Source organism: Talpa occidentalis, unplaced genomic scaffold (assembly GCF_014898055.3).
Source record: "Talpa occidentalis isolate TD23 unplaced genomic scaffold, MPIMG_talOcc4v2.1 talOcc4.2, whole genome shotgun sequence".
Lineage (NCBI taxonomy): Eukaryota > Metazoa > Chordata > Mammalia > Eulipotyphla > Talpidae > Talpa > Talpa occidentalis.
In genome coordinates this window covers 1,189,238-1,475,688 of record NW_023602073.1, presented here as the reverse complement: position 1 = coordinate 1,475,688, position 286,451 = coordinate 1,189,238, and the positions used below count along the sequence as shown (strand labels likewise).

At 50.1% G+C, this 286,451-nt stretch overlaps 2 protein-coding genes and 3 long non-coding RNA genes across 20 annotated transcripts; 4 read left to right on the top strand and 1 right to left on the bottom strand.

The window, feature by feature from the left end:
• Positions 1 to 97,984: 97,984 nt before the first annotated feature.
• On the bottom strand, positions 97,985 to 116,422 carry LOC119251599 (uncharacterized). Its single transcript, XR_008552944.1, has 7 exons — positions 116,393 to 116,422; positions 115,259 to 115,351; positions 109,724 to 109,804; positions 109,308 to 109,398; positions 104,064 to 105,845; positions 101,897 to 102,060; positions 97,985 to 99,495 (listed from the first exon to the last, which is right to left on the bottom strand). It is a non-coding gene; the product is annotated as an uncharacterized LOC119251599 (long non-coding RNA).
• Positions 116,423 to 163,267: 46,845 nt separating this feature from the next.
• On the top strand, positions 163,268 to 221,570 carry SLC35B3 (solute carrier family 35 member B3). Of its 16 annotated transcripts, none has more exons than XM_054698238.1 (26): positions 163,268 to 163,334; positions 166,446 to 166,553; positions 167,359 to 167,648; positions 170,289 to 170,410; positions 173,880 to 174,034; positions 175,170 to 175,277; positions 177,177 to 177,274; positions 178,880 to 178,972; positions 179,364 to 179,475; positions 180,824 to 180,893; positions 181,880 to 183,125; positions 183,219 to 183,496; positions 183,653 to 183,742; positions 187,499 to 188,784; positions 190,848 to 191,027; positions 191,617 to 193,378; positions 197,940 to 198,124; positions 199,373 to 199,570; positions 201,147 to 201,371; positions 206,271 to 206,366; positions 208,200 to 208,419; positions 208,594 to 209,320; positions 209,625 to 209,773; positions 212,327 to 212,492; positions 213,625 to 213,791; positions 221,359 to 221,570. In XM_054698238.1, the coding sequence occupies exons 3-11, from the start codon at positions 167,448 to 167,450 to the stop codon at positions 182,028 to 182,030; spliced, it is 1,110 nt and encodes a 369-aa protein (XP_054554213.1). In that variant the 5' UTR covers positions 163,268 to 163,334; positions 166,446 to 166,553; positions 167,359 to 167,447; the 3' UTR covers positions 182,031 to 183,125; positions 183,219 to 183,496; positions 183,653 to 183,742; positions 187,499 to 188,784; positions 190,848 to 191,027; positions 191,617 to 193,378; positions 197,940 to 198,124; positions 199,373 to 199,570; positions 201,147 to 201,371; positions 206,271 to 206,366; positions 208,200 to 208,419; positions 208,594 to 209,320; positions 209,625 to 209,773; positions 212,327 to 212,492; positions 213,625 to 213,791; positions 221,359 to 221,570. The 16 variants fall into 16 exon arrangements, with proteins under 16 accessions (XP_054554213.1, XP_054554211.1, XP_054554214.1 ...); XM_054698236.1 differs by having other exon boundaries at positions 190,848 to 191,513; XM_054698239.1 differs by having other exon boundaries at positions 190,848 to 191,685; positions 193,239 to 193,378.
• A 1,365-nt stretch (positions 221,571 to 222,935) lies between these two features.
• LOC119253186 (uncharacterized) lies at positions 222,936 to 241,245 on the top strand. The gene is made up of 7 exons (XM_037520807.1): positions 222,936 to 223,112; positions 225,199 to 225,357; positions 226,191 to 226,307; positions 234,395 to 234,547; positions 239,934 to 240,012; positions 240,700 to 240,734; positions 240,933 to 241,245. The coding sequence occupies exons 2-7, from the start codon at positions 225,302 to 225,304 to the stop codon at positions 241,243 to 241,245; spliced, it is 753 nt and encodes a 250-aa protein (XP_037376704.1). The 5' UTR covers positions 222,936 to 223,112; positions 225,199 to 225,301.
• A 696-nt stretch (positions 241,246 to 241,941) lies between these two features.
• LOC119251598 (uncharacterized) lies at positions 241,942 to 249,848 on the top strand. The gene is made up of 4 exons (XR_008552943.1): positions 241,942 to 242,213; positions 247,683 to 247,838; positions 249,412 to 249,604; positions 249,781 to 249,848. It is a non-coding gene; the product is annotated as an uncharacterized LOC119251598 (long non-coding RNA).
• Positions 249,849 to 272,039: 22,191 nt separating this feature from the next.
• On the top strand, positions 272,040 to 279,338 carry LOC129146357 (uncharacterized). Its single transcript, XR_008552942.1, has 3 exons — positions 272,040 to 272,143; positions 272,575 to 272,745; positions 276,348 to 279,338. It is a non-coding gene; the product is annotated as an uncharacterized LOC129146357 (long non-coding RNA).
• Positions 279,339 to 286,451: the final 7,113 nt, after the last annotated feature.

Here is a 286,451-nt window from a genome sequence, read left to right as displayed (position 1 = left end):
TCAACTATGGGCTTTGAGTGACATTGTGGCGCCACGGAAGGTTCATCAATGACAATAATGTTTTCCATGGGGACTGACCAGTCTACAATCCCACCAAGTGTATCTGAAAATTTTCCCTCCATAAACACAGGCAGAGCACACAATCACACATGTGGTAACTTTTAAGAAACATGAAGCATGCCTCTGTCAAAGGTCTCTGGGATTCCGTGTTCCTTTGACATTCCTTCTGAGTTAGACAGCATTTTCCTAAGTTTGTCCTTTGAGGCTCGAATCTCACGAAAGACATTCGCAATCAAGAATTCCCGAAGACGGGCCTTGATTAAAGGCCCTGATAAGTCCTGCAGCCAAGTTCTTTCACTAATTTAAATGTAACCTGTTACTTCTTAAGCATATCTGATCCATTTATTTACTTAGTATTTGGAAAAAACACCTAGTGTAATTTGGGAAATGATGAGCTAAGAAACCCCAAATTGCTCATGAAATGCAATCCCGTTACCTGCGAGAAGCGCACCGCCCATTAGCATAGCTGTGAGCACTTTTAAAAGTAACATAGTAAGATGGTGATGGGGACAGGGTGGGGCCTGTCCTCCCGGATGTTAATCAGAACTTCTGGTGGCCGCCAGGAAAGGCCCCCCATGGAGCAACCCCCAGGGGGTCCCCACACCCCAGCTGTAGCCAACACCTCAGGAGGTCCTGGGACTCTCTGTTGTCAGGAAGCGCTGGGGACTTGGCAGCACCCGGGGGGTGGACAAGCTTTGAGAACAGGGTTGGAGGATGAAATGGACGAGGTCAGCAGGGGGAAGGATGGATTAGGAGGGGCAGGAAGTGGGAGCAGCGCCTCGTTTCTTCTTCCTCTCGGAAGTTCTCCATTAAGCCCACCTTGCTTCTCCTGGGCCAGAGGAGCGGACTCTGGGTCTGGCCTTTGTCCACCTGCTCCCTGCAGGAGTTGCCGCTCTCTCCGAGGACCCAGCCTCTGCCACGGGGGACGGTCTCCAAGATGACACAGAAGCTCTCGCCCTGGCCGGTTTATTGTTAGCAATATTTTCACATAAGCACTTGATCGATTCCCGCCCCGTCAATTAAAGCATACAAATGCTTTCTCGGGGAGCCCGGCCCGCCCGCCCCCGCCGACTGCGTGCGGAAGGCAGGTTTTCCTTATTTATTTATTTTGAAGCACTCCAACTTTCCAAACTGCGTACATCCTTCTGATTCTGGTTTTAGAAAGGAAATGAAATCGGTCACACGGCCATACATCATTTCCCTGGCCCCGCAATGTCCCATCTGGGTGTCAAGCACAAAAGAAAACCATTTTGTGAAAAATTGCTAAAGAAGTAATGATTTTTGTCCTCAACTCTTTGTTTTGCCTCTCAATAAAGTAGGCGACATGTGCCACGAATGATATATTGTTGTTTAGGCACAACCCCGTGGCACGGTGCATAAGCAAAACTGTGTTTCACAGCAGAGAGACGATAGTTTACTGCCCCTGTGGCTCTGATGAGAATAGAATGTTCCACGGTTTATAAATGCTTTGAGGTCAATACTTGATTTGCTTCAGCTTGTTCATCCAATGAGCAGGGGATCCAAAATATATCAAGCGATCAGACAGCCCCCTGGAAGCTGAGCCGAGGCAGCGTGATGGAGGGCTCTGTGGAAGCCCCTGTCAGGTGGAGACGAGATAATTACGGCCAGGTAGCTCTCAGGCGCCGGCAGGGAGCCGCCAGGCCGCTGTCTTCCTTATGGGTCTTTCTTGTCCTGCGCCGGCTGACTAGAAAGTGCCCAGGAACCCCAGCACAGCCCCCCAACTTGCTCCTGCAGGTGCCAACCAAGATAAGGCCAATTGGGAGAGGCTCTTCTGAATGACTTGTCTGGATTCCACCACCATTTTCTTTCTCTTTATGTTTTTACAATGCACCTTGTCAAAAACATCTGCCTTTTTTTAAACAATGTACCTGGACTCAGCCCAGGCTCAAGTCATAGACCCTGCAACACGGCCCAGGCCTTCTTACATGGCTCTGGCCTTGGGGACGCTCGTTAAGCTGCAAACGCAGTCACGGGTCGCGCGCTTTAAGTACAGGAGACAGCACGTCCTCTGCTGTGGCCTCAGCAGGCGGCCATTGTCCTCCTGGTCAAGTTTTACTCACTCAACGACTATCTATTGAGGGACTGGAATTATGTCCCAGCTCTGGGGATACAGCAAAAACAGGAACACACTGGCCGGGGTCTCGGCAGGAGAGACCTCACAGGAATGGTTTGTAGATAACAAATTGATTTTATTTGTGAGAAGCCCTTTGAAGGAGGAGGGCATGGCACTGGCAAAGGAGACAACAGGGGCACTGCCACTCCTGGAGAGGTGAGAGGCGCCGCTGTGAAGGGCTGACGTCAGGCCGAAGCGTCTCTGACAGAGGTAAACCCAGGGACAAAGGCATCGCCACCACCATCATCATCACCTCCACTGTCATCACCGCGGCCATCACTGGCATCCCTGGTGGCAACGCTGGTGAGGACTATGAGCTTTCTAGAGGCGAACTCTACTCCTGAGCATAATCTTGATCCATACGGGTTACTCCTTCCAAGTCAAAAAGCTGGATAGTGTCTTTTTCTTCTCATAATCTTTGACTCGCCCAGGCCACCAGCAGATGAGCGGCCGATTCTGTATTTTAACCAAGTCAGTCTGGCCCCCAAGTCCACTAGTTCATGATATCGATGGACCGTTTAAAGAGAAAAGGTTCCTAGCACTGCATTTTGAAATCTGAAAGGCCAACTAGTGCTGTGTCTTCAAAGACAACTGACATTTCTTTAACCTTGTAGTAGTGTCATTTGATTGGAAAGTCTGCTATAAAATTTTTCAAAGACCAAATAGCAGGAAGATTTTGATATCACTAAGTAAATATGAACACAGAGGAATTGGACAAAAGTTAAAATAATATAAACCAGACGCAGTCAAGTGCCACATGTTTCATCTGAACACACACACTTCCAAGAAGAGGGTTTTGAAAAGGGCCATGTTATTGACGATCCTAAACAGGATATTATATGTCGCACGTGATGGTATGATTTGATTTTTTTTTCGTATTGGATGAGAGCTAGAGGAGAAGCAGCTCACTGAGCACCGCCTCCCCCGCCCCAATGGGCATCCCCGTGCTCCTGGAGCTCGCCCTTGACCCGGAGCAGCAGAGCATCGTGTCTTAAACGCAAGTTTCCCAAGTCGGTCGTGCCTGAACCCATAACCTGCCGTTTCAGCTGCATCCTCTGCCGTGAGCTGCCTAGGCGCAGTGGGCCCTGCGTGCCTCACCTGCACATGGAAAGCCACACGGGCTCAGAGGCGGTCACATCAGCCACGCATTCAGACATCAGGGAACTTCTGGACACATCAGCAAACGCTCAACCGCCATCGCTGGTCACTCTTCCCTCACCCACCACGTCTTAGGTCTCGGTAGGAGCCTCATCCACAGGTCCCTTCAAGGCAAGTCCCGTGGCCCAGCCTCATTCACAACCACCCAGAGCGGCCCAGACCCACTCCGTCCCATGGGAGGCTCTCCCAGATAAAGGGGAAGTCTTCTCCATAGGAGGCGGATTCTTCTTTTTATGCACACAAGAACTGGGGTGCAGGCCAGAGGTGTGGGGGTGAGAGGACTCACGAGAGACAGAGCGGGGAGCAGAACAGGTGGATCCACTGAAATCCACTGCTGAGGGGAGCAGCGGGGAGACAGGAGAGGTCTGCCGCGCCCTGTAGTTCAGCAACCCGGCTGGGGATCGAACTCATGCTGCAGAGGCTGCGGATAGCTTCATAGTGCTGAGATTTAACCCCTGGGCTACCGGGTGGGCCCAAGGGGAGGTTGATTCTTAAACCCAGGCTTATTCCCTCCCGCAAGCCGAGGCACCTGCCCTTCCGTGGCTGGAGATCCCAACTGCACACAGGCCTCCATTTTATAAAGAGATGGATAGCAATGGAAACTTCTTAAGTTTGAGAAAAAATGTTGATTTGTGACAAAAGTTACATTATAAACAGGACAGAGGCGAGATGTGGAATAATTTATAAGGCTGGTCCCATGGGATAGTAAATAAATTACAGAATAGCGCCTGAGCCAAACTATCTTCTATTAAAGTCTCTTCATTGTTATTCAAGTGAATTTCCTCCGTCTCCCAAGTGGAAACTATTTGCACAAAACAAAAATATTAGAAATAGAATCCTAGGAATTTGGGCAGTGAGAGAAAATCTTGTTAAAACTTGAGAGTGGAGCTGGCTTTAGGCGAGATTGTCAAGACTCTCCTTGTCACCTCTCCGCATCTTCCCCCAGTTCTTTCTTTTCAAATTCTCTCTGGAAGAGCTGTCTTTCATTATTCCAAGGCCAGTGTGCATCTTATTAATTCATTAATTGACTCAGGAATGAGTGCCTGGGACGTGCAGGATGCCCACAGAACCAGAGAGAATTCTGGGCGTCCGAGGCAACTGGGAGAAACCATTTGTAAAAACCAGTTCAGCCTGAGAGATGCTGGAGGAATCTCTCTCTCTCTCTCTCTCTCTCTCTCTCTCTCTCTCTCTCTCTTTCTCACACACACACACACACACACACACACACACACACGCACACGCGCGCACACACACACACACATGCTGCCAAAAACACTCAGAAACTCCAAGTCTAGCTCTGCCGGTCGGGTTGTGTGTTGCGACTGTGTGTGGCTTCCTTGGTTTGTGTCTTTTTCTTTTTGTTCCTTGGTCTGGAAATCAGCCTGCAAGATGGAAATGACCCACCCCCTCCTTCACGGGCTTTCAGATCACTGACAGGGCAGAGACCATGGCTCCCTAGCCGCGGAGTCATCCCAAAGTAAGACATTAGTTCCTCACATCCATTCATCGTCTCAGCATGGAAGGACAGAAAAAGAACGTGCGGTAATTCTCCATTAGGCAAATCCCACAGACGCACAGAGGAAGAACTAAGAGCAGGCAGAATTCCACAAGAGCACCTTGTTAATTTGTAACACACTTGATATGCCTTTCAGCAAAAAAAAAAATAACTTTCAGGCATTCATAAGAAAATGGCTAACATTTCCAAAGGGAAAATGAGCAAGCCAGATAAAAAAGCAATTCACCAATACTAAACACAAATAATAAACCTTATGTAACATTCGCAGTAAGTGCTAATGACATGCGATTGTCTATGAAACTAGAGCAACATTTTTTTAAAGATTTGTTTATGCATGCATACAAGAGCTGGGGTGCAGGCCAGAGGTGCGGGGGTGAGAGGATTCACTAGAGACAGAGCGGGGAGCAGAGCAGGTGGATCCACTGAAACACACTGCTGAGGGGGGCAGCGGGGAGACAGGAGAGGTCTGCTGTGCCCTGTGGGAAGCTCCCTGGCCGGGGATCAAACTCGTGCTGCAGAGGCTGCGGACAGCTTCATAGAGCGGGGCTTAACCCCTTGGGCCACCAGGGAGGCCCTAGAACAACATTTTGACACACTGTACCCTTACGTGTGAATACTGTTGGATCACTGAGACACCTGGGATAAGAGAATCACTACCACACTGTTCCTCTCGTTCTTCTGAGGTCACCGCCTTGAGGCCCCTGGTACCAGTTTGCCCCAGGCCTGGGAAAGTCACAGATACCATGTGGTTAAAGGGTGTCTGCCAGATTTCCCCACTGTCACTTTGCTACTTTTTCTTTTCTAATTGACATGTGTCTTGCAGAGTATTTCACATCAAAATATTTTGATATATTTTGAAGTCTTTGATATTAAATATCATGTCTCACATTTCCATTACCTACTGGAACCGGCATCCCTCAATTTTCCCTGAACTGAATTGAGTATTTCTATGACGGTTGCCAACTAGTGATTTCCTGCTTTCATTATTTCTTCTGCACTTATCCATTGACATTCATATTGCCAGCATTTTTGAATGTGCACGTATAAACACATAATCAAAAAAATAATAAATGCTGTTAAAATTATAAATGGATGCATCTCATTTCTTCTTTATCTGTTACCTCTAAAGAGCTTGCGAACTCTTCATTAAGTTTATCAATTTCATAAATTCCTGTTGACCTTTCTTCCAGAATATCAGGCTACTTTTTTTTTTAAGATTTATTATTTATTTATACAAGCACTGGGTACAGTCAGAAGCAGGGGGGTGAGAGGATTCACCAGAGCCAGAGCGGGAAGCAGAACAGGCAGACTAACAAAGTACACTGCTGAGGGGAGCAGCGGGCAGCAGGAGAGGTCTGTGTGCCATGTGGGACCCTCCCTGACCGGCCGGCCCAGATTGAACCGGCGCTGCAGAGGCTGCGGGCAGCTTCGCAAACCAGCGCTCAACCGCTGTGCCACTGGGGAGGCCCTACGTTTTTTTTTTTTATTTTTTTTTGATTAGCAAAACAATGACTAAAAAGTGAGAAAATTCAATCATTCAAACTCAATCACACCAAGTCCTCGGCCTGAATCTGCTTGCTGGCATTGTCCAGGAGATGACAGCTTTGCCCTGGAGGAAGGTGCCAAGCCTCCACCCTGGAAGCCAGTGTTTCTGGGTCCAGAGTAAAATGCAGATGACCACACAGGGGTGACTGGCCCAAAGGGCCACGGATAATCTCTGAACAATCCCTGGCTCAGGTAGTGGGGTCAGGGCTGCCTGGTCCCCAAGTCCATGGCAGTGACCTATTTCTACCTTGGGGACTGTGTGAGGAAGCGCTCGGCCTCCATGTGGCTGGATGGCGGTAGATGCGGGGCAGCAGGATAGAAGCTCTCAGTGCAAGGACAGGCGTGGCTGGCGATGCAGGTGAGAACATGAGTACCTGGCACCTGCAGCTCTCACCTGTAATCCTGCCCCCAGCAAGCAGGGATGCAACCTGACCTCGGACGCCTTGCAAATGCCCTGTTCTCTCTCTGCTCGGCCACCAGGAGGACACCGCTTTGCAGAGAAGGGGCTTTTGGTGCTGTTGTGATTCCTTCTTTAATCCTACTATTTTGCGGGTTATAGGAAGTCGCAGCTGCAGAGGTGGAGACGGGCGTGTAGGTATTTCAACGATGGTTCCTTTCCAGAGGCTTGCTGAGGTGCAAAGCTGATTTACAAGAGAGGTGAGCCAAGGGGGCGGGGGCGGGGCACCTGGAGCAAGGAGGGACTATCTTGAAAATAGTAACGACAAAGGAAACAGAGGCCCAGACACTGACATGCATAAAACTCGTGGCCTGAAAGGAAAGTCAGAACGGAGGCAGCCGGCTCCACCTGCCACCCGTGGCCCCTGCCGGGACACGCCTCTGGGGCTGGATCTGTGGGCCACTGTGAGTGTGGAAATCACAAGAGGAGGGTGGCCATAAAAATTCAAGTATGTTGAGTCTCCCCGGTGGCGCAGCAGTTGAGCACTAGGCTGCGAAGCTGCCCGCAGCCTCTGCAGTGCCAGTTCGATCCCCGGCCACCAGCGAGGGTCCCACATGGCGCACAGACCTCTCCTGCCGCCCGCTGCTCCCCTCAGCAGTGTACTTCGTCAGTCTGCCTGTTCTGCTCCCCGCTCTGGCTCTGGTGAATTCTCTCACCCTCCTGAGCCTCTGACTGTACCCAGTGCTTGTATAAATAAATAAATCTTTGGAAAAAAAAATTCAAGTATGTTGCATGGACTTAAATTTAAATTTTAAAACAATGTTAGCGTAAACAATTTATTTGAATAAATAAATTCAAAGTGTTGCATGAAACATATTAATGCTCTGGCATCTTATTTGTGTGTATCTGCAATTCAAATTTAACTGGGCCACCTGGATTTTTGCTGGATAATTCTGCCAACTCTGCCTTGGAGCCGCACAGCCAGAGTGTCGTGAAGACAGAGCAAAGCCAGGAGTCAGAATTCCTCACTATGCCTCAGTGGCATCTGGGCTGGACTCAGCAGCTAGCACTGCTGGCTGGGTCAGTGGGCCAGGGTCAGTGGGCTATCGGGGCCCAGAGCAGTTTGGAAGGTTGGCCTGGGTGTGGCCGGGAGCACCTTCTAGACAAATATCCACTCATGTGCTTTCCAGGGCACAGAGGGTGGTGTCCACAGCAATCAGAATTAAAGTGACCCCAGAGTCCAAGCAGGAGGATGGAAATGACCGCGGGGATGACAGCCCTCAGGGGCCTCACACAGACCCAGGGACCCTAGTGCAGTTCCGCCCAGGAGGCAAGCTCTCAGCCACGTCCCTGGAGAGGCTGGGGAGCCGTCAGGGACAGCAAGGGCAGAGCCCGCGAGAGCAGGGGCCTTGGAAGGCGCTGGGCGTAGGGGCACGGATGCAGACCAGACAAGATGGGAGCTGCTGTGGCTTCGAATTTGTTGAGCCCCTGTGCCCGGGGAGGATGGACGTAGGATAGAGCAAGGAGCATGGCTGACCTGATGGGGAGGAGGGAGGGACTAGGGACAGGAGAAGGGAGGGAGAGAAGGTGCTGCGAGAGGATCAGGCAGCAGAGGGAGAGATGTGGGAGGAGGGGCAGGAAGAAGGACTAAGACTAGCTCTTCTCCTCAAGATGCTACGGTGGACCTGAGCACGAAAGTGTGTGCGGGACAAGACAGTGTCCCGGGGGCATCACGTCCTGTTCTCCTAGGACCACAGTCCCCTCCAGGGAGGCTGGCTGTCACGGCATCAGGGCATGACAAGAGTCAATGTGTCCTTGATTTTTTATTAATATTATACGTGAGTGATTGTAGCTTATATCTCTAGTTTATGTAGCTATCTCTTAATCTATTATATACATATGTCCCTGCCTATATATAATCTACCTACTCCTTATCTATCTGCCATCTATTATTATCTGTCATCTACTAGATACCCATCTATCTATCTATCCATGTATCCATCCATCCATCCATCCATCTATCCACCCATCCATCCATCATCTATCCACCCACCCACACATCCATCCATTCATCCATCCACCCTTCATCCATCCTCCATCCATCCATCTATCCATCATCCATCCATCCATCCATCCACCCTTTTGTCATCCATCCATCCATCCATCCATCCTCCATCATCCATCCTCCATTCATCCATCCATCCATACTTCATCCATCCATCCATCATCCATCCATCCATCCAACTATCCATCATCCATCCATCCATCCATCCTCCATCCATCCATCCAACTATCCATCATCCATCCATCCATCCTCCATCCATCCATCCATCCATCCATCCACTATCCATCCATCCATCCATCATCCATCCATCATCCATCCATCCATCCATCATCCATCCATCCATCCATCCATCATCTATCCATCCATCCATCCATCATCCATCCTCCATCCATCCATCTATCCATCATCCATCCATCCATCCATCCATCCATCATCTATCCATCCATCCACCCTTCATCCATCCTCCATCCATCCATCTATCCATCATCCATCCATCCATCCATCCTCCATCCATCCATCCAACTATCCATCATCCATCCATCCATCCTCCATCCATCCATCCATCCATCCATCCACTATCCATCCATCCATCCATCCATCCATCATCCATCCATCATCCATCCATCCATCCATCATCCATCCATCCATCCATCCATCCATCATCTATCCATCCATCCATCCATCATCCATCCTCCATCCATCCATCCATCCATCATCCATCCATCCATCCATCATCCATCCATCCATCCATCATCCATCCATCCATCCATCCATCCATCATCTATCCATCCATCCACCCTTCATCCATCCTCCATCCATCCATCTATCCATCATCCATCCATCCTTTTGTCATTCATCCATCCATCCATCCTCCATCATCCATCCTCCATCCATCCATCCATCATCCATCCATACTTCATCCATCCATCCATCATCCATCCATCCATCCAACTATCCATCATCCATCCATCCATCCATCATCCATCCATCATCCATCCATCCATCCATCATCCATCCATCCATCCATCCATCATCTATCCATCCATCCACCCTTCATCCATCCTCCATCCATCCATCTATCCATCATCCATCCATCCTTTTGTCATTCATCCATCCATCCATCCTCCATCATCCATCCTCCATCCATCCATCCATCATCCATCCATACTTCATCCATCCATCCATCATCCATCCATCCATCCAACTATCCATCATCCATCCATCCATCCATCGTCCATCCATCCATCCAACTATCCACCATCTATCCATCCATCCATCCATCAATCCATCATCTATCCATCCATCCATCCATCCTTCATCCTCCATCCATCCATCCATCCATCCATCCATGTATGTATCTATCATCTGTCTATCTATCCACTCACCCATCATTCATCTCTGTATCTATCTAATCTTGGATGTAGAATACTTGCAAACCAGGTATGCCTTGGAAACACACACTCTAGTCCTCAGAAAATCCTCAACCATCCAAACCGGGCACAGGTTTCTCAGCTGTCCCATGGCCAGAAGCATCAGCATAACTGCATCTGCACATAGCAACATGTGTGCAGAAAGGAAATGAACCCTGGCAGTTCAGTGTCCCTTGGCAAGCAAGACATAAAAAGTGGGGAACGGCAGCCAAGGAATGAATGAATGAATGAATGAATGGAGAGATTTCCTGCGGGCCTTACTTTGCAGCTCTATCGGGAGATCTGTTGTAAGTTAGGTTTGGAATTGTAGGGTCCCCTCCTGAGTGATATCCATCTTTTGGAACACGGCAGCAGGTCAAATTCTGAAATCAGTTATTTGCCCAGAAACAAAACAAAAGCAAAGCAAAGTCATTGCTCTGGCGATGGGATGGAAATTTGTTTTAGTTCATAGGAAATAGGGTCAAATCACATCAAGGAAAGTCACTTCTTTGTAGAGAAACATACAAACATCAAGATGGTGCTCAGTTTTGAAAAGCAGAATAATAACTATTAGAAAATACCCATCTGTCCTCGTGTGTCTTTTCCAACATTACCCTCACCTAGAAGACCCGGCGCGCGTTGCGTGAGAGCACGCAGGTGGGCTTGCTAAGGGCACAACCGCCCCGGCTGTGTTTAAGGGCCTGCATTCCAAGGCCCTTCACAGCGCAAGACTCAATGATAATTTGGGAACAGGCTCTTTTTCTGCTCAGCCTGCATGTCCTGAACCTCGGGCACACATTGAGAAGGTCGTGTGTGTGTTGTTTTATCTTTGTTCTTGGCATCACTGTGTCTTGAAAATCTTAAAAGTAAGAACTAACAAGGATATTAGGCACCAGGAAAATGACCCACGGTGGCCATGGTCTCCAGCTCCCGGGCAGTGCCGGGCGGGGGAACGTCCTCATTGGGGACACGCTGTCTGCCTGTCCGAGGGGAAGCACCAGATGGGGCAGGACACACGCGTCCCCTCCGCCCCACTGCCCGGCGTCCGGGACACACGGGGGCCCAAGCCCCACACACGCGCGTCCTGGCGCCCAGGGGTGGCCCCAGCGCCCCACAGCTGGAGGTCAGCTTTGACCTGCGCGTGACCCACCTGTGTTGAGACGGTTCTTCTGCTTCCAGGTGAGATTCCGTCACGTGTCTGTGCCGGGCCTGTGTGCGAAGAACAGTTCGCAGCCCACGGCGGCCAGAGGGACCGCAAATGGCCACCCTCGCTGTCCGTGTTCTGTCCGGGATAATCCGTGAGCTCAGTATTCGGGGGGGGGGGGGGGGGTCTTCCCAGAAGCAAAGCAAGCAAGAAACAGCCGGAGACGCGGAGAGAGGGTTCCGAGCACCGGCGTGAAGGCGCAGACCTAGCCTGCCCCTCACCTGCGCCCCACCTGGGCCACCGCCCACCTGGGCGCATGCGCACTCGGCATCCGGAGGCACCTTTGAGCCAGTTTCCCGCCGGCGCGGGGCCCGGGGCGGCTCCCCTGGTCTCCGGCCTCCCCAGGGCGGCAGGTCTCCCCGTGTCGGGCGCAGGGGCGCGGCTGTCCGTGCGCGGCGTCTTCCTTTTACGCCTCAATTCCCTCCCTACAAGACAGGAGCTTCGAGCACGAGTCTCTCTGACGCATTTTCAGCTCCAAAAACACCAGTTGTGAGGCTTCCAGCTGTGATTTCCTCCAGGCCTTAGACGCCGGGTGGAACATCAAGTTTTTGCCACCGAGGGGCGGTTTATTTCCTCACGTGTAAATTGACGCCGCGTCCATGAAACCGCCGGGCGCGCCCCCTCGTGCGGGTCCCCCCAGCCAGCCGCGGTTCCCCGAGCTTGTCCACAGCCGCCTGCCCCCGCAGCCCGGCCCAGGGGGAGCCTCGAAGCGCGGGGGCCGCGAGCCTAGAGCGGGGACACCGGGGCACCGGGGCCTGCAGGGACGGCGCGAGGCCGGGCAGGGGCGGGAAGGCGCAGCGCAGGGTCTCCGTGACCCGAGCAGACGGGGCAGAGGAGGAGGAGCCCTGGGGCCCTCGGGGCTTTTGCAGGTTTTATTGGGATTTACCAGATGCACGGCAGGCAGGGGTGCCGTGGGGCCGGGGGGCCGGGAGGGGGGCAGGCCTCTCACCCCCCAGCAAGTCTCTCTCTCTGGGCTCCCCTGGGTTCCCTCGTGGCCTCTGCTTCTCTGCTGGTCTCTCTCGCTCTGCTGTTCCCGGGACGCCGCCCTCGTAGACCCAGCCTCAGCCCAGGTGCGCGCACCTACGCATGCCCACACTCACCCAGGCGCACTCAGGACCGCAGGCTCCATCACCAACCCCAATGGCGGGAGGGCAGAGAAGCCTGATACCTTTCCTCTTACCCTACAGGCCACCAGGACGCTCTTTGTCCAGAGCCGATGCGCGCTACGGCACCTTGGCGTGCGCCCCGCCATCCGTGTGGGCTGGCAGGAGGGGGCGCAGGAGCCCCCAGGACAGTGGGGGCTGGAGGAGGTGCAGGGAGGGGGCGCAGGCTCCCGCCCCCCTGCCCAGGACCTCCAGGAGGAGGGGCGCTGGCGCAAGACGGACCCTCCCACCTGCGCAGGGCGGGAGGCGCCCACAGGCCCCGGCGCCAGGCCTGCAGGCCCGGCAGGTGCTCCCCAGGCCAGCGCGCGCACGGCCCGCAGGACGGCGATGCCAGCCGGGGCGCGCCCTGCGCCCTGCGCCCTGCGCCCTGCGCCCTGCGCCCTGCGCCCTGCGCCCTGCGCCCTGCGCCCTGCGCCCTGCGCCCTGCGCCGCCAACGCTCTGGATTCTGGACCAGAAAATGCGCCAGAGCCGCAGCCCACCCGCCCCGCGGCCTCGGGTCACGCCTGCCTGTTCGCGGGGCTCGGGGCGGAGAAGAAGAAAGAGAGGAAGAGAGGGCAGTGGGGGCGAGGGGAAGTCTCTGTTTCAAATAATGAGCAAGTGCGCCTTCGCCCGGGGCCTTCATACACAATTTAGCCAGGAAGCGGGTGTGGATCTTGATTTCGCCCTGACATCTCCTGCCTGCAGGCCAGGGGAGACTAATACCGGTGCCTGCGCGGGCACCGCAGGAAGGAGGCAGCGAGAGAGGCCTTTTATTGACTAAATGATAAAGAGGTTTGTAATGATAAATAACAGTCATTTTATTGTGGAATTCCCCAGAAAAGATACATTCTGCAGCGTCTGACGGAGCCTAAAAGCTGAGGCTGCTTCCCCGTGGAGCCGAACCTGTTAAACTCCAATTTTTACAGCCAGGGATGGGGTCGCAGATTGCAGGGACCTCTGGCCATTAAGCCCCCCACGCCCAGGACCAACGGGCCAGGGACCCCAGGCGCACCCCCAGGCTGGGCCCAGCGAGGCTGAGGGCGTCTGTCCTCCGGCCTCTGTCCTGCGGCGTCTGCCCAGCTGGGAGTCACAGTTCCCGCCACCTGCCGTCCAGGCTGGCGGGAGGAGGAATCGATGCCAGTTTTGATAGATAGTTTAATTGTAAACTTTGGGAACAATAATGGATAATTGGGCTTGAACCGTCCATTATGAGCGATGCTGTCTAGGAGCAGGCCTTCAAAATTAAACAAGAGTTGGGCCACATTATTGGATTTGCACAACTCACCCCATGTTAAATAAATCCCCTTCTCAGGTGCTGGCCTGGCATCTTTGGCAGCTAATAACCAGCGGGCAGCGCTGCCAGGCAGAGTCGCTGCTCCCGGCCAGCTCTTCTGCAAAGCTGCTGTATTATTGTTATTATTATTTTTAATATTTTTATTATTATCATCATCATCATTATCATTTTGGTTATTCCCATCACTCGGATAATTATTTAAATTCCTTAAATAACAGAAAAATCAATTAAATGGATGCATCGGGGGGGGGATTTCTTTAATATTTGAGAAATTTTTGTGAACAATCAGGCAAGCAACAAATTTGGAACCACTCAAAGGGAAAAAAGTTGGCACAAAAAAGTTTCTGTGGTTTGAAATGGACACACAGATATGTGGAGTTGGCCTTTAAAATGGAGACCTGGGGCCTCCCTGGTGGTGCAGGGGTTAAGTCTCAGTGCTATCAAGCTCTCCGCAGCCACTGCAGCACGAGTTCGATCCCCGGCTAGGGAGCTACCCACACAACACAGCAGACCTCTCCTGTCTCCCTGCTGCTCCCCTCAGCAGTGGGTTTCAGTGGGTCCACCTGTTCTGCTCCCCGCTATGTCTCTGGGGAGTCCTCTCACCCCGCACCTCTGGCCTGCACCCCAGTTCTTGTATGCATGAATAAATAAATCTTTAAAAAATAAAATGGAAACGCAGAATGGATGTTTGGGGTCAACAGAGTCATCGACTTAAGAGAAATGAGAGGGTTTTTAATGGTTCTGTTGGCACTGAGGACACACGGGCAGAGGACGCTGCCTAGGGGTGAGGCTCAGGCTGGCACCTCTTCAGAAATATCTTTCTTGGGACTTGAAGTCAGTGTCTTTGAAGAGGCAGGTGGGAGACAGCACAGGGAGAGCCCTGGGGGGAGGCAGGTCAGAACTGGGGAAGCCTGCGGGACCTTTGGTTATCAGCTGCTTCTTCATCAGGAAACTTCCAGAAGGAAGTCAATAAAATAACTTGGAGGCTTCCTTGGTGACATGTACCCCAAGTCTGCGCCTCCCTGTGAGGTCCACCAGCACCCTGACCCAGACTCCCTCACAGAGCAGAGCTGGGCGCAGCCCCTCGGTTCAGGGGCCTTCATCTTGGGGTCTCACTGGAGCTTTTTCTTTAAGGAATTATTCAGCAAGAGGCTGAGAACACTCCCAGGCAGGATAGAGGGACTCAGATGCGGGGGGCAAACCGGGGCTCTCACCCATGTGGCAGCCCCATGACCTGCTGACTGCATGAGCAGAGGCTTCGCCTGCCGTGCCTCAGTTTCCCACACTGTCACTGCGGGGGACAGCTCCCTCCATGCATGAGTGACTTGACCCGTGAAATGTCCCAGGGGAGCATTTGGTCAATTTTCTGAAATGCGCGTTTGAAGCCTTTGTGTCTCTCCCCGCCGTGCCTGATGGCTCCTGCCCGGGCCGGCAGAGAGAGTGTCCTCTGACATCATTTCTTTTCTCCATCCAGGTTTATGGTCACCCCCTTTTCTGAAGCCGGGGCTCCAGGTCATGGGGGGAGGGAAAGGCGCTCACAGGCCGCCCTCCCGCATGGCCCCGGGGAGGCAGCTCTGGGCTGGGATAAGGCCTCTGACGTCTAACCCTCCGTCATGCCCTGGACCACCTCCCCTTCCCTGAGCAACCCCCTCTGGGGCTCCCGGCCGCTGGGCGGACCCCAAGGGAGGAGCCTTACTTCCGAGGAGGGGAGCACCCTGAGCAAAGGGCCAGGGGTCAGTGCAGTCGCCTGGGCTCAGCTTCCCCTTGACCGGCTGTGGGACCTCGGCCTCGACCCTCACGTCCCGGAGCCCGACTTGCCCCTTGGGACGAAGGAGCAGGCGCGGGGTCCAAGGTCCTGATGCGGACGAGACGCCCTGAGTCAGTGGAGCGGAGTCAGGGGCGCAGCAACCGGCGGCTGTTGTGGTGAAAACTGGGGTTTGAGTCACGAAGTTTGCTTCTCGCCGGGCTCCCGGGGCCGTCTCCCCGCAGTGGCGGGGCCTGGTCCCCTGGGTCCCCGCCCGAGAGTCTCGCGGCAACAGCCCACGTCCCGCCTTTGCGTACCACGAGAGGCCTGGCTCCCTCCTTCCAGGGTCCCGCCTCCTGGGCCACCCCGGCCCTGTCCAGGGTGGGTAATGACGGTCGTGGCTGTTTTGTGTCCCACGTGGCCGGGCAGCCACGGGGAGGCTGTGTGGGGACCAGGAGGGAAACCTGGGTGAAGATGAGGTTCCAGATGTAAAGGGGAGCAGCGAAAACCCAAATTACATTCAGGCGGAAGAGGATCCAGGGTCCTCGCTGTGCAGAGAAACAGGAGGAAGTGGGGGGGAGACGTCAGGGCTGACTGAGGACTGGGGTGGGGGCAGATGGATGTAATGACGAGCAGAACTGATGACGACAGAAGGAAAGGGGTCTGCGCCACCCCCGAGTGAGCATCTGTGGGCACGGTGGCCCCGGAGAGGGGAACTACCCCCTTTCCTGCAGGCAGTGAGCAAAGGGTTTGGAGAGGGGTACCCACATCTCCAAGGGGAGGGGATAGAGAGGGGACCCCAAAATCTAGGTAAGCCTGGGACCTTGAGCTGCAGGTGTCCGGGGTGCCGGCTGCGTCTCAGAAGGCATCTGACCTGCCAGCCTCGCCCTGCGGTGCCCAGCCGGGCTCCGTGCAGAGGTGTGTTCCCGGAGCTCCAGGGGCGCAGGGGAGCGGGCACAGAGACAGCGGGCTGCTGGGAGGTCACAGCAAGAGCTGCCATTGTGCAAAATGCTCCCCCCTCACACACACAGACACACACCCCTGCTACAGGGAACACAAAATCATTGCAATTTTCATTAAAATTTGCCTCACAAAAATAAGCTCGCTGTGCTGTGCAGCCACTGAAGCTCTCAAGCACGGAAATCCCACCCCGCTCTGTAGGGTCTTTCACACACACTCCCAACTGGAGGACTCTTAAAAAATTGCCTGCGCCCTGTTTGAGGAAATCTCCAGTCTCACCTTATTTTTCTTCATTCTTCCAAGTTCTTTCTCTGTTATTTAAGAACATGAATCTTCCCGCTGACGGAGATATCAAATCCCTCCCATAACCAGATTTAATCTTCGAATATCCTCTCCCCTCGTCTCTTCGTAGACATTTGATTTAGCTTCGCTCACGGAAGCTCAGATGGATAAGCTGTTCTTTGCATCGTTATTGACAAATACTTACTTGTTATTGCAATAGATTATGACAACAAGTGATTTGTTATTGACCAAGTTTTGACAGTGCCATAAAATATTTTAACTTGAACTGACACTGGAGTAGATGACCGCGCAGTCTTTTCTCCTAAACCGTATCTGGGGGTGCGGCCTACACTGTTCCCACCACAAAGACCCCCCCAGGGAGGTGAGGTGAAGGACCGTCGCTAACGAGATGCAACCACTCGGCCTGTTTTGATGAAGCAGCATGTTAGAAGTGCATGTGACATTGGAATGCTCCCCAACCCCCCAGCCACCCCTGATCCTGTCTCAGACAACAGGCGATGGAGCGCCCGCTCGGAACGTGGGCAAAAACGCTTCTCCGTGACCCTCCTGGAGCGACTCACCTACCAGGGAATCCGGCAAATCAAACCCCATGGTGGGAAACCTTCCACAGCACCGGCGCCCACAGCCTCCTGGCCGCCCTCCCGCGCGGCCCCGGGGAGGCAGCTCTGGGCTGGGATAAGGCCGCTGACGTCTAACAGCCAGGAGTTTCCGTCTTCACGGCGCAGTCTTGGAAATCTGTCCCCTTTTTTTGGCACTAGTGATTGAAAACGGCCAGTTGTCATTAGCGTTGATGAGACGCGTGTGTTCCAAGCCTTTCATGTGCTTGTTTCAGCGCCCCTAGGGTTCCTGACGGCCACTGCTGCTGGGTGGGTCTGTTTCGGAATGAAGGGGCCGCGTTGACTTCAGAGACATTCTTCTGGCCTTGGCTCTGGAGCGTAACGCCTGTGGCCGACGCCCGCCCCGCTGTGGTCAGAGCTGGGCTGAGGATGCTTCTGGAACAGGGTCTGCTGGACGTGCCCAGGAGCGCGGCGCCCAGCCCCGGGAGCCCCGGCGTGTCTGTTCCCATCCTGCTGGTAAACACCTCACCTGAGCAGGCCGGGAAGCCTGAGCTTTCCCTTCGGCTCCTTTTCCGTGGACTGTCTTCCACCTGCAACGACGCATGTCTCAGCATCCGTGTTCTTGTCTTGACCCGAGAGTGTCGCTGCCGACACGTGCCCCTCTCCTCGGCAATGCCCATCCAGGGTGTGACATCGAGAAATAAAAATCCTGAGGGTCCTGAGCTCTGAAGCCCTGCCGGCCTGGCCCTCGTGGGGGGCGCGGGGCAGAGCTCGAGCCCTCGCCAGAGAAGGGCAGTGCCACTGCGGAGGCCGGCTGAGGCCGGGAGATTCTCCGGGTCCCCCTTTTCTCTGGGGTATCTTCCCCTCCTCTTCCTGCATCCCAGACGCTCGCTGCCCTCCACCCCCATCTGGAGAGACCCCTTCTTCTTTCCTTGGCTCCAGGAACCCGAAGCGTGTGGACAGCGCCTCCGTTCCCTCCCCGCTCGCCCCCAGCCCTGTGCACGACGCCGGGCTGCTCACACGCACGGCCAGGCCTTGGTGACCTACGGGAGTCTCTGGCCAGGAGGGGACCTCACCAGCGACCAGGACCGCCCACCAGCTCTTCCCACAGGGTGGCGAGGAATTTAAGGGGCGTCGCGGCTCATGGGGTCCCCTGGAGGCGCGAGGATAAAGCCCAGCTTGATCATTCTGTCCCCGAGAGATCCCGGGGCCCTGGCCGGGGTCTGAGTTGGTCTGAGTTGAGCGCGGCTGGGGACGGAGGCATTGTCATGAGAAAGGTCGACTTGGCTTGTCTGCAGGGGACCCCATGCTCTGCCCCCAGGACCCTCAGCCCAGGGGTGCCTGGGGGGTCAGCGGTCACTCCCGTTCTCGTCATGAGGGCTTTTGGGGAGAGACAGGAAGGGGAAGACACAGGAGGACTCCAGGGGAGGGGGGCAGCGCCAGATTCAGCCTGTTGCCAGACGAATGTCTGCGTCCCCCTAAACTGTGCACCCCAAGCCCCGAGGCCCAACGAGACGGCCTTAGTGGGCGGGATCTTCGGAGGTGACGGAGTGGAAGGGTGGGCCAGCCCCACGGAGCATGGGGTCCGGGTCGGGAAGAAGAGACTTGGGGACCCAGAGATAAACTTTCTCCTCCTTTCTCTTCTTCCGGAGCACGAGTTTCCTTTCCTCCCTCCCTGCAGCTTGAGCGGAAGGAAATCTGGTTCCAACGCTTGTCTTTTTTTTTTTTTTAAATATGCTTAAAGCAACTAAAGATCCTTGACAGAAGCAGCTTTGATGTGTAATGTTCCATGATTTAAATAACTGCTCTCTCTCTCCGTGCAGGGGCTCCTTGGAGAAGTGGCAATTACTGGATTATCTGCTACTTCAAACAAGAATTCTCTGCTCTGTGCAGCCGGGCTTTGTTAGTTAATAACTATGTTTGCAAGATGCCCTCGCTCGCTTTCTGAGGAGCGGGGCTGCCTTCCTTCTTTTTCCTTCTTCGATTTTTTTTTTTAAGATTTTTTTTTTTTATTTATGCATGCAAGAGCTGGGGCGCAGGCCAGAGGGTGGGGGTGAAGGCCAGAGGGTGGGGGTGAGAGGATCCACCAGAGACAGAGTGGGGAACAGAACAGGCAGAAAGACCGAAGTACACTGCTGAGGGGAGCAGCGGGGAGACAGGAGAGGTCTGCTGCGCCGTGTGGGTAGCTCCCTGGCCAGGGATGGAACTTGTGCCGCAGAGGCTGCGGACAGCTTCACAGCGTGGTGCTTAACCTCTTGCACCACCGGGGAGGCCCACTTCTTCAATTTTTTAATGTAAAGTTGGAGTTGAGCCATTCTGAGAACAGGTGGCTCTGAAGTTCATCATATTTTCTGGAAAGATTAAGCTCATGAGCTGATTATCTCTGGACATGAGCAAATCAGCCTCCTTGAGGAAGGGGAAGGGGGAGGGCCAGAAGGAAGAGGAGAAAAAGCAATAGACCAAAGATGGCCGCCCCAGGAGAAAGCAGGGAACAGGTGCTGGCGCAGGTAGGGCCACCTGAGGCCTTGCGCTCAGCCTAGAGCCCACAGCCCTGTTCTCGGAGAAGCCCCAAGGGCTTGAGACCAGAGCTCCCCACCCTGCTCACCCAGCAGACAGGAGGCCCAGGAGGTTCTGCGTTCAACCCTTGAATGCCCCGCGGGGCTCCTCGGCTCTCTCCAAGCGATGGCATTTCGGGCTGGCTGTCTCCCCAAAATCCCACTGTGGCGAATGGATTGCTTTCAACTAAAGTTACTTAAGGAGCAGTCGGTGCAAAAGGAAGCCAAGCGAGGTGCCTGCCTGGGGCAGGGATTGGGGAGCAGCCCCTGGGGGGGTGGAACCCCCCAAGGGTGGAGGAGGGGCCAGAGGTGGAGAAGGGGTGCACAGGTAACCATCAGGGTGGGACTTGGGGCTGGGAAGGGCTGTGTCAACACATTTTGTTCTTTCTTTTCTAATCTACAAACTCAGTCCTTATTTTCTTCTTAATTCTCCTGTGTCTAAAAAGGATGTGAAAGCCCCACCCCCCTTATTTTGACCCAACTCCCTCCTCCCCTACCCCCAGTGTGTCTCTGGTTTACAGTTGCTTGTTGATTTTGATTTTTACTTTATTATAATTAGTCTTTTTCCTGGTCCCTTATTTAGGTTTTCTAAGTTCCTGCTATGAGGGAATTGTACGGGGACTAACCAAGTTGAAAATGCGTACATTGTGCAAAAATGAAAAATGATGTAAAAAATATATAAAATAAAATAACTATGGACAAATAGATGTTTCTGTTCTAAAAAAAATTTTTTAAATTTAAAAAGGCTATGAAAAGTAAACGTCCCTCTATCTACTAGAGAAATAACCAGATCCACATGTTGGCTGCAGGAGGACCCAAATAAAAACATGGAAAACAATGAAAAATGACCCAAATTGTTCCACTCTCACTTGGTAAGCGAAAGAAAAAGATGTGAGTCGATATGTGTAGGAAGTAATGGGGGGAAGGTTGGGGCTAATAAATAATCCTCAGAAAATTCCAAAGAAACAATGTCTAGAATCCGAGGAACCATCTGTTTTGTTGACTAGGTTTTCCTTGGGTCAAGTGGTCATTGACCGCTAATAAATGAAATGATATTTGTCTCTGGTAAATACAGTGGCGCATCGCTAATTTTCAGTTTCATGTAGTAGCACAAAGCCAGTGAGCACGTGTATGGGAAAAATCAAGACAAAAACAAAACATACACCAGGCTCGGAGGCGATCAGAGGCACAAAGCTCGTCTTAAACTATTTTCGGTTGTGCCTTCCAAGGTAAAACGACCCAGCGCCATCGATGATGGATTCTGCTAATGGTCCTTCCATTAGGTCCTTCCCAGTGTGGAGTCAGAATCAGGCGGAAAACAAGAGTTGGGGTTCCCGAGTGCTGGTCTCTGCTCAGACACGAATCCCCCTCCTTCTGCAGTCCTTATTGTTTAACAAATGGGGATCCAATGGCCTGTTGTGCAGTCCAGGCCAGGTCTAAGTTACAATCTGGCTCGCTGTGGATTAATGTGACGTTCCCCGCTCACCTACCCAAGGACAGACCATCCCTCGCACACTTATTTCTCTGCCGCGAGGAGCTCTCCCTGTCCGCGCCGCCCCCCCCCCCTTTTACCCTGTCCCTCCCTTTTCTCAGGCAGAAGTTAGGTCCAGCCAGAGAGCGAGTGGCCAGACAGTCCATCGGCCACACGGGGTGGACAATCTCCCTCCTCGACTTGCATTTGGGCTGCATCTACCCGGACGGAATTTAAGCAAAAGGTTGATAAATGGTCAAAGCGAGAGAAGGTCCCACAGAGGATGAAGAGAGAAAGGTAGAGCCGGGCGGGGATGTTACTCAGGTGTGTCTAGGAAGAGCAGTGACATCGATGGCTGCATTCCAGGTGAGGAAGGCAAGTTTGCTGGCTAAGAAATACACCTCGGAATTTTAAAAACATGCCTTGACGTGCCAAACGCGGGCGTCCCCCAGCTGGCGGCCGGGTGCTCCCGGAGACCCTGCGCTCTCCCTGCAGAAGCACCCACCCCTTCATCTGTTTATCTTCCCTGATGGGATGTAAATTCTACACACGGAATGTCTCGCTCTGGAATCTAGCGCAGGGCTTGTTGCTGTCAAAAACAGAAGAAACGGACCCAAAATGGGGTCCTCCGTGCCGGACCTCTTTGGCTGCTTCAGCTTCTCCCACAAGTGGGACCCTGAACTCACCTCTCGGAGTGGCCAGGTCAGCACCCCGGGGTCATCGGTGGGGGGGACCCTCCCACCTCCAGGAAGGCGGCTTGACCTGAAATAAGCTTTTCTTCTGCTGACCACGCGCCTGCCCTCTCCCGCCCCCCAGCACCTGGCCGGGCCGCCCGTCCCTGAACCCCCGAAGAAGCCCAATCTGAGCTCCACGGCTCTAAACCTGCCTTTGAACAGAGCATAATTCAAACACAAAACACCTCCATGGAGAGAATCCTGAACAGACCGAGTGGAGAACCAGGACTAGGAGGAAGCGTTGGGGGCCAAGCTGAGGAGCTCCCCTCGCAGGTCAGCCTCGCCTCCTTCCCCGGGAGTCCGGGAGGACCCTTCCGAGCCTCACAATCGATGGCTTCAGAGACGGGAGGAGACGCGAGTCCCCGGACACTGCGGGGTCCCCCACCTTGAGCCCTCATTTAGCCCACTGTCACACCAACCCATACGCTGGGTTAAGTTCCCACGGGGGGGAGATATTAAATGGATCAATACAGAGGCAAGATATAAGGGCGGTTTCTCCAGAGACCCGACTTTCATTAACTAACTTACTGAGAAAGAGCATTGCACAAATAATCCATAGGCATGAAGGATCCTGGTGTTCGCAGGGAGCTGAGGAGTGGACTGTATTTGCCTAGAGGCGCTTCCAGATGAACCTATCTGCCCGGCTCGGGCCGCGGAGCCGCGCGGGGAGGAAGGAGCAGGCCGCAACCGATTTCCAATCTCCCCCTCGCTGATCAGATTTCTGCCCTCATCATATTTTTGTAATTAAGCAGAATGGATTTGCTCACACATAATAACTACAGGAAGACAGCCTGCCCGTCCCAGCGCGGGGTGTCCTCCAGCGAGAGGTCTGACTCGGTGTGAACTGAGAGGGGCCCCCCCAGTTAGCATGAAGCCCCTGGCCTGGCTCCGCTGCGACAAGAAAGATCTTATCAAGCCCTGGCGGTGGCCGGGACTCAAGAGCGGGGCCCTCTTCCGTGGAGCGGCTGGTTACCTTTATGGTATAATCTGAGATTAAATAGGGGGGGAGAAGAAAAGAAGAATTACAAGAATTGTACTTAAAATCTAATAGTCCCGCTAGGAAACAGGCCGCACCACCGCTTGGGCACGGAGGCCGTGCAGAACACAGCCGTGGCCAGAGCCATAAATCAAAGGCATATGGCTCAGACTATTATTTATGTGCCTGAAAGGCTCCCCGGTGAAAGATAAGAATCTACCTTTTTGTTTTCATGGAAACGCAATAGGGAAAGAGTAGCCAGACGCTCCAGCGGCGGGGGCTGGGGCAGGAGCCTTTAAAATATATTTGCAGAAATCTGTTCTGGTATTAACGCGGCAGGGCTGGCGTGCCCAGCCCTGCCAGGGCCAGAGTGTGGGGGTGTGTACACCCAGGGCAGCCCGAAGCCGCCTCCGTTGTTCAGGTTGTGAGTGTGACCCTGTGCTCAGCCTCTCAGAAATTCTTAGCCTTGGGCAGGAAGCGTCTTCCGAGGCCACAGAGAGTCACTTCCGTGCAAAGCAGACCTGTCCCCTGGCCAGAGGGGGCCGCGTTAGGGCCCGGGGCCTCAGGGCACCTGGTGCTGAACCCCCTCCTCTGTGTGCTGTCCACGCAGGTTAGCTGGCTCCATCCCGGGTCGTTGTCTCTCCTCGGCAGCAGGAATGTCACTCAGCCTGGAACTGCTTGTCACGTGCCTGCTCATTCTTAAAAGGGCCTCATCCTTCCAAAGTGAGCTGGAAAGGCCTCCTGGGTGTGGTGTCCCCAGGACAGCCGAGGCCCCTGCGAGCACCGTGACTCACACCCACCTTTCAGCCTCCTCTCTCCAGACACACTCGGCGCTTGTGGGAGTTTTTGGTTTTCCACCATTTTCACGACTTCTTGTCTTGTTTCAAGGTTCTGCTGCTGGTGTTTGGGCTTTGATGACGGACATTTTAATCATCAAAATTCAGACCCAGAGAGCTGGGATTGGGTTTCTTCAGTGGCTCAGGAATCGGCGGCTCCGGCCAGACTGCCCGGCCCACACGGCTGGTGGATGGGAAGAGGACAAGGTGGGTGGTTAGCAGCGAAGTGTATTCCAGGTAAGGTCACCTTCCTCCGGGGTGGGAGGGGGTCCTCTCTTGTGGGTGACCTCACAATGCTGGCCTGGAAACTCCGAAAGGTCAGTTTAGGGTCCCACTTTGGGAGAGGCTGAGAGTTCGGTGAGGTCAAGTATGGTGTCTGAGTGGGGGCCAGAGATTTTTTTTCTATTTTACCACGGCATTTCCCCGGACACAGACATTTAGGGAGACCTGGGCCAGGGTGAATGTGACCATGGCATCTGCAGAGGTCACAGAGGTTTGGACTAACGCTGCCCATTTAGATTAAGGAGTTACAGGCCCTCTAAGCTTTGGGCCACTTGCTTCCTAAGCTTTGGGGCCAATTAGCTGTCTTAGTGTTTGTCTTTATCCTAATCAAAAGCAGCACAGGGCTCGTTAGAAAGTCTGGCCAACAATTGAAGGTCTAGAGTTTTCTTTCCTTGTGATTGTAAAAAGATGACTAGGATCTCAGCTGTGTTCTGACGAGTGGCTAATTCAGGTGAATTATCAATTGATCATTTAATCTTTAAGTCTCACTTTTGGTAACCTGGAGCTGCTTCTAATCCACTTTTCCCCCTTTTCCAGTAAATGTCTTCTCCCAGCAGAAGACGTAAGGAAACTAAAATCAGCATACCCTTTGGAATTTGCTAGGCCTGCATTTAAGTCTGTTAAAAAGAGGGTCAAAGGCCTCAAATGTAACTTTGCCAGACCCCACCAAGCTTTAATCCTGATCTAACGGCAGCGTCAGCCTCTCCCAAAAGTGGCCGGGGGCTGGTGAGGATGAAAACTCTCCTCTGATCTCAAACTCTGTTCTCAAAATCACCCCTTCTGACCACGAGCATGAGCTGGCTTCAGTGTCTGCACCTTGATTCCACCCATCCTGAAGGTGACTTTCAGGAAAACTAATTTTTTTTAAAGATTTATTTATTTATTTTATACAAGAACTGGGGTACAGGCCAGATGCGCGGGAGGGTGAGAGGATTCACCAGAGACTGAGTGGGGAACAGAACAGGCAGACTGACTGAAATACACTGCTGAGGGGAGCAGTGGGCGAGACAGGAGGGGTCTGCCGCGCCATGTGGGATTCTCACCGGCCGGCCAGGATCGAACCCGCACTGCAGAGGCTGCGGACAGCTTCACAGCACTGCGCTCAACCCCCTGTGCCACCAGGGAGGCCCCAAACTAATATTTCCTACCTGCTTTGGCTTTGGCCCCACAAGTCTGGATCCCAGCCCCTTGATTCTTGACTTCCCTCCTCTTGGTCATAAAGAAGTGAAGTTCCTGGGCCTTCCCAGTGGCGCAGCGGTTGAGCGCTGGGTTGCGAAACTGCGCGCGGCCTCTGCGGCGCCGGTTCGATCCCCGGCTGCTCCCCGGCCACCTGAGGAGGGTCCCACATGGCGCGCAGACCTCTCCTGCCGCCCGCTGCTCCCCTCAGCAGTGTACCTCGGTCCTTCTGCCTGCTCTGCTCCCCGCTCTGGCTCTGGTGAATTCTCTCACCCTCCCGCGCTTCTGACTGTGCCCAGTGCTTGTATAAACAAAACAAACAAACAAACCAGCAAACAAATAAATAAAGCATGCCTCTATAAAAAAAAAAAAAAAAGAAGAAGTGAAGTTCCTGGCAGGAGTGTGGGCACCACTCCCCCTGCTTGAAAAATAAACTGATTACAAGAGGCAGCCAGGTCCTTGCTGCTACTATTCCAGACAGTGCAGCGGGAGCAGCAGGAGCTCTGCGAGGAGACGGTTTCCACTCCCTCCATAGGGTCAACTTCAATCTCAGAGAGAAGGAGAGAGGGGCAGGAGGCCTCTTGCAGACGCCTGGGCATGAGAACACTTCCCTGCTGAATTGTACACGTTTCTGACCAGAGGAATGTTTGGGGAAAACAACTGAAGACTGTTGTCTATTGGAGTTAAAAGTCATTAGTGCTCGGTAGAAATCTCTCTTCCTGACTAGTCTGGGCAAGGTAGTGGCATGAGCCTCCCAAATTGACCTCAGAGGCATCCCACAAAGGGCCAAGCAGGCCGGAGAGTCTGAAAGAGAAAAGAGAAAGAGTGTTTTTTGATTGCCTTGCAGTTTCATTTGAAATGCATGAAGATTTTTGATAAAGTGTCATCATTAGAATGCAAGAAACTTAATCTGCATGCTTAACACATGATTGCCAGCATCCAGAAAGATTTTTCTTCCGTGTTCATTCAGAGTTAATAATTATCATTATCACTGGGATGTTTCTTTAGCTCTGGGTCTTACTTCACAGGTAGCCAGAGATCTCATTACAGGAAAACAAATGTATGGTCTGCTGGAATAAGAAGAGAAGGGCGGGCTTTCCTTTATTCTTTTTTTTTTAAGATTTATTTATTTAAGCATACAAGAACTGGGGTACAGGTCAGAGGTGTGGGGGTGAGAGGATCCACCAGAGACAGAGTGGGGACAGAACAGGCAGACTGACTGAAATACACTGCTGAGGGGAGCAGCGGGGAGACAGGAGAGGTCTGCTGTGCCATGTGGGTAACTCCCTGGCCGGGGATCGAACTCATGCTGCAGAGGCTGCCGATAGCTTCATAGGTTGAGTCTTAACCCCTTGTGCCACCAGGGAGGCTCTTTCTTTTATTCTTATTGAGGAAGAAACTTGGTACTTACAGGTCATACATTTGTGGAGATTTGAGTGAAGTTAATGAAACAGTTTGGATGGGATGGAGTCCTGTAATGACCAGGGACTGTGCTTGGTGCCCATCATGGTTCTATAGCAGTCATTTAAAACGAAGAATATGTGTGCAATACACACCGTGGAATACCACTCATCCATAAGAAGGTGAACTCTTGCCATTGGTGACAGCATGGAGGGGATGATGTGAGTGAAATAAGTCAGAAGGAGAAAGACAACCAAATAAAGGATGATTCACTCATATATGGAATATAGATTAAAAAACAAAGGAATTGAAAAGTCAAAGGCAAAATGAACCTTAGAAATCTGACAGCAGGGGCCTCCCCTGGTGGCGCAGGCGGTTGAGCGCAGCGCTGTAAAGCTGTCTGCAGCCTCTGCAGTGCCAGTTCAATCCCAGCTGGCCGGTGAGGGTCCCACATGGCACGGCAGACCTCTCCTGCTGTGCCCGCTGCTCCCCTCAGCAGTGTATTTCGTCAGTCTGCCTGTTCTGCTCCCCACTCTGTCTCTGGAGAATCCTCTCACCCTCCTGTGCATCTGGCCTGTACCCCAGTTCTTGTATAAATAAATAAATAAATCTTTTAAAAAAAAAAGAAAAGAAATCTGACAGCAGATTCGAGGCTCCCAGTGAGATGAGGAGCAAGGGGTACATCGAAGTATAAGAGCATGCCATGCACACACCACATGCAAGCCCCACACATGCCATGTACATGCCACACATGCCGTGCACACTCTGCATGCACACACCATATGTACCATGCCGTGCTCATGCCACACATGCCACTTGCCGTGCACACGTCACACCTGCCATGTACACACCGTGTACATGCCACACACTGTGCACACACCACATACATGGGCACATGACATACATCATGCACACACCATGCGCTCCATGCACAAGTTATACATACCATGCACATGCCACATGCATGGGCATATCACATGCACAACACACACCCCACACACAAGGATGCACACATGTGCACACGCCATACGCCCTCCCAGCTGACCAGCCCAAATCCTCACCATTCAAATCTGAGCCCGGCGTGTCCAGTGTGGGTGACCACCCCGGCCAGCGCCCAGGCTCCAGAACTCCTGGCCGTGACACCACATGGCGACGGCCCCGCCCCGCACAGGGCCCTGCGTCCAGCCGGCCGCTGGCTAACGCAGCGCAAAGCCTCTCCTCGCCTCTCTCTGCCATCAATAAATTATTACAGTCTGTGCACAAAACACAAATTACATGCTTTATTAGTATGTTCTGTGTAACCCCGAAACCACAAGTGCTTACATGTGTGGCTGCGTGCACTTTGGGGCTTTTTAATAGCTGGTTGACAAGAGATTAAGGGCAGAAATATGGCATTTTATTAAAGCAAACACATCAGCATGCCTACCATGATAAAATGATCTAGTTTTCTTCAGACACAAAAGTTTCTGTTGAGTGATACCTTTGAAATTCCTTGAGGGCACCCTATTACTCACTTTCCCCAACAGAGCAGCTGCAAATGGCCTCCAATTTTCCAGGAGTATTGCCTGGTCATTCTTTACTGTCAAAATGAAGAAGAGCATAAAAGTTAAGTCAATAAAGTAATATAAAATGCTTAATATAAAAATTCAGGAATGAATGATTAACCATTAAAAACTCGCAGTAGCCATTTCATCCCGGAAAAAAAAAATTAACATTTCCCCTGAAACCTATTAACACTCCTTGTAAACAATATTCTTTTTTGAAATATATGACCTTTCCTAATGCTCTCCACACGCGCGGCCTTTTTCTTAGATCCACTTTACCTCCACAGATATGAAGGGGGATTCCTCGGGAGAGCTCGGACCCCTTCCTCAGACAGATGGGGTCCTCTCTGGCTTAGTCCTGGGGTGCTCTGGGAGGGAGGCGGTGCTCACCATGACACTGGTGGTCACTCAGCCACGTCCAAACTCACAGGCTTTGCCAGGGGACAAACGGATGAGCCGCCACTCACCTCCGGCTCAGCTTCCTGACGGGCTCCAGTATCAGACCCGTGATAATTTGGAAAATGAGTATAAAACTTGGTTACCCCCCCCCGACACCCCCAACCCCCCGCACCCCATCCAAGCCTCTCGGGCCCTGCATGTTGGTCAGAGAAAAGCTGATGTGTCTCCCTGTTTTGAGGAAGATGAAAGAGCAGGTTTCACTGGGCCTGGGGTTCTGTCCAGAATCGAATCAGAAAAGGACAGTTCAGGGTCCAGCCAAACCAGACCCTTCACTCCACGGGGTTGTGAAGAGAAGCAGACCCAGCAGGCCACACACAAAGAGGGGCTGGACACCCTGGGGCCACAAGGCCAGGGTGATGAGGCCGCCTGGAGGCTGCCATTGGCTTCCCCACAGGCTCCGGTTCCTTCAAGAAGCCCCATCCTCAGGACCCCTATCAGGTGCCACAAGACAACACCCCAAACTCAGCAGAGGTGATCAGAGTGATCACCCCAGGGTCGGGGCCCAGTGGGTGAGGCGTGGACCCCTGCGGGGAACCTGACTTTCTGGAATGTCAGATAAAGCAAGCACTCGGGGATGGCAGGCCCGGGACCCACGCGAGGGAAGCGTGTGCCCCACGGAAAAGCACGTCATCATTAACCTTCGAGACAGGAACGGGGTCAGGACACCTGATAAATCAAGGCAGGTCGAACTGAGATCTTTGTCTTTAGTCTCTAAGGAAATTTTACTAAAATGCTAGTAAAAGGATTAAAAAAAGAAAATGCCACAAACTGCTTTTTAAAAGAGTGAACATGGTACCTGCTGAGGAATGTCAAGGGCACGTACTCCAGGCAACAGCGACGTGGACACGCCGCTCTTTGAACCATCGACGGGAAGCAAGTTTGTGTTTATCGAAGAGTGTCTCAGAAACTGGAGGCAGCCGGTGCCCAGAGCGGGTCTGAGGGAGATGAGCCGTGAGCTGTGTCTGTGGCCGCCAGAGCCCCCGAGCCAGCCGGGAACCCCCAGCGCCCTTCAGGAGCTGAGGGTGCTACAGGGCATCTCACACCAGGGCCGTGCTGGCCGCGCAGATGTTAGGCACAGCGGAACCCAGGAGTGAAAGGTCAAGAAGGGGGTGGGAGAAAACGTGTGACTAAGGGACCACTCGGTCCCCATGTAGCCAGTGGCTGAAGCCAAAGACTGTTATGCCCATGCCTGGCACCTGAGCCCCAGGCAGCCAAGCTCAACCCACGCTCTGTCATCCTGACCTCAGGGCCCAGGCAGCAGAAGAGAGGCTTCCCCAGGGAGGGAAAATACCCACAGAGACGGGCATCTGCAAGCCCCCAACAAAGACTGATATTCCAGAGTCAGCCCATCTACTATTCGGCCTCCATAGTGCCAGTTATGACTGCCCCATTCTGACGGAGGGACAGGAGCAGAGACATGAAACATGCTTAAAGCCTCCAACGTGAAATACAGAAGTTAATGGAGATAGAGGGGGAGAAACTCAAAGAGCGTGAGACTATTGGGAAAGGAAGGAAGGGGAAAAAAAATAAGCAAAACAGCAACAAAAGCCTGGAATTGATAACCCGGGAAAGAAAGTGAGAAACTATGTGAAGACTGATGAAACGGGGGTACCGTTGAATAGAAGGAATATTCACAAAGCAGCTACTATTCAAATGGTAGCCAGTATAAGAGAAATTAATTCAGTTTAAAGACTAGAAGATAAAATCAAAGAACAGTCCTGGGCTAGATGAAATGCAATCATTTTCAGCAAAATGGAGGGAATTTGAGAGAATTGTGTGCAGTGAAGCAAGTCAGAATGATAAAAAAAACTAATACTGGACATTTACATAGCAGATAATCTGATAAAGTAAACGACTTACATAAACTAGCAGACTTTAACAAACACCCTGAGGGTTCTGAGGTTAAGAGGGAGGCAAGGGAAAAGGATCAGGGGGCACGGGGGGAGGGTGGGGAATAAAGAAAATACAAGCATAACAAATGAGAATGTGGACTAACAAGAGCTCTCATTCACCGCCCATGGGAAAGCAACATGGTGGAGCCTCTTTGGAAGAAGTTAGTTTCCAGCAAAACCAAACGTAACCTCACCATACAATCTGGCCATCTCACTTCTGGCTGCTCACCCCTGTGAGCAAAAAACCCATGTCCACACATCAACCAGCAGGAGGGTATTTATAGCAGTTTTATTCATAATTGTGAATGTGAAAAAATATAATATAATAGGCTTCCATTCCCACGAGCCATTCGCTAAATTGCAGCAATATCACCATGACTATAAATGGACATTGTTCAAGAAAGCATCTCAGTAATCCCAGCATATGATCAGGCCACTAACAGCCCTTTCAACCCACAAGTGAGAAAAGTAAGACGCCAGAGGCCTGTGGTTTCGATGGGGAGAGTGAGAGGGTCCAGGAAGAGCCTCTCAGTGTCTGAGAATTGCAATTTAATGAGATGATTATTCATAGGCATCTAGACGGAATGTTCTTGAAGACCCATAAGCTTTCTTCTGTGCTTTGTTCTCCCTCACACACACAAAATTGAGAAACTGTGTCCGTTAGTATAAATGAGTGGATTTTATGTGAATTAAATTAAACTCCTAATTTTAAAAAGTCAGATACCTGAGATTGAATATAGACAGTGTACAGGTGGGCTTATGTCACCTGTATTTGAAAATGATTCTGGATGTTTCCATCGTCGGTATCAATAGCTCCCTCCAAATTCACTGATGAGTTTCACGCTCCATAGAAATGTCAATAGGATGTTTATTCAGTAGCGTATTCCCATAGGAAACATTCAAGTTTCAGTTGTAAATGATACGGAATGTACAGGAGGGACTGGATTTATGGAATGGCCAAGGGGTCTAAAATTAGATCTGTCCTGGAAGATAAAACAAGGAAAGCCAAAGGGTAGACCCAGCCATGCTGACACGAGAAAAATAGCAAGTCACAAAGTCAGAAAGTGACATCTATTTATTTGAAAAGTGGGCTGTCGTGCCGCCACCCCAGTCCGGGCAGGTTCATGGCTGATTCAGGCAAACAGAAAAGGCGTCTTGGAGCCTTGGTATAAGGAACCTGGGCTACGCAGACACCAGCCTCCACGCCTGCCACCTGCGGCCTCACTTTCCAACCAGGTTTCATCACCCGCATGTGATAATGTGTTATCTCAGGGAGCACATGCACCTCTGATGATGGGCACCTGGGCTGAGAGTGAGAGTTAAAAGGGGAGATTCTTGGGGGCTGGGGGTTCAGTAGCTCCCTCCCCGCCAACTGGTCTGAGTCAGCATTAAAGGCGTGTTAGAGATACCAAGGGCTCCAAAGTTCTCTTTGTCTGCCCAAACCAGCGGTGAACTTACCCGGCGCAGGCTGGCTGCACGACACTTCGGTCTACCTGACTCGCCTCCGATGTTGAAGCAGGGGGCTGTGTGCACGTGCAGACCAGGAGACACGGACCAGGCAGCAACCGAGCCTCCCCGTTCCTCTTCCCCAACCTCTGCCTTCTTTATAGGTGTCCCTATGTAAAGGTGCCTGTGCCCTATTTATAGGTGCCTTGCCCACACTCCTAAGAGCTTTTTGCAATAACACAAAATAACACAGGCAGAGAGATCTGGGAGGGAGACAAAGGCCCAGGCTGCAGCCGCAGAGGCTGGCGACAGGCAGTGAAGCGAGCCTCAGTTTCCCCACGTTCCTGGCTGAGACTGGAGGCCTGCAGCGAGCGCGCTCTCAGGGGGCCCTCGGCACACTGTCACGCCAGCACCTGTCACGAGCTACCTGCGACCTTCCAGGACATCCCGACACTTTCCAAGGATGTGGACCAGCTCTGCGAGGTCCACGGAGGGGCCCGTGAGCCTCACGTCACTGGAAGTGGACGTTAACCAGGCAGGGATGCCGTGGGTGGCACTCAGGTGCACCCGCACCCGGGAGTTTAGAAAGATCAGCTTCCCTTCTGTGCGGTAGGCACAGCTCACAGATTCCATCTTGGACTCAGGTATCTCTGGGGTGCTGGGGAGACTTCGCTACTTTCCTGATAGAGAAAATGAGGTTACCAAATTGCTCGACTATCATTTACTCTCAGATGGAACAGGTGAAAATCCTTAGGGAAATCACGTTAATGGGCTGCAGGTTTTCCAGAATTTCACGATATGCTTGGGAAAAAGAGGGGATGCAAACTTGAGATTTGAGCGAGACCCCCCATCTCATTTCTTGTAATAGCAGGGCGCTTCGGCGAGGGGTTTTTACATTTGAAAGGGGGGGTCATCGAATTTATCTTTTCACTGTGTGTTCAACTGGAAAGCAATTTATTTTCCTTAAAGTGTAACCTGTCCGCGAGGTTGCTCCTGCTGGTCAGGCGAGGCTTTCTGGGGGACAGAGCAGCCGCATGGACACAGGCACGAAGAGTCTTTCTGGTCAGCCAATTCCCATCCTGCGAGAAGACGAGAATGTACTGGAATCTCAAACAAAACAAAATCCACCTCGACTCCAGCAAGAAATGTACGAAAAGGGGGAGGAAATGATTTGTTAAGCAAGAGAAGTAACCTAGGAAGGAATAAATATGGAAAGAGACATATTTACAACTTTCTCTTAAAACTGCTTATTCAAGCTCATTCCATTACCAGCCAGGGAACAAAGCCCACGCTCTCCTCCTGCGCGCGAGAATGTTCATTAGCATGTCATTAGCGCGTGGCAAAGTCTACCCTCTCCACCTGAGAGCATGCGGCTTGGGTGCCCGCCCGGCGCCATCTGTCCTGCAGTCGTGTGTGTGTCTGTGCATTTCATATTCCTGCGGATTTGCTGAGCGTCCTGCCCCGAGCACCCGGCCCTGGAGGGTGGACGCGCAGCCCGTGGATGCCCAGCCCGTGGACGCCGGGAGAGAGCCCGCCTCCCCCTTCCCCCGTTCAGGGCATGCAATGAAATGCCTCGTTAAGAACCTTAATTTAAAGCAGCACAAGGCTGTGGATGTCAGAGGTAATAATTACCTTCCTTAATGAGCCTGGCTTTCCCCGTGATGAGTAAGCTGCTCTCTGCCTTGTTTATAAAAACTTTGCATTTATTTCTGGCTTTCTTCAAGTGCTCTTATTTTTCGAAAACGGGCATGATGTCTGTCCTCCTGGGGTCACATGCTGCCGACTCGATACTCAAACCATGGGCTGCGCGCGGGTCGCTGAGGCCAGTGAGCTGCGCGCCTGCCTGGCATGGCAGACCATCTCCGCGTGAAGGAGATGCGTTCAGAATGGCCGGCAAGTCTAAGCAATGCAGCGGAAAGGCCCTTGAACACCCTGACTTTGGAGGCGCGGGTTATAACCTGGAGAAGGGAGGGCGCATCTCGGCAGCGGGGGGCCTGGCAGAGCTGGCGTCTCCGGAGAGCTCGCCCCCGTCCCGGAGCAGACGTTCCCAGCCTTCCCAGCAGGTCCGCTCTCCCCGCCTCACCAGCTAGCCCTGGTGCAGGGCAACCAGGCCCAGGACAGGCAGGCTCATGGTGGATTCAGGCCAACAGAAAAGGATCTTGGAGCCCTCGGCAGATGTGACAGGCCTTCCACTGTGTTCTTTTACTTCGAGAACTTAAATCTCTTGGGCCCTTAATCTTTTTCTTTTTTTAAAGATTTATTTTATTTATACAAGAACCGGGGTACAGGCCAGATGCGTGGGAGGGTGAGAGGATCCACCAGAGACAGAGCGGGTTGCAGAACAGGCAGATTGACTGAAATACACTGCTGAGGGGAGCAGCGGGCGAGACAGGAAAGGTCTGCGGCGCCATGTGTGTTGCTCCGAGGCTGGCCGGGATCGAACCAGCACCGCAGGTTCGCAGCTGTGAGGCTGCGGACAGCTTCACAGCACTGCGCTCAACCGCCTGCGCCACCAGGGAGGCCCTGGGCCCTTCATCTTCATTTACATTTTTTCATTTTAATCCATAAATCGAACTATTCTCTCTTGAAAATACCTCCCGTTCAAATCAACGTGCTTGGATATCCAAGGTTGGCCTGAAATGGAAAGGGAAGAGCTCAGTGCAGGCTCCCTGATAACCAGAACCCTCGGCAGCGTGGCAGATCCATCTCTGTCCAGGGTTTATAGCACCTGCTGGGAAGGAAATGCAGTGAGGCTCTTAGGAAGCCTCCAGAACACAGCCAGGCTCGGAAAGCCCAGAGAGGTTGCCTGCAAGGACGCCACGAAGCCAGGGCCGACTGCCATGGGCTTCATTAACTCAGCTCCAAGACTTGTCAGTAAATGCACAAACGAAACTGGCAGAAAAATAAACACAGAGTCCACCACTGCGGCTGGCTAGGAGAAAGGGCGCTTTGCAATTCTCGGAGCCAGTGCCCAATTCAAGAATCAGCCCCTGAGATTCTCTGAGGTTTTTTGCTGTTGCTTCTTCTCATTCGTTTCCGAGCAAATGGCACCATGTGAAATTGCACAGCCCCGACTTTAATAGGACTGTCTTTTGTTCTATTAGAACCAATTTTGTTGCTTCCAGCTACAGCAGCCTAGTAAACTTCTGTAAGCCTCAGTTTCTTCATCCATCACTTAGGGGTAAGTACCTCATCTATAAGAGTGCCCGGAACACATCAGCCGTCCACAGGACACGGGCAGACACAGAGTTTCGCAGGAGGTGGACACCACTTCTGAAAGCCACGGCTGAGATGAATGCCAAAAGGAGTGTGTTGTGTGCTGCACACTCTCAACCACTGCAACGTGAATGGCGCCTTTGTTCCTCTAACTGTAGGGTGTTTGTAAGTAAACAAAAAAAATAGTGTCACAATGAAGCTATGTGACACCCACAAAGATTTTCATCTGATTATTCAATCTGTTTATCTCATGAGATCTCATCGAATTGTTGTAACTTTGGGTTGTAGATTAAAGCTACGTAAGTAGGAGGTGTGTGCACCAAAATCCAATTCTGACCACTAAGTTGGATGCAGCATTTTGGCACCTGCAGTGCCTCCAGAGCCTGGGCTCAAGGGCACCCAGCAGGTCACAAATAAACATTGAGATAACCCCAATGGGTCTTTGGGTAAGATCATAGTGGCCATTCTTGCCTAAACGTGGCTTCGTAGTGTCTCTAGCCTGTGTGTTCTTCTGGAGAAATGGCAGCAGTAGCATGGATTCAAAACACAGCATGTACAGAGTTTATTGAGACAGTGACAGTCCACTTTCTAAAACATCAGCCACCACACCTGACACCTGACAAAGGTCAGCGCTGGGTAGTTGCTTTTGAAGCTGGTTCCTTTTGTCAAGCAGCTATCGAAAAGCGAGTGAAATGCCTGCTCTTTTTTTTTTTAAAGATTTATTTATTTATACAAGAGCTGGGGAACAGGCCAGAGGCATGGGAGGGTGAGAGGATTCACCAGACACAGAGTGGGGAGCAGAACAGGCAGAAGGACCGAAGTACACTGCTGAGGGGAGCAGCGGGCGGCAGGAGAGGTCTGCACGCCATGTGGGACCCTCGCCAGCCAGCCGGGATCAAACCGGCACTGCGCTTAACCGCCTGCGCCATCCCTGGAGGCCCGAAATTCCTGCTCTTTTAAGGCAGCACCTTAACTAGTGTTGCCAGCATTTTCAGAAGGTACAGACTGGATAGAAGGAACATCAATCCTCCCGAGGTCATTCATAAGCTCAGAGCAACAGATGTATTTTCCAGAACCTTCTTTCATATAAACATTTACCTCAATGTTTATATGAAAGAGCTAAAAGGCCACCAAGAGTCAACTCTATTTTGAAAAGAAAGTAATGAGGAATTTGTCTAATCAGATAAAGAGTTTTTCAAAGAAGGAGAGAAGGAAGAGGAAAAGGGACAAGAAGGAGGAGCAAAAAATGTGGGGAGTGAGGGTAACTCTGACCCTATGTGAGCGTGTGTGGTGTGCGGCCAGGGAACTAGACCAGAGGAACAGGAACACCGGTGGGGAATCTATGGCTAACCTTCCAAATGTGAAGATGCAACCTTGCAAATGTAGAGGAAAATAAAACAGACACTCTTCCATCTCTCTAGTTACACTGAAGTGAAAACTGAAAGCACAATTAAGTGCTGTCACACATCCCGAAGGATCTGGAGCCATGGCCAGGTCTAGGCAGGTATCAGATGATCCAGGCCAGGATTCCACACCTGGGGAAACCTGAGCAAGAGGATCCCGGAGTGAGGGGTTGCGGCTGGAGACCGCGGGGAGAGAGAGGGGCGCTTACAACTCTGTGACTTCGGACAAGTTACTCGCCCCCCCGTGCAATCGTTTCCTCGAGCAAAACCGCTTCTCAGTGCTACGAGGAAGTCACCTCCCAGGCAGAAGCTTTGGAAGCAAAGCTTTCCCTCGTGTGAGTATTTCTGATTATTTTTAATGATTCTATTTAGCTAACTTACCCTTCTCAGCTGCCCGTGCTGGTTTACCACGTCACAAGACAGAAAAGTGTGTTTTTACACAGCAGAACTTGGTTACTCCGCGCGCCACCAGGTCACATTGAAATGACAGCTTCTATTCTTCAATCTGCAGCTAAAGCTAAGCAGAAGCAGGGAACGGAGTTGTGGCAAGCCTCGTCTTGCAGAAGTCAGCATGACATGATTAATCCCCAGCAGGTCATCTAGAGATCACAGGTAAACAGAAAAAAACGATTAAGGAAAACCAGATGGACCCAATTCTAAACCAAAATCCTAAATGGCGGGCGGAGGGGGTGGGGCGGAGAGGACCTCACGCTTTACTCTGATAAACAGAGTTCCCTCACTTAAATTAAATAGGATTTGATTTCTGAAACACACACAAACATACACACATGTCCACATGCGCACATACATTTGAGATATGCATAGAATTGAAAAATCCATTATTATGTGTTGGGCCAATTCTTCCTTTATTGTTCTTTATTTTTAACAATATTGGCTGTCTTTTCTGCGTATTGAGTGTATTAGAAGATTGAGGTCTGAATTTCTACTAGTGTGTTTCCAATTATCCCTATGTCATTTGTTAAGTGATTTTTTCACTGATCTAAAATGTCATTTTTATCACAGATTCTCTTTCTGGGATCTAGGCTGTTCTATTGATCTATGACTCCTCTTCCAGCCTAACCCACATAATTTTATTTACTGTGGTTCTTTATATTTTGATATCTTGAGAAAAAGTTTTTCCTCCTTTTTTAGTTCAAAATTTTTTCCTGCCTTTTCCTACGCTTTGTTTCCTCCACATAGCGTTTATAATTTACTTATAAAGTTCCATATAGTATTTTTGGAGATTTAGATTGGCATTTCTTTAAATTGATTGATTTATTTGTACAAATGGGATATTTTCAATATCCCAAGATATACTGTAAGAAGAAAAAAGTGAGTTAGAAACAAATATACCTTTCCTGAATATTGAATGTCAAAGAAAGGTGATTTCTAAAGATAGATAAGTGAAGCGACTCATTTTTATTGTGAAATAGAAGGAAGAGATAAAGTGAAAAATAAGAGGTGCAAATGATATAATGCATGACAATTTGGCCAATTTGATTTTAAGGCAACTCTCTTTCACCCTGTCTGGACCAAAATGTTCTCATTTCTTCAATCAGACAGGACGTGGTCTAAGGTCTTCCCAGGATGATATCCTAAGCCGCTCCCAGTCTAGCAGAAGCATGAGCCGAGACAAACGAAGCTACTGGCAAACCCTGTGCTTGGGGATTCCCACTCCTTGTTTTGGTAGGAAAATGCACTTGTCACCCCACACACATTTGTGACGTGTCAGCCAACCTAAAGGAAGATGTTCTCAACCTAGTCGTTCACCCCAGAATGTTGAGAGTCAGAAGATAGTGGGGGGAGGCGTCACGTAGACGTTCCAAGATCAGATAACGATTAAGAGACAGACTGTCGTTTCAGTATGAGATGGATAGATTCCTCACCAAGGCTGACTTTCTTTCCACGGTTTACACCCCATGTTCCTTGTGGCCCCATTAGCACAAGTATGGAAGCAACTTAAGGGCCCATTGACAAGTGACCGGATGAAGCAGATGTGGTATATATATACCCAATGGAATACTATTCAGCTATATAAAAGGATGAAATCTTGACTCAAGTGACAACTTGCATTAACTATGAGGGGATTATGTTAAGTGAAATAAGTCAGATGAAGAAAGAAAAACACCAGATGATTTCATGCACGTGGAAGACAAAGAAGCAAAGCAAACTGACAAACAAAATAAAAACATCAGATACAGAGAACAGACTGGGGTCCCCAGAGGGGACGGGATTGTGGGGGTAAGTAGGGTTGAACGTCTGGTGATAGATGGAAAGTAGACTTTGCGTTATAGTGCAAGCATAGCAAACATAGGAGTCAAGTTATAATGCTGAAACTTACGTAGATTATCAACCTGCTGATGATATAAATCAGCTTTAGCCTGACACAAATTTATTTTAAAAAGTCATCTGTGACAATTTGGAAAATGTGAACCCCAAGTGGATATTTGATGATTCAAACATTGTTATTCAAACATTGTTAATTCCAGCGTGTGATAATAAAGTTGTGATGTTTAATGAGAGTCGTTTTCCTTTAGTGACAGATACTAGGGATGTGCACAATATCTAGAATTTGTATCCAAATAATCTGATGGGGAGGCAACGGCTGCAAGCAAGACTACGATTGTTGACAATGAGTGTTCAACAAGTGGGGGATCGTTTTTCCATTTTTATAAATATACTCACACATATAATTCTTTAATAAACGGTGTAACGCATTTTCCAAAGCTCACAAAGCAGATGGGCGATTTGGATGGAGTGCGATCGTCTTCCTTTTTATGGGCAGTGGGAGCAAAGTCAAGGAGGAGGTGTCCCTAAACAGGAGTGGAGGGAGCCGGGCCAGTGGGCACTCAGTGCAGAATGGAAGCTTCTCCTTGTACTGAGAAAGAAGACCAGGAGGAAGCCGGGGGGCTGGGCATTCCCTGGGGAAGGATGGGTAGATGGACGCCTGGAGCAGCTCACTTCACCTCTTTCTCTGAAAAACTGAATGCACGTCTGGGACGGGGGACCAGGTGGTTGGCCCGTGTCTCCCTCCAACCCCACCTGCTCTGAGTCCCTGGTGCCGACGAGAGACCCAGAGCCACCGCGTCGGGGCTTTCTTTGGGGAAGAGCGAATATGCCAGCCAGACACCTCTCTCACTCTCAGGACCACACTTCCCACTCCGCCTCTCCCCCAGCTCCTGCCAGGGCTTCTCACCCACCCAGAGAACCAGCCCGGATGGTTGGTGAGTGCATATCGATGTGTTGATGATTTTTGCTTCCTACTAGATAACGACTCGAGTTTATTACTTTTCCTGGGTAGTTGGTAAAACCAGCCTTCACACCGACAGTAACTCATGCCACCCAAGACCATTCTTGCAATAAATTCCAGCAAATTCTGATGGATTTTTTTTATGGGGAGTCGAAGCTGGTAAGGTTGGTGGCGTGGCAGAGATTCCAGCCCTGAAATGTGGCCCGTTAGCTGCAAATAACTGAGAGCAGATGAAATATAGCTGTCGTGTGGCCGTTTGCAGGGAGCCCCAGGCAAGGCTGGCTGAGAAGATAGCCTGGCCGCCTTGAGAATTGGGGATTCATTGCTCTCCATCCACAGCGGCCCCGGAAGTGGGGGACGGCAGAGCTCTTGCTGCCCCACCCATCCTGCAGCCCGCACCCGATGCCAGGGCACTGTGTCTCCTGGACCCAGCGGGCGAAGGCCATCGGGCCGGGGGCCACATGAAATATGGGAATTCTCCGGGGACACCTCTGTGCACGTCAAAGAAGGACACGTATTACGGAAGCTTTCCCCGGCCAGCTGCTTTGCATTAGGCACTGTCAAATCATCACGACTCCCTTTGATCTGAATGAATTCTCTGTATTACTCCGGTAACCTTAGCACACCTCTCCTTGACTTCACGCTCCTCTGTTTTATTTTATGCTTCATCCACTCTTCATTTTCCCTGTGTATTGTAAATATGTATGTAGCCTAGATAGCCTTTATATAAAAGGAGAGAAATCAGGTATGTAGTTGGTTTTATTTTGTGACGGTAGAAAAACCAATAAGTGGTTCAGTAACTTGGAAAAAAATGATAAAGACACAAGACTTCAGCAATCTATCAAGAAATAAAAATATAATGTCCTAGGCTGCTAAAGTATTCACCCTCTGATGGTCTGCGGTTTATAAAAGACAAATCATACCAAATCTATATCGAATGGCTTCTTATAGTTTTCCTAGGAGTAATAATAGTAATGATTTTGAAAGCTTGGAAGAAATGGATCAACAAAATACAGAGTGAATCAACAGAATATATAATGAAAATAAATGTAGTGTTCTGTGGAGGAGAGAAATAGAAAGGCTATAGAGGGAGAGGAAAGAAAAAGAAAATCAGTTACACAAAGTGAATTCCGTAATTCCATCCTTAAGAAAGAAAACCAAACGAACCAGCCAAAAAAAAAAAATTTGCTGAGTGTACCAAAGAATCCTTTCTCTGTACGAAATTTATTTTAATCCTTTTTCTTAATAATTATACCTACCTAACTTGGGGATCGTGGTTGCAGAACAATGAGATCAGTTTCTTTATTTCACAGAACCTCCATTCTACTCCTTAACAGTTAGGGTCTATAGGTAGTCAAGAAATCTCAAGTGCTCAAAATTTAGAATATTTTATTGTAACAGGCGATATCATTTTTCCGCTACCAACAGCTTGAAATCAGCATCCGCTGTGAGGACGACATGAGAATCCGGTAGGAACACATGGAGTCAAAAACACACCGAAGGAGAAACAAGAACTCGGTGCTTTGGAAATGTTTTTGTTTCAAAACAGATTAAAAGATATGATCAGCTTACAACATCCAGTAGCTTTTCATCTTTTTGTAAATCATTGTAACGACTTAAATGATTCTGACGACTTTTCTTCTGTAATTCCAACTTTTCTGGAGGGAAAATAGACGTGTTCGGAATGAACTTGGGATCAAGTGCCTTTCTTCCGGCATGTGCTGCTCTGGTGACGTGTCAGGGTGTGTCACCCACATCACAGACCTAATTCAGCTTTTTGGTCGAATGTGGCCAGATGACAATGGCCTGTGGTAGAACTGAGAACGTGAGTCGCGGGCAGAGTAATTGATAGTAAATTGCACACCCAGAACCGAGCTCAGGAATTACCACAAAGGACTTTTCACTGAAGGTCTTGACCCTTTGTCCTTTTGGTGACCCCTCAGCACCCCATCACCACAAGCCCCCAGCCTTGGGACCTCTCAGCCCTCAGAACAACCATCCTGGCTGACCTGCTGGGAATGAGACATTTAATAAATAGATGCCCACGCTTGATCTGCCCCCATAGACACATAGTTTCCCCTCCCTTCATCTTTTAATGCTCCAGTAGTTTCCAGAGAAGACTAGACATCCTTTGCCCCGAACACTGAATTCTGAAAGTCCCCTTTGGCTTCCCCGGGGGGATGCTGTTATGAATTTTAATTAGTTAATGATTGTGAATCACCCCTAGACCCTTCAATGGAAGAAGCTATGATGCTAAATTATTATTATTTTCATTACAAAAGTGTAAGTATAATGTTGCGTTCATCATGGTTTTACAAAGACTATCATTACAAGGCATTTAGTTCTGGAGAAAGTCCCAATGTGGGCAGGACTCTTGGAGAGTGAAGTTATGCAAAACTGTCATTGCTAGCAAGCCCCACGTCATGGACATCACCAATGCGGGGTGTTCACGATTCGGTGAAATCATTTCACTGAAATCACGACCGTGTTCTGTTCAGTGAGGAGCTCAGTGGGACAATGTCACAGGCAGCAGCTCGAAGATTATCTTATTACTTCTCTGGGTTTGCATCTTGTGCCAGACTCTTACACTCAGCAGTGTGGAAGGGTTTTGTCTCCAGCACCAATGGCACCAAAAATCCATGAGGACTTTCTTGTAATCAGATGACATAAATGTATGGTAGGGGTAAATGCAGTCCCGCCCTATAAATGCATTTTCTCTTCCTTATGGTTTTCTTAATAACATTTTCCCTTCTCCACCTATTTTAAGACTCTAGGACATAACAGATCTAATGTACAGGTATGAGTTCATTGACAGTGTAGTCATTGGCAAGGCTTCTGGTCCACAGCAGGGACAACCATGTCCTGTACCAGTGGGATACAAGTGGATGGATGGATGGATGGATGGATGGTGGATGGTGGGTAGGTGGTGGATGGATGGACCAACCTGGTGGGACGTGAATTGGGTTCCCCAGAGGGAAGGACAGAAGCTCTCCAGGAACAAGGGAGACCCATCTGACATCTACTTCCACACTCTGCCTTCCCCAGCCAGAGCCCTGAACTTCGTGGTGACGTACATGGCCACCCAACACAAGGAGACCCATGACAGAGAGGCGCTGAAGGCAGCTTTTTTAGCATAAGGGGTGACTATTGTTATTCAAGCACCCCCTATTGGGGCAATACTCAGTGAGGAACTTCCTCTTCTCCAGTCCTACGATTCTCCTGCATAGTCTGCCTTTGAGGAAGTTTTTAAAAGGGCAGCATGGTGTTGGTTGAATGACATTGGACAGAGGGCTCAAAATCCTGTGCTCTTTCTCCATTGTGTAGCATGAGATGGATAATATTGCAGAAGGGGCCAGGAGGTATATGTGGAGAGAGGCAGGACAGATGCCCAGTGCACCTGTGATATTATCTCTCCCATCAAATTTTCAAGAACCCCATTGGCTGTACCTAGACAGAGATGTGGTGGGGGTGGCCCACTGCTCTGCTTCCTACCACAGGACCTGAGCAAGTTCAGTGTCATCACCCTGCACACCTGCACAGGTGGCTGCTCAGGTAGCCCTAATAAATGAGAGTGGGTGTGTTTATTAATGAGGGAGCATGCCAGGTGCCTTCAGTTCATTGGTTCCAGCAGATTTGATTCTTGATGCAGAACAGACTCGTGTACAGAAGGACAGAGCTTAAATCATGTCATCCCCACTCCCCTGGGGAGATTCTGTGTCCACCTGAGAATTCATCTCTTGATCTTTTCTATTAGGCAAAATTATAAATCATCTAGATGCAAATAAACTGGTTCCTTTTCAACTCCTTGTCCCCAAACACCCCAGACTCGGGCGACTCTGGTGTGTGTTTTGCTTTCTCCACTTGCCTCTTTATGCATTCAAATTGACAAATGCCCTTGTACATTATTTTTAACCCACCCATATCTAATGCATCAGTATCTTGTTATGTTTCCTTTGATTTCATTGTGCGCAATGCTAGTATCAGCAGCAAAGAATTGCCAAAGCACTAAGCAGCCCAATTTTTCTTTAATTTCTCAGAAAATTGACAGTTTTATGAACCTGTCTCTTTACCTATGCCCCATAAACATGTCAGGCTGTGGAAAACCATTCTAATTAAATCCCAGGGGGACAGCAATGGGAGATTATAGCTTCTTGGCAGGTTATTAAAAAACAGTTGTTCATATATACACAAGTATGTGTACTGGAGCCTAACATTTGACAGAACAGTCAAGGAATTAACCCCAAGAGCAGCCTCAGCACAAAGTGACAGAAGAGAAATCGGGGAAGCAAGAGCAGGGATAACGCTACCTGAGCTTTTGTTACGTCCTTTGTGAGCTCCTGTGTGTCAGCAGAGTGTCTAAAAGGTGTTGGAGGTTGTCACATTCTTCTTCTTCGGGTAGGATATATTTTAAAATGAACTGAGCTAATAGAGGGCAGAATGAAATGGGTAAAAAATGTCAAAAGATTCAAACTCCCGGCTATAAAATACGTAAGTTCTAAGGACGTCCTGTGCGGGGTGGGGACTTCAGCTGACACTACCCTACTGCAGAGCTTAAAGTTGCCCAAGAGTAGATCTTAGGCGTTCTAACACCAGGTGGTGACGGAGGGTCGCTAGGTTGTGGAGAGCGTTTGGCGACACATGCAATTTCAAATCATTCTGTTGTGCACTGGAAACTGATCATGTGGGGTCTTGGGTAATTACTGGATATTCAAGTTTTAAAAGATATTGTCATTACGATCGCCTGAATTATCTAGCTCAGCCACGTCCAATAGAACATTCTGTAATGAAGAAACCATTCTCCACATTCATGCATCTAACACAACCGTCACTGAGCATGTAGTTAGCATGGCTGAAGAATGTCATTCTTATTTGATTTCCTTTTAATGAATGAAATTGAATTGTCACTTGTGGCTTGTGGCTGAATTATTGGACAATACAAATATTTGACAAGTCAAATAAACTGGTCCCTTTTCAACTCCTTGTCCCCAAACACCCCAGACTAGGATGACTCTGGTGTGTGTTTTGCTTTCTCCACTTGCCTCTTTATGCATTCAAATTGGCAAATGCCCTTGTACATTATTTTTAACCCACCCGTATTAGAAGTCAAATATTTGAAGACAAATATTTGACTTCTAATTCTTAGGTAATATTGACCTCTTACGTTATAAGAACTATTCTAAGGTCTTTACACATGTCACCTAATTTAATACTCGGAACCTCCCTGCACAAGCATACAACCATCATTTGCAGTTTGCAGTGCAGGAAAGAACCACAGGGAAGTCCATTCCACTAGCCATTGGCAGCATCAGAATTTGAGCCCATATATTCCAAGTTCTCACAGGAAGCTCTTTGCCAGAGACTTGCTGATGAAAATCTTCCTTAGTGGTCAAAGAATCACAGGCAAATTAAACTAAATAGCTCACAACTTGTCACCTTTAAATTAGAAAACACATAAAAGAACATAGTATCCAGCAGAAAACCTCATTTATTGTGAGTCGTAGAAGAATACAATAACCAATTGATCACATTTGCCAATAAGAACTAAGAGTCAGAATAATGCCCACATCCCTCATCAGTCCCCATTTTAGGGACTTTTTCCTAGAGTAGAAAAATAATGCACCACAAGTACTTAAAACACGCACAGGTAATCCTAGGCCGCCACCATGTTGTCAATAGAGAAAAATTGATACAATGCGCATGTCTGTCCAATAACAGCTTAGTGGGTGGATATGATGTACTGTGGAATATTAGACACATCATAAAATGTTGTGTGGAGAAACTCATGATAGAAGCTTCTAAAGTAGATCAAAATTCCAGTCTTCTCCCGACTGCCACTTCTGTGTTCCTGATATAGTCCTCAAAGCAGACCTCACTCTATAAATAAATCCAACTCATCATTAATCCAGTCTAGAATTCTGCTGCCCTGAGTGACGTCTTGCTGGTAACACGTATCCATCGACAGATGACAGACGTGCAGCACGATTGTGACAAAGCCCGCCGTTTCCTGCAGCACCTGCTGGCAGTTTGCAGAAAAGACAGGGAAGCAGGTAACTGCGCCACTCCTGGTCTCTCAGGAATGAAACCGAGTGTCATTTGCCGACATAAAAAGCCCAAAGCAGCCACAGGCCACCAAAGATGAAAACGTGGCAAAGAAATGGTAACTTGGAAGCGAAGGGAGGACCAGAGGCAAGTGGCCGCTGCCAAAGTCGGAGCCCACCCTGGGGTGCTGGCAGCCACCCTCCTAGAATCCTCCGGAGGGTGGTGGCAAGGAGAATGGATATATGGAAATGAAGAAAGAGGTCGTGCTGGAAAGGAGCTGACAACACCAACAAATCGGAGCTATCTCAGGAGACTGGAAAGGCAAAGATGGGCCAGCGGACGTAGCCCGGACTTAGGAAGAGTGGTGCAGACGTCCTGCATGCAGGGACATGGGGCTCCCTAGCCAGGCCCCGAGAGCGGCCAGGCGCTGCCCACATCCACTGCGCGCTTTCACAACGTGATCAAACGCCGTCCTGCTCCGTATCTTCCATTGCCTGTGCCAAGTAAATCTCAACCCTAGTAATTTTTCACGTCCTTGTAGAGCAGATGCACGTGTCTCGTTCTAACAAAACATGAACATTAAGGACCGATATTAATTTTTCCCTGGATTCCTAAAATTCCTTGGCACACACAGCAAGAGGGTGAAAATGCAGCCTGCAGAAATGGGAGAAAATGTTTGCGAACTCTGCATCTGATAGAGGTTAATATCCAAAATATATGGGGCCTCCCTGGTGGCGCAGCGGGTTGAGCGCAGCTCTGTGAAGCTGTCCGCGGCCTCTGCAGCGCGGGTTCGATTCCCGGCCAGCCAGGGAGATACCCACATGGCGCAGCAGACCTCTCCTGCCTCGCCTGCTGCTCCCCTCAGCAGTGTCTTTGGTCCGTCTGCCTGTTTTGTTCCCCCCTCTGTCTCTGGTGAATCCTTTCATCCTCCCACACCTCTGGCCTGTACCCCAGTTCTTGTATAAATAAAAATAAATCTTAAAAAAAAAAAAATATATATATATATATATATATATATGTGCACCACTCAACTCAAGAGTAAAAAATAAGTAACTTGTTTTAAAAAATTGCGCATTTTTCAAAACAAAGGGTGACCAACTTGAAAATGCTCCCACTCACCAGGGGTCAAGTCCACATCACAGTGGGGGGACCCCTGGCCCCCCCTTTTAGACTAGCCATGGCCAAAACACAAAGAAGCAAGGGTGGAGGAGGGGTGCAGGCAAGCCACCCCACCCCCGTGGCTGAGAATGCAAACTGCTGGGGCTTCAGTGGAAAACAGAGCAGAAGAGCTTTAAGAAAATTAAAAAAGAGCTACCATAGGATCCAGCAGTTCCACTTCTAGGTACTTACGGGAAAAAGAAATGGCAGCTGCCAGGGACTGGCGGAAGGTGGAGATGGTGATCAAAGTGTACAAAGTCCCAGTTACATCAGATACGTAAGTTCTAGAAATTTCTAGAAATGACTCTTTCCCTATGCAGTGCTGCAGGCTTGGAATTTGCGAGGAGGGTAGATCTAAAGGGTTGTCATTACATGCACATGCACACACACGCACATGCATATATGCACACACACGTTGCACACATGCACACACACGAACACACGTACGCTTGCCAAGGTAACTATGTCAGCTGGTGGCTGTGTGCAGTGCATTTCACCTTGCATCCATCCTCCAACTCCTCACCAGCACACCTCAAATACAATCTCTATGTTTCGTACATTTCCAGTACACCCCAATCTAGTTGGAGATAGAAAATCAAAAGCCCCCGTTGGGCCTCCCTGGTGGTGCAGGGGTTAAGTCTCAGCGCTATCAAGCTATCGTGGGTCTCTGTGGCCTGAGTTTCAGGCCCAGCCAGGGAGCTACCCACAGGGCGCAGCAGACCTCTCCTGTCTCCCCGCTGCTCCCCTCAGCAGTGGGTTTCAGTGGATGCGCCTGTTCTGCTCCCCACTCTGTCTCTGGGGAGTCCTCTCACCCCTGCACCTCTGGCCTGCACCCCAGCTCTTGTGTGCATACATAAGTAAATCTTAAAAAAAAAAAAAAAAAAAGGAAAACCTAAATAGGTGAAAGTTAAAAAAAAGGAAGGAAAGCATGAAAGCTGTAAGACTTTCCATAAGTCTGTTCATTGTTCTAATTCTTTCCTCCCACACCATCCCAGCCCCGCCGGGAAACAGAGGTTCAGAAGACTAGTGTGCAGCAGCAGAAAGAAAAGAGGAACCAGCTTTCCTAGGTGGCTTCAAAGAAAGCCTCCCAGGTGAGCCCCTCGCCCAAGGAGAAGCTGTGCGAACCCGTCACTGCAGAAGTGGGGTGCCGAGAAGCAGATCAGCCCTGGCCACCAACAGCCGTGAAACGCGCCAAGCAAATACCCAACAATAGGAAAGAGAAATGATCTGCTGGAAATTCATGGTTCTGAAAGTCGACACCACCAGCCTAATTTAATAATTGTCGGATCCCTGATGGAAGGAGGAAGCAGGACATGCTTGAATCTTTTTCCAAATTCAATTAAAACCCCAACGGCAGGTATGCCTCTGCTCCTCCAAGATCTCCGTGCCGGGCAGACAAGCCACCGAGGGGCCGAGCTCACCCCCGTTTCACAAAAGGATTTTAGGAATCAAAGAAATGGGGCTTCAAATGACAAGGGCGGCGGTGCCACACACACAGCCTCCAGACCTCTGCCTTCTGTCTCCCCGCGCCCGCCTGCAGCTCCACCGCCTGCTTCCACAGGGCTGGCTGCCTGCCTGCCTGCCTCCCAGGGCGGGCAGAGCCCAGTCTTCCGTGCCCAGAGGGGAGTGTGCCACGGCCCCCCGTCCTGGCTTCCAGGGAGACCAGATTCCAAGGAGTGAGGCTGGTGTGCTGGTGCTTGCTGAGAGCAGAGCTCGTCTGTCAGCTGCTTCTCTCTTTGCTGCCTGCTGGAAGGAAGCAGTCACATGCTCACTGCAAAACCCCCTTTTGAAAAATCTCCCCCTGGCAGGCTGCTCTTCCCACAGATCGTAGCGGGCATCCATCAAGATCGGGGCGATCCACCGAGTTTGGCAGGAAACAAGTTGGAAATGATTTCTGCTTTGAAAAGCATTTTGTGCCACCCAGAAAAGGGGGGATGGGCGTGCGGCGGCCAGTGGACATGGGGAGGGGTAGGACAGCAAGGTCTCCGCACTTGCGCTCAGCAAGGACAGAGCCGACCTTCAGGCCTTATCCGTGGTGTGTCTGAGAGGCCTGAGCCATCCCTCCCTTAAGAAGGTCAAGTTCTCCCGGGGCCGGATGTCTGGGCCCCATCCAGGGGGTGAGGGGCTGTTTCCTCCACACCCTCCAGCACTCATGGCCCCTGGTCTCTCGGTGAACAGCCACTGTTGGGGTGCGGGATGGCCTCTCCCTGCGACTTAGCCTCTTCAGAGAAGGGTCTACGGACCGCTCCTGCCCTTTGTTCGATGGGCTGCTTTTGGCTGCTGCTGGTGATGCTGGGCCAGAAGCTGGGCTCATGCAGTTTCCTGGGGTCACGTTTTGGCAATTATAATCATCCCCCAAAGCCTGTGTGTGGTTTTTTAATAAAAATTGCTTTTCACACAATTAGTTCTGTAATCGAAGGATTTCATAGACAGGGCCTGGGATTTTACAAACGTGAAGAGAGCGTTGAGAAATGTGCCCGTGAGGCTTCCCGGAGCGTCGCTGTCACATGTGCGACATCCTGCCAACGAGCCCCGCGATGCAATCTATAACGCGAGGCAGATAAAGCTGAGAGTCTGAAGGCACCGCGGAGCCTAGACGTGGGGGGTCAGGGCCCACCTAGAGAAGGGAACAAAGGAGGGAAGATGTCGCTCTCCACTTCGCCCGCCCTGGGGGCCTCTGCCAGTTCTTTCCTGGCATGACATAAAAGACTGGAAACCTCAGGCTAAGCTAGGCTGGAGCCAAGCTGTGGAGATTTAAGCCCCAAGGTTAACCTTCGCTGCCTACAGAATCTGCTTCCTGAAGCTGGAAATGTTTCTGACAGAGAATCCTAATCCTTGAACGTACTTGTACCGTGAACACCCAGGCGGCTTTGGGAAGAGGCGTGCCCCCTCGGGCCTCACATGTGATGGGGGGCTTGGGGTGTCTCGGTCTGCAGCCTTTCAGATCCCCAAGTGGAAACGACTCAGCGCGGCCCCATGAAGCAGGCGACAACACCGGGGTAAAAGGAGACAGCGGGGCCTGTAGCATGCGGTGGCCCTGGACCCGCGCCTGCTGCTCAGGGACAGCTGGAGACCGTGCCCCGGGACCGCGCCATGGAGTCTAAGGCGCGTGCACATCCCTACATGGGGGGGAAGCACTCGAGTAACAGGGCCACCGAACCGTCCCCAGGTCCTGCCAGGCACGCAGGGCAAAGGACTCGAGGAGCAGGGCCACGGAACCGGCCGGGTGCGATGAGAGCGCCGTGCGTCCCGACGAAGGATGGAACGTCCTCGAGGAACGTGCCACGGATCCAGGCCCGGGTCTCAAAGCAACGCACGTGTCCCTACGTAGGCATGGCGAGTGCTCGAGCACCGTGTCCCATGGGTGCCCGGAGACCCCCTGTGGTTGGGGAAGGCTCGGAGGACCTCGAGGGGTGAATTCTTCACCCAGCGGCATTTGTCCTGAGCCCCAGGCCCCTTCTGGATTTGTCCAGCATCTGCGGGGTTGGGGGAGCGCGGGTTTTCCTACTGCTGGGGTTTGGGCTCCGGTTCTGGTCTGAAGAGACAAAGTCGGGGTGTCTTCTACCAGCAGAGGGCAAGACGACACTTCCCCGAGCCACCCCCGAGGGCACGGCTGCCCGCGTCACTCTAGAAGAGGGGGTGTGGGGACAGCACGGAGCCAGCAGGCCTCCGAGGACAGCCGTGTCGTGCCTTGGAGGGTTGGCACGTCTCGGGCCACACTGGGGTGGTGCGTGTGTGTGACAGAGACCCAGGACTTTGTTTTGTTCTGAGTTTTGTTTCTAAGATTGTTTATCTTGGGAATCCACACCCTTCCTCCTGGGTTGTTTTTCCAGCCTCCGTCTCGGTTCACTGAGCTTTTTTTCATGAAAACAAGTAATAATTTTCCTCTTCATTTTTGCTTTTAGACCGAGGCTGAAACTGGACTGCAGATCAAAGACCACGGCAGAAATCTCCTGACACAGGACGCCGTCCTCCCGGCCTGATGCCCTCACCCACCCCCCAGAAAGAGACGGTTTCCTTTTCCACCTGGCAGCGCTTCCGTTGTTTTATTTTTCTTCATTAAAACCACCACGCCTCTTCATTTAACTCATGTTTTAGTATCTTGATTCAGCAGGATCGTAAAAACTTTTATTTTTGTTGTCGCTGCTTCTTTTTGCCGCGGGGAGAAGTAAAAAAGAAACCAGTTAAAGAATATACAGTCAAGCCTTCTTTAAAAATATATAACTAGATTTCTAAAGGAATGAAAAAATACGGCACTTGGGGGAAAAGGATGGCGGTCGGATCTATATTTAACTTAACATAACATACCTTTGGGTGGGCGCGCTTGACAGTCCTCTCACCCCCCTCAGGCCTCAGTAAATATTAATTCTGCATAATTGACAATTCCGTTCGTCTGATGGAAGCTGCGGAAACAATTTCCAAGTTTCCACGCCGGGAATGTCACCATCCTCTTTGGGTGGGAAATGAGTGTGGCTTTTGGGGGAGTCCTCCACACAAAATCAAGATTCTACTCAGAATTAAACGCTCAGCCCGACCCACAGAAGTCTTAGGTTTGTCTTTTTTAGGGAAAAAGCATTAAGCCAGACGCCAACCAACCGTTCTGTGCTTGAAACCTCATTTCCATTTTACCTCAAGTTCTTCTCGGCGACTCCCTTTATGATCACCCCGTAAATGCCTTAAATAGTGACAGTCCCCCAATACAGAGACTATAAGGGGATGCTTGAACCCACCCAATGGGCTATTGTCTGTCTCCTGCCACTCCTGCTACTTTGTAGCAAGCAGAGATAGAGTTTTTAATTAGACAGACACAGCCGCGCGTGTGCGTGTGCGTGTGTGTGTGTGTGCGTGCGCGTGCGTGCGCACCCCAGCACTCTGAGTGTCTTATCTGTCATCTGTCACCCTCAGCTAGGAGGCCTGCTCCTGCCTCCACTCCATACCCAAAGAAAGCCGAGTTCAGAGCACGTAGTGACCTCCTGCAGCTAATAAGGAGCAAAAGGCCTGGATTTGATGCAAGTTTCTGACTTTAATCTCCCAGCCCCGTCTGTGCGGCTCCACAGTCTTCCCAGGTGCACCGATGGATGAGTAGGAACCATTCAAAATATTTACCTGGCGTCCGACTCCCTCCCGCCACCTCCCCTCCCCAGGCCACGAGCAAGCCCAGCGTGCATGGCACTGTGGGTTGGAAGTGAAACATTGGGCAGTGTGGGGGTGAAGGTAATTGCCACAGTGGGGATCGGGACTGTGACTTTGTTCTGGGGAGCAAGTGAAAACAGATGAGGAGAGCCGGGGAGCCAGCTCAGGGTGAGAGGTGAGGCGCTGCTCCCTCAGCAGTGGATTTCAGTCATTCTGCCTGTTCTGTTCCCCACTCTGTCTCTGGTGAATCCTCTCACCCCCCACATCTTTGGCCTGTACCCCAGTTCTTGTATGCATAAATAAATAAATCTTTAAAAAAATAAATAAAAGGGAAGAAATTTAAGAATTGTTCATTTCATCACCTAAAATTGAATTGGCAAGTAAAACAAAGAATGTCCCAACAGATCTCACCCACGGTTCTGAAGATCGGGTGCTTGTAGAAGCATCACTTGGGGCATCTGCCTCTGCTGCGCTCCCTGAGGAGTCGCCAGTCCTGCTCAGGAATAGACAGTCTCAGCACTGAGCTGTGGGGCTGACAGCCCCAAGTGCTGCCCTTCAGGGACAAGAAGTGGGGTGAAGACCAGAGGTGGGGTGTGGTCATTGTCCTGGGGGGTCCTTCTGCCAGGGCCGGATCAGACTCTTCAATCAGAGCTCAAGTGAGGACGCCAAGACCAGACAGAAGAGCTGCCCTGGCTAAGATCCTGGAGACTCCAGGGCCTCGGTCCCTCTAGACCAAGTGGATCCTGATTCAGAGCCTTCCAGAGAATGTCCAGACACACGGGAGTGACCTCTCTGTAGCAATCCCGGAACCAGGAGCGTCCCCCCTACAATTTCATGGTTTGCTAAACTGTCAGTGATCTGTGATCTTTTATTTCCAAAAAGGGCTTTCTCAGCAAATTCATAATTAGTTTTTAGAATGACCTGAAGCCAGCAGCCAGAGTTCATGACCGAGTCCATCCCTCCTGGCGAGTCACCAAAAGTTCAGGTAACACAACACCTGCGAAGCAGTAAACATCACCAGCAAGGAAGCAGCATCCAGTCTCTCCCCAAGTACGCAATCTGTTTGTTTTGAATTAGAGAGAAACTTCCCTTGAGTCATTCCTCATAAACAGAATCGCAGACGTTAAAGGAAACTGAGTAGTCGGCTTTGGCTTGGGAAGGGCACTGAGACGAGGCCACATGACTCTGTGTCTTTAATTGAGGTTCTAAGTGGATTTGAAACTGGCCAGATGCCCCCAAATGTCTGTGGTTACAGACGGGGGCCCCAACCCTGTGAATAAAAATGGTCCAACTGGTCTACCAATTCCTAACCAGCTCCTTGGCAAGTCCGCCTGGCCCAAGGCCCAGCCTGCTCTGTGGGGCCGAGACCCTCGAGTGCCCATGGGAAGCCTTGAGTTAACGGGAATTTACTTCATCCCAAATGAGCATCCAAAATGCTCTATGTCGGTTTCTATTTCTATTTTTAGAAATTTTTCTAAAAATTTTTCTGTTCCTATTTCTATTTTTCTCAACCAACGCATGCCAAACATTTTGGCTAAATCCATATTCATTATGTTTATTATTAAGGTGATCAATGACTTAGGAGCCATATAATAAAGAAATTATTGATTTCTAAAAACCAATCAAATTGTCAGGAAGTTCAGAAAATTCCTTCCTATGTGAAACCAAAGTATAACTCGTGATAGCTCCACCATACTGAGTCCTGGGGGATCGCTGTGGGGACCATCCTTCAGACATGCTCTAGGATAGTATCCAGAAATTTCGGTGTCACATTCCTCTTTTCTTGCCCAACAATAATTTGTGAAATCGTGCAGCAAAAATGTAATAAAATCATCTAGTTGCGTGTGTTTTCCTTCTTTAATCCATATGAAGGTATTTAAAATGGTTGGTACTTCATAAGCACTTAATAAATGTCTGTTATTCCTCAGTTGGACCCATGTGGAAGTAGACAGGGCTTTAGGAGCTGGGGGTGGAGCGGTGAGCAAAACACACACACATCCGTGTCCTTGAGAGCTATTCTTGTTTGTCGTTTGAGTTTTTGGAACATTGGTTGAAATCAGTCCAGCATGGTTTGCAGTGCAGTTCAAAGGCACAGGATCCTAGAAATCAAAAGAGCAGTGATATTTTTTAACCAAGTGAGATTTCATAAAGTTGAGGTCTGTGTTTCTCACCTCTGAGAACCGCTGGAAGATAAATGTGAGCAAACCTCTTCGAACTGATAGCATCTTGACAAAACTTTAAGGTCCTCCACATGTGACTCCGATGTTTCCTTTTTCCCCAGATTTAAATCTAGAATTTTTCCTTGGGCTTCCTAATCTCAACCTAGTTTTTCCACCATCCTCTCTGCTTACACACCTCGACACACTGGCTGGTCCTTCACTCCAGTGTCTGTTCCCCCAATTTATCCTCCAGGTTAACTCTTCGTCTTTGCTCATTCATCTCAAAATATGGAATTATCATCAGAACCTCCTTGATCTGTTTCCAGAATGTGTGGCTTCCCCCTCGGTGCTGAATATTGCATTTATGCTTCTGACAATGCTGACCTTCTCCTCCTCAAAGTTACGTCTTCAGTTATCTGCCCACAGTCATGGATTATACGTTTCTTGAAGGGAAAGCCAAAGCTTAAAGCTCATTTTTTTGTAATATGGAATTTGGAAAAAATCTTGAGTCTTGAAAGTACACAATATTTTCCAGAGAGGATGCAGTGAAAACACTGAAAATGGTACATTAAAAAAAACCAATAGTATAAGGTACTTTTAATATGAATGTAAAGTATGATTATATAAACATTTACGTCATTTCTTGTGCCTCATTTGATCCCACATGGCCAACAAAATTGATTTTAAATGTGTATATTTAATCGATAACATTCATTTAGGAACCAAAATGGGTATTGGTTAAAAAATTTTAATGAATTTTGTAGAAATTATAAACAATAGTATCGGTTGTCTTTATCATTATCTCAGTTTAAATAATCTCAATTCAAAAGCATTTAATATAATGACAAAATTTACTCTAAAGTGCTTTTAGTAATGTAACCTGAGAATATACTCAGAATAAATTTTTAAACAAATTCAAATATCCTCCATGTGTTTATGAAATCCAAAAGAAAACAGTATCATTCAGATTAACAATGATTAGAATCAAAGTGAATATAGCAAATAGATACTCAGGTACCTGTCATAGGTAAGGTTGTGTATCACTTACCAAAAAAGCATTTAAATATTTCAGATAAATTTTCACTGAAAATATTCTTTATGACAACAAAGCTTCAAACTAAGCAGAAACATCATCAAAAACTCAAAACACCATGACATTTATTTCGCCTTTTCATTCATTTTATTTTCTTTGGGAAGGAGAACATGGAAGATGTATGAATAATTAAAATTTTGATGGTGTAAAGAATCTTCTGGAAGAACACAGCCAACCACAAGTCACTGATGGCCGTTGAGAGGGAGAAACTGTCGGTCAAGTCGGTGTTGAACTTGGTGGCTGTGCTCACCAGGGGAAATCACTGAGGGCGGCAGTGGTGCTGGATTTCCATCAGAAGATTCTAGACGCCCGGAGGCCCGTCGGGGGGTGCACCTTGGTCTATAATTACACGCGCGTAATTGCCTGCTCGTCTTTGATAACGAAGGCCATATTTCTCCCACTGACTTTTGTCTCCAGCTCATGCTCCTCTTGCTAAACCTCACTGTGCCTCCGTTTCCCTGGTAGGTCAGAGCCCACAATGGAGTTCTGGAAGCAAGGTTACGGGATGCCTAGCTGCCTTGCTTCGCCCCAGAATTCACTCAAAGCAGGTGCCCGATGCCGTTTTCCCCCTGGCCGCTGTGATACGTGATGTGTAAGTGGAAGCATATTGGCCTCTGCTTCCTTTCAAGCACCTGCTCCTAAAACTAAAACCCTTGGAGTCTCCTAAGTGGTGAGAGGGCCGGAGGGGCTTTTGTTATGTGAATGAGGTGAGCTTTGGAAAGCAGGGGGGGCTGGTTGCCTGGGGAACGCTGGAACTTCCTGCTTCCCCAGTTGACCCCCAGGGAGAGGCTGAGGGCTGAGAGCTGGAGGTTGGCTCAGTCCCCAGGGGGCAATGATTTAACCCTTCTTGCCTCTGTGATGAGGTGCCCATAAGATCCCAAAAGACCAGGGTTCAGAGAGTGTCTGGGTTGGTGGACACGAGGGGGTTGGGAGGAGATGTGGACTGAGAAAGAACGGACGTCCTGAGACTCCCCACATACTTTGCTTCGTCCCTCTCTGTGGATTAATATGCTTGATAATAAATTAATGACGGTGAGTAGGAGGGTTCCCTGAGTCCCCTGAGCTGTTCTAGCTAATTAATCAAGCCTAGGAGGGGATTATGGGAGCTTGATTGTAGACTGAGCAAAGCAGAGTGCCCTCCATGGTGTGGTGGGCCTCATCAAATCAGTTGAAGGTAAATCTTCGGACTTCTCAGCTTCAACCATCTATGAGCTGATTTCTTATAAAAAATGTATATCTGTCTATCGTTTATCCAATCATTATCTATCCTCTATATTATACATTTATTGCTCATCTATATCCATCTATCACATCTATCTATCTACTTACCTATCGTCTCTCACCCCCCACAGTTCTGTTTTTCTGGGGACCCCTGTTTTATACTAATACAATAAGCATTGCAATCTTTATTTAACCTTTTTAGCCACCAGTCTGCTTATCTATTAAAAAAAGGGGTTTTAATTAATTCTGAGCTTCTTTTGCCATTACGCTATCCCATAGTTTTCTAATTCTGTAACTGTTAACGTCAAATGATCTTTTATCATTGAATCCTGTCCCAACGCTGACCTGGGCAAGGTCTGGTTATTGGCCAATTCCATCTCACGAGAAGCTGAGGTATTGTTATTTCTTCTCCTTGCAGGGCAAGCAGGCAGCGCTTTGGCCAAGACCCCAAAGCAAGCACCTTGATGAAAAGCAGCCTCCTCACCAAGGGCTCCAGCGTTTCCCGCTCCCGTCTGGGGTGCATTATATTGAAGCAGACAATTCACCTGTGTTTTGTTTAAAGAATTATTAGTACTCATTGTATTTTTTGATTATTTTGAAGAGCGGGAAGAAACTAATTTCATTTAAAAACACACCTGCACTCATCACCAGCTACGGACCAACAGGGGCTAAACTTCCGCGGGGCCGAGGACAGTGGCGAGGGCTCACTCTTGTCTGATTCTGGGCAACAGATACTTTCTTCACAGCCGGGAAAACTGGAGCTCAGTCGTGCTAAGTAGCAGATATGACATAGGCGCGGGCTGACATTTCACTGTAGAAATGACATCTGAAACACGGTTTTCCCGTAGCTCCACGAAGAGAACAGTTGCTGTTTTATAGCGCTGCTAATGTGCACTATTTTAATTCTATGGTTATTTCTTATAGAACAAGGATCCTCTAAGAATTATTAACTTCTTCCTTATTAAGTAAAATACTAAGGAAAATGGCCTCAGCTATTCCTTCCCTGCTTAAAAAATACACTTTCTTGTTACAAAATATTTGGGGGGGTATGAGTCTAGGGGACCAGTTGCAGATACCAAGTCCTGCCTCTGCTAGGAGTTTGTAACAGAACAGGAGCCCAAGGCAGCTCCAAGGTCTCGGCGCCCCAAGATTTCCTGCAGATCCTAAGCAGCGGCCTTCGGTGGACGAGCCTTGCCAGTGGATGAGAAATTCTCCCCGGGGGATTATTTGCTGTCAGCTTGGAAGTCCCCCCTCACCCCCCCACCCCCGGCTGCCTGCACAACGGCTGTTCTAGGACAGCCAAGGGGTCCCGTGCTTGGCTGTGTGGCAACCCCCCCAGCCTGTGGTCTCCTCACCGTCCTCCCCCGCAGGACGAGCCCCCACCCAGCCGCACCTGTGGGCCGCCTCTACCTGGCAGGGCGGGTCCTGGCCACCAGACGAAACTCCGACGGCAGATTCTGTTGATAAATGCCTCCAAGTCAAAAGCCATTTTTCCTGGGCTCATTTCGAGCGAATCCCGCCAAGGCTGAAATTCCCCATCGCACACTGCCACCTACCGTCCGCTGCCCGGGCAGGAGGGAGGCCGCCGCCCGCGCTTGGGCTGGGAGCTGCGTCCACAGATGCCCGGCTGCCAGCCAGCCCGGGCTGCTTGTACACATGTGCGGGCCACCCTGTGCAGCCACACAAGTGCACGGGGACACTCGCCAGGCCGCTGGAACTCAGTTTTAAAAAGTGACTTCTTGTCCTTGTTTTAAAGCCATGCGAAGCAGACACCCCTGTCCGGGCACGGCGGCCCTGTGGAGGGCGGCTGCCAACCGCGGCCTCGAGGCTTCCACTGTGGAAGAACAAGCTGCCCCGGGGCAGACTGCACCAGGGGATGGAGGCTCGAGCCTGGGGTCTCACCGGAGACCCCACAGCTGGGGAGGCAGGGCCCGCACGGCACCAGGGGCTCGGCTCACCCACCGCAGCCAGGACCCTGCCTCGTCCACCCTGCAGTTCCTCCTGGGGCTCAGGGTCAGTGAATGGGGTCCTTGGGTCCCTCTGGGAAAGATGTCAGCCGCTGCCTGCCCCGCAGCACAAGGAGGTTTCCAAGGAAGACATTTGCATAGAGCAGGCGAAGGCTGCATCTTCAAAGGGCAAGTGTCTCAAGACAAGAGATGCCTGCGTAGGCTCAGAGGGCAGTTCTGGGATAAGCCATGTCTGCCAGAGCAGGGGTGTCCTTGTATAGTGTCTTTGGGGGGCTCCCTTCTCTGGAAGTCTCTCTGCTGTGGAGTCTGTCCCTCCAGGGAAGGGTGGGTTCACATGTAAGGACTGGGGTGTCTTCGTGAGGACCGACATTCTCCACCCACCTCCAGCCTGTGCCTGCAGAGCTCCCTCAGCAGGTGAAGGACTCGACCCCCACCCCCCCAGGGCCTGGTGACGCTTCCATGGGCTTCTGCACTGGGCTCGCTGCCTGCCTGGGAAGCGCAAGCACACTCTCTGGCGGGGCCTTTCCCAGGCCACCCTTTCACACCAGATCAGCTGCTCATTCTCCATGGCAGAGCGGGGACCACCACCACCCCCCGCCCCATCCCGTGCTCCAGCGCACAAAGGCTTGGCGCAGAGACACTGCATCACCGCGCACTCAGCTGTCCCCTGTCCGAAGCTTTCCTTCTGCCTGTTTGTTTCTGTAGGGGGGCAGCGAGGAGCCCCAGAGCAAGCCCAGTACCAGGAGACTGGGAGCAGGTGACCAAGGGAAATCCTTCGAGGCGCCAGGCTGGGCAACCTCGCCACCATCATGCGGAGTATTTCTGAAATGCCTCAGCACGTATTCTGGCTTTTCCTGTCGAAGCTGCGGAGAGTACTTAGCCACCGTTGTTTATTTTGAACCATAAACCATGTTGAAAACAACGGAGACATTCAATTTCTATCGGAGCCAGAAGGGAACCACAGAAAGTTTCGGGCAGGTGTATTTTTTCCCATTTATCATGGCTTCCCTACTTAGTTGCTACTCTATTTGATTTTTCTTTTATTTCTCTATCTCCCTTTTTAAAGAAAAGAGAGTCTGTCTTCAATTTCCAGTGCACTCGTATCTGGTTTGATCCATCAGTCTACACCAAGGGCTCGATGAGGGTTTGTTGAATAAATAAATGTTGAAGTAAAGTTAAATCACGTCAGCATCGATGAATGAAGTAATCAGCTAAAGCCCTACGCATGTTGGAGAAAAAGCAGAGAGTGCATTTTTCTGGAAGTTTTGAACATTTTTAAGAGTAGTTACGATGCATCAGCTATTGAGTTAAGAGCAGCAGCGGTGAAAGAAAGACACAATTTGGAACTTCATTGAGCTTGGCGCCTGGCAGGGGAGGGCTGCGTCAGGGACATAACCACCCATGTCTCAGGTGGATCACAGAGAAGAAGTTGGTGTGGGCGACTCATGTCTCCCTGGAGTGCTACACGCTAAGCAGGCACTGCCCGGACCTCGGCTCTCACGGATACGAGGGTGCAAATGCAGATGTGCCCCCGGAGGCACAGATGAGACAGCGCGGCCACCTGCACAGCTGGCGGGTTTGACCCCAGAGCTAAGAGAACCCACTCCAGACCCAGGTAGTGAGGACGGTGTGAGAGAAACTCTGGATTTTCACTCATCTCATCAAAATGAAAACATAAGAGAGGAAAGAACCCCATGTTGTTGGTGCGTGATCTGCTTTGAAAAAGAGAAAGGAAGATCTGTAAAAAGAGCAGTGAGGATCTGTGGGAACTGGTCTTTATCGTCCCGAATCCTGTGGAAGCACGGATTACTTCAAATGCCCTAATTATATGCTCGGGAGCAGATCGATGTCGTGCTAAGAGTATTAGAGTAAAATAAAAGCTTTATGAGTCATTCTATCATCACTTTGGCTCTTGCTATACAACTTAAAAGTTGATTAAAACCAAGCAAACACCGCTTTCAGGGAACATTTTTGGCAAAAAGACCATAGTCAGAATTACAATGTGATAATCCACCATAAAAAGAATTTTACTTATTATTAAAAGAAAATTTTAAGTTAATGTTGGCTTATTAAAAAAGCATGTTATGCAAACAATTTACTGTCTGCGCAGCTGGATACTCTATTGTTTCCAAATGAGCCCAGCTGACAATTAGTACCTGTTTAATGCAAACCCATGAGAGAGGAGATAACCACATCTCGGAATTTTTCTTAATGACAGTATGTCAGGACTCTGTTTATACACATTCTCAGAATTTTAGCGAATTCCCACACGTATTGTATAAAAGTGAACTGAAACTGTTTGGCTTCTTTGGGGAAAAATAGGAGCAGGAATAAATTTCAAGGTCCAATTATTTGAACGAAATTCATTGAGCGCCTGTTCCAACAAGTCACTCTCTGGGGGAGCAGGGGGGCGTCCGGGGTGCCGGCGACGGCATGAAAGATTTACAAAGACAGGAAGAGCGGGATGTAATCAAGAGCTCGGCGTCGTGGCCGGGAAGCAAGGTGCGGAGAGCGACTGCTGACCGAGGACGTGCTGGAGTGGGGAGGGCGGTGCGGGTGGCATGGGACGCGGCAAAGTCTGTGCGTCCCCAGAGTGGATTCTAAGACAGGCCTGGGACACCGGCAGGTTACTGCAGGCTTGGTTTCAGGCTGTACAGTGAGAAAGACACAAAGTAGGATGGACGAGAGGAAAATCCAGAGGGAGGCCCTTCCCCAAGCTGGCCATGGATAGGGACACGGGGGTGATCCCCGGGGGTCTGCCCAGCTACCAGGTGGGTGTCAGCCTCACCTGGCCTGAGAGGGACCCCACCTCAGGCTGTGGGAGCAGGGCTGGAGGGGCACTTATCCAGGCTTGCCACCCTGATCCACAGGGGCCCCTGAGCCCTGGAGCAAGCTGCGTGGAAGCAGAGAACGTCCTCATGTGAGAGGAGGCGGAGGTCACGTATCTGACAGGGGAAGCATTCAAAGTTTGCAGCTGACAGTGTGCAGCTTGAGGGAACCCAAGTGGGCCCAGGAAGAGATGGATGCGGCCCCCATGGAAAACAATCCTGAAAACATACTACTGACCTATTGTCGACCAGCTACCAACCTACCAAAGACCTACTAACTGTCCGCCTACTATCGTTGACCTACTAACAATCTACTAACTCTGCACCTACTAAAGACCTACAAACAACTTACTAAGGACCTAATACAGGACCTACGAATGACCTAGTTGGGCCGACCTACTAAGTGAGCCCAGAAAGAGACTAACTCCCCACCTACTAAGGACCTACTACAGCGTTTTACTAAAGAACTATTAACTCTGCACCTACTAACTCCACCTACTCACTTCACCTACAAACAACCTACTAACTCCCCACCTACTAAAGACTTACTAAGGACCTACTTTGGGCAACCTATTAAAGGACGTACTAACTCTACCTACTAATGACCTATGAATGACCTACTATTAAGGACCTATGAACAACCTACTTAGGACCTACGAATAAGGACTTATGAATGACCTACTAAGGACCTAGGGTGGCCGACCTATTAAGGACCTACTAGTTCTCCACCTACTAAAGACCTACAAATGACCTACTAACATTCTACCTACTAAGGACCTACTAAGGACCTAGTACCATTCCACCTATACTAAGAACCTACTAAGGACCCAGTAATACTCCACCTACCAAGGACCTACTAAGGACCTAGTAACACTCCACCTACTAAGGACCTTTAAGGGACCTAGTAAAACTTCACCTACTAAGGACCTACTAAGGACTCAGTAATACTCCACCTATTAAGGACCAACTAAGGACCTTCTAAGGACCAATAACACCCCACCTACTAAGGACCTACTAAGGACCTACTAAGGACCTTCTAAGGACCTTCTAAGGACCAATAATAACTACTAAGAACCAGTAACATTCCAGCTACTAAGGACCTAGTAATACTCCATCTACCAAGGACCTACTAAGGACCTACTAACACCCCACCTACTAAGGACCTATGACCGACCGACCATCAACCTACCCTCCACCGCGCAGTCGACCTACCACCCCATCCTGGGGATGAAGACACCAACAGGCAAACGGGGCGCCCGCAGCCACCCACGCCCGCTCCCCAGCCAGGACAAGGCCCCGGTGACCCTGGTTTCCACAGCTGGGGCAGAGCTGGCCCCGGGCAGGGGGCGGCCCTCGGGGGATGACCCTGTGGCTATGGAACCGGAGTGGCTTCACGGGGTCCAAGCAGGGGCCGCCACACCCCCGGGGGGACACTCTGGCCGGAGGTCGCAGGCTGTGACCCGCAAGGAGGGGGTTGCCGGCGTCTGCAGGTCAGGCCTCTCCCCAGCAGGCTCGGGGGAGCCCCCCAGCAGCCCCTCGCCCCGCACCCAAGCCGGGAGAGAGAATGTCACGGTCCCTGGCCACACCTGCACCCCTTCCTATCGACCCACCTCCAGCCCTTCAGGAACGATTGATCACGACACGCATGCTCGCCAGAGAGAGGGGGGAGGCCTGCACCCCGAGAACAGCTGGTTATTAAACTGTCAGACGAGCAGCATCCCCGACATTCACAACACACCGAACACCAGCCAGGACAGACGGCAGCGCCAGCGAAGGGTCCCCTGCACCCCCCCGATGTGCATGTGGGCTGAGATGCTCGTGGGGCGCAAGTTAAATTGCCAGGTTGGAGTTAAAAGGAGAGAAGAAAACACACGCCGTGAAATTCAGGAATTTCCCGATTAATAAGCCTAGCGAGCGGGGCTTAGATGTAACGGAGGGAATTAATAATTGCCTCATGGTGGCAATTGCGCACCTAATCCCTTGTGTAAGAACTGGGGTACAGGCTAGAGGTGCGGGGGGTGAGAGGACTCCCCAAAGACAGAGTGGGGAGCAGAACAGGCGGATCCACTGAAGTCCACCACTGAGGGGCGTGAGGGGAACCAGGAGGGGTCTGCCGCACCATGTGGGTAGCCCCCTGGCCGGGGATCTTGTCGGCCAGCGCGGCTGCCGGTAGCGTGATCACGCTGTGTCTTTAACCCCTGCACCCCGGGGAGACCCAATCCCCTGCAATTGATTAGCAACACTGAATTCATTTTCCGCCCCCATTTTTACCTGTTCCTCAGTTTGCCTCCCTGCGCAGGCCATGCTGACCCTCCAGGCGCTGAGAGGACAGACGTGGTCCTTGCAGAATCTCTGGGAGGGGTCCCTCCCCTCTGGAGGGGTTGGTTTGTCGCTGACGTTGAAGAACTCTGGAGAATTTGGAAGGGGCCAGCGTTTCTCCAGGGGCCTCATCTCCACGTCCTCACCTGCGGGCTCCTCACCCTCCCTGCAGCGCCTGACACCTGCTGGGCCTGCACTTGGTGACCTGGGCCTTGGCACCCGAGGCTCTTAGCTCCGTGGCTGGGGAATGGTCATGTTAGCCCCTCTACCTTCACCTCGAGCCCTTGGCATCTGTGAGCCCAGTTTCTGGCTGGTGGCACCTTGTTTCCAGTTTTCTATCCAGACCCTCCATCAATAACACGAGGGGGGCCTCCCTGGTGGTGCAAGGGTTCAGCACCGCACTGTGAAGCGGTCCACGGCCTCTGCAGCACGAGTTCGGTCCCCAGCCAGCCAGGGAGCTACCCACATGGCGCAGCAGACCTCTCCTGTCTCCCCACTGCTCCCCTCAGTAGTGGATTTCAGTCAATCTGCCTGTTCTGCTCCCCGGTCTGGCTCCAGTGGATCCTCTCACCCCCCACACCTCTGGCCTGCACCCCAGCTCTTGTGTGCATAAATAAATGAATCTTTAAAAAAAGAAATAACACAAGGGGTGGGTCACCCCAAGCTGCCTCCACCCCTGGGTCCCTTCTCGTTCCCCGTCATCCAGTCACGATACGTCGAAGCTCTGACAAAAGGCAGCACCAGGACCGCGACCCTCACCTCTCAGGGCTGCCCCATCTCTGCGGTTCTCTCCGTGGTAATTGGTTCGTAATTAATCCGTGTGCTTCGGGATTTGAGATCGCGTTAGGGCGCTGGTCGCTGGTTCCTACCCTGGTTCTTTTTTCCCCAACACTGTTGATTGAAAATTAATTCAGTGCAGGAGACAGTGGCGGTGTTGGGTGAGGCCGGGGCCTGTGGGCAGGCTGATGTAAAACTCCTGTCAATCAGGGCCGTCATTTCAGCTACGGTTTGCATCTAGACTCTGAAAGGGCATCCTCCCGCGGCCTGGAGGCAGAGTCCACTCTCGGAAGAGCCCTTTGTCGGGCAGCGGGGGTGTTCTGTGGAAAGAGGACAGAAATGCCGGGTGCGCCTTTCAATTTCTGCTCAAAGAATAGGAGCTGATTGGAGGCGATTGTGCCCTGCGTGGAGGCTCTGGAGCAACCCCGGCCCCTGTGGGGAGAAGACGCCCTCGCTGGCCGCGCCTGCAGAGCCAGCCCCCAGTGGAGGCCTGGACAACATCGCATTGAGATTTAGATCTTCGTGCTTTTTTCCGTACCCGGTGGGAGTCATTTCACTTTTGTGTCTATTCAGAGCGAACAATTTCTAGAAAACTATATTCAGATGCTCCGTAACAATCAGGTGATTGTCTTGCTTATTACGCATTTGATTTTGCGCTTTGGATATTTTTAAATTCGTATTTGTCCATCGTCTGATTGTCTGCACTTGAATCTCTCCTAAGAATGCAAATATGTTGCATGATGGATCGCGGGTAATAATTCAATCGCTTAAACAATGGCCAATCACCAGTGGAAAAATATAGTCTTGGCTTACTTATTGCAAACCACAAACACACAAAAGCTTTTTGTCTTGTTTCTTACTTTTTAATATTGAAACACGCTGTGGCTGGAGCAGAGAGCTGGTCGTTAATCGCAAGGGCCAGGGTTGTCCCGGAGAAGTCCAGGGCCAGCGTTCTCTCCGTAGTGAGTCAAGGCAGAGCCTGCCCATTGGATACGTTTTGAAGAAAAAATTGCATTTCTCTTTTAATTGTATTCTTGATATCTAATCTGTTATATTCCAATATATACAAGTCTATTGATATACTCCTTAGATACCTAATCCCATCTGGATGTCGTATCATCACGTTAACCAGTCAGTACTGATGGCTGTTTCTGGTTCCGAGTAAGGATGAGCATTTAATCACAAAGTTCTGGGAAGATATCCTTTTTTTAAAGATTTATTTTTTTATTTATACAAGTGCTGGGGTACAGGCCAGATGTGCTGGAGGGTGAGAGGATTCACCAGAGACAGAGCGGGGAGCAGAACAGGCAGACTGACGAAACCCACTGCTGAGGGGAGCAGCGGGCGCGACAGGAGGGGTCTGCTACCCTATGTGGGATTCTCACTGGCCTGCCGGGAATCGAACCAGCGCTGCAGAGGCCCGCGGACAGCTTCACAGCACTGCACTCAACCGCCTGCGCCACCAGGGAGGCCCTAGGGTGTGCTTTTTTACGTCTGCTTAGCACCTTCTCGCTCCTCCCTCCCAGGGGCCTTGGTTGTGGATGTGACAGCCGGAACTCCAGCAGCCGCCTGGAGCTGTGAGGCCGCCTTCAAGACTGAAAACACAGCTGAGGTTGTCGGTGGGGATGACAGCTTCAGAGAAAGTGCTGATGATGGGGGCAGGAGTGTGGGGGATCTATGTTGCCTCCTCTTATTTTTGCTATAAGCCTAAAATTACTCCACAAAAGTGAAATCTTTAAAATTAAAAATTACAGAAATAACTACATTATTCACGGCTGCCGGGTGCGTAGGGAGAGAATGGGGCGTGGGCGGGAAGGGGTGGGACTGTGAGAATCTCTCCGCTGCCCTTCTAGTGACAAAAATGGTTTCTCTCTTGACTTCATTTGTGTAACGCCCTGCCGTGAAACCGTCCACTTTGGGGGTGCTCTTTGGAGGAGCTGGGCGAGGGCATTTGTGAATCCCATCACCTACTGCCCGGGGATCTACAAATGTCTCAGGATAAAAAGGGGAAAGGAAGAGCGTGTGCTGGTGCTAAGCCCATTACTTCCTTCGTGGATATGTGTCTACATCCAAGTGCAATTACTTGTATTTGTCGCTTAAATAATATTTAAATTATGTCATATTTTTTACTTCCAGAATGTACTTTACAACATTGTGAAGTTTGTGAAGTTTGATAGCTGGCAATTATTTTCCAGGAGAGAGAGAAGCGATCACATGAAACATCGTGCATTTGTGACCTAATCTTTGTTCCCTTTACAGTAAACTTTTTAAAACATCTTCCTGTGTTTGTAGTCAAACTTTCATACTTAATGAATAATCCAAGAGTTTCTTAGGAAGCATATTGATAAGTTCTATTTCATTCTGATGATGGGGAAAAATGGCAGTATTAAATCTTTCCTCCCAGATTTAATAGAACACAGTGGCTATTAATATATGGAATTAAGTTTTAATCATGGCAGAATTGACGAAGTCTCCGTCTTTTCTTCCAGTATTAAAATATAATTGGAACAGTAGACTAATGGCTTTACGTTCATTGAATTATGCTCGGTAAGATCAACGACATTTCAGCAATGAGATACATTATCTACGCCACCCCTTGGTGTCAGCCCACACAAGAGCAGCCCGAAGCTTCCCAGGTGGGCCCTGTTGGCATTCGGCTTCTATTTTTTGGCGCTTCACTGTACAAAAAATTAAATTCTTAGCAAGTGAGGGTTCTTCCTTGATTGATTAAATTGTTTTTGAAATGTGATTCCACGTTTAAGTTATATTTATGGAGGGCACATTGGTTGTCAACACTGAGAATGATTTAGGGTTCAGGTCCTCACCTCTGCAGGTGCACATGACCACACCACACTCACCATGAAGGTGCCCAAGGCCCTCCACAGGGCCATGGGGCTCCTGCCCTTTGGTCCTAACTCCATCCTCCATTCTGGAAGCCTCAGTTCTAGAGTCAGGAGTCAAGGTTTGTTATAGGCTTGGTTTTGTCTGTTCCTCTGTTTGGTTTCTGTAGATCCCACATGTAAGCGACACCATCTGGTGTTTGTCTTTCTCCTTCTGACTTATTTCCCTCGGCATCCTCCAGTTCCACCGCCTGTCTTGAATGTCAAGAGTTCGTTCTTTTTTACAGCTGAGTAGTACTCCGCGGTGTGCGCGGATCACCTCTTCCTCATCCACTCCTCTGTCCTCGGGCACATGGGCTGCTAATCTGAGACTCCCAGGACGAGCACATGCTCTCTGGTTACCTGAGGATATTTGTAAACACATTTCCTTATGCTCGCCATGAAGTTAGTCGGGAAATAGCTGTTCTTTTTCAGAAACCCCAAAACCATCCCAGGCCCCCCTCCTGCACAGAGACCTGACTCAGTTTTCATAGCATGTTGTTGTTACGGGGCTTGTCTAGTCTGAGGATTACCTAGGGATGCTGTAAACGCCAGCCACTCGAGCAGGAGTTTGTCAAGTGGTTGTGAGCGAAGCCTTTGAGCCAACAGGCAGGGGTGAAGCTAGAGAAAGACGTGTGTTTGTAGCTGTTATCGGAAAGGACACCAGTCAGAGCCCAGCCAGGGAGCTACCCACAGGGCGCGGCAGACCTCTCCTGTCTCCCGCTGCTCCCCTTAGCCGTGGGTTTCAATCAGTCTGCCTGTTCTGCTCCCCACTCTGTCTCTGGTGGATCCTCTTACCCCCCCACCTCTGGTCTGCACCTCAGTTCTTGTATGCATAAATAAATACATCTTTTAAAAAATAAAATTAAATTAAAAACTTGCAGGTAAAAGGATCCCTTAGGCTGCGATGAGAATGTGTTGTTCCCTTTGCACATTTCACTAGTAAGATAAACTGAGGAAGAGAGAGGAGTGGGTTACAGCGGGTATAGATGGAGGTAGGGGGTTAGGGGTACGGTCCCAAGTTGCTGACACACACACCCAAATTTTAGAGATGTTTTCTTCAAATCTGATATCCTTCCTGGTATTGCCATGAAATTGAGTGAAAAGTTTTCAGTCTTTTAGGAAACAAAGAACAATGTTGTGAAGTGCTGGCCCCTGTTTCTTTTTAAAGTGTTTTTGCAGTTTTGTTGCAACAAAACCACAAACTGAGTCAAAAAAAGGGTGAACTATTCCCACAAGAACAATGATCTTAAAGGATGTGTTACAAGCCCTTCCAGGGGCTGCTGGCTTCATTGTTCCCCTCTGTGTGAAAAGAAAGCTTTTAAAATTTCCTTTGTTTGAATTGTGGCAAAAGAATTTTAAAAACCTTACGAAAAAGTCAGTTGGTCAATTCTCTGCTTAGGAGGGTGACAGAGAACTGACTAGAAAGGTGTGTTCTCAAAATCAGAGCCTGAATACAGGCCTGAACTTGGAATTACGGTTCTTTAGGACACTAACAGGTGTTTAAACATGTCCCCAAGTTTCCTCTTCCTATTTAAATGCTCGACTTCAGTTTCTTCCACTGAACATGAGGCGTCTCCTGAGAATTATTCCTCTCCTCAGTGAACGTACTAAGAATGTGCTATTTTAATGCAATCGAATCCACACTTACATCACACTTGAATCACTGAGGAATTCACCCGGTGTGTTTTCAAATACTTAGTCTCCGGTGCATTTAAAACACATATCATTCCAGATACCGGTTACCAGAAGCCAGGGAGGTGGGTCTTGGCTGCATATCTAGTTATGTGAACTCAGCAGAATAAAATGGGTAAGCCTCTTTTAAAATACACGTTGCACACTACAGGGCTGGGGTGGGGAGAGTAGGATCAAAACAAGGGGGGCAGGAATTGCAGGGGGCCTATAACCAAGATGAAAATGCATACATTGCGCAAAAATGAAAAATGATGTAAAAAAAAGTATACAATAAAAAAATGGAAAGAAGTGTGGAAAAATAAAATAAAATACATGTTGATTCCAGCAAATATAATAAGATCTCCGGAGGTGAGAATATACCAAAATGAAGTGGAAACAGGACAAATATGTATTAAGAACGGGCTGGGCTGGTTGTTACCACGTTACCAGGGAATCAGTTGCTAATTGAAACCCTTGTCAACTCACTCAAATGCCTTTTTACAAAGATTCAGAGAGATCAACCTTATATGACTGGATACCGGGGTAAAGACTTTGAGCAATTGTTCATTTTTATTACAACCTTTGACTGTCCTGATGTATTTCTCCGTGCAAATAAATCATTTAGCCTAATGGGGATAATTACCCAGGGTTCCCCTCTCTCTAAATGCGGCATATTGGAACATCCATTTTAATTGTCATTTGTGAATCTGAACACTAAATGCCACCAAATATCTGCAGCGTATCCTTCATCCCGCGCCCCTGTCCTCTGGAGCCGCGTCACCGTGTCTGCGTGTGGCACTGATTTCCGGATAAGCAGCCGAGGTGAGTGTGCTGGGTTCCAGGGACGGCTGCTGCTCGGCTTACGCCGGAAACAGCCCTGGAGGCTCTTACAATTTCTCATTGCCATCCTCTCTAATCTTCATGGATCTTAAGTCTAAAATTAGGAAACACAGACTGTCGTGATTACCGACCAGATGAAATACCTACCAGCAGGAGGGACCGCCAGCCCTCTCTGTGAAAATGCACGACAGAGCAAGGACAGGTGCAAGATCAACCACCTTCCCTCCTGGGTCTTGCTGTCAAAAAATGGACAGAAATGAGAAAGAGCCCGGTGCCCGCAGTCGTCATCTGGAAGTCACACGCTCAGTACCTGAGCTGTTGTTCCAGCAGGTAGGTCTTGCTTCCATGGAGTTGAGTAGTTACAGCTCATGCAAACTTGTCCCGGCTCTCAGCTCTAAAACTGGGCGCGCTGCCTGGACACCCTTAAATCTCAAATGTGCAGCAAGAGCCCCCACTCTCCTCCGTGGCAAGGGGACCCAGCCAGCTGGAGTCCCTCGCAGCTGGCCGGCTGGCTCCCCTGAGCATGAGGCCACTGAACACGAGATCAGACATGAGGCAGAAGACGGGCCGGCACGTTCCACTAGGATCCCCGCTTAGAACTGGACAGACCCAGCTTTGCACGGCAGGGGCTGTGTAGAAGCAGAAAAGGGGAGAACTGGGCGGCAAGGACGCGGCTGCTGCTCCCCTGGCCTGGTTCTGCCTGACCCTTGGCTCCAGGGGTGAGTGTCTCCTGGCCGGGAAACCCCACCTGGTCTCCGGTGCAGCCTGACACCTGTTAGACGCCTCCCCCGAGGCCAGGGCGAGCATGTCCAGCGGGGAAAGCGGGCAGCACGTGGCGGCTCTGGCCCTGCGGGGGTCTATCCCGGGTGTCCTCAGCCCTGGCCACGGCCTCCCGCGGGAGCCACTGCTCTGGCTGTGCTTCAGAAGTCGACAGAGGGGGCCTGGCCCGCTGCCCAGACGGGGCACGCTCCTGCTTTGGGTGTGTGCTGCTCCTCTAGGGTGAAGTTGTGAGTCGGCGGGTGGTTTTCAAGCTGCATGGGGGAGCCCCGAGTGGCAGTTCTGAGTCCGAGTCGAGGCCCAGGGGACTCCCAGCTCCCAGCTCTCCTCTGCAGGTGGAGAATTGTGGCAACATCACAAGCACTAGGTGCAAATTTCTCTCAGAAGAGCTTCTGGGAAAGTCCATCCAGCTGCCCAGGGTCCTACTTGGGGTCTTGAGACCCCGCGGGCACTTGCAGGGGGTACTGGGCAGAGGGTTTCCGCAGCACGCCTGTGAAACCGTCAGGGAAATCCGCCTCCTCGCATATTATAAACACGTGGTGGGCAGCACTCTTCAGAGGCCGATGTGGCATCAGGACACTGGCACCCCAGGGGAGAAGGCCCGGTCAGCTGGCAGAGGGGGCACCCCCCCAGAGGGTCCCTGCCCCAGAAGCCCCTGGGAGCAGCCCAGGCCCAGAGGCCATGGGGGCACTCTCCCATCCTCCGTGGTCCCCTCTTAATTGGGCCTTAAATCCTATTTAATCTGAAGCCCCTTCTGCCCCCACTCACCCCAGAGTGAGCCCACTGTCCACTTTAGCTGCCCCCCGTTTCTCATAACTGGGCCACGGCTGCCTTTGGCTGTCCAGTCTGCTTCTCCCCCGCTCCCCACCTGCCACTCTGGACAGCATCGTTAACACAAAGAGGTGGGAATATTTTTCTGACTCTCTGACCCAGAAAGGCATTAAGATTTTGCAGCTTTTCTCAAATTGCAATTGTTGAAAACAGAACTGGAATTCAGCCCCACACAAGTAAGGGAGGGTGGGACACATTTGCAAAGAGAGTGAGATGCTCTAGAAGAGCCCGTTCCGAAACGCCACATTTGCTCTTTGGAATATCTCAAGACCCTAAAAGCAGTTTTTGGGGAAAGTCTAATTGAGCAGACGTGTACCTGCGGAGCACGAGCTGACATCGAGGCAGGCGCTGCTTGTGGCATCTCGGTCTTGGGCTCATCATGCGTAAGTTCTAAAGACGCTTTATTTGATAAGATTGTCATAAAATACGTTCCGAAGAAAGTTTCTCTGAGAGAAGACAAAAGCAAAGCGTGTCTGCAGAAATCCTTGCTTCGTAACATTTCTGCATCTTAACACAAGAGCGTGGATTCCATCCTGGACTTACAGAAACTCCCCAGGGGGCACCATGCACAGAGATGGCTGCAGAGAAAGCAGTTTCCCAACTAACAGGATTGAGGTGTTTTCGCCACCTCCCACCCTTTGGGGATTATTTCAGAACCACAAGTCCCACCTGGTGGGCATCCTGGAGGCCCCCAGGAAGGGAGAGCCCCAGGGAGGAGAGGAGCGGGCAGGGCTGGGGACCCCAGGGAGGGTTTGATGGGGTCAAGTTTCCAGTGGGGAAGACCAGACGGGCTGGTTGCACACCGTGTGAACGGCATGGTACACCTCAAAGTGATGTCAACGGCACTCTTGTGTCATGTGTAATTTATCACAATTTAAACATTAAATTGGGGGGAGGCCTCTCTGGTGACACAAGGGGTTAAGATGCAACCTACGAAGCTGTCAGCAGCCACTGTAGCATGAGTTCAAGCCCCACACCAGGGAGCTACCCACAGGGCGCAGCAGACCTCTCCTGTCTCGCCCGCTGCTCCCCTCAGCAGTGTATTTCAATCAATCTGCCCGTTCTGCTCCCCACTCTGTCTCTGGTGGGTCCTCTCACCCCCAGCATCTCTGGACTGTACCCCGCTTCTTGTATGCATAAATAAATCTCTTAAAAAAAATAAACATTTTTAGATTCTTAACTATCAAGGGCTGCAGGGGACAACTATTTTCACCAACCATGAGAGGTCGCTGCGTGTCCCACGCCAGGACCTGCCCCTAGGCCAGTTCTTTCCACTCAAACGCGACAAACACGTGATTTCTCTCCGCGTCGGCGAATGCTGCGTGCTGAGCATTATGTAATCATTTTGTTATTAATGACGCCGGCAAATGAGCACGGCAGCCCTCCTCGCTTCGCCAGGCACTGCTTCCTCTCTTGTCTCCAACTTTATCCTCAGCGCAACCTTGTGCAAATGAAGACAAGGGTATTAAGCAATTTGCTTAATGGCAGATATGGGGATAAGAGGCAGATTCTCCTGGGTGTGTTCAATAATTACTTGTTTATAATCTGACCTCTTGGGATTCTCCGAGAGGAAAAATGCAATGAATCCGAGGCCAGTCATAGTCTCCCTCATGTCAATTCAAGTTAAAACAAAGTTACCCACTTAAAACACCTCTTGATTATGTGATAATTTTATTCATACAAGATCCCCGATTGCTGTAGCCAAATTAAACAAAAACTCTAATCTCCACTCACCCTCCTAATGCCCCGTTTTGAACGGGCTAGGAGGCGCCACTGCCACACGCCGGCAGGCCGGAGCGGGAGCTGCGTGTAGGCCGGAACCTTACTAAAACAGGAAAGCAAAGGTGAGGTACAAATTGGGCAGAGAAGAAGGAAAATGTTATGTTTAAAATAAAAGGCTCAGAGAGAAAGGAGACTGGGGACCACAAAGAAGCTACATGATAAAAAAAATTCTTCACACTCGTTGTTGAACCTGGAAAATGAAGACAAGATTCTGTTCATGCTCGGCAGGGCAGGCGGTGCTCGAAGCCCGCCCAGACCTCTCAGTGAAGGAAAGGGGCGCTTGTACTTGCGTGAAACGAGACGGACACCGGGAAGTCCCCCAAAGTGAACGTGTGGGTGAGTTTTATGAAGGCGAGCTGAGAAAGGCGAGCTTAGCCTGCGTTTCAAGGAGGTAAAACTGGGGCGGAACTTGATGAACATCACAGGTTTTATGTCTCTGAATCTGTGGACAGAGTTCCAAGCGATACAGATTTTTTTTTTTAAGTTGAGACAACTGAGATCCAGCTGTTGTCATGGTTCGGCCCCAAACCACACAGGTCAACCAAACCCAGCCCCAGCCCAGACGCCTCTTGTATTTTCAGGGTGTGGCAGAGTTGCCTGTACCTCGCCCCACAAGCCACAGCCCCAGTCCTGATCTGCACCTTCTAGTCTCTGCGGAGGCTCCTTCCTGCCCACGTGTATGCACACACACCAGACACACACACGTGGACGCCCCCCTTGCCTGTCCACCACCCCAGCCACGCCAGACACAGCTGGGTAAGGGTGACCCTGCAGCACGTCCTTGCTCTGACATCGCTGGAGGACATTCCATGCCCCCCGCGCTGGGGTGCTTCTCAGTGGCCCCTGATTTCTGCTTGTGATCGCTGCTCTGTCGCCCGCCCAGAGGTCAGGAACCGCCCGCCTGTTCTGTGCACCACGCGGGCCCCTGGCACTGCCCCCTGGAATCAGTGGCCTCCAGGACAAATTTCTGGTAGTGTCTTGTCCGTTTAAGCTTCACCTGGCTCTGCGCTGCAGGGCGGCGGGATCGTGCCACTCCGAGGGCGGGCACCCAAGGCCGCGGGCACCTGGCTGTGCGTCCTCAGGGAAGGTGGAGTCTAGACTGCAGCCTGTTAAAACGCTGATGTGCAGCCCCGGGCTGCTTTCTGCTCATGGTGGGGGGAGGCGAGGACAGTTGGAGCGTCCCTCCCAGGGCAACAATGTCAGGGGCATCTCCCTCCAACGAGGAGGCAGACGTGGGGGAAGGGACCTCCCCACAGAGGGGTGCTGCTGTGAAGATGGGACCGTGGTGGCTCCCAGGCCGGGTGTGTTACCTGGGGAGTCAGCAGAGCATCCTCCAGAGCCTGGTGACGTGTGTGTGTGTCTTGCTGTTGTCAGTTTTGAGCTTTGTGTCTTCAGAGGTACTTGGACACCTTATGCCTGAGACAAGACTCACTTGAAGATAGAAGTCATCATTTGAGCGTCCACTCACCCCAGTGGGCGTGTACAGACGACGCTGTTGCCGTGTTGAGTGGACAGAGCCTGCCAAGGTTGAGCCTCCACCTCACACTCGTCCGGCCAGGGTCACGCCCCATGTGCAGCTCAGCCAGACCCAGCGAGCGGCGCCTTGTGGGTGAGCCAGAGACCCTGCCCCTTGCGTTGGCAGGAAACCAGTCACCCTCAAGTCCCAGCGTGTGGGCACCACCCCAAGGCTAGTGCCTTCCGAAGGGAGAGTCTGGCTCTGTGGCAATCTGGTGAGCGTCTCTACAACATGCGTGTGAGCACATATGTATGCATGCAACACAGCCACACATGCACAATTACTCACAAGCACACAAACACATAACACATGCACCACCACACAAGCACACATGCCGACAAACACATGCACAATAACACACATGCACCCACACACACGTGGAAGGACAAATTATTGAGCTGGCCAGTCTCATGGGACCAGAGCCAGGTCGCCAGCACACCCCACCGCAAACCCCAGTCCCCTCCCGAGCCCCCAGCCGGCAGGAGCACCCCCGGGGAGAGCCGCAGGTTGCATCCACTGTTGCCACCGGAGAAGCCTGACTGTATTATGAGACACACCAGCAAAGGCTGTCATTATGATTAAGTATTTTTCAACGATTACAATAAAACATGTCCAAATTTAAAGAAATAAATTGAAAAATGACAGCATTTATCTTTAAATTATGTGAGAAAGCACACAGACACACCAAAGAGGGGAACACATAAATAACTTGTTTCCCTTCTGCTTTGCATCTTTATTCCTGAAAGCCATTCAGGAAACAATGGCACGGGAGCCAGGGGAATAAAGGACAATTTTCCACGACTTTTATGTGTGATTACTTAGGAGCATAATTGAAAGCACAGAGCTGGGGTGCCACTGCCAGGAGACGCTATCAGGACCATACAGAGTTCCACGTCAGACCATCAGGTAGTATTTACCAGATCGTGGATTTTCTGACTGTGGAACGGACGCCTGCATCTGGCTTGGCTCAGAGGCTGCACCGGGACCACCTCTCAGGTGTGTGCGCCCCGGTTTCTCCCAATTTATTTGTCTTCGTTGGCCCTTCCAGAGCTAAGGTCAGAAGGCCCTTCGAATCACCCACACAAGGATGAGAGGAAGCCAAGAGGGTGAATCCAGCTTCTCTGTAAACCATAGACTTAGACACTTGGGGCTTCGTGTGTGTCCTGCGACCCCTTCTGCAGGGCGTGGGGTCCCCTCTCGGGAAGTGCACACCCTGAGCACTTGCCTGGACGGTGCCTCCGCAGGCAGCTCACGGACGCCGAGACGTGCTGGGTGGACATGAAAGGGCCGGTTACTTTCTGTTGAGAAGCTTCACCAGGAGATTCAATGTCTTGTCCCAGAAGACTTTGATTGACACCGTTTCTGGGCAACCTGCTTGCTTTCTGGCTGCGTCCTCCTCAATTTCCAAGTGAAACCAACAGGGCAGTCTGCTGTGGTAGAAACTCCTGGCCTGCATCCGCTGCCCAGTGTTCCCCACCGGCGGCCTGGCGAGCGGGGTGGAGAGCCCCGGCAGCCCCTCCAGGGCCCTGGACCTATCCACCCGGTGGTGGGGGAGTCGGGGGCTGGGCAATGTGGGGTAGCAGTGTCTTCTCACCGCTTCTCGGCGAAGGGCAGATTAGAAGCTGCTGACACTGAAGACTTGGCTCTACCAGGCCAGGTCCCTCTGCTGGGCTGTCCCCTCTGCCTGGGACTCTGTCATTTTAATGTTTGGGGGTTGCTGGTTTTCTTGGGAGCTGTGCTCTTGCTGGGTTTCAACATGATGGACAGGGTTTGTTATGGCGAGAGGAGTGGAGGGCGAGGGGCTGGGAAGAGAGGCGGAGGGTAAGAACCGACTATGTCCCGAGGATGCACTGGCACCCCTGCTCCCGTGTCCCGAGGATGCACTGGCACCCTGCTCCCGTGTCCCAGGGATGCACTGGCACCCCTGCTCCCGTGTCTCAAGGATGCACTGGCACCCTGCTCCCATGTCTTGAGGATGCACTGGCACCCCTGCTCCCGTGTCCCAGGGATGCACTGGCACCCCTGCTCCCGTGTCCCAGGGATGCACTGGCACCCCTGCTCCCGTGTCTCAAGGATACACTGGCACCCTGCTCCCATGTCTCGAGGATGTGCTCACACCTCTGCTCAGGCCTCTGCTCCCGGCCCCAGCTGCAGACACGGACAGACAGGATGCTCGGCCTCCTTCAAAACTTGAATTTTGCAAACCCAACTGCTCTGCCACCCTTGAAGGAGTCCCAGTCACTACCCAATTCCCTTTGTCTTTTCCACCTCCAGTCTCCAGCAACAGGGAGGCTAATTGGGGTCACAGAACACATCAGTGGGGCCGGGCTCGGGGGCCCACGAGGGAGACGCCGACTTCTGACTGCGGTGCCGGGTGGATGCCGCCTGCTGCCTGTCCCGCAGCCCCGAGTCTCCGTGCCCCACTCCCTCCGCCTCCTGCAGAAGGAAGCCCACGTGGGTCTCAGCCACAGACTCAGGCTCAGCCTCCTGTGGGCCGAGCCCCCTCCAGCCTGGTTTGAGGGTCAACCCTGGGGTCGTGCCGGTGCCCCCCCATCTGGAAAGGGGCTGCCATCACGGGCAAAGTCCTCCTCACGGGACCTGAGGTGAGTGACTAATGGCAGCACCAATAAGTGTGGAGAAGAGTCTTTCTCCAGAAAAAATATAATTTTCATGATTTATATGTGTTACCACCATGGAAAGGTGTGCTGTCGCGGAACTGATGGCATTTCAGAAAAGGAAGAACACGGGGTCCTAAATGGAATCTGGTGAAGATAAGGGCTGACTGACAGATTCATTTGGTGAGATAAGAATTGATCGACAGATCTCGGCTTCCACGCAACCACAGGCATCAGACATTCATAAATGCCTTTTTTAAAATGTCACCTCTGAAATCAGACTGAAAAAAATGTTTTAAATAGTAATTTAAGGGTCAGTCAGCATAACTAACCAAAACCTTGTCATGTTTAAATCAAGCAACAGAACCCGAAGGCTAACGCCACACCTGCCGCCTTCCTCAACATCTGCAGGGAGGCGAGGGATTTAATTAGAAGTGAAATGTAATGATCAAAGGAACATAAGAAGAAAAACTACTCTATGGTTAAACTAAATAGCTACATAACTGTTTCCCTGGTAAACTGGCCATGGGTTAGGGGGACCTGGAGTTGGAGATGTTCAGCAGCCAGTGAAATGCTAAAATTCCTCGACTCTCTGGTGTGGACTGCCACATTCCCACAGAAATCAGCAAAGAAGAAAAAAAGAGCGTGGAGTCTTCCCAATGTAAGCAGCCGCAATGCAAAGAGCCAGACCTTCACACGTGTGCACCTGCAGCGGGTCAAAAACAAGAGCTATTGAGGAAATTCCATGACTATGGTTTTTTTCCTGGTAGGCAAATTTTCTTTGGCAAGTCCTAGAACACAAATATCATGCTGCGAAAGCTGAAAAGTAATACATTTAGATGCCAAACGCTGCAATCCGCAACACCGTTTGATGGACCTCAAAAAGTCACCCACAAAATATCCTAGATCTCTTGCTCTGTTTCTGGGAATTTCAGAAGAATTGTAGTCAGTGGTCTTACAGGGAGCATTTATAGTGACTGATTTTTTTTTTTTTTCAGAGCTAGAAAATGCTGGTTGTTGGAATTTGAGCTATTTTATGAAAGGTTTTCCTCCCCATCTGGATGACGGGGGAAGAGTCATGCATTGTCTTACTAGCTGAGTTTTTCAATTAAAAAAAAAAAAAAAGCCAAACCACCACCTGCTCTGGACTCACGATCACCTCATCCCAAGCCACAACCCCCATAAGAACAGATGCGGCGGGTGTGGGCATTCGGACGGGATACCACTATCCTTCTTGCTCTGCTCACTAAAGCTTGACCCAAAACACGAGTTAACAGCGGCCAGAGGTCTGGCTGCACTTTGTAGTCCCTGATATAGCTCCCAGGTGTCCTCTGGTCTGGGTTTAAAAAATAAAGCAAGACTTTGCGCTGATTTTCAAGACAAATCAAGCCAGATCTCACCCCCTAATCCCACGGGTCCCTCTAGACACGCAACGTCACGTAAATGGTCTCTGGAGGGAACATCGACTCACTGGGACGCTAAGTACGGATTAAAACAATGCCTCAGAGACTTCTGTACAGAAGAAATTTCCCTGCATTTCATAATTCTTTAGCTTTTAGAGAATAGTGTGATTCTAACACAAGGTACCAACGTGGCTTTCTCTGACCAGTTTAGTTTTGCCTCCTCCCACACTTAGCAGCAAGTGGGATGCCTAGTCCACACAGCTACCTGGAAAATATTTGGCAACTGAGCAAACAGATAATCAGCGAACACATACAATGAACAAACTGGCGACCTTGCCAATGGCTAAGTGCTGGGCAGCTTTTGCAGGGAATGAGCTCCCATCCTGACGCAGGAGATGACACTTAACGGATCTAAGCCAACCAGCACAGCGCCAGGAATTCCTCAGGACTCGCACCGCGCTTGTCAGGATGTCTGGCTCCGGTTTTTTAAACTCTTCCATGTGACAAAATTTCAAGTTCCCATTCGAAGCCTTTTCCAAGCACCGGAGCCATCCCAGGTCACTGGCTGCTCATTTATTTGACAACTTTCTCTACGGTTTTACGAGGGCTGCAGTGGAAGAAGAAAAGCCACTTGTTTGGGGGACACAGTATGGTGGTGCCAAAGGCAAAGGCAGGATGCAGAGGCAGGGGTGCCCCCACAGGACCCCGGCTCTGCAGACTCATCACCCCACCTCGTTCTGGCACTGGCTTTTCAGACATGTGACCTTGGGCAGGTGCCTGCGCCCCCAAGGGGTCTCTCCCTTCTCTCAAAACCCAAGTCTCAAGGCCGGCTCTCTCTGGCCTTCAGGATCTGGGCGCAGAGAAACCTGCCCCCATTGGGGTGTGTCCGATGCTCCACACCAACCAAGGCGTCCGGCTAAGTGTCGAAGCAACTTGAAACGTGGAACTTTCTCTGCTGATGGACACGCGGAGCCACCCTTTCCAACAATCACGACAGAGACTCCCCACGCTCTCTTCTATTTCCACCCAGCCTCCCGTGTTATGATTAATTCTGAGCACCTCTAACATAATCTTAAACTCTAATGTGACAAGTCAGAAAAATGAAGGGCTTTTTTTTCCACCCAGGCTTTCATAATTTAAAATGTAACCTTTTGGTTTACACGCTGCCGGCGAGCAGTCACGTGCGCTTGACGACATTAATATCACTATTTCTGTCACTAAAATCTATAGCAAACACATTAGCAGACACAAACGGGGGTCGTTTTTCAGTGGGCTTGCTAATTGCGCTGCTGCCGTGAGCACAGCTCTGCGGGGTTAACACATAAAACATGGGGCGACGGGAGCCCGCATCCAGGACAAGGTGCAGACGATGGGCGGCTACTTAGGGCTCGATTTATTTGTGCTTGGATGGCGCCTGTGTCCTTGCCATGGATGCCGCGGATCAGCCCCCTAAAGGCCATCGGGTCCCGGCGAGGGCCTTGGTGGTGCGTGAGAGGGTGTCCCATTAGGTGGGAGGATTGGGGCTTAGGCCCAGCACCCCGAGAATGACACCACCCACCACACCAGTTGCTTTTGCCTCGGGCAAGCTTGCCCCGGCCCCATATTCCTGGATAACAGGGAGATGGGGCATAAATTCTGAGCGGTTAATACCAAGGACACAGCCGCTTTGCTCCATAAGGCCAGGATAAGGCCAACCCCCAGAAATATGACTGCAGGACTGAGGTTATGAGTTGGGAAGCAAAGGGAGAACCCCCTGGGCTGTGGGGAGTACTGTCAGTGCCCAGAGGGTGGGTGTAGTATGGGGACATGTTCGCGAAGAGGGGTGAGCCTGCACCCCAAAATCACAGTGTTGTCCACCAATGAGACCTCAATAAAAATAATAGTTTTAAAAGAAAAAATAAAATCAAAACAGAATTAGCAGCATTCATTATAACAACTGTACTCCAGGCTCACATCTTAGTTTGTTTCATTTTGCATGAAAGAATTAGGGTGTAGGCCAGAGATGGGGGGGTGAGAGGATTCCCGAGAGACAGAGTGGGGAGCAGAGTAGGTGGACCCACTGAAATCCATTGCTGAGGGGAGCAGCGGGGAGACAGAAGAGGTCTGCTGTGCCATGTGGGCAGCTCCCTGGCTGGGGATCAAACTCGGTCTGTCACGGCTGTAATACTAAGACTTAACCCCCAGGTCACCAGGGAGACCCCGGGTTGTTATTTTTTAAAACAGGACAAGAAACGCACAACCCTTCCTGGACCCTCCTCCCCACCCCACTGTGAGCATGTGGGAGGCCTTCTGGGGCATAATGAGGTCCCCTTTCTAATAGGGAACCCAGCCCCTGGGCCCCTGGTTCACTGTCTCAGCAGGGCACCCTGAGACCAGGAGCCCAATGCTCCACATGCACCCCCAGGGGAGCCCCAGAATGGCAAGCAAGGGCCCGGGGGTGAGGATAGCTGTAGCAGAGCAGCCATCTCAGACCCCTCAAGGTAAGGGGAGACACGCTCACCAGACAGGGCAGTGCCGCAGAGACAAGGGCTCTCTAAACAAAACAAACCACTGGCAGAGAAATGTGGGGGCTCCCCAGGGACTCCAGCATCAGCTACCGCACTGGGAGGCCCCCACGAAGCGCTGGAGGGGGTGTCACTAGGATTTGCCTCTAGCAAAGGCCTCACAATGCCTCTTCCATTCTGTCCTGTGGCTTCCCTGGACAGAGGACATGGCCGGGCCGCAGCTACTGGGCCAGGTGATGACACACGTGACTTGGCACTGGAAGCCGGTCACCTGGAGAAAGCAGGTGTGTTCCTGGGGTTATCGAATCGATGCTAATTCTAAACCCCACATCTGATGACGTGCCTTTAACTGGTTACTGAAAAGTCAAGAATAAAGAAAATGCCACAAACAGCAGGTCAGTCTCTGAAGAAAGACGTGACGGGGTGAAGAGACAGCAGTTCGTTGCAGTGGTGGTGAAAGCACAAGACGAGATAGAACATTAAAATAAACATCAGAGACTAACAGAAAAATAAAAGCAAAGGGTCAAACTCCCTCTTCACCAGGCAAAGACTCAAAAATCACCACTGCGACCACCTCACCTTTTTTCCCTTCCAGAAACATTGGGAAAGTAAACACCTTCACAAAGTGGTCTCTTCTCTGGATCACCCCCCCAAAATCCGAAAACCCCAAGTAAAAATACCCCCCAGCATTCTTTGTGCCCATTTCCCGGACACTCTGCAGGTGAAGGGCCAGCGGGCTGGGGTCAGAGCCGTCCTCAGCGACTCCCCCGGCCCCGCAGCGCAGCCAGAAGAGCGCGCGTGGTGAATGTGTTAGGAAGTCATCATTCTTGTTAACAAGATCATCATTTAATTGACTATGGATTTTACTGATTTTATATCGATGCAGATGTCAGCAGCAGGACATCCACCAAGGCACTGAATGTCTCCGCTGCCAGCCCTGCAGAGCGCCTGATTCTGAAAGGGCTAGGGTGCTGTCTTGGGGTCCCTGTCCTCATTGCCCTGGGATTCCCCATGATCCACCGTGCTTGGGTCACAGGGAAGAGCTGGGGCGAGCAGAGGCCACACCTGACAGCACCTACAGGGAAGGTGCATGGCAGCTGCCCACAGCCACCCCCATCCATGACCCCTTTACTCCTCCAACTCTGCGTCTCCACATCGAGCTAACGCACCCCTTGCAGGAGAAACTGGTCCTCAGCATGCCAACCCCAGCGTAGACACCCTGGTTCCCACCATCATCCAGCAGCATCCACAGGCTTCCTGCCCGACTTGAGCCGCCCCCACGCGGACACCTCCGTGGCCCCTGCTCCATCCTCGGAACTGCCCGGTGACCTGGGCTGGGACACACGTCTCCGCACTGCCGAGCATAAACCTCCACGGCTTAGACAAGGAGGCACAGGGTTGCTTGACCGACCACCAGTGCCCCACTAAAATTAAAGAAAGGTGATGGGCACCCATGGGGGCCAGCACTGGGGGAGACAGTGGACAGGGGACACTTAGAACAATGCAGCGATGAGCCAGGGGAGGACCCAGCTCAGGGGCAGAGCAGAGCCACTGGGTAGGAGACATGTTTGTGGAATCAACAGAGATGAAGAGCTAAGGATGGCACCAAAGCTGCTGACTGGAGAGAGTCAGAGGATGCTGGCGCCATGGATGGAAGGAACCGTCTACAGAGGAAGTTTTTTGAGGGGACCAGGGGTGAAAAAGGCTTCTGTTAGGGATGTCCTAAATTTGCTGGCCCCACAGGGCACTCGGGATGAGAATACAGTTGGAGGAATTTGGTTTAAATAGTGTAGATCTGCTCAGACTTTGGGCTGTGCTGACTGATGACAGGCTAGAAGCAAGAGGTGATTGCTGGGATGACAAGGAATGACGAGACTAGGCGACTGCTTCAGGCAGGGAGGGGGCTAAGTATCTGCTTAGGTGCGGCTCAGGTGGGGCAGGCGGCCTGCAGGTGCTGCGCGACGATCCTGGGAACCGGATGTCTATCCTGGGGTTGGCGTGCTGAGAACCAGTTTTGCCAGCTGTTACCTGAGTCACAGGGTCTCAGTGCACCAACGTTAGGACTCGTTAGGATTGGCAAGGGGGCAACATCTGAAAAAAAAAAAAAAAAAAGGTGAACTACACCATAAGGAAACGAGGATTCTGTTCAAAATCTTTAAAAAAAGTCTTTGCCACATGCTGCGTAAACCAAAATAGCCACGCTAACAACACAGCAGCCAGTCCACCTGAATTCGGTTATTAACGAGCCAAACCAGCATCTCCCGGCTTGCGAACCCCACGGGACTCCGCGAGTGTGAACAAGGCGAGCTCAGGAACCCTCGGTCACCTCCACCGGGCACCAGGGGCCGGCATCATGGATCTTCCGGACAGCCTGGCGTGAGAGGTAGATCACTTTTGTCAAGGAAGAAAATTTAGAGAGACCAAGGATCATAACTCTTGTCCTCTGCAGTAAAAATGGCCTTGTGGGTGATTTAAGGACGCCAGCTGGCGCGGTGCAGCCAGGGTAATTATAAAGAACACCCCACCGCGGGACGTCACTCCACAGGTGAGTAAATCTCCCGTCTCTCTCCCTATTTCGGCCTATCCGACACGTCTCAGGCGCACTGTCCAGAAGACAGAGACGAGATCTCAGCACACGCCATCTGATGGGATTTTGATGTGAAAGCGCTTCTGTCACTCTGCCTCGTCCAGACCCGGGCCCAGGACGCCAAGACCTGGAGCCAAGCTGTGGGGTTCTCAGGCGGGCACTCAGGAAGGGCAGAGCTCCTCGGTGGATGGAAGCCCAGGCGGAGTTAGGACCGTGCGTGGGTCTCATTCTGGTGGTGAGCAGGGAGTGGACAAAACCGACTCCGCACCCCACTTCTCCCACCGCCAGCCCCTTTCAGGGTCCTCTGTGACCTGAGCTTCAGGGCAGTCCCTTCTCATGAATGATGATGGACCTCGGTGGCTTCCGGAGACTTCTTTATCTCATTGTCACGGAGCCCCAGGGCTTACCTGAAACCGCTTACCTGGAGACAAAATATTGTCTGGGCCTGGGTACAGCAAATCGAAAAGCGTTTCTGCATGAATGAAAGAACACATCAAATACTCGTCACTCAATGGACATCTGAGAATAAATCACACTGCTCCAACCACCATGATGCTTTCCACCCTCCCCTGCCCAGAGGTTCGGTTTGCCATCAGCCCACGTGGACAGTGGGGGTGCCCCCAGTCTTCACCCTTTGTGCTGGTCCACTTTGCTACCTCACGACCGATGGTTCAGTACAGACGGCCTCGTGCTGATGTGGCACCGAGGGGCTCAAGGACCAGGGTCGAGAGCTCTGCCCAATAAGAGCTTTCCAAAAACTCTGCAAACGTTATCCTTAAAATGCACACCACAAAGCAAGAGCTCAGCAAAGCGTCGCTGAGCAGGGGCTGGTGGGGTCCAGACAGTTCAACATCTTAGTATGAAGTAAACCTATGGGAAAGTTTTCCTGAACTGGGAAGACTTACTCTGGACATTGAGGGGTGGTAGATGCACAGAGCTAGTCCTCTCCACAATCTCCCTGAGGACATGAGGTCAAGTAAGAAAGTGTTGGCGTGCGGGTCCCCCTGGCTGGGGGTAGAAAGCAGCATGGACATCCCCTCCTGCACCAGCTTTGGTGGAGAGCAGGGCCGGCAGGCGGGGGAAGGGCCGGCTCCACCCCTCTGTGTTTTTGCACAGCCATCAGCTAAGAACAGTGTAATGGTCGGGGGAGAAAAATCAGAAGAATCATGATATGCAAAAATGATATGAAATTTCCATTATGCTCCCTGTGTCTCCACATTTCCCACTTGCCAACTGCTTCAGTGCTACAAGCACAAAATTGTGCAGTTGTCAGAGAGACCACAGGCCTGCTGAGTCGAAAATACTTATTCTCTGTCTCTGGCCCTTGACAGAAACAGCGCCCACCCCCCAGGCCAGAGGAGGCAAGTCCTTGTAGGGAACACAGGCTCCCTGGGCCCGCAAAGGTCTAGAGCCAAGAGCCAGGACCCACACTGGGTCCACAAGAACTTCCGGGAGGGCCTCCCTGGGGGCGCAGGGGTTAGCCTCAGCACTGTGAAGCTGGCTGCAGCCACTGGAGCTTGAGTTCGTTCGCCGGCCAGGGAGCTACCCACAGGGAGCAGCAGACCTCTCCTGTCTCCCCGCGGCTCCCCTCAGCAGTGGATTTCGGTGGATCTGCCTGTTCTGTTCCCCACTCTGTCTCTGGTGGATCCTCTCACCCTCCCGCGCATCTGGTCTGTACCCCGGTTCTTGTATGCATGAATAAATCTTTTTTAAAAAAATGAACAATGATGTAAAATATACATAAATAAAAAAAGAAAATTTTAAGAAAAAAGGAAAACCAATTTCTCTTTAAATTATCTAAAGTGTCTCCTGGCTTTTTGCATATTTACTTGCCTTTTGAAACCATTTGCTAAAGGACTTTGCATTCAGCTAAGGACAAAGGAAACTCTTCCCAAAGCTTTGCTTATTCAGAGCTGTGAATCCCCCCCCAGGGGGTGGGGGTCCCCTAGTGATTTTTGCCTTCTATTCAGTCCTCTTCCTACCGTCCACCCCGGGTTTCAGAGGCGTCACTGCCCACACAGAGGGGCCTTCACAGTCAGCTTAGTGGGAGTTTCTGGTCGAATGGAAGAGTGATATTGAGAGAACAGAAAAGTGCATTTTTCTCATTTTTATTTTGATAGCTAACATGTTGAGGAAGTCTCTCTTCCCCTTCTAAAGAGGACCACATAAAAAAAGCAAATAGAAAGCTGATAGGGGATAAAAACAAAACAGAATACTCCTTGAAGGAAACCAAAACCCATGATTTTAAACAGCAGCACCTTCCAGTTGCTGGGAAATTCCTATGTGGGCAAGTGGTTTTCTCATTTTCCTCGAGAAGTTTGTGAAATGGATCCTGGGGCGGACATGGCTTTGTCTGGGAGGACTCTGGGGCTCCGGGCGGCCACCAGGAATTCGCACAAGATTGCAGATCTCAGCGCCGCTGAGCCTTCTGGCCCAAGCAAATGGGAGAGAATGTTCTAGAACTCCAGGTCTTCTCTTCTGCTGTTCTCGGTGTAGACTTCCTAGAGCAACTTTCTGCAACACTGGCTTGGGCTGATACTTTCCTCCCCGCCTGCGCATCGAGGCTGCTGTTGTTCAGTCAAGTCAATGCCCTTGAAGCTCTCAACCTCTACCGTGGCCTCTTGCCCCGTCCTCTGCACACTGCCCTTGCATTCATGTCCCAGCGAGTGCTGCCCGGAGCAGCACTGTGGCGGCCTCTGTCCACCCTCCGTGAGAGACTCTCCAGTAGGTTGTTTAAAATGGCCCATTTGGCTAACTCTTACTTTCATGGAAAGCCACGAAAATCAGATTTTCTGTGGACACAGAACCAGGCTGGCCCATCCACGCAGAACTTGCAAGGAGGGCTCAGACACTGGACATGCAGGTGTCCTCTTTCCAGTCCATCTGGAGGCACTGGGGAGCAGGTCCCAACAGGAGCAGGTCTAGAACATTCCATCAAGCTGACTGCAGTGCTGAGCTCTGTAATTTACCTGTAGGGGCGTAATTTACACCCCCCAATTGGGAGTGCTGCGGTACGGAACTCTCGCTTTCAAGTCTGAACAAATGGCCACCCGCATCCCAGAGAGCAGCATGAGCTGATCCCGGTGGACAGGCTGACCCTCCTGGCCTAAGCAGTGCCTCTCCCTAGCTTTTCAGAGGAGAGAAGAGGTGGTCCTGCTCTCCTGTGCCCCTTCTTGGCTTTCAGCAGCAGTGCAATCCAGAAGGGGAGCTGGTGAAGATGTTGGGGGTCTCTGCCCGGCCACCAGGGGCTAGACTTAGAAAGGATCACCTGATCCCATGTAATTTTAATTGGGCCTCCCTGGTGGCACAAGGGGTTCAGACACAACCTATGAAGCTGTCCGCAGCCACTGCAGCACGAGTTCAATCCCCAGCCAGGGAGCTACCCACAGGGCGCAGCAGACCTGTCTCTCCCGCTGCTCCCTTCAGCAGTGTTTCAGTCAGTCTGCCTGTTCTGCTCCCCTCTCTGTCTCTTATGATCCTCTCACCCCCCACCCCTCTGGCCTGTACCCCAGCTCTTGTGTGCATAAATAAATAAATCTTTAAAAAAAAATTTTAATTGGCTTACATTTGAAAAGCTCCCTGTGGCCAGGGGCTCCATACTGGATTAGCACCATCACAGAATTCTCAAGTCCCCAGGGCCATTCTCAAGTCCTCAGAAGCAGCCACAACTGCCTGTTTTCTGCAAATTCACTCTCCCCCTGCCAAAACCGAATGCCAAGGAGCAAAAAGCATCTTAGCCGCTCTCTCGGTTGTCAATGGAAAAAAACCTGCTCTGGGCAGGTATTTGACTGTGGAGCCACAGCAGAGAGACAATTTAGGGCTGGGAAGCCCCACCCGCGACCTGGCAGGTGCCTTCCGAGCTGGCATTCCTCGCTGCAAACTCGAGAAGGATGGCAGGGTTGCGACGACTCGGTCCTCTGGGCCCCATCACTTAATTACACAGCACGTCCAGGGATGGGCACATGGGTCTTTTATAGTAAATGATATGACGGTCTTAAAAACTCATTAATATGTCATTAACCAAGCAGACATTTACTAATTAAACAATTAGCCCCTCTGTTCTCTTCTTTTGTTCCTTCTGGAGATGCTTGGTTACCCAGGTCCCCAATTTAACAGAAGGGACCCTCCTTCTTTTCCCAGAAAAAAAATCACTCATAAAGCAAACCCTGAGACTGGATTTCACCAGATTCCAGGTTGGCTACAAAGGAAATCGACGTTGATTTCCCTCGTATCCATGAAGATGGGTATTTGTGTGGGCTACACAAGTCATCCTGGTGTGTACACCAATTTTAGCTAAAAGTGAAAATAAATATGAACTAGCATCCACCACAAGGGGCAACTGACCAGCGGCATTTATAAAGAATGTCTCCTCTTCACTAACACTGACTCTATCAAAGCCATACATGCCTGTGAAAAGATAGACATAGAAAATATCAGTGACTCAGTGTGTTACTGTGATTCATCCTAGAACATCAGCCCCAAAGAAATGTGCTCTGATCCCCGCGTTGTCTCTGGGGAAGGTCTTAACATCCATTATGTCCTCTAATTTGAGCTGAGCCATAGATGTTGTGCTTCGAGTCTTTTGGATCACAGAAGAGACTGCGGAGGAAAATAAAACCTGAAAATGTCCTCTGAAACAGGATTTGTGTTTTTACAAAAAGTTAAGCTTAAAAGAGTTTGAAACTCAGAGCAGCGACGTCCAAGACCACTCAGAAGCCTGTTGCTCCCGTACCTTTCCGTCTCTGTGACTTTTACAAATTCCCTAGTGACCAAAGGTGCCGACGCCCTGGCCCCTAAGAATGGGTCAAAAGCTGGGTCATAAGTGGGGTGGCCCAGCCAATGAGTCAATACTGTGGTTCAGATGGTGGGGCTCAAGGAGGGGTGCCTTTCCGAGTAGACTGGTGGTGCTTTCTATCCCGGTTCTCCTTTTACCTCTGCTTCTGCCTGCCCAGCAGGTAACGGAACCGAGCGAGCATCCTCTCAAAACCTTTCCTGATAGGAGTAGCAGGATCTCTCTAAACAGGGTTCTCAAGAGGGTGAGGTGCTTGCTCCTACGAAACGGGTTTGAAAGGAGCAGCAGTAGCGTTCAGTCTGCCCGCAATGTGCCCGGCCACTTTCCACCTGGTAGAGGATGATGTGATGGCCAAGTTCAGAGCTGATGGGCATGTAGCATCGATAGAAATTAAATTCGGTGTTAGCGCTGAGACTTAACCCCTAGGCCACCGGGGAGGCCCTATGGAAATTACATTTGCAGCATCACCCACTCAACCATTTATGTTGCTACATCATGACCTACCTTGTCCTCACTCTCACGATTCCTATGTTCAGACGACCGACATTGTGCAAAGGAGATTCAACAGGTGTGGAGTGCTGCCCAAAGTGCTAAGAGAGCGACGCCATCTATGCAGTTCAAAATAAATGTCATCTGAATGCAAAATAAATGTTATCGGAACGAATAAATTTGTTTCTGAATGCCAAGTGCTATGAGAGTGAGACCATCTATATGGTTCAAAATAAATTGTATTGGAATGCTAAAAAGGCATGAGATTGCGTCTAAGGCCACCAGGAAAGACATGATTAAAGAAGACAGACATGAGAGTCACTGGAATATGATGACACCCATAGAACAGACCCAGGGCACCCAGGAGTGTAAAGAGAGCCCCTTCATGGAGACAGCTGCTTCTCCACCTTCTCCAAGCCTGCCTCCTGCAGGCCCTGGGAGCAAGTCGAGGCTGAAATAGGAGGTGTTCTTTATAAACACTCCTGGGCATTTGCCAAAGGTGATCTCAGAAGACATGCATGAATCCCAAGCCTCCGGTTACTCATTGGAATTCCTTCTCCCATTTTAAATAAATATTAACTTTCGTAATTAATATAGATTTGTGATTTTGAATACCTTTTAAAAAATAATTCCCAAAATTACGTAAATTTCAGGATGCACAAAACCTGAAGTTGCACTGCAGTTGACTAATCTGTTTATGACTGAAATTAACTCAACAAATAGCAGTGCTAGAATCTATTATCAGATGCTGTATCTGATTTCTCAGTAAGTCATGGGATATTGATTGAATAATGAGTATTTAGGGCTATTTTGCAAAGAGTAGCATGATTTTTGTGGCTTTTGCCCACTGAACAAGATAAGAAAACACAGGTTCCCATTAAAAATTGCTGGGGGCCTCCCTGGTGTTGCAGGGGTTAAGTCTCAGCACTATGAAGCTATCCACACCCACTGTAGCAGTTCGATCCCCAGCCAGGGAGCTGACCCACAGGGCTCAGCAGACCTCTCCTGTCTCCCCGCTGCTCCCCTCAGCAGTGTACTTTAGTGGATCTGCCTGTTCTGCTCCCCACTCTGTCTCTGGTGAATCCTCTCACCTCCTGCATCTCTGGCCTGCACCCAGCTCTTGTATGCATAAATAAATCAATCTTTAAAAAATAATAAATTAGATACTCTTGGGAGGTGCAACACTTGAAGGTATGACCCACGTTTTCTGGAAATTGGCATGTAGTTGTCCAATGACAAGGCTTTTTTTTTTTTTTTTAAATACTGATTATAACTGCAAGGGTGGATTTGGGTAGAAGAACTCCGTTAAGCCTATGAACTAAGTTTATAAGAAATGTTTTAAAAGGAAACATAGGTCTACAAAAGATTATATTCTTTGTTTGTGCAACTGGCAGGTACTTACCTGCACAGGTAGCAATTCTTGCATTACATGCAAATAGGCTTAGAGATAATTTAAGAGCTCTAATCAGTGTACACTTTGAAAATCTTTGATCCCTGAGAAGGAAAAAAGACGTCATCAATAAACTCGGTTCTGACTTGCATTAGTCATGGATTCAGAGAATCACAATCAGATTCCAGTAAATACCTGTCGAACGGGGGGAGGGGGCAGCCATCCAACATTTCAACACTGGAAACATGTGCGTGAGAAACTTTTTCATAAAGAGAAGATCAATCCCCCCTCTACTGACTGAAGACAAAATTAATTACTAGAGTTGGCAGGAGATAAATGGTTCCGATGCACAGAATTGTGTAATTAGAGCAGCTGCAGAGTTGGGGAGCAGTTCTTGAGTTGGAACCCCAAGCCCAGCTCGGTGGCCTTCCCCAACTTGGGGGTCACTCGAACAAGTGCAACTTCCCTGGGCCGGCTCCATAATTAGCCCTTGCCTGCTCCACAGTTGCCACGAAACCTTATCATCCCCTGGTTTCCAAAGGGTGCACCGCATCCTCTTTTGAAGTGTTGAAATCTCCCGAGAGAAAACTTTATTAAGGGAAAGTTGCTGTTATGGCAACAAAGTTAATTCTGCCACAACACGCCCATGACCCACCCTCTCCTGAGGTTGGAGCCAGCAGGAGCTCAGGACCCATCGCTCAAATGTCACTTCGGCTCTGAGTGACGCCAAGGTAGACACCGCCACTTCTCTAGCCCCCTGAAGGGCTGGACAGCGGGAAGTTAAGAGCTTGGGGGACGCTACACCGAAGGCCTGCCCCCTCCGTCCAGGCAGCCCCGCCGGCTGTCAGTCAGAGGGTGGAGGGTTTGGCACTCCCTTTGAAGCCAGGAGGAAAGTTTTTAATCTCATCTTTAATTTTAATCCTTTAAAATATGTTAAGTGATTTAGAAACATACAAGTCAAACTTGGCAAAAGACTCCACTGGTAGAAATGAAGTCTTTTCTTTCAACTCCATCATAAGGGCGCTCAGAGCTGGCCACTCCCCTCTCCCGGGAGGCCGCTCTCTACCCAAGTCAGGGTCCACTGACCCCCTGTCCAGATGGGGGAAGCCCGAGACAAGTGGCAAGGTCACTGTCAAATAAACAGCCTCTGGAAGCTTTTCCAACCCAAAGGGCAGTTCATCTGTTCCCAGTGGTTTGCTGGGGCTCCGATCAGTCATTCCTAATGTAGAACTGTTCTCAGCAGGTGAGAACTCATCCCACAAGGAGCCCTGAATCCTCTCCTTGCTTCCAGGGCTGCCCGCTCTGCTCAGCTACTGCTTGCCGCCTGTGTAGGTTTTTCTGGGCTATAGTACTGGTTCTCGAGAATCCAGGGTCACCCAAATGCAAACACTGTCCCATGTGCACGGTGCACGGGTCCCCCAGGGTCTCGGAGATTATGCGGCAAGATCCAGGGAAGCTTCCTTCCAGGCACAGCCTTTGCACACGCAGCCCTAAGACCATTTCCATAAATGCAAATCGCAGCCTTTTAACACAAAACCGCTATTAAAACATCACCAGAAGCATACCGCTGAGGCTCGGCGGCTCTGCACGGCACGCGAGGAAGAGAAGGAAACCCCGTGCTAAGCTCCTCTGGGGCCATAGCCAGGGACCTCTCCAGCCCCAACCCAGTCCGTTTCATAAAAATCACACTCGGGTTGGCCGAAAATGGGGCATGAAGTGAGCAGTTTTTTTAATGAGCTACATGGAAGAAAGAACAGCAACTAAGATTTTTGTGATTAATTTGATAGACTTCCAGTAGGAAGTGTTTAGTTTATCTGCACATAGAAAATGAATATTAAAGTATTCATACCCCAAGGCTAGCAGAAAATGTGGATAACAGCTGTTGGGCTAAAATGTGGCTTCATTATGCAGAGATTGGAATAAGCTTGTAATTATGAATTAAAGCTAGAGCATTAAAAAAAATATGGAAGAGGTTTTCTAACCCCAGTGCTTCAAAATCCGTCTTTTGTGAAGAAATCAAGAAAGTCTTCACACCAGTTTCTTCAGTCATATTTCAAGTGGTATCAGCAATAGCAGACCATGCTCTGGCTGACCTCAGAGAAACGTCGCCAAGAGTTCACAGGAACTGCTGAATGCGTTCATGTTGTTTTACGTAAAGCAGGTTCAAACATCTGGTACTGAGTCCATATGCCAAACAGCGAAGCTCTACGTCAATATTTCTTTTAGACCGAAACACGGAGCTTAATATAAGGAAACATGGTCTTAGAAAATGATTTTGGTTAATGACACGGATCGTGAGTTCTTTTTACCCACCCATATTATTCTCTCTCGGACTTGATAGCACTGCAAGGAAGAAAACATTTTTATGTTGTTACAGTAGCAGGATGTTCTAAAGGCAATGTTTTCCTTACTTCAAAGTTACTAGATCAGGAATATATTTTTTCATTGCACTCAACTGGGGAAAATACGGTAATTCCTGTTTCTGTTGTTCAAGGAGATGTCGCAGAGAACTGGACCTTTCGTTTGGAGAGATTCATTTTAAGAAACATAAGACCCCCAGACACAACAAATAGGAAATCCAATGGAGCAGAGTAAAACTCAAAACACAGCACTCCCCCCCACCCGCGGCTCCTCCTCAATAGTCCGCTAGAAGAAGAAATTATCACTGAAGAAAAGAATAAAACGTGATTGAGCGGGATGAATAGTGACTGCGGCAGCTTTGGCATTAATGTGACACATTTCATTAAAAATGACAAAGCCTTTCAAAAATATTTTCTGAGATTAAGTGTTATTATCCTTCCTTAGAGAAGAAGAAAATGAGACACAGAAATGATTGGACCCACGACGAGGAATCGCTACGTGTTACAGCTGAAAACCACAGGCGAGGACGAGAAACCAGATTCTATTTGCTGGGACCCACGTCAGCAACAGGGCGTGGGCGCTGGTGCAACAGCCGCGTTCCCAGGCTCCCTCTCTAGCGAGCTGTGGCCCCGAGAACATGACGAAACCACCTCAGCTCTGCCCGCTGGGCACATGAGGCCAGGACCTGGCCCGCGCCACCAAGGACAGGGGACAGAAGCTGCTGTCTGGGGACATGTGTCGTGAGAGCCGTCACTTACGATCACTGGTCGGCACAGCTGAGCGGGAAGAGGGGCCACGGAGCCGCTGGGGTTTTTCGGACTGTACTAGACACCACCGCTGGGCTCCTAGAAAGGGGCGGGAGGGGCTGTGGGCACTGCCAGAGGAGGGGACAGACCCCCCAACTTCAAGACACCTCCCAGCACCTCTGCAGCCACTCATGAAGTCCCTGACTTGGTGCAGACACAGGCCTGGGAGCCTCCTGAGCTAAGGGCAACCATGACAAGTCGGGGCCTTCAGGTTCCAGAGAGGCCTGCTCCCCTCAGCCACTGGGGCACAGCTCAGAGGCTCCCCACTGCCCTGAGCAGAAGCAGGAGGGAGAAGCCCTGACAAGTGGAATCAGTTAAGATCTGCTGGCACGTTCGTGACACAAAGATTAGAGTGAAAAGATCCTAGCCAGAAACTCGGGGTGGGCTTTTTAGTTTTGGCTCCAGCCTGCTCACCTGTCCTCCTGTGCGCTCACCTGTTCCCTAGTGCGCTCACCTGTTCTTCAGCATGCTCGCTCACCTGTTCCCTAGTGCGCTCACCTGTTCTTCAGCATGCTCACCTGTCCTCCAGGCACTCCCTGTCCTCCAGGGTGCTCACTTGTCCTCCAGGACACTCACCTGTCCGCTAGGGCACTCTCCTGTCCTCTAGGGTGTGCACTTGTCCTCTAAGATGCTCACCTGTGGGTGCTCACCTGTCCTCCAGGATGTTCACCTATCATCCAGGGCGCTCAGCTGTCCTCTAAGATGCTCACCTGTCCTCCAGGATGCTCACCTGTCCTCCAGGGCTCTCACCTGTCCTCCAGGGCTCTCACCTGTCCTCCAGGGCGCTCACCCGTCCTCCAGGACTCTCACCCATCCTCCAGGATGCTCACCCGTCCTCCAGGGTGATCACCCATCCCCCAGGGCTCTCACCTGTCCTCCAGGGTGCTCACCTGTCCTCCAGGGTGCTCACCTGTCCTCCAGGGCTCTCACCTGTCCTCCAGGGTGCTCACCTGTCCTCCAAGGTGCTCACCTGTCCTCCAGCACATGGCACCACCCACACTGTCCTTGAGCTTTAATTGAGCCCCTATGGGGGAAAGTATCGTTTAAATATAACAATATAGTCAGAACCCTAAAATAACCTGATCTATAATAAATGCTTAAGCAAGGGAGGGAGGCCAGCCTGGGGGCCGGGGAGGGACAGATTGTCAGGAATGAGTCACGTTCACAAGAAGTTGGAGCTCGGTCCCCAGAGACCTTAAAAATAACCAGGCAGCCCTGCCAGCTCCCTGCACCTTGTCATTGGAGAGGGACACTATGGTCTCCTCAGGCTTGATTAAATCAAATTGTTTTAAAAGTGGGCGGAGATGGCAGGGAGAGGCCCCAGATGAGGGGAAGTCAGTTCGAGAAACGCCTGGGGCGGTGGAATCGGTGCGTTATATACAATGTGACCTCTTGGGTTTTTACACTTGATTCAAGTGTTATTTTTACATATGATTCAGACCACCGCGAAGGGGGCTGATGCTAACTGAAAACAAAAGTCTCAGTGACAGTCAGACAGAGAGTCCATTTCATAATAATAAGCAACAAATAATCTAAAAGTGAGGCCTGGAATCCGGGACAGATTTTGCTGTACAGACTTTGCTCTATGAACTGAGTCTATGTGGGAACCATGAGTCACTGATGCGAAATGGGGTCCTCTGGCGAGAGGGGTTTCTGGTTCTGAGCTGTCCAGACCTAAAGACCGCCTGATGTTGCAGGGAGGCACCGTGGGTTTGCTCTCCCTTTCTAAGAATGCCCTGCAGAGGCAGGCGCCCTTTGTCAAATCTTTTTACCCAGCTCCTTGGCCAGTGTCTGGGCGAGAGCCTGGTTTACCTCAGGCGCAGGTCCCTGCACAGGCTGTAGGGAGAGCTGTTCTCCCTGAAGTCAGGGGGGTGGACTTTGCTCTCTGGCCTGCTGGAAGGCTCTGCTTCCTGCTGGGATCTACATGTTCGTTTTTTTAATTTTTACATGGTTGTTCATTTTTGTACAATGTTTGATTTCTCCTCTCAGGTATTGTACATAAAATTCCCACCGCCAAGACACCCGTGAACCATCACCACAGACTCCTGTGATCTTCCCTCCGATTGCGATCCCTTTCCCTCCACGCAACCAAAACGAGATAAAGAATCCAGTCAACAATGTGGGCAGAAGAGCTAAAAAGACACTTCTCCAAAGAGGAAATGCAGATGAGCAACAGGCACATGAGAAAATGCTCCACTGTCACTTACCAGGGAAATGCAAATCAAAACCACAATGAGTTCCCACCTCGTGCTGGTGAGAACGGCTCCTATTAAAAAAACTGGCAACAACAAATGCTGCCGAAGATGCGGAGAGAGTGGAGCTTCATAACTGCTGGTGGGAAGGCACAGTGGTCCAGGCCTCATCAGAGTCCTGGTCACACATCAAGGCTGCCCCGGGACAAGGACAGCAGGTGCTCAACCGTGGACCCTCCTGGCCATGAAATAACCCAGGTTTCGGGGCTCAAGGCCTGGCCTCGTCTGGGGCATTCACTCTATTCATCACAAATCCTTCCACATCTGAGCACAGGCTGATTAGAGATTCCTGTTCCTAGCCAACCTCAGCTCGCTAAACTCCCCTGGAAAGCATGTGTACCTACAACAGGTAAGTAACTTCCGAAACAATTTCCCCACCCATTGGGAAGCTGATTATTTAAGTTTTAGCATATACTTACATAACCTTTCTTTGAATATCACTTCTAAAAATGTAGACATAAAACCATGACTGAATGGATTTGTTGGACCTTGACCGAAAATGCAAGTCAGTATCATCGTGTGAACTTTCTGGAATCCCCCGCCCCCGTCTAGCAGACAAGAGCAAAGCCCTCCCACCAGTTTAAGTGCAAGCCCTGCCACCCAGCAATGCAGGATTCTGCTGCTGCAGACAGACCAGGCTTCCCACTGCTGCTAACAGCCAAAGGCCCAGATAAGAAGGTGTAAGCAAGGGTGCCAGGCTCTCCTGTCCACAGACATTCTTTAACCATCAGGAAAGCCCTAAACCTATCCTGTGCCCTCCTCTGCACCTATCAGCACCCACACTTCTCTAGGGAACACAGCTCAGGGGTTCAGAGATCGAAATCTATAGAAATTAAAGGAAATCTACACATAATAAAGTTAACATCTTTCAAAAAACAGTTTTCAGACTAAAGGGTACACTCGAATGCACCTGATTTCCCTCATCCTAATTCAAATAATTTTCTGAAAACCAAACTGTGTCCAGTTAAGCGTTTCCAGGACCTGGAAGGTGCCAGCTTTACTTTCTCGTGCCTGCAGGAGGCAGTCACAATGAGGCAAGCTTATACCTGTGCAGCTACGGGATCTGAGTTGGTTTCTGTTAGTGAGAAGCCAGGAGACACCCAAGGACTCCAGGTGCCCAGGCTGAGCTTGCAGGAGGCGCTGGTGACCCCTGCTCACATGGATGTGATTTTTTCAGTCGTCAGACCATGGATTAGAAAATAAAACCTGGAGGGCGTCTCTGGTGGCGCAGGGGTTAAGGCTCAGCACTACGAAGCTATTGGCACCACTGCAGCAGGAGTTCAATCCCTGGCCAGGGAGCTACCCACATGGCGCAGCAGACCTCTCGTCTCCCCGCTGCTCCCCTCAGCAGTGTGTTTCAGTGGATCCGCCTGTTCTGCTCCCCACTCTCTTTGGTGAGTCCTTTCACCCCCTGCACCTCTTATATGCATAAATAAATAAATCTTTAGAAAATGAAAGGAAAACCTGAAGAGTGCAGGGAACTTTAAATCATCCTTATGCCATTGGCCAACAATACAACTTCAATTTGGCCAAAGCTATTTCCAGAAATGCAAATTGAGGGCTGACTTGTAAACTATGAATCTGAAATAGGCGCTTACTAGGATTCAAAGACCCAGAGCAGATCCATCCAGGCCTGGTCCCCTAGGACCAACACCACCCCTGAGAACCGCCCGTTCACCTCAAGTTGAAGGCCAGCCTTGCCTTGACTACATTGCCGCAGTGTAACTGTGACCAAAGCCATTTGTGTTACTCAAAACAAAGGAAAAATGCCAAGTTGTTTCTCCCATCCAACCTTTCTTTGGAGAGAGACTCGGAAAGAACAAACGTATTTCTCATTCCTTATTGATCGTGGCTTCTCCTGGTTATGGATAACAATTATATAAATTTGACAAGGTTCATCCCTTTTAGCTTGAGCCATTAAAAAATCAATTAGTCTCTGTTTTGTAGAACTATTATCTGTATATACTATTGGATTGTTCTTTCTCGTAAGCGTGTTTATGCCTTCTACCGCAGAATGTTGAGAATTTAATTACCTCCCCAAAAATTACTAAATCTTCACAAGTATTTTACAAAATGTCATTCTTTACTTAATAAAGGGCCAGCCCCATATTTCATGAGTTTCCATTCATCTGACAGAGCGCTGGTGTTTGTAATTGTGTCTATAAAGTCATCCGTCTTCTAGAACCATCTTTAGCTGAGCGAGCCCCAAAGCGTGGTCCATTCTGCTCAGATCTGATCAGCATCTTTATAGCTTATCAGCCTTGGGGTTCAATTTTGTTTTGGATGCTTTTATAAATGAGCACAATCAGTGTTGAATCTGTTCTCCCAGATTGCAAAGAGAAAAATCGAGAGAGGAACTTTAGTAGATTACTGTGTCATCGAGAATAAAGTACAAGCACAAACACCTAACACAATCCTGGGGATGATTTTGTTGGGTGTACATTTTCAGCTTTATTTCAGTAAAATTAGATGATTGCCTTGGTTATGACTGTTTTCGAAGTTACGCTCTTAGCCAAGGCTAGCTGTTTGATCAATTATCTAAAAAATCAATTTGTGAGGGTAGTATTTTTTTTCTTAAAAGGAAGGAAAGAGAAGTAGCAATAGATAGAAAGTATGAGAATGATTTCAGATCTTTTTTTCTTCGGAACAGGCATATGATGCCTGTTATACTTTTTAGTGGCTCCATAGAATAGGACAGCCAAGGCAGCTATAGAAATAGCAGCAGCCAAGAGGAAATCACACTCATTTTAATGACTTTTACACTTATAAAATTTCTCCAGAAAAGAGCTCATAATACCACTCACCTCCCTGGGTGGCTTTTAAGCCAGAGGAACAATGAAAGTGTAATGTCCGGAGATAAGTTTCATTTCTTACATACGTTTATGGCCACCTTTCCCTCCAGCCAATGTGGATCAAAGAAAATGTTGTATCACTTAGTATTTTAATAGAAGAAATAAAATTTCCAAAGGTCAGGATAGGAACTCTGCGAGAATATGTTTTGAGCGTGTTAAGCTTCAGAGATACCAAGAGGTTGTCCAGGAAATCCCAGTAGCTACCCAAGGACACCATCCCTCCGGAAATCCAGAAGGTAAGCAATGTCACAAGTTCCTCGGTTGTTCCAAGTTATCTCCATGTGTGAGACGTTGCTTCTGGCCCCAGGAACAAACTCAGACCTGGAGGAGGGGGAGGAGGGGGGAGAGAAGAGAAACAACAATTGCACAAATAACCTTCCTTTCAAAATTCATGCCAACCAAAATATCAAACCACACAAGGAAGACCTCTAGTGCTCAGGATGTGAGCAAATTAACCAGTATGTGAAGACAAGAATTCACCCTGAAAAAAATTAATATTTGCAGTCAAACAAAGACATTCATAGGAGTCATATTTAGGAGAGCTGGCGAGATGAAAGACGTATTAACATTCCTTTAAGAGATAAAAGATAGGATGGAGTAAAAAAAATGTAGGGAGAAACAGATGTGTATGAAAGCAGAAGTTTTAAAATGAAAAGATAAAAGTTTCAGGCAACGGAGATCTGAAGGTTAAAGGATCCAGTGGTGAGCTGAGCACTGGCCTGCACTCGGGAGAGACTGCAGAGAGCAGTGGAAGGAGCTGGCTCGCTTATGGCACCAGCAGACAGGCCAACAAATTTGGAGAAATCTGAGGCGATCATAGATGATAATAATCCAGAGTAAAAGAATAACATTAGCTCTGAAATCTGAAGTGCACTGAGAGTGTCAAGGAGAATGAGTGAATATAATTCCACTCCTAGAAATATTGTAGGGAAACCATGAAAAATCAGAGAGAAGACAAACCTTAAATGAGAGAAAAGATAAACTACAATGAAATGGCCATTTGGCTCCTGCTAGCAAGAGCAGATGCAGAATGGCCTGGAATAGGACTTTGCAGCGCTGACAGGAAGCACTGGTCAGAGGGGGCTTCTAGCTCGGCCTTATTCAAGAGAGTCAATACAGACCTAAGAGGAAAGCTGTCATCCCAGAGCCAAACCTCTGGAGGATGCACAGAGGAACAGGTGAAGGCAGAGAGCAGAGGACTCATCCCCAGACAGCCGAGCGCTTGCCTGAAAACATCCTTGGAAAAGCAACCGTGACGTCTGCTTACACCTTTTAATTAAAAAGGGAAAATGCCAAATAGCAACAAAAATGCAGGAAAGGACAGTCAAGAATCCTGAGAGATGATTAAAATTTCTTGTATGAGAGATGATTAAAATCATTGAATCATTTTGGAATTTGTTAAAAAGTTTTACAGGTAAGAGTGTGTGCTCAAAAAGAAGGCTGGACTGTAGACATAAACAAAAAATGAAAATAAAAATAATGTAATTGCAAAGCTTTACACAATTACAGGAGGGGTGAAAGAAAATGAAGCAAGTTTTATCAAACCCACGCAAGTGAAAACAAAGGAGGGTGAAAGAAGCAAAGAAAATGTAAGTGGGAAGAATCCAGAGTCACCAGTAATCAGGATTATTGTGAGCAAGAAACCCAGCTCCTACCAGATGAGCACACGGGATTAAATATTTACAATCCAAATTAAAATAAAATGAAAAAGAAAGACTAAAAAAAGATTTACAGGCAAATCTTAATTCCAATTAGCTATAACTATTAACTAATTCTAATATAATTTGTAACTATATTATAAAATCACAGAAGCATAAATTAATGACAAGAAAACGATAATGCGAAATAAGTCATGCTCATTTAACATTATTTTGATACATGTAAGACACTGTTGGGGGGGAAATCACAAATCGAAATCACAGTAATTCTGATACACTTTTCTCAGAAGTAGAGAAAAATGTGGAGTAAAATATCTGTAAAATAAAATTATGAATATTGATAACAATTGGTCTGTGATTAAAATATATATATATATATAATTTATAATTAAATAAATTCTGATCTAACCAGAAAAATAAGCATTATTTTCAAGTTCACAGGTTCGGTTTTCAAAGCTTACAGAGCACAGGACCAGACAGGTTATGAATTAAGACATAAATCCAGAAATCCATATCATAAAAAGCATATTCTCTGACAAAGAAACAAAATAGAATTTAGCAATGGAAAAAAAAAAACTTCCCCATATATTTGGAAATTGAAACAGGCTTGTTTAAACAACTCATTAGCTTAAAAAGAAAATAACAATGGAAACTGTAAAACATTTCACAGTTGAAATAAAACCAAACAGTGAAAATGCTTGTTACCAAACCACAAAATTCCACTAAAGAGGCACCTACTGGTGTATTTATAACTTCTTTTAAAAAAAGCATTTATTTAAAAGTGGAAAAAAGAATGAGAAGTCAGAATAAAGAGTGAGGGGGAAAAGTAATAAAAATTTTCCATTCAAAAACCAGAGAGAGAATAGTAAGGTAAAACTGAAAATCTTAGGGAAAAAAATCATAAATACCATGTAAAAGCCATCGGGGCGCCCACAGCCACCGAGCGGGCGGGGAGGGGCGAAGGCCCGGGACCGGCAGGGTCGGGGTCAGCCACTGCGTGGCCATCGTGGCCCATCACGATCTGGACTGACCTCAAAAAACAAAAAATGGAAATGCGGACCCACCTGTGCCAGCCTCGGGCATCTGCGCAAGGTTATGAATCCACCGGCTCCGAACACCATCGCTCTGGGGTGCTGAGGGCGCCCTGTGCACACCAGCCGGATGCGGACACAGCCTGGTGTCCACCAGGAAAGCAGACCTGCAGATGGCCATCCACCCCACAGGGCACCTGCAGCCACGAGGAGGATGCAGTGTTGGCGCTTCCAGAAGAGGAAGGTGCTAGGGAAGGGTGAGCCGGCCAGAGCGACGGATGCCGGGTGTCCACACAGCTGACCATCTGTGCAGCAAAATACCTGTAAAAACAGCAGACGCTACTACACAAAGGGGGGCTGCTAAGGCTGCGAGCGAGGGGAGGAGGGGGGAAGGGACCCCGGGGAAGGAGGGGCAGTGGGGATGGGGGGGGGCGCATTTCAAAAGCAAACGCAAACTCTCAAAAATAAACTCAAGGGCACAGAAACCTTGCAAGCAGGAACCATCCACGCCACCACCAGCTGCCTCAGAGGAACCTGATGGGACAAAGAAAGCCCAGAAGACCCCAGTCCCCCCTGACGTGAGACCAGAACCGCAAACTCCGCAAAGCATCTGAGCGTGGTTCCGACCCCCGCGCGCGCGGCGCACGCACCTCAGCCCGCAGCACACGCCTCGGAATCCAAACTGCTTTCACAACTGCACAGTGGTTTCCAAGGGCCTCATTTGCGCCCTGACCTGAGTGCTTTTGTTGGGCGAATTCCCTGGTATTTAGCGTTTATAGTGTTTATTTTGTTAATGTGATTTCAATCGAGAGCTCTGACATAGCTACAACCCAGATGGTTCTTCATGGACTCAAAATGATGGAAATCATAACGTATGGAACATTTTAATTGCGAAAAGCCCATCTTTGAAGCTAGTGATTGGCCCTGAAAATGTCAGCGCCCTCCTGGTTTGGGAACTAACAGTGAATATTAACTAAAATACTTTTTAAAGTCCAAGCGCACGGCGGAGTTGGCGACTGCATGCTGTGTGGTGGTGTGTTCTGACAGCGAAGAGCAGCGCTTTTCTGGTGCCTTCTCCATAAACGGGCAAACAACAGCACTCACTGCTCTGGACATTTCCAGTTGGGGACGCCGGATCTTCCCAGGCTGGGTCATGACCAAGCGCAGGAGTCAAACCCAGCGTGCCCTCCAGAGCGGTCACCGGGAGGCGCAGGTCCGCCCTGACACGAGGCTCCCAGGCAGACCTGGACCCGACCCCACACAGGCAAACAGGGTGGGACCCCTGACCCACAGCACACCCTAAGACCAGCCACCTTCCCCATCTCCTCCTCAGACCCAGGCTGCCACCCTGGGGGGAACCACCAGCAGCAGCGCCAACCTCTGTGGAATTCGAAAGCCCCCCCAAGTAGTGGCTTGGGTGCCAGGAGAAATTAGCATTACTTTATTGACACCTGTCAATAAAACAGGTTTCTTTTCTGCCAGCTGCTCAAAGTAGGCCTGTGGGCATCGCAGGGACACCCCCACCACTGCAAACAGCGCTCTCCACCTGCCGCTGCTGGCGGAAATGCACCTGGAGTCCCTCAGAAGCCGCTGACCAGCCTCCTGACCAGCCTCCTGTTCCCACACTCTCCAGGGCTGAGAGCCCCCAACCCCAGCAGGGGGACCCACAGGGCTCCGTAGCCCCCCACTGCGGGAGCCACTGCCCAGCTAGTGGGCATCATGGCTCCATCTTCCACTGGAGGTGATTATGGAAGACCTGAGACAAGAAACAGAAAACAAGTCAGTGTTTCAGCCTTGGAGTGACTCTTCTTACAACGCCGCCAGTAGGGTCAACCAGCAGGGGGATCCCCAGAGACTGACTCTGAGCGCTCAGAGGCTAGCCATGCATCTAAAGGGGAGGTGGGGGCCTCCCTCCCTGGGGGTGCAAGAGGTTAAGTCTCTGCACTATGAAGCTATCGGCAGCCACTGCAGCATGAGTTCCATCCCCAGCCAGGGAGCTACCCACATGGCACAGCAGACCTCTCCTGTCTCGCCCGCTGCTCCCCTCAGCAGTGTATTTCAGTAGATCTACCTGTTCTGCTCCCCACTCTGTCTCTGGTGAATCCTCTCACCCCCGCACCTCTGGCCTGTACCCCAGTTCTTGAATGCATAAATAAATATATCTTTAAAAAAAAAAAAAAAAAGGGAGTCAAATCCATACCACACGGCTCCACTAAATCCTCCTATGTGTGAGATGGAGCCCAGGAGCAAGATGGTTTCCAAACAAGGAGTGTGGGAAGCAAGTGTCAGCTCCAGAAACGCTTTCCTCTTCCAGAAACGCTTTCCTCTCAGCTTTGCTGATACTCCCCCAACTCCTCCTGGGCTGGGCCAGCGCCTCAGCCCTGGGGACTCACTGAAGGGATTTAGTGGACTTTTCCAGATGAAGACAGGTCATCGAATGGCCTTGGCCTCTCCCTGTCCTGTTAGCAAAGACCTAGCGGTTCTCAACACTGGCCTCTGCTCCGTGGGCAGCCAGGTTGATGTCCACTCACCCATTATCTCTGGTGAGTGCTTTATCTGCCCACCCCTTCTGGTCCCTCCGCCATTGTTACAGACGCCATCAATTATTTCAGTCAAGCAAACACACTGCCAACTTTCCAGAATCCCTGGCCTGATTTTAACTACCAGCTTGGGGTTCTATTCAGTACGAGCATAAAAGTTATTATATTCTAATTGCTTGGGATTGTTACTACATTGAGATTTATTTTTGTTGGTTATTTCAAGAGACTGTTAAAATGAGTTTAGTGACTTCACTCTGGTTTTCCTGATTGATTCTATTATTAGCCGGTGGAGGCCTGGGGCCTTTTGGCCTTGCTAAACATCTTGAACAATTTTTTAAACAGTTTGGGTTTGGCAAAACCTATTTTGCCAAGAACATTACCCCTTAATTTTTAAAAACCATGTGCATTTTAAGGAAAATGTAACCCACATGTTCCTGATCCCTCTAAACTAAACACATCAAAATGTTTCATAACAGCCTCTTGATTTCCAAGAAGCTGCCTAAGCCTTCCTTATAAGATCTTTTAAGTTATTTTCTTTTAAAACAGGAAGTTACTTCTGCCAAGGATAAAGTTCTGTAGACACCAACCTTTTCAAGAAACTCGTAAATGAGCTGGACATATTTTATGTTACTCTGGGATATAGGAACTCAGTCGAAAAGTTGCAAAACACTAAAAGCAAAAACTGAAAGAGGAGAGAAAACCCATTCCGATAAAGAAACATTTTTAAATATGTGTATTTAAATATGTGACTCCTCCTTCCTGGAATACCTGGGTGTAGACATTGGGCAGGAACACCTGTTTCAAAGGAGTTTACTGAAAGCAAGCAAAATGGTTTGGTTTTTTTCAATTCTAGAGATAAGATCCTAGAATCTTACTTGAGTGTGTTCAACATGATCCAAATTAACTTCCCCCAAGGGATTTGGACACCTTCATCCAGTTGATTATTACTACTAGGGAAGTCGGCCAAGACGAGGGGGACGACAGTCGGAAGAGCCGAGCCTGGGGGCAGCAGAGCCACGTGAGACTGACCCCAGAAACAGGCCTGAGTCTGTTACTCGCCTTATGATGGAAGAGGGTCCCGGAACAAATGGGCACAATGGGTTGCCTGGGCAATCTCTAAAACAGCAAGTGACAGGGCTGTCTGGAAGGCTCCATGACATCAGCCTCATCCTCTAAATCCCAAACAACACAAGACACGTCCCAGGGACCCCCCTGTTGTCAGTCACCAATGACATACTTGTTCTCACGAGATGACCCGAGCAGACGTGTCACCACTGTCTTGGAGCCACCAATTGGGTGCAGGAGTCCAAAATTTTTTGTGAACATTTTCTTCCATTGCAGCTTCCGGTTAGGGCGTGGATTTGGAGAAGGGCTGCCTGCTGATCAATGGGAGTGGAGATGGCCACCCCTTACTACTGCCACTTCACATGTGCTGTGATTGGCTAAAGGAGAGAAGGTGAAGGGGGGGGGAGGAAGGGTGAGGGGAGAGAGGGGGAGGAGCTAGGCAGGGAAGGAAAGTAATTCACAATCCACATGAATTACCACAAAATCTGCATGAACCACCTTACAATCTACATGAATTACCTCACACCCTACACAGATTACCTCACACTCGACACAATTTACCTCACACTCTACACAATTTACCTCACACTCTACACAAATCACCTCACACTCTACACAAATCACCTCACACTCTACACAAATCACCTCACACTCTACACAAATCACCTCACACTCTACACAAATCACCTCACACTCTACACAAATCACCTCACACTCTACACAAATCACCTCACCACAAACGGAAGCTTGGAGGCATGAATGTGTCCGAAGTTGTGCAGCTACTTAAACAAAATTTATACATCTCCACAACTAAGAGGATTGCTCCAATTCCATAGAGGAAGATTAATTCTATCTTCTGAATTATCAAGAACATATTATTTGAACCACTACTTTTACCCTTATCAATACCCACCTAGATTGGCAATCATTGTGAATCCAATCAGCTGTAGAAGCTGATGAAAGCTATGAGCAACTGCCTCATAAAATTGCTGTCCACCAGCTGTCTCTACAATTTGGGGAGCAGGGAGGTTTTCTGTAGCCTCCTTGTAGCCTTGGGACCCATGTACCCCAGAGAACCACTGACCCCAGGATCAAAAGACACCTGAGGGCCTCCCCGGTGGCACAACGGTTGAGCACTGGGTTGCGAAGCTGCCCACAGCCTCTGCGGCGCCGGTTCGATCCCCGGCTGTTCCCCGGCCACCGGAGGAGGGTCCCACATGGCACGCAGACCTCTCCTGCCACCCGCTGCTCCCCTCAGCAGTGTACTTCGGTCCTTCTGCCTGCTCTGCTCCCCGCTCTGGCTCTGGTGAATTCTCTCACCCTCCCGCGCTTCTGACTGTACCCAGTGCTTGTATAAATAAATAAATAAATCTTTAAAAAAAAAAAAAAAGACACCTGAGTCTCTCTTCCTTCCCATCTTCCACAAGTGTGTCTTGCACACTTTGCTTCTCAAGAAATATGGGAACTTAAAAGAGAAAGACACTTGCGATAAATTTTGAAACCTTTACTGTCCAGGAGGCTGTAAATATGGTTTACCAGAGAGCTTGCTTTTATTATCATATTCTTGAAGACATAAAAGCCAGGGAGGAGACAGCTATATCGTGTGCTCACTGAGCCTTGACGTGGTGAGCACCCTGGGAGCAAACACTTCTTTATGGTACTGTTTTGTCTTACGGTATCAAGCCTCACGACTCCAGAAGACCCAGGCATGTGAATGGTGATTGTTTCATGTTGCTGCTATTTAGGGAGGTGTTCAAGTGGTCTTCAGCAGACGTTTTTTTAAAAAAAAAGAAAAAAAAGATTTATTCATTTATTTATGCAAGAACCGGGGTACAGGCCAGATGCGCTGGAGGGTGAGAGGATCCACCAGAGACAGAGTGGGGAACAGAACAGGCAGATTGACGAAATACAATGCTGAGGGGAGCAGCGGGCGAGACAGGAGAGGTCTGCCACGCCATGTGGGACCCTCGCCAGCCAGCATCGAACCAGCGCTGCAGAGGCTGTGGACAGTCTCACAGGGCTGCTCTCAACCCACTGCGCCACCGGGGAGGCCCCTCAGCACACTTTTTGGGAGAAAATAGTCTTTCTTGTGTAAGGGAGCAAATATCTGTCACCCCAAAATGTGCCATTTTGGTGAAAGGCTAGTTTAATAGGAAGGGCTGGAGGTGGCTTTTGAAAAAGATATTTACATATTGGACCTCCCTGGTGGCCTAGGGGTTAAGTTTCAGTTCTACCACCATGAAGGCCTGAGTTCGATCCCCGGCCAGGGAGCTGACCCACAGGGCGCCACAGACCTCTCCTGTCTCCCCGCTGCTCCCCTCGGCAGTGGATTTCAGTGGATCCGCCTGTTCTGCTCCCCACTCTGTCGCTGGGGAACCCTCTCACCCCCACACCTCTGGACTGTACCCCAGCTCTTGCAGGCATAAATAAATAAATCTTTAAAAAAATAATAAAAACAACTTGGCAGACCAAAAGTTGAGAGTCTTCAAACTACACTCCTTTGGTAAAAATTGGCATCAATGTGAGGATTTTAATCTTGGTATGAAATTCACGTCATTATTTAAGTTTATGTTTTCCTCCCTAAAAGCTTTCAATTCTAAACGTTCTCTTTACTGTGAGATTTGTGGCAGAAGTATCTCTGCTCTGCCCCTCATGCCTAGTTCTGAACTTTATAGTCTTGTGCCTGGGTTTTCAGCGTGGTTTCTCCTCAGAACTCTCTGACCGTCAGCAGGCAAGGACGGGCGGGATTTATTGTCCTGATGATTAAATCTGATCATGTCCTTCTGTTGCTTCAAAATTGCTCTTGGCTCCTCACTGCTTACGGAATGAGACCCAAATTCCCTTTTTTTTCGCCTTTCTTCTCCAAAGGTCCTTCCAATCTAGTCCTCTGGTAAGTATTTCTCTGCCAACTCTACCCACTCTCTTGCCCACTTCCTTCACGTCACCAACACGCCTCTGAATTCCAGGTGCACGAACATTCTCACCATTTTCCTGAGCACTTCGAGACCTAGCATGATAATAAGCAAGCTCTCTCTGCGCTGTTTTTTCTCAGATCCCCCAGCGGGAACCACCTGCTCACCTTTTAAGACTAAGATCAAATGTCTCTCTTGTAAGAAGGTTTTCCCCTGACCTTCCTCTAGCCTTGGCATTTCCATCCCATTTTCCGTGAACTCCACTAAACTGGTGCCACGGAAAGTTTTGAGTGTGACATCTGCCTCGCCCACAAGATTGTGGCGCCCGCAAGGGGAAAATACGTTTCACCACCTTTGCACACCCAGCACCAGCCCTGATTGGCACAGCTCATTAGCTCACAAATTGTTTGAATAATCAATGAATAATACAGCAGAGTGGATGTGAACACGGTTGCTCAGTGACTAATCAATGTGCACGTCAGAAGTGAATAAAGCATCGGACATTTCCAAACTTATTTGCCTATTTAGACATACAGGAAGGAGCCGATGAAAAGTCGAATTTACTTGAATTATCTATTCTTGACACAAGGCTGAAGTAACACGTCAATTTCTAGAATTATTTTTTTATTCTGGGAGGAAAGTGACTAGGATTTTCACAATCATACATGCCATTTAGAAAATAAACTACTCAGAAGGTAAGAGGAACTACGGTCGCTGACTGTAGAAGTGAAATGAACAGGCCCCGTAACCTGCAGTTAGACAGGCAGCTCCCGGAAACCGTGGTTACCTTCCTGCTGGATATTTATTGTGCCTTATTTTCTGAAAGAAACAGATTCCCTGCAAAATTGACATGGTGCCCGTGTGTGCCTGGGGTGCTTCTCTCTGCCCCCAGAATTGGCCCCTGATCCCTGAACTATCAGATTTTACCTGAATGAGGCATCTGGCTGCGTCAGGCTGAACTGTCACTAGTGCTGTCGAAACTCAAACACACATCGCAGTAGACATTAAATCCATGGCACTGGCAAAAAAATGTAGGCCTGTCAGAGGCTGGAAATAAGATTCCCATGGCAGGAGGTGGCAAAATACTTGGGAGCCCTGGGGCTGGTGGTGGTGTGGGGGCAGCCACTGGCCATCCTAGCCTGAGGCCCCAGGAAGAGAGTGGGAAGCAGAGCTTACACCAGCGGCCACTGCCTGCTTCACGTGACAAGTTACTAGACGAAAATGTGCTCCCAGGAAAGACCCAGCCACTGTCCACATAACGGTGAAAAGGCAGAAGGAAGCCCCAGCCACTTTCATGGAAACGCTGGGAATGCCTGTCCCCAACATCAGAGAGTCAGACTCACTGTCGTGGAACAACGAAGGGTCTGAGCTCCGACGCGTCCCAGCGAGTCAGGCTTCCATCCAAGGCCCCATGGTAGATGTCACTGAGGAAAGAAAGAAATGGTGAGCAAGAGGAAATGAAGCAGATTTAAGGGTCGTGTCTCAGAAAGAACTGGAGGGGAGGCTGCTGGCATATGGCCCGACAGCGGGGAGGCGAAAGGCCTCCTCAAGGGAAAGAAACGCTATTGTCCAAACAACTGAGGGTTAATACTTAAAGCCCTGGCTGAGCAGTCAAACCACTCTTAGGCCACCAGCCACAGGCAGGCAGGCAGGAAGCCGTCAAGAGGTCGAGGGCCGGGGCAGAGACAGGAGAAGCAGGCACATCTCTGAGAGCAGACCCAGAGCCACAGAGCCGCGGGCAAGCCAGCTCTGCCCAGAGGCAGAATCGTGGGGCTCACGGAATGTCCCTCTGGGCCAGGACCCCACTGGGCTCTCCTACCCACACAGGGACAGGTCTGGGAGCAGCTCTGCCTCCTGAATGTGGGCGATTATTCATTCTGTCCACCGTGCTTGTCAGCTGGAGTGGGAGAGGCAGAACCTTGCCAGATACTCATTGGCAATCTTTGCGCATTCAGAGATTCAGTAACGCCTGACGTCTCATACAGAGAGATGCATTTGTGGGTGCGCATGTTTATCCTCAGCTTCTTCTCCAACTCACTCAACAATTTTGCTTTTCTGTCTCAGTGACATCTGATGTCTTAAGCACCTGCCGTATTTTCCCTTCCTCCTTGGTGCTCACACCTCCTTGGTGCTCCTGAGCAGGGGCTACTCCCCAGCACCCTCAGGCTGCTCCTCAGAGGGTGCTACTCTCCAGTACCCTCAGGCTGCTCCTCAGAGGGTGCTACTCCCAGCACCCTCAGGCTGCTCCTCAGGGAGTGCTACTCCCAGCACCCTCAGGCTGCTCCTCAGGGGGTGCTACTCTCCAGCACCCTCAGGCTGCTCCTCAGGGAGTACTGCTCCCCAGAATCCTCAGGCTGCTCCTCAGGGGGTGCTACTCCCTGGCACCCTCAGGCTATTCCTCAAGGGGTGCTACTCCCCAGAAATCTCAGACAGCTCCTCAAGGGGTGCTACTCCCAGCACTCTCAGGCTGTTTCATATTCCATAAAGACAGGCTCCATGGGCCAAAGGAGCCCTAAGTCCTGCTCTGCGGGGCCACTCTGAGCTCTCCCCATCAAGACCAGGAGCTTCCCATGGTCACCTCTCCCCCCAAGTGACTCACCATCAGACCAAGGGCTGGAAAGAGGCCCTGTGCTAGCCTCGGGGTTGCCCTCCTGGGATGTCACTCCTGGGATCCCTCTCCTGGGGTCCCTCTACTCGACCCCACTACATCTTTGTCAGCAGCCTCTTCATTACAGACTTGATTCATTCTCAGGGGAGAGCCATCTCCTTCCTCTCAGGATCCTGGCTGATGCTTCGTGCTAGTTTCCTATCCATAGAAGGTCTCATGAAAACACGGGGTTCTCCCTGCAGCTCCCTGGGCTCCAGGTACGCCACCTTGCCGACACCGAGGAAGGGGCAGCGAGACAGACCTCAGTTCACTGTCACTTCAATGTGCTTCTCTCCAGCCAGCTCCTACCCCAACAACACAGCCTTTACCCGTCTGAGAGCGCCCTGAGCCACAACCCAGGCTGTCTCCCTGCCCAACCCGGCCCATTTCCAGAACAGTCCAGGTGCTTCAGTGCTCCGTGGAAATCCTCAGAAGTAGGATCATTGGCGTTATTTCTTCCTCCTTCCCACCACCTCCCTGCACTCTTCCCAGTTGAGTTGGTCTTTGCTCAATGTTTTGAAAGAAAGATCTCCATAAGAAGTAATAATAATTGGAGCATCCCTGGTGGCACAAGGGGTTAATCTGCAGCACTATGAAGCTATCCGCAGCCACTGCGGCACAAGTTCGATCCCTAGCCAGGGAGCTACCCACATGGCGCAGCAGATCCCTGCTGTCTCCCCGCTGCTCCCCTCAGCAGTGGATTTTGGTCAATCCACCTGCTCTGCTCCCCACTCTGTCTCCGGTGAGCCCTCTCACCCCCAGCATCTCTTATCTACACCCCAGCTCTTGTAGCATAAATAAATAAAATAAATCTTTTTAAAAAAAAAAGTAATAGTAATTGATGCCTCATTCAGAAGGCTGGATCTTGCTAGGAGCTGAAGTTGCTTTGCCTCGTCCATTAAAAAGAGGGCAACTGACTCAGTCAGAATAAGAGGTGAACAGATTACTCCCCTACTTGGAACCAGGGAAAACTTGTTTCATTCTGCACTTAACCATTCAATGCTATTACCTAAGGAAAGTTATGAAAGGATCTCAAATCTATACATTAAACTTTCAAAAAGGGAGACAAACGAGTAAATCACAGATTATCATCAATGGAAGATGTTCAAAAGCGGGGCTTACCAGGTCTGTATTTAAAATTATTATAAATGAAAGTAATTTTGCCATTACAAGTAATTTATGTTTTATGTAAATTGGCTTACCAAATCATCTTATAGAATTCCAGTCCAAGTTGGTTGGAGACAAATAGACATTTTCTCCCACTGAAAATTACTGTTTTGTTTTTCCCTCCCGGGCATTGCTTCTTTATCCTTGAATCCTAATATTTATATTGAGTTGCACAATTTTCAATCCTTTCCATAGGCAGAGATTATTCTTAACCACTTAACAGCCCTCTGTGACTCTGAGGACAATAATTAACATCCTCCCTGGAGAGTGTTCCGTGGCTCAGGTGCATGGGCTGCATTCAATTTGGGGGTTCCAGCAGTACCCTAAAACTTGGCCAAGGGGCAGTAACACCCGTAGACTGTGGGCTGATTCTCACTGACCTCTGGGAGGGGGGTTATTGGTATTCCCACTTTTTCATTGAGAAATTTCAATCTTTTTTTTTTTTTGAAGATTTATTTTATTTTTATACAAGAACTGGGGTACAGGCCAGAGGCACGGGAGGGTGAGAGGATTCACCAGAGATAGAGCAGGCAGCAAAACAGGTGGAATGACTGAAATACACGCCTGAGGGGCGCAGCGGGAGACAGGAGAGGTCTGCCGCACCGAGAAATTTCAATCTTTCAATTGAGAAAATTTTTCAGTTGAGAAAGTTAAGCCAAGGGGTGAAATGACTCGTGCAAGTGGGGCAGCAAATCTGGTGCTAACCGGGTGTTTTGGCACCCTTGCCCCATGCACACCTCCTGCTGGGCTAATGGGTCACCCTGCATGCCACGAGCATGTGTGTGATGTGAGTCGGGTAGAGACAACAGCGGCTGCGTGAGACTCCAGGATCTGCAGAGGCATCAGAGGAGGAGGAGGCTAAAAGGCCCCCTGATCTCCAGCTCACGGCTCCACTTTGCTTTTAGGTTCAGTGGGTTGCATTATCACCCAGTGTCCCACACCCATTTTCAGTTTGTCCCATGACATTTCAAGGGCTCCATGAGCTTGGAAGCCGTGGACATCTGTGTCCAGCCCCGGGGCGAGTCTAATTGTTTGGGTTCCTTTGCTCTCTCTGCGCCCACCCAGCACCCGGCCAGCCCATAGCCAGAGACTCTGGACTGCACCTGAAGCCTGGCTGCCGAGTCCAGGTGTGAGGGAGAAAAAGGCAAAGATTCAGGACTTCTCCTGCGCTCTCTGCCCCACAGCAGGCTGAGTGCTGCTCTGGCATGACTCATGCCTCCATCTGAAAACGGGGGAGGCCCAATCTGCGCTGCAGGGTTAGAGAGAGCACCCCCCAGGCACCCCACAGGTGATATTGCCTGAGAAAGGGCTTCAGAAATATTTAGGGCCTCCCTGGTGGTCTAGGGGTTGAGTCTCACGCTGTCACTGCCACGGCCTGAGTTCGATCCCTGGCCAGGGAGCTACCCACATGGCGCAGCAGACCTCTCTTGTCTCCCCACTGCTCCCCTCAGCAGTGTGTTTGGTCAGTCTGCCTGTTCTGTTCTGCTTCCCACTCTGTCTCTGGTGGATCCTCTCACCCCCACACTTCTAGCCTGCACCCCAGCTCTTGTATGCATAAATTAATAATTTTTTTAAAAAAGAGATTTTTTAATTTATTTTTTACACCATTGTTCATTTTTAAACAATATGTTTTCCCCCACCCCCTCAGGTGTAGGCCCCACAGAGTTTCCCTCCCCAAGGCACCCCCGCACCATCACCCCAGTCCCCTGTGCACCTCCCTCCCTCCCTCTCATCCCTCTCCCGCCTCCTACCCTGCTGGATGTCTGTGATTGATGATTGTCTGCTTTCGTTTTGTTGTGTTTTGTACCGTTATTATTATTTTACACTGATGTCTTATTAGGTTCCCCTAAATTCCTGCTATAAGTGAAACCACTCGATATTTTTCTTTTTCCCTCTGGCTTATTTCACTGAGCATAATTCCTTCTAGTTCCATCCACGTTGCTGTGAATGGCATGAATTTATCTTTTTTGAATGCTGAGTAATATTCCATGGTGTATATGTGCCACATCTTCTTGATCCAGTCATCTATTTTGGGGCATCTGGGTTGTTTCCAGGTTTTGCCTATTGTAAATAGTGCTGCAATAAACACAGGGGTACAGGTGTTCTTTTGAATCAATATTTCTGTGTCCTTTGGGTAGATCCCTAGGAGTGGAATTGCCGGAGCGTATGGTAGCTCCATTTTTTAGTAGACTGAGGAGCCTCCAGACAGCTTTTCACAGTGGTTGGACCAGTTTGCACTCCCGCCAGCAGTGCAGGAGGGATTTCCTTTTTCTCCACATCCTCGCTGACATTTGCTACTGCTAGTTTTTTTTGGTATGTGCCATTCTCACTGGTGTAAGGTGGTATCTCAATGTGGTGTTGATTTGCATTTCCCTGATGATAAGGGATGTTGAACATTTTTTCCTGTGCCTGTTGGCCATTTGCATTTCCTCTTTGGAGAAATGTCTTTTGAGTTCTTCTGCCCATTTCTTGACTGGACTGTTTATTTTTGTTGAGTCCTGTGAGTTCTTTGTGTATGTTTGTGGTCAGTTGACTGGAGTGCAAAGACTTTTTCCCAATCGTGGGGTGTCAGAGAGAGATTTGTAAAGCCCATGCACATTTCGGACACGATGACAGCAGCCCGCAGAGGCCTCCATCAGCATAGGCAGCGCTGCATTTTTTCAGTCACAGCAGTGTGGTCACAGGTTGCTCCATAAATAACTCACTGCAATGTCCAGTGCCACATGCTCTCCGATGTGTAGCTGTTGATCAAAACGGGGTGACTCAGAAACAATAATTCCCAAGAAAACCTGCACCCCTATGTTCATTGCAGCACTATTTACAGTAGCCCAGGGGACACCACTGAATGGTTAAGTGCAGAAGGAAACAAGTTTCCCCTGAGAGTCAGCCATTCTGAGCTTTGCCCGCTGGACCACAGGCTTTGGATGGGGTTGATCTTCACCAGCCAAACTCAAGCTCCAGCACTTTCCAAGGTCCAGTTTCCCCACCTCGTAGGTCGCCCCAAAGATTAGAGAAAATAAATGCACAACTGACTAGAAGTGTGTGGCATGTGCTGGTCTCTTACCCCAGCAGAGCTGCTCCTTCTCTCCATCTCTCTTCCAGCTTCTCCTGCTACTGGAAATGGGCGGGTGTTTACGACGCCGTGAAGATACAGTGACTGAGTGAGAGAAGAATGCAACAGCCAGGGGTCAAGAGAAGGCATTTATACCAGCCCCATGTGCTGCTCTCAACCCTACCGCGTTGCCTAAGAGTATGAGGGATTCCTTACTGCTCTGCAGAAATTTACCCCAAATGCCTACTTGAGCCTTTTCCCAAGGCCTTAGGGGACTCATCTCAGCTCTCCACACCCCAGGAGTTACACAGCACCGGCCAGGGAGGGACAGTTCAGGAAGGAAGGAGATCAGGATGAAGCTGTCAGTTTGCATCTGTTTCCTTTCCTGAAAGCATCGCATTTTAAATCTAAAGACCCAGTTGTTGCAAAGTCTTATAGTGAAAAAGATCCAAAGACTGAATCAATTCAGCATCACCTCCCGGGTAACTAACCCAGTAAGTTAATTACAGGATTCTCTGTTGCTCTTTTTTTATTGTGAGTAAGAGTTCTTGATGCAATATTTTTGGTTAATTGAAGATTTTCTTTAAAACTATGCAAGACAGCCAGCAAACAGTGCGTTTATGTATGGAATAGAAATGGTTGTAATATATCATTAAGGCACTCTAGGGCATGTTTTATTGGTTCATTAATACAGTACATGCCTGAGGTGTAGTCAACCACTCGGGGCCTGTATTAATGGGCCAATAAAATGTACCCGGGAGTGCCTTAATGCTACCCTAATATGGCTAAGTTTAAATTAATTTTTTCAGGCTTATCTTTTTAAAAATCATTTTTCCCTACTTGAGAAGACACATTCCCTTACAGGGGAAAAAGTTCATGGTAACAGAATAGGAAGAAGCAGGATAATAAAAGTCTTTTTGTTCCTCCCATTGTCCACGCCTCTAGAGGGGTCTATTTCTAATTCCCCTGCATTCTTCTTCCACTGTCTTCCCCCATCTCCTGTGGAAACCAACACTCGTGGGAATAGGAGCAAGAAAGTAAGAACTGCTCATTTTGAGAAGTAACAGCTCAAGGCATAAGTGTCCTGTCTGCCTATGAGACCTCCAACATTTTCCAGAATTCCACCTGGTCAAAGCAAATGCTTACCTGCTTCCAGCAGCACAACCTCTAATCTCTACCTCTTGTCATCAGTGTGGTCAAGGAACCAGGCGACCCCCAAAAAAGGAAAGAAAGGAAAAGTTCCTTTAACTGCCTGTGTGTACTTCTTGCTCGGTTTTTCAGAAGTTTTGAATTCTACTTTGTACTAATAAGGAAGCTTCTTGATATTGGAGATTTGGGGAAGAGACAGGAGTGTTTCATCCAGCTCCACACTGAATTAAAACCTGGCCTTGCCATTTACTTGTTTTATAACATTAGTCTGAAAGCTCCCATTTCCTTCTCCACAAAAGCAAGGTAGTGATGTCTCTCCCATAGGAACAAAAAGCACGTTCGGCAGGCAAAACCCCTGGGCTACTCTTGGCATGCATGTAGAAATCATGGTAAAAGGGTAGTTTCTGCTATGAACTCCTGAAATGCCACTGAAGAGAGGAAGATGATGGAACTGTTGGAGAGCGTGGGTTTGCCAGGACTGTGCTGACATTTTTCCAGATGAATGAAAAGCAGAGTATGGATCCAGAGAACGAGCAACTAAAATGTCTAAGAATCCAGCGTGTGAAAATCCTTTTATTCCCTATGATCACGGTAGGACGTGACCTTGAAAAGGTGCCTGGGAAACAAGCAGCACAGTCCGGGTCTTCCTTCACCTTGAGACTTTCACTTTCCTAAAATGTATATTTATCTCGACATGTTCATCATCATCATCATCATCATCATCACCATCACCATCATCATCATCATCACCAGCAGCAGCAGCATCATCATCTCTACCACCATCCCACCATCACCACCATCATCTCACCATCAGCACCACCACCATCAGCATCTCCACCACCATCACCAGCATCTCCTCCATCATCAGCATCATCTCCACCACCACGCCATCATCTCCACCACCGCCATCATCACCATCTCCACCACCATCAGCAGCATCATCTCCACCATAATCAGCATCGTCTCCACCATCAGCATCCTCTCCAACGCCATCATCAGCATCCTCTCCACCATCAGCATCCACATCCTCTCCTCCACCACCACCATCGTGAACATCACAAAGAAGTCCTGGTAAAGAGATAAACACTGTCCTTGACTCGGGGGTGGGACTACCACTGCCCTGGTTGAATTACCCACTTAACTGAGCATTTCACCATCTCTGTCAGCACACACGGGCTCGGGAGGAGGGGCAGGAGTTGGTTATAAATACACTTGCTTTTCCCAAAGTGGCCGTGCCTGCCCCCCTTTCTCCAAAGAGAAACGTCTACCCCCATTTGGAAAAAGAGATGCATGGTTCTGAGCAGACCTACTTTCAGGGTGATGGCTTTATACAACACTATGCCCCCCGTTAATTAACTCGAGTACACAGTTCACTCATCTGGAGGCAGGAATAGGGTCTTTTGTTCATTTTTTGCCCGAATGACACCAAAGGAGATGGCCACAAATATCTGATAATTTGTTGGGAAATTTAAGCAACTCTTTCAACAGCTTAAGAAAATAGACACTTGACTGTCCAAATGTCTGCCCCAGCCGAGGGTGAGCAGTTCGGAGCTGGCCCAGTGCTGGGTCCAGAGCTCGTCTTCCTCCCAGCTGCCATGGTGGGTCAGACGGGACACTAGGTGAGGACGGTCTGCCCATCTGAGCTTGCCCGGGGTGCACAAACCCAGAAAGCCAACAGCAGCCAAAACCCATTAAGGAGAGGAGTGAGTAAAAGCTAGAAAGAACAAACTTGGACACAGGAGCCAAACAGCCAGAGGCACATCAAAGCTGGGAAGGACTGCCAAGCGTCTGAGCTGGGATGAGGAAACCCAGAGATAACATAGCGGTCCTGGTGTTGAAAATTTTAAGCAATTGCTCAAAAATAACCTTGGAACCTCAGAGATGGAACTTCATCATCCAGAGAAAAAGAAATCTTCTAGTTTATTGGATGCTCTTTGTCATCTGGTTTTGTATTTATTTCTGTTATCCATTCTATTTTTAAAGGCACCTCAATGATGGTTAATGTTCATCTCAAAAATTCACCCCAAAGACACATTTTTAATATTTAGATTCTCTGTATAGGTTTTAGTGTATAAGTTAAGTTTTTCCCTACCTATGTGATATAAATGTAAGAAACAACATACCATCTAGAGATGTGGAAGCTGGCAACATAATTTAGGGATCCTTGTTCAACCAGAAAACAGAAGAGTCCTGTCATTTTTTTTTTTAAAGTTTTATTTTTTTATTTATACAAGAACCGGGGTACAGGTCAGATGTGCCGGAGGGTGAGAGGATTCACCAGAGACAGAGTGGGGAACAGAACAGGCAGACTGACCAAAAGCACTGCTGAGGGGAGCAGCGGGCGAGACGGGAGAGGTCTGCTGCGCCATGTGGGTTGCTCCGCGGCAGCCAGGGATCAAACCAGCACTGCAGAGGCTGTGGACAGCTTCACAGTGCGGCGCCCAGCTGCCTGTGCCACCAAGGAAGCCACAGTCCTGTCGTTCTTGATTAAAACAATCAGAGGGGAAGATGGGAATTTTATCGATTTCCCCTACATGGCTCAAACTTATCTATCAAATAAGAAACTTCAGGTAGATGCCAGTTTTGCAAATAACTGTTTAAAACTCTTATCACAGAACCTGAAATTCCCCCCACCTCCGGGGAAAGCAACTTGGCAACTCACACTATGAACTTGAACGAACCCTGCCTTGGACAACCGTGAATAAGTGCAAATATTTACCTACAAGGATGTTGATCTGATCACTGTAGTAACAGCAAAAACAGTAACAATCCAAAGATACAAAAAAGAGTGAGATTAAGTAAATGCTGAGAAAGCTGGATGGTGAAACTCATCAGCCCACACAAATCATATTGTAGATAACCTTCTCATAAGACAGAACAATAAAATACAAAGTCAGCAAAACAAGCAACTGCCAACCAGTACCAATGAAAGAGAAAGCAAGAGAGACCACGTTGATGCGGAGATCCAAATTCTTTATCTCCTACTGTCCTGGGAATACGGTCAAGTCCCTTCACGTGATGGGGAGAGGGGATGCCGTAGGGTTTATCCCCCACCGTTGCAATCTTCTTTGCCACTTTCCATCTTGCTCATTCCTCAGTGATCTACTCCCAGAACACACAGACCCCGCCCAACCTCCATCTGCCTACTGGGGATGAAGTCATCCATCTAGAATGTTCTCCCGATCACCACCGCCATCCCTTCACCTGGCTCCCCTTCAGCCCACATATTAATAAGAGATTGATAAACAGATGGAATGATGACTAGGATATACTTTCCTCTCTATCGTTTAAAGTTTCTACGGCAAGCGCAACTTGTGTAATAGGAAAGAAAAAACCTCAATTATAAAAATAAGTCTAAAGCATTTAAAGGTTTGGGGTGTACTCAAACGATTCTAGTTACATAAACACTCCATTCTGCTTGCTGGTGCTAACTAGATCCCGACTTTAAAATCAGAATCGATTATCTCTGCTCCGTATTTTCAACTGGATTTTGACTTCTTTTCCTCTGTTCTCTTCAAAGTTAAAACATAAATACCAAGCAGGATGCCTGGGCGTGGATGGTGGAAGGAATTTTGCCTTAAGTTAAGAAGCTACTTCTCCGGCACTAAGTACTAGAATAGGAATTCCACAGGTCAGTTGGAGAGCGGACAAGCTCGCATGGGGGCAGGGGTCCTGGGAATGCGGGAGCCGATGCTATCTCTCCCAGCTTTGACCTATGTAACAAAGAATTTGGTCTCCACCATTCAGCCAATTTGAAATTGAATTGCCAACCTAAGTCATGATCCACAGTCTTAATGCATGATTCCTTTTTGATGAGAACACAGCCTTAAGTTTGTACTTGTTTTACTTTAGTTCTTTTTTCTTAAGTTGCTTCTCTGTTTTTAAGCACATAAAATGTATTTCAACACTTAACAACACAAGGAGTATAATCAAGAGCTCCAAAATATTCCAGTTCAGTTTCCCTTTTGAAGTCACCCCCAAGCGTTGCTACACAGGCCTGCATGGTAGCTTAATGGCATGTTATAAAAACCCTTTTCAACATTAAACAGGAAAGTAAACCTGCCAGATTTACTCAAAATATGAAATTAATTTCCTGCCACGGTCTCACTGCCAAAATAATTCCAACCAATGCTGGAGGTTTGTAAGTTGAATCTCTTCCTAAGAATTGGAAGGTAAGTGCCGCACTCCTAATTAAACCTCCAGTTACTGTTTCTCCATGAGAGAAAGAACAAATAGAGTTTCTCCTCCACTTGAACAGCTCAAGATGTGGGTAAGGTTCTTGGTACAATTTTAAATTCATTATTACTAACCTGGCAGAAAAAAAAGGTTTCATCATCAGATTCAATATTAATAAAATCAAATATAACTGCATTCTTGTAAGTATTGTCTTGCCTTTCCTCTAATCTATCCAAATTCAGTGCTTCTGGTGGAACTACTTGAGTTCACATTAGATTTATCTCACCCTATAAAAGCACAATTCATTAAACCGACTAGTCTATTTAAACGAAGGCAATTTTATCACAGTCAATTCAATTATTTAACACTGCTTTTTTAACTCACTACTTAAAGCTTTCTTTTGACAAGTAGTCCTTTAAACAAATGAGTTGTAATTTAAAGAATGAAAAAAGATCAAGTCTCCTTACAATATATGCAATTAGCCTATAGGAGATGTTTTTCTGATGCAAAACTAAGTTTTACTTGCAAGTTCGGCTGAATCACAGGTTACACCAGCCCGTGCTATTTTTCGGCAGAAACAGACATAAGGGAAATTTCTGTGGGCAATTTACTCTCCCATGTTGCTTATACGCTTATGGAAGGGGGTGACTTTTGGGTCGAGCAGCCAGAATTCAAGAATCTGAGCGATGATCTCAAAAAAATTTCCCCCAAAGATAACATAGCCCTAAGCGTGTAAAATAGACCCCGAAAAACGACCTGGAGAGGAAGGACTACATGGGATGGTCCAGAAAGGACGCTGAGTTTTTTCCACAATTTTCCTGGGGAGATTTTTTTGTTTAAAGTTATTATGAGATTTAAATTTCACGGAAGAGTATGGACTTGAGCTGCAGACTAAATTAGCTGAATAAGCGACGTTTCCATTATGAAAGAGGCAGGGAGGAAGCTCTGTTTTCATGAGCACAGAAACTCTGTGCTCAGCCAGAGTTTCACAACGGGAAGGGCATGAATTTTTCATGTGGGTTATCCTAGAAAAATAGGGGGAAGAGGCTCAAAGGAGCACGGAGCCGCTGTCCTCTGTCCAGGACTTCGCATAGCTGACTTATGAAATGAGGTTCCCGGCACGGGCGGGGGGGATTTCAGGTGGTACAGCTGCCGCATGGAAACACTGGAAATACACAGTCGCCACTAAACTCTCTCAGGAAAAGGCAATTTTAGCACTTGGGCTTTTTTTTTTTTTTTTTTTTAAATTTTTACTGCTCTTTCTCCTTTCTTTTTCTATCAAGAAACAGCTTTGGGTGGCTTTCGTTTTTCTGGTATAACCAGTCCACGCGTTGTAGTAATCCACTGGATCAAATGCGTTCTTCTCATCCAGATCAGTGAATTACTTACTTTTATCAAACAACAACTGAATAACTGCCATCCACCTAGAAATGAAGAGCTGCGTTCTGAGATACAGCAAAACCACTCATGTAGACAGTGAGCACAACAGCGCTCGACTGAATGGGCTCCCTTTACGATGTCTATCTCCAAAAAATGAAATGCATCATTTTCAACGAAGCAACACTGTGTAGGATAGAAGTGCCCAATTGAACCAGTCACAGGTCATAAAACCTCGGAGCCAAGTTGGATATTATTCTGAGGGCACATTTGGATGCAAGTTCACGTGGATTAATTACCTAATTTAGGAGCGCAAGGGCAAGCGAGCCAAGCTAGACCTGGAGGGAAATGGAAGCAAAAAACAGACAAAAAGTTCCCGACCAAACAGCGTGTGTGTGTGTGTGTGTGTGTGTGTGTGTGTATCTCAGACATTGATCCCATCCCCTCTCACCCTTTGCTTTTCCAGAGGTGGGTTCGGTGCCAGCCAGGCGCACCCTGCCCCAGACGTGCCCTCATGCCTCCGCGCTCACCGGCCAGCTGGGGACACCAAGTGTGCGGGGGCCTTTGGGCTGACAGGTGTCCCCAGCTGGTAAGGGTGTGCAGGCCCCGGGGATGGGGATGCACCCCACTCCGCCCAGGTGTATGGATGCCTCCTTGAGCAACTCCATCCTCCCATCAGGTGAGAAGCTCACCCCCCGAGCTCCAGCCGCCTGTCACCCACCCTGACGTCTTTGTGGGCCATCAGGCCAGGTGAGCCTTCAAGGACGCAGATGTGGGTCCAGATTCCAGGTCTTTGGGCAAATAAAACAGACCTTCCGTGGATGTAAGCTTTGCATCAGGAAGAAGGAACGGGACAGGGAGTCCCATTCTCCAAAACTTTCCTACCACGTGGTTTTATTGCCCTTCTCATTTCCTGTCCTTCTAAAATGTATACAGAAAAAAATAGAGCTTAAAAATAGTGTATTTCTCGGGCCTCCCTGGTGGCTCAAGGGGTTAAGATGCAACCTATGTAGCTGTCCGTAGCCACTGCAGCGTGAGTTCAATCCCAGCCAGGGAGCTACCCACAGGGCGCAGCAGACCTCTCCTGTCTCCCCGCTGCCCCCCTCAGCAGTGGGTTTCAGTGGATCCGCCTGTTCTGCTCCCCACTCTGTCTCTGGGGAGTCCTCTCACCCCCCCCCACCCCACACCTCCGGCCTGTTCCTCAGCTCTTGTATGCATAAACAAATAAATCTTTAAAATAAAAAAACAATGTATTTCTCAATGCACACCTGACACATCATGTTATAACCTGTTACTTCAATAGCAAATGAGAGTGTTTTATGGATTCAAGCCGTAAGAAATATCTACCCCAACCTCATCTATAAATAAAAAGTGGGCCCAGCACTACTCCATAAAAGGTCTCTGGGTATTGGAATCTCTTCCTTCCCCAGTTATTCGTCTTTCTGACTGCTGTCTGCACGGAAGAAGGGCTGCCTTAGCCACACGCTGAATTTCTACAGGAACTTGACTGACGCTGGTCAGTGTGTGGAGCAGCAATGACTACGCGGGTTGGTGCTCCTTCCTAAACTTGTCCCATGGTCAAATCATGAGACAACATATAAATCCCCAAATCCTGGAGATTCAGCGCTTTTTCTTCTTTCTATTTTCTCTTTTTGTTGGTTTGTTTTGTTTCCAAAAGGCTGGTAGAGCAGGCAGGGCCCAGGGACTGGGCAGTTTGCAGATCAGAGGCCTGAACATACATCACCCAGTAAGAAGGCTGGGTAGATGGGGCTGTGGTTCTGCAGCTACTACTGCGGCTGGAGGGTGCAGGGGTAAGGGAGGTGACAGGGTGATGGGCGGGAAGGGCAGCGAAGGTCCCAGGGCCGCTGCAGTCCCTCGGAGTAACTTCTGAGCTTCCAAGCTCCGGCTCTGGCCTGCTGTCCTGACGACCAGCTGTTCAGCCTGCATCTCTGTGCCCCGGGCTCATCTCGCCGCCTCCTGAGGGAAGCCACGGGCTGCATCGAGCCTCCGGGCCTGATCCCTGGGAGTGCGTGTGGAGGCTGGAAGATGCCCAGTCCCTACCTCTCCCGCTGGGTTTTAACTCTTCTTCCCGCCAGTCCCCGGCATTGAAAACAGATGTGCCTGCGTCCTGCCTTTGAACACTGCTACTTCAAGATAATTAACTAAATACCGAATTAGCTCCACTTGAAAACTCCTTGAGGAAATACCCTGAAATTCCTGGATGCTATGAAGATGAAGGGGAGAAGGAAAGCTGCTTTGGTAAATAAACTGTGTCTCTCCCTGCCTCCCAAACTGCTGAATTATGGGTAGAGGCAGAACGTGTTTGTGATTTAGGCAAGCTCTCAGCTTGTCAACACAAAAGTCTGCGAAATTATATCCCTCTTTCCTAACCTAGAATATCGGTTTTGATTCCATGAAAAAATATTAGAAAATCAGTCATCTGTTTCCCTCTGGGAGTTTTAACAAATAAGGATGTGGCTTTTTTAGCATCATGGGAACTCATAGTTAAAACCTTCATCCTGATAGATTTTAATCTTGAAACAAGGGCTCTTCTTTATACACGTTTTTAGTTTCCTGAGGTTTCTGGAAAAGTCTGTCTTTTTATAAATCAGCTTCAGCTGGGTTCTCCATACCCTAATTCTAGGGGAGATCACACCCAGGACACCCCATCCACTGGCTGGGAACTGGGCAGGCACTAGGAAGAAGGTATGGCCACAGGTGAGCATTTCAAAGAGTCCTCAATATCTAAAGACGGTATTCTGGAATTACGAAGATCGGGGCATTTTCACGTGCTTGCTTCCACCTGAGGTTTTTGGAGCAGGCTTTGGGGTCCCAAATCTAGTGTCCCACACTCCCCTCTGCCTGGAATATGCAGGTTGCTTGCAGGAAATTAGTGGATGTCTTGTGTTCCAGTTCTGAGCATCACTGATAAAACAGGATGACTCCGGAGGGCCTTAAGGATTCTTCCAAAGCTTGGTTTGTTCTCTGGAATCCAAAAAGCTTGTTTCCAGAGAGGAAACAGCTCTGTATCTGCCAAGGCAGGGGCCTCACCTTTCTCCGTGTCAGTTTTCCAGAGGGTTCCGTAAGATAATACAAAGCACTTAGTTAGGTTTTGAGCACATGGCCTGACGGGCATTCCTTGCTGTGAAATCTCATACATGTTGGCTCTCTTCCCTAATCGTTACTTAACGGGCTGATTTCAAGCCACTGTTCCAGGGCCACATGCAGGACGTAAGGAAAATTCACAAAGGAGAAAGGAGGGAAATGCTAATGACTTCCTCACCAAGCCAACGCCCCTGCTGTCCAGTCTAAGGATCTCCTGCTGGTCGGACCTCACCATGGCTCTCTCCCCAGAAACACCCTCCACTCCAGCTTGCTGACCTGCCCCCTCTGTCAGACCAGGCAGGACCCAGGAGGCGTTGCTTTAAGGAAAGTTATAAAATACCGAATATACTCTAATGTTTTCAATGGCGATTGCTAGAAAACATAATTGTTTTACGAAATTTGTTAGAATTTCTAATTTGTGCAAATTAAAAAAAAAAACGTTAGAAAGCATGAGGATAGAAGGAAAATATTTGATATAAAGGAATTGCCACCAGGGTCCTGCCAGGAAATCTGACGTCGGGCGCAGTCTCCCTGAGCAGACAAGATCTGTACAGCTTTGCTCATACTGCAACCTGCCTCATCATCCCAGTAAGTGCTGGCAGGGTGTAGCTGAAGGAAACAGACCAAGGAGGAGGCCTCTTCGACACCACAGCAGCTGTCACCCCTAAGTGCTGTAGCGTTTGTGTCTCCGACATGGATTGTAACGTGTTTTCAATCATTTTTAAAATAGAGAGGCTGACTACTCGTGCAAGAGCATCCAAACAGCTTTCTGTAATCTATTTTTTAACAGATAGCGATATTCTAGCAACTATCATGTAATTAATGCAATTTAGCTTTTTTTTTCTTTGCTTGTCTACACATGAGGGATTTTAAAGAGTATTTTATTATGAGACAATTCTAGGTTGTAAGCCAATTCTCCAAATATGCGTAGGGCTACACCTGCATGAACAGTGAAATGCAAAATTAAGGACCATAGTTAATTGCAAATTTTGGTGGGGTTTTTTGTTTGTTCTTTCACTGTTAAAAAAGAGAAGTGAAATATATGTTAAAAAACAAAACTTTTCCACTGCTGCTTTTGCTATTTAGTAGGTGATTGATAAAAGGGGTCGGGAGAGAATAGACTCAACTGAGTTACATGTCCCAGTTAGTGGATATCTGGGTTTTTTCCAGATTGGGGTACTTATGAGCAAGGCCTTTTATGGTTTGGCTTTCTGTATTCTGCCTCAAAATTATCTTCACTTTTTCTGGTTTGGCCTAGTTTTTGCAAATCTATGTTTTCTAGGTTTCTCCTTTGTTTTCTAGTTCTACTTGTACAGTTTACAGTTGTGAGTCTTACAGTAGGTCTATTTGTCATGTCAATTTTTGTATATGACATGAGATACAGATTGAAGTCTGTCTTGTTTTATTGACTTACTCATTTTTTTCATATGGATGTACAATTTAACTAGTTCCACGTTTCAAAAATAGTATCTTTTACCATTAAATTATCTAATCAAAAATTAATTAGCAATCCATGTGAGTATTTATTTCTATTCCATTCTATTAATCTATGTTTCTAGTCACCTGCCAATCTGTGCAGTTTTAATTACGATACCTTTAGAGCTAGTTTTAAACCAGAGAGTGAGAGTTCTCCAATACTGCTCCTTTCAAAAATACGTTTTGGCTAGTCCATCTCTTTTACATTTTTATGCACATTTTAGAATAAATTTGTCCATTCCTAGGTTATTGCATAGTTTCTGACTAGTAATCTGAAAAACACTTTGCTCTCTTCGGTGTATTATTTTTCCCCTTTGGCTTCCTTCAAGATTTTATTAAGCAATCAAACACAAAAATCAATCTAATAAAATCCTTAGGCTCTAACAACAGAATTATGGTGACCAGAGAAAAGGCAAGGAAGGGGTTAAATTGGTGGTGGATGGACATTTGGCGGTGGGTGTGAGGTGAAATACACACCTGCTAAGGTGAGGCCCTGCCTTCTGGAATCCACAGAGTATTGTGAACTAATGTTTCCTCAGTAAAAAGGAAAAATAGATTTTCTTTTGTTATCTTGGTTTAAAGAATTCATGGCGATTGGGTATTAGAGAGAGAGTCCCATGTAGCGTTCTCAAAGTATTTTGGATCTGCAGTTTGATAACTTTTATTATTTGGGGGAAATTTCTTCTCCATTACATTTGCAAATATTTTCTCTACCCATTTTGTATCTTTCTCTCACTCTTTCCTTCCTAAGATGCAATTAAAGATATGTTGGATCACTGATGTTTCACAAAGCTCCTGGAAGCTGTTTCTTTCTTTCTTTTTTTTTTCTCTCCTATGTGTAAGTTTAGATTATTTAAGGAATAATAATTTCCTAGTATTTTCCTCACTGATATTTTCGTCAGCTGTATCAAGCTGGCTGGTGAAAGTTCTTCATCTATGATGGGGTATGTGCACATGTGTATGGGGTATAGTTGTAGTATTCCTTTTTATCATATTGTTTTAGCTTGGAAATGTTTTAGTTTTGAATTGTTTTAGTTTCAAATTCATCCCACTGTTTTAGTTTTGCTACAACAGTTTCTCATCTGTCAATAGACCTTGTCCATATTTCCCATTAAATCCTTTAACATGTTAACTATAGTTACTTTTAAATCCCTAATAATTCAACATCTTAATCATCTTGAGTCAGATTCTGTTGATTGTTCTGCCTGTTGATGAAGGACTATTCTTTTTTGCTTTCCATGTCTTATAATTTTTTATTGAACATTATAGATCAGTGCATTTAGAACAACATAGAATGCAATAAATACCACTTACGGTATTTATTCTCATGTCATAAATCACTTGTCAATAGTAACTGTTAGGTAATTAGTGTCAGGATTTGAGTTAAACTGGTCAAGAGTTGAGCAGATTTGGGCCTTGATATTGCTGCGTCGACCTCTGCAGCCCTGTGTGTTTCAAGTCTTCTAGTGTGAACTATCATTGTCCTGTGCTGAGGAGAGGGCTGGGGTTGCCAACCATCACAACACAAGCTCCTCCTTGCACTTGGCTCCATGGTAGAGTGTTGCTATTTGTGACTCTATGCTCTTCTTGGGAAATGGAGGGAGTTTTCTAGGTGCCAGAGTCTGAGGTGAGATTTCCATTCACCCTCCATGGCAGCAAAACTCTGACTTGTGTCTGTGGTTAGTCCTAAGCAAGAATCCCCCTCCTGTAGAATTATCAGGCCTCTGATGGTATCAGTATAGACAGAGACATCAAATAATATGCCGGTAAAGAGGAGTTTCCTATCTCCCACTCACTCTGTCCTGGAATAGAGTATTTTATTCCTTGTCTTCAAAACAGAAACATTTTGATAGACCACAAAAGAATCTATCTGAAAAAGACAAGAAATGATGTAAATACTTTTCAAAATTGAAAAGAAGGGAAGACTATGAAGCACTCCTTGAGAAAGAAAACATGACATACAGCAACTAAAGTATTATAGAGGCTGTGTATGTCATCCTGATCTAGTTACAGGTCCCAGAATGAGAACACATCCCTTCAGTTCCTGATTCATTACCTCCCAACTGTGTTACTTGGGGTAATTTAGTAAAATAATCCATTTTCTTGCCTGCAAAATGGAGCTAACAGCAGGGCCTAAAGAAGAAAACAGGAGTGGAGGGGTGAGCAGGCAGTGCTTTCCTGCTGCTCCTTACTCCTGCAGCTGCACAGTAGGTGAGTAAACTGTAATTTCTTACAGTGTCCAAGAGTATATTGCTAACCCATTGCCACGCCAACTCTTAAGGTGAGTGATTTTTCAGAAGGCAGGCAAATGAAAGAATAGTAACAAGACAGTAGCTAATTTTGTGTATTTATTTAGCACCTATGAGACATTTTGGCCTATTATATTTCATTTGATGTTTCCAAGAACACTTTGAGGTAGGTCTCATCATCATGTATTTATTTATATTATAAATTCATTGCTTTTGGACATGAAAAGAGCAAGGCTATCTCCAGGTTAAGTGGATTTCCCAAGCTTTGACTTTGCCCGGTTTGCACCGTGATGCCTGCTGCTTTAATAAAAACTGATGTTTCAGAACAAGTTGATGTTTGTGGTCAGTGAGCACTCTTCAACACAGTCACTTCGTGCCTCCTCTAGCTTACGGTTCTGCCTCTGCTAAGGCCTCAGAATCCTCTGTCATCAGGTAAAGAAATGGGTCAAAGTGTCCCCATTTTCTAATTACTTGGCCTAGAAGTTCCCTCATCACTTCTCATAAACCACAGTCCTCAGTTCACAGGCCCATGCAAGGCATGGAGGGACTCTGGACATGAGCTCAGTGGCAGTAGCCACACCCGCCGGCCACCACCAAGTGGTATGGAATTTGGCGGAAAGTTGGCTTTGTCTACCTGGAAGAGTTATACAGCCAAGTCCATTCCCCAGCCAAGGGGCCATCCAACATTAAATGTGCTTTCGACAGTGACACCTTGCCTCGACAGAGATAGGTAGCTTGGTAACAATTCATTGTGAAGAAAAATGAAAACCAAAACAAATCCTAGAAATCTGACTGCAAAATCCAGGCTAGCAGAGGAGGAATGTGGCGTGAGACCAGAGAGGGAGGGGTTCAATGGTCTATGGTAGGGACCACGACAGGTTACCTTGGTGGTGGATGTGGTAACATCGACCTGAACTGGCATGGACCAACTCCCCAAAATCATGCATAATATTGTAATCATTCAAATTTAAAAAATAAAAAATCATAATGTATGCCTTCCAATAGTGGCTGGTTTTCTTAGAAAAATGGTATTTTTTTTTTTTTTTTTTTTTTTTTTTTTTAAATTATATGTTTGTTTTTTTTTTTTTTTTTTTTTATAGAGGCATGTTTTTATTTATTTGTTTGTTTGTTTGTTTTGTTTATACATGCACTGGGTACAGTCAGAAGCGTGGGAGGGTGAGAGAATTCACCAGAGCCAGAGCGGGGAGCAGAGCAGGCAGAAGGACCGAAGTACACTGCTGAGGGGAGCAGCGGGCGGCAAGAGAGGTCTGCGCGCCATGTGGGACCCTCCTCCAGTGGCCGGGGAGCAGCCGGGGATCGAACCGGCGCCGCAGAGGCCGCGGGCAGCTTCGCAACCCAGCGCTCAACCGCTGCGCCACCGGGGAGGCCCTGGTATTTTGTTTTTAATACAATGCAACATAATGTTACCTGGCTGCACAGGTGCTAACACAATTCTTAAGGTATATAACACAGAACTCATTTTAGGAGATGACTATTGTATAAGACACAGCACTTTTCATTAAAATGCATCTTTAGTGACCATACCTAAGAAAACTGAGAGGGGAAAGACTTTTGTACATGAAGACCAAATAATTCTTGATTTGATTTTGGCCCACCATCTTGATTTCACCTTCTATCTGGACATCTCATTTGAGATGCATTAATAGACTTTCAAACAGAAAACACAGAGTCTTCTATGATGTGCTAAAGTAATTTTTTTAAGTATTGACAGTTTAGCCAATGGACACTGAGTAGATGAATTTAGCAAACCAAAGAATTCATCTTTAAATCGGATTTAAAATCCACGTCTATGGGCCTCCCTGGTGGCGCAGGTGGTTGAGCGCCGCACTGTGAAGCTGTCCGCAGCCTCTGCAGCACAAGTTCAATCCCTAGCCAGCCAGGGAGCTACCCACATGGTGCAGCAGACCTCTCCTGTCTTCCCGCTGCTCCCCTCAGCAGTGTATTTCGTCAGTCTACCTGTTCTGCTCCTCGCTCTGTCTCTGGTGAATCCTCTCACCCTCCCGCACATCTGGCCTGAACCCAATTCTTGTATAAATAAATAAATCAGGGCCTCCCTGGTGGCGCAGGCGGTTGAGCGCCACACTGTGAAGCTGTCTGCAGCCTCTGCAGCACGGGTTCGATCCCAGCCGGCCAGCGAGGGTCCCACATGGTGCAGCAGACCTCTCCTGTCTCGCCCGCTGCTCCCCTGAGCAGTGTATTTCATCAGTCTGCCTGTTCTGTTCCCCTCTCTGTCTCTGGTGAATCCTCTCACCCCCTACATTTCTGGCCTGTACCCCAGCTCTTGTATAAAAGTAAATAAATCTTTAAAAAAAATAAAATAAATAAAAATAAACAAATCTTTAAAATAAATAGTAAAAAAAAATTCACATCTGCAATCAGATTCTTTTTTCAAAAGATGAAGGAAATTCATTGTTTTCAAATTCAACATGAATCGTTCATCTCGTCCTCTAATTCTCCCTCTAATCAGTAAAGTTAGCATTATGACAAAAGACATATTCCAGTGGTGTTGACATCACTGAGAATTTTTAAACATGTCTGTTTATACATGCTGCTTCCTCGGCCATCAATTGTTTCCATATAACCTTGGAAAAATAGAGAGATTTACCTAATGGTTTTATGGGCCACTTGTGTGGTATAAATATATATATTGCTAAGTAAACATTATATACACATAAAATACATACATAACACTACGTCTTGCTTATACAAGAGCCAAAGTAAAGACAGTGCCTTCTGGCTTAGCTCAGAAAATGTAATTTCTATAATGAATCATTTTTTTTTTCTTATATCCTTGATAGTCTCGACCCAGACAATAAGATGAGATTTTCACACACACAAGACGAAACTAAGAGTAGCGACACCATCAAAAACTAAATGGACCCCAAACCAATGAATGCTAAGCAGTCAAACATCATAATAAGGGAAGTGATTTTTTATTTAAGCCACTCCATTTTCAACATTCATCAGAGTGAGGGAGAAGCTTCCATTAGCTTTTTATGGATGGTAACTAGATCTGCTTGCTTTCGCATTCCGAAGCCCGCCTGGGTCTGGAGCGGCTTGTCATTACTCTGAAGAGCTGTACGCCTCTAAAGACACTGTGTCTGTCTTTTGCTTATCACCCTAAAGAGATTAATCTCTAAACAATGGTCTCTGGTACTGTTAACCTTAGGTTTGAACTTTTCCGTCCATCAAGAGAGAAAGAACTGCATTCAGCGTGGGAGAGAAAATACCCAAAGTTTATAAAACAGAAACTGGTTTCCTAATATAATAAATCCCATCATAAAAAAATCACTCACTACCAGCAGAAAGATCCCCACGCTGGGGTATTATTTCTTTCTGATCCCTGGTAACTCTAAATGGCCTCTCAGTTATGAAGAATCCCCCAAAATTCCTAACACTGTTTTCTTTTCTCTTTTTTCCTTTCAGCTTTCTGCCCCGAATTTGACAACTGGAAGCAAATTCTGTGATCACAGCAATTTATCTTTCTACATCACCTGTTTCTGGGTGATAAATTTGCCATTTTCAAATTAGCGTGGCATTTGTTCAGTTAATTATATGCATTGGAAATTATTTCAACAGGAATGTCAGTTTCACCACAAACACACACAAGCAGACCTCTTCCTGGAATGCACAACGCCTGTGCGTTAAATCTTACAAACGTTTCCTACTAAACAAAAACATGTCTTACAAAGGAACATTTTCTGGGAAAGAGAATGAAAACTTTGAAGAAACAGTAAACACCATTATCCCCCCCACCCACCCGAAACGCCTAGAAACAAGACAAAAGAACATAAATCATTTTCCAATCAGAGAGGGTTTACCCGAGAAACCTTAGAAAACCCCTAATTCTTACCCTCATGCAACGTGTGGACTAAATTACAACTTTCAAAAATCTCCTTCAGGTTCCAACTGTAAAGTTGGGTGTTCATGTAACACTTGCCTGCAGATCTGCCCATGTTCCTGCAAAGCTCATAATGAATCACCCAGCCCCACATTTCTGACCTCGGTGTCTTTTTCCTCTGTTCCAGATTTCTATAAGGCCTCCTTCTCTTGTGCCCCTCTGCTATAAAGAATGAAAGGCCTAAGTGTTCATTAGCTCTGAAAATAGTGGCTCATGAAATTCCGACACAATCACCCCTCAAATTTTACTTTTATTTTTGGACTCAGTTAAAATACTTCTGAACGATGCGTGCATGGACTTTGGGAAGATGTAATTGTGATATTAAATTTTATTGAAATTTCTCAAGTCCTGATCTGTGTACCGCCTTTTGCTCTGAGCTCCCACGAAGCAGTAAAACGTTTAAAATACTGTCTGTGCAAATGCAAAATTTATGAATTCACACATCTCCGGTTGATTTATGTGAAATAATAATGCACTATTTAATGCTTAAACATGGCCAGGAGCAGTGCTCAGCTATCAAGATGTACAATGGAATAATAGATTTATAAGACGGATAACCTTCTTGCCTGGAGAAGCTTGTTTAAAGGTGTTGTACAGATATATTAAACTATATGTAATTTTATACTAACTTAATGCTGCAGGCCGAGACTGCAAGCAATAAAAGATTACAACCGTGGCATTTGCAATAATAAAATGATCTGGCTATTCAACAGAAGGTATCTGAGGACTAAGAGGAGACAAGGAACTTGTTTAAAACTTTCCCCCTTTTCATTCACAGCCCTTTACAAAATATTTTTTTCCCTTTAATGTGGCCAGCGTAACTCCGTGGCCCAGAGCTATCTCTCATCAACCACCCCCAGAGGGATTCCAGGAAAAGGGAGATCTCACTTCTCAGAGGCCCCCAGGTGCGCGGCAGGACCATTTGATTTGCCCGTACTTTGGGGAGTTGCTTTATTTATTTATTTATTTATTTATTTATTTATTTATTTTTTGGCTTCCACGCATTTCATTTTTGAATGAGGAAATATTTTTCATCCTGGTGACTGCAAGGTAAACAGTGATATGCATTTGCTTAACTTTTATACTCAAGAATTAAAAAGATATAAAAATCTTGAGAATGTTTTCAAGTCAGTGCTGCTTCTGTGTAATGTTTGGAATTGCAGTGATTTTCTTGCCGTTAAGGCTTCTGGCAGAGTGACTTAGTGACAAGTGTCTCTGTGATCCAGACAGAAACAAGGTGATAAACAGAGTCGAGAGCGCTCTGTGAGCATTTCAATAGCAACAAGATTTAACAGATGTGTCCCGTGTATTTATAAAACAGCAACCGAACCATGATTTTAATAACCAATGAGTTATTTAAAAGAATTTGCTTCAACTCACACATCATTTCAATAAGGCTTCAAAGGAAAATCGGCATCTGCACAAAACCACAACAGGAATGTAGTGGGGGGCTCCACACCACAGCCAATACAAGAATCCAATTCAACTGGCAGCAGAAGAAAAAAGGTGACCCACCTTTTGCCAGGCTGGGGAACCAGCCACCGAGGGTGGGCAGGCCCAGCCTGGACAGCTCCTGGCAGCAGTCTGTCTGTCTGTCCGTCTCTCTGCCAGGAGGAAGGCCGCTCCACAGAGCAAGCGACCCTTGAGACGCTTATAAAAGGGCATTTTTGACAAACGCAAAAGCTAACGTGATTCAGGTCACACTGATGATCAGCATTCTGAACAACGACACACAAAATCTATACCGGGATGAACAGCCAGTTGAAGGGGAAGAAAGATCCGCCCCAACTTTCCAAGCTGAGTTGCAAGAAGTCCAGTTGAAATCAAATTAACATTTGATGACATTTTCACAATGATGGTCATTTTTTTCCTCCTGGTTCCCAAAATGCAACGTCTTGTCCATGACACATGCCTCCCTGAGACAAGGTTTTTAAAATCTGACAGTGATATCGATAGACTGACCTCGCAGTCAGCCAGACCTCTGCCAGAAAATAGCCCCCCACTCCCCGTGCCGGGCTCACCCCCTTCCCTTGCGGATGGTCTCCAAAGCACAAACTTTCAGCAGCCATTGTTAATGGCATTTCAGCAGTTCTTAGCCCCTATTTACACATCCAGTGGAAACACGTCTAATTAAGAAAGATCTCAGCGCCGAATACCATCTTTCGGGGGCACGCGGGAGAATGACTGTCAGGATTTTCAGCACTGCCCTTAGGAGACGAGGGAGATCTAACAGCCAGAAATCCCAGCGCCTGTCGAAACTTGTCGAAATATGTGGTCAGTCCGAGTTGGGGAGCTTAGCTGGAGTCTGCGGCAGGCGCCCCCCGCCTGGTTTCAAGTGCAGCAATCAACTGAAACCTTGAAAAGACCTCTGAGCCCCTTGATGCAGGGTGCAGAGAGGTCACCCAGCCTGGGTTCCCCAGGGGCGCAAAGAGTCCTCAGCCGAGAGACAGGCTCGCCTGGAAGGCGGGATCCAAACTGGAAACACCCACTGGGCTTGGGTCAGGACTTGGGACCGGGCCTTCGAGGCCTGTGCTCAAGTGACCCCCATATCCACACACTGCCCCCACATTCCCTATTGCCTTCTCACCCTTGAAGAACTTCATTGGGCAACACCCCAAAGGTGAGGGGCTCTGTTCCCCTACTTGGCGCCGGACCCTCTGCATGCACAAACATGGTCTGTGAGGGGGAGGGGGTCCCCTCACCCCCAACCCTGCGCCGGAACCACCTCAGCCCCGGGAAGCATTTACTGCACAAAGATTCGTTGCAGAAATGGATGTGGCATTAGCCTAAGTCAGCTTAGTGAGAGTCAAGTGCTCGCATTTGATTAAAATGCTTGGAACTGGTGTCGGAGACCAGCCTTCTAAAGGGTGGCACCCCGGGGGCTCCTTTCCACCGACCTCAGAGTCCTGCACCCCAGGTTGTTCTGGTGACAAACTACATGTTTTTCCATGTTAAACAATTCGGATTTGTATTCGGTGATTTAGGTTTTTTTAAAGGCGCGATGTTGCCAATTACCAATGCACTGAGCCGGGTCCAGATTCGAGGAGCTCACACTTTCAGCAGAGAGGTACAGAGGGACACTGGGGGGTCGCTCCCTCTGCTGGGTGGGGCTCCCCCTCTCGCCCGCAGGTGGCAGCAGCAGGTGGGGCTCAGGTGGCGCAAGGTCAGCCTCCCTGGAGCCCCATCCATACCCCTGACTGCTGGGACCGCACGGACAGCCTCCTGAGGGTCCCCTTCCTGCAGCTGCTGCCCCGGTGGCCCCATCCCTGGGGGGCACATAGGAGAGTGACACCCTCTGCATAGACAAGAGGTCTGTGAAGCCGCCGCCTGCGGTGACCCAGCCTTTCACCCCCAGTGACGACCAGGAACCAGATGATAACAATGTGAGATGATTTAACAGCAGTGCCGTGGCCAGCCCGGCTTCTCACAGCCTTCTTTGGGGACCAGGGAGGGAATTAAAGCCATCTCTGCCCTCCCCCTGCATGCCCAACCCTGACAGTTCTCTAAGAAACGATCACTTAGGAAAGCAAAGCCCTCGAGGAAACAGAAGCCCCATCAAGAATTCTTTGATGTCAACGACTCAGTGTCCCCACCTGTGTAAACTAAACCAAACCCGGGAGGGTGGGGTCAGCTCTCCAGGGTCCAACCTGCAGGGCAGCCTCCTGGGTTCAAATCCTCGCTGTGGTCAACTGCATCCCGGCAGGGGGATTCCCGCTTGCCTATGGCAGCAACGGGGGGGGGGGCTGCAAGAGACCCCTCCAAGCCTCCACAACTACTCCCTCCCTGCACCCGCTATAGCCAGAGTCCACCACACCCAGCTATTTCTATGTCCCCTCCAAGTTCCAGCTCTTGGAAGTGAGTCCCCAGTGACTAGTCAGTCATTCTTTATAACAAACGTTATTTGAATGAGTGCGTGCTTCTGTCTTCTGTCTGGACCCTGAATGATCAAATAAATTTTTATAAAGATTTACTTACTTATATATAAATTAAATCACCTGTATGTTACTACTTCAAATTATACTAACTTCAATATTTGAATTTTCTAAAGTTTGGGAAGTTCTTGTTATTTTGAGCCTTTTTCTTTCCTCAACTGTCCAAAAAAAACTACAAAAACCTAGAGTCTAAAAAATCTTAGCTTATAGCTTTATAAACGGGGGTTTGTTTTTTAAAACGGATAGGTTTATTTTCCAAGAGGGAAGTGGAATTTAATCAGTACGCAGGTCCCTAGCATCCAATTTACTTTATAACAAAGGGCAAAAATTGGCTCACAAGTGCCTTCACACAGCTCGCACGCTTCTTACACAGATGACCATGCTCACCAGGGTTAGTAGTGCAAGCAGGGCTGGGCACAGGTGCTTGCTCCTTAGAATACAGTATTTCACAGACCACTTGAATCTTAAGGAGCATGATAGGGCTTAAGGCAAAGCATTCAATAACACTTCAGAGGACTATGCTTTTGTCTCCTCTTTAAAGAGCTCTTTAAATTGCTGGCCAAAAATACACAGTCTGATTATTTTCCTTGGAAGCTGTGTTCATGTGACCTCGTTCTTGAGAAACGAAGTCAGAATAGAAAGAAGAGCACTGTTCTTCTCTCATAGCCTCAATTCTACAGCTCTCTAGAGTTTGTTTTGCTTTAGTTTTCCCTGTTCCTTTGTGGGATTTTTTTTTATTCCACATAGTCCATCATCCACTATTTGTCTCCCTCCTTCCAACTGACTTGGTTGAGCAAATCATCCCCTCCAGTTCTCTCCAGGTCTATCTCATCATTACAGCAAATGACAGGGGTTCACCTTTTTCATAGCTGAGTAGTATTGCACTGTGTCGATCACATCTTCTTAAGCACTCCATTTGAAGATGAGATGTTTGTCTCTTCTATACATTTTTGCTATTGTATTATGGTCCTTTACAGAAATAGATACTTTTGATGCAGGGGTGTGTATCTTAATTCCACCTCTACATATTTCCCATTACACTATAGCTGATTTGTTCAGGAAAGGAGTTGGGATGTCTTGAAAAGATCAATAAGCTTGTCCTTAGCCACCCAGCAAGTCAGAGGTACAAGACAGATACCAGGATCCCTTCTTTCTGATAAAAACAAAATCCATTACACAATTCTGACCCTGCAGAGAGCCTTCCAAAAAATTGTTATTGCATGAAAGTGAGGATAATGCCCATATTGAGTGAGTAACTATAATCATAAAACATAGGGTCCCTCTTAAGTATAATTTAATTGATATCTTAGCTTCTATAATTATTAACAAATAATAATTATGTTCCAAAGCATAATAGTGCTTAAGGATGGCCACTAATAACTTTAATAAACCAACAAGCACAGCTCCCCAAACAACTGAATGTGTTCTCATATACCCGAGTCTTTACACTGACAATTTGGGGGATTACTGCTAGTAATGATTCTGTCTGGTGTGTTTGAAGATGTTTCAAGCTGTTGTAGATAATAACATAGAACTCAAGTCAGACAGACCAAGGCCATATGTCAGGATTTTCAAGTGCATTAAATAGACTAATATATATTTGCTCCTTATATGTTTTCTGTAACTTATTTAATATAATTAACATACAATAAACTTTGGTTAAAGTATAAAGTCACCTTGTATTCAACCAGGAAATCACCACCATCAAGACAGTGAACACAGCCCTTCACACCCAAAAGTTACCTGGGGACCCTTCTTAATTCTGCCTGCCCCTCCCCACTCCTTAATGCCTGTCCAGAGGCAGCAACTAACCTGCTCTCTGTCACTAGGAGAGTTTGGAGACTGGAGTTTTTTATAATATTATACAGCCACAAGCTGTCCAAGCCCTTCTCTGCCTATCCCTTCCCTGCCTATCCCTTCCCATGTATCAATGCCATCTGCTACCCATCCAGACTGTATGGTGAATCAGGGGTCAATGCCATTTTTATCACTATAAGGTGCATACATTTGAAGGGTCTACCCCAAATTGTTGATCCATTTGCCTAATATGTGGGCTGTTTCCAGTCTTCAGACATTAAAGTCACTAAGAATCATCAGGCAAAGCCTTTGAGTGGCTATACATTTGCATTTCCTGGGTGCAATGCCTGGAGCTCATGATAAAAGAGTGCTGCTCCACCTACACCCCTCACAGCTGTCACAGACACGTCTCCACCTTGTCGCCAGCTCACCTGTCAATCGTTCTGGTTGCCGTCACTCCAGTGGGTGTGTAGGGGTTTCTCACTGAGGTTTTCATTTACATTTCCCTCGTGGTTAATAATGTCAAACCTCTTTTCATATGCTTTTTGCCATCCACATGTCCTTTTAATAAACTCTTTCAGGGACTCCCTGATGGCACAAGGGGTTAATAAGCACTGCACTATGAAGCTATCCGCAGCCTCTGCAGCATGAGTTCGATCCCCAGCCAGGGAGCAACCCACATGGCGCAGCAGACCTCCCCTGCCTCGCCTCACACTGCTCCCCTCAGCAGTGTGTGTTTCAGTCCATCCACCTGTTCTGTTCCCCACTCTGTCTCTGGTGAATCCTCTCACCCTCTGGATCTCTGGACTGTACCCAAGCTCTTGTATGCAGAAATAATCTTTTTTTAAAAAAATCAAAAAATAAATAAATAAACTGTTCCAATCTCTTGCCCATTTTTAATTGGGTTGTCTGTTTTCTTCTTACTGGGTTTTGCGAGTTCTTTTTACATTCTCGGTCTAAGCGGCTTCTTAACCAGGTGATTCCCAAATACATGTCCGCCAGCCTTGAGTCATTTTTGCATTCCCTTCCAAGTGTCTTTCAAATAAATAATTTCTGAAATTTTGATCAAGGCCAATAGCCTATTTTTTTTCTTTTTTGACTTATGCTGTTGATGGGTTTAAGAAATCATCGCTGAACCTAAGAGCACAAAAAACGTTTTCTGTTTACTTCCCACTGTTTTGTATTTTAAGATTTTACGCTGGGTCTATGGGACACTTTTGGTTTGTTTTCACATGTTGCGATGATGCGTTAAATTTTATTTCTTTGCATATTTGTCTCATTTTTCTGGCATCATTTGTTAGAACTACTGCTATTCTCCCTCCATCAAATGGTCTTTGTGGAAAATCGTTTGCGTACGTTTGGTCTTATTTCTCCTTCCTTATTCTGCTCCCTTGGCCCAGTTCTGCTTCTCTGTGCTGACACATTGTGTGATGAAGATAATGAGTAAGTCAACAGCTGACACCAGGTGTGCAAGTCTTCCCACGTCCTTCTACCTTCTCGTCGTTATTTTTGGCTCCTTCGGGTCATTTGTGTTTCCCTGTGTATTTAAACATCAGTTTGTTTAATTTGACCAGAATGCCTGCTGGGATTTTAATTAGAATTTAATTGAATCTATAGATCTGTTTGAGGACAGTGGCATCTTTAAAATAATGAGTTTTCCAAACTAAAAGGCAGTCCGTCCTCTCCTCCGATCATTTAGGTTTTTTTTTTTTTTTTTAAAGATTTATTTATTTATTTATACATACAAGCACTGGGTACAGTCAGAAGTGCGGGAGGGTGAGAGGATTCACCAGAGCCAGAGCGGGGAGCAGAGCAGGCAGACGGACTGAAATACACTGCTGAGGGGAGCAGCGGGCGGCAGGAGAGGTCTGCGCGCCATGTGGGACCCTCCTCCAGTGGCCGGGGAGCAGCCGGGGATCGAACCGGCGCTGCAGAGGCTGCCCACAGCTTTGCAACCCAGCGCTCAACCACTGCGCCACTGGGGAGGCCCCAATCATTTAGGTTTTTAAATTGACACTGACGGCGTCCGGCAGCTTCCAGGGTATGGTTGTTACAATCTGCTGTTCGATTTAACTCTGAGTATTTTACTTTTGATGAGTTTTAAAATAGTATTATCTTGACTTCAGTTTCCAATTACTCACTACTGAGATATGAAAATAAAACCAAACAACACCATGTGGCAGATCCAAACACTCCCACCCGAATGCAGCCACGGCCTGCACCCCCACACTTGCTTCACGCAGGCCTGGCATTCCTCTCGAAGCCCTGCCCATGGAAACTCGCTGGCTAAAGACCCACAGGAGAGCAAAACTTTGAGGCAGCCCGGGAGACAGTGGGGCCGGAGGGACCTCCCCAGGCCCAGAGGGGACCTGTCAAGGTGTCAGGGTGGGGAGGCTGGGGTGCTGAGCCCTTTCCTCCTTGACTCCCACACATAGCGACTCCTGTGCTATTGCCTGCTCCTCACTAAAGGCTCCCCAGACATCCACTGAGGACATGCTTGAATGCCATGGTTTGTATTCTCCATGGAAGGGTGAAGATGACCAAGTCAGAAAAGTCGTTACTTGATTGCGTGGAATTATCCAACTGGCCCTTCCAGCTGTGCTGGGGGAGCAGACGGACGTGTACTCAGCGACGGGTGCTCAGCGGCTCCCGCTGGGCAGAGCTGTATGGCTTCATAAACGCAGATGCCGATTTTTGCAGATGACCAAAGGCATCTTAAGCACCGTGGCTTCACAACAGACTTCCTGTGTTTACCCAGTTGATGGATGTGTTTTTCCTTTTTCTTTTCGAGCAACCACTTCCAATGACTCAGTGAAGGAAGGAGTACCAATTTATTGACATGGATTTGTGTTAGCGTGGCTCTGATTAGAGAGTGGACCTTAGACTGATACAAAACCCAACAAAAGAAAGCACTGCGGTTGCGTAGGTTAACTTGATCTTTGACAATTACAAAAACTCAGTCTTATCTTACAATGTCAAAGATAAGGCTTGGAGTCCATATTCTCTTGAAGACTAGCTAATAAATTATATTCTAGTAATGGCAGATGGACTTAGATGTTTTTCTAACTTATGGATAGCTTTATTTTTTAATTTTATTTGAAAATGTGCATGTTAGGTAAATGCAAACCAGAGATGGTGTCACTAGATTTTATAGGAAAAGGTCTTTTGACCAGAAACCTCTATCTTTTCCATGAGGCAAGGATGGGGAGAGATCAGGAGCAAGGAGCAGGGTCAGAGGGGAGCAGGGAGAAGAGAGGGGAGTGCATCCAGGATATCGGGCTACGTCCCTGAACCCTCAAGCTGCCCCATGCGTGGTGATTGTGCAGGAGGCTCTTGAGCTGAAACCAGCCACAGGCCTGACAGCTCTGAGGCTGCAGAGCTGAGAACGCTCCCCCACCCCAGCTTGTGCTGGGGTACCAGGGACTCGCTTGCTTCTCGCCCCCACAAATTTTACTGCCCGAGCACAACAGTAATTATCTTCTGGGAGGTCTACCTGTGAGCCCTGGGCTCCTGGCTGAGGCGGCTCCACAAGCCAGGGCGGGGGGCGGCCGGGCGGGCGGCTCTGGATTCAGAACCTGATTTTCAGTCTGTGGGTCAGCATGGGCCTCTGACCCCTCCCCCCCCCCCCAGCCACAGTCTGGCTTCGCCTGGCTGGGGTGTATGTTCAGCAGCTCTGCCAAGAGTGCCACTGCCTAGTGCAAGATGCCAACCCTTCTTCAGTTCTCTCTGCCCCATTCGCATCCCTTCGAAACTTCTAGTTTAACTTTCTCATGCCCTGTGTAGTAATTTATTCACTTTGATTAAAGGCAGGATCCATAAGGTAAACAATAAAGAGAGAAAAAGGAGAGATGTGGAACCAGGAAGAGGAGAGACTGAGGGAGAAGGAAAGGAGAAAAGAAACCACCCCCCCCCCAAAAAAAACGAGTTAAAACGAGTTAGGGAGAAAGAAGAAACTCAAATCTGAATTCTATTCAAGCTATTTCTTTCTATAATCATAGAATTTTTATAAATCAAATTTTTCACACTTGGTCCAATTCCTCTACTACTTAGATCCATAGAAACTCAACTAAAAACAATCAATTAGCAGCCGAGCTGACGTGCCTGCTTTCTCTATGAAATCACCGTGTCTTCTCCCTGTAACAGCTGTGTTCTCAGAAACACACCGGCGTGATAACCGCCAAAAACTGTGCTGTTTTGCTCACTTCCTTAGTGTTCTAAAATCTGTGCCGAATAAGGCTGCTTAGGAGACCATGCTACTCTGCTCAACTACATCAGCTACACTTCTTTTTTAAAGATTTATTTATTTATTTATACAAGCACTGGGTGCAGTCAGAAGCGCGGGAGGTGAGAGAATTCGCCAAAGCAGGGAGCAGAGCAGGCAGAAGGACCTAAGTACACTGCTGAGGGGAGCAGCGGGAGGCAGGAGAGGTCTGCGCGCCATGTGGGACCCTCGCCCAGTGGCCGGGGATCGAACTGGCGCTGCAGAGACTGCGGGCAGCTTCGCAACCCAGAGCTCAACCACTGCACCACCCAGGAGGCGCACATCAGCTACACTTCTGAGAATAATCTCAAAATTCACAAACACTTAGAGCTGAATCAACAAGAGTGACTGTTCCGTGGAAGCAAAGCTTTTGTCCCTGGGGTTCATGACAAACTTACTGACACAGGGACTTAAGTTTCTCAAAACTTACAGTTGTTCGATGAGAACTGCAGGGTCCCCCCACCCGTGGCTCTCCCCAATCTACAGCTCAATCAAAAATGAAAAATAGAGAGCTTCTGTCCTTGCAGCAAGCAAATCTCCTTAGCATAACAGTTTCCATTTGTATGGGTACTTTGGTGATTCATTTTTTGGTAAACTCTTCCTAGAACTAAAATGGAAAGACAAGCAGATTTTTGCAGGATGCAGGACCTTAATATGAAAAGTTAAGATGTTCGCCAAAGGAGGGACCCTACTTCGTGCTTACTTCGTGGTTAAGTCAGGTGAACCTCAAACGGGAGCCTCAGCACGCTACACACACAGGCACACAAGGCACACACAGGTGCACACAGGCACCTATATGCACACAGGTGTGCACACATGCACACGCAAGCACACATATGTGCACACACGGGCACCGGCACAGTCAGCCACATTCCACCATCTCAGAGATGCAGGGCTGAGCTGTCCCAGGGCGAGTGCCGAGCACTCTGAGCCCCCACCTCAGCCGCCCCCCAACAGGTGGCTCATGTTCAGGACACAAAGCAGCCCTACAAGTAAAAACCAGTTCAAAGACGCCCTTTGTAGAAAGTCAGTTCGTTATTTTGACACAAGCATCATTTAAGCAATGGATTAGAGTCTAAATCTGTGAGCGGCTATGCTGAAATGTTTCTGCTCTCCTCGCTGGGATTTCTTGGGGCACTCTAATTAAATTAATGACATGTTCAAGAGAGTTGCTGTGATTTTGGGGGTGGGGTCGTGTGGCCCTTCCTAGGATGTTAAGCAGCACTGCTGTTTCCAAGCGTCAAAGCATCTTCCACGCAGAGAAAGTAAAAAGGGATGCATGGCCCGGCTCAACCAAGAAGATTCTAGAAGAGGCGGCCGCCGTGCCCACATTTGACGAATCTTAGGGACAGGTGCCAGCAGTGGCAGCTGAGCCCAGGGATCCCAAAGAGCTGGCTCAGGGGGGTTTCTCTCCCTCCTCAGTGGAAGCCTTGACGTTCTGTTGGAGATACACGGCTCCGCCTTGCGGGGTCTGAACCTTTTTTAGCTTCCTGACTTGACCTAAAAAAAATGCTGACTTCAAAATGGATTTTAGCAGATGATTTGACAAAGCAAAATGTTTCTAAAAGCTGGCAGATGGCAATAAAGGAAGGCTGCTGAGCTTGGGGGGAGGGAGAAAGGGCCCAGGGATGAAAGGGAGGGTGGGGGAATCGGGAGCTTTTACTCTTCGAGCTAGTTGCTTCCAATCACCTCCGTGCACATATGCAAATACATACATGCCGTTCTAGATCTTCTGATACGTCACTTTGATAGTGATGTGTTAGACAAACGTGGGGAGAGATGTGTCTCTTGGCTATTGGTAGAAAGCAATAGAATTCAGAAACCAGAGGCTAAAATACCTTGGGATTCTTTCGCAGGAAAGCGCTGAGCTCTTTGTAAAGAGCCAACTCTTAGCTTCAGGTGCCTATTTCTTTGCTTCTTGCACGCTGGAATCGTGCTTCCGTGACATCTCTGCTGTCCCCTCTCTGCAGGGGAGCGAGAGGCTGCTCTGAATTGAGCATGGGGGTAGGAGGAGGCAGGCGGGACCTTCGAGACGTCGTCTCTCCACAGAGCCCACCAAGTCATCTTGAATTAGACGACTGATGATGATGATCACGGAGTTGGACACTTCTTGATAAGGAACATTTCATTAGAAAGAAGCTCCTTCCTGTCCCAGGCGCCATGCTCGGGGTAACTATGAGAGGCAGAGACTCCCCAAATAAGCAGAGAGTAGAAAGTGGCGGGCAGGGGCCAAGGGCTGGGGAGTCAGGCGAGGCTGGCAGAGGAGGGTGCCAGGCTCAGGTGTGGGATGCATGGGCAGGGGTGAGGCTCCCCGGTGGTGGCTTCCGTCATGCACTGTGCTGCGTAGCTGGGATCTGCTAAGAGCTGGACCTCAGTGTTCCCACCAAAACAGTAAAACACGCCCTGTGTTGATTAGCTCCTGGGGGGGGAGCCTTTCCACACTGTGTATGTCTAGAAATCACCTGTCACTGAAGCATCTTGGGCTGTTTGTCTCCTAGACCTCAGTGGAGCTGAGGGAACCCTGTGACCCCAAGGATTAGAAACGGGGTAACGGGACCAAGAGAAGGTCATGACCAGAGTCCTTATGAATATCGCAGGTCACTCGATGTTTCTGGGGCGTTTTTCCCCACTTGCTTTCCCCACTTGTTTTTCCCCATCTTGCTTTTTTCTAATCCATTACAAGGGAAAATACTGAAAATTGCAATTTTAAAAGCCTTCTTCCCTATGCTGTGTAATAGACAAATGTTTCTCAAAAACCAAACCCTATTATTCTTTCCCGTGCTTGCTTCAGATTTACTTTCTCAAAAACAAAATGGCATCGTTGCTGGCCTTTCTGTCGTCCAAACGTTCCCTTTAGTAACAGAAATGGCTCCTTTGTCCTTCTCTTATGCTCTTGGTGTTGTGTCCTCGTGAACAAGAACCCTCTAGCATGGTGACCTCGCCCACCTGCTCCCGCGTGGAGTCATCTCCTGCAGCCAGGCCCCCATAAGGCCGGGGGTGACTTCCCTGTTTGTCCCCACTGGCCCCGTCTTTCTCCCAACCAGGAACAAGCTGGCATGTCAGTTCTCGCAGGGATTCCGTTTACCGGTGAACCGTGCTCGGGTAACTCCGGGGTTCGTACCCTAAGTAACAACAATCACTACTTTTCCCTCCTCCTCTACTCCGTGTGACCTTGGCTGAACAAACAAAGTCAAGTAAATGTTTGAAATGAACTTGAAGTGTCCCCAGCAATACCAGGTCTAGCATGAGGGGAGCGGGGCAGTAAAAGGAAGAGATTTAAAGGGGGGGATTTCTTCCTAATTCAGACAGAGACGAACGTTTGTATGAACATAAGTGATACCAGAGGTAAAATTTAGGAGAGACAAAAACCTGTGTTAACAGAAATATATTCGTGGTAAAAACACATCGCTCTTATGTGGTCGTGGGTTTGCTTTACCTGTGCAGCGCGCTTAGGAGTCACATCCGTATGTGGCGACTAAGGTCAGCACCTGGGTCTTTGGGCGTCTGATCTTCAGACCCATCGATGAAGCTCTGACTCTAAGTAGATCTTCCCGAGTTGCCAAGCGGTTAGCAAATTTTCCAAACTCAGAATCCAGGAGAGTCTGAGAATTTCCAGGCGTAAATGAATGAAAAGAAGACAGGACACCAACACCGCTGTCATTTTGCCATATGGCATTTAGAGGTTGCAAATCATCACACTGACATTGACGGGACGTAATTAATTTCAAGGGAAAGGTTTGCTGGAGTCACCACTGGTAGGATTCAGATGCAGTCAGCTGCCTCCCTCTTCTGGCCAAAGGTGGAGGGAAGCTCTGTTTTCACATTGGACTTGAACAGGGCCGTCTCATCATCGGCCCAAAGAGCAAATCTTACGCAATGAGAATTTACTATACTTACCACCAACAAGATGAAGGCCCTGGTTGCAACCCCTAGGAATTATTTTGTAGGCAAGTCTGTCGAACGCTTCATCGGTGAGAATTTTCACCATGTGGAAGAGATTAAATGTGTTTTCCAAACTGCCTTCATTCTCAGAGGTCACTGAGGGTTAATATATTTTGATTGTCAACTAAAATTATTCATAGATGGTGGAATGAGCCGTGGTGGCTCTTCCAGGGAAGAATGAGAAATTAGAGATAAAAGATAAACTCCAGAGATTTCGACCAGTTTCTAGACTAAAATGCAATTTCTCCTCATGATCTTGCTAAGCCTTGCAAGTGTTATCAAGGGCAACTATGAGATTAAATCATCAGATGTATAAACGCAAGAATATTTTCCTTAATTGCAATCATTTAAATAATTTAAATTTAAATTTCCCTGTAGGCCCTTCTAATTTGAAAAAAAAAAAACAACAAAAAATTATACTAGGGAAATTTTCTAAAGACAATAAACTCTCACAAAAGGCTTTCATAGAACGTTCTCTCCCTACTTTATGTAATTATCAATCTGTGTGCTTAAGTACATGCAGATTTTAATAACCTTATCAATTCATAAATAAATATCACTCCACATTTCCTTCAAATGAACACAGCCTAGATTAATAACTTCTATTAATAAGAAGCTCTGGAAAGCTTCATTCAAAGGCTCTATCAGTCTGGAAAGAGAAAGTCCAGCGTTGAAATATTGATGAGAACTAGAAAGCGTAAAGGAACTGAACTTTCTGATTTTTAACATGTGAGTAGATGAATGCCGGCCACAGGTAAAATTCAAATTCCTTGGTTCGGTGTGTACTTTAAAAATCAAATTAAAAAGTTCTCAGACACCAGCAGGTCTGATGAGCACCACCTCCCAGCCAGTGTGACACGCCCACTGGGGTGTACCTCACCTGCCAGGTGTGCACCTACCTGGGAGGAGAGCTCAGGAGCGAGCTAACTCCGTCACCAGCCCAGGACATGACTATGTCCCTGGTGCATCCGATGCCTGACTCACCAAGAAGGATCCCTGGAAGATCAAAAACCAAACTCTATTATTCTTTTCCTCGCTTGCTTCAGAGTCACTTTCTCAAAAACAAAATGGCATCGTTGCTGGCCTTTCTGTCGTCCAAACGTTCCCTTTAGTAATAGAAACTGCTCCTTCGTCCTTCTCTTATACTCTTGGTGGTGTTGTGGGTGGGGACCCTCGGAGCCCCCAGTAGTTCATTATCAGGCCCTGGCTGGCAGCAGCTGGCAGCAGCTGGCACTGCCTGCCTCTCCCTGCCCATCACTGCCCCTCTCCATCTCTCGAGCTTCCTCCCTCCAGGGCCCCAGGGCTCCCTCCCCACAGTCTGCCCTGTCCTCTCAGGCCTGGGCTCCACACTCCCCACTGTTGGCTGGCTCCGGCCTGCCGGACTCAGCTCAACCTTCTCCGAGACAGGTAAGGCGGCACCGCAGCTTATGAAAGAGGGTCTAGAGGCAGCTGGCGGTTCCCAGCGACAAACTCTTAGCAACCCCGCACATTAAATGCTCACTTAGCATCATCAACCGGTTCCTGAGAACGCAACCTTAAGAGAAACAACGCAAACGCATCCTCCTACGACATCCTTGGCTTTGGCTGGAAATTTTCACATCGGCCTTACCATGAAACGACGCTTGGTTTTCAACACAAAACCAAGTGCAAAATCCAAGGCTCCCCTTTACACCCAGGAGATCGTCTTGCCGCTACGTCGCTCGCTGGTCTCAGACTGAATCTACGACTTTCTAAGTGTCAAAGCATGAAAGCTTTTTCCCACTGGGGCTTTCCACATTGGGCTCCTTCAACTCCTACAATGTTTAGCGGATCTGAGTTGTGAAGGGCGTGACTGAAATACTATTTCAGCAAATTCACACCGACATGTACCGGAGAGAACTCCAGCTCGTGCCAGAACTCATGGCCTAACCTGGTCACAGCAGCACTGCAAAGCCTGAAATGGGTATAACATCCTGTGAAGGCAGCACGCAAACAGGGTGTTGCGTTCATACAGTGGAACAGTATGCAGCAGTGAAAACAAATTAACTACATCATTTACAGCAACCTCCATGCGTCTTAAAACATCACACTGCACAAAATACATCAGAAAAAACATACACAATTCATTTTCGTTACACAAATGTCAAGCAGATAAAATAACATGCTGTGCACATGGACTGCACAAGCACAAAGGATGAACATACACCTGCTGCTAGCATCACTGGGTGGGGGGACCCAGCTCCTCACTACCATGTGGGGTCATGGGTCTGGGGACCCGGTCTCTCTCTCAATGCAGGTGTGGCAAGGAAGTCAGGAAGTTCTACTAATCCAGGCTGGAGGCAATCCCTCTATACCCAGGAACACAGAAATCGGGGTGCTGGGCATAGGGCTTACACAAGCACACTCAGTTCTCAATCCCATGTGCAGGGAACGTGGGTTTAAATGCACGGAGACAACACAGCAACACACGTGTAAACCGGAAGCAGATGCTGCTGTGATGTGTGGCACGTCTTTATCCGGCTTAAGCTCCCATCGCCAAGCCTGCCTTGAGAGAGACCAGGTTCCCAGATGCTGAGTGACTTTAGCAGAAGCTTCTTGCTTTTCAATTTCACTGCACTGGGTAAAGTGAACATCATTAAGGACGGGTCAGCTAGACAGCCAAGGGGGTGACCCACATCTTCATCCTGAGCGAGGTGGGTCTGGAAAACTGATGAGTCATACTTGGTTTAGTAAAGCAGGGTGCTAGCAGAAAAGTAAAATCAAAATCAATCAATAAAATGTGCCACAAAGATACTGTACACTAAAATGTATAATCAAATTTTCCAAATACTTTATCTTCTTTTAGAAACAGGGGCCTCCCTGGTAGCAACTAGGGGTTAAGCGCCAGCACTATGAAGCTGTCCGCAGCCACTGCAGCCTGAGTTCGATCCCTGGCCAGGGAGCTGACCCACAGGGCGCAGCAGACCTCTCCTGTCTCCCCGCTGCTCCCCTCAGCAGTTGATTTCAGTGGATCCGCCTGTTCTGCTCCCCACTCTGTCTCTGGTGAGTCCTCTCACCCCCCCCCACACCTCTCGCCTGTACCCCAATTCATGTATGCCTGAATAAATAAATCTTTTTTTAAAAAAAAAAAGAAAAAATAAAGGGCCGCAAGGTTGAAACATCGGGATTGTGAGCTACTTCCTATCCCTCCAAAAATGTGTATTTTCAATTTCCTGACCAATAAGAGCCTCTAAAATGTTCTGTTCTTTTTAGCCCTTCATTATCAGTCCAGAAATGGTCTCCTGTATATCAAAACTGGGTCTCCCAAGCAATTATGTTTCACTGTCTGAGTAACCTCATCAGGAAAGCATTAGAAAACAAACCTCACACACGAGAATTTCCTTCACTCCGCAGAGTGACCCTGCTCTCAGAGAATGGCTGGTGGGTGAGATCAATGATTACGGGGATCGGCAATGGGCTGTACGAAGCGGGAGTGATCCACCACAGCTGGAAGGCCCGACCCGGAACCAACCCTGAATGTAACTGCTGGTGGGGTTTTGAGCAGCACAGAAACTGTTACAACCCACCCAGCTACAACACTTATTCTCTTCATGAAAAAAAAATTAATAAATCAAATACAGATAGTCAACATGTTTGTATTTGAAAGAACGCGGAGCTGCTGTGTCCCTCCTGGAAAAAAGCAGAAAAGGAATTAAGGGGAAAGGCAAGCCTTCCTGGGAGAATGGTGCTTGTTAATTCATTCAACAAACATATGGGATCATCCGTCATGTTCTTGTCAACTTGCTGGCGTGATGGGTAAATCAAGACAAGTAATAGAGGTTCCAAAGGTCGCACATAGAGGAAAATACTCAGGTGTATCCATTTCTGTTTGTAATTTGAGTTTGTGGATGTGTGTTTTCAACGGCTGTTTCTTTTTCCCTGACATCCTTTCAATGTATGCAAAATTTAATTGAAGCAACACTGCGTGATGAGTATCCATCTCGGAGCGCGGCGCCAAGAATGCACGTCTATCTCCCACATACGCGCTCCTCGGAAACCCCAGTTCCACGCGGCACACTCAGGTGCCCCCGTCCCGATCGAGTTACCGGTCCACTCCCCAGTTGGTCCCGTTGTTCTTTCGGTCCAAAAGTTCGTTTTTGATTCTCTAGTTTGTCTGTTTATTTGTGTTCTCTAGCCACCACAGCGGAGTCAACGCCTACGTCTGTCTTTCCTGTCTCTGGTCTGTCTGTCCTGTCTCTGGCCGGTCTTTCCTGTCTCTGGCCGCTTTCACCCACACCAGCCCTTCCAGGCCCCAGTCTTGCTCCACGACGCCTCTCAAACTCTTCTCCTGTGTCTCTGAGGCGAGTCAGATTAGATGCGAAAGTTATCACAGACCTAGAATAGGGACAGAGGCCGGACCCCATCGGTAACAGCGAAAACTCACAAAAATTGTAGAAATGGTCCCGAGTCAGGATCTCCCTTAGCTACAGTCCTAGGGGACACACATTTCACCTGAAGAATGAGGGAATATTCCCAAGCAGGTTTTGCTGGGATGGGGTGAAGATCACCCCAAGCTTCTGTCCCCTTTTCTTCTGTATCCAATCATCCTGTATTCAGGAAGTGGCAGCCGGAAATTACCTGTGGGCTAAAATATCCTGAGGGTAACGGACAAAGAAGGTGCACGTGTGATCATAAAACCTCACGCGACGCCCGTGGTCTGGGGTTGAAAACCTCCCTTTTCATCTGTCGACGCACATGAGAAATTAAGTGCGGTGCTCGGCCGCCGGGGTATTTATTCCACATCCCGGTGCTGACAGCCTCCCCTTCGCTCCCAGAACTTTCCTCATGCATTACCATGCAGATGTCTGGGGTGACTTTACTACACATTTATATTGCCAGGTAATCAATAAATTATTATTTCAATATTTATTGGAATCTCAGACTAAGGAAGAAGACAGATGGCACATTCATCTCCCGTGATGGATGGGGGCTGGAGCGGAAGGCGGCTCTGATGGAGGAGGTCAGTATGCAGACTATATTACTGAATATTTCAACCCGGTTGTAAATAGAGACTGTTTCTCTTAGGGACTGTCACACTGAGTGCAGTATAAAAGGCAATAAATTTCAACAGATTAATTAACTCTTTGGTTACTGGGCTGTGTGTCACCTACCCTGGCACCTAATAAAAATTCCTTTAATGCCAAGACATAAAGAAGGGCCTCTTTGGAAATGAGTTATTAACAGCATTTCGTGAATAGATGGAGAAATTGTAGCCGAGTCATTTAAGTGTCATAAAGAGCAGCGAAGGCGGCTGGAGGCCTCTGAGGGACGCCAGGCAATACCATAACAATCAAATCTGAGATGGAAGAGGGATTGAACTGTCCACTCAGAATTTTTATATTGTCAAAGAGCAGCGAGGAAATAATGTGATCAAGAAGTGAATTAACCTTGTGTGTGAAGGAAAGGGGATGATCTGATGGGAAAGGCAGTAAAGTAAAAATCACTCCATTGCAGGCAGGGCCACGAGGGCCCCTAATGTCTGCAGCTGTCAGAGCCCGGCTCCAGGCCTCTAAGTCCTGTAAACCCATTACCTGCATTAGCCTGGAATTGGAATACATTTATTCATGCTTCCCGAGTTCTACGGGGTCCTGGTGTTGTACCGCCGCGGAGCATTAATTCCTATAAATGTTCAGCCTTGCAACCTTAGCGGGTCTGGGGGGGATTGGCATCCTTTCAGGGCCATCTGGGGAGCAGGCTGGTGCCCCCCCTCACTCCACACCCCACCCTCGCCAGCCCCCAACCCATCTTTGGATGCTTTCTGATGACTGTCCAGCTATCACACGTCTCGTGTTTTTATACTTCAAGGTAAAATTCCACCAAGCAGGAAATAATATCCAATACTAGCACGTAGTTTTTCGCTAAAGTTTGAGTAGCCTTCTTTTCTTTTCTTGTTTTGTTTTTAGGATATAAACTGAGTTTCATTACCACGTGGATGGTATTTATGTTTTAGTTGTACCATTTGTTGTTTGAAAACAGTGTGTGATTTAGGGGGTATAGGCTCACAGCCTACAGAAGTGTGTGCCCACACCACAACCACCCCCAAGGCCCCTAGTCCTCACTGCAATCATGAGATGCTATCCCTCTTTGTCCCCCCTCTGGTGGCATCAATTCTGCAATTTAGTTGTTTTGTTTTCATTGTGTCAGCTTCTTTCTCTATTTCCCACGCGAGTGAAATCATCCTTTATTTGTCTTTCTCCTGACTTGGTTCGCTCAGCATCCCCCCTCCAGTTCCCTATGTGTTGTCACAGATGGCAAGAGGCCATCTTTTTCACGGCTGAGTAGTATTCCACTGTGTATACATACAGACCACGTCTTTGTAATCCACTGCTCTGTCCTTGGGCACTTAGATTGTTTCCACAGCTTGCTGTTGTGAATAGCGAACACAGAGGCGCAGACACCCCTTAATATATTGGTGATTTTTCTTTTTCAGATAGATTGCTAATCCATTAGTGGATTAGTGGATTATATGACAGAGCCATTTTTAATCTTTGAGGAACACCCACACTGTTTTCCACAGGGGCTAGACCATCTGTATTCTCCCTTGCATCTTTATCTCTCTTTTCACTACAAATGCAAATCTCCACGTCATTTGACCCTCAGGCTGAACACAAAAAAGCAGGACTCAAAGCTTCCATCAGTGACCTTTGCCAGAAACTGAGGCCTCACCATGATTTCCCCTCTCTCTCCTCCTCCTCCTCCCCTGGGAACCCAATGGGTCCTGCTAATTCTGTTTCCAACACCCCTGCTCTCTCACCTGCCCTTGCCAGGAATGGATTTAAGGGCAAATTTCTGATCCAGTTCTGGCCATCCAGAATAAGGAAGACATTTCCCTAGCTGTAAAGAGATGCACGGGGCAAATGCCTCTGTCCTTCAGTGCTGGGAAAAGTGTGCTTCTGTGTCACCCAGCGGGGTCCGGGCAGCAGAGCAGAAAGGGGGCTGGACTGGGGGTGTGCTGTAGGCCTGGCCAGCCCTAGAGCTGCCCGTCAGTTCCTGGACAGCGCCTCACATGATACAAAGAACCTCTCATTGGCAGAGGTGCCAGTGACATGGAGGACAGAAAAGGGTATTTAGGGGTGAATTTAATGTCGTGAAGACTCAAAGTGGGTCTCAATGAAGTGCCCTGAAACATGTCATGTTATAATGCAATGGTACGGGATTCTTGTCTTAAAAAGATGTTTTTTGTTGAGTCTGATGTCATTGGAAGTCATGACCATTTGAATGACACATCGTTCTCTATCCGTTATCCGAATAACAAGTCCCTTCAATACGTAATGCTCAGTGGGCCTCCCCGGTGGCGCAGCGGTTGAGCACTGGGTTGTGAAGCTGCCCGCAGCCTCTGCAATGCCAGTTCGATCCCCGGCAGCTCCCCGGCCACTGGAGGAGGGTCCCACATGGCGCGCAGACCTCTCCTGCCGCCCGCTGCTCCCCTCAGCAATGTACCTCGGTCCTTCTGCCTGCTCTGTTCCCCGCTCTGGCTCTGGTGAATTCTTTCACCCTCCCGCGCTTCTGACTGTGCCCAGTGCTTGTATAAATAAATAAATAAATCTTTAAAAAAAAAAAAAAATACGTAATGCTCAGAACAGACGTGGTATCTCACAGTCCCTGAGACTGGGGACTTATAAGGGGCCTAACAGCATGGTGGTTCTGGTTTAGGGTCCCCTATGAGGTTGTAGATATGATGTTGACCAGGTTTGCGCTCAACTGAAGGTGGGTCTGCTTCAGAATAGTCCCTCACCAGGGCCTTTGAAACCACAACTTGGGAAACTCTGTACATGTACAAAAAGGATGGATGGTGATAGATGGATTGTGGATTGGTGGGTGTGTAGGTGAGTGGGTGAATGGATGGTGGGGGGACAGGTTATGTGTAGGGGGGAGAGATGTGTACAGGGAAACACGTGTGTACGGGGGCAGGTGTGTACAGGGGACAGGTATATATGGGGGCAGGTATATACAGGGGAACAAGCGTGTATGGGGGGGCAAGTGTGTAAGGGGGACAGGTGTTTACAGGGGCAGGTATACCTGAACAGGCCTCCCAACAGGAAACCGGTCTCCATGCACACAGCTTCCTCCAGCACAGAAATGGAGTGCACTGGGCCCAAAACAACTCCTAAATCTTTCTGTTCATCTTAACTGAGGGAAAACCTCTTTATTTCCTGGCAGGTCTCAGTTCAAGGTGAGAGCTGTGTGAGCACGGCGCCCCTGCATCCACACTGCTGACTGCTGGCTGGCGGCTCCTGCCTGGAGGTGAGGCCAGACAGGGGCAGCTCAGGGCGGGCCCTGGTGGCACTGCTGTTGTGGTCCCACCTGACCAAAGGGTGCAGTCAGTCAAGACAGGATGGATGATCAGTTCAAAAGCAATGATTTGTTTATGCCAATGAACAAACACTGGAGCAGACTCCTGAAAGGCAGGGCCTCCGGGCAGAGGCCGCTCCAGACCAGGCATACCGTGGCTCTGAGCCTTTGGGGTGAATCAGAAGTGGGACCTCCCTTCACCAAGGAAATTAGTGCTGAGCCCGTGAAACACCCTATGGGGGGCACTGGCCTGAGAGCCTGAAGCCAGGGCCACCCCACAGGGCTGGTTGATTCACACCTACAGGAGAACAACCAGGAGGGGCCGCTGTGTCTGCGGGGCTCTTCCACAGAAAACGACCACATTTTGGGGCGTCACCGTCCTTCCCTCTGGGAAGGAGGGATATTGTACATCTCACTGTAGCTCTCACCCTGCCTTCAGGCCACATCAGCCCCACCCATTCTTTTGTCTGTAATAGGCACTTTGTTATTTGAGGACACTGAGGGCTCCTCTCACTGCCCTTTACTATTACATCGTCCCCTCGAAGAGCACAGCTCCTCTGTTCTGTATAAAATCTGTTTGAAGCCCAAAGTTTGAACTTCCTTGCTCCCCCACCAGCAGTCTGCAAGGAACAGTTGGTCGCACTGAACATGTCATGATCAAATGTATGATAACTGAATGGGCACAAATATATAAATAATGCAAATATACATGAATAAAATAGAAATGGAAAAGTAATAGCTATAAATAAAATACATGAATAGGCCAAAAAAGAAATTGTATTTTTATATGCCCTGAGCTCCATTTTGGGCCAAATCTACTTTTTCAACCATTGCAACCTAAGAATTCTACAAGATACATCATTAGAGGAAGAAAGCCAGATGTAGAAAATTACGTATGACTCTGTCACCTGAAGTTTTGGAAAAGGAAAGACTAGATGGGGGTGTGCCTGGTTCTGATGCATTTAGGTTGCTGGAGGCAGATTAAGTGGGGGTGACTACTGATGCCTTAGGAGACAGCTCCACGCCTGTGGCCAAAAGTATCCATCAACTTCTCATCACACACGCTTGTGGAGTGTTTGAATTTTTAACTATGTAGGTATATGTCATGACTAAATAACGTCAAAACTTAGATAAGAAAAATTTAAAAGATTTCAATAAAGAATGTGACGAATGTCCAAATAAAACATGTCTGGGGCATTTTCTCCGACCAGTTGTCCAAAGCAAGGGAAAAGAAAATAATTAGAGCTGACTTCCATATCCACGTTGCTACTCTTCCAATTCAGAACCCATGGAGATCTGCCCTATGTTACAGGGAAGGGTGAGGGGCACCCCAGAACCCCCAAACCTGCCCGTTCTAAGTAGGTTCTGCCATCTGCTGCATCAAGACAAAACATACTCTAGTATGTAAGACCCTTAATGGAAAGGAATATTAATATAATTAGTATACAACAGGCCCTCCCTGGGGACGCAGGGGTTAAGCACAGCACTATGAAGCTATCGGCAGCCACTGCAGCACGAGTTCGATCCCCGGTGAGGGAGCAGCCCACAGGGCGCAGCAGACCTCTCCTGTCTCCCCGCTGCTCCCCTCGGCAGTGGGTTTCAGCGCATCCGCCTGCTCTGCTCCCCACTGTGTCTCCGGTGAGTCCTCTCACCCCCACACCTCTGGCCTGCACCCCAGCTCTTGTATAAATAAAAAAATCTTAAAATAAATAAGTTCTGCCACCCGCCACACCAAGACACAATGATACCCAGCAGCAAAGGGCACTAAAACTCGCCAGGGACACTGCCCGAATGGCCCACCGGTCACTGTCTGAGTGCCTCAGCGGCGGGCACAGCTGCAGGACGACTCGGGCTCAGGAACAACAACGATGGGGTTTATTTAACCAACCAGGGACAAGCCAAGAGTCACTGCAGACAAAAATGGTCCTTACCTCCCCCGAGGCGAAGCGGCGTCTCCAGCGCTGCACAGGAGCAGCCGCCCCGTGTCCTCCGCCGCTGAGGCCGGGCTCCCGTACGTCAGGCCGCGCGCCCAAGATGGCGTCCTCCGCCACTGAGGCCGGGCTCCCGCCCCGCCAGGCCGCGTGCCCAAGATGGCGTCCTCCGCCACTGAGGCCGGGCTCCCGCCCCGCCAGGCCGCGCGCCCAAGATGGCGTCCTCCGCCGCTGAGGCCGGGCTCCCGCCCCGCCAGGCCGCGTGCCCAAGATGGCGTCCTCCGCCGCTGAGGCCGGGGCTCCCGTACGTCAGGCCGCGTGTCCAAGATGGCGTCCTCCGCCACTGAGGCCAGGGCTCCCTTACGTCAGGCCGCGTGCCCAAGATGGCGTCCTCCGCTGCTGAGGCCAGGGCTTCTGCCCAGCCAGGCCGCGTGTCCAAGATGGCGCCCTCCGCCGCTGAGGCCGGGCTCCCGTACGTCAGGCCGCGCGCCCAAGATGGCGTCCTCCGCCGCTGAGGCCGGGCTCCCGCCCAGCCAGGCCGCGTGCCCAAGATGGCGTCCTCCGCCGCTGAGGACGGGGCTTCCGCCCAGCCAGGCCGCGTGCCCAAGATGGCGTCCTCCGCCGCTGAGGCCGGGCTCCCGCCCAGCCAGGCCGCGTGCCCAAGATGGCGTCCTCCGCCGCTGAGGCCGGGCTCCCGCCCAGCCAGGCCGCGTGCCCAAGATGGCGTCCTCCGCCACTGAGGACGGGGCTTCCGCCCAGCCAGGCCGCGTGTCCAAGATGGCGTCCTCCGCCGCTGAGGACAGGGCTCCCGTACGTCAGGCCGCGTGTCCAAGATGGCGTCCTCCGCCACTGAGGCCAGGGCTCCCTTACGTCAGGCCGCGTGCCCAAGATGGCGTCCTCCGCTGCTGAGGCCAGGGCTCCCGCCCAGCCAGGCCGCGTGCCCAAGATGGCGTCCTCCGCCACTGAGGCCGGTCTCCCGCCCAGCCAGGCCGCGTGCCCAAGATGGCGTCCTCCGCCGCTGAGGACGGGGCTTCCGCCCAGCCAGGCCGCGTGTCCAAGATGGCGTCCTCCGCCGCTGAGGCCGAGGCTCCCTTACGTCAGGCCGCGTGTCCAAGATGGCGTCCTCCGCCGCTGAGGCCGGGCTCCCGCCCAGCCAGGCCGCGTGCCCAAGATGGCGTCCTCCGCCGCTGAGGACGGGGCTTCCGCCCAGCCAGGCCGCGTGTCCAAGATGGCGTCCTCCGCCGCTGAGGCCGAGGCTCCCTTACGTCAGGCCGCGTGCCCAAGATGGCGTCCTCCGCCGCTGAGGACGGGGCTTCCGCCCAGCCAGGCCGCGTGTCCAAGATGGCGTCCTCCGCCACTGAGGCCAGGGCTCCCTTACGTCAGGCCGCGTGCCCAAGATGGCGTCCTCCGCTGCTGAGGCCAGGGCTTCTGCCCAGCCAGGCCGCGTGTCCAAGATGGCGTCCTCCGCCGCTGAGGCCCGGCTCCCGCCCCGCCAGGCCGCGGGCCCAAGATGGCGTCCTCCGCCGCTGAGGCCGGGCTCCCGCCCCGCCAGGCCGCGGGCCCAAGATGGCGTCCTCCGCCGCTGAGGCCGGGCTCCCGTACGTCAGGCCGCGCGTCCAAGATGGCGTCCTCCGCCGCTGAGGCCGGGCTCCCGCCCAGCCAGGCCGCGTGCCCAAGATGGCGTCCTCCGCCGCTGAGGCCGGGGCTCCCGTACGTCAGGCCGCGTGCCCAAGATGGCGTCCTCCGCCGCTGGGACGCGCCGGCCACACCCAGGCCTTCTGGACGCCCAGAGGCAGCGCGAGGGCGCAGGAGGTGCCCCGCACCGGGAGGCCCCCGCGGCCCCAGACGGCGGCGCTCAGGGCCGCAGCCTCGGCAGGAGCGCCCCGACCCGACCCGCGCCCCGACCCGCGCCTCAGGCGGCGCCTCAGGGAGACGCGCCGCGCCGCCTCCCCGCCAGGCCGCGTGGCCCCAGACCCGCCGTTTTCCCTCGCTCCGCCGCGGGCGAAGCCTCCGCGCGTCCTCTGCGAGCGGGCGGCGGAGGCCTCCTCCCTCGGGGCCCGCCACGGCCTCTGGAGGGTCGGCGGGGGGGGGGGGGGCGGCGGGAACCCCGGGCCCCAAACGCGGAGTCCCGCACCCCGGGACGCAACCGCGCCCCTTGCGCCTCGTTTCTCTCTCATCCCTCGCCCCACCCGAACGGCGAGCCCGGCCAGCGCCTCCCCGGGGCTCTCGGCCTCCCCAGCAACCCCCTCCGGGGGCGCCGCCGGGGACGGTCTCTCGGCTTCGGCCACCGGCCGCATCCTGCCGCGGCCCGAGTTCGATCCCCGGCCAGGGAGCTGCCCCCACGGCGCAGCAGACCTCCCCGCCGCCCGCGGCTCCCCGCAGCAGCGGATCTCAGTGGGTCCGCCTGGTCTGCGCCCCGCTCTGTCTCTGGGGAATCCTCTCCCCCTCCCGCGCCTCTGCCCTGCGCCCCAGTTCTCCTACGCACACGCGCGAGCGCACACACACACACACACACACTCTAAAATTTCAAACTAGGGACAGTGCTAGAAAGCAAGGTGATGGCTGCAGAAGAAGGAAGAAAAGGAATGGGTGGAAGAGACATAAGAAACAGAGGCAGGAAGAACCATGGAAGGTGCTAGAAATGTTCATTATCTTGATTTTTATGGTTACACAAATCAAAAGTTATGAAATCACAAACTTCCAACATAGGCAGGTTATGTCAGAGATTCCTCAATAAAGTCAAAAACCACGTCATCGATCTTACATTGGTTGTGAGTTTTAATTGCCCTTTTTCTCTCCACAATTTTAAATTGCTATGAGTTGCCATGTATCTGCTTTAACCCTATCACATGTAATAACGAACATTTTTATCAACAGCACGTTTGGGTTCATTTTTTTAACATTTTATTTATTTTTGCATACTACAACTGGGGTGTAAACCAGAGGTGTGGGGGGTGAGAGGATTCACCAGAGTCAGAGTGGGGAGCAGAACAGGGGGATTGACTGAAACACACTGCTGAGGGGAGCTGTGGGGAGACAGGAGAGGCCTGCGGCACCCTGTAGATCAGCTTCCTGGCTGGGGATCTAACTCGTGCTGCAGTGGCTGCAGATAGCTTCATAGTGCTGCAGCTTAACCCCTTGAGCCACCAGGGAGTCCCCTTATTTTTTTAAAGATTTATTTATGCATACAAAAGCTGGGGTGTAGGTCAGAATTGCAGGGGGTGAGAGGACTCACCAGAGACAGAGTGGGGAGCAGAACAGGCAGATCTACTGAAACACACTGCTGAGGGGAGCAGAGGGGAGACAGGAGAGGTCTGCTGCGCCATGTGGGTTAACTCCCTGGCTGGGGATCAAGCTCGTGCTGCAGTGGCCGGCAGTAGCTTGACAGTGCTGTCTTTACCCCCTATGCCACCAGGGAGGCCCCAATATTTGGGTTCATTTTTTTCAAACAACAGGAGTCCATGCATGCGTTGCAATTTCCACCCTGGCCATGCCCGGCCACAGCAAAATCAAAACCTCCAGAAATGTGCTCACCATGACCCTACAGTTTTACGGGCCATTTCTTCAAAGATCAAATAGGATAAGATGTGGGGCCTAAGACAAGGGCTCTTTGCTCCAGGTAGGATGTGGAAGACGTGTTTGGTCAGGCTCCCTGCAGGACTTTGTGGGGACAGAGACCCGGAGGCCACCTCAGCCCGCGAGAAAGGCGAGGAAGCCACCTCGGTCACATCCCTAGTGAAGGCAAGGGCTTCTGTTCTGCTCTGCCCGCTCAACAGCCTGTTACCCGGACACCCGTCCCTGCAGGGACCTGTCCATTGTTAGTCATGTTTACACCGTCCACCAACAGACCCCACAGCCCTTCTGATGTGTTCAAGGGTCAAGAGAAGCTGAGCAAGGACTTAACAGCGGCCACCTGTCTCCACCGCTCAGTCGTGGCCAGGGGTGTCATCTCAGCCCTTCTTTGTGGGGCAACGAGCTTCCAGGTAACTGTCCTGGGCCAGAATGGGTGATGTTTCAGGGGCTCCCATCCTCTGCTCGATGTCACACCAGCTGCTCTTCCGTGCCGGCGTCCAGAGCCTGGCACAGATGCCTCTGAGCCCCGGTGTCAGGTGCCCTAAGACAACGGGGTGGCCGTAGGTCCCCTGGGAGCATCTTGGGAGCAATCCGAGAACTTGGAGGGGACCTGCAGGGGTTCTTCCTCGAAGGGCCCCCTCGATGGATAGCGCAGGTTACTTTCAGCGAGGTGCTGAGTGTCACCTTCCACTCACGAGCTCTTTGATGCAGTTAGACAGTGATTGCAGGCAAGTAATATGCGAAGTTGCACATTTAGAAACAATTTATTGTTGTTGGTTTGATAAAGATGTATTTATTTATGCATACAAGACCTGGGGTACAGGCCAGAGGTGGGGGGGGCGGTGAGAGGACTCACCAGAGACAGAGTTGGGAGCAGAGCAGGTGGATCCACTGAAATCCACTGCCGAGGGGAGCAGCAGGGAGTCAGGAGAGGTCTGCTGCACCATGTGGGTATCTCCCAGGCCGGGGATCCAACTCAGGCTGCAATGGCTGCAGACAGCTTCACAGTGCTGAGACGTAATCCCTTGTGCCACAAGGGAGGCCCTAGGAACACTTTGTAATGAGCACTGCAGGTCCACCCCTCATCCCAGCAGCCACGGTGGTCTTGCTGCTGTGTGAGCAGAGCGTGGCATCCATAACCAGCTCCCTCTAGGCCCTCCTGGGCAGCACAGAGGAGGACCTTAGACCCTGTCTTGTCAAGGGGCAGAGAGAGGAGCCCTTACCCAGGGCTGTCACCACTGGGAAAGGCTGACCCACAGAGGAGGGGGGAGGTGAACCCACAGGCACTCTGAAGCTGTGCTTTGCTAGTGCCAGCAGGATTTTGACAAAGGCAGGAGAGTGTGGGCAGAAGGTCCAGCAGAGGCAAGGCAGAGACCCAGCAGGGGGGAGCCAGGGGAAGCCTGCAGGAACCTCCCGCTCACGTTAGACATCAGATGATGCTGAGAACAAGAGTGTACACGGAAGCTTGTGACACAGCAGGACTGCTGCTTTCTTAGAGGAGCGCTTGGTGGCTGCACCTTTGTCCATGTTGACCACCACGCTTAGCTCAAGGCCAGGCAGCCAGAAATGTCCCAGCCACACTTCCTGGACACTTACATGTTAGCCAAGCCGGCCACCGCGCCCTCTTATTTGTGTGTGTCATGTGCATAAGAAACCTTAGAATGTGTGTTCAACCAGGGTTTACTTAAACAGTAAGCCCCATTATTTTCAATATTCTTTTCTTTTTCATAGTTTAAAAAGACACTGGACCAGACAGGAGCTGCAGAGTATTTTCTAGGAGGGATTCGTGGCTGGGAGGGAAATGGTGAGGCCAGGTGAGTTTCAGGTGAGCGCTGGCACTTCCGTGGTGGGCAGTGGGCAGCGGCGCTGTAGATCTGCAGATCTGACCACGGCCTTGTTCCATGCCTGCTTATTTTGGCTGACCCTGTGGAGACCCCTCTCCACCCTCCCTGCTATCCCTGTGCCAGGCCTCCCCCAGGCCCCCTTCCTTGGTTCCCCCTGCTACAGGAGCTTCACACCTGCTCCAGCCAGTAGGTCACTCCTTCGGAGTCTCCACCCACTCTCTGGACACTCCATCCGGGGAACCATCCATCAGATACCGACGGGCAGGGTGTGTGCCCAGCCTTGTGTCCTGGCTGCCGAGCAATGAGACTAAACTGCTGTCATGGAACAAACCTTCCCGTGGGGCCGGTGGGGGGGATCCCCGCACAACTAAGGCGTGGCGGGGCCATGACCCTCTGCACAGGTGGGGACAGGTAGGTCGCCCAGGTGGGACGCTAACTTTCAGGCGGGATTCCAGGCGGGGTACTGGAGGGTAGAGAGGCACCCCGATGTGCAGGTGCCAGGAGGGGACCGGGGGTACCGGAGGGTAGAAGGGTATCTGGGGGTGCAGGTGCCGCGGAGGGTGTGCCGGTGGAGAGGAGATTCCCGGGGTGCCCGTGGTGCAGGTGCCCGAGGGGGGGAGCCGGTGGTATTGGGGGTATCTGGGGTGCCGGGGGTGCAGGAGTCGGGACGGGCTCCGGGGTACTGGACGGTACGGCGGTGTGTGGGGTGCACGCGCCAGGAGGTGCACCGGGGCTGCAGGTGCTGGGGGCGGGGCTGCCGGTGCCGGCTCAAGGCTCGCCGCGGAGAACGCGCGGAACGCCGGCCGCACGAGGAGCGCGCTCGACGCAATCGGCGCTCGCCGCCCGCCACCCCGACTGGGCTGCGCCGGCCCCGCGCCGGCCTGAGGGCGCGTGCGCGCTCCCGGCCACGCCCCCGCCGCCAGCGGCCAGAGCCCGCGAGGGGCGGGGCGGCGCCACTGCGCACGCGCGGACGCGAAGGCGGAAGTGCACGGCGAGGCGAGCGGCCTCCCGAGACGCGGCGGCTCAGGGAGCGCAAGGGCTGAGGTGACGGCGGCCGGGGTTGGCGCCGGGGCCGCGGGGGCGGCCGGGGAGGCTTCCTGGTGAAGGGCGGCGGGGCCGGTGTCGGGGCCGCCTCCGTCCGCGGTCGGGGGCCGTCGGCGACGCCGCCTCAGCGGAGACCCGCTTCCGGGCCGCGGCGCGTTGCGGGAGCCGCTCAATGAGGTGCCGGAGCTGCGCGGCCCTTGCAGGCGCCGCCCCCTGACGTCCCGGGACCGCCCGGTGAGGAGCCGGGGTCGCCCGGTGAGGTTCAAGGGCCGCGCGGCCCGTGCAGGCGCCGCTCCCTGAAGTGCCGGGGTCGCCCGTGAGGTACCGGGGCCACCCCCCTGAGGTGCCGCGACCGCCCGGTGAGGAGCCGGGGTCGCCCGGTGAGGTTCAAGGGCCGCGCGGCCCGTGCAGGCGCCGCCCCCTGAGGTGCTGGGGCTGCCCCGTGAGGAGCCGGGCTCGCCCCGTGAGGTTCAAGGGCCTCGCGGCCCGTGCAGGTGCCGCTCCCTGAAGTGCCGGGGTCGCCTGTGAGGTACCGGGGCCACCCCCCTGAGGTGCTGGGGCCGCGCAGGTGCCGCTCCCTGAGGTGCTGGGGCCGCCCAGTGAGGTTCAGAGGCTACGCAGCCCGTGCAGGTGCCGCCCCCTGAGGTGCAGGGGCTGTACGCCTGAGGTGCTGACCCCCGCCCTGAGGTGCCAACCCCCCTGAGGTGCCGACCCCCCTGAGGTGCCGGGACCGCCCACGTGAGGTGCCGGGGCCGTCTGCCTGAGGTGATGCCGCGCCCCCCCCCACCCCTCCGGTCCCCCCCTGAGGTGCCGGAGCCGTCCCCTGGGGCGCGGGCCGGGGTCCGCGCCTGCACGGTGGGGTGTCAGGCGGCGGGAAGGGCACTGAAGAGAGGCTTCCACTCGGGAGCCACAGGCGCCTTTAGGCCGGGGCTGCAGCACCCAGTTAAGGCCCCGGCCGTCCTGCTCGCCACTGCTCGCTCCGGGAAGGGCGTCCCCTGCAGAAACGCCCCTGGCGGCTGCGGTTTGGGGTGACGGCTTGGGGGGACGCGGCGCCGGCCCGCGAGCAACCGCTGCTTTTCTGGGGCTTTCGACCTGGCCCCAGGGTCGCGACTGTCGCCTCAGCCGGGCCGCGGGGCTGTCGCGGCGCACAAGGCCCGCCAGGGCTGCTGAGGGCCCTCCACGGCTTGCCCGCTGCAGCCGCGGGGCGGCGGACGCCCAGTCGCGCGGTTTACACGGCGCCCTTAGGCGAAGCCTGTGGAAGCGCCTGGCCACCGCCTGCCGTGCTCGAATTTCTCCTGAAAGCTCCTTTACTCGAGTCCGCGGCGCAGTGTCTCGGGGCGCTGGCCGGCGGGCCTTGGTCTCCAGGCTTCCTGCGCGCCGCAGCGTGCCCGCCGTGTCCTTCCAAAGCTATTTTAATTCTATGCTTGATGCCCCCACCACACCTCAGGGACGCTGCCCTTTTCTTTGGCTGCTGGATGCTCTTCGTTGTGTCTGGAGTGGCCGTGACAGGGCAGGCTTTCCCGTCACAGTGACAGGGCGACACGCCGCGTCACCCTCCTTAGGGCACTTCCTTGACGGGATGTGCCGATAAAACTGCGTTGTGGTTTTTTCTAAGATTTATTTTTGCATACAAGAGCTGGGGTAAAGGCCAGAGGTGGGGGGGAGTGAGAAGATCCACCAGAGACAGAGTGGGGAGCAGAACAGGCAGATGGACTAAAGTACACTGCTGAGGGGAGCAGTGGGCGAGTCAGGAGAGGTCTGCTGTGCCCTGTGGGTAGCTCCCTGGCGGGGATCGAACCCATGCTGCAGAGTCTGGTGATAGCTTCATAGGTTGCGTCTTAACCCCCTGCGCCACCAGAGAGGCCCTAAAACTGTGTTTTAAATGCAAGGTCTTGAAGGGCAGCTTTTCTTGTGTTGATGCCCCAAGCGAGCAAAGAAGATGACTTATTTTCTTGCTCATTTCAGACACCGTGTGGCATGTTTCAGTTGAGGTATCAGTGTTGGGTGCAGGTGTCCAAGAGGTGACAGTGCTGGAAGGATTTAGCTCCGCGTGTCTGGCATGAGTCTGTGGTTTCTGAAATTGCCTGTAGGTGTGTAGAAGCCGCAGTGCGTTGGACAGGAGCCGGCAGGGTGTGATAGAGCCGGTCATGAACTCGCTTCCCCTTTGTTACCTGCCAGAACACCATAGGCAGATGATGCTGTCTCTTTCCTTAAGGACTCACGTTTGTAGCAGAAACAGAAAAATTACACCACTGTGATGTAGGTATTTGTTAAAATTTGCATAAAGTGCAGTGAGCCACCAGAGGATCAGCAGAGGGTCAGGCTTCATGTGGAGGAGGGTGAGGGTGGGTGGCAAGAGGAAGAAGAGAGTGTCAGTAGGCTGATGAAGTTCTCTGGGCCAGAAAAAACGGTTTCTTGATGGCGAAAAGCAAATATTAGCTCTATTTATGGATGTCTAGCCAGCAGAAATCCTGCTTGATAGGATGAAATTTGGTTGGGCTCGTAGGAAGAACAGGTGTGTTTTGAGGAGGAAATAACAAGTGACTTTTGGATACTTTAAAATGACACATTTCCTGTTCTGAAATATTGCAGAGCCCCTGTAAAACAAATGTGCTTTCCTGCTGAGTGGTGCTAGCCAGGAGTTGTATTCAGAAGCAGGACCCCAAGTTTAAATTACTGACAAGGCAGTACTTACTTTCTGTGCATCAGCAAGCTAGACGTGCCCACGAAGGGGGTTGCATTGCTTGCCACTTGGAAGCATCTTCCAGCAGTTTCTCTGAGAAAGATTCCTAGTGGGGTTCACTGTCAAAATCATCCTTTTCTGCCTCCTTCCTCAACGTGAGTCTAAATGTTAGTGCCCACTGGGATTGTAACAGTCAGTGAATCTTTCCTAGAACATAATTTTTTCTTCATGAGGCTAGTCTTCATTTGTCACAACTTTCCACTTTTGTTTAGCCTTTACGTGGGATTTACTTTTCCATTTCTATAAATCCACAAAAATTGAAAGTCATCTATGGAACCATCGTGTTTTCTCCGCAGACTAACAGAGTCACTTGTTTATCCAACCACTGACAATCCTAATGGCTTTTTTCTTTCTTTTTTTAAAAACAGCTCATTGAGAGTGTATTTGACATACAGAGATCTGCACATGGTTAGTAGGTGCAATTGGATGAATTTGCACATGTGCATTGCACCTGTGATACCGTCGCCACCGTCAAGGTAATAAGCATACCTGTCACTCCCCAGAGTTGCCCCATGTCTGTGCACACATGTGTAAGCACACATGTGTCTGTGTGTAAGCACACATGTGTCTGTGTGTAAGCACTGAACGTGCACCAGCCTCCTACCCAGCACGCCACCTTTGTGTGAACTACTGGCCTGTGTGGAGCAGCTGGCCCCAGCACTGTCTCATCTTGGTAACAGACTTATTATCCATTGAACAGCAGCTCCCCACAGGCTTTTTTCACTAACAGAGTCTTCTCCAAATCTGAGAGATGCAGTTGCTAAAGTATACTTTCCGCAGTCTCTGATAACTCTGGGTGTTTAAGTCACTCATAGTTATTTGAGTTGTGAAACGTTAACATGTGCCTTTTTCAACTGTCTTAGTATTTAAAGGAGCTGCTTTTGTTCTTTATGCTTCTTTCCTGCAGTTAAGGATTCGCTTAAAATGCTGAAGATGTTATGTGTAAACTATTGTGGACCCTAAAATTTGTATCCTTACTATATGTAACAACAATAAGCTGTGCTTTGATGATACGTTAGCTAGGTTAGCTTTTGCTCATGGCTATGAAAAACAGAATGGCTTCTACTTAACATGATCATATATATCAGTCATTGTCAGGTGAAGCTAAATTATTTGGAGAGTAGATAAGCTGTTTTTGGTTATGTGGAAGTTTGAATAGGGAGATTCATAGATTAATGTGTAGGGAGATTTAGACTATAATTTTTAAATTGTGTTTTGAAATACTCTTTGGAGAAGAAGACTGATCTAATGTTTTGTTTCAAGCCTTATTTCCTTGTTTAGGAATTGACTCAACAAGCAGAAGACTGAACAAAGGGGAGGAAACCAAGAAAGGCCACTTTGGAAGCCCTGAATGCGGCAACATAAGAACAATGGATCTCAAGTTCAACAACTCCAGGAAAAACATTTCCATCACTGTCCCATCTAAAACCCAAACAATGTCACCACACATCAAGTCCATAGATGACATTGTAGTGCTTGGCATAAATCTCAGCAAATTTAACAAACTTACTCAATTTTTCATATGCGTTGCCGGAGTTTTTGTATTTTACCTAATTTATGGATACCTACAGGTAAAAAAATACTTGTTTATAATACATTAATTATAACACTTGAGATCACTGTGGGCACTTGCTAGTAGATTTGTTTTTATTTATAGGATTATAACTAAATGTATATACCCTAGTATAAGTAACTATAAGTAAATATATATATATATATAGGACTACAAGGTTATTTTCTTACAGGATACCAGTTTTTCACAAATTAGAATTTTTTCGTAAGTAGGAAAGTGTTGCTTAGGAAAGTGTTGCTTAGATGTAAGTCTGAAAATAGGGATCAGAATTTCAGCGTTAAAGATTATAAATGTGAGGACAGGGAGCAGAGACAATCTTAAAACATTAAAATTTTGAAAATAAAGTTTGAAATACTCTTTTTAACAAAATGTAGATAATAATTGCAGTCGTGTTAGTTTTTAAAAGAGAATGATCCAAGCATTGATTGGTATTTTGTAACATAAAATTCAATATAATTAAATGATAGCACAGTCCAGTTCACTCTTAATTCTTGGAATTCAGTAGAAAAAGATCACTTTTGCAAAAGCATGTCAGGATGTTCTAAATCTTCCCAAGGGAATCACTTTCATCCTGTAATATTTGTTCTTTTTTGTTAGCACCTGTTGTGTTTTTATACTTGTATTTCCTCTTCTAACCTAACTTTACCAGAAACTTAACATTTTCTGTGATTTTTGCCTGTGCAAAATATTCCCACCATTGCCACAGCCTGTGTCTTATCTGCCTTGTATTATGGAGTAGTCGTGTGTCTTCCGCCAGCAGTGAGCTGGCCTTCAGAGACATTGGCTGGAGGGGTGAGATGCAGACCAGTATGAACGGTGCTTGAAGGGGCTAATGTTGGTCAGTTCATTAGTATTCCCAGACATTACTAACCTCACTTCTTTATACAACTCCCTAACCAAGCTTCTGTAATTCAAAAAAAGGAAAGTGAAATGTTTTCTTAAAACACAAGTAATATTTCTGGTACTCTTTAGTATTAATCAGCGGGATAGATCTTAAAAATTATAGCACTTTCTCTCCATTGTCTTACAGAGTTGAAATATAAACTGTAAGTGAATAAGGCAGATTTATAACTCCTTGTAAGAGTGCTATAAGGAGTATTAGTGTACAGCAAAAAGAGAATTAAAAATCTTAGTATTTGTTTTAATAGCTGATTTCTTCCCAGATGATGTCATGAAAAGCTAAATAATCAATGAATGACAGTGAGAAACCATAAATTTCATCAAAAAAACTTTTGAATTTTTTGTTGAGAAACATTTTCTTCCCTTCCTGGAAGCAAGTCACTCCCTAAATTAGAGATGTGAGGGTTCCATTAAATTTTTTCTGTTTGATTAATGAGCAGAGATTTTAACTTATAAACTAGTGCAAAGGCTTTTTTAATTAGATAAGCTACAAATAATGCTTATAACATTATAAAAACATATTGTACTAATTCACATGATAATTGTCTATCGAAGTAGTTTATGGGAAATGGTTGGGGTTTTGTAATGAAGTTTGCTCTAAATAGCAAAATATTTATCTGGAAGCCCAGGTATAGTAAGCGCTTTTCTTTTCTTTTTTTTAAGATTGATTTATTTATGCATACAAGACCTGGGGTACAGGCCAGAGGTGTGGGGGCGAGAGGGCTCACCAGAGACAGAGCGGGGAATAGAACAGGCAGGTTGACTGAAATACACTGCTGAGGGGAGTAGCGGGGAGACAGGAGAGGTCTGCTGCACCATGTGGGTAGCTCCCTGGCCAGGGATCGAACTCAGGCTGCAGTGGCCATGGACAGCTTCATAGGTTGAGTCCCAATCCCTCCCGCCACCAGGGAGGCCCAGTAAGCACTTTTCTAATGGTTTATAATTCATAAGCCAGAAAAAAATCTATATTTAGAGTCTCAGACTTAATGAATATGAAATCTGAATTTGGGGAGTTACATAGCATCCTCAATGTACAGAACCTAGTTCAGGCCCCATTTAGAGGCTGTGTTCAGTTTTTCTTTGAAAATCATAAATTTCATCATTTGAAATTTATTTAAAATACAGTTGAAAAGGGGAGGGGGGGTGATTCTCCTACCCAGTGGGCCAGATCGCTTGAGTAGAACGCCCTCATGACTCCCTGAAGTGACCTCCCGCCAGTCACGTGGGTGTGCTTCCTGACAATGTCACGTGGAGCAGCACACCATACCTGCAAAGAAGAGAAGTTTCTTAAAATCAGCACAGTAATACCAAAAACCAGCATTCATTACTGATTTGAACTGATGCTGTTATTGTAGTAAACCAGGCTGAGCTCATTGACTCCTAATGAAATAGAGTTTTGGTCTTATATGTGAGCTCTTAAAGTTGCTGCGTTTAGCATAGTTTTGGGCAACTGTTAATTCTGGTCTATTTGGAAAAGTCGAGAATATAGGTGGGGGTGGCTTCATAGTCACCTCCCTTCCTGCGCCTGTTACTGATTCTCCTGCGGGGCTTCTGGTATCCCCTTCTGGGAGGACACCCCAGCTTCTCTCATGTGAGTGCTGAGAGCCTGGTGAGCAAGATGGTTTTTTCTCTGGGGGTGCTGAGGCTTGGTTTCCTTGGAAATATGTTTGTAGGAATTCATTGCGAGCAAATTGGCCTGCCCCTTGAACTTAATCAGTGTTCATATATCTTTTGACAGGAATTAATATTTTCCATGGAGGGTTTTAAGCCCTATGGCTGGTACCTAACTTTAATGCAGTTTGCATTTTACTCCATATTTGGCCTAATAGAACTTCAACTTATTCAGGACAAAAGGAGAAGGTATGTGGTTTGTTTGTTCTGATAACTGAGTCCATTAGTATTAGTTAAATTATTTTGCCTTACGCTTTGGACAGGGTCTCTCAGACATGAAATCTACATTTCCCCGTTTGTAAGACTTAGCAGTGTACTCAACTTGTGAAGAAAATAGTGAACATGCGCTTCCCATAACACACCGAGGAAGTGGTCTCCCTTTAAGTGCAATGTTACCAAACTAAAAATTGGCTTAGACTCCAGTTAACAGCAAGACACACCTTCCTGAAACAGGAGGAGTATTCGGACGTACACATGTCTTTCCATAAATCTCACTGGACAGTCTGAGTGCGGCAGACAGCACACTGACGTCAGTTGAGATGCCAGTGCCTGTTCTGTGCGGTTTCTGAATGGACAGTTGCCGTGTCCCCTGTGGCTGTACTCCCCTGACAGAGTCTTGTTTAAAAGGCCCCCGGGGGCTGAGGTTGCATCCTTAAACATGAGAGAAATTTCAAGACCTTATTTTTCTTTTTTTTTTTTTTTTTTTTTTTTTTTTAGAGGCATGTTTTATTCATTTGTTTGTTTGTTTGTTTGTTTATACAAGCACTGGGTACAGTCAGAAGTGCGGGAGGGTGAGAGAATTCACCAGGGCCAGAGTGGGGAGCAGAGCAGGCAGAAGGACCGAAGTCCACTGCTGAGGGGAGCAGAGGGCGGCAGGAGAGGTCTGCGCGCCATGGGGGACCCTCCTCCGGTGGTCGGGGAGCAGCCGGGGATCGAACCCACACTGCAGAGGCCGCAGGCAGCTTTGCAACCCAGCGCTCAACCGCTGCGCCACCAGGGAGGCCCTCAAGACCTTATTTTTCATCAAAATTAGAAGAACTTGAGTGATAGTGTCTTAAGTTAATGACCAGGCCTGAGATACGTGTAGCAGCGTACAGAATGCGTCAGGGAACAGCAGGCTGCCGGGGATCCTGGCGCGGCCCCCCAGAGCCGAGGTGATGCCTTCCCCCACCCCCCCACCCCGCCCTGCTGCGTCAGCCCTGATGCGGGCTCACATCAGGGGCCTCTCTAGCAGCTGAGGCATAATAAGAGCATGGTTCCCACAGCTCGTCTTCCTTGATGGAATGTTCCGTCCACTAGCACAAATAAAGAATTTGCACAGCTTTTTTTTTTTTTTCTTTCGTAAATGTTTTTGGTGTTTGTATGAAGATAACTGTAACTGTGCATGTGACGTCTGCAGCACTGTCTCTTCTTGGGAAGGACTGTCCTTTCCATCTACCTCGAGTGCCAATAAATGAATTTAGGAATTTAGAAGAATGTTGAGCCTGAGGTCATCATTACCTTTGTGCTCTGACACCGCAGGGGTGGCCGTCAGTGGGAGCCTGGGAACAGACTTACTGTCTGTCAGGTGGAAGGGGCCTGACTGTTAGCTGTGTCCGCTGCTGGCCTTGCTCCCCAGCATCGAGCGCATTCGGCGCGGCCTGTCTTCAGGGAAGAGTGGCGTGCGTGGGTGCGCCTCCTGGCTGCTGTGTTTCTGAGGCTCCCTGAGTGAGATAGGGTCAGCCGTGTTAACCTTTGACCCACATGTCCATCAGCTATTTAAAGATTAAATTGTTCTTGCTTGACTTAAGCGTAAGTGAAGAACTAAGAGAAACTTTAGATGTACCATCAGTGTAATGATGAAGCGAAACCTTTTACTCCAGGGTACATCAAAACATCGCCTAGCGGGGAACACTTTAAGGTGCATAACAATGAAATTAGTCCCGATCGCCTGAATCAGGACCTGGCTCTGGATGTGTTTGAGGGGTGCTACGCTCCAGGCCTTTCATTGGCAAATGCTGTGCGTCCTTCCCTCCTGCCTCCTCTGTTCCCATGAAGGCCAGTATCCAAGAGCGGGTGCAGGACACAGAGTCAGGGAACCGGGCATGGTCTCTGCTGGCACTGCCGAGGCCAAGGGAAGTTGCCTCTGCTTGCTCACAGCATGTTGAGGCTCAGATGTGGTGAAAGCCCCTTGTAATGGCACTACCTGCAGTCGTTACCCTGTGGCTGTTACCCCAGGCAGCTGCTCGTTGTCTTTCCCCAAACACCCTTCGGCACCCGCTTCGTGACTGGTTTCCTGGCACGAGTGTTGACTGAGGGACAGCTGTCAGGTTGGTTTTGAAGTGGCTCCTGGTAGTGAGTGTTCTCACCTCGTCTAGAGAAGCCAGCCGTGGAGGGCCCTAGAGGCAATGGGGAGGGGCGAGGTGCAGCGCCCAAGGACAGCAGGCTGTTCTGGGCTCCCGGCCCTCAGGTGGAGCTTGGAGCCAGAGCGTCTGAGTGTCAGGCGCTCTTCTTTGTACCTGTGCTACTCTCTGACTTTGTCCCTCGTGATCATCTGACCCAAACCTATTTCCTGGCCATCTTGTACAGCTGGCTGTGCAGAGTCTGTCACCTGTGGCCGTGTCGTGGCCCCTTCGCTAATGGGGTAAGCCTCTCGGACAGGACATGACAGTGTGTGGTGCACCCACGTGTGGGCACGTGGCCCTGTTGGGCTCTTTCCCTGGGGAGTTTAAATGTTGACCACTGTGTTAGTCATGAAGTAGGAAAGCCCTCAAGATTGAAGTGTGATGCATAGTGTGCTTCTTCATTGAGTGTTTCCGGTAAATTATTCTGCCTTAGATCTAGCCCCTACAAAATAGAGAGGAATTTTATTGCCTTGTCTTAAACATGAGCACGGATCCCAAAATGGGAACTAGGCGAAGTGTGCAGCGTGCCTGATCCCGTGCACAGAGCCGAGCATGGCTGGAGACGTCAGCCACCTGTCCCGGGAGCATGTGCTCAAGACAGCCACTCAGCGCTCTGCGTCTGTGCAGACCTCATCGGGACTCCCCACAGAGGCCCAAGTAGAGGGTTTGACCTGAGTTCTCGGCTTGAAGTTGGTTATCGTAGCATTTTACAGAACGCAGTTAAAGAGGCATCTGAGAGGGCATAGTCAGAAAGCCACGTCCAGAGCCCGGAACCGCCACGTGCCTTCTCTAGAGAAAGCCTGCTCCCGTCCTGACGCCAGGCAGGGTCATCAGAAACAGACCATTTCAGAAATGAGTCGTGTGGCCAGTTCTTCCATTGCACCAGCCCCTGTTTTTTAAGAATGAGCTCTTTTTTTTTTTTTTTTTTTTTTCTAAATTCACTCAAGATTGTTTTACGGAGGTAGTACTGTCGAGAAGCCTCGGGCTGGCATTTATTCCTCCAGGGAGCGATCGCTGCTGTCACCTTCCACTTTCCACAGTCGAGAGTCCGGCTTACCTTTGGTTAACTGAGGGCAGAGTGTTGTTTCTCCATCCTTCCTTTATGTGAGGAAACAGGTAGAACTTTAAGCACAGTGATATTCTGTCAATATTTTCTAGAAATGTTAAACATCAATTAGAAAAGTAATTGGGCATTCACACTTTGTAAGCACATTATCTAACAATACTTATGAGCTGGGTCCCAAAATGAAGATTTTAAAAATTGTCTTTTACAGAATACCAGGAAAAACCTACATGATAATAGCTTTTCTAACTGTGGGTACTATGGGGTTGTCAAACACTTCTTTGGGCTACCTGAATTACCCTACCCAAGTCATCTTCAAGTGCTGCAAATTGATCCCCGTTATGCTAGGAGGAGTTTTTATTCAAGGTATAGTAACGATATATTTTCATACTGTTTGAACTAGTAGGATATGTTACTGCATCTAGCATTAGGAAAAGCATTAAATTTCCATTGATATTTTTAACAAGCATTGCAGATACTGTAGCTGTTCTGAGTGCTAAGCATAAAAATAAGGTGCTATACAAATGCCAATGCTTCTTCAATACATCTCAGTCTCTGAAATCAGTAATATCTGCTGGGCCATTTTATTCTTTCAGTCTGGAATGTTTAACATTTCTAGAAACTGCTCCAGAAACGCTGTATTCCTGTCTTGTGGGCCCGGCTCAGGAGACCAGGAAAGCGCATGCCTCCCATGGGTTTGCTCTCATGCCTCTCAGGCTCCATGTCACAGATGGACAGTTCTCCTCGTGTGGGCGTAAAGCTTCACAGAGCATAGCTGCTCTCACCCTCTGTGAGGACTGGTTGCTGTCCCAGAGCCCCGCTAAGTCACAAGGTCGGGGGGGGGGGGGGCGGGGGGAGGGCAGCTGAGGGAGCCAGGCGCTGTCCAGCATGTCTGTGGCTGCAGTTCGTGCACAGCCTGGCCCCGTGCTGTCCAAACACACTTCGAGATGAAGCTGCCAGTCAGCTCCTTCACATCTCACTCCAGGACAGTGGCACACACTGCCCTCGGCTGCCCTTCAGAATCGTGTACATCCCAACTGGGCACACGTAGCATCTCGTTAAATCCTTATAGAAAGTTACACTAGTCTCACTAGTTACACGTATTAAATGTGGAAAATAAATGGATCCTCACCAACCTAGTAGTGGCTTATTGTACTTTAGACATAAACACTAAGCACTCGTGTGGCCAGTGTGGGGACTCTGGTTATCTTGTAAACTTACAGGCTGCAGGAAAATCCACAGCCTTCTCTTCCATGTAAAGTACAAGAGGCACCAGTTCTGGCCACCCGCAGGTGTGTGTGTCGGCTCAGCCCCTGATGATAGCCGGCACTGGCCCCCGACTCAGGGACACCATGCTTCTGGCCGCTTAATGTCCAGAGCCCTGTTCCCCACCCTGAGCCCCACGTCTGTGAGGCCTGGAGAGGCCCCAGGCTTTCATGGCAGGGGTGCTGTCTGTGCTGCCACGGGGCTGTCAGAGCTCACTGCCTTGTGTCTGCTGCAGGGAAGCGCTACAACCTGGCCGACGTGTCTGCTGCCCTGTGCATGAGCCTGGGCCTCATCTGGTTCACCCTGGCCGACAGCACCATCACCCCAAACTTCAACCTGACAGGTAAGAAATGTGGGTGTCACCCCAGGCCATGCAGACGTCTCAGTGTAGAGTGAGTACCTTCACAGTCTCTGAAGGGGCAGGAGTGGTGGGCGACGTGGCTGATGGGCAACCCCGGCGCTCCTGCGGGGAGAGCGAAGACACCCTGCGGTTGTTGGCTCTGGCCCAGGCATAGTGGCTGGCCAGTGCTGGATAGGTGGGTTTCTGTGGGGAGGTGGGGACCCTCCCTGCGTGGGAGCTCCACAGACTTCATCACACTCACTCGCTTTTTTTAAAGTAAACGTGACCATTTACTTACTGTTTGAGCTGAGGAAGGAAAGTTACATTCCTTTTAATGATGCTTTGGAACAAGCATGGTCATAACCACCGAGCACTTCTAGTTTCTACCATAAACATTGCTCAGGGCACCAGGCAGAGTCTTGTGCGTGACCTTTGGGTTTTCACAGGGTGATGTCACAGAACGTTTAGGGATAAGTGAGATTTTGGAAAGTGTTGGAATCTGGTCTCTGGACCTTACAGAGAAGGGGCTTCTTAGAGACACAGCATTGTTACTCTGAAACTGTCGAAAGAGTTTTATTGTTTTGTAACTGTGTTTGTATTATCCCACCTTACAAAAAACGGTATTTCACTTATCTCTGGCTTTAAAGGAACGCTGAGAGAACAGGACTATATGTCAGCAAGTACAAATTAAAGTTACTTGTGGGAAACAAGCAGTACTTCGTTATGAGGAAAATCATTACAGCAGCTCACTCTCCTCTGTAAGAATCAAGATTCTTTTCTTACCTGTTGTTAGTCGGCCTTCCTTACTAACCTGGTCAGCCAGGCCGAGTGAGTGGGTCTTGGTGTAGCCAATGCAGCTCCCAGATAGCCGTGGGCTGCCAGAAAGTTCTGGTGGAACCTCCAGCCTGCTCCTCCGGCCCTTGTTTTCGGGTGCCAGTGAGCAGCCCCTTGGTAGTTACTCTGAGAAAACTCATGTTGTGTCTGATGTAGTTGTTTCTAACATGGCTGCGGCTTCCAGGAATGCTTGGTTTTCTTATCAGAGTCTCTAAAAGGAAGACTGTATTTGAAAACAGAGGGAATTGACACTTTCATTTAACAAAAGTAATTTTAGAGCACAGCCTTTGCAGGGAGAGACAAGGCTCAAATTCTGTTTGGGTCCCTTACAAATACATCCCTGGCAAATGACTGGGTGATGTGTGCTGCTGCTGTGGGCCAAGCTCCTGATTCTGGCTGCCCTGAGCCGCGGGGGTGGGGGCGAGTTTGGGTGAGGACCTTTCGAGTCATGCGTGGGGCAGGCATGCCTGTGTGCGCCTGCTGGCCCCCGGTTGGTCTCTACCAGCTGTGCCCCCCGTGATCGTTGTGCAGTGACTGAACAGTAAGGGAGTCCTCGGCACCCCAGTCACTCTAGCAGTTCCTATGTAGAGTTCAGTGCACTTTAAACACGAGCACTCGGAAACCACATGTGAGTTAGGATGTGGTTTCTGCAGAACACACAGGGTTTCAGTGAGGACTCACCTGTCCACTGCATACGTAAGGCACGTGTGTTTTACATTAAACATTTTAATAATAGAGGTTTTTTAATTTCCTTCATCCCGCCGCCAATCCCAGTCACTCTATGAATGTCTCCTCTGCTTGCTCAGCGCACCATTCCTTTCAGGGGGGCCAGTGCAGGCAGAGGACGTGGGGCGGAACCACCAGTGACAGCTTTAACTCAGCGTATTGTGTTGGCGTTTTTTAAAAAAAAATCACCTGTGTGCCTATCACGACTGCTTGTCAGTAAAAGTACTCAAGGGGCCTTTTAAATGTGACTTCAGATCTGCTTTGCTTGAAGCCAGTTAATCTGATCTGTCCCGCTCACTCAGTTGTGTAACGAGGGGCTGTCTTTCTTCCTGCTCCTGGAAGGTGTGGTCCTCATCTCCCTGGCCCTCTGCGCAGACGCTGTCATCGGGAATGTGCAGGAGAAGGCCATGAAGCTGCACGGCGCCTCCAACTCGGAGATGGTAACCCCCATGCCTGCCCGCAGGCCGGGTGGCGGGGACGGGGCATGGGTTACACGGGCTGATCATCTTTTCCTTCAAAGGTGCACATTCAGACAGTCCAGCAGGTAATAAGTAAGCGTCCACCACTAGCTCCTGCTGGCTCTCAGGTGTGACGTTCGGTCAGTTTTTCCTCATTGAGTTAATGGAGTTATTTTTTATACTAAGAAACCCTTCACCATGCTGTCCCCTTGCTGACCATGTTGTCCCTTGGGAAGCTGTTCCTGTGCTTCTGCTCATCTTTTCCTTTGTGGCATCTGGCCGCGTCTGGTGGTCAAGAGCTTCGCCCGTGGCACTCCCTCCTTGTCAGTTCTTAGATCCAGCCTGAGCTTAAAAAGTGCCCTTGAGGCGGCTGTCCACCTGTCCCTGGTGGCCGCCAGAGAAGGCGCATCTGTCAGGGGCCAGTCATGCTGCGCTGCCCGAGCCAGGTGCTAGCCGCCCTGCTTGGTCACAGTCTCTCCCAGAGGTTACTCTGGGGTGTTCACATCCCCAGATAAGCTCGGAAGCCCGTCGGCACTGTGACTGGCTGGCGTTGAGTTACCAGCTCATTGAGGGAGAACGGCAGCCCCTCGATTCTTTGAGTCAGGAGTAAGATGTGGTTTTCTTATATTCACGTTTTCTCTTCAGTCCCTTAAAGGTTTCTCTATACAGATCCAACCAGGTTCTTACTGACTTTACTGTGAGGTGTTGCATCTTTTGCTGTCACTACAAATAATGCCTTTTCTTCCAAAATACCTTCTATTGCTTGGTATTTGCATATCAGAAAATTATTGTGTGTGTTTATGTTAATTCAGCGGCAGCCACTGTGCTCAGCAGATGGCACCAAGGTCAGGGTGTGCCCTGATCCCCACAGGAGAGTCCCCAGGGCCTCAAGTCTGGGCTGTCACTGCTCCTGTGGCCGGGGATGTCGTCGGGGTGCCAGGGCATGTACACATTAGGAGGAGGGCGGGTCCTCACAGGGTGCAGACTCGGGCTCTGGGCTGAGGGTCTCACCCCACTGCTGGCTTCACAGTGGCTCCCACAGGGGAGGATCGCTCCCGCGCCGTGTCTCAGAGGGTGGGCACTTGGCATCTGTCTCGGGCGGGTGGTAAAGGGATGGAACACTCCACGAGAGCCCTGCAGAACCGGGTTTACCCCTGGCAGGAGTCCAGGTCATGCTGCTGGCCCCGCTGCATGCCGCGTGCTAGCACCGTGCGGGAAGGAGGGCAGTATGTGCTCATGCTCGGGGCAGCTGTGGACTGCCCGCGTGTGGATTTCCTCACGTCCTCACGTCCAGTAGTGACTTGAAAGGTTTTTTGGTCTCACTTGTGTATGGTTTTAGAATCCCAACATTAAAAGCAGTATTAAGCCGGGCAAAAATGAGTAAACACGGGTGCCCGTGTAAAGGACACAGCTGCGGTGTCACTCTGCCTGGGATGTAGACGTCCTCACGGCTTGTCCGCAGCCCCAGATGCCGGCCCTGGGGTGCATCGATCCTCTGTAAGGTGCTTTGTTCTTTGCCTTGGGTTTAGACCCTCTGCTCCCGCCCACGGTCGCTGGCAGCCTCCTCACCTTGTTGTGTTTGTCTAGGTCCTATACTCGTATTCCATCGGTTTTGTGTACATTTTATTGGGACTGACGTGCACTAGTGGATTGGGCCCTGCAGTCGCATTTTGTTCAAAGGTAAACACTAATCACTTTTGTTAAAATAAACATCTCCCATTAAATAGCTTCCTTTGTATTTCAAAGACTTATGTAATTTGATAACTCCTTTAATATAATATATGCAGATCAAAAATGATTTTGGAAATGAAATGATTTCTATTTACATTTATTTTATCCTCGCTCTACCCTATAAGTTAATTTTTAAGCTATTCATAATGTATAAGTTGGATTTTTAATTTCATCATTATTTTTCCATTAAATCAGAACTAAATAAGAATCTTTGCTTGACTGCATTGTTGAATGACTTATTATTGTTCAAGAAGTTGATTAAAATCTGTAGTTTTATTTCATATGTAACACCCCAGGGTTTGTTTTGCATTTTTCTAACAGATTTTTTTAAATGTTGCAGAATCCGATTCGGACCTACGGTTATGCCTTTCTTTTCTCCCTCACCGGGTATTTTGGAATCTCCTTTGTTCTGGCTCTGATTAAAATCTTTGGGGCACTGCTTGCTGTGACAGGTAAGAGGATTCACCCGCTTCAGATACCTGCTGCTTTCCTCCAAAAGACAAGGGCAGCAGCCAGTCATCATGAAACAGGAAAATGTCCTGTGTCGCCCATTCATTCTAGGGTATTTTTTTTAATATTCTAGAGAAAATGTTTGATTTTAACTTATTTGCAGGTTTAATTTGAAATCAAACATAAACATTTATCTAGTCATTTTGAAGTACATTAAAAGAACTTGCCATTAGGGCCTCCCCGGTGGCGCAGCGGTTGAGCGCTGGGTTGCGAAGCTGCCGGCGACCTCTGAGGCACCGATTCAATCCCCGGCTGCTCCCCGGCCACCGGAGGAGGGTCCCGCATGGCGCGCAGACCTCTCCTGACGCCCGCTGCTCCCCTCAGCAGTGTACTTCGGTCCTTCTGCCTGCTCTGCTCCCCGCTCTGGCTCTGGTGAATTCTCTCACCCTCCCGCGCTTCTGACTGTACCCAGTGCATGTATAAACAATCAAACAAACAAATAAAGCATGTCTCTATTTAAAAAAAAAAAAAAAAAAAAAGAACTTGCCATTAAAAAGCATGTTGGGGTGAGCACCTTTATCAGGGTGACCAGCTAGTCAGCTGCAGAGATGGTGCCCCCAGGTCTTGGGTGCCAGACCTGTGCTCCTAACCGGGGCCATGCCGCCTCCTGCCTTGGGAGTCCCCCTGCTCTGCCCTCTTTACCCTGGCTCCCGGCAGTGGGGCACAGAGTGAAACATGCCTTTTCTTGCGTGGGAACTTTTAGGAAGCAGCATTTGTCACATTTCATTGGCCAAAACCTGGCACACAACCACACCTTGCCGCAGGAGAGGCTGAACAGGGCCCGGCGAGACCAGAAAGTAGGAAAAAGGTTGATTTGGGGAATCGGGCTCTGATCTGTCCCATTGGACATCACTCACGTGCACATTGACTGTTTAGCCCCAGGAACCACACGTGTGGTGTCTGGGGAGAGGGAGACGGGAGCTGAGTGGCACGGGTGGGTGGGGAGACAGCAGCAGCCCACGCTGGGTGGAGCTGCCGTGAAGAGAGAGACAGGCGGTCCCAGGAGGGTCTCCAAGGGCCCTGCAGTGCAAGCCCAGGATGGGTACACACAGCCATGCCGGCGCAGCTGGGGCTCTCAGCCTGTCCTGGCTCGGCTGCCGTTCAGGGCATGCCGGAACCTGTCTGTCAGGACAGTGGCCCCACGACCCCCTACGGCAGGGCTGCCCCTCTCTCTCCCCTGCATGTGCCCTCCAGGGTCATCCTCTGGGACAGGGACTCCTGAGCAGCTCATGGAAGGGGGTTCCTGTGGGTGCATTGTCTCCAGATGCTGACCAGCCTTCTCGTCTGCAGTCACCACAGGAAGGAAAGCCATGACCGTCGTGCTCTCGTTCATGTTCTTCTCAAAGCCCTTCACATTCCAGTGAGTAGCCTTCTTGGTCCGGCGCCGTTCTCCTTTCTCTTAGACGCCATGATCTCACTCCCCCGTGCCTTGCTTGCAGCACTATTTTGTAAATTAGTGGGGTTTTTTCTGTTAAACCGTGTGAAGAATCCTTTTGGTCTGGGCTCCTAGAATCTCAGTGGTGTCTCTACTCTTTGGAAAACATATATGCTGATTCTGCTTAACTCACTTTCTATTCAGACTGCCCAAGGCGAGCACCAGTGCAAACGTGACCGTGTTTTCTGATATAAATAGTGAGATGGGTCGAGATTAAGGGTGCTCCCACTAACCTAGTGCAAATACAGAAAACATATGTAATCATAATCCAAGTTCCTGCCTTTTCCCACGAAAGAGCTGAGGCAGCAAAGAATTCTGAATGGACCCTCACAACTCACTGGGGCTTTGTGAAAGCACTTGCTGTCATCTTCCTGCCTCGCAGTGTGTAGGTTGGATAATAACTGAGAGGGCCCAGAGGCGGATATCACTGTATGACTTCAGGGCAGCCACAGACACTTCCTCCCGTGTCGTCCTTTCGGAGGGAGTTCACAGTTCGCGAGAGCGCACCTGGCCATAACCTGCGGCAGCTCCCCCGCATCTTCGGATGTGCCCCTGGGGTTCGGTCCCTGACCCACATTCCCCAGGTGCCCCTGGGAAGGCCCCTGCCCTGGGGACAGCTCCTGTGTACTCTTCCGTGGGGCTGGACTTAGAATCTGGTTACCCTCAACAACATACAAATGAGGTACAGCTGGTGTTTTGTAAAATGCTTTAGATACATAACATCAGAGACATGAACTTTTAGCCCACAGGATCTGAAAATACCATTTTTTTTATTTTAATACTATTGCAAGTTTCCAATAGCAAAATTTTAACCTTACCACGAAATAATTGTTAGCTCATCTCCAAATTCTGTGGTTGACAGGAACTGTCACCTTGGCAATGACCTCCTCCTTCCTTTTTCTTTCTCATAGGTATGTCTGGTCAGCTCTGTTGGTTGTCCTTGGTATATTTCTCAATGTTTACAGCAAGAACATGGATAAAATAAGACTGCCGTCACCGCTTGATCTGATACAAAGGCCAGCCCCGGCGAGGAAGTCCTGGCCTTTGGCACAGACGGTGTAGGTGGTGACTGCCCCACTCGAGTCGATTCTGGGGGTGTCATCGTGGTGAATCAGCTTTCCAAAGGGGCCGTTAGGCAAACCAGCGGGTATGAGGGCGTACTGGCCTCGGGAACACATGGCACGGGCTCTGCCTCTTCCTCCACGTACCTGCGGGTCTGCAGTCAGGAGAGCCCCGCTAGCCACCCTGGAGTGTAGTGCCTCTGGGAGGGCTGTGCCCCCCGGGGAGGGCATCTCTGGGGTGGAGTCGGCTGCAGGGCTGGTGACCCAGGAGACACCACGAAGAAGCAGCGCGTGTGGCCTGCTGCCTGTGCCCGTCCGTGCTGCTGGCGTTATTTATGTGATTCTCTGTTATAAGAGTGAACTGATGATTGAAAATCCAGAGAGAATAATTTCATTGTAAATAAAATTGTTTGGTGATTTTTTTTTTTCTAAAGAACATATTCATAGAACTTTGTTGTAAAGCGGAAGTGAAGGTTGGAGCCAGGCTCTCCATTGATTTCAAAACTTAGGCTTCTGTCTGGTCATTGAAAAGTGTTCTTCTGAGAAACCAGACTTGAGGTTTCTATGGAGGTGGTGAGCAGAGCCGGTGTTGGTGAGGGGCCCGCCCTGGGAGAGCTGCCGCAAGGGTGGTGGCGTGTTAACGGGCAGGAAACCGCACCTACATCATCTTAAAATGGTAGTCTGTGCATAAATTGGAATTTAATTTGATAGCTTCAAGATGGAGGAGGCCAAATCTAAGACACACAGGCAAACTCAGCAGGTATGTACAATTTGTTGCATAGTTTTGTGTCTAAAGATTTGAGACTTATTTCCAATGATTTTTTGGCAGTGAATTAGGAATTGTTTCTACTGCATTAAAAGTATCCTATTAATGTTGGTGTTTAGTGTAAGCCACAATGGTGACAGAAGCTCCTAGTATGTATGCTGGTGCCGGGGCCCCTTGCACGCTGTGACTGTAACTTGCTGAGGGTTTTCAGTCTCGTTCCTAAAGCTCACTGTATTCTAATGGGGCTGACCTGTCCCTGGGAGGGCCCCCCAGCCATGACCTTCTCACCAGGAGAGAGTGACCGCTTCTGTTCGTCATCAGTTAAAATAGGTGAGTTTTCTTCCCTGAATGGTAATCACTTTTAAGTTGTCACATTTTAAAAAGAAAAGGACCTTAATTCATATTTCATTGCACTGCCTTAAGTCCTAGGTAAGACAATAAGCGCCGTGCTATTTGAAAATGCCAGTGTCCCCAAACCCTCACTGGCTGACTCCCGGGCCACGTTGCATCCAGGCCTCAAGGACACCTGCAGCTCGCCTCCAAGCCCGGCCTAGCTTCCCTTCCTGACAACCCTCTCCAGGCAGCCTGGCAGCTCTGTCTACACCCACCCCGCGTTGCCCAGAGTCTCTCTGTTGGAACAGAAGCCTTGTCAGGTGGCAGAGCTGCTGGCCTGCGCACGAGGGGTTCTGTAATCATTGCAGGTGTGTGAAAGATTCAATATTCATTATGTTCTCCATCAGTGTTACTTTTTTTAAATCTTCACGAAAGTAAGATAAACCCGTAATTTCCTACCAGTCACGGTCTGTTGTTTTAATTTCATGGCATGTAGTTAGAATACTTTTTATGCTATTTTGTAGTGACATTATGAAGAAACGGCTCGCTCGAGTGACTTCCTGCTCAGAAACACAGACGGAACCATGTGTACTACAGGCGCTTCGGGAGGAGGGGTAAGCGCTTAGGCATCCTCGGGAGACTTTGATCCCAAAATGCGATTTTTTATTGAATATCTTAATCCTGTGATACCCCCCAAAATGTCTTAAGCGTAATGAATGAGGTCGTGCTATTCGGCTTCACACATCTGAAAACTTTTAAATAGATGACGTCAGACAGGTGGTGATGTCGGCAGTGGACAGTGATGGGGACATGGCTTGGCCTGTGGTCCCTGCAGACCCCACCCTAGGACTTGCTCCCCTTTTCTCCTAGGACTTAGCACAGCGAGAGGGATCGGATGAGTGAGGCAGTTGAACCCCCAAAATTGCAGGCAGACAGCTATCCCAAAGCAAAAAGAAAAAAAGGCAGGTCAGTTCAAGGGCATGTTTGGTTTCACCTCTGAATCTGCAGCGTCTGAGCATGCAAGAGTTGATTTCCTCCCACGTAGAGAAAAGGCTCTCCTGATGCCAGGAAAAGCAGTAAGACTAGTGAGAATTTTTTTTTTAAGATTTATTTATTCATTTACACAAGAACTGGGGTACAGGCCAGATGCACGGGAGGGTGAGAGGAATCACCAGAGACAGAGTGGGGAACAGAACAGGTGGATCTACTGAAATACACTGCTGAGGGGAGCAGCAGGCGAGACAGGAGAGGTTTGCTGCACCATGTGGGACCCTCGCCGGCTGGCCAGGATCAAACCGACGCTACAGAGGCTGTGGACAGCTTCACAGTGTGGCACTCAACCTCCTGCGCCACCAGGAGAGGCCCACAAGTGAGAGTTTTTTGCGTCTTTGGTTTGTTCGTGAGAGGACTGCTCTGTGACACTTGAATATGCATGAAACAATACTTGCCAGTGCAACAGATGATGGTTGAAGGCATGAAAGCATTCATTCTGGATGCAAGCACAGGGCTGAGGCATTCCCCCGGCTCCCGGTAACCGCGGGAGGAGCAGAAGATGAGGTAGGTCATTTCTCCCCAGATAAATTTGACAGAGAGTGCTTCCAATTTGGGGTTTAAATCTTAGAAGTTTGGGCATAGAGAGCATTGAAAAAATAATATAAAGCTTCTGACTTGTTCACTTGCAGGTTCTGGCTATTTGGGGGCCTGGGGGTGGGGAAGGGGCTAAGAAGCCCTTTATTCTCCTGGGACCTCCCACTCTGTCACCAGCTCTGCCGCATCAGGAGCCTCCAGTTTATCCCTTTAGACCACAACTGGTTGGGGCCCTGACATTCCTCAGCCTTGGGTTTGTATCCCTCAAAGAGGACCAGTGGGGCTTCTGCTGATGCAAGGTTGGGGATAGAGGGAGTATCCAGTTTAAAAAAAAAGGGTGACAGACTTCAAAACCAGTGCAGGAGCAGCATTGAGATCAGCTGGATCGAACAGGGTGGGCTGCTGGACCGAATTTACAAACTGGTTCAACCCTGCCTGTGGCCCTGGGTGCCTGGGCACCCCCCACTTTGCAGCTCTGGTGATGGTGCCCCTCCTGGGCTGGGAGCCGCCAGCAGGTCCCTGGGTCAGACTCCCATTGACCATCTTGACGAGTTCCCAAGATGAACGGCCCTGCAGGCCAGCAAGAGGGATGCTGTCCGTAGCTTCCCAGGGCCTGGAGTCGTAAGGCGCGGTGCCTGTGGGCAGAGGGGGCACAGCAGAGCGCAGGCTGGAGGAGGAGCTTTGGGGGTGAAATCAAGAAAAAGCGGGAGGGGCCTCTCCTGGTGGCGCAGCGGTTGAGCGCTGTGCTGCGAAGCTGCTTCTGCAGCGCCGGTTCGATTCCCGGCTGCCGGCGAGGGTCCCACATGGCGCGCAGACCTCTCCTGTCTCACCCACTGCTCCCCTGAGCAGTGTTCTTCGTCACTCTGCCTGTTCTGCTCCCCGCTCTGGCTCTGGTGAATTCTCTCGCCCTCCCGCGCTTCTGACTGTACCCAGTGCTTGTATAAATAAATAAATAAATCTTTAAAAAAAAAAAAAAAAAGAAAGGAAAAGAAAGCGGGCACTGGTTCCTTGGGCACCCCACCAGAGCACACAGCAGGCACTCCCTGCTTCCGTCCCCAGGCGGGCACCCCACCAGAGCACACAGCAGGCACTCCCTGCTTCCGTCCCCAGGCGGGTGCCAGGCAGGTGTGGGCAGGTGCTGCCTCTGGACGCTCTTCTGTCTCCCGGAGGGATGGGACAAGCAGGAAAGGAAGTGGAAGCAAAGCTGATGGCAGGGAGTGCCAGAGTAGCTTGGAAATGGCACAGGGGTAACCCATGAATGGAGAGCCGACCTGCCCAGACTCCAGTGAAGCATGTGCCCAGCCAAGGGCTCTCCCGCTCGGAGCCAGCGCCTTCTCCACAAGCGGGCAGCCGTGAGTCAGTGTCCCATCGCCCTCTCACAGGACGGCAAGGGCCGGATGCCTGTGTCTGTTCATTGATTTTCATAAAACTGTCGCCGAGAAGCCTTCAGGCTGAGCGCCACAGCCTGCATCACGTGCCAGACACTGCCCAGGCCCTGGGCTGGCAGCACAAACACCCACCCACCCCGCTGTTGGGAACCACAGGATCCAGCCAAAGTCAGCGCCCTGGGTTCCTGGGGCTTCCGCGATTTGCCGGGAATTGGGTGCACGGTGGAGAAAAGTCTCAGCAGAACCATGGCGGCCAGGGTAGCTACAGACACCCGTGGGTGAGAAGCAAACACCCAGACACAGGGCCGCCTAGAAAGTGTGTTTATACTATCATTTTATTAGCTATTAAATGGTGGTAGTTAAATGTATTGATTTGCATTGAAACTCCTCAGAGCTACTTTCTTTTTTTTTTATATATATATATATATTTTTTTTTTAATAGAGGCATGTTTTATTTATTTGTTTGTTTGTTTGTTTTCGTTTTATACAAGCACTGGGTACAGTCAGAAGCGCGGGAGGGTGAGAGAATTCACCAGAGCCAGAGCGGGGAGCAGAGCAGGCAGAAGGACCGAAGTACACTGCTGAGGGGAGCAGCGGGCGGCAGGAGAGGTCTGCGCGCCATGTGGGACCCTCCTCCGGTGGCCGGGGAGCAGCCGGGGATCGAACCGGCGCCGCAGAGGCCGCGGGCAGCTTCGCAACCCAGCGCTCAACCACTGCACCACCGGGGAGGCCCATCCTCAGAGCTACTTTCAAGATGCACTGTTCCCATAAGCAATCCTCTCTCTGCCCTGCACCTCTCTCCACTGTAAATCATTGCTGTGTGCTCCCTCATCACACAGTAAAAAAAGCCAAACTAAATCCTAAAAGTGAATCATGAATTAAGGCAGATGAATAAGTGCCTTCTGATTTTAAAAAACTGTCTCTCGATCAGTTAATTACATGTTTAAAATAAATGAAAATCTGTCCAAGCATATCTTTTTCCTTAAAATATCTAGTAAACAAGGGGGCCATAAATATGAAGTCTTAAATATGCATTAAAAAGGGAATGCAAAACGTTTTATGTTAATTCATAATGATGAGTAACTTCCCTCTGAGCAAAGACTTGCTTGCTTTTTTTTCCTCAGTGAGGAAGCAGTTTTGATCACGCCAAAACTTGGAAATACCCGTGTTTCGGGTGCGCTCGCTGTGTCTAATAACCTAAACCAGTATGCTCAAGTACTGGTCTTTCTGGGTCTTCCGAGACCGAAATAAAACACCGTAAATAAAATCCTGGGAGCTAGAAAAGTGCTTTTCGTGTTCACAGTTGAGTCCCTCCGCGGTACTATGGCCAGTGGCATTAGTGTTGTGTTTTCTGAGTGAAAAAGTCCAACGTGTTTATTCCTGCGTTCCTGCCAGGGTTCAGAATAGCACCATGATGATGACGAATACGATGGTGACGACGGTGGCATTTGGAGAGGATGAAGACAGTAGTGGGTGAGGATAAACAAGATGGTGGTGGTGGTGATGACAGTGGAGATGATGACAGCGGCGATGATGGCGGTGATGTACTTGATCGTGATGATGGTGACGGTGGTGATGATTGTGGAGAAAATGGAGATGATGGTGGTGGCGATGATGATGACGTTGGCTTTAGCAATGACAGGTGATGGCTCATTTCTCGCTCTGTTCTGAGCTGTTACCAGGCATTCCTTCTCTGTTTTTGCAGTAAAAATCTGCCGGCTATTTCGGTCAGTTGCCTTGTCAGTTGTGCGCGCGCGCGCACACACACACACACACACACATACACACACAAACACATGAGCTCCCCACACTTCATTCATGTCAGAACTCAACAGCTTGAGTAGCACAAATATTCTGCAGTCACTCATGAAAAGAAATTTTTAATAATAAATATCTAACAATTAATGGGCTGGTAGCTGCGATTGTCTTCAGGGCATACTATCTAATTTCCTTGCAATGTTTCATATCCTTACTTTTCACGCTGCAACAGTCTATCATTAAAACCAAATGCAGGTTTCTATCACTTTTATTTATTTTTCAAATCAACTTATAAATCAGTGCCAGGCCTTGTTACAGATGAGTTCCAATAAATTATCGGCGGTGGACAAATTCTGAATGTTAAACACTCCCGTCCCTACCTCCCGCCCTGTCTCCCTCTCTATTGTTTGCTCTCTGGCTCCGGTGGTACTTCCCAGTGCTCTGGGCTGCTGAGCTCACGGACCTGCTTTGGGTGCGAGTAGCAGAGGGCCTGGTACTTAATTATGTGCTATTTAAATAATGCAAAGAGACATTTATTTTTCAGAGAGAAATATCAATATAGGAGACAAGAGTCATTTCCTAGTCCTTGGGAAATTTACCTTTCTGAATTTCAAAAGTGAAAGCGTTCTCATTAGAGGCTTCTCCAAATGGCCCCGTCACCTGCACGAGTCCCTGGGGCACTGCCCAGCTCTGCCTGGGGGATGGGTCACAGGACCAGTGTCCGCTGGTGTGGGGTCTGCAGAATGCACAGGAAGCAGACACCCCTCCTGAGAAGAAGAGCAGAGACGCCATCTGAACGCAGCCTGGGAGACCACATGCACACACGCGTACCGTGACTGGACCAGCCTCTCCCACAGCCACGGGCGCCTCCATGGTGGCGTGAAACCAGCCTGAAAGCCCTGTCCAGAGGCGTCCACCTTGCGGTCAGTGGAGAGAGGGCAGCCTTTCACCTTACCTCATCCCCATTGCAGGCCCACTCTAGGGCAGAAAGACGCGTCTGGGCAGCTCAGTGTTGCCTCTTGCACCACGTGGGTCAAGTGAGGAAACCGGCAGGTTCTGGAAGGGACTTCTGATGCTCAGGCTTCGGTTTAGCCAGGTTTTCCTGCTGCAAAGCCCCAGCAGCCTGGGCACCGGGCCGACTTCAAAAATCAGGCGTGCTTGCAGGCATGGGTGTCAGGACAGGCACCAGACACTGGCTGGTGGGAGGCAGCCCCAGGAGGTGAGATGGGGAACTGGTCCCTTCCTCCCCACCAGGACTGGGCCAGTCTTCGGGAATCATCTTCAGAAAGACCCACAAAGATGAGCGCCAGGGCCAGGGGCTGCGCCACTCTCCTTGTGGGCTCTGCCCACACCCACACGCCACTCTGCACACGTGTGCAAGACCTCACAGTGAGGCATGTGTGGGTGTCACCCTACCTGAGGCCTGACCTGAGTATTGAGGTGTCATCCATGGCAGACAGGGCCCTGGCGGCAGGGGGGTGGGGGGCGGGAAGCGGGGGAGACGCTCTGCAGAGCTAGGCCCCAGCTCCCCACTGCTGCAGGCTTGGGGCAAGTTGATAGGCCTCTCTGAGTCCTGGGGGTGATTGGCTTCTGTTGTTTAAGGACCCATGGGTGAAGGCCCAGCCTCAGGACCAGGGGCCTCCCACCCCCCAGCACCAGGACAGATTGAGTCGAGACCCCACTGAGAAAAGAAGTGGGTGACGGCAGTTCCTGGGGAACCCTGCCTGTTTCTCTGCAGTCCTGCTGAAGCAGCCCGTTAGCCTCTTCTCCCCTGTGTGTGCCCTGGTTCCCCCCAGTCAGACAGATGCCTCGGAGACAGTGTCCCCTTGTTCTCGGGATGCAGCTCCTCGGTCACCTGGTTCCCTCCCCCTGGCCCTGCACCGCCTCTGTCTTTGGGGACAGATTAGCAGTGAGGTCAGTGTGACCCGCCAGGCAGGGCTCAGAGGTAGTCTCACGCTTTTATTTTAACTTTGCTCGTAATGGGGGAGGCAGCCGGGCAGTGTGTGCATCCTTCATGCCTCTCGGGTTGATTTTCCAGGTGGGCACCTGAAAGGAACCCCGACCCAGGCCCCCATGTGCCCAGCTCAGCTGCAGGCCACCTTTCCCAGCAAGCTCTCCTGACCACACTCCGGAGTGCGGCCCACCTGCCTCGCCATTCACATTCCATGTCATTCCCGCCCCCAGTGCCTCCGCCTCACCCAGTGGAGCCCCTCCAGGTCAAGTGTGCCTGCCTCCCCGCAGGAGAGGGCCCAGGCCGGGCTGGACACAGAACCAGAACCACAGAAGCCCCTCTGTGCACAGCCTGTGCTGGGCTCCCCTTCGCCCACTGCTCTTTTGTCCTCTCCTGCCCCCCAGCTTTCCTGACCTCCGCGATCAGGCCCCAGTCACTGGCTGTCATGCCCAGGGGGCCTTATTCACGCATGTCTTTCGTGTTCGATTTTTGGCCAAATGAATATTGTGCATGGACACGCTTTTCCCCTGGGTGTGACGATATTTTAGAAATTATTTCATCTTGCCACCGATCTCTTTGTGCGGTCGGGACTTTTAAATTCCACACCACCTGCTTTTGAAAGAGATTGGAAATGCAGTGAAGCATCCCATCAGAACCCAGGAAGGCTGCTGGAAAGTGGGAGCCCCTCAGCCCCCAAAGTCCTTCAATATGCTCATCTGTGGACGGCCTTGAACCAGGCTCCCCCTGATAATCTTAGAAGTCAGATAGCACCCACAGTTGAGAAAATGGGAAATAGAACACGGATTCAACACCAGCCTATGTGTTTGTAGAATGCTTGAATTACCTTTAAGATAAAGGCTAACCTATCCAAAATCTATTGCCCATCTAGCATATTCCATGTTCTAACTGCTAGAGCATCTGGATGAGGATTCAAGGTTTTCGACAAGAGCCACTTTAGAATGGCTTAAATATTGCAGGGCTGTTGACACAGATTCTTTCGCTGTGATGTCTCATTTTAATTTTCTGTCTATGCAGGAAAAAAACAAATAAAGAAACTCTCATGGACGCCATCACACACCTCAGCAGGGATGAGAAACTTCCCGGCTCGCTCCTCCTCCCCTCCCCCTGAAAGCAATTTAATGCACTACTGGAGGTTGCCTGTTAATTGGAGAAGAAATGAAGTAGCGTGTGAGGGCTGGTCGGGAAAAATGCTCGGTGTGTGTATACATATATGTGTGTGTACGTATGTATGTGTATACCTACGTGTACACAAAGTAAACAACAGTAGTGCCTCATTTTCTAATTACAGGGCTGTTTCATAAACTGTAAATGCTAGCTGGGGAGAGGTAAATCACAGCAATTTAATTAATAAAGCGGTTTAGACACTTAAACCCATATGTGCCCCGCCCCCCAGGGTAGCACGTCGATAATAGAGGCTTGCAGGCCTATTTTAGAAATTTTGTGCAATTATTTGCAGATCTTGTAGTCAATATTGGTACAAGCTGCTTTAACTCTTGTTTTGCCAGAATTCACCAGGAGCAAGTTTTCATTTGTTAAATAGTCTCTTCTCTTTGGATGGTCTCGGGTGAATGGCAGGGAGGAGCTAATTTCATTCCCTAAATCAGCAGGAGAGGAGGAGGCGCAGGAAGCCCTTGCAAGTGAACAGCAGAGCATGGGCGCTCGTTCTCCCGGGAAGGCTAGGTGGGCTCCCCCGCCCTCCACCAAAGGGGAGAGACGGAGGCGGTCAGAGCCTGGAAATTCACCATTTGAATTTCTTTTTATATCTTCTCTTTCAACGTCTAAGCTTTGGCAGTGATGTCTATGGCTAGACGCCTCCGTGAGATGTCAAATGCTGTGTGGCTTTGGAAAACAGGTGAGCTGCTTCGTGAAAAGGTATAGCTGGCACTTTTGCTCCTAGGGGCGTCCTTCTTCCTAAGGGAAAGACATGGAAACATGTCTGCCAAAAACACGTTGTCCATCGTGACATTATTTATAGCCACACAGGGCATTACCAAGGAGCCGGGCCCCTGACAGGCGGGCACACACTGTGTGGCCAGTGGGACAGTGTCCACCAACGGGCAGCAAGACCTTCAGCAAAGATCAACCAGGTGAGGGTCAGGACACCCCCAGGACCCTGCATTTACAGTCCCGTCAGACGGACATCCAGAAAACGCAAAGTAGCGCTGTCTACCCCTGAGGAGAGGAATTTGGGGTGAACTGACCAAGTTGATGGGAGTATTTTACTGTACATTTATGGTGGGGGACTCTTTGATATTTCAGTCTTCTTCCATAAAGTTATTTAAAAATTGGGCTTCCCCGGTGGTACAGCGGTTGAGTGCTGGGTTGTGAAGCTGCCCGCAGCCTCTGCAGAGCCGGTTCCATCCCCCGCTGCTCCCTGGCCACCGGAGGAGGGTCCCACATGGCGCGCAGACCTCTCCTGCCGCCCACTGCTCCCCTCAGCAGTGTACTTCGGTCCTTCTGCCTGCTCTGCTCCCTGCTCTGGCTTTGGTGAATTTTCTCACCCTCCCTCACTTCTGACTGTACCCAGTGCTTATATAAATATATAAATAAATCTTTAAAAAAAAAGTTATTTAAAAATTGGGCCCATGAGGCCATAGGCCCCTCACCACTCCTGGGAAGGAAAAAGTAGTTTGTGTGGAAGCACAGTCCCCTCAAACAATTAGTGGGTGTCCAAGCTCTTTGTCACCATGATCCACTAACCCTGGATCAAGGTAGTCTTTTGCCTGTGACCTGGCCAGTTCAGCTGGCATATACTTGGACCCCAGGGGGCCAATGGCTGTTCTTTCCACTTTTCAGTTCCCATCAGAGTAGCTGCAGTGATGATAATGATGGTGGTGGTGATGAGGATGATGGTGGTGATTGTGGTGATGAAGATGGTGGTGGTGATATGATGACGACAATGGTGATTGTGGTGATGACTATGATGGTGGTGATGATGGTGGTGATAAAGATGGTGGTGATGAGGAGGAGGATGATGGTGATGATGGTGGTGGTGATGTGCTGACTAGGTGGTGTGCATGTGATATGGTATCACTTCCCTAATCAATGTAACAATCCCGTCCATGCTTGAGTCCATCAGGGCAAAGGTTTCGTGGTGGGTGGACATCCTGGGACTTGAGCCACGACAGCAGCTAGTGGCTCCGGGCTGCAGTGACCTGCCCCTCACTGACTGGAGGGAAGCAAAGAGGGGTACGTGGGTCAGGTCAACACCAGCTGCCAGGGGCTGCCCTGCAAAACCGGGGAGTGACACCTCTTTCTTCAGAAGCATCTGCTTTGTTGGGCCTTGATTAATTGGCACATATTATTTTTGTCATTAAAAATGAACTAAAAATGCTTGCCCCCCCCCCAAAAAAAAAAACAAAAACATAAGCACACATCAGTTTGTTTCCAAACTTCTTGTCTCAGTTTTTCTTTTCAGCAAGAAAAATTGAGCAACCACTGCTACCATATGGATGGTCCTGCTCGGAGGTCATCAAAACCTAACAGGTCAGGCCAGCAGTGGACTAGAAACGGGAACCAGCAGCCAGGCAGAAGCTCCACTCAGGGTAGGTGGCTGCTGTGGGCAGGCGACGCGGGCTGAGCTCTATAAAGACCAGCGCTCACAGATTTCTTTAAAAGTTTGGGAAGGTCTCCGAAAATTCCTGCAAGTCTATGTTTTCATATGTGTAAGGAAAGTCCCTACTTACAAACCCAGCAAACTGTATTCCAAGCATTTGTTTATCCCTGGATGGACCATATTTTCATCTAAGGACAATAACATTAAATAGTGGTTAGATAGTCCACGGACTGACATAGAGAAGAAACACGTAGCTATAAAAACAGCGGGAAGAGCTACCGCAGTGTCAGCAGTGAGAGCAAGGCAGGACTCTTTCGTCAGTAAGTGCTTTTAAATTAGATTAAGGGTTTGCGATCGTGATCTTGTCATGACCTGAGCCTGCCCCGTGCTGAGGTGTAAGCGGAGTGTTCTCCATCCTATCATAGCAAATGTACATTTTCCTTCTTTCCTCACATGGGCTGAACCTTCTCTTCCCCTCGCAGTGCTCCAGTCCTTTAGCCCTGCTGAACCCCACATCATTCATCCGCCTGTCCGTCCATCTGTCCTTCCATCCATCTGTCCATCTGTCATCCATCCATCTTCCACCCGTTTGCCCATCTCTGTCTCACCATCCATCTGTCCATCCATCTACCAGTCTTCTCTCTGTCCGCCCATCCATCCATCTGCCCATCCTCCATCCTCCATCAATATATGCGTGCATCCTTAATTCATCCACCCATCTAGCTATCATCCATCTTGCGTCTTTCCATCCATCCGCCTTTTAGCCATCTACCCATCTTTCTACCCGTACATTTGTCCATCCAGTCTTCTCCACTTGTTCGTCTATCCATCTGTCCCTCACCTGTTCACTCATCTCCATCCATTCATCCACCTGTTCATCCAGCCCACCCTCCATCCCTTCCTAACCTCATTCGACTCCTGTTTCAGTCTGGACCTCGCTATCAGCCGCGCTAGGATGCCTTTACACGCACCTCCATATTCCTCAACCCTTTGTCCTTCTGCTGTGCCCCACACAATGTAGGCACTTAATAAATACCTATCGCCTGGTTGGCTGACTGCCACCTTGCCATTACCTGTTGACAGAGAAAGGAGTGAAGTTGTCTTGATTGACGAATTAGAACATACTGAAGCTAATGCCGGCTGAGCGTGCTCGGAAACCCTCTCACCTACGCCTGGCACAGCTTCTACTGACTTTGCAATAGACTCTGAGCCTTTTACAACTGGCCCTGCCTGCTTTTTTTTTTTTTTTTAAAGAGGGAGGTAAAGTCTTTTTTTTCTTTTTTTTTGTATTCATTTATACAAGCACTGGGGTACGTCAGAAGCACGGGAGGGTGAAAGAATTCACCAGAGCCAGAGCAGGGAACAGAACAGGCAGTCCGACGAAGTACACTGCTGAGGGGAGCAGTGGGCGCCATGTGGGACCCTCGCCGGCAGCCCGGGATCAAACCGGCACTGCAGAGGCTGCGTCGCCCTGCCTGCTTTTGCAAGATACCAATCCTGGGTCCTGTTCCAGATCAGCTGTTAAACCAGAAGTGCCCTGTGGCCAGGACCAAGGCACAGGACGTGTGGGAGCTCCAGGATCTCAAGCACACAGTGGACCGAGGCACCTCCAACCACCTCCTCCCTCTGGGCAGTGAGAGGAACAAGTCTGTCCTCCTGCCTCAGCAAGAAGGTGAAAAGTGGGTGTTCCCTCAGGTCCCCACTTCCCTCTGTCTTTGCAGAGCAGGCCTAAGCAAGCATTTCCTGCCAAGGGCCTGGTTGTAAATATTTTCAGCCTTTGCACCAAGAGGCAAGATTCCCAGCCCTTCTAGCAGCTGTTACTGCTGCTAAATATCTCATATTTTAAAACCTAAAACCCATTGTTCACTGATGGGCCACACAAAAGAGAGTGGCCACGAGGAGCTGGCTTCCTCAGGTCTTACAATTGTTTTGCCGCCTACCAGCACGGGTCAGCTCTGCCCCTTTAAGACTTGACTGTGGGTCATTGACCCACTGTGGCTCCCCCACTGCCCTGTTCCGTCTCTGTCCCATGAGCAGTTCCTGTGCTTGCACACATGTATGTGCATGCTGTATTCATGTGTTACACACCTGCATGTGCTCATGGGGCCATGTGTGCACATGTGACACATGGGCACACATGCATGTATGAGCTGTGATCCTTTGTGTGTTGTGCTTATAAATGCATGTTTGTGCAAGCATGCACCTGTGTGACATGTGTACCTTGTGTGCATGCATGTGTACCTCTGTGCTGCACTGTGTATGCACATGGGTGTGTGTGGTGTGTGTACATGTGTGAGTGTGCATGGGTGTTTGCCAGTGTGTGTGTGCATGTGTGCTTGCGTGTGTCCATCGTGTATGCATGTGTTTGCCTGTGTGCATCTGTGTGCCCGTGTGTGTGCTTGTATGTCTGGTGTGCATTCATGAGTGTGTGCATGTGCCAAGTGCCAGCCTGTGCTGCCCTCAGTCATGCTGGAGACACACTTTCTCTCCCTGTGTCTGACCCTGGAGCAGACAGCTGGGCCCCTGTCCCTGCAGTGGACGGGGCTTGTCCCCGTGACCGTGTGCTCGTGCAGGGGCGGGGCCGCAGCTTGTCTCCCCCACCACTCGCAGCCTTAGCAGGGCTCCTTGCGCCTCTGGTTGGTGCCCATGGCCTGCTGGACAGCGGAAACTGAGACTGCAGCCTCTCGGGCTCCCTTCTTGCCCTCGCCGCGAGGGTTTAGGACCCGATCAAGGTCACTGAGAGAACAGAGCTCATTTCCTGGTGTGGAAGGCTGACGGGCAATGTGTACCGAGAATGTTCATCAGCGCTCAGTGTATTCCAGTCCGTGTTCAAGTGCCATCGCGGCCTCTGTTAGCAGGGACAGCTGTGCAGGGAAAAGTCTTCCAGCCGGGAACCAGCCCAGTTAAGGAGTCCGGCCTGATTTCCAAAGTACTAAGCATTCTAATGAAGTTGACTTGATTTACATTTTAACAGTATCACACAAACGTGCGACATGGCACTTTTCCAATAACTACTCCGACATCATTCATTTTGACACCTCCATTGTTATGAAAAGCAGAATGAAGGCACAGTGATGGGGGAGAGGGGCCTGGACCTCATTTGGTTTTCAAATCACATCCTTGTATGGGTGCAGGATTCTGAGGCTGAGATTCCCTGCCACCCCTTGCCAGCCACCTGAGCCTGAATCCCAAGTGCCCCCCTTCACCTTGCTCACCTGGCACCAGGGGTGTCTCGGGCTTGACACCAGGGGTCTGGCCACCTGCTCTGGGCGCCCAGTGTGTCACCGCCCCTCGGCAGGTCAGAGGTGGTCAAACTCCTGGCTTCTGTCCAGTTACCTTTCTCACCTGGTGTCCTGATCAGGGAGTGAAGAGGTCCCCAACGGCCACCCTGGAATTGGCCCTGGGGGCTTGGGTCAGCACTGGCCATGGGGCTGCAGGCCTGGAACACAGATGCTGTTGTTGGAAGCTGAGCGCAGAGGCTCTGGTGTCTCCCACCCTCAGTCCTGGCCTGGAGCAGGCACGCATGGCCATTACTTGGCAGACCTCAGTGGATTTTCCCAAGGTTTGAAATGTCAAAGACCAAAAAGGCAAGAATATATATATTTGAGTACAATGCATGCCCAAAGTCCAGCCAATGCCAGAGCCTGGCTCTGCCCCAAGCAGCCCCACGGCAGCTGCGCGCTGACCCAGGCCTGGCCCTGGCCCACCCTTTGGCATGAAGTGGACCCCGGGCCAAGAGCCACCTGGTTCCTATTTTGCAGTCCCCAACTGTGACCTTTATCATGTTTATACTTAAGCTCATTAAAAAATCTTTAAAATTAAAGTTGTGTGGCCTGTTGCTTGCTTCACTCGGGTGTCTTCAACAAATATTTAATGAGCACCTTCCAGGTACCACGCATGCACCAGATGCTGTGCCGGCAGAATCCAGCCTTATGCAAATAGCTGCTGTTCCGTTTTTGAAATCAAGCAAGAAAGCACCATCCTCACGGCACAGATGACGATCTTGAAGCTACACTGATGACGGAGGAGCAGGGGCCCACCACGGGCCACATCCCCTCTGCCCAACCCCAGACTTGCCAGGGCCAGGCACATAGTAGGATGCGCCAGAACATCTTCCCCTGCTGCTTTTTACCTTTGCTGCCTGGGTCGTATTAGAATGTGAACCATCGTGTCAATCCCTAACAAAGGAGCGAAAAGAAAGTTTCTTAAGTGAAAATGAAGATTTACGAAAAGATGTGTCTAGATACTCCGTCCTTGAAGGCTAACCTAAAGAGTTGCCCCAAATTCTGTCTTCCTTTTACAAAATTAAAATAACTGAAGATTTTATCGTTTTGTTTTGCTGATTGAAATCAAACTCTTTAATACACATTTCCAAACTCAGTAGCCATGAGGCTGTTTTCAGTGACGTTTCTCACACACGTGCACCAAGTGACATTTCTCTGGAATCACTGGCACCAGGGAATCTGCCTGCTTGAATAATATGAATGAAAATTTAAACTGGTCAAGAATTACCAATTTTCAAAGAAAATACATTTAAAATCTGTCCTTAGCCCCCAGGCCCATCCTGAGACCCGGAGTACGGCTGTCAGTGAAGCAGTCACAGCCTCTCCCGTGTCCTCAGCGGTGGTTATGAAAACGATCCTTCTGTGTTCCTGTGAAAAAGGCACCTATTAGCTCATCTTCCCGGTTTTGTGCATTCCGGATCCAAGGAACTCTGGATCAGCATTGGCAGAAAGTGAGTACTGAGGCCAAGAATGGGCCTGGGCTGTCCTGGGGGTGGGGTGGAGGGGTGGGGTTTAGGTCAAGCTGTGGGTATGAGTCCACTGGGCCTTTGTAACCACGTACATGCATTGGGGAACCTGGCCAGCAGCAGAGGCTGCACATCAAGTTCAGAGGGGCAGGGAGACTGTAGACTGCCAGCTTCTCTGTACCCCCACACATCCGAGGGACAGGAGAAGCTTCTTTAAGACGGGCACTCATCCCCTTCACAAGGGCTCCATCCTCAGACACAACTGCCTCCCCAGACCCTACCTCTTTAGACCCCTGCTCCTCAGAACCCTCCCCAAGGCCCCGCCTCCCCAGTACCCCCCTCCCCAAGGCCTCACCTCCCCAGTAACCCCTCCCCAGGCCATCACCTTGGGGATTGGCTTTCAACAGGAATTTTGAAGGAAGGCAACACCCAGTCCAGAGTGACGTATCCACTGTAGTTCCCGCAATTTTACAAAGATGATAATCCTTCCTATGGCTCCGCTGAGCTTAGAGAAGGGTGGTTGCGACCTGTCACCAGGCCTGCTTGCCCAATGTGGCTGGTGAGCCCCCGTCTCACCAGAGCTCCCTCCAACCACCCTTGCCCATCTGCCCATGCGCGTCCTTCCCAGGCTCAGCCACAGGCAACTGGATTGGAAAAGTCTGAGCCAAATTATTTGCTCGGCTTTTGAGTTCGGTGTGACTGGGAGGGGAAGGAGAGGGCGCTTCCCTTTATAAAGATGGTGTCCAGAGTCACCCTGCATTGTTCACGCTGGCATTCTGAGGCAGCAGCAGTGCACTGGGCTGCCTTTAATTCTTTTTTTTTTTACTCCTCTTCGTACGTTCACCTAAAAAATTCTCGAAACCTACACCAGGCTGTTCAATAAGGCTAATTTTTAATGATGTTCAGGATTTTCCTCCACTCCCTAGTCGCTGTCAGGGCTCCTCAATGAGGAAGGAAAAATCAATTCAATTATCAAAGCACGGTTAATTGCTTTCAAGATTAGGGTGATTTAAAGAGCAGCAAAGTATTTTATCTGTGCTCAGCAGTTCTGGCAATGGGTATTCTCGCAAGTCCACGAGGAGGACAGACGTCCGTCAGCTCACGGTGACGTCTCCTGGCTGTCCCCACCTTGCTGAGACAGACCAGGGCCCCAGGGCTGGCTCCTGTCCATGAAGCCATGGAGAGGTGGCGGCTGATTTCAACTCCAGCCTGATCTGTCTCATCTCTCCAAAGGCTGCCACCTGTAGGTCTTGGTGATGACATGCCTGCTCTCCCAGTAGTTCCCAAACCAGATTCTCAGGCGTGCACGGGACCCTCCTCACAGACACAGCCATGGCCAAAGTTCTCGATAAGACCACTGGAGTTTAGCTCAAGATCTGCAGCTAACAGTGTGTTGGAAGAGTTTTCTAGAAGCTATCACTCCGACCATGAGTAAGCTATGGCTCCTGCTTTTTGAAAGCGTGAAATCCAGCAATGGTTTCGTCCCCATGGTGGAGGGTTGAAATGTGCTAGGACGTGGCAAGTGTGCTTTGTGCTGAAAACTTTAGTGTTGCTTTGTGGCTAAACACATAATAGATGTGTAACTAAAAATCAGAAATTAGAAAAAAAAAATTGTTGAAAAGCAATAGCAACCCACCTACCTTCTCAGCCTCCAGGGACAGGCAGCACCGACACGGGTCTGCTTCCCCAACACATTTTCATGGGCACACACTCAGGTTTGAAGAGGTGTGTGGAAATTAGGCTTGTGACAGACACACATTTTGACAGATAAGCTGTGGGGCCAGGGTGGTGCACCCCATGTGGAAGAGGGAATGGAGGTTCCCAGAGATGCATGTGCAGGGAGGGGTTCAGGAAGGGGCAGGGGGAATTTATTTATTTATTTATTTATTTATTTATTATTACTATTATTGATAACTGGGGTTTATTAGGAATTTAGCTCTGGAATATGAATCTATTTCTGCCTCACCCCTTTAAATTTCTTGAGTAAATTCTACATCTCTCTTTCACTCGTGCTTTTGTGACCCCCAAGTTTGGGGGACACTTTTACAAAGAGATCGGATGTTATTAGGCAGCCGGGAACCATCTGTGTATGTGTGGGAAAGTCCGTATTGTTTCCTCTCAATCGTGGCAACAGAATGCTAGGGCAGAGAAGACACGTGTATCCTGCTCTTTTTCACACGGAGAGCTGGCTTTTGCCGGGCTCGTGTTTAGAGCTCGTTCATCGGTGTCAGACATGCGCAACGAGAAATTCAAAGCTTTTGGTGCACCCTTTTCCCACCAAGGCATAAGCTTCCCGTTTTTGTTGATAGAATCTGGAAATGAGACCTCAATAATTTTAATAGATTTTCTTGTTCAAGAACTATGGGTGCCTTTTAAGTGAAATGTAATGACAATGTTGAAACACTGTGCTTCACTGCTTTTCTGCATTTGTGATAGAAAACGTGTGTGGGTGTATACGTGTGTATCTGTGTGTCTTTATTTTGACTGTTCCTGCGCTGACTAGACACCACAGTGGTATGTCTTTGATGAAGCTTGCATGAGGAAGCGCAATACACTGACGCTTCCTGAGCGCCTTCCCCGGGCCAGTGCTTCTCCCCGTCCGCATTAGTGATTTAATCTCCGCGAAAGCCTGCGCTTGCTGGAGAGACCCTTCCTTTTCCTGCTGGAAGCCTCCCGCGTGGGGCAAGCTTCTGATCTACCAGACCCAGAGCTTTGAAGGCAGAACTACACTTCGATGAGCCCCTCCTAAAACCCCAACACTCAGTACAAATTAAAATGAATATGTAGTTTTCACTCTGTATCCTATTGATGTAAATAGCGTGAAGGTGATTAGAAACAGGTTTTCCTTTTTGGTAGTTAGCTATTTTTTTCCAGAATCTTCATTCCAGTTTTAATCAAAGACACTCTAAATAGAAAAAAACTAGCCAGCACTAACTGGTGTTGAGTCTGTATTCCAGATTACTAGGGGTCTTTGCAAGATGTTTTTTGTGTCTGTCCTCCAATGCAGATGCAGTAAACAGCTAGAATCCTGGGTCATAAGCAGTGGAAATGGACTCTGCCCACTGCACAAGGGAGAGATGAACAAGGGAGGAGTCCATGTCATTTTCAGAATTGGAGGCAGAAAGAAGAGATCAGACCAAGAAACTCAGGGCTGGAAACACTGACCAACTCTCAAGGACTCTGCTGACGGCCACCCCCAGCTTGCTCACAGACACAAGAGTGTTCGGCCAAGGTTTGTTGGTTTTTTTTTTTATCTGGAAAAGAATGGTTGCTTTGATTGGACCCCAAATGCACTCAGACAAGCAGGGGCTGACAGCTGGGCAGCCCCTCACCAAACACCAGGAATGCCCAAGAGCAGGTAGAAGGACCTATGTCCCCCTGATATCAGGACAGGAACAGCCCACCTTTAGCTATCTCTGCTCTGTTATGGTGGTTTTCCTGCTCTCCACCTGTGTTGATTTTTTTTTTTTTAAATAGAGGCATGTTTTATTTATTTATTTGTTTGTTTGTTTGTTTATACATGCACTGGGTACAGTCAGAAGTGCGGGAGGGTGAGAGAATTCACCAGAGCCAGAGCAGGGGGCAGAGGCAGAAGGACCGAAGTACACTGCTGAGGGGAGCAGCGGGCGGCAAGAGAGGTCTGCGCGCCATGTGGGACCCTCCTCCGGTGGCCGGGGAGCAGCCGGGGATCAAACCAGCCAGGGATCGAACCGGCGCAGGCAGCTTCGCAACCCAGCACTCAACCGCTGCGCCACCAGGGAAGCCCCACCTGTGTTGATTTTAATGATTATCTCTGTATCCCTCAGAACTGACCATGGAGGTGGCAATGACCTGCATATGGGGTCCAAAGCAGGCTCCACTGGCCACCTGTGGCTGTTGGGAGCTTGAAGTGTGTCCAGTGTGACTAATGAGGCAAATTTTAAATTTGATTTAATTTTAATGATTTTATTTTTTTTTAAATAGAGGCATTTTTTTTTAATTTATTTATTTGTTTTGTTTATACAAGCACTGGGTACAGTCAGAAGTGCAGGAGGGTGAGAGAATTCACCAGAGCCAGAGCGGGGTGCAGAGCAGGCAGAAGGACCGAAGCACGCTGCTGAGGGGAGCAGCGGGCGGCAGGAGAGGTCTGCGCGCCATGTGGGACCCTCCTCTGGTGGCCGGGGAGCAGCCAGGGATCGAACTGGCGCTGCAGAGGCTGCGGGCAGCTTCGCAACCCAGCGCTCAACCGCTGAGCCACCGGGGAGGCCCTAATTTTAATGATTTTAAATGTGAGTAGTCACGCATGGTTAGAGGCTGCAGCTCAAACAAGTTATGATGACATTCATCAAAAGCTGCAAACCGGAATGAATCTGGAACAATCCGAGTCCATGGCTCTGTCAGGCCTTAGCAGGAGGGGAGGAGAATTGCTGAGTGAGGTAGACCCAACCGGGGCTCGAGGGGAGAGTGTGGACGCCCCTATGGTTCCATCCTGCAGGGAGTGTCTCCACAGCAGAAACTAGCTTCTGAGACTGTGGGCTTCGCTGTCTACTTCTGCCAGAAGTAGCTGTGTTAGGAAACTCGCTGCAGGGGAGGGGCTGGGGGGCTCTGGAGGTGGGTCCCCACAATACACAGCTAGTGTGGCCAAAGGGATTAATGGATCACAGCAGAGTAGAGGCTGCCCAGGTCTAGATAAAGTAAGTGTCTCTTCGAAATAACACCAAAAACAGGATGGTGTCCTTCCAGAAGCTTCTCCTTTGATAACCCTTTTGGCTCTGATAATTGGGTATCAACTTGCAGAGAAGTAGCCTCCTGTTCTTTTAGTAAGTCCAGGTACTAACTAGCTAGGAAGATGTTTTATTGAGAGTACATTCTGGTCCCATGGCAGGTCAAGGCTGAAATCTGTAAGACATCACAGGGAGGTATCATCAGAGCCCTCCTTTGCTGGGGTAGGTGGGGAAATATGGGGCAGTGTCCATCAATCGGTTTGTTGACTTAGGTAAATTGAGGCCAGCAGTCAAGGTGGGATGGCAGTTCAGGGCTGGGCGTTGGAGCTGGGGCAGCTGCCTAAGTGCAGAGCCCCTAGCCAGGGTCCATCCACTCTGCGAGGGAAACAAGGACTTTGGCAGAAGTGGTCCCAGCAGGGGCCAGCTTGTGTATCCATTTGGTGCTGTCTGTGTGTCAAGGAGAATAGGAGGCTGTAGGGTTCACCCACCTGTTCCATCTTTTTTTTTTTAAAAGATTGATTGATTGATTGATTGATTGATTCAAGCACTGGGTACAGTCAGAAGCGCGGGAGGGTGAGAGAATTCACCAGAGCCAGAGCGGGGAGCAGAGCAGGCAGAAGGACCGAAGTACACTGCTGAGGGGAGCAGCGGGCAGCAGGAGAGATCTGTGCGCCATGTGGGACCCTCTTCTGGTAGCCGGGTTGCAGCCGGGGATCGAACCAGTGCTGCAGAGGCTGCGGGCAGCTTCGCAACCCAGCACTCAACCACTGCGCCACCAGGGAGGCCCACCTGTTCCATCTTGTCTTCTGGGAACTGGGAGGTTCGGCCACACCATCAACCTTGAAGTATGTCTCACTTTGAAGTTCTTGATTTTCTGGGGAACAGTGGCTGCTATTGAAGCAGCCCCTTCTCTAGGCCAGTCCATCTGTATCTCGACTCTTGACTTGCACCAGGAGAGGGGTCCCCCTTTTAATTATCAGTTTTAGTTTGCACACGGCTCTTACATTTCCCCTGAAGGCGAGGCACACCATGCACTGCATGGGCAGAGTGCAGTGCGTGGAGGTGATTGCAAAAAGTTAACGAGTGAGATGTTCACTGACGGCTGGGGACTGTAGCACATGCCCCAGCACCAAGGGTGACCCCATCGTGAGCAAACCCATGATGACTCCCACGAATGCCATCACCAGGGTGCATAGTCACGCAGAACTCTGCATGAGCCGGAAGGGCATGAAAGACATTGAGCTCTCGGATTTGGATTCCGTCCTGCATTGCGATCAAGCTCAAGTAAATAATAATTGTGAAACCATATGAGAAATCCAATGTACTGTGTGGCCTTAAACACGATTCCAAATAGCAATAATTATATTTCTTACATGGGATGCCCAACTGTTCATTTCTATTCAAATAGGAAACCACTTGCATGTATTACATTAATCTCTAGAGAAACATCCCCAGGGCAAAAGCAGCACTCCCAAAAGTTTGGTGGCTCCTCAATGAGTTAAACAGAATAAGCACAGGACCCAGCATTTCCACTCAAAAGAACCGAAAATAAGCATTCGTACAAAAACATGTGCCAGAATGTTCATAGCATGACTCTTCACTATAGCCAAAAGATGGATAAACGAATGTGGTCTATCCGTATAAAGGAATACTATGCATCCATAAAAAGGAATGAATGATTGGCATAGGCTACTAAATGGATGAACCTTGAAAACATGATCCTAAGTGAAAGAAGCCAGTGATAAAAGGCCATGTATTTTATGCTAATGTTTCCATGAAATGTCCAGGACCCATGCAATCAGAACGCAGATTGGCGCTTGACAGGGCTGAGGCAGTGGGAAGTGACTGCTCACAGGTATAGTGTTTCCTTGTGGGGTGATGAAAGTATTTTGGAGTTAGACAGTAGTGATATTTTACAACGTGGTGAATACACGAAAAAACACTAAATTCTTCCCTTTAAAATGATTAAACTGATTTTATAGTATGCGTAATCATATAACAATAAAAAAAGGCCATTAAAAAGGTGAAACGGCTGGTTTACCAATTGATTAGAAAAATTAAGGTTCTGCTGTACGAACAGCCATTTCTCAGCCACTCTGTTCATCCTTGGGAGCCAGCGCCAATGTACGGAGAGAACAGGGAATTATCTGGGCCGGTGCTGCTTGCACTGGAGTCCGGAGGGTTGGGTCCACCTGTCCTGTCAGGAAGTCCCTAACTCAAAGCCTAGCTGCTGGGATGGTGCATTGCTCATGGGTTTGGAATGACTAGACCCGATGATTCAGGATGAAATACTGTGATCCCTCAACACCCAAACAGTTCCAGAATAATGTCAGGCCTGTCCTGTTAGGCCAGAGAACACCATAACACCCCGGCCAAGAAAATGAAATGTAAGTCTAGCCAGTAATTTCCTCCAGGCAGTTTCAGGGACATAGTGAGAGCCTTAAGACTAACTTCCATCCACCCACCTGGAAATACTATGACTGACTGCCCTAGAGCTTTAATGCATGCTCAGTTACCAAGGACAAGAGCCCTGTGGGAGAAGACAGCAGAAGAGCTGTCACCACAGTCGTTCCTAGAGCCCAAGCTCCGCAACGGCTACAAGAAAGTGAAGGACTAATGGAGAGAAGCAGCGTCCAGCCCAAGAGGGGCTCGGAAGTCCCGTCTCACCACTGGGGTGTCCAGAGAACACTCTTACCCTGGCCATCGCTGAGTCCCCAAGGTGTGGAATTTCTCCCTCAACTACTACTTGTGCTAAATGGTGGCCCATGAACATAGGGGGCATGAAAACGTTTGGAAACCCCTCCAGCGGAGAGAGCGGAAGGAGCTCCCGGAGGACACCTCCATTCCCAATGGCTAGATCTGTCCACGTTCCCAGGAGAATTACAATCCAGAAGCACATTTTATTTCCTAGTTTGATCTTTTGCATTCAAATTAGTTTAGGTGGTTGAAGAAAGTTATCCCACTCCCTGGGCCTATAGGGGCCTGTGGTCCGAGTAGAAACAGTCCTCTGAGCTGAGAGATAAGAATCTGTCACGTAATTAAGATGACAGATGTCCCAGTAACTTTTGCAATCGAAGGACACACGGTAGGCATTTAAGACACAGATCTGGGTGGGAGGACGTGCTAGATGTTGAACTTTTTTAAATCCTTGATTTCCCCATTTCTGCAGAAACCAGATTTGGCCACCCCCTCAGGCAATCCCACAGATTGAAACCGTCAGCCAGGGAAGGGAGACACCTACTGGGGATAAAATTAAAAGATTAGAAGACCGAGTATGTAAAAATACTGCATTTGTAATATTAGCACATGCACATATAATAGCATACTTACGTGCGCTATCCACCTGCTAATCACATAAAACATATTCCACCACTGGCATTTTGCAGTTATTCAAAAGCACACAGTTAAAATCTACTTTCTTATCACAGAGACTGACGTATAAGAAGATACAAAGGAAAACACAAGCAGCTCATTCAGTGCAACCCAAAAAAGATGCCGTTCGGAGCCCTGCATGGGTGAATACGGTAATTAGATGGTCTGTTTTTCCCTAAAATTGTCAAGATGATTTCAACTTAGTAAATTCTGATTTTTAAAGGGCTGTATGCTACTCCCATCAAGTAATTCACTGTATTGTTATTTTTTGTTGACCGCTAACACCATTGTGGATGATCTGTGTATCTTACTTCCATCTCAGTCTATTTAAAGATGATCCAAAATTTTTATTTATATCATTCAAACATCAGTTGTGTTCAATGGCGTGGCTTTTCTCGGACGGTGTCAGAGGATGCCACTCTACCCGCGTGGAACAGACCATCACCCTCCACTGGAGGAGTTGACGCAGGAGACAACCTCACCGCCAGCCTCCATACCTTCTTGCTATTCCTCTCTCTTTTCTAAAATGGAAGGAACAAAAAAAAAAAAAAATCCTTTCCCCAATCAGCAGTAATCTCTCCAAAGGTCTTTTAATTTCAAAAGTCATAAGTGTTAATTAGCTATTATTAAGTGCCCTCTGTATAAATTAACATGATTGATGAAAAAATTAAGGCTAATGAAAAATGTAGCAATGCATGTATTTTTAAGGGACTATATTAAAAGCTGGTGGTCCCTCTGGACAGAAACTCAGGCCTTCCAATCTGTGCCCTGCCTTTATTATTATCTCTTGCTATCTTTCCTCCTACGACTTTTTTTTTTTTTTTTTTTGGCATTAGGAAAAAATGCTGAATCCTTATTTCAGTTGCTTTACAATTTTAGATTTTAAACTCGGGACACAAAGCTACACATTTTATTTCGTATTGTCCCAGGAGGTAAAAACGGCCCTAATTTTTTATCCTCCAACTGGAAGTAAAATGTGCACTCTCCTTAGAAAATATCAGAGACCCTCTGTAGGGTGGAGCCATCCTGTCTGGCACAGAGACCACTACCGGCCTTATTGCCCTGCCCCATTCTTTGGAGTATTTGGGACATAGTTCAAAATTAACAAAAGTTTTCCACAAAAATTAAAATGGAATCTACAAACCTAGACCTTCGATTGAATGTTAAATAATGTAAATTCTGCACTGAAGATTACTACCTTTTGATTTTTTTTTTTTTAACTAAGCTTGTCACAACTCTGTGTCACAACTCTCTAGCACTGGAGAGTCTGGGGATCTGAAGACCTCACTGTGACCTAATTCAAAGCAGATATGATGAGGATGTAAAGGTGTTTGAAATTCATGAAATAAAATTACCCAAAAATTACAGAGAGAAGTAATGGATCAGTTCAGATATTGTTATACATACACACAGTGGAATACTACTCAGCTATGAAATGTGTGAGCCCTTACTGTTTGTGACAACATGGGTGGGCCTGGAGGGGAGGGTGCTCAGCAAAATAATTCAGAAGGACAAAGACATATATTAGATGATTTCACTCACGTGGAAGATAGAGACACAAAGTGAAACTTCTAGTCGGTTTTCCTGTTAAAGAAAGTCCGTGGACATAAGCACCATCACAGACACTGGTCAATGGTCCATCTCTGGACTCAGGGACAACTGCCTGGATTTCAAACACCCAGTCGCTTATGCCAGTGACCAGTATCTGGGCTGGTTGCAAACTGGGCAGAGGACCACTGACAGGTGGTGTGGAGACTGTGGGCCTTAGACAGGCCCCCCTTCCTGTGACCTCTGGCTCCCTCGTGACCCATTTCATTTACAAGGAAATAGGCACCAGCCATGCAGCTAGCTACCTGCGGAGCTTTTGTTTGTGTTTGGCTCTTCCTAACCCAGGGTGGTGTCCTCTCTCCAGTTATGTGCAGGTGGGGACCGGGACACTCCTAAGTGTCCTGCCAGGCTGAAGCACACCCTTCCTAAATTTACAGCCAGCATACGGGAGCCAGGTCATGAATTTGTCAGTGGTGCAGAATGCACTGGATTGATGAGCTAGACCATGGAAGTCCCTCTGGGCATCACCCTGCGTGCGGTGTGAGGGCACATCTCAGGGGCTGAAACTCCTCCAAGGCTCGGAGCAGGACTGAGGCCCCCCGGAACCCAGATGGCCGGGAGAAGAAGCAGCGGATGGAAATTCTCTGGATCACATACGTAAGTGGTCCCACTGTCTCCCCACTTAGAAAATAAATGAAATCTTTGTTGCAAAGCAGAAGCCTCCTCAAGTAGAACCTCAGGCTAATTTGTACAGCCAAAGGGCTCTGTGGAGAATGAGCCGATGTGTTGACAAGAAATTGTCCCATCTTCCCTTCTCTCTTCCCCATACAGCCTGGAAGTGTTTAACAATCTAGTTGGAATAGTAAACAAACAAACAGCTCTCAGTTGTCGTCTTCGGTTTTAGAACGAAACATCAAAACCCTGAACTTGAAGCACAGAAGAAATCAAGGGGGTGAAAACAGCCACGGAGAGGGCCTGGTAGCCACCGTGCATGTAGGACGAGGGGGGCTCAGCAAGCCTGATGGCCCAGGGTGTCTTCCTCCCACCAGAACTGGGCCCTGGACACAGAGGCGGCACCATCCGCGAGTTGCTGCTTCCTGGGAAACAGCCCCAGGTGAGCTTCAGCCTTTGCTTTCTTCAGAAATTTGCACGGTCCTGGAGAGTGGGACCTGGAGTGTGGGACCGGCCATCCACGCCTGGCCTCCGAAGGGGCAGACAATTGATGTGATTGTGTAAAGGACTTAAAATAGTTGAGTCATTAAAAACTAGGACCACCTCTGGGAAGTGGAACAGTGAAAGGTCAAATGTGAGAGGCAGGCGGGAAACCCGGGGGGCTGGAAGCAGCTCAGCTGCGGCAGAGGGGCCAGGCCTCACAAGGGAGCTACTGGGGCTTTGCTGCCCATGTTCCTGTTCACAACAAGCTGTGTCTCTATAGTGGAAGTGCGTTTCTAAAATCTAGCATTTTTCTGAAAAGACCTCTGAGAAACAGCACATGGAGGGGGTCCAGGAGATGCCAGAGACACCAGGGCCTCATGCTGAAGCGCATAACCGACACGAGGTGGGCACATGAACCATCACCACCTCCCTTGGTGTTGAGACTTGGATCAGGATTTACTAACAGCCTGTGGGGGGGGGGGCACCAATGACCCCCCACCCAGGGGGCTGGTTTTCTTGGTAGTTTACCTGCCCAGGGCCCAACGGCGGGGGGGTGAGACGTTACCACTCCCCCTGCTCAGAGTTCCAGGTCGGGCCGCAACTCTGCCAGACCCCATCAGCCAGCACCCTGGTCCAGCCCTCAGTGCCAGGTCGGCAGGCCGGGGTGCAAGCTTTCTGGGATGCCTGACTCAGGTGTTCTTGGTTAGCACCCCTTCAGGTGAACGAGCTTCTCAGATCTCTGCCCAGTGCAGGGGCTGGGAGGGACAGGACGACCTGACGGCCAGGGTCGGCCACCGGGGACCAGAGGAAAGACACAGAGAGTGGACACAGCTCTGAGCACGAAACCTTGTTGAAGGTAGGGGGGATCGTCAAAGACTTCTGGGACTCCCTAGATCTTTCCCCCTGGGGGCTTGGAGGAGGCGGCCCCCAGAGTCAGACCTGATCAGGACTCCAGGGAGGGGAGCCTGCGCCCCAGGGGGTCGCTGGTGGGCCGGAGCCTGCCATGGGCAGAGGCAGTGGGGTGTGTGGGGCTGGACAGGAGCAGGAAAGTCCAGGGTCCAACCTCAGGGAGGAGGAGCTAGTTTGGAAGCAGAAGAATCCAGGGCTGTTGGGGCCACACATCCTGCCATACTGACCAACGCCAGTGGAGATAATGCACCTGCAGGCCTACACCCGTGGCTTCAATTCTGTAGATCAGGGAGTAGTAACTACCCCGGGGATAACCCTGCCTGTTCTGGGGCTCTGTGGCTTCAGGTCTTCGGCCTCACCTCATAGGACATTTTAGATCACTTAGCAAGCACTTTCTGGGCGCCCTGCCTGCGGCTGGTGGCATGTGGGAACCCCCACTTTGATATTTCTCATCCGTGTGGATCCTGAATTTTAAGGTCTGCTCCATCTCCCACTGTCATTTTGGTTGAAGAATTGGTTGCTTGGTGCTGTTAACGAGGGGGAGGTCAGAGAAATGCTGAACATCCCCTCAACTCAGAGACCCTTTGATTTCCGCTCCACGCACTTGCACCCCCTAAGATAATGGTTCCCATGGCCCCAGGCCCAGGGCTTGGAGCCCTTCCCAGTTCCTTCTCTCTTTTGCTTTCAGACCGCTCTCTGCTTGTTCCTCGGGGTCAGTGAAAGCTGGCTTCGAACTCTCATCACCGACGAGATTCTGGCCTTTACTTGTTTGCCAACGGCCCTCCCCATCTTGTAGATTCTGGGGAATATGCCCGCCCTCCCTCACCCACTGAAGCCATCAAAGACCACGGCAAAATGGAGAGCCTTAGCCAGACAGCTTGATAAAGGACAAACCCAGAATAAATCAAGAAGCCCCCGTCAGAAGAAATTTAAAAACCCCAATTTTATTTTCTTTTTAATCTGTTGCTGTAAAGCGCCCCCCGTCTTTGAAGGTGGAGTGAGCGTCAGCACCCACATTTCCATTCCAGACAGCTATCCCGCCTGTCCTGAAGCGAAAATAAATTTCCTTTTTAAGCTTTTGATGATAAAAAACTCATCTGAAGCCTCATAAATGATCCTTTATTATCTATATTAATAATGAATAAATGTCTTTTGAATACCCCTGATCTTTGCATTCATAGCAGCAGATGTATTATAGATAACCTTTGATTTAACAGCACAAACTCTGAAACAATATTAAACACTAAAGGGCTGATCTTGCTGCAGCCACCGAGGTCAACGTGATGGACATTTCTGTCCATTCCTTGGGCCTCTCCATGACATGCGCACCCGTGAGTATTTATTTTCGAATGTGCGCGCGCAAGAGCAGGTGTACCCTCAAAGCCCACTCACTGTCTGTCATTTCCCGCCACCTTTTCTTTTTCGCACACTTAGTGTTCCTTCTTCAGTTCTTTTCCTAGAACTCAATAGAGGCAGAATTTCAAAGGCCCTGTTAGTCTCTCACCTCTTTAAAAAAAAAAAAAAGATTTATGCATGCATACAAGAACTGGGGTACAGGCCAGAGGTGCAGGGGTAAGAGGACTCACCAAAGACAGAGTGGGGAGCAGAACAGGTGGACCCACTGAAACACACTGCTGAGGGGAGCAGCGGGGAGACAGGAGAGGTCTGCTGCGCCCTGTGGGTATCTCCCTGGCCGAGGGTTGAACTCTTGGCCCAGTGGCTGGTGATAGCTTGATAGCGCTGTGTCTTTAACCCCTGGGCCACCAGGGAGGGCCTCCTGCTTTAACTTTAATCACAGTTATTTCATTCTTTTTGGCATGATTGTCTATGGAACTGTATTCCTCACTGCCCTTTCTTTGATACATTGTTTGGGTATAGTAATGACACTTAATTTTCTATATTGATTTTTGTATCTTACACTTTATTGTATCCATTTGTTATTCCTAGAAGTATTTTAGAGTCTTTTGTTTCTCTAAGGATATTAACATGTGATCTGTGAATAGTGACAGTTTCACTGTTTGTTTTCCATGTTGGATTCTTTGTATCTTTTTCTTATGTAATGGCTTCACCAAGGATTTCCAAACTGTGCAGAGTAACAGTGGTGGTAGTGGATTTCCCTGTCTGCTTCTGATATTAAAGAGAGGCTCCTTTTTTAAAGGAAAACAATCTCTTATTACTCCATTTCCAGCTCTGGTGCTCTCTGCAAGAATTGAGGGGACATGAAGGAGAAGGTGGCCATTTCTCCCTCCGTCCCTCCTGTGTCTGGGTTTGCGGGGAAGTGAGAGGCCCAGCCACAGAGCTGACCATGGCTGGCCATGGCCTCTCCAGATTCCCAACTCAAGGGCTGTGTGCCGGGTCCAGCCCTACAGGCCCCAGTCCTCATCCTGGGAGGGACTCTGCAGGAGTGGCCTGGGTGGGCGGGCCCCGGGGCCAGCCTCAGTCCCTCCAGACTGTGGCTCCCTGGCCCTGGCTCAGCCTGCATGTTGGTTTTCCTCTGTAGGCGTGTCTACGCCCGAGGAGTAGGTGCTTCGGGATACCGCCAAGTTGATTTGTTACTAAGAAAATGATCCATGAATGAAAATAAGAAAGCCAACAGGAATCCAGCTTTCTCTTCAGAAGCTTCCCTTCTCCCTACAGCAGCTTTTCAGGAAGGGCCAGAATTCAGGGTAAGTCGACCTCAGTATAAATTCAAACTGATGTGTGCCTCTCTCAAGAGTGCTTGCTTTTTTTTAATATATAACTTAACAGAAACCTTTTTAGAATAAATTTCAGTTTTCAGAAAGCTGTGCAGGTAGTTTGATTGGCAAGAGTTCTCTGGAAACACAGAACTGTGAGGATGGGTGGATAGAAAGACCTTCTCAGGTTGTAACTCCAGACAAACACCAAAACTGGCTGTGCCTCATTTCCCCTGTGTGACTCGCCATGTGGACTCAGCCCAGCTCACACAGCTGTGCTTGGCATTTGTAAACTGCATTCATCACTGCAACGTTCCCCAGGGCTCCCCAGAGACAGCTCGCCCACATCCGGTTCTCTCTGCTTTGGACTTTGCACGAATCTCAGTCTCTAACCAGGCTCGTCTGCCTCCCTGGGAGGACCCTGCCTGTAGCGCTGAGAGCCCCCACATTGGCCTTGGCACCAGGCCTGTTATTCAATTTGCTGCAGTTATAGAAAAGGACACACAGCCAGCTTGGTTTTTCATGAATGGCCAGGAGGCCAAAAAGTAGCTTAAGAAGAGCTGGAAAGGGCGCTTCCTCCCCAGAGAGGAGACTACACAAGCCAGTGCTTATGTGGGCCCTGACTCACGGATGGTGAGAAACTAACGGAAACTCGTGCTTTTTTCTAGATAGGGCATTTTTCTAGATAGGTGACTTTTACAGGACCCACTCCAACACACATGGTGTTTAACATACTTCTTGAAGTGTAAGAGTTCCAGGGGAGGTGCTTTTAACCTTCCGCATCAACACTGAAGGACAGAGGATGCATATGCAAGCTCTTGCCTGCCGGCCAGCAGAGAATGGTGGCACCGTGGGCTCCGCCCCCAAGGGGTCCACAGTTGGGCTGGAGAGACAGGAACATGCGGACAGTCTCATGAGCTGACAGCTGCGGGCAGGCTGAGGAATGCCTGCGAGCCCAGCCGAGCCAAGCACGCAGGGTGACTTCTGGGCTCCTTCCGTTGTCTTTTTCTTTCATCTCTGACTCCAGTGTGTTTTCTTTGATTAGCAACAGGAGGAATCCCCCTGCTCCCTGACCCTCGCCCCAACTCCTGTCTGCCTGCTGCTTGACTGTTCTTTCTAATAGGTGCTGCCGGGCTGCACGGAGGCCCCCCATGGCTGCAGCCCTGTCTTCACATTAACCTGCGTCTCCTGGGTAATGGTGCAGTCGCTCTCCAGTCTGCCTGCGTCGCTCCTCTTGCTGCCGGGCTCCCAGTGGGACTTCGCTGGAATTAGCCAAGAGGGAGCTCAGAGGTGAGGCTGTTTCTGTGCAGGCCAACCCGAAAGAGAACGGGCTTGTAAGCCCCAACCTTCGTGTCTATGTTAAAACAGACACAGTGTTGTAAGCCAACATTCCTTCAAGTTAAAATAAAATAAAATGGTTCCTATGCCTATGGGTACAACACAAAACTATGAAATTCCTAGAAGGTAACATAGTGACCTCAGATTTGGTGAGGATGACTAAGATTCCACACCAAAGCCACTTCTATAAAAGAAATAATTGATATGCTAGACTTGTTAAGATAAGAAACTTTGGGGGCCTCCCTGGTGGTGCAGAGGTTAAAGTCTCAGCGCTATCAAGCTATCGCCAGCCACTGCAGCACGAGTTTGATCCCGGGCCAGGGAGCAGACCTCTCCTGCTTCCCCTCTACTCCCCTCAGCAGTGGATTTCAGTAGATCTGCCTGTTCTGGTCCCCACTCTGTCTCTGTCCTCTAACCCCCTGCACCTCTGGCTGCACCGTAGATCTTCTATGCAAAAATAAATCAATAAATCTTAAAAAAAAAAAAGATTAGAAACTTCTGCTCTGCAAAAGATAGTGTCAAGAGAAAGGGAAGATAAGCCACAGACTATAAGAAAATATTTGCAAAAAGATGCATATGACAAAAGATTCCTATGCAAACTCTACAGAGAAGTCTCAAACCTCAGTAACAAGCAAAGGAACAGTCTAATCAAGAACAGATCGGGGCCTCCCTGGTGGTGCAGCGGGTGGAGCGCAGCGCTGTGAAGCTGTCTGCAGCCTCTGCAGCATGGGTTCGAGTCCTGGCTGGCCAGGGAGCAACCCACATGGCGCAGCAGACCTCTCCTGCCGCACCTGCTGCAGCTCTCAGCAGTGCTTTCGGTCTCTCTGCCTGTTCTGCTCCCCGCTTAGTTTTATTTTGTAAAATAGGGCGTTTACAGTTATTGGAGGGTTGAGAATAAAGTGGGGGTGTTTAAGTGGTTTAATCTGAAGGTGCGGGGACATGTGTGGTGTTCTGGGGGCAGCGTGGGGAGGTCTGGGGAGTGGGTATGTTGCAAAAAAATGAACCTGGAAAGCCTCATGACAAAACAAAAAGTATTTGAATGATGGCATGTGACAGAGGGGTCATTTTTTACTGCCATATAACAACACTGGCCTGGTGATTTGCAGGGCAGTAAGAGGCGGTTTCCTTCCTAAGAGACCCCTGTGTGCCCCCTGCTGTATGTTGGCTGGGGCAGTGGCAGGTAGGGCTTCGGGGGGACAGGGTTCTCTACCAACCTGCCTGCAGCAGAGGGAAAGGGAAGAGGAACAGGAGAAGAGGGAGAGGGTGGCCCCTGAGACCTGGGCATCAGGGTCAGGGCCAGCAGGCTCTTGGTGTCCATCTAAGCTGCTCCCTCAATGACCCAACTACCCACGGAGGTGGATCTGTGGGAGTGTGTAGAGCAGATGCAGATATAGGAGAGACCCCTGCCGCCGGCCGCCCGCAGAAGCCTCACCTCACTGGCCTGTCCCTGTCCAGCTCTGGCCCCTCCCAGCATTTCAGGATGCACCCATGCCCCAGTATACAGCACCACAGCCCTGGAGACCCCGCTGGGAGCTGTGGAGAAGGGGTCCCTGCTGGGCTCCCAGCCTGGCTCTGGCCCCAGCTCACCAACGCAGAGGCCTTGGTTTCTTGAACCATGTACATTGAGAAGGTCATGCTACTTTTGTCATAAGCCCTTCATTTAAGTTCAAAAATGAAAGGAAGTGGACATTTTAATATGCTCTTTCCTAAATGTTTCAACCAGACTGTGAAGAAGAAGTTTAACAGCCCTTTGTTTTTCCTCTTGGGACTCAGAAATGGAACTTCTGGTGTTATGAAGATGAATATTACTCCTAGGTTAAGCCAATCACAGGATGAAAAATTAAATAATTTCACGCCAGGATTCACAAGTGTCACCTGAGCCAATGAGAGCACGAGTCTGCCAAGCATTGTCAGGGAGGCAGCACCAAACCCCGGGTGTCCGTGAGAGCAAGACAAGCTGTGGGGTGACCAGCTCGCCCCAGGTTGCCCAGGACTGTCCCTCTTTAAAGTGGAAAGTCCCCAGGCCTCGGGCAAGTGGGGCAGCAGAGCCAGGCCGTGTCCTTCAACTCATGGGTCAGTGCAGACACCAGAGGGCAGACTCAGGTCTCCCAGATGGACAGATGGCTGTACAGGGCACCCTAGGAGCTGGACACAGGGCGTCCTGCTCTGCACAGATCATCTGTAGCCAGCTGTGAGGGGAGCAGCGGCCACGCAAGCCAGGAGGGTCACCCCAGCATCATTCAGCTCTTCCACTCAGTGATTGTTTGGGGCACAGACTTTGTTCAAAGCACCAGCTGCGGCGTGGAGGGCTGTGGGGTAAGTGGGTTAATCAGGCCTCTGTGGCCATTACCTGTGACCTTGATCGTGTAGATGCGGAAGGTGCTTGGGAGCGTGGGCGCAGGCACTTCTACCTGATTGTGGACACCTGAGCATGGGTGTGTGCGCGTGTGCAAGCATGCACACCTGCGCCTAGAGGCAGGACAAAATCGGCAGCAGCAGAGGCAGAGGAGGATGTGCGGTGAGGCTAGAAAAGAGCCGAGACCACAGCAGAGCGGGTGCAGAGAGAGTTGAGATTCGTGGGGGGCTGGGGTGCCTGCCTCCTTTCATGCCAGCCTCCCTGTGCCTGGCGTGCCTTTGCACCTGGCTCCCTGAGAGCATTAAAGCTTGAAAACTCCGCTGAGGGCTCGGGGACCCTCTTTATCCATCTCCCTGAATCCATAGTGAGCTTGCTGTGTGGCTGCTGGCGCTATAGGGCCCCTGAGGACATCACACTGGGTGAAATAAGCCCAACACTGAGGGACAAGGCCCACGTGGGTCCCTCTCGTAGGCCCCCAGGGGAGGGAGATTCACAGAGAGGAGAGGAGATGTCGGTGGGGCTGGAGAAGGAGAGTAAATGAGGGGGCGGGTTTCCTGTGGGAGAGAGAAGGTTCTGGAGATGATGGAGGTGAATGTTCTTTCTAAGGGAGCCCAAGAACCTGCGAGCAGGCGCCCTGGTGAATTCAGCTGAACTGAGCTGATGGAGCCACCTCCCAGCAGTCAGCTGGGTCCTGACAGAGACACAGGGCGACCCTGGGCCTCCTCCCATCCCGTCAAGGAGCACCGGGTGGACCAGTCTACGGGAACTCACCTCAATAATAGATAACTGGGCGCGGGAGGGCGGCTTGAAGGAAGCAGCCACATGGGAGCGGTGTTGGAGGAGCTCGGGCTGTTGATGACTTTTAACAACGAGTTGGGCCTGAGTTGAGGATGTGGGCAAGATGTTCTTCCAGAGACGACGACGCGATAGACATCCCAGGGCAAGAAAGCGCCGCCTTCAAAGTAGCCAAAAGGACGTTCTGAGCACCAGGAACGTGGACGGTGAGTCGTCCCCAGTGCCGGGAGAACGGGAAGCAGAAAGAGAAATGGGTGGGCGGCGGACCAGGGACAGCCTCTCAAAGGAAGTAAGTTCCCGGGAGCTGAGAAGCATGACATTGCACGCGCCTGGGTGGGGCGTGGGGAACCTGCGTGCGCGCACCCCGGAGAGCGCGGGGAAGCCCAAGTGTGCTCAAAATTGCATTTTCCACTTCACCTGAGCCGAGATTTCAGCGCGATGTGAACTGTTATAAATTTGACTTTCAAAGAGAGGTGTTTCAACCTGCATCTTCCAGTGTGGAAAATTAAGCCAGGCCTTGGGAATTGATTAACTGCCGAGGACAGATGGCGGGGGGGGGGCCTCTGTTTTCTGAACCCTCTGGGCTATTCTTGGGGGGACACATTTCTGAGGTTCCCTCGGCAAGCCATGATGATGTAGGGCTGTCATTAAAATAGCCAAACATTTCGTTACCTCTGATGGGCCGACTGCACACCCAATATTAATTGGGTTACCTCCATCCTTTGGAGTGACTGTCAAGGTAGGGTGTGCGGCTTTGGGTTTATTCTGTTAACCGGAGCCAGGGAGCAGCAGCTGCGGCAGCCTGGATGTGCTGGCCATAAAGTGGACACATTACAGAGGTTTGTTGAAGGAAAGGGGGGTGCAGAATCCAGAGCAAGGAGTCCCCACCCGGCTGCTCTTCATTCAGTTCCTCCTGGCGTTCCCTGCAGCTGCCTCATTCCCAGCTCAGCCAAGGGGTGTCTGGAATCTTGTCCTGAGCCGTCAACACTGACATTTCAGGACATGCGGGAGCCACTGCCTGGGAAAAGGACGTGCAGCCTGGCCCTGCCTGGAGGAAGCCGGAGGCTATCCCCCGAGAGGACAGCGGGGGAGCTGGTCCCCCGGCCCTTTCTACCCCCCCACTTCTCCCTGGCCACTGCGTTCTTGTCGTGCCCTCCAAGTGGCCTTTGGAAGAGGAGGCCTCGCCGGGGAGGGACAAAGCAGGGACTGTCGCTGACAAAGGCGGAGAGGCAGAGTGACAGAGGACGCTGGTCTGTAGCGCAGGCCCCGCGGCCCCAGATGTCGCAGGCGCCGCTCCCCGCACGAAGAACAGGATTAGTCACCGGCTTGTCCCCTAATGGACACACTCGGTGATCTGTAGAGCTTCATTTACTGGGTTAATAGTGCTTTGCCTGACTTCCTCTGCCGGGGAGGAAAAACGCCCTGTGAGGAGAAACGCTCTGGGCTTGTCCGCGGCGGTGACATGAGACGCAGGGTATTCACCACTGAGTGCCCGCGTCTCCTGCGGCGGGGGGTGCCCCCGGGCGCCGGCTCCGCCAGGCCAGGGCGCTCAAGCGAGACGGTTCAGGTATATTGTGAAATGATTTAATGTGATAATAATGTCCACTTTGCGAGATAGATGATGCTTTTTATAGTGGCTGATGGTTAATGAATGATACATTAGCAAACATTGGCTGAACATGGTCGCGAATGCAGATGAAGAGCCGGGTGGGGTCCCAGCACCCCGCTCGGCCCCCCGCCCCTCCTCCTGTCCCCGCCCTTCCCCCACCATGAGGCGCAGAGACATCAGCAGCATTTCTGAGCCTCAGAAAACTTCATTTATTTAAGAGCCAAAAATAGGTGCGATCCCAGGTGCGTCCGGCCTCTCCGCCTCTGCGCCCCCAAAGGAGGGGGACAAACGGCCGCTGAAACATGGCTTCTTAAATCAGATGAGACGCAATGAAAGTGGGAAACTGAACAAATACATTCTGTGTTGACCCAGTTTATTAGATGAAGCCGTTTACTCTGATTTGATTTATCTGGCAATACACAGCTCAGCTGTGAAATGAGATAAGCCGCGGCCCCTTATTTACTGTCCTGTCCAGCGGGCGCCCAGCCCCGCCCAGCGAGAACCTGCAGGTTCCCACCCCCAAGGCCAGCCCTCTGCCCTGCCCTTCCCCAGCCAGCGGGCCTGAGGGCACTTGGGAGCAGGCCTGAGGCCGTGGGGTCCTCCTTAGTAGTAGGACAATGACCCGAACCCGGGGCCTCCCCGCTGCCAGGTGAGCCCGGCACAGCCCAGGGTGCGCTTCTCTCCTCTCTGCCGGGGGGGGCCCCCTCCGATGGCCATGGCTGATGGCCACCCTCGAGAGCAGACTCCAGCTGCAGGATGGCGGGTCCTGCCCCAAGGCATGGGGACAGGCCCTGTTATTTTGAGCTTTTCTTTTTTTTTTTTTTAAGATTTATTTACTTATGCATACAAGAGCTGGGGTGCAGGCCAGAGGTGCAGGGGTGAGAGGACTCACCAGAGACAGAGTGGGGAGCAGAACAGGCAGACAGACTGAAATCCACTGCTGAGGGGAGCAGTGGGCGAGACAGGAGAGGTCTGCTGCACCTTGTGGGTAGCTCCCTGGCCGGGGATGGAACTCATGCTGCAGAGGCTGTGGACAGCTTCATAGGTTGCATCTTAACCCCTTGTGCCACCAGGGAGGGCCCTATTTCAATCAACATCTATAGCAGGTGTCTGGTCCGTTGATGGCTCACAGGGAGAGGGGCCCTAGCAAGTGGGTCCTGGGACCTTCCAGGCTCACTGCTGCCCCCCGGGCCACAGGGCAGACCCCAGGGACCCGGGGCAAGAGGGGGCTCCTGATGGGCCTGGGGACGTGGGGCGTGAGCCAGTGGGGAGCAGCCTTGAGAAATGGGTTTGGTCCTTGGTGGGGACCCCGGTCTGGGGTCTGGCCAGCATGGGCCTGAGAACCATGAGGTGGGGAGCGGGTGCCTGCAGGTGGGCTGCCAGCACCCCACACATCCCTGCTCCACCTCTGAAGTTAGAGAAGACAAAAGGTGCACCGCAGGCGGGCCCCGTGAGTGGTGTTCTGGAAGCTGGAGACGGGGTGGGAGTCAGGGAGGACACGCTTTCCCATAGGCTGGCCAGTTGCAGGGCACACTGGGGTCTCTGAGTAAGGCGGGTTCTGTGCACCAGGTGGACACCTTGGACAATGTAATGGCTAATTTGTGTGTTGCTTCACTGGCCTAGGGGGCACTGGATTGCTGGCAGGACACTCTCTGGGTGCCTCTGTGAGGGCACTCCTGGGGCAGGCAGGCACCCGATTCGGGAGACTGAAGAGGTCACCTCCTGACCGCGATTGAACCAAAATGGACCAGAAAGAGAGGGAGAAGCGGGGGTGAAAGGAGGGAGGACAGAGAGGGAGGGGCGGGAGGCAGGAGGAGCTGGGAATCGCATCTTTGTTGGTGAATTGATTGTTTTGGTCGCGGGAACACCGGCTCACAGTACCGCATAGGATTTGGGGTGCATTTCACCCCTCTTCAGATGCCTGTCACCTCCACCAAGGCACCCACTGTCCTCACCACTGGAGCCGCCTCCCCCGGTTCTCCCTCAAATCGACTCTAAAGTTTAGCACCATTCATCCGCACACGATGCATTTCTGTCCCTGTGATGGATTACACCTGACAACAAGTTGCCGGCTCTTAATGAGAACCCGTCGTGACCTGGGGACAGCGGATTTCTTCAGGACCTGGGGGTGCAAAGGTTCACTTCAGGGGTGCTGGGATTTCAGCACCAGGACAGCAACCACGTGCCCGTGTCCGCTGCGGCCTTCTCCCCTGAGGACGGGCCGTGTCCATTCACGTTCTTCTGCTGCTGAGAGCAAGCTCTGGCCTTTGAAACCACACTGTCTTCAGCTCAGAACGCAACTCGTTTTGAAGATTCTGCACAGCACCGTGGATTGGGGGTCTGTTCGGAGATCTGAGACCTTCCCCAAGCCAGCACCGGTGAACACGCTCTACCCTCTCCCTCTGCTGACACGCCTGTGTTGCCAGAGTCTAAGCATTTATTTTTGTTTTGCTTGTGCTTTTGCTTTCTTTCCTTTGTATTTCCCAAATGACTGAAATTGCTAGTTTTTGTCTTTCTTCTTCTGGTTTAGTTCAATCAGCATCATCCCCTTCCGTTCCACCCATGTTGTTGCAGCTGGCAAGGTGGCATCTTTTTCATGGCTGAATAGTAGTCCATGGTGTGTATATACCACATCTTCTTTATTCATTCCTCTGTCATCAGGCTCTTGGGTTGCTCCATGTTCTGGCCGTTATGACTAGTGCTGCAATGAACACAGGGGTGCAGATATCTTTTTTAATTAGTGTTTTCATGTCCTTCAGGTAAATACCCAGAAGTGGGATAACTGGACCATATTCTAGGAGCCTCCATGCTGATTTCCATAATGGCTGTTCCAGTTCACATCACCACAGAGACTCAGCTTGAATCTGTCTCCACCTTGATGCTTTGACACTGGGGCACTGCCGGGCTGCTTGCAGGGAATCGGCATGTTTTGATGAGGCAGCCCACCTCACCAGGGAGCATCTCAGCTGCAAAAAGGCAGGTCAGGCAGGAGTCCTGCCCAATCGTTCGCTTAGTGGGTCCTGTTACTAAAGGTAATAAGCCTGCATGTCCTGTTACTAAAGGTAATAAGCAGAGAGAGAGGAGGCTGCCAGGACCAGAAGAAATCTCACGTGGGGAGTGACTGCAGCACTCAGTCACTGGCCCCACAGCTCTGGCACAAATGGAGCTGATGGCGGGGTTTCCTAAAAGCTACAGTGGGTGCTCTCTAGCTTGCCCTGGTCATCACACTCAAACTGCAGAAAGGGGAAAGCCATAGTTATCTTCTTGAAATCAGTCTTTCAATGAAGATTGTTTATTTTGCCCAAGTATCATGTACATTACTGTCACGGTTGCTGATACGACTGCTGGATGGATGGCTGGGTGGGTGGGTGGGAGGATGCAAGGGTGATGGATCATACATGGTCTTAACATACATAAATTCCTCGTACTGATTTTCAAAGTAAGAGACTGAAATCAGACGCCAAAAGCATTTTAAATGCTGACTTATAGCCCTTCCCCCTTCTTCAGTCATGTGTGTTGATGTTCGAGGCTATTGAGAGTGAGGAGTGGTGTCCTTTGACCCTGTAATCACCCCTCCCCCCTGCTAGATGCCAGTGTTTGTATAAGTGACGTGCTAGGTCTGGGTCCAGCAAGGCTGGGGTGGCGTCCATCCTGGCTTTCCTGAGACAGAGGCTAGAGGACTCAGAGTTGCCAAGGCAAGAAAGTCCCGGCGCCGAGACCACCCTGTGTCACTTTAGAGCTGCAGTAGAAACATGGGTAACGGAGAGTAACCCTGGAGTTGCAAACATAGAGGAGAAAGACAGTCTCACCGGTGGCTGGGACATTTTCCCTAGAAGAGACACTGGGCTCGAGAAGGCAGAGATGGCCTCGTGGAGAAGACCCACCCTCAGTCTGGACTGCATCTGAGATCCAGATTACCTGGGATTGTCTTTTTTAATAGGTTTTTTTTTAGTTAGTTAGTTTCACCCCCAATGTTCCTTGCACCCCTTTGGCCCTTCCTCCCTCCCTCTTAGCCCCAGAAACCTCACTTCCTTGATTAGCATCCGCTAGATTTTAGAAGTAATTTGCTCCGTTGAATCATCCACCATGTAATTGTTCAGTATTTGTCTTGTTCTGATTTGCCTCACACGTGCAATTCCCTAAAGCGCCTTCCCCTTTGCTGTGAGTTGGCGACATTTCATCTTTCCTCACGGCCACAGTGTGTACCCTGGTGTGGATGGACCCGTCTTCTCAATCCAGCCCTCTAGCAGTGGACACTTAGACTGTTTCCAAAACCTTTTGTAGTCGTCAGAAGGTTTTAGGAGACCTACAAATAAATTTCTCATACGTCAGGTCTCGCTAAAGGCTCAGCCGCCAGACAGTCCCACCTTTGGGAGATCGTCACTCACACCCAACACCAGGCTGACCCGCAGTGGAACCAGCTGCCCCACATCCAAGTCAGATCCTTCCAGAAAGGAGCCAGTGTCGGTGCTGGTGGTGCAGACGCCTGTGACGTGGACAAGCCGTGTTGAAGGTGGGTGAGAGTGGGGACAGGCAATGTCACGGCCAGGGAAGGAGGTCCTCCCTGGGAAGCCAGGGCCAGCCTCTGCAGAGGTAACCACGCCCCTTTATACGCCTAGCGCTGGAGAGATGACGACAAGCTGCTGGCACTGTTGGCAAAGCACAAGTGGTAACCAGGTCTTGCTCTTGTCCTAAACGACTCTTTGCTTACTTGCTCGTTTTTCGATTGTAAGGTTTTTTTTTAATCCAGGTAATGTGCAGATTTAGGGTTACAAGGTGGCCTCACCATGCCCCCCACCCAGCATTTATCCACCTTGGACCATCAAACCCTCCTCAAAATCACAGCCTCAGGATTCATGGATTTAACCCATTTTCAGTTTTAGTAACAGCTGGATATCAGGCATGACGGGACCACCTCACGGACCTGAAACAGACCTGCCAGATCCCTCCTGGCTTCTGTTTCTTACTTTACAAAGAAATGAATGAGCCAGGAAGGGGTCCGGCGGGCCACCCCCTCTCTGGACCGCACCGAGGAGATGGGGCTTAGTGACGGCCGTCCCGGCTGGATCAAGCTTGTTTTGTCTGGCAAATGAATTATGTAAACCTTATCCACAGAAACTGTTTCAAGTCAATTAATTGTTGTAATTACTTAAGATTTCTTTTTAATGAATATGGCTCCCCGGGGACCGGGGGATATCCTGTCATCTGTACTGCCTGATAAATGAAATGTGATTTGTGGCTGCTGCAAACTGAACCCATGGACTTGCGCGGTGGCTGCTTCCCGCGTGCTTGTTAAATGGAAGCAATGCCCTTGATGGAGGCAGGACATTTATTAGAAACGGTCCCGTCGGCTGGAGGGCGGGGGTGGCCATGCACCCATCCTCGCCACTCTCCTCCTTCCTCCTATCCCTTCGGAAGGGAATTAACCAAGCCCATGACCTCAGCAGAGCTGCATGTTATTATCATAATCAGCCTCCCCATCCGTCTTTCTCCCCGTCAGGTTCCATAAATTGAGGTCTCAAACAACTGTGCGGGATGGATTGTCACTGATAGAGAACATGCAGGGTCTCGGTCTCTCTCTCTCTCTCTCTCTCTCTCTCTCTCTCTCTCTCTCTCTCATTTTCTCTCTCTCCCTCTCATTGCATAAGACTTATCTCTCCACTAGTTGCTAAGCTAGGGTCACATCTCTCTTTCATGGACATCCCATTCTGAGTGATCAGGAAACTCAGCACAGCCTCAGATAAGAGAATGCAAAAAAATCCTGGAAATCGGTCCCAACATCTGGAATCTACTCCAGCAATCAAACCCTATAAGAGAGCATAGTTCAAAACAATTTGTCAGCTTTGATGGTTTTAGTTTGGCCCAGTGAGCCGTCTCATCCACCTCAATAAAATGTTTTTTTCTGGAACATTCCTGCTTGGGAACCCCTGCAGTTTTTTGGTTTTTTTTTTAAGATTTATTTTTATACAAGAGCTGGGGTACAGGTCAGAGGCATGGGAGGGTGAGAGGATTCACCAGAGACAGAGCGGGGAGCAGAACAGGCAGAAGGACCAAAATACAGTGCTGAGGGGAGCAGCGGGCGAGACAGGAGAGGTCTGCCCTGCCATGTGGGTATCTCCCTGGCCGGCCAGGAATTGAACCCATGCTGCAGAGGCTGCAGACAGCTTCACAGCACAGCACTCAACCCACTGTGCCACCAGGGAGACCCCAACCCCCGTAATTTTGAAGTGTTTCTAACCCAGATTTTCAGAGAGGGCTAAAATGAGTGAACTCACAAAACTCAAATACTTGGCTCACAGGGAATTCCATCATTTGGAAATACACTAAGTGACGTGTCTACTTTGAGATCCACCATTTTTGCTGAAATGGACGGTCTTCACTGGGTTGGTGAAAGTGCAGGGGTCCTGAGTGTGATAAAATCCGAGAGCCCCGATCCTGAAATAGTCACCCACTGGCCCACGAGCAAAGTTTATTGTCTCTGCGTGACCTGGAGCTGCCTCTCCTTGACCCCAGATTTCTGCACGCGCCAGTTGGCTCTGCACTAGCCTCAGCCTGAGAGACAGGAAGGGACAAACAGCCACGTGCCTTTTTCTCTGCAGCATCTCCTCACCTTCAAGCCCTACGACCAGGAGACCCCAGGACTAGCAAAGGCTTTTAAAGAGCAGAAATCTCTTCCTCAAGGTTCATGCAATCAATGAGTACATGTTTCTGAGGTGGATGCCAGAGTCGGAAACTCAGCCTGAAGCTTCAGCACCATGGTGAGCCCCCACCTCCAGGGCCATTTCCTGCCTGTCTAGCAAATGCCAGGCACTGTCCTAAGTGACCTCCAGGTGACCCTAACCTTAAAGTACCCTTTGTTTAAATAAAGATGTGCAGCAAGACAGGCCAGCTAGACCACGAGGCCCAACCTCTGCTCCCTGCCTCTGGGCGGTAAGCCCCTGACCTTCATCCCTGGAACCTCATCCAGAATCAGCCCCTGTCTCTGTGGCAGCCCAGCCCAGCCCAGCCCAGCCCTGGGGCGTGCATAGGCAGCCATGCAGGGGTGAGGAGCTGCCGCAGGTCCTGATGTGAAGTAGTGCCACTAGGCAAATCCTATTACCTCCTGCAAAATGCAAATAGCAGCCAAGTTAATGAGATGGCTGAGCGTGGCTCAGGACAGGGAGGGGACAGTGAAAGGGTGTCACAGGCTCCGGGACAGCCCCGATGGGTGCACGGCTTGTTGCTGTTCCGTTCTCGCCACCATTACAATCTGCGTTTTCCTGGAAAGAAAACCATAGCACAGGGAAATCAAATGACATTCCCGATGTCATGGAGCTAGAAATACAGAGAGCGGAAATTCAGAACAGCTTTCTTTCCCCCAAATTGGCAGATGCTCCTTAGATAAACTGCTGTGTGAAATTATGTGGCATTGCCAGGGAAGGGGAGAGACGGAGGGAGGGGGAGGGGAGCATAAAGGAGGGGAGGGAGGGAGGGGAGGGAGAAAAGGGAGGAAAAGGAGAGGGAATATGGAGGAGGGAGAAAAATATGACAGAAACTCTACATCTCCTCAAAGCCTAAAACATTTCTTTCTGCCCATTATCAAAAACGCTAGCCAGCCCAGCTCCAGAAGGCCTGCAGGTCCAGGGCGCAAGGATGGGGCCTGGTCATCACCGCGGGGACCTAGCGTGGCTGCCATACCTGCCACTATTCTCGAAGGCTGTCGTGAGAGGTGACAATTCTATCTTTTTTAAACTATTAGATTTTAAACTATTAGATTTTAAACTATTAGATCTGTGACAACAGCCATTAATCTAATTACTCAACCCACCGATCTTATCAGTGGTAACAGGTTTTCGTTGATCTTTTGCAATTTCTAGATAAGCAGCCATGACATCTACAAACAGTAGTTTGTTTGACTTTGTTTTTTTTTTTTTTTTTTTACTAAAGATTTATTTTATTTATACAAGAACTGGGGTACAGGCAAGAGGCGTGGGAGGGTGAGAGTATTCACCAGAGACAGAGCAGAGACCAGAACAGGCAGACAGACCGAAAGCACTGCTGAGGGGAGCAGAGCGGGCAAGGCAGGAGAGGTCTGCGTGCCATGTGGGAATCTCCCTGTCCAGCCGGGAATTGAAGGCACGCTGCAGAGGCTGTGGACAGCTTCACAGCGCTGCGCTCAACCTGCCGCGCCGCTGGGGAGGCCCTCGGCTTTGTTTTCTGTTGTGGACAAAGACATTCCCTCTTCTGTACTCTTATTTTGGATATCTGGAACTTGTAAACTGTCACCTTTTGACTGTAGATATTTTTCATTATCATAAGCATTTTCCAAAGAAAATTCATTTTGTGTTTTTTTTTTTTTTTTTCCTTTTGGGTTTATCCATTTCAGTGTGAGCATTCCACTCATGCTACGTCTATGAAAGGGATGAAAAGACCCTTTCTCCAAGCTGAGAAATATCTTGTTTGGCACAGAAATTAACTGTGAGTTGAAGTTAGGTCAAAATAATCCAGTCTACGGCAATTTTAAATGTGTTCTTCAAAAAATATTCCTAATTCTTCCATGATCATATTCTTCTGTCCTGAAGAATGAATTATGATAACTCATATTTATCTTAAATCGTTCATTTTGCCAAGGCTTTCAAATTATTGGCCTAGACCTGGACCACATTCTCATGAAATTATTTTATTTCCTTGATATCGGATGCCATCTTCACTTTCTCATTTCTTTGTCTTGTATTTTTTTGGTTCCTATTTATCAGACTTTCTGGATACTTGTTGGATTTTAATTTTTTCCAACGATCACACTGTTGGATGTATCAATTAACTTCTTTTTCCTTGCTTTCTAAAATATTTATTTTGCATATGAATTATTTTTTATTTCTACTTTCCCTACTTATCTTTGTATAACTAGTTTTATTTTTTTCTGTTTTTTTTTTTAAAGATTTATTTATTCATGCAAGAGCTGGGGTACAGGCCAGAGGTGCGGGAGGTTGAGAGGATCACCAGAGACAGAGCAGGGAGCAGAACAGGCAAATGGATGAAGACACTGCTTAGGGGAGCCGCGGGCAAGGTGGGATAGGTCTGCCGCGCCATGTGGGTATCTCCCTAACTAGCCGGGAATCAAACCCGTGCTGCAGAGGCTGTGGACAGCATCACAGCACTGCACTCAACCCACTGTGCCACCCAGGAGACCGTAGTTTCATTTTTAACATTTTTCAGGAGTTAATTCTACATATTTTTCTAACAGTGACAATTTGTAATGCTACAAATCTGATTAGGTGGTCTTGATCACACCCTACAAGTTTTGGGATATTCTGATCTTCTTTATATTATGTCAGACAATGTGGGCTGTGACGTGGGTGCCATGAACACAGACCCTGAGCGAGGCCTTGGTTGTGGGAAGTTAGCTGAGTGTGATTCTGGTAACATAAGCAGGGTGGGGAGAGCAGAGCTGGGCAAGAGGAAATCCATCAAGGGTGAGGTAATAGGGTTGAGTAAAACTGGGGTCCACCTCTGAGAGCAGGATTGCAACATGCCTTGGAAATATTCTTTGTGGGTAAAGAGAGCTGGGTATGTACCCAGCCATTGCAGAAAAGAGGTGCTCATGTGTGCCTAGACCAGGGGTGAGGGTCAGCCACAGGCCCCTCAGCATCTGCAGTTCTCTAATTGTAGATTCACTGTCTTTCTCATTTAGGAACTTGTCCCAAGTGTTTTGTTGAGTCTTAATTTCTAAATGTGCATTGCTATGCTTTTAAATGTTAACACCCTGAAAATATGCATTGTCAGTTGTCCTAGGTAGAGTTTTCTTTCAATGGAAGGAGCTATTCCAGATTAATCTTTAGGAAACTGCACATTTCAGAACAATAACACATTTATTAGCATAGCTGTTGTATTTGTTCCACCCATTCGGTACATATGTATTCCAGTTGGTTACTGTTTAAATGTTTTAAATTTTTATATTCCTCTCTTTACATTTTTATTTTGACATAATTTCAGACTTAAAGAAAAATTCAAAGGATACTTGAGAACTCCTATAAAAACTTCATCCAGATGCATCAGTCTATTTCTGAAACTTTAGCATGAGCATTTAATCTATAAATTTCCCTCTCAGCCTGCTTTAGTTGTAACCGATAAAGTTTTTTTTTTTTTAAAGATTTATTTATTTATTTATACAAGCACTAGGCACAGTCAGAAGCATGGGAGGGTGAGAGAATTCACCAGAGCCAGAGCGGGGAGCAGAGCAGGCAGAAGGACTGAAGTACGCTGCTGCTGAGGGGAGCAGCGGGCAGCAGGAGAGGTCTGTGCGCCATGCGGGACCCTCCTCTTGTGGCCAGGGAGCAGCCGGGGATCGAACCTGCTCTGCAGAGGCTGCAGGCAGCTTTGCAACCCAGCGCTCAACCGCTGCGCCACTGGGGAGGCCCACCAATAAAGTTTGACATACTATGTTTTATTATCCAGTTCAAAATACTTTCTAATATATTTCTTTTTTCACCTTTGCATTATTTAGCAGTGAGTTAATTTCCAAATACTTAGTGCTTTCATAGATATCTTGCATTTTATTTTTGGTGTAATTAAATGTATTTTAACATGATTATTCTGTGGTCAGAGAACATACTTTATGCAGTTTGGATCCTTTTAAATTTATTGAGCTTTGTACAGCACAGTTTAGTCTTTATTACATTGGTAAATGTGCACTCAAGAATATTCTTTTGGATTTTGGGGTATAGCATCCTGTGTCAATTTGGTCAAGAAGGTTGATAGTATTGTTCTGATACTTTGTGGTTTCCTTGATGTTTTTGTCTAGTTCTATCAATTGCTAAGACAGGAATGTTAAAATCTCAAGCTATAATGGTGGAATTGACTTTCTCCCTTTAATTCTATAAATTTTTTATTATATTTTGAGATTCTGTTTTTAGGCTTACACATTTAAGACTGTTACTACTTCCTGCCAAACAGACTCTCTTATCACTATAAAATGTCTTTACCAGTTTTATGATTTCTTTGTCTTGAAGTCCATTTTATCTGACAGTAATTCTGTTCCATTCGTCTATGATGACTACTTGTGTAGAATGTATTTTTCTACCCATTTCCTTTGGATCTTTGTCTTTATATTTAAAGCACATATCTTGTAGACCACGCACATAGTTGAGTCTTATTCATTATCCAGTCCAGTTGTCTCTGCCTTTTAATTGAAATGTTTAGTTCATTAATATTTAGTGTATTTGTTGATATCATTGAAATGAGGTCTGCCATTTTATTGTTTCCTCTTTGATTTTTGGCCCTTATTTCCTCTTTGCTTGTCTTATTTTGGATTTTGAAAATAATTTTAAATTCTATTTTACCTACTGGCTTTTTAGACTTCTGCTCTGCATTACTTTTTAATGGATGATTTAGTGATTACAATATTCACCTTAACTGTTCACATTTTTTAACAATTAATACTGTGCCACATACATTTTCTGTGCTAGTTGCATATATTTTACATCTACATACAATGTATACCACCACAAGAAAAATTCATAATTATTGCTTTAAGCAGATCTACATAGTTTAAAAAAGAGAGAGAGAGAAAGAAAATTCTTTTATATTTACCCAGATATTTACCATCTCTAATGCTTTCCATTCCTTCTTGAAAATATGAGTTCCCATCTGGTATTATTTCCTTTCAGTCTTAGGAACCTCATTAACATTTCTAACATTTCTGGTGCTGGGCCGCTGTTGACAAATTCCCTTGATTGTCTTTCATTTGAAAATGTTTTTCCTTTGCCTTCATTTTTAATGGATTTTTTCAGTGAATATAGAATTTGGGGTTGACAGATTTTGCTTTTCCTTCAGCACAGTAAAGAAGTTACTCCATTCCCTCTGGCCTCCCAAGTTTCTGATGAAAAATCAGTGATTATTCAAACTGTTATTCCCTCATTTGTAACGTGTCATTTTTCTCTGGCTGGTTTAAATGTTATCATCTCACACTGTGTACTTCAAATACTTTGCTGCCAATTTTCCTTTCTTTCTGGAACTCAAATCACAGACATGTTAGACATTTTGATAACTTCCACAATTTCATGTGGTTCATTTCTGTTTCAATTGTTATCTCTTTGTCCTACAAATTGGACAAAATTAATCTGGTTTCGAGGTCATAGGAACTCTTTCTTCTCTCCTAACTAGTATGTTAGTAAGCACATTCAGTAGTTTTAAAATGTTAGATAATGCTTTTTCCACTATAGCATTTCCCTTCACTTCCCTTTTTTATAGTTTGTAATTCTCTGCTAAGATTTCCTGTATTTTCTTTCATTTTGATCCTATTTTTCTCTACACCCTTGAGTATAATTATAATGGCTCTTTGGAAATCCTTGCCTGCTAATATCAACATCTGCATCATTTTTGAGATCTCTCCACCTATTCCTTCCTTTCTGGAGTATAAATCACATTTTTATTTTTCTTCTTATACCTGATAGAAAATGTCCTAGACATTGTGTTTCCTGTATTATAGAAACTATGGCTTCTACTTACTTCTCTAAAATGTATTTTTAAGCAGATAGTGAACCTAGCTGAACTCAAACACGGAAATCTCAGACGAGTTCTTTCAGCTCCATGTCCAGGTGGAATTCTTGGCAATGGTCCTTAAGTCAATAAAATGGCGACTTTCTATTCCATTCCAACAACCCCACATGGCACTGCTGGGACCTGCTCCCAAGGTAAAGCCTTAAAAACATGACCCACGCTCAGGGCCATTACCCTGGCTTAGCTTTCATCGCTCCACCAACATCTGCCTGTTTTTGTTTGCTCTCCAGTGCCTTCAAGCAGTTGTTTTCTCACATTTTGTCCCAAGGTTGTAGTTTTTACCTCCAGGTGCTGATCTGATAGAACCTTCTCTGCCATTACCCAATTAATCCTTTTGACTGTGTATGTGTGAGATTTTTTTAAGTTGGGGACACCGTGCCAGTCAACGGTCATTTCACAAACGTAAGGTAAAGACCCAGGCCCTAGGAGAACATATAACCCAAGGAAAACTGTACCCCTTCATGTGACCCTTACCCCTGGGGATCAAGCAAGGCCAGGCTGGGAGCACACAGGCTGCTGTGATGTGGCCGCCTCGCAGAGGACGGGGACTCAGAAGTCCATCCAAGTAATCCGGCGAATCAGATGAGCTCCCGGCTTCCTGTCCGGGGGAGTCCTGCGAACTGGCAGTGACTCTCAGAGGCCTGCAGAGGACACAGGGAAGCCCCTCTTTGTTCTCCTCTGCATAATCCTTGTCCCTGCCCACCCTCATCTTAAACAGGCTGGTGTTCCAACCTTCGCTCTCAAAATGACAACGAAACTCCTGGGGTTCACTTCAAGGTGCTTCCTACCCGTTGACCCTGCACCGCCTCTGCCACCCGCTTCTGCTCCGTGACCCAGGACCGCATTGCCTTCTTCTGCATCCCAAAGCAAGGCTGACAGACACTGGCCAGTGCCCTGTGAAGGGGACTGTCTCCATCATTATGAGGCTGTGATTCCTCTCTTGGGTCTCCTTCAGGAACCTCCTTTGCTAAGAGGAAAAATTGTCCTGTTAGAACATCCTGCATTGCCTTGGGTCAAATCTCAAAACCCCTTAAGTTTCCGTAACTTTCCTCCCAGTAAACATCTAACCGCAGATGCAGCTGAGGACCGAGCCCACCCGGGGCACAGCTTCCTCGGCAGGCAGACGCAAGGCTCCCCCTGCCCGCCCAGTCTCCCTCTCCTAGTGTTGGCCACGGTGGCCCCCACAGGCCGGAACAGGTCCAGATACTGGGCAGCTGGGCATAGACAAGGGGGCTCCCCAGGAGCCCAGATATGGGAGGTATCTGAGATCTGCTCCATTTGGGGGTCATGTGTGCTAAGTTTTAAACCCTTCACTTATGGGAGAGGGGAGACTCCCCATTTTATGCAACTGTGGAGAAGGGGTACTTTTGGCCCGGGGTCTCCTCTCCTCCCTGCAATAAGTGGAGGGTCTTTTCCCGCCGTCTTTCCACCCTGAGCTGCCCCCAGTAATGAAGCCAGCAGTCACGCCGTGCCTGCCGTCCACGTGCACTCCGGACTGAGGTGTTTGCACGATTATTTTCCTCTGCTGCCATCTCGTCTCCCTGTTAATAATTAAGGGCTTTAAACTGCCCTCTTCTGTGTCATCATCTTCGGTTGCTTATAATGTTGTATTGCAGATAGAAGATAAGTAGAGGATAGACTGGTGGTGATTGATAAATGATAGATGATAACTAAATAGCTGATAGAAAATTGCTAGATAGATAGATAGATAGATAGATGATTGATAGATGATAGGTCATTGCCAGATAATAGATTGATAGACAGGTGATAGAGACAGATGATAGACTGATAAATGATTGATAGCTAATGCATAGCTAATAGATTGATAGATGATTGGTTGATAAATAGCTAATACATAAATAATTGACAGATAATAGATAAATAACCCAGATAACAGGTTGATGGGCCATTGGCAAATGGATGATAGACAGATGGACATTTATATACGTAGTTAGAGAGATACTCTTGCCGCTTAGGCCACGCCCACCCTGGCTAACACACTGGAAGGTGAGGCGTGAGCTGGCCCACAGGAAGTGGCTCCTGCCCCCAGAGACAGGCCCATAAACCACCCCTACAAGGTGTGCTAAATTCCACCTCCTCCGGGAGCCCATGCTGCCAGGCTTCCTGGGGTCACACAGCTCTCCAGCCACCTCCAAATGCCCAGCCCCTTACCCCCTCCTTGCCGGCAAAGGTCTGAGCACACAGCCCCTCCCGCCTGGGTTCTTTTTGGCAAGAGTTTAAGGTCCATCGCCTCCCCTCTAAGACTCCCCCGTCTCGTGCCATCTCTGCGCCTTGTCCCCCTGCTTCACAGAAGTCTGAAGTCTGTGTTTCCATTTTTTGTGAGTCTGCCTGTCTCTGGGTGGCAGCCAGTCAATTCAGCAACCTTAAGAAGAATCCCACAAGCCCATCGGGGTTGGCACACAAAAGAGGCAAGTTGAATTTCCCCCAAGAAGCCCATGACTTGCAAATGCAAATCCTAACCCTCTGTCCACACCCGGAGCCTTGGCTCTTTGTGTCCAGGTTCCTCGTCCGTTCAGATCCATCCAGTGCTGTACTTCATTGAGTTGATCGTTCTTGAGCAGGTGACCGGTATCCCCCCAAATCCTTAGCTGCCGTTGCCCCCTCGCTCAGACTGTCGACCTGAAGGGAAGCCATCAGCCCTGAGATCAAAACTAGGCAGGGGAATAAGATCCATTTTCTGAAAGTGCAGGAGCACGTGAAACCTGCCCAGCTAATCATCAGGAGTATAAAATTTTTATTTCTCGGTTAATAAGCAACACCTGTGTTTATAAAGCGTCTCTGATGACTTGCTGTTTATCTCTGGCAAAGAATATAAAGCATTCTTAGAATAGGTTCCTCGCGAACACACCTACCATTACGACCCTCCAGCCCCGCCCGTGACTGGCGTAACCTTCCTTGTCCTTCTCTCTGCTCTGCACACTCACTTCTTTAATTTTTTTATTGAAATGATATAATATAAAAAAAACATCGGATACAGATAAATCAACTGTCTGTGACATGTTACAGACATCAAGACAGCAAGCAGAAGACATCACGATTGCCAATAACAGACACTTAGTCTCATAAAACTTGTAATCAACTTCCAAGCCCAGGCGTAAACTGTAATATATCGCTGCAAACATGCAACAATAACACACTATTGGAATTGCACCTTCGCCGTCTCTGTCGTTAATAACAAATACGCAGGGAAAAATTTTGACAGTCATTCATTTTAATGGGCATCTGTTTGTTTACCAGATCCCACAGCTGGCGCCCCGGAACCCAGCCTCCTCCTGGACCAAGGCGGGAGGGAGCCTCGCTGCAGGTGCCAACCCCAGCAAGGTCACCTCGCAAACTTGCTCAGCCCGGGATAGCCCCAGGTCTTCCTCTGGACCCAAGAGAACACATACGGTAAGAAAGCCCTCGCCTGGTGGATTTGTACCCTTGGGACTCTGCCAGACACATATGGCTGCATTGCAAGTGCTCAAAACAGTGGCTAGCAAGAGCCATCATTCTTGTGCGAGGAATCAGGTGGGTGGCTCCGCCTGGCGCCCTCGCTGAGGTCTCTCTACTCGGCTGCTGCTCAAAATGGGGCGTCTGGGAAGGCAGCCCTGGAGCTTGCGCCCAGTGGGAGGGGCCGACATCTGGGCGTGGGAACAGCTGGAGGTCCTGGGGGCACCTCTTCCCCCTCTGCCTCCACCTCCTCTCTCTCTCTGCCATCTGCACAAGATGTGGGCACACTCCCACCCTCCCGTGCGCACACACACCCTGCATGCGTACACACCCTGCGTGTGTACACCCCCATCCACACTCACACCCTCCCGTGCGCACACCCCCCCGCATGCTACACCCCCATCCACACTCACACCCTCCCGTGCGCACACCCCCCCGCATGCTACACCCCCATCCACACTCACACCCTCCCGAGCGCACACACCCCCCGCATGCTACACCCCCATCCACACTCACACCCTCCCGTGCGCACACCCCCCCGCATGCTACACCCCCATCCACACTCACACACTCCCATGTGCTCACAGCCCCCCACATGCATACACCCCCATCCACACACACCCCGTCCTGTGCACAGACTCTCACACATAGGCTGCACACACACACACCCATACTCACACTCACACCCCCCATTCATATGCACACACACTCTCCATGCACACACCCACTTCCCCTTGTGCCACACACCCTCCATGCTCACACATCATGCACACACACCCTCCTGTGTGCACATACCCTCCATGCTCACACGTCCTCCATGCACACGCACCCTCCATCCGCACACACCCTCCATGCACACACACCTTCCATGTTCGCACATCCTCCATGCACACACACATACACACCTACATCCTCCATGCACACACACCCTCCATACACATACACACACACCCTCCATGCACACACACCCTCACTCTGGGCGGCGTCCTGGTGAGCCATGCAGTGAATCCTGTGGGGCTGATACTGGCCACCCCTTGCACAGACCCTGCAGCTGGCCAACCCTATGGTCCAGGCCAGGCAGGAAGCCTGGGATTGCTTTGGACGTCCACAAGCTCAGAGGCAGAAAACTCTGAGAAGCTGCCACTCAGACTCTGACTGGGGCCTGCCCCCATCAGCAAGTGGGCTCCTGTCAGGGGGGAAGCCACAGCCCGCAGGCCTCTGGGTCAGCACCTGTCTTGGAACAGAAGCCTGGCTATCCAGGCTTTGGTGTTGGGGTCACCAGGCCTGAGGGGAGGGAAGGGGAGATGCTCTGAAGGGACGTGCAGGCCCAAAGGAGGCAGTAGCACAAACTTTATGGGGTATAGCATGGCAGGGGAATGTGGGGTGTGTCTGGGTGGGGTCCTCTGTCTGGCTGGGGCCTGGCCTCTGGCTGTGATGTGCTCTGGTGGGCAGCACCTGCCCTTGGGTCTGGCTTCTATCTAGCTGGTGTGTGACCGCGGCGTTCGGCGTTGGTGAGCTTTTGAGCTAAGGGGTCTGAGCCTGCAGGAAAACTGCAGACTCGGCTGTGGGAATCACACAACCAAGGTGTTCCTAAGGCGGCTGCTGCTGAGTCAGGTCATGGGGGGCTTCAGCGACCCCCCTTGTGTGGGGACAGCAGTCAGCTGACCCAATGCACCCCCCTCCACCTCCCATGTATTGTTTGGATTTGTCACAAGCAAAGCAATTCTCCTGAATGAAGAAGGAACCTTCCCAGCAACTCCAGAAATCTATGGGGGCAGGCGACGTCTTTGTTTTTTTCCCTTTTGGGAACACAAGTCACAGTTTGGGAAGGCAGGGGAGGAATTCAGGCTGAAGTTTTGACATGACCTATGTCCAACCCTTTCCTGGCAAGTCGCTCACCACGGGCCAGGCAGGATGTCACCCAACTGCCCTGTGCCTGATCCCCCTGGGAGCCTTGCTCCAGGCCAGACCCCATCCTGCAAGCCAGAGCCTTTGCTCTCACTTAACTCTGGAGAAGCTTGTTTGGCTCAAGAGTCAGAAATCTCTCTTGCTGTTGTCCCCTTGAGATAACGTAAGCGATCGCTGGATGCCGGGAACGTCTGCTGCGCCGTGAATGCTCACAGCCACTCAGGGATGCTCAGCCCGCCCAAGAGCACCCCCAGCAGCCAGGGGCCTCTGCAGCCCCACTCTCTGCCCCACCTGGGCACCCCTCCTCCCGCAACCCTCCCAGGTAGAGCAGGTCACGCAGGTACGCCTTGTACCTGCCGCAGTGGGAGGGCACCCCGCTTCTGGCCTCGAGGAGAAGTTCTCTTCCCTCGCAGCAAGATAATGTTTTAAAAAGCTGACTTTTAAACCTCTTACTGAATTTTTTAATGGTTTAAATTCATCATGTCACAGCTGCTGTGCAGCTAATAGAGGCCATAAAACACTGTATTAAAGGATTACCCGTGCAAAATTTCCTCTCGTGCTAATGTGAATTTTAATACTTTTAACATTTAGTTGAGATGGGAATGTCCAAGAACAGCTTGTTCAATAGGTTGTTCTATAAAATTAAGTTCCTCGTCTCATCAGAAATGCCAGGACTCCATTAAGGGAAGATTTTACAGAGAGGCCAAGATGATTCACTGCGCAGCATTTGGGGGGAGGAAACAACATCTGCTTCGCCATTAATGCTGTGGAAGAAGAGAGGAGGGGGGCAGCACAGCCGGGGAGCCCCGAGTTCATGGGCTGGCCTGCCCCGGGGAGATGCTGGCTCCAGATGTGGGGGAGGCCGAGGACACACAAAACCGCAGATGCTGCTCGGGCTCCTCTGGGGGTCACTGGTCGGGAGGGTGAAAGGTCTCAGCTGCCCAGGATGGCCGTTACAGGGACTCACCTGGGTGCCCCACTTTGCCTGACCCACCTGGGCCCCTGTGCAGCCAGATGGCGGGAGAGAGACCCACGGGTGGTGTGGCTGCAAGAGCAGAGGAGACTGGCAAGATGGGACACTGGTCATCTCATCCGTTTCGGGGGGCTCAGTGCTGAGACCCTGAGTCCCAGTCTGCGCACAGTTGTGGGCCTCCCAGGCAGAGTGCAGCCATCCCCCTGGTTGAAGGCCACTGGCCTCCTCACGCATCTGCAGCAGGAGCCGTTCCCATTTTGGAGCTAGTGAGAGTCAGAAGCAGCAGTGACAGAGCCCCTGCCCCGGCGGCTGTACACCAGGCACCGAGGTGCAGGCGCCGCGTAGCATTTCCAAACTGTCCTGAATCACCACCTTCTGAATATGCGCCTCTGGACTGGCGTTCCTGGGTGCACCTCCCCAAGACGTCCGAGGAGCAGACCGCTTCGTGCCCCAGCCTCACCCCTCTTTGACATCCAAGGCGGCAGCCGCGCAGGACTTGCTGAGAAATGGCACCCCGTGCGACAGACTCGCGCTCGCTGCTGTCTGGCCATCGGCCCGAAGCTGCAGGTTTTCTTGGCGACTAGAATGGATGTTAGAACGTGCCCTGGGCCATGTCCGAGAGGACACCGTGACGCTGGGTGCTCAGGGGGCCCCCCAAAGGCTGAATTTGTCCTTGACACTCTATTTTGTACTGTGTGTGTGACTGTTCTGAGAGCCTGTCATTTCTTATCAGAATGAGAAAGGCTAAAGAGATAATATTTCAATAACATACTGGCCTGATCATAAAATAACTCAATGGAAATGTGTCATTGCCTGGGGCCGCCCGGCAGGGGCCTGAGACTCACATGATTTCTGCTCGAGTTTTTTTTATGGTTACATTTTCTGTTACAGAAGACATCCCCTCAAGTCTTAGTTATGCTTTTATTCAAAAGGGAGAACCACGGGATAAAGACCTACAAAACTTATTATGATCTGGCCCTCGAAAGAAATAAAAGTCTTGCCGGCCTTGACACTTTTCCTGCAGCCGCCCCCCCAGCCCTAGGCTGGCGCTCCTGGGTTGCTAGGCAACGGGGGTCGCCTTCCAGGTCTTAGAGGCAGAACCTAGTCAAGAGAGGGTGTGGTCCACCCAGAGAGGGCAGATGATGGGCGACTGCAGGTACATCAGGAGGTTCGGAGGTTTTAGAAATTTTCTGTTATCATGCCGAAGGCGCAAAGGGAGAAGCTAACTTGTCCAGAGTGGGTGGGAGCAGATTTGCAAGCTCTGGCGATGAGAAGCCACTGTTGAAGCGGCGCAGAGAGAATCCAGCCTATGGTCGGGCTGACACGGCGCCAGACCCCAGCTGCAGACAGAGGCACCTGGAGGGCGCAGACCAGGGAGGCACCGGGAGGCTCCCCGGAGGGGGTGCTGTTTTGTAGGGGAGGGCTTTGTCGTTTGGTTCTGGGTTTTCTTCACCTCTCTCACATCCTGCCAGGCATGAAGGCAGCGCTGGGCAGCCCAGGCTCCTGAAGGTCAGGCAGGAAACCCCAAGCCCCCTTCCTGGGGCCCTGCCCAGGCTGCCTTTGAACTTTAATAAAGGGCATGGAAATCACCCCCCGGCCCCCCACTGTGTCTCACTCTGTTCGCCACCAAATGCACCTGACTCGGGTTATCAGTTCAGTAACATCTTCACGAGAAGTCTGACTGATTTCAGGGCGTGTCGGGAGCACGTCCGAGCGGGGCCGGGTTATCGCAGCGGCTCATCCTGGGCAGAGCCGCTATTGGGTCTCACTTCATCTCAGGACCAGCTCGGAATATCCTGCTCGTATCTTCCCAGGGATCGGTGCACGCCACTGTAAGGACATCTGAGCCACGCGTATTCTCCACCCCCACCCCACCCCCCCCCACCCGGGGGAGAGCCACGTCCCTCTCCAAAGCACCGGGCTGGCTCCCGGCAGTGACAGCACCTGCCGCCATAACAGCAGATCGATGTCCAGTCTGGGTGATTTGGGGGCTTTAGCAGGACGGCGGCAGGTCTGGTCTTGTGTCCGAAACCCTGCCGGCCTCCACGACCGCCCTGACCCAGACTCACACCCCGGCTCACATCACAACCAGGAGCCGCTGGGAGCGGCCACGCAGCCAAGGCGGCTGCGACAGACGCGTATGATTTCTTTGGCCCTCCAGGGTGAAAAACGGACTCCATCCATTTTTTGTCTCATATTTGCCATTTTCCTTTCCCTGAAGATAACTGGCGTTTCTAGACATGTCCTGGCCGTTGCTGCTTGTCAGCCCTGGGGTTGCAGAAGACGGAGCTGCTGGGAAGATGTGGCTCTGGGGCCCCGAGCCAGGCAGAGTGACTATCCCAGAGCCCACGCCCCCTAAGGGTGATGCCACACAGTTCCCGGCTTGTCACCACCCTGCCCAGGGGTCTCCAAGGCAACCTGGCACCAGGTTCAGGCTGATTCCCTCGCCATCTCTGTCCCCAGCATCCTCGCAGCCCAGCAAGTGGCCGCCTCTGCTTGCTCCAGCTGTGTCTGCAAAACCAAGTCTCAACGAGAGCATTGGGTGAGTTTTGTTTCCTATTTTTACACTTTAGGGTCTGAGACCACTTGAACCATAGGGGCTCAGTTTCAAAAAGGGGGTTTCCTCCAATCTGCCTGAAGCCACATCTCAAATTTGGCTTAGCCCCCAACCTCCTGCGGGGCCTCCCCACACCCCCTCTCACTGTGCTGTCCCTGACCCCAGCCATGCAGTGGAGACCAGGTGACCCGAGGGGCCCCAGAGACTCTCTCCTCGCCCCCTGGGAGAGACGAGGCTGCTGGGATCCCAACCCTTCATGGGTCTAGATGCCTCCAAAGCCACTCTGGAGCCTGAGCGTCCCCCTTCCCGAGTCACTCTGGCCTCAGCTCATGCTGCTAATGGATGAGGGCTCCTGTCCTGTCCCCTGGGGTCTCCACTATGACTCAAACCAGCCCCCTGTACTCAATTCCTCCATTCCAAGTGCCCAGATGGCCGTTGTTCTCTTGAGTTTGAGCTTGATGTCTTCCGGGAAAGAGGCCAGATCTGAGTGGGCAGCTGTGTCACCAGCGCCCACACACTGTGTGGGCAGAAGGGAAGCTGGCCCTGGGCGTCAAGCTCACCCTGCTCCCCCGATCCCCACCCGCAGTGCCAGCTCAGGTTGGGCCCCCGAACCTACCAAGTAGTTTGCAATGAAGGGAAGGGACTAATTTATTTTGATTTTTCAAATCGCAGGAGGAATTAGCAAGTTCACTCTGTGTCCACCCAAAGTAAGTCTAAAGGTCACGTGTCCAGCCACGGGGTCCCTAGCCATACTTCAGCCCGTTATTTCATCCTGCAATGACATGAGAAGCCCCGTGGGACATGGATTTCCTGTCTCAAACAAGGGAGGGCATGGGGTTTGCCTTCCAAGGGCAAGAGGAGTCGTTCCAGCGTCTTCCTCCCCATGCTCCGTGTCACTCCCGCAGACCCACCTCAGCACCGCAGGTAAACTACCGCGTCATAAACCTGTTGCGGCTACGAACTGTTCGGGGTGTTAAATACCTGTGTCACCTTCAAAGAAAACCACTTGTGACATTTGCTTCTCGGGAGAAAGGCGCGTGTGAGCACAGGCAGGGCTGGCAGAGGAGAGACGGGGCAGCTGCCTCCCTCCAGACCCGCAGACCTGTCCCCCTCCTGCGGGGTCTCCACTCCCAGAGCAGGACAGGCCCTTCGGGCTGGTGGTTCTCGGCTTCCGGCAAACATCACAGCCACCCAGGCGAGGAAAGCAAAGATTTCTAGACCCCGCTCGACGCAGGGTCAGATGGTGCTGGAGGGCGTCCTGGTTGGGCATTTTAACAAGTTCCCAAGTGACACAGATGCTGCGATGGGGAGAGGCTGGTACTGCAAGGAGGTTGGTGCTGCAAGTTGGGGAGGCTGGTGCTCCGAGAGGGGAGGCTGGTGCTGTGAGGAAGGGCTGGTGCTGCCCAGGGTGGGGGGAGGCTGGTGCTGCATGGGGGGAGGCTGGATCTGTAAGGAGAGGCTGGTGTTGTAAGGAGGGGCTTGTGCTATAAGGTGGAGCTGGTGCTGCAAGGGGGAGGCTGGTGCTACAAGTGGGGGGAGGCAGATGCTGCCTGTGGGGGGTTCACCCTCTGAGACCCACCAGCCTCACCCACCTGGGTTCAGATCTTCCTGAATGTGAGGTCTGCCTGTTCCCTTTTTCCCCAGAAGGTCTGTGCATCGGAATTTCATAAATAAATAAGTTATTTTTTAAATTCAAATTCCCCTGAATTTGCCCCCTAGATTCTCATTTATTGAGGGGCGGCACACGGAAACCTACTTTGCTCCTGGGGCTGGGCTTTCTGGAGCCCCTTCATTACTATGAAACCTTTCTAAGTCACAAAATAACCACTTGGCCAGCACATGGGGCGTTGTCCCAGCCATGGCACCTGCCCCGCCTGCGGCCCCCCAGAGGTGCTGCTGCTGCTGGGGCTCCTGGATGCTGGTGGCTCTTTCCAACGAGCCTCCTTGTTGTTTGACCACAACTCCTGCTTATATTGTTTTAGCTGGGGAAAACGTCTAAAAGAACTGGATTCATCCTTCTAAACCGGTTCATCCCTTTTGCCTTTTGGTGCGAAACCAACAGCAGGTGACTTCGCCGTTTCCTGGTTTCTGCAATAAGCAGTTTTCCAGCACCAGGTGCTGAGGCCACGAAGGTGAACTGGCGCTGGCACCTGTGTCCAGGGAGGGTCACATGGCCACGCCCTCAGGTGAGCTGGAGCGGACTGGATAGGAGCGTGACGTGATGTGACGTGACGTGATATGACGCAATGTGATGTGAAGTTATATGATGTGATGCGATGTGATGTGGTGAGATATGACGTGATGTGACACAGTGTGACAGGATATGATGTGATGAGATATGACGTGATGAGATGTGACCTGATGTGACGTGACATGACATGATGTGGGTTCAGTGCCCGGAACCCGGGTGCGGCAGCATGACTCGGAAGCCAATATGGGAGAGACGGAGCCAGTGGCAGGAGATTGGGTTCACTCGGCAGCGGCGACCCAAATCTGGGGCAACACAGCCTCAAGGCTGAAGTCCTGGGGAGGGGGCCTCGCCCTGGGGTGCTGGGCCGGCCTTGTGCATGCACCCACCCCACCCCCCTGAGGAGCAAAGGCAGAAAGTGCCAGGTGCTCAAGGCAGACAGCGGCTTCCCATTGGGCCGTGGGGTCCCTGGAATCCGGGTGCAGAGCTGCCCCAGCCCGCGCTCCCTCCCCCCTGCACCCCGCCCGGCCTGGCAGCTGACCACATCACCTAATTCATCACTAAAATCAGAAGTGGACGTGGCTTCACAGCCTACCCAGTTAAATTTCACTAAGACAAAGCCTCAGCCCAGTCCATCGACAAACAGAATTGATGGGCGCCCTCAGCTTGGCATGGAGGGTAGACCTGTTATTTTCAGAAAACAATTTGTGTGAACAGAGTTGTTTGCAATGGGGAGGGGCTTTGTGTCCCCCGCTGTGAGGCCACCCAGACAGTGCAGGTGATGGAGACCCTGGGATGGGGGATCTCAGCTCCCCACGGGCTCCCAGAATGATGCACCCAGCAGCTCGCTCGCACAGAAAACTCTAGAACGTGACGTGGTCTCATTTGTAAGAGCCACTGGCCACGTGCCCAACTCCTGGGCTTTTTGGGAGCGGTGGACACAATGTCAGGCTCTCTCAGGCGCTCTCGCATGGATCCTGGGGAACAGACCTGGACCCCCGACGACTGAGGCCACGGGCCTCGGCCCACGCACGTCGCTCAGGGCAGCAGGGCCTCTGTGAACGTCACAGTAAATTAAGTACAATTAGCCCAGCAAATATCATCAACACTGCCAGCCCACGAAGGAGCCATCACTCAGCCTTCATTCTCCGCACCCATTACCACTCGAACCATTTCTCAAATCAGCAATCTTCCTAAGTGGTCATTACCCCAAAGCCCGTCTAAATGAGGGCGCCCTCATTAAGGAGGCGAGATTGAAGCTTCAGCCTTTGCTCGGAAGGGCCGGTCATCAAACTTCCAAGAAGCTACAGCTTGGATTTTTGATCCAAGTCATAAAAATGCCCAAGCTTGCAGTGCTGGAAGAGGCTGCATTTTCCTGATCATCCTGGAGGAAGGTCTCCCAGGACCAGGCTTCCGAGCCGCGGGGGCTGGCGCAGGGAAGAGGCCTTCCGGGGTTCCCTGATGAGGGCCCAGGAGGCGAAGGACCCCAGCCCCAACCTGGACTCACCTGCTTCTGCCAAGCACAGGGGCAGCTGCTGGGTGGGGGCAGTGACCCCCATGATGGCAGAGGCCCCTCTGAACCAGCAAAGAGAAACACAGAGCACAGGTCTAACCTGAATTTAAAGAGCAATAAATGACGTCCTTATTTGAGAATGCGGGGCCAAGAGAACACATCTCCTCTCTGGACTTGAGATGCAGAGGAGCAGCCTGGAGGCTGACAAAGGGGTGCTGAGGACCCTGCACCTGTGGCAATGCGTTGGGGGTGCAGGGCAGCCTACATGGAGCTCCCCACAGAGGCCCCTGTCCAGGGGTGCTGGAGACTGGAAGCCCGAGGCCAGGGTGTGGGCAGGCCTGTCCCACCCGAGGTCTCTGCCTTTGCTACTGGAGGCTCTTGGGCTGTCTTGGGGGTTCCTCACCCTATAGGAGAACCACCTTGTCGCTGCTCCATTCTCAGTCTGTGTCCAGACACCTTTGTAGGACAATACCAGCCTCCTCATGGCCACCCAGCCAGTCCTGCCTCCTGTGCCTTGAATGACCCGAGCCCTCTGACCCCACCCCTCCAGGAAGGACCCTGAAAGCCCTTGTCCTCAAGTGCTTGGGGAAAGCAGAACCCAGACTCGGCCTGAATGGGCAGGTGAGTCTCGGAGACGCTGCTGAGCTGGCCTTAGGTGAGGAAGAGCCCATCGGGAAGGTCCTCTCTGAGCCCCAAGTGTGCAGCATCCCCACGCAGGGCGGGCTCAGGCTGATTGCCCGTCCTGTCCTCATGCTGCTGTTTCCCGAAGGGAAGAAGGTGGGCTTGGAGGCTGCTGGCTGGGGTGGCTTTGGACAAAGGTCTGTGGGTCCCCATCTGAGGTGTGACATAGGCTTCTGAGTTTGCACCAGAAACCGTGGGTGCTGCTCACTGGCAGAGTTTAATTATCTGACTTTGTACAAAAAAAGATGTAGAAAGACAGAAGGGAGGACTCATTCTCATATGGCACACCCTAGGCCATAGTAGGACGTTGCACCAAAACCATCACTGAGAAGCGGAAATGGATGAACAAGATACTGTCTCTTTGACTGAAGAGGACAAAGCGATTTCATAAAAAGAACAAGGGTGTCTCAAAACCAGGAAAGAATCGTCGTTTCTATTTTCCATTCCTACACCAAAGAAAATCATTATTCCTATTAGTATCTCCAGGCATGCAGACGAGTGAATGTCTCTTGCTCTTGATCTAAAAGTGTCTTTTTGCTTAATTTGCTTCTTTGCAACAGAAGATATTTGCTATAACCTCTAGGATTATATGCTATTTAAAATCCTCCAAAATCTCAAAGATCCTAAGAGGAAAGACTCATTAAACAAGAGTGTTATTATTTGGAGCCAAGATCTGCACAAAGCTAGAACAAGAAAAAAATTACACAAATTCTTGGCATTTTATTCTATCTGTTTATGAAAGTGGTCACTGTTGACTCTGCCCCACCAAACAGACAAAATCTCTTCTGGAGTGGCTGAGCATTAGAAGGAACAAGCCACAGGCCCTGGATTTACCTTAAAAAGCTAAAAGCAGGATGACTGGAGACCCTCAGTCATGCTCTTGGGCACCTGATACCATCACAGCAAAAAGCCATTGATACATGATCCCCAGTGTTTATTATGCACTATGCACAGTAGACAGGCCAGGAAGCAGTGTCAGTGCCTGCTGATAAAGTCCCGGATGGAGAAGAGGCGGTCCAGCCACACCGTGGAATACTATGCAGCCATGAAGAAGGGCGAAGGGCTGCCATTCACAGCAAAATGGAGGGGGGTGTAAGGGAAGGATGTTAGTACAGTCAAAATAGTAAAGACAAATATTGGACATTTGCATAGAGATGATTCAGTGAGGCAAAATACTTATAAAAACTAGCAGACACTTATAAGTGAAAGGAAGTTTCTCAGGATAAGAGGGAGGGGAAGGAGAAAGAGCACAGGGATAGACGTGGGGGGAAGTTAAATGAAGTTACAGAAACCAATGTTTATTTGAAAAGTGAGCTGGTGGCCCACAGAGATGAAATACTGCCCAGGCTCCGCAGACACAGTCTCTCACAGCGGCCCAGCTGGGGACCTGTCTGTTTTGAGTCCTTAGTGGGATCGTTAACAAACAGCCAAAGTCCTTAGAGAAAAGTACATAAAAAGTGATTATTTTAATTTTGAATTATGATCTTCAAACGGAATAATAGCACCTGAGTATCCTTTAGAACAGGGGAAATAAATGTGTCTGACGCAGAAAGGAAGAATTGGTAGTTAAGGGAACGTCAGTATTGCTTTAAATTCAATCAAACGGATCCCGAGTCTACCCGCTAACCCACATTCGACCACCAGGTGGCGCACACCTGCCCGCCTGCCTGCCTGCCTGCCTGCCTGCCCCCACTCCCTGCAGGAAAAAGGCCTATTTGCTGCTGCTGCTGTTGGCTTATTGTTTATTTTTTATGCTGCGTGCTCACCAACACCAATTTAGCATCATGAACATACGAATCCACAAGTGGGTCCTTCTCAGCAATCCGCTTTTTATTACTCTGAGTGGAAGTCATCTTGCTTTGTTCTTTCCCTAAGCTCAGAGCCAAGGAAATGCAAACCCAACCACCTCCCTGGGGGTCTGGCCTGAGACACCCCACCCAGAGGCTCTCCTCCTCCTCCTCTGGAGAAGCCCCCTCCTCCGGGGAGACCCTGGCCTGCCAGCTCGCAAGCAGGGGATGCTGGCCTGGATGGTCCCTCCTGCACTCCTGGGTACAAAGTCTGTTGCTATTTATGGCTACGCATGTGAATCTGATGGAGGAAAAGACATTCCAGTTAGAATCCTGAACGTTGTGAAGGTGTCAGGTCTTCCCCCGCTTCTTCGGAGACTTTGCTCCAAGATAATTCATTGCAAGCACCCCGGTGTTTAAAGTATTGTAACAAAATTCAGAGTGGGAGATTGCCAAGCGCCTTAAAATCACCTTCCCTCCCAAGTCCACATGTCACTGACGCCCACTTACTGTGAAGGGTGGCCCTTACGTCTCCTGGGATGCCTCGAGCACACTCTGGACTGGCCCATTTGGTCGAGAAGCAGCAGCAGGAGGCCAAGCAGCTCCCCCTGAGAACTTCCTGTGTCCTCAAGGAAGGGGCTCGGCAGTGGAGATCCCATTCCACCCCAAAAAGAGCGTGGACGGAAAGTGGGGTTCTCATGAATCATTGACACTCCTCCCACCTTCCTTATCTCAAATGAACAATAGAACCAAGCAGACGCTCTTAAGTGTCCCTTTCACCTAGAAAACTGCATCTCTGATGTTGCTGCGCAGGAGAAGGGTCTCTGGATCATGGGGAGCAGATAGGGTAGGGAGAGCTGGGAGCACTGGGCTGCAGTGAGGGGCCGCCGGCCCCCCAGGCCCCTCTGGGTGGGAACTTATGGCTGGGGTTTCACTGGAGCACCCAGAATGCACCCACAGACACCCCTCTTCTCCCCTGCAGACAGACTCAGCCTGTAGCTCTCCCTCACGGTTCCAGGCCCCAGAACTCCAAGGAAGCTTCCCTGGAATGCATGTGGCTGTGGCTGTAAAAGGGGGTGGGCTGCCCCTATAAGCAGAGCCTGGAACTGCCAGCCTCTTTCCTGTGACGTGTCCCCAAATGCCCCCCACCTAGAGCTGTGCGCAGCTTGATGCTGGTTCACAGAAACAAGCCTGCCGAGGCCCTGGGGTGGGAGGTGGCCTGCAGAGGTGATGTACACTCTCCCTCACTGACTGCATGTCTGGCTTTCTGCCCAGCTGCTCTGGGCGTGGAGTCCACGTGTGTCCAGATGAAGCCACTGCAGGGGTGGTCCTGTGTTTAGACTCGGCCCGCCCCCCCCCCCACCCCGGCTTTCACTGCCACTCCTGGGTGCAGAGGAAGCCTGGCTCCAGGATGGTCCTTCATTAAGACACTGCAATGAGGACAATAAATACCTTTTATTGGTTATAATACCTTTTTCTTTATTAGAAGGATAGCAGACTGCTTGTTAGCTGGTCAGGAAAAATTTCATTAAAAAAATATGAGAGACGTGAGCCGAGCCTGACAACAGGGGACCTCCGTCCTACCCGGCGTCTCTGGACACCCGGAAACACCGCAGCCCCTGCACACAGAGAAGACAAGCAGGTGAGCCGAATAAACCCTCAAACACTTTCAGGTTAAGACCAGTTAGCGGTCACCAAGGCTAGCGTGATGTGGGGGGAGCCTGGAACTGGCTGCTCTGTGGGTTTAACGCAGGAGACACTCGTGCTGGGTCTCGGCCATGCTCCCCTGAAGCGTGTCCTGTCCTCACGCGCCTGCCCTTCTCCTCCTGGCCTGTTCCACTGGGCGTCCACATCGGGCTTTAAAATCGTCCACATGGATAGGGACAGTGTCGTGTGGGCTCCAGCCGGGCCCAGGGCAGCTCTCCCCAGCACCCCTGCCACGCCTCCTTTACTCTCTGGTCTCGGGCAGTTTCTCTGGAACCTCACACTCATCCTGCTCCCACTGGAACCGCTGAGCCAGGGGTCCCAGGGCGGATGGCGGGATGTCAGTTTTTTTAATTCTGGAGCTGAGGGTATTTTTAAGAGCAGTCGTGTTTATTTTAATAAAGCCTGTTTTATTTTTTTTTTTTTACAAGATCTGGGGTACAGGCCAGAGTTGGGGGGTTGAGAGGATTCACCAGAGACAGAGCGGGGAACAGAACAGCAGACTGACTGAAATCCACTGCTGAGGGGAGCAGCGGGGAGACAGGAGAGGTCTGCTGCGCCCTGTGGGTAGCTCCCTGGCCGGGGATGGAACTTGTGCTGCAGAGGCTGCAGACAGCTTCACAGTGCTGCCTCTTAACCCCTTGCGCCACCAGGGAGGCCCAAAGCCTGTTTTGTTCGTTTCTCAGTGATGAAACTGTCTACAGAGAGGGGCATGCTCTGCGCCCACTTTACCTGGTTCTCAACTAGATGGAGCCAGAGGAAATCAGCGGATGGAGGGAGCAAGCGCTTCCTGCACACTGTCATGTCAAGAAAACTCCGTGATTATCCCCCATAGCTTTTCAAGGCCATTGTTAGGAGATCCGCTTAAGCAGACCACAAAGGCTGAATAAGGGACTTTGCTCTTGCACGTCGCCCCTTGGAATCTTTACCTTCCACCTCTGGACACAGACCAGTCAGCCAGGCCCTGCCGCCTGGGGGTCTCAGGTCCTGGCTTGGAATATCCTCAGGCCCTCACCCTTGCTGCCGGAGCTCATGTCCTGTTTTAAGGTTTCTGCCCCTGGGCCCCGCTACTCCCCCTTCCCTGAACTCCTGTTTCCAGCCGAGGGGTGTGATCCCATTTCTTCCAGGGCTTTTATGTGGGGGCTTGGTGGTGCTGGGTCTCCTGACTCGCTCGGTGCTGTTTGCAGGATAAGCGCACAGTAGGACTCACCCGCATGGCAGCCAGTGACGGAGGGGCTGGCGTGTTCTCCTGGGCTGCCTTAGGGGCTCGGTCTCTGGCATTGTCAGAAAGCCCCAGGGAAAGGCAGGGCCTGCAAGTCTATTTCTCTGTTTTCAATGGGGGGGCCCTGCAGGGAGCTCCGCTTTCACCCCTGCCTGGCACACTTTCCCTGTAAACTCTGCGCCCTGCCTTTCATGCTTGTCTTTCCTCTGCCCCTCTTTTCGCCCCATCAGTAAATACAACCGTTTTCGTTTCTTCCACCAAACACAAATCCTGCACCTGGCGGTTCCAGCAGATTACAGTGCGACCGTAGGGTGAACAGCCACAGGGATGCTTTCCAGGAGCGAGAAGCTGGTGGAAGCCTTCAAACCCACCCGACAGGCGCAGGACTCGGCTTGGGGCGCAGCCGGCAGTGTCTCCGCATCCACCATCCACCGTCTTTGTTCCCTCAGAAGCCAGCCAGGCCGCGCCCACCCTCCCCGCGGGTGAGGGACCAGCCCGGGGGGTTTCTGCGCGACTGTCTTTGTGTGGCGTAACTATACATGATTTTAAAGATCTTAACCCCCTCTCCTTCTCCCTGCCCCCCAGAACTAATCTATATGCTAATTTGCACTTGATCACTGCCGCCCCACAATATGGTAATTGCTGTAATGTTTTCCAGGGAGAAAAAAATAGCAGAAGTGGAGGCTGCTACTCCCGCCTGCCTGGCTGCACGGCCCCCAGCACTGGCCCAAGGCCTTCGCCCTGGACAGCACTCACTCGCTTGCCCCACGGCTGCAGGCAAGCCAAGCCCCCCATTTTGGGAGGCGGTAGGCTGCAAGGTGCCCGCCCCCGGGGGAGCGGGATGTCCTGGGGTGCCCTGTCCCCGCAGCCCGGCCTGGAGCTCACAGCTTCGGGGTGGAGGCCCGGCTTGGGGTCTGCTCTTAAGCTGCTCGCATGCAGGGTCCCCCCTCCGCACACACGCATCCGCACCCCCCAAGCTATTAAGATATCAACTGCGGGCGTGACAACAAGAACCCTAATTAAACAGTGGCGCTAGCGCCTCGAAGGAGCAGCCTGGGCCCGAACAACCGGGGCTTGGGACTGGGGCGAAGGCAAGGGGCCTGCGAGCCAGCTGGGGCTCCCCGATTGTTGTGTGTATTTAAAGGGCCCCGGAACGCCGCGCCCGCCTCGGGCCAGAGCATCCCCCGCCCAGGATGCAAGCAGGCCTGCCCATTCCAGAGGTAATTGGCCGCCGAGCCTCGGAGATCGGGGAAGGCATGTGCTTCGGAATAATTATGAATAATTAGGCGCATGTATGAATAATTACATTGATAATAGCTATCTGACTCATTCCATTTCAAAATTGCCCTTCCGTCATTAGGCACGGTCTCTGCCTCGGCTGGCCTGGCCCCTGCCCAGCGGGGTGCAGGTGGGGCCTCAGGGACAGCCGGTGTGCCTCACCTGGGGTCGGGGCGCGCCCGCCCATCTGGGCTGAGAGGACGGTGGGCATCCAGGAACCCCAGGAAGAGCCCATCTAAGACCCTGGGGCTGGCCACAGGCTCCTGGACCCACAGGAGGGCACTCTGGGGGACAGCTGGCCACGGCCCCAGGTTCTCAGGGACTCAGCTGCCTGGGGAACAGAAAGCAGGGGTCTTGGGGGAGAGGGAGCTAGAGACACCCTGGCTCAGGCTGGGGGGGCCGTCCTCCCCTCACCTCCTTCATTCCTCTGCCATCTCTCTTTTTATCTCTGCCCCCTCTCCCCCCACCGTCTGTCTTTCTCAGCTTGTCTCTATTGCTTCGTCTCTATGTCTCTGTGTCTGCCAATTTCTCTACCCCTTTCCTGCTCCAGCCTCACCAGGACAGTCATAAACATAAGTTTATACTTTCCTGCGTCCAAAAATAATATTCCATCGCTGTTAACGCTGATATTTGGAAAACACCAGAGGGAGAAATAAAAATAGGGGTTTTTTTAAAGTCAATAATCTCAGCACCTGAGAGAACCTGTAATAACTTAATGTTCTAAAGTTTCTTTTTTTTCCACACATATTTTACACACCAGTTATATCCCAAAGCATTGTCACCTTCCTTGACATTTTTCATATCAATGCAGTTTTCCAAATTATTAGAGAATGAACATTTTCCATATTGTAAAACTCATGTTTTTAAAGCCACACTTGACATAATCAAGTGGTATGAAAGTGTGTGCGATAATCAGTCACCCAAGCTGTGGGTGCCCCAGATTCACATCTTTGCTGTTTTGCAAGGTCCCCGTGGGCAGTCTTCTTCCATCTGTGTCTCTCTCCATCCTCTTTCCAGTCTCCCACCTCTTCCTCCCCCTGGCTCCCACGTGCCAAGTCAGTAGGGGGACCGTGGGGCCAATGCCACCTCCATCTATTTAGGGGCCAACAGCACCTGGGTCCCGCAGGTTAACGCTAAGTAGGACTCATGATGCAGACAGACTGCAACAAACCAGGGTGCTCCCCAGCCCCCATGACCTGGGCGTGGAGAGTGGAGGTACACTCTATGCGTCACTGGAGCTCCTGGACCACCCCTCTTGTTCCTAACATTCTCAAACAAGGTCCTTGACCCATTAGCCCCAGGCACAATTAGGCTCTGGACAAATGTCTTAGGTTGAGTTGACTTCAAGAGCAAATAACTTACTTGGAAGGTGGTCCTGGGAAGTAGCAGCAGGTAGGGGTGGAAAGAAAAGAAGTCAATAAAGGTGTCCTATGAAGCAGGCTTGGCCTTAGGAAGCTTGGGAAGCTGGTGCAGAGTTCCTTCCCTGGGCAGCGGTGTCCACACCAGCTGTGGACTGGCTGGTGACCTCCAGGTGTCCTCTTGGCTGAGTGACGGGCCCAAGTCAAACATGACTCTGGAAGTTGAGGGTGTTTCTGGATGAAATTTGCATTTGAATTGATGGAGTGAGTAAAGCAGATTGCCCTTCCCAGGGTGGGTGAGCCTCGCCCAATTAGGTGAAGGCCTAAGTAGGGTAAAAAGACAAAGTTGGAGCCAGTCCCTTCCCCCTGCTTGTCTTTGAGCTCAGTCTCCTGCCTCCAGACTTGGACCTGGGCTGGAACTCACACTGTCTGCAGCTCGTCAATTGCAGATCTGTCTGTCTGCCTTTCACCCACCTATAGCTATTGCTAAATCATCTGTATCATTTATCTGTACGTACAAGTATCAATCATCTATATCTGTCTGTCTTTATTTCTGTGTATCTGTATCTATGCCTAGCTGTACATCTCTGTGCGTTCACATCTCTAGCTCTACCTCCGCAGCCACATCTGCCGTCCATCTGGGTCCACGCCTACATCTCCAGCTCTTCCAATGCCCTGCTTCCCTGCAGAACTTGATTCAGTCACCCAGGCACTGGCCAAAATGCAGAGACTCGGCTCCCCCAGGCCCGCTGAAGCAGCACTTCTGCTGAAGCCCATAAGGCTGCCTCAGGTAATTCCGAGCCTCAATAGCCGAGAGCCTCGGTGCAGAATGTGCGTCCGCATGGGGCTGCTCCGGGTCACCTTCCCTGCCTGGTGCCCAGGCCTGGGGGATCCTCACTGTGAGAGGGAAGCCCCGGAGACCCAGACCTCTCCCACAAGAAGTGGGCAGCTGTCTCTCCCCGGGGTGCTCTCCCTTTGGCCTCAAAGTTTGGTTCCAACACAAAAGGGGAAAATGGAAGCCGGGGCTGCGCAGCTCCTGAGCATAGGATGGGGTGTGCATCTCTGAGGTCATGTGGCCATGTGACCTGCTCAGGAGCACAGGACCTGGGACAGTGGTGAGTGCAGAGGTCATTCCTGCCGTGACCGGCATCATGGCCTGGGGGCCCTGAGTGACTGTAGGAGCAGAGGCCCCTTGGGGGCAATGTCCATCTTGAAAATCTTGGGGTTTGCATTTTTCACTGCACAATGGCCTGTCAAGTCACTGCCCAGTGACACTGGAGAAGCCAGAAACCCTTGTGTGCTGAGCCCTGAGGCTGAATGAACACCCCAGCCTCCCCAGCGACACCTCACCCCAACAGCCTGTTCACAGCACACCAGCTCGACCAAAGGCAAAGAATAAGACCGACGAAGGAAAATCTGAAAATGACCAGCTTGATTCTCACATATTATAACTGATGTTGTTTATTATTATTATTTGTCGGTTTTTCTTGGTACTCAAAGCTGAACATCACCTTTCTCCGCTGTGGGTTTGTCTGATGACACGCTGTAAACTTAAAACTCTGCGGCCTCGTCTGGTGTTTGATAAAATATTCAACAAGACCATAGGTCACCGCGGTGCAGCATATAAATAAGTAATTTTTAAGAATTGGAATGTGCTCTACCAAACACATCGCTCAAGCCATCCAGCCCCACAGAACTTTTCTTTGATAAATTCAAAATAATTCAGGATTTTCAGTGCCTGGCGACCGTTTGGAACGTCATCTGTTTCAGGGCTGTTCATCATTTTTCTGCGGTAAAGATTTGTCCAGATGAAGCATCTGGACAAGAGCTGAGATGTGGGAGGATTGCAAGAAAAGAAAAAAGGGGACTCATTAGTAAGCAGCAGTAGAAAAACAGTCCGCGTACAAGGGGAGTCACAATCCTAGAACTTGATAAGAAATTCTTCAGCCGAAAAAGCAGCCGAAAGGAAAGCACATTTGAATCGTAAGGATGGTTTTTTTTACAAAGTGCCTGGTGATCTTTAAGGCCGTCCAGGCCTAACACGCTGTGTAATCGATTTTAACTCACATGGAATCTAGAACCTTATTTTTCGTTAAGGAAGTTGGATTGAAATAATTCCCATTTGTCACGGCCATAGCCTGGCCCTGCTGCCACCTCTGCCTTCCTGGAGCCAGAGGTTGATGAGGAAGGGTGACTTGGCCGCCATGGGCCTGAGACGTCTGCGGAATGTCCACGCACGCCTGCCGTCCCTGCCCGGGCTGACTGGCGGCCTGTGCAGGCTGTGGTCTCTGCAGCCCGATCAATCTGTCGCTCCAGTCATTTGACTATTGATTGCTTTTCAGAAAGTAACTGTAAAAAGAAATCTCGCTGCCTGTCTCCTGCCACCAGAGTTCCAGGTTGTCTTCGCCTGTTTGCATGATTAATGTTGTTCTGGAAAACCTAGAGGATCAATAAGCATTTTCTGAGGCGGAGGCGTCCCGGTCCCCAAAGAGTGTGCCCACTTGGTTTCCAGCGTTGGGATCTGCCGCTGGGGTCGCACCTCCCGCATGCTGTGGGTGCGCTTGGCCTTTAGCCCGTGAGTCCCGGAGCCGGGAGGATGAATGTGCATCGACACCCCGTGACACCCCCACAATTATGTCTGACGCGCCCCTGAGCCCGGCGCCCAGGTAAGAGGGTCCTTCGCCCCTCCCCGCCAGGCGGTGCTCTCCCTGCAGGCCTGGGCAGAACCCCTGCACCACTCCGAGTCTCCCTGAGTCCCCCGCCCCAGGGCAACCTGCTCTGGGGTCAGCTTCACCTGGGTGGCTTGATGGCGGCACCACGTGGTCTGGGGGGCCAACACAGAGGCCCCCCAGGTGTCCCTGTCCTTATCGTATCTTAGCAAACAAAGCAGGGGCGCATGTGTGCATGCGTGTGTGTGTGTGTGAGTGCATGTGTGCATGCGTGTGTGTGTCCACCTCCCTCCGCTTTCCCTTCCCAGCTGTTTCTCCCTCCCCTCCTGTCTCTCTGTTCCTCAAGTCTCCTCTCCTCTCCTCTCCTCCCCTCCCCTCTCCTCTCTCCAACCCCCTGTCTCTTCCTGTCTCTCCCCCACCCTCACACTCCCTTCCAGGTTGCTCCGGAGAAGCCAGCAAGGCCCGCTCAGCTGTCATCCTGTTCTGGCCACCATCGTGTCTTTGAGAAGCTCCTTCCTCTTCTGAGGCCTCCTCCTCACCTCCATGGGGCGGGTGTGGCCTTGGGAGGGCCCAGCGCTGAGTCCAGGGGGCCTCTCCGCTGGGGTGGGAGGGACCACACCTCCCTTCTTTCCCATCAGGATGCCTTTCTCAGCACATGAATGAAATGAAATGAAATTAATGAATGAATTTGCTGGAAAGGAGGAGGAAAGGACTCCTGGTGAATGCCCAGCGCTGGCACCGCCTGCTCGGCCATGCTTCCTGGAGGGCCTTGTGGGAAGGTGCGTGGGGGCCCATTTGGGTCAGCGCCCTACTCCGTCACTGCAGGCCCTGGCGAGGAGGAAGGCCTCCAGTGCAAACCCAGCCCCTGTCTGGAGGCCCGGAATCCTGGGGCTGGACTCCAGGGTGGGGGCTGATTGGCAAAGAAAGAAGACAGGGTGGCAGGTCTACCCAAGGAATCCTGCCCAGACCTTCAGAGCATAGGGTCCCAAGTGTAGGCGGCTCCTGGACTCTGTCCTGGGCCACCGGCTCCGAGAGAGAAGGGAGAGGCCAGGTTTTCCGAAAGAGAATGTGGTGACCATGCCCTCCACACACAGTGGGGGCTCCAAAGCCTGTGACCTTCAGGGACTCATGGTGGCCCCCGCCTTCCCAGAGAATCCTCCACCCCCAATCTTACCCCTCAGCCCCTCCACCTCCAGACCTATCCCCCAACCGCCCACCTCTAGGTCTACCCCACCAGAAAGACAGAGAAAAGATCCCACAAAAGACACCCCATGGGAAAAAAATCCTCTTAATTCAGTGCTTTCCCCCATAAATCTTCTGCCACCATAAGCACACTGCTCCGACAGATTCTCTAGCAGAACAAGAGAAAGGGAGTTTCGGGTGAAAGGTTACCTACATTTATAATGTCAGGCAGGCCGCTGAGGTAAAAGGTAAATGGTAATTTTATCATTAGCATGCCTGACCCCTGGCCGCCCCCCTCTCAGCTCCTCACCTGTCAAGACGTGCAGGCTTAAAGGTCACTGCGCACAGAAATCTCCCCGCTCCCAGCCGAGGGGCTGACACCTTTTATTATTGCCGCTTACATAAATGATTCAAGGGCCAGGCCAGGCAAGACTGCCTTAATGTCAGGGTTACCTGAAGGGTTCTTGGGGTCTCCCTTTCAAAACAAGAAGCCCATCCTTGTGCTGGATTTTTGCATCAGAAGTAAGCAAGGCCTCGAAAATTCGGAACTACTCCTGCATTTGAAGACATCTCAGTATTCCCGGAAAGTCCACGACCGTGTTTAATGTCTGGCTTTGCATTCTCCATGATCTGACTTCTCCAGCTTCTCCCCTTTTTATGGGGGTGGGGGACAGATGAAGACATTTCACAGCAGCCTAAAAGTGTCACCCAATGCAAAAGGCAAGAGGCATGAAGAGAGATTGGAAAGATTCTCCACTTGTTATTTCGCAATTAAAATCATAGAAGATAGTTGGTTAAGAAGTGAGCTTTGGATGTATGGAGAACAGTGTGGAGGTTCCTAAAAACATTCAAGTGGATCTGCCATGGGGTCCACCAATTCCACTCCTGGGCATTTCCCCAAAGAACACGAAGTCACTGATTCAAGGGGCTCTCTGTACTGCTGGGTTCACTGCCTCACTGTTTACAACAGTCACTCTATGGAAATGACCTAAATGCCCAAGGACAGAGGGTGGATAATGAAGTGGTCTATATACACCATGGAATACTACTCAGTCGTGAAAAATATGGACTTTTGCCATCTGTGACAATATGGATGGAAATGAAGGTGCTGATGCTAAGCAGAACAAGTCAGTAAAGACAAATATTGGATGGTTTCACTCCTGTGTAATATAGAGAAATAAAGCAAAGGAACAGACAAAACCAAACCAAAACAAGGATCTGACCATAAAAACAAAGGTGGCAGAGGACACCATGATCTACGGTAAAGGACTATGGGTGCCTGGGTGAGGGTGTGGGTGATGACATACACCCAAAGAAGTATGAACCTGAACCCCTAAATCATATCTAGTGCTGTCAACCAACGTTACCTCAATAAAAATCCTGGGCCTCCCCAGTGGCACAGCGGGTTGAGCAGTCCACAGCCTCTGCAGTGCGGGTTCGATTTCCCGCCGGCCAGGGAGAAACCCACAGGGCGTGGCAGACATTTCCTGCCTCGCCCTCTGCTCCCCTCAGCAGTGTGCTTCGGTCCTTCAGCCTGCTCTGCTCCCCACTCTGTCTCTGGTGAATTCTCTCACCCTCCCACGCCTCTGACTGTACCCCAGTTCTTGTATAAGTAAATAAATCTTTAAAACAAAATAACACCTGGCCTTTCCTGAAATTGCTAAATGTGGAGCTGCCACATGGCCCAGCAACACATCCCATGTCTGGGAACTTATCTGAGAGAACTAAGACCAGACTCACAGCTCCTGGAACACCCACGTCCCCAGCAGCAGCACATTCCCAGTAGCCAAGAGGAGGAAACAATCCATGTCCATTCACAGACAAGTGAATAAGCAAAATATGTTGTGGTCATGTGGTGGAATAGTATTCAGCCAGGAAAAAGGAAGAACCTTCGACACAAGGGACAATATAAAGGAACCTTGAAGGCGTAATGGGAAGCACAAGAAGCCGGACACAAAAGAACAGGTATTCTAAGATTCCACTGACATGAGTTGTCCAAATAGGGACATCTCCGGTGACAGAAAGCAGATTTGTGTTTAGCCCAAGGCCAGAGCATGAGGGATATGGAAGGTGACAGCTCAGGGATGCGAGGACCTTATTGAGCTAATGAAATGTTATAAAAATCAGTTCTGGGCATGGATGTACAACCCCTTCGATATAACAAAGGCTATGACAACACACACTTTACATGGGTGAATTGGACGGTATGTGACTTGTCCCCAGTAAAATTGCACATAAATGTGCGTGCAATGGAATGAAGGCAGAATTTCCAGGTAGAACACTAGCCTTTTCCTTTGCTGTCAGCCCCGTTGCAAAGGCGCCAGCAGGACTGTCAAAGTCCCCTGAGGCTCGTATTCACGTTCCGTGTGCCTCTGCAGGTCTCTCCTCGTGGATCAGGATTGCGGTCTGTTACTCCTTGTCTGTCTACTGTTCTCAGGAACAGCTCCGATTGCCATCCCCAGCACAACCATGAACCCCAGTTCTCAGGCAGGTGGACCCCGCACCCACAGAACAAAGCCTCACGGGGTCCCCTCAGCAAGGCTCCTGTGGAGTGTGAGATTTGGGGCTCCTGCCTTCTGGATGCATCCAGGAAAGCTGGCTCTCTCTCCACACTTCTGCCAGCACAGGTGTGAGCTGGGGCCTACGGGGCCTGTCCCCATACTTCATGTGGGCTTCAAAGCTCTCCTGCAGACTGTGATCCCTTCATATTGGTTGGGGCATCTACCTGGTGAGCCCCTCTGGTGCACAAGAATCTGCACATGTGTTAGTTGCTGTGGGGTGTTAAGGATGCGGGTCAGGGCAGAACCAGCGTGGGGTACAGTCAGTGCACCGCTGTTTCAGATCTCCCCTAGATAGTGATGTAGTGGGGGTCCAGAGGGGGTGGGGGGGGAGTAGGCTGTCTGGCACCATCTTGAAGGACACTCGTCATTTGGGTAGACCCCATGGGAAGGGGCCAGTCCGGAAGTGGTCAGTGCCACCCGGGGTGGCCGTCCCAGGACACCTGCAGCACCTCTGATGGTCTCTCTTCTGTGTCCCCCTCTATATCCCAGGCCATGCTCCTCCGTGTCCACTGAGACACCCGCAGACCTCTCAATGGTGAGGAGTGAACCCCTGCACCTCACCCCCCAGTGCCCAGCACAGAGGGTGTCCATCGCCCTCTTTTCAGAAATGGGTTAAATCGAACAAATTCTCAAAGAGAGCTTCTTCCTGGGCCAGTCCCCGCTGACAGCAAAAGCAATGGCGGAGCAAAGAATTGGTAATTATCCACTTTTGTATTTCAACCTTCAGCCGTTGTTATACTTAAGGCCTGCCAGCATAACTTTTTCAGGTAAACGAAATATCGAACACTTTTGCAGACAATGAGGTAAGCATATCCGCTTAGATTTATTTGTGCTGTTCCCCAAAGCAGCTGGGATTCCTAGAACTTTAATCAAGAATTCCAATGGTAATTTTCAAATGTGAAAGTCGCTGCTAATTCTCTAAGGCTGATCTTTAAACTGCAGACTCCCGGGTCCCACCCCCGCCTGGCTGCATAGATAAGAAAGGGCCTCTGCCTCTTATCATACACAAAATCCATCCAGGAGCACCACAGATTAAATGAGAAATTACAAGATAACAAAGAAGAATTGTTTAAGGAACAAAAAGTCCAAACCAGGAAGGGAAAGCTTGGTAAGCGTGATCCTGTTAAAATTAAGACCGTTTGCGGGCCTCCCGGGTGGCGCAGCGGTTGGGCGCTGGGTTGCGAAGCTGCCTGCAGCCTCTGTGGCGCCGGTTCAATCCCCGGCTGCTCCCCGGCCACCAGAGGAGGGTCCCACATGGCGCACAGACCTCTGCTGCTGCCCGCTGCTCCCCTCAGCAGTGTCCTTCGGTCCTTCTGCCTGCTCTGCTCCCTGCTCTGGCTCTGGTGAATTCTCTCACCCTCCCGCGCTTCTGACTGTACCCAGTGCATGTATAAACAAAACAAACAAACAAACAAATAAATAAGTAAAGCATGCCTCTATTAAAAAAAAAAAAAAAAAAGGACCGTTTGCTATCAGATGGTTTCACTCATAGGAGGAAGAGAGTGGAGCCAAATAAGGGATCAGGGAAAAAAAATTAAAAATTAACAGGCAGCTATAAATCAGAGATACTCTGCAGGGGCAGGAAGAGCACAAGGGACTATAGGAATGGTCATGGAGGAATAGGAGGTGGGAATTTTACGGGGACTACACCTGAGAGGAGAAAGCAAACATTGTGCAAAAATGAACAATGATGTAAAGTATATATTAATCAATTAATTTTTAAAAAATAAGTAGCAAAAAAAATAAGACCATTTGACCTTAAAAAGACTTCAGTGAGAAAACGCAAATGTAAGCCAGAGAGAGAGCGAGGTATTGGCCATTCTTATCTCGTCCATATCTTGAATATATTTAAAAAAATAAATTTCTACAAATCCATAAGGAAAACACAGACCCTCCAATAAGAACTTGGGCAGAAACCTGGAACACAGACTTTGCCGAAAGTGAGAGAAATGGTGGGTAATCTCACGCACAGGTGTCCAGCCCTTGTCACCAGGAAGGGGGTGTTTTTTTGTTTTTTGTTTTTTTTAATTTTCTAGAGGCATGTCTTATTTATTTATTTATTATTTGTTTGGTTTATACATGCACTGGGTACAGTCAGAAGCGCGGGAGGGTGAGAGAATTCACCAGAGCCAGAGCGGGGAGCAGAGCAGGCAGAAGGACCGAAGGACACTGCGGAGGGGAGCAGCGGGCGGCAGGAGAGGTCTGCACGCCATGTGGGACCCTCCTCCGGTGGCCAGGGAGCAGCCGGGGATCGAACTGGCGCCGCAGAGGCCGCGGGTAGCTTCGCAGCCCAGCGCTCAACCGCTGCGCCACCGGGGAGGCCCAGGAAGGGGGTGTTAAAACCCGCTCCGAGGCCACTAGACACCAGCAAAGGGACATCCTAGCCTGGCGAGGACTAGCTGGTGGCTGAACCTAAGCCCCCACCCCCTGGGAGGAGTAGAAACTGCTGCCTGGTTCTGACACATAGTTTGACAGAATCCAGCAGAGCTGCGCTACAGAGACCACCACCTGCTGTCCCAGGCCTACCCCCGACCTGCAGGGGACTCAGGGAGCCGGAGGCCAGAGTGGCCCGGGCAGCAGAGCAGGCAGAGAACAGACATCAGGCACCTGTGAGGTGCGAGCAGACGTTTACCTGGATGGATCACAGACACAGGGATGGGAAAGAAGCCGGACACCTAGAATACCCGCATGCCCGTCCTGCGCATTTACGGGCAAAGGTGGGAGTCAGCTGGGAAGTGAGTGGCCATGCAGAGCCAGGCAGCATGGCCAGGGCACAGGGGTGAGCTTGGAGGTTGTGCTCACAGTTGGTTTCTGCACCAGGGCGGATGCTCTCACACATTGCCTTGTCAACACATGCCGAGCCGGCCTTTCCTGGCACTGCACTCTCCGCGGTGTGGTGGCCTCTGTGTCTCTTTAAGTGACGCTCAGGACAAGGGTAAACGTCCTTGGAAGATGCTTCACGCCACCTCTCAGCTGAACACGGGGCCAACTTTTCTGGGATGCCCCTCGCCTACCCCCAGGCTGGCAAGAGAGAGCAAGGTCACATGCTCTGCCTGCAGGAGAGAACACAGGTGAGCCCACCTGTCGGCCAGCTGGTGACCACAGAGCGTAGGGTGGGGTTGGGGTGGATTGGGCCCTGGGCACCTGCCTTTGCCCTTGGGGGCATCTCAGAGACAAAGGGGGTCGACCCTGCACACCTCTCCAGCACAATGTGCCTCCTACTGTGTGATCTGGGGTTGCTCAAAATGTGGGGGGATTTATTGGTGAAAGATAAAAACCTTCTTTTTTTAAAGATTTATTCATCCATGCATACAAGAACTGGGGCACAGGCCAGGGGCGTGGAGGGATGAGAGGATCCACCAGAGAGAGCGGGGAGCAGAACAGGCAGACCAACTGAAACACACTGCTGAGGGGAGCAGCGGGCGAGACAGGAGAGGTCTGCTACGCCATGTGGGTAGCTCCCTGGCTGGCAGGGCATCAACTCATGCTGCAGAGGCTGCGAATAGCTTCATAGTGCTAAGACTCAACCCCTGAACTAGCAGCCAAAAACCTTTCGTTTTTTTTAAGTGGGCTCTGGTTTAAAATGAACAGGAGTAGCAGCAGTCCTCAGCAATGAAAGTTGGGGTGCATTGTTCTGCTGGGAAGTGTCCCAGGCTTGCCATCTCCCTCATGATCCCGAGCCAACTCCAGCCCACCTTTGGGTCTCCTTCCACACCCCTGCAGACACACAGCTCGCCTGGTTCCAGACTGGCCACGTAGCCTCACGCCTTCCGCAGCTGCTCCCTCTGTGCAAGCTGTCCCCCATATTCCCACAGCCCACCCCCACCTCCTGGCCTTTGGCTGACTTCCCTTCCTCAGGGAGCTGGGATGTGCTGAGACCCCACCCCCACCCCAGTCTCCTTAGGGGTTCTGTGTAGGACTCAGGTTCTGCTCATACCAACACAGCCCCCCACATTCTCTGCATCCCAGCGGTGCCTCTTAGATTTCATCTCTATAGCTTTCAACTTCGTCGCTTCTACTCAAGTTTCCCCACACACTTGACAGCCGTATTTTTAGCCTAACATTTCACCTTGTCATTCGCCTCCATTTTGGTCCATCTTTGTCACCTGCTATCATGGAGGCAAAAGTATTCCAAAAACCACACTCGCTGCCTCCTGCAACCCTGTCATTTAGACGTGAACCCAAAGAGGGCTCAGGATCCCCTGGGGGCGAACGGGTCACCAGCAGCCCGGCCTGTGGCTCCTTGGTGCCCACCCCAACCTCTGGGCAATGTCCTGGTGTGGGTGGAAATGAGAGGGCGCAGTCTCTCCAGCAGAGCGAAGGCTGGCAAGGAAGCGGGTACTGGATTCCTCCAGATGGAAGTGGCGCGGAGAGAAAATGAGCAGACCCAATTCACAAATTTGCCTGGGGCTACCCCTTGTACACTTAAGATCCGTCGCCAGTAATAACAGACCCACTCAGTCGTTCTCTTCCCAGGGACTCGCCCCGCCACTTCTTTCCTATGGTCAGGCAGGAATGACATCCGAGGGCGATGACTTTCCACACACTTATGCCCTTGACATCCCGTCTTGCTGGAGGGCTGGAATCTTCCGCTGACTTCTCGCCCACGCCCGGCTCCCCACCCGTGACTTGCACCCCAGAGTGTATATCTATTATAATTGCTACCTAAAGAGAATAAGAATTACAGATAAGTAATTTTCTTTTTCTAATCTAACCCCCTGGAGGCATTTTAGCAGCTAATGCGGGTGATGACAGGCATTTCTGCAATAATTTATACAATTTCATTTTTCTTAATCATGGAGTTTAGTTCTTACGTCACCTGCTTGAAATGGAAGCAGAATTTTCGGTCACCGCTTGTGCCCTTGTGGTTTCTCTTGCAAAGTGCTTAAAATGTCCATGAAGTTGTGAGAAATTTAGGTTAGCATCTTTCCCCAAACAGCTTTCCTCTGGTGAGGTTGCTCTTTCACCAGTTTATAGAATTAGGTGCCTCTGTGGGCACCATGCTGGGAGTGTTGAGGAAAATATGTGAAAAGTTACTGATTATAGAGCAGTCCACATTCCATCATGAAGATGCGGTCTGTACACACAGTGGAATACTACTCAGCCATCAAAAAGGATAAACTCATGCCATTTGTAGCAACATGGATGGAGCTGGAAGGGATGATGATCAATGAAATCATCAGAAGGAAAATATCAGATGGTCTCACAGGGAAACTGAACAAAGCGTCAGGAAAAAGGGCTGGAAAAAATGCACAAAACTTACAGGGCTGGAAAAAATGCACTGGATGAATTCATCAAAACAAATTCTGTGCATTCAGAGAAGAAACTGTGGCATCACTGCTTGATGGACAAATGCGTGTCAGTGAACTACCTGCATGAAGGCAAAGACTGTCTTCTGTTTAACTTTCTGTCTACACATAGAAAATCATATTTACACACTGGATAGACCAAGGACTCTGTCTGCCTTCACAAGCAAGTTAAATAAGGATCTCAATGCCTGCCTTTATTCCAAACATTTCACAACCTCTCGTTTGCTGTAAAAAGCAAATGAATTTAATTGTGCTACTTTCTAGCACTTGACAGCTTTGGGGCTTTGTGTAAGAGAAATCAAAGCAATCTGTGATTTCATTAACTCAATGGTGGGAAATGTCAAAAATATCACCTGTCTTTGCAGGCTTGTGAATTGACAGAATGTTTCTCTCTTAATTTGTTTAGGGGTCATTCAAACAACACTCCAAACATAACTAACCATCCAGTGGCCTGAAAATTCATCTGTAGAAATCCTTTAAATTTTGTTTCATTTATTGGTTTACATCTGGAGGTACCCAAAAAGAACAATCAGTGAATCTTTGAAAGTTGTGAATGGAAAACAAGTTTTCTTTTAGGATACACAAAGATGAAGAAATTCATAGCTAACGTGTCATCAGCAGAAGGTGCTCCAATCCTTTGTCCTGGGCGTGAGGGCAGAGCCCGCTGAGGACAGAGCAAGCACCAATCCAGTTACATCTAAGTCCGCCTCTGGCTTTCTCCTGCCTTGAGTATCATGAGAGGTCTTGGAGCACAAAAGTGAATTTCAGTGCACGGCTCTGTTCAGGATTTAGAGAAGAGCCACTGATACAGAACCACAAAGCTGTGAGGGTCTTGACAGAGGTGTCTGTTTCTTGCATCCTGCTGACAAGAAGCCGGTCACAGCCTCACTGTGGCGGTACCTCCAGTCCGAAATCGAACCCCGTCAGGTACTCCAACCTCTGACCATGTGCCTGACAGCACCTCCCTTTGACAATGCAGAACATCAAATGTGGCCATTTATAGTGAATTGGAAGGCACTCAATGGGCTGATGTGGAATAAAGTAAGAATGACAAAGATTTGGACATTGACTAGCAGACGATTCCACAAAGTAAGATACGTATGAAAAAGCAGCAGGTGCTGAGAGGAAGTGAGGGTTCAGAGTTGAGGGGGTGGAGAAGGGAAAATGGGTATAATGGACAGTGGTGGGGAAGTTTTTAATTGAAAAATAAAATGTGGGGCTTGGTATTTTCTCCTTTTTACAAGAACATTATGAATGCTGACTTTTTTAAATATCCCTCACAGTCTCACCTCCTCTGAGGACATGGGACATGCTGCCCCACCTTCCATAGTGACCCGTCCTCCCTCATTCCAGATGCACCAAACTTATTTCCAAAGGTGGTTGTGTCCTAAGGTACAGGGGTCGGGACTTCAGCACATCATTTGGGAGAACTCTCAGCCCCACCCAAGCCATGGACCGTCCTGCCTCATGCCCCTGAGGCAGGTGGACATGCCTTGTCCTTGGCTGCCCAAGGGCTGGCCACCCTGCTGCCTCTGCTCTGCTCCTACCCCTGCCTGGGCCTCCTCTTTGCCGCTCTTCTCACCCACAATCCCATCACCTCCTCTCATCTCTTCCCGGTTCTCACACCCAGTGCCCAGGGGTGAGGAGCCTGGGCCTGAGCCACCCAGTGGTCTCTGACCCAATCCTTCTTGCTCTCATCAGATCACCTGCTAAAGCTCAGGGGAGCTTCCAGGACCCTTGGCCATTCTCCAATGACTGCGTCCTGGCTGCCAGGGCAGGGGGCGGGGGCTGTCTCCAAAACCCCTGACATGGCCCCCCAGCACACTCAAGATTCTCTTGAGTCTGGGCGTGGGGAGGGAGCAGCAAGGAGTGGGCGGGACCTCAGAAGGCAGGCTGGTCTCTCAACCACCCTGTTTTCCCACTCTGCTCAGGCCCCACCACCTTCAATCCGCAAAGCACTTGTTTAATCACTTTGCTTTTCCTTGACTGCTGGGAAGGCAACGCTGCTCTCTCTAAAATAATTTCCTGACTATTTGCTAAGATTCATCTCTGACATTTCATTAAATATGATCATTTAACTGTACAAGTACAAATGCATTTTTAATTTAGCTTACTGCAGATATTACAGATGTGGGGAAATGAATTCGTATCGCTCTAGGACAAATAGATCATTCACATACGCATGCGACAAAAGAACAAATTATTAAAAATTACTGAAACTTCCGTGAAGATTTATATTTAACTTTTCCATTTTCCAACTCCATGTCGTGGTGGAGACATGGAGCTTATCACTCTCTGAGTCGTCATGAATCTATGAAGAACGTGTGCCAGGCCACCGGGATCTTGACTGACGGCCTCCGTCTCTGCCGCAGGTGGGAACAGACGGACACGGAGCTTCAGGTCTGAAATTACCTGCCCGGCAGCGTCATCGCCAAAGCAGCTGGTTATTGGCCTTCCCAACAAATCAAAAATGGCAACAGAGGGGGTCTTCCTGGTGGCACAAGGGTTGGTCTCAGCACTAGCAAACTCTCGCCAGCCACTGTGACCTGAGTTCGATCCCCAGCCAGGGGATCCCCAGGCCTCGAAGAAAATTTATCCCCAAATTGGAAGTTAGTGATCACCATTTCCAAATAGCACAAAGCCCAAGAGCATTGAAGTGTCTCCTGTGCTGGACACCAGTTGTAGTAGCCACATGTCGATTTCTAGTGACCTGTGCCTAAAACGCACATGATGTCATAAAGCAATGTAAATTCAATAAAAAAAAATTTTTTTTAAAAGCAAAGGAGGGGAGGAAAAGAAGAAACCAATGAAATAAAAATAGTTCCAAGTCATCCAGTAATTACTGTCCAAATCATCTACAAGTTGTAGGATTTGTGTTTTGGGAGGTCTTTGAGATCATGTGAATCACACTTAATCTGATTCTTTTAGAAATAAGAAAAACAAGGCTCAAATAATTTGCAGACACAGCAGGATTTGATGGCCAAGTCCAAATTGTTGCCAGATTGCCCAGTTGGAGCCTCCCCGGATCCTCGGAGGCCCCTAGGCGGGCAGGGGCTGTTGGTCACTGCAGGTGGGGTTCACACTCCATGGCCTGCGGGCAGCTGAGCCATCGCCCCTCTCACCTGGCTCTCTGGGCAGGGACAATGAGTGAGTGACGACAGGCAGTTAGAGGAATCTGCCTCGTCAGCCTTATGAGAATACTCTGGCCTCCCAGAGTCCCTAATTCCCGGCCTAGTGCTCATGAGTCGGCATCTGTGATGGTCATTGTATGCATCATCTGCCTCTGTGTGTCCACAGTGCCACCAAGGGCCAGATATTTGATCAAACATGAATCTGGATGTATCCATGAGGATGGTTCTCGATGAGATTCACATTTGAGATTCACTCCATCAAGAAGTTTGCCCTCCCCAAGAAGGGTGTGCCTTGTCCAAGCAGTTGAAGGGTTGAATACCCCAGAAAAGGCTGGCCCTGAGTTAGAGAGATTTTATCCTGCATGACTGTCTGCCAGTGAGGACAGGGGCCTTTTTCTGGCTTCAGATTCAAACTAAAACATCAACTCTGTTGAGACCATTGGCTCTCCAGGGCCTCAGGCATTTCGGGCTTACCAGCCTCTGCCGCCTGTACGCCAACTCCTTATAATAACTCTCAGGAGGGAGCGAGCCATCCAAAGGATTCTGTTCTCTGGAGAGACCATCCACAATGTCGTTGGTATCTAAATCTCACACTGCTTATAATTGCTTCTTTAAATCTTTGACTTTATATTCACGAGAAACAGGCACAGGTGAGCACTGCAGACATTCAAAACCTAAAAGAGTTTGCAGGAGCACAGATAACTGCACGCAGAGCTGCCAGGCTGTAGCTTCAAAGTCGGTGCACCCGGGTATCTCATCTGAAGACTCAGCTGTGCGGGGAGAAGGTGGCAGCCTCCAGCCCCGACTTGCAGCGACTGGCCACGCTGACAGAGGAGGCTCAGGAACATCACACTCAGCAGATGACACAGCGTGCAGGAGTCTGGGGCTGCTTCTGTCACTCGTGTTAGACTTGGATTTTCTGTCTTCTAGGGAGCAAAGAGTCCTTCCTCTCTGTGTCGCCCCAAAGTTCTCTTACTTGCGTGGTGGCTTAGGCATCACTAAGCCACCTGGTGAGGACTGGTGAGGCCTGTAGCCAGCCTGTAAGAGCATTAACCACACACTGAAGCTTGCACGATGCCATTTATAACTCTTGCTACCCTGCTTCTGTTTCTAAAGGGATGACTGTGTACGGGGCTTGTCCGTGACGAGCTGACTGCTAAGCAGTGTGAGGGGGAGGTGTCAGCATGGCGGGTGATGAGGTTGACACGAGATTGTCATTCACATTTAACCACAGGAACAAACACGTCATGGTCTGAAAGCGAAATCGTCATCTACTTCAGAGAGACCTTGAAGTCTGAGACTCTCAGAGAAGTCGGATTCTTCAAGACTCAGCTAATGGCTGGACCAGGAAGGATCGAACGAGGATGAGGATGAGGATGATGTGACACGTGTGATGACGACTATGAGAGTGGTGAGAGTGGTCATGGGGAGGATGGTGATGGGGAGGACGATGATGATGGGGATGGGAGGGTGACGGGGAGGAGGCGGCGGATGGGGAGGAGGGTGATGGGCAGGATGCTGATGACAACGGCGATGGGGAAGATGGTGGGGAGGAGGAAGAGGAGGATGGTGATGGGAGGTTGAAGGGGAGGATGGTGAGGGTGGGGAGGACGGTGATGGCGGTGGGAGGATGGTGAGGAAGGCAAGGCAACAATGACAACGAGGCTCACAGCAACAAAAGACAAGTTCTTCCTCTCCAGTAACCTCACGTGCGGTATGATATTTTTCTATGTCTTTCAAGTTCCTTCCCTCCTCAGTGACACCAGCTTGCACTAGCAGGCTCCTGCCTGCTCGTCGGGGTCTTCAGGCGAGATGGAAGGAAAGGAGATGGTTCCGTAGCTCCGGCAAGCTCTCGCATCGGGGCGGGGGCGCTCGGCAACAGGACGCGCCAGGTGGGGCAAGGGAAACTGCAGAAGGAAACAAACCACGCTCTGCAGGGGACCCCCTGGCAGGGGGACCGTGAAAACAGAGCAGAGCAGCAAAGGCCAGAAAGTTGAGTTTTGCCAATCAGTATTGAGACCTGAGCTTCTAAAGATGCTGGAGGCAGAGATGCCCGGGTACCCACACTTGTCTGAGGAGGCCGGCGAGGCTGCCTCTTCCCATCGGCAGCCCGAGCTGATCAGCTACGACAGGTAGCTCAGCACATTGCTCTGATCACCCCAGGGGATGCTCGCCTTGCCTTGTCCTAGCAAAGCTTGGTGAGCTTCAAAAGCAGACACCCCAGACCTGGCCTCCCAGCCACGGTGCTTGTGTGTTGATGGAAGCACTTTAGGACACTGTTCGTGGGAAAAGCATGGAGTTCAGAAGAGGCCGCAAGGACGCAGTAAGCAAGGACTGCAGAAGCGGGGATGGCTGGACGGGGGTGGGGGGCAGAGCCAAATACAGTGAATTCCTGAGTAGGAATTCCCTGGGCCTGGCCGCGCCCTGGAGAAAGCCAGCTCTCCATTCTCCCTGGTCTTCCTCACCGCCCTTCGTTTTCATTCTTTCAATCCTGTGCTCGCATGAACAAAGGAGGCTTTGATCTGTTTTTCATTCTTTATGGAAGTCACGTTGCCTTATGACATGATCTATGTCTCAGGTGGGTTTCATTATAAGCCAACATGAAGTCTACCCCTGGAAACCCCCAGAGTTCTTGTCACCATCATACTGAGAGCCTGAGATGCATCTCTTGTCGCCCAGAAGTCTCCTGGGTGCCAGCAAAGCCAAATTAATTATTGTTTTCAGATTTTCCATTTCCATGGGAAATTGAGATCTGCGAGGACTGTGTTTGGTGTGACGTTATTTGACAATACAAGGGTTGTGTGGTGCAGACAAGGCAGTGCTGCCGGGCCTGACAGCAGCAGCGTCCCCTCCGGCCAGTTGTCCCCAACGGCGTCGGGAGGTGTGTCCACCCGCAGAAGGACAGTGTCCGTGAGAGGTACAAGACTCACTGCAGGGACGCTGCAGGTGGTCAGGTCTGAAACACACCTGCTTTGATCTTGAAGTGGTGACTCACTGGCATCTCTCTGCACCAAAATGTGTTTCTCAGAGGAGTGTGGGCAGGGAAGAAGCCATGGGATGGACAGAATTTCCCAGAAGCTAAAATAGAATGCTTGTTTACTAACATGTTACTGCGTCTCAGTGATTTCTCTTTTCTCCAGAAAAAAAAAAAAAAAACAAGTAATTCTGCTTAACGATCTTAGATGTCCAGTCCCGGCACAGAAGGGGGACGCTGCAGACTGGTCAGATTGTCCACTAACAAGTGCCAGACGCCGCAGTAGACCTGGGTCCTCGTCCGCAGCCCTGACCACCGCTGGTCTCATAGCATCTCTCAAAAGACATTCATGAGAGACTCCACCCCACAGGAGCTGGCTCCTGACCTGCTGTGCCTGGCTGGGGGCGCTGGGACTCCCCCCTTCCCCCGGCTGCTGCATACCTGGCCTGTCTACACCCCCGCTCCACCACCCATTTTTTCAAACGGGGAGGAAGGACACAGAACTTTCTTCCAAGAACTTTCCAGAACTTTCTTCCAAGCTCCGGACACCTTCTATGAAGCCTTTGATGACACACCATCCGGCGGTGGTGATAAGACCGAGCGTGACAGAGACGGGCGTGTGGATGTCCGAGAGGCCAAGGAGACGCCTGCACTGGCATGCAGGGAAGTGGTGCAAGTGGCTTTGCTGTTTCTCCGTGTCTTCTCACTGCAGTGCGAGATCGGGGCTCGCGAAGTGCTCACAACAGCCGCGGCTGCTGGGTGCCCCCGCAACCTCTCCTGCAGACGCGATCGCACAGACGCAGTCGTCAATTCCACGCAGTTACCGTTTAAGACAGGTTTTCTTCCGTGCGACTGAGATGTGCTCCCTGTGTTGAAAAACAGGGCTTAGCATATGATTTTCCCAGTGAGAACTAAATGATGAACAATTCTTTGAAGGAAAAAAATCAGTTATAACGGATTTTTATTATTTTATTTATCTATGCTTCTTCAGTGTTCCAGCAGGAGCATGACGAGGCTACGAGGTATTTAATGCACATTATTTTCACGCAAGTTGCTTTACTTTTATGTAGGGAAAGGTTCGAGCTGGTCGTGCTGCCTAAAAAACCATGTTCTCGATTCAATTATTTTGGCATTAACTATTTTCAAGAAATTAACTTTACAGTATCTTGGTGGAGGATGTCTTTCAAATGCATCTCTACAGCCCGAGGCTGCGTGCAGACAGACCAGGTAGGACAAGTCACATCCATCAAAACCCCATGATAAACGGCAGGCGTGGCTGGAGCCCCCCACCCCTTGGGGCTCTGTCCCCACAAGGCTCCCTGGACGTCTGGGAGAGCCCTAGGTCAGGTGACCAGGACCACGGGGTGAGGGGGTTCCTGGGAGTCTCGACCACCCCACTTAGAAAGGCACAGAGAAGCGAAGGAAATTGGAGGACAAATGTCAAAGAAATAATCAGCCTCCCAGACTGGCCAACCTTGACCTTGATCAAGGAGGGGTGAAAGGGGGTGATGGGCTATGTGTGCCCCTGGAATTTATATGTGAGCACCCCAAAACCCAGGACCTCAGACAGTGACTGCTTTTGAGATGGGGCCCTTCACAGCAGTGATTGGATTAAAACAGGAGCCCTTGGTGGATGCTAATCTAATCTGATCTGCGTGCCTATAGGAGGGAGTTTGGCGCCTCTGGAGGGACATGGGGTGCAGAGGCTGGTAGCGCATGCCCATGGGGAAAAGAAAGTGATCTGGAAGCAGGAGACAAGCTCCCAGAAGAACCCCCTGGAGCTTGCAATCAGACATCCAGCCTCCAGGACTGGGTGGCGGGGGTCGGGGGGGGGGGTGGTGGTGGTGAACTTCTACTGCTTAAGCGACCCATATTAACTTTTGTGTTCAAAGCACAAGCAAACAAATTCAGTGGGTGCAGGCAGTGACCCCCAGTCAGCAGGGCACTCTACAACCCCTAAAGCTTTACCAGACCCCCCCAAGGCCTTTGAGAGCTGGACAGGCTCAATGGCGGCCAAGGCGAGGGGCACAGAAATCCCTTCCTCCTGTAGAAACCTACACCCCGCTAGTCCTCACCCATCCGCTCGGCTTCTTCTTGCCAAACCCACATGGTTTGCTGAAACTTTGCGATCCAGAAGTCGATCTGCAATCCCAAGTCCAGCAGGGACAGTGACATCCCCCACAAGGGCAGCTCAGACAAGGAGCCAGGAAGGAGAAGTCTGGAAACGCACATGATAGGCCAGAGTGGGGGCCCCAGAGGGAAGGGGGGGGACCTGTCAGGGGAGTAAGGGGGTCAAGAGGAAGGTGACTTGGTGAAGGGTGAAACTGGACTTTGGGTGGTGGATGCAGTGCAGGCCCCCCGAGTTAGCAGACCCCCCCCAAACCTCAACCCCCTTATAATGCCAGGTTGCTTCAATTTAAAAAAAAATTTTTTTCAGAAAAAGGAAAAGAAACTGCACGGCCAGTCGCGCCCCTTCTTGGAGACCTCCAGGTTGTGCGGAACAGGAGGCCAGCGCCCAGCGCAGGAGGCAGAGCTGGCAGGCCACGCGCCTAAGCGCAGGTAATAGATTCATTATCTCGGCCCCTCTCCTTAGCAGGGTGGGTTTGATTGCCCTCTTGCCTACAGGTAATTCTCCATCAAAATTAAATCCGCCAGCCAGTTCTCAATTTTATAAACTGTGCGGCGGGAGAGGGGGCGGGGCAGAGGCTGGCGCCAGGCGGGAGGCTGTCCTTGCAACCCCAGCCGCTGCCCGCGCCACATTCACGGTCCCATAGTGACCTCAGCTGGCCAGGCCCCAAACAGCAGCCCCGGCCGAGGACGCTTGGGCGGCCCTGTTCCTGGTCCAGGGCCCTGCACCCAGCCCTGCCCCTAAGTCCCGGCTCCAGGCCAGTGCTCCGGGGCCCCAGGCGGGTGCTGAGCGGGGAGGGCAGGAATTCTAGATCCTCCCGTGATGCACAGGTGGCGGCACACCTCTGCCTTCACTTTCACAGGCACCTCCTCCTCCCTCCTTCCCACCCTGAAAGGGAGTGGCAGGTGATGAGGGGCTGTCAGCCAGCTTCCCTGCCCCCTCTCGCCCTGTTCTCAGGGCTCCCAGCCCGGGTGCATGGACCAGGAAGGCATCACTAAGGATTCTTGCAACTATGTAATGTTAGTTGTTGGTGGTAAGTATTAAGTCTTTTTAGTTTTGTTTTGTTTAATATTTTATTTATTTATGCAAACAAGAGCTGCGTGCAGGGGTGAAAGGACTCACCAGAGACAGAGTGGGGAGCAGAACAGGTGGATCCACTGAAACACACTGCTGAGGGGAGCAGCGGGGAGACAGGAGAGGTCTGCTGCGTCCTGTGGGTAGCTCCCTGGCTGGGGATGAATTCGTGCTACAGTGGCTGCGGACAGCTTGATAGCACTGAGACTAACCCTGTGCTGCAGGGAGTGGTGACAATAGTGTTATAGGACAGGGAGAGGGGCAGCCCAAACCCCACAAACCTGCCTATTCTAAATGGGTTCTGCCATCCGCCGCATCAACACAAAAACATATGGTGGAATAAAAATTAAAAGGGGGGATTGTAACAGGGTGGTCCCCAGGAAAGGGGGAGGTTCCCTGCCCCACCCAAGGGAGGGTGGAGCTGAGCAGGAAGAGGAGAAGCAGAAGAAGAGACTGAGGAAAGAAGCAGGATGGAGCCAGGAGACCTGGAGGAGGCGCATGGAGCCTAGAGACACGTGAAGAAACTGCGATTGTCTTTTGGTCGTGGACTGGGTGACACAGATGTGGGTGAGACCCGTGGGGAGGTGACCATGGCAGCTTTTATCTTGATGTTGATTTTGCTCTTTTCCTTCCGGGCTTGTCTGATTGTTTCTGACCCTTTGCTGTGGGTCCCCACTGGAAGGTGCTTTAGACTCATGGCAGGCTTTGGGGCCTTGCTCTGGGCCAATCCCATTTGGATGGACTTTTACCCACGAGGGGACGGGTCACTTTGGGTGCTTCACTTAGAAACTAGACTCTTTGCCTTACCTGTATTGTTTCCTAGTTTTATTAAAGTTCCTTCCCATTAAAGTCTCCTATGTTTTGTGTTGATGCAGCGGATGGCAGAACCCATTTAGAATAGGCAGGTTTGTGGGGTTTGGGCTGCCCCTCTCCCTGTCCTATAACAATAGGAAGGGGATGCAGAGGATCCAACCAAGGGCCACGGGATCCTCTCCAGGCACCAGGCCTGTGCCCTCACCTTGGAAATGGCCCTGTGGCCCCTGCCGCAGTGTCACCACCCACCTGGGCACCTGTGCCTCCGTCCAGCAGGAGTCTGTGCAGGATCCCACGTCAGAGTGTTGGCTCCAAACAATTCAGCATGTCAGTCCTCCGGGGACTGTCCCAGTGTGGTATTCAAAAGCCTCGTCCTTACCTGGACCAGATCTAAGTGAGGGGAGCCTGATACTGAGATGGGGGCTCATGTCCTCGTGGGTGAGGCTTGGGAGCAAGTTTGGCTTCCCCAGAGCAGGGACGTGCGTTATTGTGGCTGGGATGGTGCATTTTCCAAAATGACCAGAGCAGTGGTTTTAGTCCCCAGGCTCCTCACAGCCTTGCCTCTCGTCTTGGGCCAGGGATCCTTGATCAATGGGATGTGTGGAGGAAATACCCTGAGACGCCAAGGTTAGGTAATCTTAGAAGTAGGGGCCTCCCTGGTGGCGCAAGGGATTGAACACAGCACTGTGAGGCTATCGGCAGCCTCTGCAGCAAGAGTTCGATCCCCAGCCAGCCAGGGAGATGCCCACATGGTACAGCAGACCTCTCCTATCTCCCCGCTGTTCCCCTCAGCAGTGTATTTCAGTCTGTCTGCCTGTTCTGCTCCCCACTATGTCTCTGGGGAGTCCTCTCACCCCTCACACCTCTGGCCTGTACCCCAGCTCTTGTATGCATAAATAAAATAAATCTTTAAAAAAAAAAAAAACACCTTAGAAGTAAATTATTCAAAGCGTCATTGATCCGCATGAAAGCTGCGACTCTCTTAGCCCGCATTAAGCCCGCATTAAGCTCCCCGCTAAGCCCCACTAAAGAAAGAGTCTGTGGAAGTAATTTGATGGCATTCTAGGCACCGAGTCACGTGTCAGGGCAGAATGGAGCCACTCCTGTTCTCTCCGGATTCCCCAACCGCAGGCTGAGCTACCCCTTCACTAAGAAGCACCAGTCATTTCAAAGCGTTGGGGATTTGCAGGCTCAGGTCATAACAAGAAGCTCTCTACGCAATGATCCCTTTGAAAGGCATCCTGCAGGGTTGGGGGAGGCACAGCTGGAGGGCGCTGGGGGTGGTAATAAGAACCGGATCAGCGCTTCTCTGCATCACAAGGAACTCATGCCCATGGGGTGTGAGTAGGGCTGTCAGGAAAGTATCATTCTTCCTTGAGGGTTTAAATGAGGGGTCGCACATGCAGCAGCCCACAAGGGCCAGGTGAGAAATGGAAGAGGGAGGAATGGTTTGGGGGCATGAGAAGTAAAGGGCAATGACTTCACAGCTTTCAGGGGGTTCAAGATAGATGTCTGTGCAACCAGAGAGAGTACCCCACCCCACCCCCGCCCCCGGCCAGGGCAGGAGACCCTGACACTCCCCTCCACCCCCCAGAAAGAATGCAGGGAGCTCCCAGGTTGCCCTAATTGTCACGGAGGGCCAGAAATCTGGGCTTTTATGTAAAATCTCCTGATTTTTTTTTTAAAGATTTATTAATTATTATTTATTTTACAAAGAACCAGGGTACAGGCCAGATGCACAGGAGGGTGACAGGATTCACCAGAAGCAGAGCGGGGAACAGGACAGGCAGACTGACAAAGTACACTGCTGAGGGGAGTGTGGAACCAAGCTTAGCCGAGGTTTTGCCATTTTGTATATCCTCCACCTTGCTATGTTAGTCCTTGTCCAGCCGCATTCCGGAGATAGTTTCAGCAGTCACAACTCTCACTCCACCTGGTGACGAAAAAGCAGACCACCCCAGCCGCCAATGAGGGCAGTCCTGTCCATACATGGGACAGCATCTCTAACCGTCCAATCAGTTTGAAACTGTATCCGCGCACCACAATGCCTTTGTAGTAGCCAATGAGTAATTGCCAGCTTCTTTCAAAGTTCGCGCCACTCGCGACCCTGTAAGATACCTCTGCTTCCTCTGTTCGGGGCTCTCGACCTCTGCCGTTGCATCGGTGCGTGTCGAGGGCCCAGTCTCAAGCCCGTAATAAACTCCCTTTTGCATTTGCATCAGCTGTCTTTGGATTCTTGGAGGCTATGCTCGCCGAGTCTGCTGCTCTTGGGCACAACAGGGAGCAGCGGGCGTGATAGGAGAGGTCTGCCATGCCACGTGGGAACCTCGCCGGCTGGCCGGGATTGAACTGGCACTGCAGAGGCTGCGGACAGCTTCACAGCACAGCACTCAACTGCCTGCGCCACCAGGGGATGCCCTCTCCTGATTTTTTTTTAAGATTTATTTATGCATATAAGAACTGGGGTACAGGCTAGAGGTGCAGGGGGTAAGAGGATCCACCAGAGACAGAGTGGGGAACAGAACAGGCAGGTTGACTGAAATCCACTCCTGAGGGGAGCAGCAGGGAGACAAGAGAGGTCTGCTGCGCCCCGTGTGTCACCTCCCTGGCTGGGGATTGAACACGTGCTGCAGAGGCTGCGGACAGCTTCCTAGGTTGTGTCTTAATCTCTTGTGCCACCAGGGAGGCCCTTAAAATCTCCTGATTTTTAATGCAGGCCACTAATGCAAACTTTTTTTAACTCTCTAGGTCAACATGGTACCAACAGTGCACCTTTGGATGAAGGTAGACTCAAGTTTGAGGTCTTTACTTGCAGCCGTGCCCTTAAAGCAGGAGCTGAAGTTGGCCCTGTAGGAGTGGACGTGAGCCTTTCTTCCAGGGGTTCAGAGAACAGGCTGGAGAATGGAGAGGTGCCGGCTGCCAGGTGGCTGCTGGACTCAGCCCTAACCTCCTGGAGCTCCTCCAAGGAGTTTACCCTCCAAGGTCAAAACGACTGCTTTCCTGGAGCCCCTGCTGGCATTCTGGGTTCAAGAACCCAGGCGGGAAATGAACTGATTGAAAGAGAAGGATGGATCTCTGTGAGCAAAGGTGAGACAAAGGAGCACCTTTGTGCAACTATAGAAGTCAAGGGCAGAAAAATGAGCTAGGATCTGGGGCTTCCCATGCGGGACTTCTCAGGAACAGTACAACGTCAGGAAATGTACAACCTCAGGAAGTGTACAACCTCAGGAAGAGTTCAACTTCAGGACGTGTACAACCTCAGGAAGAGTAAAACCTCAGGAAGAGTACCACCTCAGGAACAGTACAATCTCAGCAATGGTACAACCTCAGGAAGAGTATAGCCTCAGGAAGTATACAACCTCAGCAACAGTATAACCTCAGGAAGTGTACAACCTCAGGAAGGGTACAACCTCAGGAAGGGTACAACCTCAGGAAGTATATAACCTCAGGAAGGGTACAACCTCAGGAAGTGTACAACCTCAGGAACAGTACAACCTCAGGAACAGTGCAACCTCAGGAAGTGTACAACCTCTGGGAGGGGCCAGTCATAGTTAGAGCTTCTCCCATTGGCTGCCATCCCCCGAAGCTGCTCACCCTTAGAGAAGTCTGATGCTATGGAAGCAAAGGCAGTGTGTAGAAAGAGAATGGACCACCCATCACCCTCCCCAGTGTGCAGAGACAGTCACAGCTGTCCAGGATTTGGATCCAGCAGAGGCGTGAGTCATGCACAGCAAAGCAGGTAGCAGACCCCAGCCCAAGTCTTCTCTTTCAACTTATCCCAGGAAGCTACCCTTCAGAACAGGAAAGCTGACCCTCATGCTCATGAAATAGAATCGTGGGGGCTGCAGCCTCACCCCATCCTGCAGTGGAACTGGCCACGTTTTCTTCTGACATAGCACTGCTCTTGGAAAGAAATTTTCCAGTAGTTGGAACAGGGTGATCGGTCATAGAGGTCATTATATTATTGTCTCTGATTGTGCACGTTTGAAATTTTCGATAATAAACATGTTTAAATAAGTGCTTGCATTGCACTGGAATGCACAACACAGACTGGCCGCACGCGCTTCCACACTGCAAATTATTTCTATTCATATTCCACATACTTGCTAAGAATCATTTCCAAGGATTTCTTGGCAGATGACCTGCTGTTATTTAAATACTGCTAACGATGAGAAGTGTCCTGATTCTGAAGCTGTCAGAGCTGGATGAATGTGCTCGTGAGACAACAGTGCTGACTCTGTCCCAAATACAACCCCTTCTAACTTCAAATGAGAAGCAGACGGCTCCTCCACCGAGAAAGTGGATTTATCCTTTCTATTTTATTCAGTGCATTTTCACATCATCCCAAATAACTGGTGAAGTTTGCTATTCTGTGTCAGACCAATAGATGCTGCAGAATCTACTGGAGAGATGCTAAGGGCTATGTTTCCATTCTCTGGGTTAAAAAGATGTGAGCAAAATATTTAAGTAAAATCAAGATACCTACAGGCAAAAGCTGACAAAGTGTAGCCCACTGTACTACATAATAGATGGAGATTTTTTTTAATATCACAGCACTCTCTGTGTTCACCTACCTGTCAGCTCCACATCATTTGTTATTAATTTAACACCGGGCGCCTGCAGAGAGCTGCAAGCTAGTGCGAGCTCACAAATCAGGGGCAAAGACAGCAACGCCTCCTTGGAGATTCTTGTTCACAAACTTCAAGGGAATTTGAAAAATGCCCCTCAATTTGGAGGATGCTGGAGATGCAGTCGAATAACGCCTAGAAAGGCGGGTGTCGCTTCCCTCATCTAAATGCAGAACTGAGAACAAGCTGTGGGCAGCTGGTCACCTCTGGAATTCCAAGAAGCCCAGGGCAGCACTGGACTCTCTGATTTCCTGTAGCGTCTCCTCCCTAATTACTTGACCCCATTCCCATGGGCTGGAAGACAGAGGCATCCATAGTCCACCACAGGGCGGAAAAGCTGGAGGGGAAGATGTCTCTAGTCCCTGGATCAGCCTCTAAGAATCAGCCTGGCCTCCGGCTGGAGAGACCCAGAGCACGTCCACTGTCTCAGCCACAGTCCAGGGGCGGTGAGGCGTCTCCACGGCAGCTTGCTCCGAAGGCCACTCCACCCGCAGCAGCAGCTTAAAGCAAAGGAACGCTTTTGTGTTCTGCATGTTAATTGTTTTAACCCATTGACCTAGTTTTCAACACCTTTGTGCATCTTGGCATGTTCATTTCTTCATTCAACAAGCGACTTTGTCCAGGGCCCTCTGCCCCGAGTCCTGGCCGCCCCCAGCCCCGAGCCTTGTGCCGCAGCTGACAGTCCGTTGGTCAGCAGGACGATCTGTGCACCGAGCCACCTGGGGCAGGAGGCAGGGACAGGCATGGAAGCAGTTTCCCTGCAGGGAGCACAGCTCCTGCGGGGAGCATTCCCTCGGGGCCGCGCGTGTCCCGAGAGGACAGGGCCAAGGGTGAGGGCTTTCCTCCTGGAGAGGACACCGGGCAGAGGCCCAGAGGTGGTTCCAGGTTCCTCGTTCCTGCCTGCTCAGGCTGGGTCCTCTGCAGAGAAACTGCGTCGTCGACTACAAACCTCAAAGGGAAAGTGAGAGCAGGTTTTTCTCTTCTCCGTCGCGCCATCCAGCCTCTGCGAGTGGAGGTTTACAGCCCCGACAGGCCTCCAGCGCAGAGGGAGAGCAGTGACACATGCCCGCGCCAGGCGTCTGCGGCTCCTTCCAACAGAGGCCAGCGTGACACGCAGAAGCTGGCAGGGCCTCCAAAGGGGGCATGAGCCAGCCGAGCGCTGCAGATGAACTTCACCCGCCGGCTCCTCTGGAACCTGAGGTGCTGCGCATACACCTTGAGGAGCCACAGCGGCGAGACGGGTTCCACCGGACGCCATCAGATCCGCAAGTCGTTCTTACACGAGGAGAGCTGGCTTGATGCAGACCCCAAGCCCAGCTCGGCGCTCTTCTCAGATACAGCGGTGATTTCAGGTGAAGCGCGCTTTCTCCCCTTGCGCCGAAGCCGCGTGGGGCAGAGGAGCTTCAGCCCACCGGTAACAGCGGGGCGGGGAGAGCGGTGGAATTTGTGGGCCAGAGACCCCCGAGCCACGCTGAAATTCCGATCCCCCATCTACTTTTTTTAAGATTGATTTATTTATGCATGCAAGAGCTGGGGTACAGGCCGGAGGAGGGGGAGAGGATTCCCCAGAGACAGAGCGGGGCGCAGACCAGGCGGACCCACTGAGATCCGCTGCTGCGGGGAGCCGCGGGCGGCGGGGAGGTCTGCTGCGCCGTGGGGGCAGCTCCCTGGCCGGGGATCGAACTCGGGCCGCGGCAGGATGCGGCCGGTGGCCGAAGCCGAGAGACCGTCCCCGGCGGCGCCCCCGGAGGGGGTTGCTGGGGAGGCCGAGAGCCCCGGGGAGGCGCTGGCCGGGCTCGCCGTTCGGGTGGGGCGAGGGATGAGAGAGAAACGAGGCGCAAGGGGCGCGGTTGCGTCCCGGGGTGCGGGACTCCGCGTTTGGGGCCCGGGGTTCCCGCCCCCCCCCCCCCCGCCGACCCTCCAGAGGCCGTGGCGGGCCCCGAGGGAGGAGGCCTCCGCCGCCCGCTCGCAGAGGACGCGCGGAGGCTTCGCCCGCGGCGGAGCGAGGGAAACCGGCGGGTCTGGGGCCACGCGGCCGGGCGGGGAGGCGGCGCGGCGCGTCTCCCTGAGGCGCCGCCTGAGGCGCGGGTCGGGGCGCGGGTCGGGTCGGGGCGCTCCTGCCGAGGCTGCGGCCCTGAGCGCCGCCGCCTGGGGCCGCGGGGGCCTCCCGGTGCGGGGCACCTCCTGCGCCCTCGCGCTGCCTCTGGGCGTCCAGAAGGCCTGGGTGTGGCCGGCGCGTCCCAGCGGCGGAGGACGCCATCTTGGGCCCGCGGCCTGACGTACGGGAGCCCGGCCTCAGCGGCGGAGGACGCCATCTTGGGCACGCGGCCTGGCGGGGCGGGAGCCCGGCCTCAGCGGCGGAGGACGCCATCTTGGGCACGCGGCCTGGCGGGGCGGGAGCCCGGCCTCAGCGGCGGAGGACGCCATCTTGGGCGCGCGGCCTGGCGGGGCGGGAGCCCGGCCTCAGCGGCGGAGGACGCCATCTTGGGCGCGCGACCTGACGTACGGGAGCCCGGCCTCAGCGGCGGAGGACGCCATCTTGGGCGCGCGGCCTGACGTACGGGAGCCCGGCCTCAGCGGCGGAGGACACGGGGCGGCTGCTCCTGTGCAGCGCTGGAGATGCCGCTTCGCCTCGGGGGAGGTAAGGACCATTTTTGTCTGCAGTGACTCTTGGCTTTTCCCTGGTTGGTTAAATAAACACCCTGAGTCGTCCTGCAGTTGTGCCTGCCGGTGAGGAACTGATAGTGAACTATTGTTGTAGAGCAACCCCGATACAAAACGGGGTGCCTGACTGTGGGTCCTCACCCGCGCGCTTAAAAGGACTTATCAATGCTCTACTGCAGGCACACGCGGAAGGTTCATAAAAGGTTTATTCACAAGGGAAGGGGAAATGAGGAAATGTACAGCTCAGGGAGAAAAGTGGGAGACAAAGTTTTAAATGAGTCCTACCCGATCCGCCGATCAGGAATCCCAAAATGGCGCTCTGAGAGCTGGCCGCCAGCCAGGAGCCGTGGAGCCAGGAGGCGAGCGATCGCGAGCCAGAGAGAGCCCAAGGCCCACGTGTTTGGTTTTTTATATCCAACCTGGCTGCCCAACTCCACCCTCAGGTCCCAGCCACCCTCCCTTGGTGGTGATGGGATTTGTCTTTCCCAGAGTCTTGATGGCTTTCGTCTGGAGTGGGGGTGGAGTCCACAAAGTTAATCCTGTATGGAATTAACTCAGGACATCACTTCCCCCTAACACTATGTGGGTCGTGTCTCTGGCCGTTTTTTGTTTTTTTAAAGGACTTGCTTATTTATGTATATAAGAATTGGGGTACAGACCAGGGGTGTGCGAGAGGTGAGAGGACTCTCCAGAGACAAGAGTGGGGAGCAAATCAGGCAGACCCACTGAAATCCGCTGCTGAGGCAGGAGAGGTCTGCCGTGCCCTGTGGGTATCTCCCTGGCCGGGGATCGAACTCAGGCTGCAGCAGTGATTGTGTGAGACTTAGCCCCTAGGCCAAATGGGATGCCTAAAATTTTAGAATTTTAAATATGAAGCAAGATTCATGCACTCTTTTGTCTGCTCTGCCCTGCTGGGATGCGCTGCTTCCCTGCTCTTTGCTAGAAAAGAGAGGAGGCCAGCCCGGGTTTCGGCCCAGAATGTTAGAAAAGAGGAGCCCAAGAGTGTCCGACCAAAACAGGCTTTACTGAAAGTCCGTGAGGTGACGACTCCCTGCAGGCTGAGAACTGCGCCCCAAATGGGAGTGCGGGTCTTTATAGGGTCAGGTTGTTGTAGAGCAACCCCGATACAAAACGGGGTGCCTGACTGTGGGTCCTCACCCGCGCGCTTAAAAGGACTTATCAATGCTCTACTGCAGGCACACGTGAAAGGTTAATAAAAGGTTTATTTATAAGGGAAAGGGAAATGAGGAAATGTACAGCTCTGGGAGAAAAGTGGGAGACAAAGTTTTAAATGAGTCCTACCCGATCCGCCGATCAGGAATCCCAAAATGGCGCTCTCAGAGTTGGCCGACAGCCAGGAGCGGTGAAGCCAGGAGGCGAGCGATCACGAGCCAGAGAGCGAGCAAGGCCCACGTGTTTGGTTTTTATATCCAACCTGGCTGCCCAACTCCACCCTCAGGTCCCAGCCACCCTCCCCTTGGTGGTGATGGGATTTGTCTTTCCCAATGTCCTGATGGCTTTAGTCTGGAGTGGGGGTGGAGTCCACAAAGCCTGTATGAGATTATCTCAGGACATCCTTTCCCCCTAACAAGGTGACTGCTGGAATTTTGGGTGTGTGTGAGGGGGTCTCTTCTGCCAGAGGGGCCTGCTGGAGTTGTTGATCCCCTGGCGCCTAGTTTACGAGGGGCCCGTGGGTGTGCTCTTTGCTCTTCTCTGCCATTGTGTTTGCTGGCAATAGCTACGTTTATTAATTAATTTATTTTCTTAAGATATGTGCCTCCCCTGGTGGCAGTTGAGCTCTGGGCTGCCAAGCTGTCCACAGCCTCAGCAGCGCCGGTTCGATCCCCGGCCGCCGGCGAGGGTCCCACATGGCGTAACAGACCTCTGCTCCCGCACCCACTGCTCCACTCAGCAGTGTTTCGCTAGTCTGCCTGTTCTGTTCCCCACTCTGGTGAATTCTCTCACCCTCCCACGCTTCTGACTGTACCGGTGCTTGTATAAATAAATAAATAAATCTTAAAAAAAAACAAAAAACAGATACAGTGGCCTCTCATTTCTCATTTCCATCTCTGTCTACTCACTGTCTCCTGTTCCACTGCTAAACCCTCTAACACAGCTCTGCAGCCTGGTGAGGGTGGTGCGCCTGCTTCTCCTGGCCTCTAAATGTTTTCTCATTAAATAAAAAATAGACTGCTCCCTTTGGGATTTTGGGACACACACGTATGTATCTATAAATTGCTATTTTATTGAGTGCTCTTAATGCGAATGAATATTAAATAATGTAAAATGACCTTTCTGGGCCTGTGGAGATGATTATATGATTCTTCTCTTTAGCTGTATTAATATGATGAATTATGTTAATAGATTTCCTTAGGTTGGATTACCCTTGCATTCTTGGAATAAATTCCACTTACTCGGGAAGTATTTTTTTTTAATGTTCTATTAGAGCCCATTTGCTGATATTTTATTGATGATTTTTGCATTTGTATTGTCCAAAATTCAGAAATAACAGAAGCAAAACCAATCAACCATCAAAGCGATAATTATTAAAGTGTACTGTGCATGCACTGAAAGGCAGTTTGCAAACTGTGGGCACCAAAAACAAACACAGAACAAGGCTCAGGGTAGAATGTTATAAATGTTTATATGGCGACAGTTCATTCTCCACAGTGATTGGTTAGGACACTGGAATTTTTTGTAACGAAAGGAAATTGGGTTGTGGGTCCCTCAATCTGGGGAGACAATTTAAGTTTTGTTTTGATTTTCAGAGACATAAGTCACTTGTGTTAAGTCAGTCTGGCTGATCTTCTGAATAAGCCAAATTAAATTTTGCTGGCATTAACTGGAAATAAAGTCTCAATGAGAGCTGGACAAAGAATTAGGAGATAATGCAAATGAGGCTTTGAACCTGGAGGCTGTCTCCCTGATTTTACTCTGAGAGGTGTCCCAACAAACGTGAGTCTGATTTTAGTTTATATAGATGGGAAGAGTGAGCCTTATTGTGGGGGGCTTGGGGGGGTTCTAGTTCTAAGTTGTTTGACCTAAAGAAAGGCTGGTGTTGTCTGTGTGCGGAGGAAGGCACCCCAGGATTTAATCCCTTCCTAAGGGATGTACTGTGGAGAGGCAGAGGCTGGTGCCTTGTTAAATCTTAATCTGGTCCTTGGTCACCAGTGGGGTCAAAGGACTCTCTTCACCCACAGACATCAGACTGTGGCGCACTGTTTCAGAGTTGAATGCCAGTGGCCTTGTTCTCCTTTCTGCCAGATCGGGAGGGTCCTTCTCCAAAACCTGTACACAATATCCACGCCCGTGTGTTCACACTGGTTTGACTGCTCAGTGAATTTTCAAGTCTGGGCTCCATGGGTCTTTGATTTTCACAGTTTTGATGATTGAGATTGTTCTGTAGTTTTCTTGTGTGGGGAATCTTTGATAGGTTTAGAGATCAATGTGTTACTCTCTTAATAAATCTCCAGGGCCTCCCTGTTGGCCTCGTGGTTGAGTCTCAGGCTGTCACCTCTGCGGCCTGAGTTCGATCCCCGACCAGTTTGCTGACCCACATGGCGCAGCAGACCTCTCCTGTCTCCCCGCTGCTCCCCTCAGCAGTGGATTTCAGCAGATCTGCCTGTTCTGTTCCCCACTCTGTCTCTGGTGGAGCCCCTCACCCCACCCCCATATCTCTGACTTAGAAGCCCAGGTCTGCTATGCAAAAATAAATTTTAAAAAACTTTCCAGGCTTTTCTTCTCCTTCCATGCTCTGGAATAGCTGCAGGAGCAATGAGAGGGGCTGCCAAAGTGTCAAAGGCCTGACCTTTGACACTTTGGCAGCCCCTCCCCCAGGGGCACCTCTGGGGTTGGTATTGTTTTATGTGAAAGCTCTTTGACCACTTTCTCTACTTTTTTTTTTTAAAGATTGATTGATTGATTGATTGATTGATTGATAGATATAAGCGCTGGGTACAGTCAGAAGCACGGGAGGGTGAGAGAATTCACTAGAGCCAGAGCGGGGAATAGAACAGGCAGACTGACGAAATACACTGCTGAGGGGAGCAGCGGGCAGGCAGGAGAGGTCTGTCGCGCCACGAGGGAACCTCGCCGGCGGCCGGGGATAGAACCAGTGCTGCTGAGACTGGACAGCTTCGCAGCCCAGCGCTCAACCGCTGTGCCACCAGGGGAGACCCTCACTTCCTCTACTTCTTCCATAGTAAAAATTAGTCTATTTAGAACCTCTTCCCAACTGATGTCAATTTTATTATATTGTATTTTTCTAGGAAATTATTCTGAAATTTTTTTCTACAGAACAGTTAAGTTTTACACATTTAGTTGTATAGACTTATGCAAAAAAGGTCTATTGTGACTTTTCAAATTTTTTGTCTTGATGGTTCTTCCCTCTTGTCACTTCTGAATTTGTCCATTTATACTCTCTCCCTTTATTATCCACTAATGTTAATTTCTTAATTTTTTAGTCTTCATTTGAATTTCGATTTGAAGTTCAACTCATGTTTCACACATTTCCTTTTATTATTTCTTTCCTTCTCTCTTCTAGCTTATTTTAAAATTCTTCATCTAGATTTTGGTTTATTTTGCATTTGTATTAATGTGACTATTTCATAGTATAAACATTCCTCTTAAAACTACATGTTATAGGGCCTCCCCGGTGGCGCAGCGGTTGAGTGTTGGGTTGCGAAGCTGCCCGCAGCCTCTGCAGCACAGGTTTGATCCCTGGCTGCTCCCCAGCCCCTGGAGGAGGGTCCCACATGGCGCACAGACCTCTCCTGTTTCTCCTGCTGCTCCCCTCAGCAGTGTACTTGGTCAGTCTGCCTGTTCTGTTCCCCGCTCTGGCTCTGGTGAATTCTCTCACCCTCCCGCGCTTCTGACTGTACCCAGTGCTTGTATAAATAAATAAAAATAAATCTTTAAAAAAAAAACACTACATGTTATAGATTCTAGATAGTCTGCAATTTCCTCCCATGTTTCTCTGTGGCCAAAGAGTTGTTGATGAGGATATTTTTACATTTCTATAAAATGCCCTTAAAATTTTTTATTTCATGATGCTTTCCTGATTATCTTGCATGTCGTCAAAGAATCATGTTTGTGTTTTTATTCTTCAGAGTTGATTCACTTTTTAAATACGTTTTCTGTGGGACCAATGACACCATCAATTTTCTGGAATCTGTACTAGGCCTCCTTGTGTACCTGGTGCTTACCTGTGATTGTTACTCGGTAAGGAGAATGGGTCTTCACAGGTGTGGCTGTGGTAGGGATTTGCCCTGGATTTGTGGTAGAGGAGATGCCCTGGATTTGCTACAGGGCAGGGTGAGGGGCACCCCAGAACCCCCAAACCTGCCCTTTCTAAACAGTTTCTGCCATCTGCCTCATCAAGACAAAACATACTCTAGTGCACGAAACCTTCAAAGGGAAGGAATTTTATTTATTTATTAAGATTTATTTATTTATTTATACAAGCACTGGGCACAGTCAGAAGCGCGGGAGGTTGAGAGAATTCACCAGAGCCAGAGCGGGGAGCAGAGCAGGCAGAAGGACCCAAGTACACTGCTGAGGG

Bases quoted from the DNA above. Each gene is read 5' to 3' on its own strand.
- SLC35B3 (XM_054698238.1), top strand. From the start codon at position 167,448: ATGGATCTCAAGTTCAACAACTCCAGGAAAAACATTTCCATCACTGTC. The intron at 174,035-175,169 runs GTATAGTAACGA...TGTCTGCTGCAG, and splicing joins AGGAGGAGTTTTTATTCAAG to GGAAGCGCTACAACCTGGCC. The intron at 175,278-177,176 runs GTAAGAAATGTG...TGCTCCTGGAAG, and splicing joins CCCAAACTTCAACCTGACAG to GTGTGGTCCTCATCTCCCTG.
- LOC119253186 (XM_037520807.1), top strand. From the start codon at position 225,302: ATGTTTCTGAGGTGGATGCCAGAGTCGGAAACTCAGCCTGAAGCTTCA. The intron at 225,358-226,190 runs GTGAGCCCCCAC...CAAAAACGCTAG, and splicing joins CCTGAAGCTTCAGCACCATG to CCAGCCCAGCTCCAGAAGGC. The intron at 240,735-240,932 runs GTAAGTCTAAAG...TCACTCCCGCAG, and splicing joins TCACTCTGTGTCCACCCAAA to ACCCACCTCAGCACCGCAGG.